Source organism: Phocoena phocoena, chromosome 18, assembly GCF_963924675.1.
Source record: "Phocoena phocoena chromosome 18, mPhoPho1.1, whole genome shotgun sequence".
In the NCBI taxonomy this organism is placed as follows: domain Eukaryota; kingdom Metazoa; phylum Chordata; class Mammalia; order Artiodactyla; family Phocoenidae; genus Phocoena; species Phocoena phocoena.
The window spans coordinates 78,554,162-78,842,519 of record NC_089236.1 but is presented as its reverse complement, the minus strand read 5'-3'; the positions used below and the strand labels follow the sequence as shown (position 1 = coordinate 78,842,519).

At 50.7% G+C, this 288,358-nt stretch overlaps 3 protein-coding genes across 8 annotated transcripts; 1 reads left to right on the top strand and 2 right to left on the bottom strand.

Annotated features, from left to right (window-relative positions):
- Nucleotides 1–134,019: 134,019 nt before the first annotated feature.
- Nucleotides 134,020–148,939, bottom strand: TEX29 (testis expressed 29). Its single transcript, XM_065896306.1, has 5 exons — nt 148,882–148,939; nt 146,454–146,564; nt 135,717–135,786; nt 134,913–135,079; nt 134,020–134,057 (listed from the first exon to the last, which is right to left on the bottom strand). Exons 1-5 carry the CDS (start codon nt 148,937–148,939, stop codon nt 134,020–134,022), a joined length of 444 nt encoding a protein of 147 aa, XP_065752378.1.
- Nucleotides 148,940–156,800: 7,861 nt separating this feature from the next.
- On the bottom strand, nt 156,801–281,041 carry ARHGEF7 (Rho guanine nucleotide exchange factor 7). Of its 6 annotated transcripts, none has more exons than XM_065896110.1 (22): nt 280,877–281,041; nt 253,024–253,110; nt 225,438–225,522; nt 221,967–222,097; nt 216,130–216,331; nt 204,860–204,948; nt 195,152–195,246; nt 194,834–194,929; nt 189,285–189,407; nt 181,533–181,671; nt 180,759–180,818; nt 179,922–180,068; nt 179,088–179,174; nt 176,637–176,715; nt 176,309–176,448; nt 173,650–173,874; nt 171,497–171,590; nt 169,228–169,317; nt 166,167–166,343; nt 158,242–158,341; nt 157,913–157,967; nt 156,801–156,923 (listed from the first exon to the last, which is right to left on the bottom strand). In XM_065896110.1, the coding sequence occupies exons 1-22, from the start codon at nt 281,039–281,041 to the stop codon at nt 156,801–156,803; spliced, it is 2,589 nt and encodes an 862-aa protein (XP_065752182.1). The 6 variants fall into 6 exon arrangements, with proteins under 6 accessions (XP_065752182.1, XP_065752183.1, XP_065752187.1 ...); XM_065896112.1 differs by lacking the exons at nt 156,801–156,923; nt 157,913–157,967; nt 158,242–158,341 and adding exons at nt 227,727–227,759; nt 234,412–234,419; nt 248,171–248,188 and having other exon boundaries at nt 166,129–166,343; nt 253,020–253,110; XM_065896111.1 differs by lacking the exon at nt 166,167–166,343.
- On the top strand, nt 186,223–186,784 carry LOC136137468 (peptidyl-prolyl cis-trans isomerase A-like). The gene is made up of 2 exons (XM_065895876.1): nt 186,223–186,291; nt 186,359–186,784. Exons 1-2 carry the CDS (start codon nt 186,223–186,225, stop codon nt 186,782–186,784), a joined length of 495 nt encoding a protein of 164 aa, XP_065751948.1.
- Nucleotides 281,042–288,358: the final 7,317 nt, after the last annotated feature.

Here is a 288,358-nt window from a genome sequence, read left to right as displayed (position 1 = left end):
AATCAGGGCACAGGCGTCTCCCCAGGGTGATTAGCACAGCACAGCTGGACAGTGCCTGGCCCCAGTGAGCGGTTATCATCGGAAGAGCCTTCCGACTTCCCTTCCCAGAGGATTTAAGCACAGAAATGACACCTCTCGCTGGGAGGTCACAAGAACACGAACGCTCTCTCAGGGATCGCTAACAAATACCTTCAAATGCGTGGAAGCGCACATATTTCTGCGAATCATCCAAGCGTGTCGTCCTTCAAGGTGAAATATTGACCACAGCCTTTCATTGGTCAACATTTAGTTTTCAGGTCAATGCATCTGAGGTGTGTTCTCAGCAGAAGTCAATAATGCCTTTTTCCTCAAGGCCTCGTTCCATTGCTGTGAGAGGTCTGCAACTGCACCCAAGCTGAGCTGACAGAGGAACAGGGCCCCGGATCATCAGCCAGTTCCTACACGACCTGGAATCCTAGCCAGTGTGCCAAGCCACTCGTTAAGATACAGCTTAGGAATCAGAGTGCTGTTCTGAGAAAGGAGATGGGGAACGGGGAGAAGGTGCCCCAGGATGACGGGTGACTGAAGCTTCAGGCAACAGAAAATGTGTTACGTCTGGTGAGAACTAGTGCCGACAAGCCTCGGATTCCACCCATGCATTCCTTCCCGCATCTGTGGCGCTCCTTGAGGCTCCATAATGTGGAGGCACGGAGCCAGGTGCTGGCAGCACAGAAACAAATTCAGAACACGGCCCATGGGGAGGCGCTGGGCTCCAAGGGCTGCAGGCGCAGCGTGAGGAAGGGGTCCTCGGCGGACCAGGCAGAAGGGGGCAGCTCCTGCAGACAGAGGTGGGAGGGGCAGGTGGGTGGATTTCAGGGGACGGCCCTCCAGGCAGAGGAAATGCGATGACTCAGCACTTCGAGAAGGCACCGATTCACTGGGGAACTGTGAGTGATTCGGGGCCCTGGAGCAGAAGGCACATGTCAGAAAGTGTGGGGCGGAGGCCCGAGAGAGGAAGGAATTGGCTCAAAACCATCTCCCTGCAGTGACAAGAAATGTGGACACTGTCTCGTGGAGGATGAAGGGGTCCAATTTTAATCGGGGACCGACGGGACGAGGACTTCACTTTCAAAAGCCCACCCTGAAAGCACAGCAGAGCCTGGACCGGGAAGGGACAAGGCCGCAGACAGGGCGGCCAGTGCGCTGGCCGGAGCAGGAACCCCATCCGGGAAACGCAGAAGGACTGGGGAAGCACAGACACTCAGGGCATTTCCCACACAGAAACAGACTAGCGGGGAAATGTCTCACGGTAGGAACCGGACTAGAAGGAAACACAAAACAACAGCAAACAGTGCTTGGAGTGATTTTCATCTTCCTACGATTTTTCTGTTTTCTAACTGTTCTACAGTAAACCCGTGTTACATTGATAACAAGGAGAAAATAGTACATAAAATAATTTTTTGGATTTTAATACATATGGAGACAGTACAATTGACAAGAGCTGCCAGTGACTTTTTGGTGGGTTAACACAAGGAAGAAAAGGCGTTTAAGATGTCTTCCAGCATTGGCTAGAATAGAAATGCCAGCAGGTGAAACCGGGACGAGACAAAGCAGGGTTTTGCAGTAGAAAGTTATGAATTTGCTTTGAATTGATTTTGGGGTGACAGCAAGTCGTCAACTCAAAATGTCCCACATTAGGTAACAGAAATGTGTCTGTAATTCAAGAGTGAGGTCTGGAATGAAGATTCTATAAAGTACATGCGGTGGAAAGAGAAGTTGGGTTTAATGGAGCTTCTCTAGGGATTTTTGCTTTATTTTTTATTTAATTAATGACTTCATATTTTTTGATAAAAACGGAACGTCACTGTAGACGCACCTGCATACTGTAAGCTGCCTGCCCTCAGCCCCCACGCTCCTTGGCTCCTGCGGTGCGGTCACCTGCGGGGCGGCGTGAGGACGGGAGAGCAGGTGAGCAGGCAGGATGGGGGAAGGGCACACGGGCCACCCACACCCTGGGCTGTGCATTTGTCACCGCAGCCCAGTGAGTCAGAGATGGAAACGTGTCTTCTGTCACACAGCTCGGCTCAGCTAAGCCCTGGTCGCCCTCTAATTAAATCGCTTCCGCCTGCAGCCTGGAAGCGGCCTGGGGAGTACCCGGGAGCCCGTCAGCCCCGAGCCGGCAGGTCTGCAAGGCCTGAGGTCGCAGGTCCCAGCCCACTCGCTGGCCATCCGCCAGGCTTCTCTGAATGCGCCCAACACAGCCCAAGGCGAGGCCGAGGCCGGGCTGAGAAGACCTCCCCACCCATGTGGCCGCAGAAAAATGTGTTTGCGAGTTCCCTCCCTTGGGGAGAGTTCTCTGCCTAGATGAAGGAATCAGAGGCCACGTCGGCTGGGTGTCAGTCACACCGTTTTTCATGAGAACCAAGCCCTCGTTCTACTCACCGTGCTGCTTCTAACGAACATGCAGCACGCGGAGGAAGCCCCTCGGCTGCCCCCGGGGCCTGTGACGCTTTAGGCAAGACGTCAGACTAGCGGGGAGACCATGCGTGCACCCCCAATAAACATGGAGGAAACAAGTGTCTGCATCGGAATCCTGCAAAGCCCTCATATGTAACAGGTCTAGCTGCGAGCGAGGGGGCGCACGGCGCACAGTCTGAAGCAGACACTCCTGAATTTGAACGTGCACACGAAGCTTCTGGGTGTCTTGTGAAAATACAGCTCCTGATGCAGGGGGCCCGGGATGGAGCCTGAGACTCTGCATTTCTAGAAGCCTCCCAGGGATGCTGCCGCTACCCGACAAACGCACACACTCTCCTGGCCCACGTTAACACCCATCCATCCTCCTAGAGCCAGAAGAACTTTCCTAACCCACCCCACACAGGCTGGACAAGTAGCCTACCTCTTTCCTTGGGATCCGGCTTGTGCCTGTGTCAGTGTCGTTCCCACACAGCATCACGATTAGCTATTTATCGGCTCCCACCCCACTCAGCCAAGAGAATCCCGAACATGGGAACCAGGAGCTTTTCATCTAGGAATTACCAGTGACAACACTTGACACCCAGATGTTTAATAAATGTTTCTTGAATGGAGGGATGTAGGGACGGATGCGTGACGGATAGACGGAGGGATGGGTAGAGTGTGTGGGTAGATGGCTGGATGGTGGATGAAGCGTGGAGGGATAGAGTTAAAAGGCTGGTTGAGGCTCCACCACTAACTCTATAATCGCGGGCTAGCCTCTTAATCTTCTCACTTTCCTTCCCCATAAAAGGACGGGACAGGCTGGTCTCTAACGTCTTCTCCAATTTGCGTACTATCACAGTAACGGCTGAGATGTGGTGACAGCATACTTGGTGGCACTCTGCTAAGTGCTTAGGTGGATTATCTCAATTACTCTTTACAAAAATGACCAAGAAAGAGCTGTTACCGGCCCCATTCCACAGTTGAGGAAACAGGTCGAGAAACAGCCAGTGACTCCTTGTGTTCACAGAGTGAGTAACCAGGCTAGGACTCGACCCAGAGGAGTACGCAGCCCACTTAAACAGCAAACACAAGGCCTTGCTCCGGGGCCGTCTCAGTCTCCCCACGGTGCGGTCTGGGCGTGGGCTCAGCTCCCTCTGCTAGCTGCTCACCTCTGCAGAGGGCCAGGCCCCAGGAGAAGGGCAGGGCCAGGCTGGCAGAGCCTCAACCAGCCCCAGGGAAAGGCTGGCGACCACCCCTGCAGAGTAACTCAGCTGTGGGGTCAGACCCAGGGTCTGGGGAAGCAGGTGAGCCACTAGGGGCTCACTGCCGGGAATCGGACAGCCGGGGACACCCCAGCTCTGTCAAACATCAGCTGTGACACAACCTGCCTTCGCCTGTCCCAGCGTTCATGAAACATCACTAGTTAAGTTGCTCGCTTCCTAAGGCTGCTCCAAGATGCCACGTGTAAGGACACTGGCACAAACCGCTGGCTCTCGGCCCCACTGCCAGCGTCTGTGCCGCCTCCGCCTTGACCGTGCTGGGGACGCCCATCAGAGCCACCTGGACGGCTTGGGTCCTGAGGCAGCAGGTCTGGGCTGGGACTAAGAGCCGGCATTTCCAACGAGGGTGCAGGTCTGGTGTGGCCGGCAGAATGGCCCCCAAGACCCCCTGCCCCTGGGGAAGGAACCTGTATAACCTCCCAGGGAGCAGAGGCAGGGTTCACAGATACAAGATTTCCCCCTCTGTGACCAGGTTACCTTATGTCAGGGAAAGGTATTTTGCAGATGAAATCAAGGCCCCTAATCACATGGCTCCGAGCTAATCAAGGAGAAGTTTATCTCAGGCAGTCCTGACCTGATCAGGTGAGCCCCTTAAGGAGCCAGGCCTTGGGTTAGGAGGGGGACTCAGAGCAAGAGGGGTCTCCCCACTGCCCCGCAAGGGCAGACGACCAGCAAGAAAAGGAACCTCAGCCCACAGCCTCCAGGAGCTGAACTCTCCCAACACCCAGAGCAAGTCTGGAGAAGACCCGAGCCCCAGGCGGGACGGCGCTCGACCCACACGGGACGGCGCTCGACCCACGCGGGGATTTCAGCCCGGTGAGAGACCCCCAGCCAAGCAGCGGGTCCAGCTGCCTGGACTCCTGACCCACAGATCCCGGGAGATGATGAATATGCTTGCAGTGCTGTGTCAGTGGTGACCGCAGCATTAGGGGCGATGCGTCTGCGGACCACATGTAGAACCACTACGTTAAACCATGTTCTCAGTGTGGGCTGGACGTCAGACCCACCTGGGGAGCGTCCCCATCTCCTGATGCCCAGGCCTCAGCCCACCTGACTAGCTCTGAACCTCTCGGGTGGCACCCAGGCCCGGTGCCTTAGAAGCCCCCAGGTGGTCCCCAGCTGAGCTGAGACTGGGGAGCCTCTCTCTACAGAACGGGGGCTCCCCAGGTGTGACCAGCCACACCAGCATCGCTCAAGACCCTGTTAGACACGCAAACCTTCCAGATCAGAAACTCTCAGGCGGGCCCAGCAACGTGTGCGTTATCAAGCCCTCAGGTGACCCCACCGCACATGAACATTTGGGGTCAGTGCTCTGCGCCGTGCCCCTCCGAGCTTCCCACTGTGAGTCACCAGGGGTCCCGTACACCCACGGCCTGCTTTCTCAGGGCAGAGGGCCTGATATTCTGCATCTCTGACGGCTCCCACACAGTCCAATGCAGCTGGACCAGTATGAGGCCAAGGCTCTATGCTGGAGTGTCCTCTCTGCTGGGGCAAGAAGCCCTGACGTCCGCCAACTGCCTCATAGCTAACGAGCCCCGACTTTTGCTAGGAACACAGCCAGCCAGTCCTGAATACCAGCCGCCTCCACTCCGTACACCCAGGGAAGCACCTGGTGGTCTTCCTGGCTCCCAGGGTGGGGATGGCTCAGCTGTCACGGAGGCAACAGCAGGGGAGGGCTCCCCGCTTTACAGTGGGAGAGGGAGGGGCCGTCAGAACCAGCCCCGAGACTCCCTCTGAGTCTTGGCAGTTTGTTACTGACACTATCACGAGCCTTTCTCTGAGATGTGTTGGGGTTTAGAGAGACTGAAGCTGGTGAGCCCTGGGCTCCAGGTCTTAGAAGAGAATGCTATCCGGGCTGAGCTGTGTGTCCCCGGGTCAGTACCACCCGGCCGGTGCTCAGGTCCCCACCCCAGAGGTTCCTGAGGACGTGCCGATGGCACAGCAGCCACCACCAGGACAAGCCTCTGAGGTCACACGCCTCCTCCCCTCTGGACAGGTCAGCAGAGGTGGGCAAAGTGGAGGGTATCTTGTCAGTTATCTACTGCAACGTGATAAAACCACGGGACACTTACTAAGACGACAGTAATTTCCTTGCTAATTAACCTGTCATTTGGGCAGCTGGTGGGCGGGGAGGACAGCCCCCTGCTCCGTGTGGCCTTAGCTGGGACGGCCCGACTGCGACTGGATGCTTCACTTCAAAGGTGGATCAACTGCGTGGCCTGCAAGCGGTGATGCGGCAGGCCCGGGGCTCAGCTGGGGCCGTGGGCAGGGACCCCATTTCCCTACATGGCCCCGTCCACACGTGCTTGGGCTTCCAAGAGCGAGCATCCCCAAAGAGCAAGGCAGAAGCGCTTACCACTTCTACGATGTATCCCTGGGAGTCCCGGGCATCGCAGCACCTTCGTCTGCTGGCCGAGGAAGTCACAGGGGTCCACCCAGGGCAAGGGGAGGGGACACAGACCCACCTCTTGCTCGGAGGGTGGCACCCACGAAAGCCAAAACTTAACTTCTTCACCAAGAGGTAAATATCAGACTGGGAACCACGCTCCTTCACCATCCACAGTCATCCTCAGTTTTATGTTCCTCAGTTTTAGATTTTTATTTTTATTTCCAAAACAGGCCCTCTGCTCCAGGCAGGCCCGTTCCCCAACCATGTCCCCTCCCTTCCCCGTCCACCCCACCACCATGCTGTACTGCCCCCTCTTCTTCCCTGGCTGTGTCCCAGCTCGGCCAGCAACCTGCTCCGGCACCTGACCTCCCGCTGCCCCTGCCTGTGGGTGTCGCAAGCCAGCGCTGTCTCAGTCTCTCCTCACCCCCAGCCAGAGCCGATGCTCTGACATTCACCACAGCTTTGCACGTACTGAGGCCAGGCATACAAAAAGCGCTCAATCAGTGCTGAGTGGACATCGTCTGGGTTCTGCCCAGGAAAGCCGTAAAGGAAAGCCCTTAGTTAATGTGGGCGACAGGGAACAAGAATGGGACGGACACCACAGCACTGAAAGAGCAAAGCGGAAATCCGAGCTCGCACGCAGGCCACCTTCCACGGGCTCTTCCCAAACTCACCTGTTTTCACGACCTCCAGGCGGCACCACTGGAAAAACCATATTGTCAAGATTTCAGCCGGAAGCTACGTTATTAGAGAGGCACTTTCCTGTAACGAGGGTATTGATCTTACTAAACTACATCAGAACAGTAGGCCTTTTCTTTTTGTGTATTTTTTAACTGAAGTATAGTTGATTTACAACGTTGTGTTAGTTTCAGATGTACAGCAAAATAATTCGGTTTTATATATATTTTTTTTTTTTAAATATTTTATACATTCTCTTTCAGATTCCTTTCCGTTATAGAATGTAAGATATTGAGTATAGTTCCCTGGGCTATAGAGTAGGTCCTTTTTCATCTATTTTATATATAGTAGTGTGTATACGTTCATCTCAAACTCCCAATCCTTCCCTCCCCACCCCTCCTCCCCCTTGGCAACCACAAGTCTGTTCTCTACGTCTGCGAGTCTGTTTCTGTTTTGTAGATATGTTGATTTGTATCATATTTTAGATTTCACATATAAGTGACATCATATGGTAGTTGTCTTTCTCTGTCTGACTTACTTCACTTGGTATGATCATCTCTAGGTCCGTCCACGTTGCTGCAAATGGCATGATTTCCTTCTTTTTATCGCTGAGTAGTATTCCACTTTATATATGTACCACATCTTCTTTATCCATCCATCTGCCAATGGACATTTAGGTTGCTTCCATGCCTTGGCTGTCGTGAACAGAGCTGCTGTGAACACTGGGGTGCATGTATCTTTTTGAATTAGAGTGTGTGTCTTTTCCCGATATATACCCAGGAGTGGTATTTTCTTTCTTGTTGTTCGCAGAAAAATGTCCGTCCACCAAGGGGATGATGGGTCTACGGAGCCCCCTTTAACCTGATTAACAGTAACATCACCACGTGTGACTGTATTTAAGAATATTTATAATGAAGACAGCTTTCTACTAGGATGTTTCCAACAAACGACTATGAACTCTGAGGGATTACAGTCTTAATTTCCATTTTGCACTCACATTCTTTCCCACCCATGTGAACCACTTTGGAAGAGAGAGAGCGGCAGTGATGTGGCCCAGGATCTTTCATTGGTTTGAAAGTTGAGTATCATATTGTTTGTTGTGAGTTGGGTTTTCACGAGCCACCAGTCTTCGGTGTTGACTGGGAATAGGGTCGCTGGTGCCCACAGCTGGTGAGATTATTCATCTGACAGGGTAAGATGTACGGGACACTCCAGTGAGGATGTGTAGCAAACTGTCCAGCAGTGAAGTTATCCCAAGGATTTAGAGAACAGGGGTGATATTCAGAAAAGGTGAAGAGGTACATCCCCAAGACCTGGCAATCCGTGTAGTTTTATACCCAGCAAAACTCACTTGTACATACAAAGCTACTCACAACAGCACTGCTGATACTGGCAAAAAGTTGGAACTTCGTATATGTCCATCAATTGGCCGATTGAGAAACAAGCTGTGGCCCATTCGTAGGATGGAAAACTAGACCAGTGAAATGAGCAAGCTAAATCTACCTCCCACGATGACCGAGTCTCTAACACACGACGCTGAGCACCACCAGGAAGCACAAAAATACCTGTGCTTCTATTTACATACTGTTTCCTAACTGCACGTCAATACTGCATTTTGGTCTTAAAAATATCCAATTCAGGATAGCAGTTACCTCTGGGGAAGGAGAGCAGAGACTCAGAGGGACCGTCTGTGGTGGTTTACTTGCTATGGTTGGTGAAGGGCACATGGCGTTTGTAGCATAATGTCTTCTTTTTGTATGTCTGCCCAAAATATTTCAACACAAAATGCCAAGTGTCATTTAAAAGAGAGGACCTAATTCTAATCCACATTCCAGAAATTAAAGAGCAATTATTTTCCATGAATCTACCACTTTCTGCTTCACGAACTCACCTCCCCCGACCTAACGTCATTTTGGGAAACCGTCCCCGAAGGTCCAGAGGTTTACCCACAGCCGTGGGTCTGCTGCCATGGCCTGCTCTGAGCGTGTCTGTCTCCTTCACAGAGAGCGTGGTCCCCACAGGAACCGGGTCCCGTGTGCTCCCCACAGCCGAGTGCCACGAGGCTAACTGCCGAGTCGGTGGCGGGTATCCTCAAGCGTTGGGACGAGTGAGTAAACGCTGCCCTTCAGACAGCGAGGCCACACGCTGGTAGCGCAGGACGCTGCAGAGCGGGAGGGCAGCACCGCACCACCTCGGCCTCGCGCCTCGCCCCAGTCAGGCCACTGAACCTGCCCAGCCCCTGGCTTCGCCACCTGCCAAAACCACCGCGAGGACAACTGACAGCAAAGCGTCATCCATCGGCAGCGACACTCGGGCCCAAAACAACGTCATCAAAGCACTGGGCTCCCTGCAAGGCGGACGCTAAGAAATTACCACACTCACCACCACAGCCCCGGCCTGGGTCCCTCCCATTACTTCTTCACCTATAATCATGTGTGTGTACACACAGGCTGCATACTGCACACATACACGCTTGTGTATGCATATGCCCACTTACATGTGTACACACTCGTGCACGTACGTACACTTAAATGTTTGCACACATATTGTGCAGTGCACGTTTACACACACGCATGTACACGTGTGCAGACACATAGTTCCATTCCCCTCTCAAACCAGACCTTTCTCTCAAGAGGTTACTGAGGTATCCTGGACGTAACATGATTAATCTGGTTTGAACGTTGGCTACTTGTTCTCGAGATTACGTCAGACCTTTCACTGAATCCTGTGTGTAGATGAGGCAATGATTTTAGTTGCTCCAGGAACTGTTAGCCAGCAGAGAGCCAGCAAGGAGGCCTGACCTCCAAGGGTCTCACAGCGGCAGAGCACGGGCTGACCCTGGATCTTTCTAATGCCAGGGGACCACCGTGCGGTACTGGGGGCTGCGGCCTCCTTGCTTTCCGCCCAGACATGGCAGTGGTTCTGAGGCTGTGGTGATGGGGGGGACAGGTGGCTTTATTTCTGTCAACCTATTTTCCCAAGTTCCCTTGTCCAGTCTAAAATGAGGCTCCAGGACACCTCATCGAGAACAGAACAGCCCCCTCGTCCAGGCCTCCACGGCGAGAGCCACTGACCAGCAGACCCCGGGGCTGGTCCAGGGCCCACGTGTACCCAGGATGCCCGACATGCATCGAAGTTCAAGCCACAGACACACGGGTTAAGGGACTCCTGGCTCATGAAGCGATTTTGAGTTTTCTATGAGTCATAAGTCAAAGACCGAGGCCAGAGAGAAGCATGGTGCTCAGCCATGCTTGAAAAATCCAAAGAAGGACCCAGAAACAAGCATCCGCTTTTGGTGTCTCCAATTCAGTTTCCACAAACTGGCCAACGCAAAACTCTCTCAAAAAAAAACAAAAGAAAGAAGGAAAGCGTCCCTCACCAGGGCCTTCCCAACCCCAAAACGTGTCAGTGGCTGCCGCTGCTCTCGGATAAAATAAAAATTCTTACCAGGCTCAGGGCCTGTCTGTCCCCCCCACCCCACCCCGCCGCACGCTCCTCCTGTCCTGCTCGACGTCCCACCACCCGGCCTCCCCAGGAGCAGACGCGCCAGTTTCCACGAGGACGGGCCCCCACGTGCAGCCCGCCACCGCCGGGCAGATGGCGCCCCGCCCACTGCTCCCCTGTGCCTGGGGAGCCCCCGAGGGGACCTGAGCACAGCAGGCGGAGGTAGAGACCCCCACCAGCCGCCCTTGACAAGGGGCTGCACAGCCAGCTGGAAGCCGCGGGTGCCCCCGGGCAGCTGAGAGAGAGTCAACGGTCAATTAAGCAGCGCTTGATAAAGTAAATTTAATTACAAGGGCACTTAGGTATTTGGATCACTTGGCACAGCCTTCTAAATTGGATATCGCTTTGGTTATCATTGGAAATTAGAATCAAATGAATAAATATGCTGTTATTTAAAAATTACATTTTTCGAGGAAAAAAACATAAGTGATTGGATTCAGTACGCAAAGCCTTAGGCACCAAACGGTGAGCCCTGTTTTCTCAGTTACCCGTGTCTGAAAACACGAGTGCTGCGGCCTGGGGAGCGTGTACCGGCTGGTTCAGAAACTGCTCGAACTGATCCTACCAGACATTCAAGTGCATACATTTTAGCCCAACCAAGGGGACTTGGAGGAGATTCCTGACCTGTGTTTATCTCCTCCAAAAATTTGTCTCTTCCTTGCTGATTTAATCAGCTCTCACCTACATGTTTAGTAAATATAATACCTGTTGTTTCTGTGCACTCCTCTGGTTCAATAATCCTTAAGTGAATGATTTTACCAGTGATCAGCCTCTAAAAGATAAACAGACTTGCTTTTCTTTCCAATGCCCACGTTACGCTGACTAAAAATGCAGGGAATCAATTCCATTTTAGGGAAGACCATTGAGATACCTCATCTTTTTTTTCTTTCCCCTTTGGCTACTTTTGTTAATTTTTGGCTACGTTTTACACAACAATTAAGAAGCCACTGGGGGACTTCCCTGGTGGCGCAGTGGTTAAGAACCGGCCTGCCAGTGCAGGGGACACCGGTTCGAGCCTTCGTCTGGGAAGATCCCACATGCCACGGAGCAACTAAGCCCGTGCACCACAGCTACTGAGCCTGCGCTCTAGAGCCCGCGAGCCACAACTACTGAGCCCATGAGCCACAACTACTGAAGCCCACGCGCCTAGAGCCCGTGCTCCGCAACAAGAGAAGCCACCGCAATGAGAAGCCCGTGCACTGCAACGAAGTTCAGCCCCCGCTCGCAGCAACTTAGAGAAAGCCTGCGCGCAGCAACGAAGACCCAACGCAACCAAAAAAAAAAAGAAGCCCCTGGGCCACTTTCCATATCCATGGGATCCCTGGCTGGAGAGTGAAGAGGATCTGAGAAATCCAGAATATTCCACATATTAACACAAAACCCCCGCATCGCCTCAAAATGCCTCCCAACCTGGGCCTCTGCAGGGATTGATCTGCCAAAGCTTACTACAGGTCCTCAAAATGTTTGTCTCGCAGTACTCCATCCACTTGACTTGGATTAAAATTTGAATGAATTTTTGTTTAAAAATTATAATTAAATCTTCTTTTGAAGTTAAGCCTGTAGGTTCCTCCCAGCCCTGCTCCGTCCAGGTGAGCGTCTGCTTTTGTTATTTCTCAGCCACCACCCGGAAAGGGATTCTGCTCCAGGGCTCGCCCGCCCCTTCCTCCGAAGCCCCCTCCCAACCCAGCTGACTGGTCCTTCAGAGGCTAAACCTGACTCCCAGCCTCCTGTCCACTTTTGTCAGTTAGAATTTATTTTAAAGATTATATGGTATCAATAATAGATAAAACAGGAACCGCGTCACCCCACTGTCACTTGACACAAGAGCCCTGTCTCCTCGGACACTGGAGCCCTACCCCAACCCCCTACGCCCCGCTGCCAGCGCTGCCATCTCTCAGCCGGGGGGGCCCCCCCGCACAGGGGCTTCAGAGATGGCAGCGGAAAGAATCCGAGAGGGAAGCGACCTCTCCACTCCCCGGAGAATCGGCCACGAGGCCTGGCGGAGGGAGGAGGGAGTTCTCAAAGGAGAGGTTCCAGGAGGCCGCCCAGGCCCAGGGATGGGAGGGGGCGCGGGGGGAGGGGGGAGACCCTGCGGGCCCTGGGCGGGGTGCGGGGCGCGGGATGCAGAAAGGGGACCACACGGGAGGTTTATGGCATGTCTGGCACTTGAAGAAGCTGATAGAACGTAGGAGCCTCGAAGATAAGAAGACGGGGTGGGCGGGACAGTCCCCCGGCGTCGGGAGGTGGTAGCACTCCGGGTGTGGGCGCGAGTGGCCCCACCAGCAGCCGGTGGACAGGGCAGCGGGAGGAGGCCGGGCCCCAGGGCCCAGCATCCGCAGTGATGTGAACGAGGCAGTAGTGGGGAGAGATCAGCCTGGGATAGGACCCTGATCACACGTTTCCTTCAGCCCCAGGACAGCACCGCGTGTGTCCACAGTCGGCCCTTGGCAGCCGAGCGCGACTGGGTCCGGGAGCCCCGCAAATACCAAAATCCGCGGACGCTCTAGGCCCTGGTATAACATGTAGCATTTGCAGAGAACCTAGCACGTCCCACCCCACCCCCAGACGTGAAATCATCTCTGCCTTACTTACAATTCCTAATACAACGCGAGCGCTCCGTAAATAGTTGTAAATACAATGTAAATCCTACAGACACACTTGCCCAGTTGTCACCTGCAAAGCCCATCCCCGGGGAATAAAAGCAGAATCTGGGCAATAAAACAAAGAGTCTAACCTTTCCGTCCTCCTCTGTGTTTAGCGCAGCTCCCCGGCTCACCCCGCGACCTCAGTTCCGGGTGTGGCTCGGCTCCCAGCCAGCGCAGCGCACCGCAACTCAAGATGGCGGCGGCGGGCCGCGTGCAGGGACCTGGGCCCCGCCCCACGCTGGGGCGTGAGCACCGCGCCTGCGCCCACTGCGCCTGCGCCCCCCCACCCCGTCCAGCCCCGCGAGAACCCCGCCCACCGCTGGGGCCGGGCCAGTAAAGCAGCCCCGAGGCGAGCGTTTCAGCGGGGACTGTGTGTTCCAGAGCCTGCTGGCACCTGTCCATTCTCTGAGCACAGAGGGAAGCTTCCCTTTGCTTCTGAACCCAGCCCAGTCTCGTCCCGGGGGCTCCACCGACACCGGCAGCAGGACCCTTGTTGAGGCCCCACTCGAATGGGTCGATAACATGCGTGTGCCAAATTCAGGGTTTGCTTGGGGGAGTTTTCTGGGATTGATTTTTCTAATATTTTCCATCCGCGGTTGGTTGGCTGCAGGTGGAAAGGGCAGCTTCCCAGGGTGCTGAGGACACCCTGGATCCTCCGAAGGCCCCAGCGGGGCTCCCGTGTCCTCCTCACGGGGTCCACAGGTGGGGGCCAGGCATTCTGCGCCGATGGGGTCGTTCTCCTTCGACACCGTGCAGGACCGGCCGAGCAATTGTCCGTTTCATCGTGGGCAAGCGGTGGGGCCGCGGGCTCGGCTGAGTGGAGGTTGCCTTAACGGGGGCATCCCTCGCGGTTCAGGTGGACACGGCCTGTTGGCGGGCCGTCCTGTGCGCTGCAGGGTTTCAGCAGCACCCCAGGCCTCTACCCGCAAAGTGCCGGGAGCACGGTCCAAGTCGTGACAACCGCGACAGCCGTGTCCCGGGGGCAGTGGCCCCAAGCTGAGCGCCACCGAAGGAAGGAGCGCTGCGCGGCCCCTTGGGCTTAAAGCACAGGAACAGAGCCTCCGGACGCTCGCTGCTGCAGGGCTGGTGGGAAAGAGGGCTGGTGCGGCCGATCTTAGGAAGCTGAGCACGCCTCCCATGTGACGCCCGAGAACAAACGCTCACGTCCACCTGCACTCGTGTTCTGAGCAGCTGTACCCGTGAAACCCAAACGCTGGAAACGACCCACATGTCCTTCAGCAGGTGAGTGGACGACCAAACTGCGGTGCATCCACACCAGGGAATAATACTGTCCGTGGTCAGAGAGCCACCCGCCAACGGACAGGACAACTTGGATGAAGCTCAGAGGCTCTGCGCTGTGAGACACAGCCCCAGAGGTTACTGGACGAGCCAATTCATTTTAACTTCTCCAAAAATCACTAACGATGGAAAACAGACCAGCGCTTCCCAGAGTCGGGGGTGATGTGGTAGGGTGACGAGCTGTTTTGGTTTCCCTGGGACTTTCCCCGTTTCAGCGCTGAAAGTCCCACATCCGGGAACACTGGGACACTGGATGCTATCGGTGTGACTGCCGAGGCCATCATGAGGGAGTCTGGAGGAGTGGAATAGTCCTACATCCTGGCTATGCTGGTGGTTATGGGAATCCACACCTGTGTTAAAATTCATAGCACTGTACACCAAAGGGGGGGGGGAACCTAACTTTTTGGCATGATAATTTTTAAAACAAAAGAACACAAAAATGCTCATATAGCATCTCTTCCAGGGGTGGAGTGGGATCTCCATATCTTTTTTTTTTTTTGGCGATATGCGGGCCTCTCACTGTTGTGGCCTCTCCTGTTGCGGAGCCTGTGCTCCGGACACGCAGGCTCAGCGGCCACGGCTCACGGGCCCAGCCGCCCCACGGTATGTGGGATCTTCCTGGACCGGGGCACGAACCCATGTCCCTTGCATTGGCAGGCTGACTCTCAACCACCGCGCCACCAGGGAAGCCCAGGATCTCCATATCTTTGTGGCTTCCCCGGAAGGTGGAAGGAAGAGAAGGAATGAAAGGCTCACTTTGTAAATACCAGCCTGCCTCTATGCCCCCCTGTGCTTCTCGGATGTCACTCAGACCAACTGACTTTACACTTCCGTTATTCACGCCCCAAATTCCCACAGCTTCCCCATGATTTTGCCTCACCCCCAGTCGGAGGCCTGAATCCCTCCACAAATGACACCCATCTGGGTGGGTCCTCAGAGAGATCTCTGGTCTCAATCTCCCTGTGGTGTCTTCCGCTGGAGACCAGGTGCAGGGAGAGGTTACCTGCGCGCTCAGGGTCACGCAGGGATGCTTCGTCTTTCCTCGGCTCCCCCGAGCTGCATACACTTTTTAAAACGTTTTTTAGTGGCTGCAGATGTAGCAGAGGTTACGTGGGCCATGAGGTGAAGGAGGTGGCCTTCGGGCTCCATGTTTAGAAGCCCAGCACCAGAGAGGGTATCAGGGTCTTGTGACTCGTTGGCTGCTGGTTTTGGAGAAGGTGAGGGTTTTCTGACGCTCGACTCCATCCTCTTCCACCCAGAAGTGAGTCTCCGCCAACGTAAAAGTGCAGCCAAGATGCTGTGCCCGGTGGTTGGAGTCAGCAAAGGGAAGTCTGCTCATGAAATCCGGCACCGTGAAGAATCTGAGAGAGTAACCCTGCACGCACTGGCAGCAGGCATTCCCCACGCCCCTCAGAACTGCGCACAGAACCAGGAGTCGGTGTGGAGGGCCGAGTGGGATGGGCTGGAACGGCCAGGATGCAGGGGAAGTGGGGAGAGAGGCCGGGATTCCGGCAGCCAGCAGCTCGGCTCAGCGGGAGCTGCAAGCAGTTCACCGGGCAGCATGAGGGTCTGCTGGCATGAGCCTCTGGATCCCCACCTGCCCTTAATCTGCTAGTGGGGAGCGTGGTTCCCCTCCAGGCAAAGAACTGTCCGAGCATCCGGACCTGAGTTTGCAGGGCTCTCTGGAGGATTTCAATCACCTGCAAGCTCCAGGGGCCCCCTAGCTTCTCCCTGATGTGGACGTGCAGGCCTTTCCCTCTCGGCACCTCGGAGAAGTTGTAAAAGAAGATGGAATTCTCCAGAACAGTTACGAGATCCCTTCTGAGCAGCTGGGCTCAAGTCCACACGAGACAGGTGTTGAAACGCTGCACTTCCCTTACCCTTGCTCCCACCCAAATCTGCCGTGAGCCTTCCAGATCCCACCTCTGCGAAACAAAGGTACCATTTGTCACCTGCAAGCAGGAGGCTGAAAGCAGGAGGAATTGAGAGTCAGAACTCAGACATTCGAGGCTGGTTCAGCCGTGATCTTGGATAAGTCAAAAATGAGAGTAACTACCTTCTAGTTACCACGGAGTTGGCCCAGAAAGCCTTTTATGATGCTTTCAAAAAGCGCGGTCTGAATGGATGAGGAGGAGGAGGGGGGAGGGGGAGGGGAGGGGGAGGGGGAGGAAAGGGAGAGAGAATCTTGTAGCACAAAGGAGACGTGATAGCCCTGAGATCAAATCCTGGCCCCCTGGATAATGTCCCCGAAACGTTCCACAGCCCCCAGGTCTCAGTTTCCCCAGGTTTGAAATGGAAACGTGAGTAGGATGCAGACCACACGAGATGGCACAGAGTGTCCTAACGGTCCACTGCTCCACCCCACCTGAGCGTCTCAGAAGTTTCAATTCCAGGGCAGGGACAGCACCCGAAGGGGCTGTGCTGTAGGCGACGCGTGACCTCAGGGGGCCTGGTGAACCTGTTTACAAACCATCTGTTAAGAAGGCAACAGCCTTCCAAAAGGACCTTTCCAGAGAATCACAACATTCACTCGGTTCGGACAGAGAATCAAGGCCAGGCATCACACCCCAACCAGAGTCTGCGTTTTCTCCCGGACAGAGAGGAGGGACTCGTCCATTTTGTCCTGTGGCTTATATTCTACCCAGTGTCATAACTGGCATTTCTTCTAATAAGGAAAGATCCATCTACCCACAGTTTCAGTTTGGAAATACAAACTATGAGTCAACTGAGAAAAATCACATTTGCAATTTATTCATCGTCCCCAGTCCTTCCTTCCTGCGATTGTTGGGCTGAGCGAAGAGCCACAGCTTCCCTCTCAAGGTGGAAACCTCACAGCACACACACAATGCCACCCATGCAAAGCCACCCAGCTGTAGTTGCTGTGAGAACCGGAACGCTGGCTTTTATGACTTTGGGGCATTTGAATTTCCTACCGTAATGTTGCATTAACGGAAGCGCGTCTTTTTTTTGCATTGAATTTATACCTAATGTGATTCCATTTTGCATTCTTTACATATGCAGATGAGGTAGCTAGAACGTTCCTGATGCAAAAACTGTTTTTGCTAAATCATATCAAAATGTTTCATGGATCACACCAAAAAGTGTTGATATATGGAAATTGCTCTTTTTCAAAAACTGTCTTTAAAATCCAAATGGTATATTTTGAATTTCTTTTCTTTACACCACACCCTCCCCAGTATTTGTGGAGAATTAGAGGAAATAAATATTAATGCCACATTGCCACGGCACAGGAGCAGGGCGACCGGGATAATGCTTATTTGAACTACCGTTGAAACACAAGGAGGGTAGTTCAGGGCTAGGCAGTTACCAAGGCAGATGGAATAGCACAAGTTAACATTTAGAAAGTCAGAAATGTTCCCTTATCTCACTTCTGGGTCAGGGAACGACAGAATTACACGTTTCTCAATTATACAAGAGGCATATTTCCACCAAAACAGGTTTGTGTGACTTGCTCGTCTGTTCTATACAGTTTTAAATGGGACCAAAGCAAAATTGCACCCTGGAGCTCCAAGAACTGCAGCATGTAGCTGCCCTGTGAGGTGAACGGCTACCGCGGCAAGGACCAGAGCTTGGGACAGTGTCCATTTTCACATCAGAGTTTTCCCGAGGCTTTAGGCAGATTGAAAAGCACAACACAATCCGCTGTGTCATGAGAAGGAACTGTTTCAGGTCTCAGGCAAAGAACAATTAAGATGAATGTGAGCACAGTTACAGAGATTCGTGGAATCAGAAGGAGGTCCAGTAGCCAGGTCTTAACACCTCCCTGAAAAGCAAGGTGGAGTGCAGAACAATGCGCTCTAAAAGCCGGCCTTCGCTGCGATTAATTGAGTTGGGTCAAAGAGGGGGCCTGGAAAGCCGAGGGAGGGTGAATAACAAGACGGGGAGAATGTTAAAAACAAGACAGACACACGCGCAAAAGCAAGGGCTCTCTCCAGTTGACGAAATCCTTTCAGATCGGGGCACACATCAGCCTGAGGCTGGTTGTTTTCCCTCTCGAGATGGAGAAAGAGTGTAAATAAAACACATGATGCAAACATGCTGGTTACAGCTATTATCGGTAGCTCTGCGCATTCGGCCACGACGGTGTTAATCGGTCACAAGATGTGGTCAAAAACGTGCCAGATCCTTCCTTTCTAAGGTGAATCTGCACACTTCCTGCCCTGGAATATTCCCGAGGGCTTCTGGCTGGGCACCTTGAGAAAAGCACACGTGTAAGGTGAGCAGAGAGACGTCCGAAGTCTCAACAGCCGTCCTCCGGGTGATTTGCAATTATTTTTTTTTAAGTGGATAATATTAACCAGCCATTGGCTTTCACATACATTCATCAATTCTAACGCAGCCTCGACAGATCAGCCTGTCTTATGATGCCGAGGACTCACCTTACTCCGATGACCACTGCAAATAGGTTTTTCTTTTCTTTGGCTTCCTCGTGGGGGTAGGCAAGGGGCCTGCTGACGAGATCAGACTCGGAAACTATTTAATAATGCTGCCTGAATGCTGTATTTCCCAGTTCAATCATCTTACTCTAATAGAATAACATACCTTGATTTTTCATCAATGTTAAGTGTTTTTTTTAATATATATAATGGTGTTTGGATGACATTTATGTAATAGATTCAAATCGTCCTCTGGATATCTCTGTTATTGATTTGGTTCTCCTCGATGTGACTGAACGTGTTCTGGGTCTGCTCCAGGTTAGCCCGAGGTGGGAAGTTTACACAAAAGCTTGCTCGCTGAATCTATACGTATCTCCCAGGGCGCGAGGGAAAAAACCTAAAGAATACTGGAAACTTTCTTCTGCCTCCAATGTGTATCTGGCAGCCACGACTCTAACATTTATTATTGTCCCCGATTTATTGCTTTTGCTCTTTCATTAATAATTTAATGTTTGGGAAAAAACAAGCTCTTCAAAGCACAAAAAAAATCCATTCAAAGCTAGATAAACTATTTTTTTTCTGCCAGAGTTAAACGTCTTTGTATTTTGAAATGACCGTTCTGTCGTGCAGGCTTAATTAAAGCTACTGGATTTAGAGAAAAGGAAGTTTTGTTGGCGAGCTAACCTCTCTGTGCTCTGTCAATTTGAACAGAGCTGAAAATTACCTCCTAATGGCTGAGAATATGTGTACACAGTATCATATTTTGAACCTAATCGCGCTGTGCTCTCCACAGAAGCAGACGTGTTTATTTATATAGATTTAATCAGCGACAAGGGTCCCTCTCAGTGGAGCTCGAATACGTAGCTCGAAAGCCAAGTGTTATTGAAGCATTTCTAAAGTTACAACTTAGAGCCCAAACCGTACCAGAGCCCTCGGCATTCGGAAATTGCCATTTTGACTTAATTATCAACCCTTTGCTTTTTGAATGAAATTATTCAGGATATTGTGATAAACAGATACAAAACAATTTTTCCCCTGCCAAAGGAAGCTACAGTGACGCAAGTTAGAAACTGTATTCATCACGGTGGAGACCAACAGGGTGTGCTGAGACTCAAGGTGGCCTCGCAGGGAACCGCACACCACCTCACGTGGCTTCTAGACCCATTTTATGGAAAGTATTCACACTGCAAAGGACAGGGCCCCGAGGGAAGCAAGAGGTTCTGAATCTGCACACAAGCTTGGCTGTTCTGGGAGCTCCTGACCTTTCCTGGTCTCCCATCTTCATGCTCCCACCTGGGAAGTGGTCCCCACCCCGTCTGACCCCACCATCTGACTGGCCCTTGATCTACATGCCTCGTTCAAAACTCAGTCCACGGTACTGGTGTTCTCTCGGCAAAATCTACATAATCTGCCGTCAAAGATTGTCAAACAAATGTTTGACTTCGTACACCCCATGATCAGACACCCGAAGGGGCGGAAGGAAGGAAGGAAGGAAAAGATACAGAGCTGGGATGAGAAAGCGCTGAGGAAGGTGAAAGTCAGATATTCTTGTGAGAATGTAGGTGCAAAATGCTGAATATGATCTCCAGGGAATGTCTGATATGAATTATCGTTCCTTTTTTCCACGCCCCTACCCCAGCCCGGACATACAGACACGGGTTCTAACCGCTGATTCAGAGTGTGATGGAGGAGGGAGAAAGTTTGCCTAGTGTTTTGAAAACGTGTGCTTTTTTTTTTTAATTGCAGGATGGGGGTGGGTGGAACCAAATGAGGAAGAAGGGAGCGTGCAGCAGTAACAAATTCCTTTAAAATGACACTCTTTTGTACTGTACTCTTCTCTACTATGTTTTTTTTAACTTCAACTTTTATTCTTAGTAGGAGCACTTATAAACTCCATGATGAATAGGTGAATTTACTATTTCTCCATAAGTCATACCCAATTTTAGCCCACCCGCGTCTTTATGCATTTGACTAACGGGTGATAAAGCACCGACAGCCTTTGCAATTTGCTCGTGTTCCATAGAGTTCACTGTCTCTTACCCTAATAAAACTACTTTAAACGCGAAACAGCAAATGTGTTTTATTGGAACTCAAACTATTTAAAACAAGTTCTCATATTGTTTTTTCAAAACTTACGTAGGAAAAGTTTTTAAATGCATTTTTTTACTTCCAACAACTTAATGTTTAAAATTTTAGTTATGCCATTAGATTCAAAGATCACTTCATTCTCTTAAAGGTAAAGTGCTATTTTGCTTCATTATAATAAACACCAATGTTTTTACAACTGCAACAGTTCCGCACACATTAGCATATTTTGGCTGAGGTATTGTTTTACTCTGACCTGTATAATAAGTGTCACATTAGCAAGACAACAAATCAAACGTTTGTTAATTTCCCTCGCTTTCCCACACAGCTGGTGGTGTTATCGTGTCACCAGATTTTAATTAATATGATAAGTAACACTTGCAAGACAACAGCCGGATTTTTTTCCCCCTCTGTGTATGTGTGAGGGGCTGTAAACCTCCTCTGTGTGTGTGTGTGTGTGTGTGCGCGCACACGTGCGCACGCGCCTGCACACACGTGTGCAGATGGTAGAAAAGGAAACCAAAATATTCGCAAGGGCCTTTGGTAAGAAATTAGTCACTAAAAACATTCACAGCCACAGACAATGCTCTTTCCAATCAAACTTTCATTACACCATTTTCTTTTGCTTTTCCGGATCAAAGATCGCCATGCACCAATGCAGAATAAAAATCATAGAAACAGATAATAAAATGTGCTAATTTTCATACCTGGGGTTGTTGTGTGTTTAAGGTTTTAGCAGTTAAGAGAGATGCAATACTGCTGTCTTCGGAGAGGCTTAATTTTAATCTCTCCAGCCTCCCCGTGAATAGTAGCAAATACATGTGTGACTTATATAGAGACTATTGTGAATGCTCCTTGTGCGAAGCTCTGGTCAGGCTGTTCTTGGGTAAGTCAAAAGTGCCATCTATTGGCAAAAACTGGAAGTGCAACGGAACTCAGAATGGAAAAATCCCTCCACCCCCCAGTTCCAGCCCTGCAGTTTCTGACATTGCTAACAACAGACCCAGAGGTGGATCGGCTTGGCAGGGGAAGAAAAACTACCACACTGAAATACGTAAAGGAAAATGCATTCCTATCCTGTGCACACAGTAAAATATTTTACAAGGCTGGTGCCAAGACTCTATTTAAAGCTGTTTCTATGCATTTTTTAGTAAAAACAAGAGCAGTATCCAGTTCCAAAAAAATGTGTCATGTAAACCGTTACCTAAGAGTGAATGTATTTTACCTTTAAATTTTTAAAACATTATTTAATAATCTTTTAAGTAATAGGAGAAATTACGTCTCGAACAAAATACTAATAGTAGAAATCCTCCAGCTGTTGCTGGAGAAAAAACAACAGGAAGAAAAGAGGTAAAATAAAAATTACAACTCTAATGCTTTCTTTCTTATTTTATTTTTTAAATTTATTTATATATGTTTTTATTTTGGGTTGGGTCCCGGCTGCCACGCGCGGACCTCTCACTGCGGTGGCCTCCCTGGCCGCGGAGCACGGGCTCCAGGCACGCGGGCCCCAGAAGCCATGGCCTGCGGGCTCAGTAGCCGTGGCTCGCGGGCTCCAGAGCGCAGGCGCGGCAGGCGCGGCAGGCGCGGGATCCTCCCGGACCAGGGACCGAAACCGTGTCCCCTGCATTGGCAGGCGGACTTCCAACCACTGCGCCACCAGCGAAGCCCCCAACCCTAATGCTTTCTGATTTTGAATATTGTGAAGAGAAAGGAACCCTCTTTCTCCTGGGGATGGAAAGCAGAAGCCCCTTTTATGGAGCTGAAATTCTTCCAGATCCTTTTATTGTCATTTAACCTCACATTTTTCCTTCTGTTGAAAAATACAAGATTTCCCCCAATGAATCCCAAACTCTAATATTCCACCTACATAAAATTAAGGCCCAGAAGCAGGATGGCAGTCACGTCCCTAAAAGCGGTTTTCTCTGTAAGTAGGACCAAGCACAGAAGCAGTGTTCACACACGTAGGAGGAGGCGTGTTGAGAGGCAAGGCCGACAGATCCAATCACTAGTCGTGCTACAGCGTGGTAGCCTGCCTCCACCGAAACCGCCTGGCCCAGTGGGGTGGCCCAGGAGCAGACCTGACCACCTTCAACCAGCTGTGTAAAAGCAGGCTCAAATTTTAGGTCAACTTGTCATCGCCAGTAATGGTTCTAAAAGTAAACCTGGACACAGGTTTCCAGCTTCCTCTGCAGGTCTGTGCAAGCAGTTATGCCAGTCGATGCACACTAGGGGGTCTGCGGGAAAACCACCAGTGGCCCATCTGTCAGAAATCAGCGCTGGGAGGATACAGCGCTGCTCTCAGTACGGTAGTGAATGCAGCTATATGTGCAGGGACTCCCACGGAACTGGGGGCAGAACCTGCCCGTCGTAGGGAAGCAGAGACCCCAAGCCCGTCTCCCACACATACCCTGCGGGCCGAGGAGCCCTCCTGCCTGGTCCTCTGCCTCACCTGGTGGGCAGGAGTGCCTTCCTGAAAGGTGCGGTGGGCTTCTTCTCTACTTAGGGAAGCCAGGAGAGCTGAAGACAGGTGGGCCCGCTGTGCCAGTCACTGGGCGAGTGTGTTCTGTGCCGCCCAGATGTCTCTGGGGCCAGACGGGGTCTTGAGTGGGCCTTTGGTCCACCGCCAGCTCAGCCAAGGGCGAGCTCTCTCAGCTGCTGACATGAGAGCCCCTAGAACTCCCCAGGGTGCATTTTCCTGCCCTGGCTTACCCTCTGCTACTTTAGCAGAAATAGGACTTGGCTCTTTCCTCCCTTCACTGCCCACCCCAGCTAAGGAAGGTGATTTAGGGGCAGGACAAGCCGGGAGGGCTTGCAAGGGTCCCGGTAGTGTTCATTTACCACACCCCTCAAGGGAAATACTGGCCCAAGATGACTGCCCAGGGAGCTCCCAAAAGAACTGGGGCTGAAGTTCCTTTTGTAAGTAGGAGCCTAGTGCCCAAGGAGCAAGGACCCTGCGTGACAAGTGGCTGTGACTCTCGAAGGAGACAGGAAGTCAGGGTGCCTGCAAGACCTTCTCGGACAACAACCCAGCAGCAAAGGCAGCTGAACTTCAAGGGGAAGCAGCTAAGAGCTTCAGTCAGATTTCCAACTCAAACACCAAGAAGACGCACATTTTATTCTGACCAAATAGGGGCAGGAGAGAGCTGTTTTGGGCAGTGAGCTTAAGAAGAAGTGACAGCGCAGCTGACACAGGCAAAGAGCCTGGACGAGACGGGGAGGAGGGGAAGGACAAGATATGAAGTGGAAGGAGGGAGGGAGGGGGAAGGCGTCCAGTGCATTAAAGCCAGAAATTACCAGGATCTGTTCAAGATAGCAAACGGAGTATAAAATTAAAAGATAAACCTGTTTAGCTTCCAAAAAAGAATTTTACATCTACTCACTCACCATCGACCCCAAAATCTCATACACACACACACACACTGCAGAAAAATACTGGATCCTGGAAAATCAGGACGGTGGTGTTTCACCTGTCCTTGACCGTGAGCCTCAGGGATTACAGATCAGGCTGCTGCTCTGTGCCACTGCCCTGTCCCTGTCCCGGGAAGGTGGCACCAGGAGCTCAGGGCAGGGTGGAGTGGCAGGAACCAACTTTGTCTCCAGGGACACGAGACGGCACATCCATAAAAATATTTTATATTAAACGCAGGACCTCATCAGTTACAAGATACGCCAATATCTTGTGCATTGCTAGGAAGAGAAACGCAGCCTGTTGTCATTACAAGGTGCCACGGATGGTCAGATGCATCTGAGTTTTAAACTGCCAAATGTGAAAAATATCTATTTTAGAATAAATGAAGTACAAGTAAGATGGCATTGCCCCCACCAGAGATGTTATTAAGATTGGAGAGAAATGAAAGAAAAATATAAAGATTTGTGATATCCTCTTGATTCACTTTCTATAGATTTGGAAGGTAATTACGAAAAATAAATTTTAATTTTTAAAAATCTCCCATTCCGTAAAGCAGATTTCAAAGTTCATCCTAAGCTTTGCACTTTTGGTCACATTGGCCCTACAGACAGGCCAGGAGGACAGCGGCACCAGTAGGTCACGGGCTGTTGACACTGGTCCCCCACCTCCACCTGCCCCACCTGCTTCCCATATGGAAGGACAGCAGGGATGAGGGAAGGAAAGACAGATGAGAGCAACAAAGGCCACTCCACAGATGTGACTCTGACACAGTTGTTCAGGGGCCAAGACAACAAGGGAGGGGAGGACGGTGGAAGGAAGCTGGAAGCTTTCCGTGAAACAGCTGGAAATGCACCTGCCCTGCTGGGCATGGGCACGGATGCTGCTTTGGGGAGACGGTCGTCTCCTCTGAAGACAGACTCAGGGCTGAGTTCTATAGCACTCAAGAGGATGCTGCATCAGGAGAGTTAGTAAAACTAACACAGGGAAATTGTGTTCTTGGTTAGGAGTTGGTTTGTTTTTATAAATTTATTTATTTATTTATTTTTGACCGCGTTGGGTCTTCATTGCTACGCACGGGCTTTCTCTAGTTGCAGCGAGCGGGGGCTACTCTTTGTTGCGGTGAGCGGGCTTCTCATTGCGGTGGCTTCTCTTGTTGCAGAGCACGGGCTCTAGGCGCACAGGCTTCAGTAGGTGTGGCACGCAGGCTCAGTAGTTGTGGCCCGCAGGCTCCGTAGTTGTGGCACATGGGCTTAGTTGCTCCGCGGCATGTGGGATCTTCCGGGCCAGGGCTCGAACCCGTGTCCCCTGCCTTGGCAGGCAGATTCTTAACCACTGCGCTGCCAGGGAAGCCCTGTTATCTTGGTTGGTGTTAAATTCCTACAGAATCGTACACGTAACACAGCAACCACCTTGCCGTGAATGGTGCCTGTCATTCGCTAGCTGACCCACTCGGCTGTCGCAAACATCAGAAAGGAGTTGATTTTGATGGTCTGCCATGCAACTGACGGGGACACCAAGCCCAGATGAAGGAAGCGCCGGGCGGGTCGACTCTGTACCTGTGCCAGGCGCCTGCGGCCACTGCAGAGAAAAGAAATGAGGCCGCCTCCCCTTCCACGTGGGACCTTGGGCCTACGGCGTGTTCTTCTAGGCGATGTCGCCGTTCTTATTTTCTGTTGAGACTTATATTTTTCTAAGTCCCCCGATGCCGATCACGCTTTGTCAAATGCCCAGTGAAGTAACAGAGAGAGAGGAAGGAGGACAAGAAAGAAGGAGGCAGAGAGCCGTGTCTCACATTTACCCCCAAACGCCATTCATTCGCAAGTGCGGGGTAATACTCAGCAGACAGCCGCCCCATTTAAACCTCTTCGTTCTCATTAGCAGGCTCGGCATTACTCAGTAACCGGACCATTCAGTTCACCTCAGGGGCACCAGAAAAAAGGACTTTTACTACCTGCATTACGCAACTTGCTTCTGCTAATTTAAGTGATTACGCCGGGACTGGGCACATCATTCATCTCAGTCCTTATGCCTAGTTTATTTCACACAAGTAGGAGGTGTATTATTATCCCGGGGGCCCAGCAAAAGCACGCCTTCCTCAGGGCCGCACTGCCAGGGCTGTCTTCGGGAGAAAGATGGTGGCCCTGCCCGTGAACCCACAGTTACATCAGTCCCAGCTGGGTTCTGACTATGCGCCCACCGCCGAGACCTTGCGTGGACACTGGCGGCTTCATCTGGCTAGCACCCTCTGGAAGTTCCATTTTCTACAGACACGCTCATAAATTTCTGCTCACTTCTGAAAAAATGCCATCAAAGAATACAGAAACATATCTAGGGGTCTGGGTAAAGATGGGTTCTCAAAGCATTTTGCAAGGTCTAAGTGGGTCATGACAGGCCCAAGAAATAAAGTCGCTGCTTACTAGTAGGCTACGGAGGGAGCAACGGCCAGGCGCGCAGCTTCTCAGCTAAATCCCTGGGGAGGATTCTAGGACAATGAGAGCCCGGTAGTCTTTGCTAAACCCATCCTCCGCAGATCTGCTGCAGAGAGGAGGCCAGGAGGGGGAGTTTTCACAGGGTGTGAGGAGCGGGGAGAACATTCCAGTGGGACAACCGAGCCCTCCAACAGGCCTTCAGCGTCAGGCAGGACACAGACACTGAGGATTCCAGATGCTGCCCAGACCCTACCACCGCCCCCGCCCCCTGCCACAACTACCCTCTAAGCGTGGGCACCTTCCCGTGGCCGGGCGCTGGGGAGTGGGTATGGCCGTGGGTGTGAAGAGCGTGGACGGAAGCCCGGACGTGACTGTGGGCAGGTCACGCTCAGTCTCAGTGTTCCCATCTGTAAAATGGGGGCAGCACACAATTTACAGGCTTCTTCTGGGAACTATGTGCAAATGCTAGATAGAATCTCTTTCAAGGTTTCAAAGAAAGCCCGTGAGAACCTGGTGTGCTCGAGCTGCACAGAGGAAAAGAGAATTACATTTAGGGATGTGTTGAGAAAGTCATCATAGAATAATCTCCTCTTCACTCATTTTCAATCATCCATCCACCCATCCGTCCAAACATCCACCCACCCATCCACCCATGTATTCATTTATCCACCCATTCATGCATCCATCCATCCATCTATCCATCCATCCACCCATCCACCACCCATTCATTCATCCATTTACCTACTACCTATTCATCCATTCACGCACCTATCCATCCATCCATCCATCCATCCATTCATCCACCCATCCATCCATCCATCCATTTATCTTTCCATGCATCTATCCTTTCATCCATCCTTCCATCTATCCATTCATCCACCCATCCATCCATCCATCCACCTATTCATCCATCCATCCATCTATCCATCCATCCACCCATCCACCACCCATTCATTCATCCATTTACCTACTATCTATTCATCCATTCACGCACCTATCCATCCATCCATCCATCCATCCATTCATACACCCATCCATCCATCCATCCATCCATTTATCTTTCCATGCATCTATCCTTTCATCCATCCTTCCATCTATCCATTCATCCACCCATCCATCCATCCATCCACCTATTCATCCATCCATCCATCTATCCATCCACCCACCCATCCACCACCCATTCATTCATCCATTTACCTACTACCTATTCATCCATTCACGCACCTATCCATCCATCCATCCATCCATCCATCCTTCCATCCATTCATCCACCCATCCATCCATCCATCCATTTATCTTTCCATCCATCTATCCTTTCATCCATCCTTCCATCTATCCATTCATCCACCCATCCATCCATCCATCCACCTATTCATCCATCCATCCACCTATCCATCCAACAAACATTTAGTGAGCAGCCCCCAATTGCCAGGCCCTGTGCTCAGTACGGGGACGTAAAGCAAAAAAAGTAGGCAGAACCCTTGTCTTCATAGACTTTGCCATCCAGTGGGAGAGCCAGAAAACAACCATATTCACACAGACAAATGCAGAATTACAGCTGTGATGTGTGCTGAAGGGGAGGAGAAGGGCACAGTGAAGGTACAAAGTGATGGTCCAGTCACCCCCAGTCCAAGGAGTCTGAGCCTTCTCAGAGGACGAGGCTGGGGCTGAGACGGGCTAGGAGGATGGAGGTGACTGGGGGAAGGGGTGAGAGGGAGACAGGGCGGGTGAGAAGGGAAAGGAATTTTCCGTGTGCTGCCGTGTCAGTTTCCTGGAGCTAATGGTTTCCTTTTAGGTAGCGATGTTCTACCTCCTTGTACCTTATGTCTGTAAAATGATAGCCACTCACTCATGTGCACATGCTTCCCCAGTTTGATCCCGTAAACATAGACACTGATTCCACCTAATGAACCATCGGAAACCCTTGAGTCACTCAGGGAGAACAGAGGAGACACTCACCCCACAGGGAGATGCCCCCGGTGAGGACGGAGCCCAGACACAGGTAGGGCGCTTGCTACAGACCCTCCTCCGTGCCAGGAGGTTTAACACTAGTTTCAAGTGCGACCGGACATGGAATCGTTCGTACACTCACTTCACGGGTGCGGAGTGAGCCACTGAGCACTTCAGCTAAGAATCCGGCAGCGTGAGTGAGAACACCTAGGCGACAGCGCGGAAGACGTGCTCAGGATCATGGCCGACAGAGCGTGGGCCCCGCACGCAAGGCTGGGCCGTGCAGATCAACCTTCATTCAACTGCCTTTTAACACCTACGACACTGACTCTACCGAATCCCCATTTATGATGTGGTACCTCTCCTAATCCCCCTAATTACTCACGCCTCCAGAGTCAGCTTTGCCCCTCTGTCTCCAAGCCACCAAATGACTCATCTATTCCCGCATCTGGACCGGCTCCCGAGGAGGCTCCTGGCTGTGAGATGCATGTTAAGAAACTCTTTGCCAATTGTTACGGAATTTCCCAAAGAGGCCAGACCAGGCGCACTCACTCACATCGTGTCCGGTCCCCTGGATGCCGCTTCCCGGAAGCTGCCCAGCTGTCAGAGCCCCAGTCGGTGAAATTCAGGAAACTCTCATCAAGTGGATTACACGATCACCTTTAACACCAGTTCTGGGTTTTCAAAACTGAGGCTTCCCGTGAAACCAGGCGATTCCAGAGGGTCTCCTGCAGTGGTGGCGGCCACGCAGTGAGCAAACAGCTGGCGAGACCCCTCCCAGGAAGGAGGGTCCAGGGCGCGGCAGGCCCTACAATGAACACCCCACCTGGGCGCTCCCACCGCCTCCCTCAGCATCCTTCTCTCCTTGAAATGTTACTAAGGGACAGGCCCGACGGATCGTTGCTGAAGGCAGTAATTGGCAAACTATGTAAAATCTTGTAAAAGCAATTCATACTAATAATCTTAAGATGGGATCACAAAAGAATGATTCTACCAGACGTAAATAGTTGCTGAACACGAATTTCATTGAAGTATGTTATTCTATTGTTGTTCCAAAATACATAAATCCATGCATTTCTTCCAAGAAAAGCAGAGAAAAGAGAAAAAACAAACAGAATTGACCTAAGATTAAAAGTTACCCATAAAAGGAACTGCATTATACCTTTTCATATATGCATGAAAAAATTGAGATTTTCTGTAGCAAGGGATACAAAGGCAGAGACTGGGAAATATCCTTCCTTTTACTAATACACATCTGAAAACGGCCATTGGCTGTTTTTATGACTCCGACTGGACAATTAACACCAGAGAATGAACTGTGATTACTGAGACCACTCACACTAATATCCGTCACCTGTGTACACCTCACACTGGTACCCCTCACACTAGTATCCCTCACACTGGTACCCTCACACTGGTACCCTCACACTGGTATCCCTCACACTGGTACCCCTCACACTGGTACCCTCACACTGGTACCCTCACAGTAGTCTCCTAACCTCCATCACACTAGAATTCTTCACAACCTCCCATCCTCCTCCTAGCCACGGAGGGGACAGGAAGCCAAGAGTAGTCAAAAGTACAACTCTCTACGTGAAAACCCTAATTGAGTGGGGCCTTTCAGCCCCCCATTTGAATGCAGCAGGCTGGGAAGCTTTACTGATTACTTCATCGACCCTGTAATGGGGTGCCTTGTTTGCATGGCACTGGGCTAAGGACCCCTTGAGTGGTCATCCTGTGAGACACAGACCAGAGGTGAATGGAAGGCATTTTGTGTTAGCAGTTATCAAGAGACCACGAGGGAGAGATCAATTCAGGCTCAAGAGGAAACGTCAGTGTGGCATCGGGGAGAGGGGAGCCCCAAAGGAGGGGATGGTGTGGAAAAAGCACAGGCTCCTATTACTGAATGCCTTCCCACCTTCAAAAACATAGAATAACACGTCAAAGGAAAAGTAAATGTCCACCTCTTTGCTGCCAACTGAAAAGATGAGGGATGCTTCCTCTTCTGGAAATCATGCTGCATGTTGCGGGGTCTTGGGTTTCTTTACGGGCAGCTGACTCGTTAGAAAGTCTTATTAGAACGTCAGCAACTTAATCGTCTTGAAGGGCTCTAGGCTAGGACAGCCCTTCGGGTAAAATTCTCAGCAAATCCTGTCATAATGGATTTGGGGCTAGGAAGCAGATTGGCATCTTTTTGAACACAAACTTCATGGAGTCTGTCCTTAGAGTCAATACCTAGGTTATCGAGTGAAGCTCTGGCATGTCTTCTAGGGGGTCACCATCTAAAATGTCCTTGCAGAAACCCCAGCACAAGTGGACAGGTATTCAATCATGAAGTTATTTAGTAATGCAGACGTGTATACTCTAGAAAATAGCAATTCTAGAGAAGAGTTCTATCGCCCTAGAGCTCGCTGGGTATCCACACACCTTGCACCCAAAGCACGTGGCGTCCTGAGCACACGAGGTTGGACCGCGGTCCTGGTCCCCCACTAGCTCACGGTCCAGTGGGGGCTGATGCAGACAGGCCTGCTGGTCAGGCTCTCAAACCCTGGGGGCACTGGGCGTTTTGTCCCGAGGAGGCGGGACTCTGAAACGCTCAGAGACCTCAGGGAGTCTGGCAGAAACCGAGCTGGACGGGGTCTGGCACAGCCAGCCTGTCACACCCCTCGTGTGAGCAAGGGAACTGGACAAGGTCGATCTATAAGGGCAGACAGGCCCCTAGAGCCCCTGTGGGCCCCCAGGTCGAGAGAGCCCAGACACGGCTTCCACCCCATAGGCCTAGAGAGCGAGCCTGCATCATATACATCTTCCTCCTTGCTTTTCTAGAACAAAAGGCATGCATGGCCAGACATGAGGGCCCCAGATGGTGGAGGATCACAGCTGAGATCTCCCCCAGAATAGGGTCTCCCCTGGGGCAGGGCTTGAGGTACCCTTGACTGGGTGAAGGATTAACCAAGAGAAGAACTTGGAAATTTCCAGAGTTTTCACCACAACCACAGGCTACGATGTGCTTTTACATGGAATTCTAATGCCTCCTGACTACGCCATAGAACTCTTCTCTTTGAAGGCCTTCCTAGACCCAGGCAGAGGGTTCACAGAAACCCCATGACGTGGTCAGAACGCCGAGTGGCCACTGCCAGGCTCTGACCACAGCTCCTCGTGTGCCGTGACCCCTGCCCAGGATGGGGGGAGGGATGGGGGAGGGATGGGGGAGGGATGGGGGAGGGATGGGGGGGAGGGATGGGGGGAGGGATGGGGGGAGGGCCGGAGAACAGTGACAACTGCAGGGTCTGACACCAAATTTCTCAGATGCCCTCCCAATACAAAATCTTTTCTGGCTGCATCTCCTGATGCTGTACATACCTACTGCCTTTCGTCTGTCTAGCAGAAAGCTACCCAGCTCCTGGATTTTCCTCCCTGCTGAGTTGAACAATGAGGATTTTTTTTCATCATTATTTCAAATGTTTTTCACAAGCTTGATTTAAAAAAGGAAAATTCCCCACCATATTTTCGGTCTGATTATCAGATGATGATGGACAACAGAGAGTCACTCAAGGATACACAAGCTCTTGTGTATAACAGCTCCTCCAATTATCAGACACTACTAAACTACTATTGATCCCAGTCACATTGGGTGATAACAGAGCATTTTCCACTTCTTTAAAGTGCTGTTAGCTAGAGACTCCCATCAATGGAAAAGCAGTAGATGTCCTTTAAACACAGCTCAATACAATAAATAGCACACACTGAAAGTTCAGAGTTCTTTAATCTCAGTGAAACAAATAACTACCCAGCACAGACACACAGACTTGAGAGTCGCTAAATGGTTTATTGCAAAACTGGCTCCCAGGGAGGTCATTTAATATGTCACCTTAGCTACCACCCACAGATGCACTGAAGGAAAAGCAGAGTTCACTCCATTTGCTTTCATTGGTTTAAAAATAGAGGCAGAGAGATGGGGGCGGAAGGTGGGAGGTGGTAACCGAAGTGACGGTTGTTAACCATCAGGGATAGATTTCTCATAACGGTTGGCAATATCCTTCCAGCCTTGGTGCCGCAGATGCTGTTTTGCATGGGATGGCAGGATTTGCAGATGGATGGGGGCCGGGAAGAGTGCTGGTCAAACAAATATCTGTTAGATTGGCTGTGGTCCCCAAAGAAGCTGACCTGCGACTGCTGCTCTCCTGGGTATGTGGTTTGGCTAGTGACAAATAGGTGCATTTGTCCCGATGCATCAAGCTTTTGTTGTGGGTCCAGGGCAAACTTGAGAACATAAAACCAAGAAACTGACGAGTAAGGCAATCAGCGGGAAACCGCAAAACTTATCTCTTTGTACCATCAGTAGTTAGCCAAAGAGCTGACCACTGAGATGAGGGGTCAGGTCAAATGTCCTGAGAAGTCAATGAAGAGTGGTTTCCGTTATTTATTTTGCCATAATTTCTCCCAACGTGAATGGGTTCACATTCTCTTGTTTGAAAATAAAACCTGGAGTTTCTTCAAACAAAGGCATCGCGGTCATCCCAGGGCAAGTTCCCCGCCCGTGGAGCCCCATGCCCTCGGCTCGCCCACCCAGCCGCTGGGCGTCAGGTGATACTTTCAGCGTCTGCAGAAAGGAGCTGTGGTTGTGGGATGAAGCAGCCCAGTGATTCCTCCTGAACGAGGGTGTCATAGATGTTGGGGCCCCGAAGAGAAAAGAGGGATGGATATTGAGGAGGGACGCGGTGAGAGTAGAGGTTAAAATGGATTTAAAGATGAGGCATCACTAAGTTGTCCGCAGCGTCTGATTCTCTCTTTGTTAATCCAGTCAGTGTCAAGCTATCCGTTGGGGTCACAAAGGTTCACACCTAATCCTAGCTTTCAGTGACCTGAGGTTGGGACGTGGGGCTAAACAAGTAAGAAGGGCACAGCAGTGGGCTAGGGCGATGGCAACTCATGGGGCGCACACACTCACCAGGCGGTGCAGGAGCCCCCGTGGATGGAGAAACTTGTGTGCAGCCTTGGAAGGGAGGTGGAGGTCAGGCAGGTGGTGGAGGTCAGGCAGGTGGTGGAGGGAGTTGGCGCCCATGTGGGAAGGCAGCTGAGAAAGCCCGGGAGAGGGGCGTGGGCTTCGAGGACCCACGGGCAGGGACTCAAACAGATACTCAGGGCGGCAGGATCCACGCCGGTCAAAAGTGGAGACAACCCGGTGTCCGCCAACAGACGATGGATAAAAAGCGTGGTGCGTCCATACAGCGGGTATTACAGCGCATGCTACGCCACGGATAAACCCTGAGGACGATATGCTGAGTGAAATAAGCCAGACACAACAGGACAGGGACCATCTGACTCCACTCATACGAGAGACTTGCGTCGTCAGATCCACAGAGACAGAGAGTAGGTGGTGGTCACGGGGCTGGGGGAGGGGCTGGGCGCCGGCGTTTCATGGGGACAGAGCTTCAGTTTGGGAGGACGGAAAGAGTTCTGGCAGTGATGATGGTACAACACTGTGGATGTACTTAATGTCACTGAAATGCATGCTTAGAAATGGCCAAGATGGTAAATTTTACGTTCTGTGTGTTTAACCACAGTTAAAACGAGCCGGCAGCTCCGCATCTGAGGTGGGGACGCCCTGAACTTGAGCAACACAGGCGGGTCCTCAAGGAGGCAGCAGGGGTGAAGGGGGTCGGGGAGGTCCCGACACAACTAGAACACGTGCGCCAAGGGCTTCCCGCGACGGCGGAGGGACAGCCACGCCCCACGTACACAGTCACCAGAGAGGATTCTGTTCAGGTAACAGCTGCACGTGCTCTAAGGGAGGGGCCCGTGGCTCCATGCACCTTAGGGAAGGGACGCTCTGCAGAGCTCCAGCCCACGTCGCAGATAAGCCATGGCCAGCCTGCAGGGCCGCTTCCCAACGCCCTGAAACCGGAGACCACAGAGGCAGGCTTTGCTGTTCGTGTGCGCTCTGTTTTAACTGACATCTGTAATTTTTTTTAATTCAAGTATAGTTAATTCATAATGTGTTAGTTTCAAGTGTACAGCAATGTGATTCAGTTACACACACGTACATACACACTCTTTCAGATTCTTTTGCATTATAGCTTATTACGAGCTATCGAATATAGTTCCCTGTGCTATACAGTAGGTCCTTGTTGGTTATCTATTTTATATAGAGTAGCGTGTATATGTTCATCCCAAGCTCCTAATTTATCCTCCCCACTGCTTTCTCCTTCAGTAACCATAAGATTACTTTCTATGTCTGTGAGTCTATTTCTGTTTGATAAGTTCATTTGTATCATTTTTTAGATTCCACAAATAAGTGATGTTATATGGTATTTGTCTTCCTCTTTCTGGTTTACTTCACTTGCTATGATCATCTCTAGGTCCATCCATGTTGCTGCAAATGGCATTATTTCGTTCTTTTTTATGGCTGAGTAGTATTCCACTGTATATATGTGCCACATCTTCTTTGTCCATTCATCTGTTCGTGGACATTTAGGTTGCTTCCATGTCCTGGCTATTGTAAATAGTGCTGCAGTGAACATTGAGGTGCATGTATCTTTTCAAATTAGAGTTTTTGTCTTTTGGGGATATATGCCCAGGAGTGGGATTGCTGGATCATAGGGCAACTCTATTTTTAGCTTTTAAAGGAACCTCCATACTGTTCTCCATGTGGCTGCTATAATATTTTTAACCCTTTGCATTTGAATGCCTCTAGGCTGGCAATGCTTCTACAGGTAGCCATCGTATTCAAAGACGCCTGCTGGCGTTCATGTAAAGTAAGCGCCCAGGAGAAGCAAGGATCTAGGTGTCTAAATCCTGACAGTCTGTGGGGAAGAAACACACACAGGAAGAAGCTCTGAGTCAAAGATCTGAGTCGTGGGTGGAAGGGCGCGGCCGTCAGGGATGGTGCAGACTCCAATCACCCTTTTCTCAGCAAAAGCAAAGGAGAACCGTGGCCACCTCCCCAGTCACTGCCCTGAGCACAGAGGTGTTCAGATGCATCCCTGTGGAATTGTGAGGTGTGTCATCAAAGACAAAAGAGCCCCTCTGATGACATGTTCCAGATTTGGGGGCCGCTGGGCAGAACAAACTCGGCCTCAGAGAAGAGCATGGTGGACGTGAGGACGTGAGAAAGGTAACAGCGCTGGATTTGGAGTCAGACCACCCTGTATGAAGACCCTCACTTTGCCGTTTAGCATCCATGTGACCTCGGACAAGCTCCGTAACTTCTCCGTGCTTCGACTTCCAAGTCCGACGAATGGGGGTGATGGCAGTGGCTCCCTCATGGTTGTTGGAGAAATAAGTTTGGAACGGAGCCTGGCCCCAGTTGAGTGACACACAGCACAGCCGCTATTAGCATTCGTGGCTCTTTCCATTGTCAGCCTCTCTGGGCCCCAGTTCCTTTAGCTCGGCATCCAGATGGCGTAAGGAGCCTGGAAACTCCTGGCAGGATTCCTGAGCTCTCTTTACCTTCCCCAGGCAGGTCACAAACCTGCCTGTGATCACTTTCAAGTACTGACCTCACTAATAATAAAAGTAATGGCAGCCAACGCAGACCAAGTCCTTATCAGGGTGGCTGGTACCACGAAAAGGTCCATATATTAATATCTCTGTCTGCACACAGCAGCCGTCCCGAGGCTGGAAGCACTCGTAACCACCTTTGAGCTGCGAGGAAATGGGGCCAGAGGGATATTAAGATAGACCCATAATCCCCGGGCCGGTGGGAGGTGAAACCAGGCGTTGGGCAGGTTGGCTGCCTGGGGAGGCCCTTCGCAGTTCAGACATCAGCCCTGAAACAAGGCGTAATTGGCTCGTGGGCAAGTGGGCAGCCTGAGACATGGGCCAGAAAAGAAACCAGAATCCCATCAGTGGACTGAGGAAAGAAACAGGAGCTGGTCCATCAGGGACCATTATTACCCACTAGTCCTGGCTCGAGCTTTCCCTGTATCTTAGTGATGAGAGCAAAGCAGAACTTCACTGTAACCAGAGAGAAAGAAAATCTACAGCGACCACATACTTACCGGTATCAGACTGATAGAGCCGTCATTTTCATAGGTCAAAAGTGGTCAAATATGGCCGGCTGATATCCCCAGCCTAATATCTGTACCTAAGATGTGTTAATAGATTCCTTGTGGTTCATTCTGTCGTTGAAATTTCGTTCTGCCCATCAAGTAGGTTTTTATCCTCTTAAATTCTGACATAAAATAAGCATGTTGAAGCATTTTCATTCCAAATCAAGACAGAGTGAGGGGGCTTCCCTGGTGGCACCGTGGTTAAGAATCTGCCTGCCAGTGCAGGGGACACGGGTTCGAACCCTGGTCCGGGAAGATCCCACACGTCATGGAGCACCTAAGCCCATGCGCCACAGCTACTGAGCCTGCGCTCTAGAGCCCACGAGCCACAACTACTGAGCTCATGAGCCACAACTACTGAGTCCGCGTGCCACAACTGCTAAAGCCTGCGTGCCTAGAGCCTGTGCTCCACAAGAGAAGCCACCACAACGAGAAGCCCGCGCACGACAATGAAGAGTAGCCCCTGCTCGCCGCAACTAGAGAAAGCCTGTGCGCAGCAACGAAGACCCAATGCAACCCCCCCAAAAAAAAAACACCTTAAAAAAGCAAGACAGGATGAGGGGGGTAAGGAAGCCAAACCCGGCCATTTGGGGTCCTACATGATCAGGAAATTAAGTTCTTGGTGCTGGTAAGCCCAAACTGAAGACAATTCCAGAAGGTGAACCCCCAAAATGCAGCACACACTGCACAGGCTCCGATCTCGGAGGAACAATCTCACAGAGGCGTGAAACAGCCTGCTCAACTTTACATGGGTCTCATGGTGCATTTGAGGCTCCCTTGGCAAACCAGGTCTTCAGCAAGTTCGCAGTTCAGGAGTGGACGTGAGAGGCCCTCCAGCCCAGGCATCTCCAGGGACCAAACATCCTCGAAGAAACGTGTGTCCGTCATCGGCCCTACCTGCATGGCATGTGGCATTGAGCATTTTGGTGCAAATACACATACTATTAAACGGCAAATCAATGAATGATGAATATTTTAAAATGTTAACATTTTCTAGAAAACACTATACACCTCCTGCACTTCCCCAAATCTTGAACTCTTGAGGACTGACTGAAGCAAAAATAAAAGAAAGTACATCTTACTCTAAATGAGCTGGGGCAAGTGCGAGTGTGGGCCGAGCGGGTGCAGGAAGAGAAGTCAGTAATGAGGGTAAGAGGAGGAAGCTGAACAATGACTGATTTGCACCTGCGCCGACTCCGCCTAAAATAGGTGTTGTGTTGCTAAGTGGTCCACCCGGAGCAGCCGGGGAAAGAGGCAGGCGGGGAACCACAGTCTGCAAAAGAGACGAGCCGTCTTAGCAAAGGGACATACAGGATACTTGCTAGGGTGGCTGGAAAGGAAATGAGTTGGAAGAACAGAGTTTTCTGGACTGACTCTGATGCCACCATCTCAGAACTGGAAGACAAAGCAGAGGCTCTGACACTAGCTAGCTTCTCAGCAAGGGCTAAGTAGTTTCACCACTCAGGCCTCAGTTTCTTCCCCGACGGAATGAGGTTGGCTCACAGCACATGTAAAATCAGGAAGGCGTTTCCCCAAGTCAGGTCTCTAATACAACAGAACCTCAGTGCCTGTTCACCCCTAAATGACACATTCAGTACCTGGTGATGAAGACGAGTCCTGGCTGTGCCTGCTCTGACTGCAGGGCCGGCCCCTGCCCCCCGGGAGGGGCTGGGGTCCGCGCCTGTGGCCTAGGGAAAGGCAGCAGCATGACAGCTCCCTCCTTCATCCCGACCATAGAAGCCACAGTCCAAGCTTGCTTCTGGGGCTGGAAGGAGAGACCTGGGCAGGCATAACAAAGAAGATGCTCCTACGAGCCCAAACAGAACATCCGAGACACTGGAGTCTGCCTGGCGCCACCTCCAACTTATACAGAAACCGCAGGGGAGATCTCTGAGGTGTTCTTCCCCTGCGACCCGGGCTCTTTCCATCCAAAGGCCACCATGTTGGGTGATGCCCGGCCATCGGGGGCCTTCCTCACACCTCCCAGCTTCCCAACCCACCCACCCTTGAGGGCCCAGCTCAAATCCCACGTCTCCCATCGAGCTTTCTCTGGTCCCCGTCACGGAATGCTAGAATGAGGAGGGACCATTTCACAAATCATACAAGCTGGCAGTGTTTACTGTGTGTGGGATAACTCGTGGAACCATCAGAACCCCTAGGAGATCAGTACTAGTACTGTCCCCGTGTACCAATGAGGAAATAAGGCTCAGGGAGATTAACTAGGTTGACTGAGCTAAGGCCGCACATCCAGGCCATCAAAGAGACAATATTCCAATCCAGAGTTCATTCCTGAATCTACGCTCTTTCCCTGTCACCCACCAGACAAGCTGTGGTTTAGAACCCAGGTCTCCAGACAACACCCCTCCCCGCCCCTCCCTGGCTTCATCCCCCCAGACCAAATGGATGCTTCTCTTTTAAACACCCACCTCCAGGACGGCACAACCACACTGCAGTTCATCTGTGCCGTCAGTGATGTCTATCTTATCGCTTTGCGTTGTTAAACACTTTATGGCTGCCCACTGACTGTGTCGACCTCATCGCCTTATTTTTATTAGAAATCACCTTGAAGGCAAGGAAAGAGAGTCCCTCATAGTTCCACAGTTATAATGACTCTAGTTATAGACCAATATTGAGAACAGAGAGTTTGGCAAAGGGTTCTCACTCCACTTCTGGCTATAAGGGCCAGCCCTGGAGATGTAGCTTGAATGGTGAAATATACAATTAAGAGAGCATTTCAAAGGTTAAGGAGGTTATTCTTTATGGAAGTATTCCAGCCATAAGACAACACTGACAGACTCGGAGCTTCATCATTTTGTAACTCCTAAAGGCCTTGGGAAGAAGGACTGCAACGTCACAAACGTGGGGGCAGCCAGAGGGCACCATCCACTGATGGAAAACTGCACTGCCACCTATGACACGGTCTTACTGAGTCTTCACCCAACTGTTCAAGCTTTCAGGGTTTCTCAGCCTCAGCCCTACTGACATTTTGGGTGGATAATTCTTTGTGGTGGGAGCTGTCCTGTGTATTTTAGGGTGGTGAGCGGCATCCCCAGTCTCTACCCACTAGAAATCAGTAGGATCCCCCTCCAGTGGTGACAACCAAAATGTCTCTAGACATGGCCATATGTCCCTGTGTGGTAGTGACACACCCCACTGAGAACCTTCCCATCCAACCAGCAATTTGGAGGAAATGCAAGGGATAGAAGAACAGGTTAAACCCACCATGGAGGTGCAATCAACCGAATCCAAACTGAAGGAAACTCTGTAGAACAAACAACCCCATTTTCTCAACACGTGAATTGCAAAAGGGAAAAACACGATGATGGAGAAAACATACAGATTAAAAGAGGCTGGATTCCAACCTACAGATCTTATTTGGATTTTGATTCAAACAAAACCTGTCCAAAATGATAGTCGGAGACGATTGGGAATTTGAACACTGGATGTTTGGTGATATTAAGGGAACATTGGTAGCCTTTCAGGTGTGAAAATGTCATTATTATTATATTAAAGTTTGTGCTTATATTTTAGAAATACATACTGAAATGCTTACAAATAAAATAACATCTTGGATTTGTTTAAAAAATATGAGATGGGATAAGTGGGAAGGAATATGGATGAAACAAGATTGGCCACAAATGGTTAATTACAGGAACTGGGTGATACCCAAAACCAGGTTCACTATACTGTCATCTTCTTTTTCATATATTTGAAATTTTCTGTCAGAAACTTTTTTTTTAATTAGGAGGACTTTTAACCATAAAAGTTGCCCTAGAAAATCTGCCCTGAAGGCTGCCACACCTTGGTGCCAGCATCACGTACCTTGCCAAGAGTGGGTGTTGGATGGATGGTCAGGCTTGGTTTTGTGCCTAGGTAATTAAATTTATATGTTACTATCATTCATACTTCAGAGTTTATAAATACCTTATAAAGCACAGTCAATGCCTATTTTAACTGAAAATTTCTTAGAAGAAAATATCCCTTAATGGAGGCTCTCTCTCCCTCACTGCCTGCGGGGACGAGCCCGTCCACCCACCCGAATTCCACGAGCTGCTGTTCCCCGGTGGCACCTACCACACTTACAGGCACGGAACAGGGGGGAGCCGGCCACGTCCAACAACATCTGGGCAAACCCAAGCTTTGAGCAAGGCTCGCAGGCACTCAGATTGCTGCCTTTAGCATCTGTGGATGACCCAGGGATGGGAAGGCTCCAGGCTAGAAGTGTGAGGACGTGATGTGTGCTGGTTGGTCCACTAGCCACCTGTTGATGTCATGCTTCTCTGGGCAAAACAGTCATTCCAGCCCTATCTGACTTTTAAAATGCTATGGCCCTAAGTTGCCTTCACTGATGGCTTATGCAGGTTGGGAATCTGGTCCTGGCTCAGCATCCATCCTACACTACAAGGACATGGGATCGTTTGTCTTTTAGGTGAGGGGCCACTGTCTGGGGCTCCCTTGTATGAGCGAGCTTAGGGAGCCCACTTTCACAGGGGTCTGGAGACCTGAGCTGCTGGAGACAGAGAAGGACCACACAGGAAGCTGCCGCTCAGACTGTTGTCACCAGGGCAGGAAGCCTCTGAGTCTGAGTGCACGTCATCAAGGTGTAACCCCACTAGTCTGCCCACTGGAGATGGCAGATAAAGCAGGAGGAACGGAGTTAGGATTAGAAAACAAGGGTGCAGTGGCTTGGTCCTCGTGAGAATCGGCGCATGCGGCTTCCCCAGCACAGCTCTGGGAAGGGCTGTGAGCTGGTATCAGTGCGTCTTGAAGAGCTTCTGCTCTTAGCACAGCCCTGGGGCAGCCACACCACACACTTAGGTACCACTTCGAGGACGACACCATGAAAGAAATGAAACCCAGCCCCCGATAGCTCAGCTCACCATTCTCCACCAGGACTGGCCATCGATACGGGTTTATGTGCCTTGTACTAATCACCAAAGTCAGATAATACGCAAGGTTAATGGTTGCAGACAGTCTGGGGAAATATCCAAGATCTGATAAGGACATGCCCACATTATTGCAGATTTCTGCGTCTGTGTCAACACCGAGAACAAACGAAGGAGGGAAATCGATGTTTAAGGCAGTTGTAATACATCTCTCTGGGTACCATATAAATTGGCCCTTCATCGGCCCATTCACATCTCGGTTAATAAATAGTTCAGACACGGGCCACCCTGATAGTGAAGGAGGGTGACCATTGTGTGCCCGTCAGCCCCTGGAGATTCATGCTGCTTTAGCACAAGGACCCGGCCGGGGCTTTCCAATTACCTTGCCCGTCTCTCAAAGGAAACAGAAGCAGTGCGCCCTCAGTTCTGATGAGGAGTTTAATATCCATATATATCAAGCCCTCAAAACTGGGAGCTGCGCTGTCCTCTCTGAGCAAAGCACTTTTACTGAACAGTAACTAGACAAAGCCCAGCGTGCGGCTTCTTTGTCCCAGTATCGACCGTTGGGGTGAATGCAGGGCCCTCAAGCAGATTGCGTTTCCTCTGGTGTAGACTTGGCGACACTCGATAACATCCCCAGCAAGCCCTGGAGAACCTTCTGTGGTTTTCAACATTTAATTACTGTGTTAAAGTTCCCCGCCATCCTTGAGACGCTTCCGGTCGACAGTGAGCTGGTTAATTTCGGCATGTTCGCCTTGAGGAAGGCGGGACCAGTTTGCAAATACACCTCTTTTGGTGCAAGACACACGTGCAAAATCATCCCTGAACGACAGATTCGAGTCTTGGCAGTGTGTTTTTCTTCAAATTTAGTATGCCTTTCTGTGTCCCAGTATAATTACTACAATTTACCTTCCCAAACCAGAGCGTGCTGGCAACATCTTTAATTTGTAACTAAACTACTAAATGCAAATGTGGAATTGGCAGCTTGGCCATGGTAGCGTTTGGGGGAATTTATCTCAACCATGACAGTGAGAAAAGCACTCTCCCAGGACCATGAGTTTTGACAGTCCCTCCGACGAATGAAAAATCACCCGGCACAGCTGCCTGGCTGGGGCTCCGGTTTATTCTCGGGGCCTTCTGCTCCAGCACTGAGAGCCATGCTCTTGCAAGCAAGACGAGGGCGGCCGTCTTTCCTGCAGCCCAGAATGACCGCAGCCGTCTGCTGAGGAAGGTACGGTGGAAGGGAGCCATGGCCACTCAGCTCTGTATTTCACACAGCACAGAGACTCTGGAGAAAGGTGTCCTTCCTTTGGAAAGTGGAAAAGGGGCAGAAGAATGAGTCAGACGTCCCAGGACCTGGCTGTCCTGGCAGGGGTGAAGTGACGCACGTGCGGCCCTTGTTCTCACTCTTTCCAGGGCGTTGGCTATGCGCCAGTCACTGTGCAAAGCCCGGGGCTTTGGCTGTCCATCCTTCCCGGCATTGACAGCACCCGGGGAGATGGAGCAGGTAGCATAGCCCGATGTGATCCACATTCCAGCAAATCCGCAAGGGACAGTTAGGAAGACAGAGATTAATACGGCCTGGTGCTGAGGGAAGCAAGAGGACGGTGTAGGGGCTTCTCCAACAAGCCAGAGACGCACTTGAGAAGCAGCCGGCTTCCCCAGACAGAAGGTGAGAGAAAGGCCCAGTGGCCTTGAAGCATTGCCCAGTGGGGCGGGTGGGAGGTCAAATCACAGACCCCGAGGACCACATCTTAACACCACCACAACCGGCTCCGCGGGGGGACCAGCCTCACACTGCAGTCAATGTACTTTAAAAAAAAAGGTTTTCTTTTATATTGGAGTATAATCGATTTGCCACGTTGTGTTAGTTTCTTCTGTACGGCAAAAGGAATCAGTTATACGTATACAGGTATCCACTCTTTTTTAGATTCTATTCCCCTATAGGCCATTACAGAGTACTGAGCAGGGTTCCCTGTGCTGTACAGCAGGCCTTTGCTGGTTATCCATTTTAAATGTAGCAGTGTGTATATGTCAAGATTAGGAGTTTGGGAATCAACGTACTTTTATCTATTAGACTACAAAGAACGTCTTTAAGACGATGTCTTGGCAGAGGTTTCCCAAGTCCCTGTTACATACACCAGCCCCCACCGTCAAGAAATCCAGTGCTTACAGTTTTGCTTTCTCACTGTGCACGTGGAGGAGATGGCAAGCAGATGAGCGGGTACCTGGGAAGCAGGTTTAAGAGGGGAATCCATCTGCCTGCCTAGATATCTTTGAAGCATAAAGAGACCACTTACCCATGTGCCCTCTAGAGAACAAGAGGAAGAAAGGAGATGGTGTTTCCTCCTTTGTTATTGACCTGGGTTCTCTTATTTATATACCACTGTATAGGAATCACCCATTAAACTTCCATTTGGGGATTTGGGGGCACCCCGGTCACACCTGCAAGGAGCGGGCACAGCTGTGATCGCCTCAGGTGCGGTTCGCCGATGACACCACTTGCGAGCTGCATGGCAGCACTTAGCCCAGTCTGCTCCGGATAAAATTTCTCCACCCCCGCCCCCGACCCCCAGACTTTCAAGCTCTCCTCCCCGTAACCCGCGCAATGCCGAGGTCTGGCTTCCACCCCACAGTCACTGCTTCCATTCAATCGTTGCCGCCTCCAGAAAAATGGAAAGTTGAATTTTCCAGTGGAGCCAAAGGGTACTTACAACCTCATGAAGGCGCCACGCTGCCCACAGGAGGTCCTTTGTAGCCAGAAGCACGTCTCCCAGAGCATTTTTTCTGAGATTAATATTAAAAATGGCCACAGTCTCTCCCCGGGGCCCTCCTGAGCCACAGCCTGCACCCCGAGGGAGCGGTATTTCTGGCCACTTGTGGTGCGTTTGCATCAGACCAGTCAGGAAACTAGACCAGTGATTCCAGAAGAGAAGGAACGATCTGGAAGTCTTGTTAAAACACAGAGCCTGAGCCCAGCCCATGCCCTAGTTCCTGATTCAGTAGGTCTGAGCGGGGCTAGAGAATTTGCATTTCTAAGAAGTTCCCATGTGCTGCTGACACTGCTGGCCTGGGGACCCCACTTGGGGACCAGCGCCTTCAAGAAGCCATCTGTGTCTCAGAGTTAGAAAAAAAGGGACAGGCTGGTGAAGGAGCAGAAATCCGTAACACGGGGGTGGCAGCTAAAGAGACGGAGGGGCCGCACCTTCAAACACTTGGAGACCTGCAAGTGGGGAAACAGGATGAAAGCTTTCTGGAGTGTGGCCAAGACCAACAGGTGGGAGCCACGGGAAGATGGGTCCTGCTTCATCTAAGGAGGCATTTACTTAGAGGCTCAGCTGTGGACAGGCACCTGGGTTCTCGGGAGGTAAACACAACCCACTGGAGATGTGCAAAGGTCATTTGCAAACAGGATGAAGAATTTAAGTAAGGGGATGGGAGGGGAAAGGGGAGGTTTGAGCTGGACGTCCTGGAAGATCTTTCCACCCCTGAGAGTCTGTGAGGTTACAGTTCCCACACCGTCTCCTGACATGCTGATTTGTCCATCAGGCTCTTGGCCAGCCTCCGGTAATGGTCAGCTCCTAGCTCACCAGGCTCCGCCCGTCCTTTCACACCCAGGAGCCTGCCTGAAACTAGTCCTACTTTTAAATATTGACATTTGAGTTCTGAAATAATAGGATCGGAAGCATTCATGACCAGCCCCACTTTGGAAAGACACTGCTGGATTTAACTCTAATATGTCTTTAACTTGTGTCGTCCCTAAGGAAGAGAGATTTTTCAGAGTGCTTCAAGCAATAAGAAGCTTTCAAGAAACATACCGGATTTTCATTCTTCAATTCCTTTCAGGTCTAATTTGTGTTAATTCAATTAAGGGCACGCAATTTGGCTGTCACAAAAATTAAATATAAAGAAAAACATATATTAGTGCAAAGTTTGAAGAGTTAGGTGTGTAGAAGCCAAGGAGTTCCCCCAAATTTGTCTTTTTTCCTATAGCAGAAACCCAGAAGGAAGGAAGGAAGAGAGAGGAGGGGGAGAGAGGGAGAGGAAAGAAAGAAAGAAAGAGAGAGAGAGAGAGAGAGAGAGAGAGGGAGAGAGAGAGAGAGAGAAAGGAAGGAAGGAAGGAAGAAAGAAAGGAAGGTAGAGAGAGGGAGAGGAAGGAAAGAAAGAAAGAAAGGAAGGAAGGAAGGAAGGATGGAAGGAAAGGAAAAAAGAAAGAAAAAGGAAGGAAGGAAGCAAGGGAGGAAAGAGAGGAGAAGGAAGGGAGGGAGAAAGGATGTTACACATATGACCTTCTTTTGACTTTATTGCTCTACAAAGGCTCCTTAACCACAAGCATGCTACGAGTGCAAACCAACAGGCCTGCAACGACAGTCCGTGCCCCCAGCCCCTGTCTAACACCTTTAGTTTCTCCTCTCTCCGCATCCTGGGCTCCAGCTGGTACGGCAGCTCCAAGGACAGGACAGCCCTTCTATGAGGGGCCATGCTATGTTCAAAGGCTGGGTCAGTGGGTGCCTGGTTGTGCCATCACTGAACGCATCCCCTGTGGGACCGAAACAAGGACCCCCCGCCCCCAACGCCATCACACTCCCGCTGTCCCGCTCTGGTGTGACACACCTCCGGTAAACGCCAGGGTCACCAGAGCAGGACGGCCCATGGGACAGCTCCTCGAGAGACTGTCTGTGCTGGTAAAACTGCCTTCTGTAAATGCCAGGCACTCCCTGTGTCCCCGTCTGGTGCGGACACCCCTCCAGCCAGGCAGCACGCAGATGCCCGGCACCACGAGAATGCCTGGCACGTGGTAGGGCTCCGTCGTCCTGAACTGCTAAATGTGCTATTCCACTGAATTCCTGCAGGAGTGCCCCGATGGCCATCAGGGGCCCATCTCCCTGACGAGAAGACCAAGTGTCACAGAACTTAGGTGGCGTGTCCAAGGATGTGCCACAAGGAACCAGCAGACACGGTTCCAACATCAGCTCTGGCCCCAGCGCCAGTGTTAAGGGCTGGCTCAGAAACAGAGGCTTCTGAGCAGAGCCGGGCCCTGAGACTCTGTGGATGGAGATGGGCCAGGAGGCAGAGAGGCACCTTCCTCCTGGGGGAGCCAGGCCACGACACTCAGTGCTCCCACGACCCGGGGGCAGAGAGGCACCTTCCGGAAGCTCACGACGCCCACGGTCCACCGTGCTAGGCCACGGGCTTGGCCACCAGAGCGGAGAGCCTCAGCAGATGCCTGAGAGAGGAGGCCCCAGAAGGGCAACGCTCCCAGTGGCCACACAGAAGCAGGCAGACCCGGAAAGCCACTGAAGCAGCTCCCAAAAAAGGCACTGAAGGTTCGGACGGGCTAAGTCAAACCTGAGACAACTGTTTCCTTAATCAAGAAAACCTGGTGGCAGATGAAATAAAATCAGTGGGCAAATCGGCAGCCATGCTCTCTGGTGCTACCAGAACTCTGCTATCCTGTGAGAACCGAGTCACCCTAACACAGAGTGACCTCAGTGGCCTGGCCCAGCCGCCCCAGGGGAGAGTCCAGCGGCGGACGTCCCTCCCCCGCCCTTTCTGCCGCCCGCCTCGCAGCCCCTGGCCGCCCACGTGCCTCTAGTTCTCATGAATCTCCTTCCCCCAAAAAGCTTCCACCTAATGGTGGATCATAAGGTCCTCTCTGGGGGAGTGAATACGTCATCAAGGTCCCAGCTGAGCGCTCACCGATGGCTAAGTCTTCATCTCTGAGCTCGATTCACCTCTCGGCGTCCATCCCTCCTCAGGCCCGGGCTCCTCCCTCAGGGCAGCAGGGCCTCTGAGAGCCACCAAGGCTGATTTAAAACAGGACACTTAAGAATGCGCCTGTCTCTCGGGCAGAGGGTGTAGAAAGAATGAAAATTAAATTCAAAGAGCCGTCTTCCGATGGTAGTGCTTTTACTAATTTCAACACAAAGAAGTCAGGAAGTGCAGAAGTGAGGCGTCTCATCCTCGTTATCTCACCCACATCCCAGGTAGAGCCTATTAAGCCATCCTTTAAAATAGTTTAACTTGTAATAAGAAATACCCTGAGCCATGAGAACGAGCCCGCCTGCTTCACTTCCTAACTCTATCGTTCGCCAAGGCTCCAAGTCACCGCGTGATTATGTATTTCTGTTTAGAGTCTGAAAATAACGCCTTTTGTAAGGATGTCCGTGGGGCTTGGGGAGGAGTTGATATCAAAATGAATACCCAACCTGTTAAAAATGTAAACTCTGAACCCAGATTATTAGGAGATGAGTATTCATTACACAGAAGGAATGAGTGTGGTTCCTTTTGCAGATGATACATTCCTAGAGTTGATTTAAATTACAACGGGATTTACGAAAGGAAGGAAAGTTTAACACAGTCACGTCGCAGGTGAGTATCCCCAAGCACACAGCGGGTTCTCAAAAACATGTCATGAGGTTCGGAAACACTACGATGGGAAAGTGACAGGACGCCGTTGGAGCCACCTCGGCCTGTGGGTCCCTCAGGCCGCCACACACCTGCCGACCAGGAACTCCTGCGCTCTCCGGCCACCCAAGCTGAATCAGGATTCACCGTTGTAACCTCGCAGCAAGCCAAGGTGCTCCAAGCCAAATGTTACAAGAGACACGTAAGATATTAAAGATCTCTGAGAATTTAAATATTTTAAATGTTCTATGGTAACATTTGATTGACCCCCCAAACCATAAAGTGTGCATCGTGAGTGTTCAGAAAGGATGTTACAAGTTTTTAGAAAACAAGCCTAGGTTTGAAATAAACATTATATAGCACTTACATCTCCACACATCTAAACAAAAGCAGACATGAGATAGTTTTGCACGTAAGCATTCAAGTCATGCTGACGTGGGCACAGGAAGGCAAGGTCTGAAGCAGACAGAGACTTCGTTAGGGCCCGAGGCTCTCCTTGGCGTGCGTCAGTTCAGGCTGGCATAGATCAGCTGCCCTGGACGACAGCACGGATCAAATGGAATCCATCGCTCTCCCCACACCACTACCCATTCCAGCCGGTTTCCACGTCTGTGCCTCAAACCCCACCTGACAAGGTTTAAAAGCAACCCGAGAGCATCGCTAGTAACAATCACCTCCGCTGTTTCCAGGTGCAGCCGGGTGTACAGAAGAGCTGGCCTGGATCAACGTGTGACCCTGTGTTCCAGCAGCTGGCTGTCCGTCTACCTGGTATCTCTGGGGCTTGCACTGCCTGTGATGTCCCCAGGGTGTATTTGCTCAGGTGCGAAGGGTGACCGGACCTGTCACACCGGGCCCAGCCAGCCTGGTTCTCTGAGGCTGTGTTTACAGACGCCCATCACCCAGGCCTGCCGGCAGCTCCTGGCTGTGACATGTGGTGGCCCCGTGTGCGAACCCGGCCCCCTGCTCCCAGCATGCAGTTACGCATTCCCTCCTGAGAGCGGCCCCAGGAGCCTTCCCCGCGGTCACCATTCTGCTGGCTTGCCTCTAGCCCACTCTGGTCCCTCACGGGTGACTCCCCCAGAATGATGCTGCGAAAGGTCAGGGCAGGGAGTGCGAGCCAGAGCAAAACACCACTACCGCACCCGCAGGCTGGGAGGAGAGGTGGCCAGGGAAGCGGAGGCAGGACGAAATGTGTCGCCAGCCTGTGCTTCACTTCTGATGTCCAGCGCGCATCCTCTCTGCTCACGTGTTATTATAACGCATTGTTTTGCTCAAACTCTGAAAAAGTGACGGGTCCAAAAAATCCATCATCTCCAAAACTTAAGTAAATCCCTCGTTTGCGAACGGTGCTCCCTTTCGAGTGAGTGAAACCAAGCGTCCCTGTGGGAGCCTCTCCGTTTGGGAGGCCTGCGTGGCGGCAGCTGTGGGCGGCAGGAACGAGAATTAGCCTGTGGAGGCGCTCTGGAGGTTCCTAGGCACCTTCGTGGTGTTGACTCCTCTGCTCGTGTGGCCCTTTGAGGGACGCTGCCCCACCATTTCCCGGACGTTTGCCCTTGCGCTGCTAAGTGCCCTGGCGTCTCCGCCTCAAACCTCAGGGATGGAGGACCAAGCAGGTGGTGTGATGCTCCGCCCACAGCCCCGGAACCTCCCTGCCTCTGTGCAAATAAGGAGGTTGGGCCAGGGGATCTCGTCCCAGCCTTCGCTCCCATCAGCTGCCCTTTCACGGACCTCCTCTCTCCACGCAGCTTCGTCAGGAGCAGTCTCTCCGGACATCGCCGGATTCTCCCTTCAGCTGAATTCAGTGAACTCTTTAATTCGTTAATGTTTTCATTTTAAAGACAGCTCTTCATTCCTAGAAGTTCAGCTTGGGTCCTCTTCACATCTTCCTGTCTTCATGGTGTCTTGCTATTGAGGGAATAAAATTTATATTTTAAGGCAGGACAAGGAAATTCAAGTATAAAGTTCTCTCTCCGTCCGTTTGGGCTTCTTCTCCATTTAGTGTACGGCGTGCATCTTCCTTGAGCGTTAGCCAGAGCTCCTTAAAGCTGGGCGTGCCTGCTCGACCATAAAGATCTGGGTTTTTCCCCTTTCTTCTGACTCTGGCAATGGAACTTCTTAGAAGATTAGCATATTTCCCAGCTTTGTAACGACTCACTGCTCACTTCGTACATGCTCTCCTGGCCTATATATCTTTGGTGAATTTTATGTGGCATGTCAGTGTGTCGTTTTCAAGTCCGATCCTTTGTCTCAAAAATGTATATGACTGTGCCTTTGACTTCTAATAGGCTGGACTCTTCTCAGAGCTTCTGAGAGACTGTCTCCCGGGTTATAATCCTCAGGTTGGCAGAAATAAAATTCTCTTTCTCCTCTAGATTGACTTATTTGTTAACTTTTCATCGACACTATTTCCCTACACTTCACCTCCTTCTTGCTGAGTGTTTTACAGTCTTCTTTATCACGTCTCTCGGTTCTCTTGTGTGAAGCTCCCGTGCCCTGCATTCGCGGTGAGCTGGCCCCTTGCAGGGCTGGTGATTTGGGATTTCAGCACGTCTTCAGCAGGTCTCCATCTATGGAATACCCATGATGCTGAGAAGCTCCAGGTTTGCACCCACAGTGCTCGAAGATGGATGCCACGCTCCCAGGATGACGTTGTCGATTTCTCAACCTAGGGGCGCCCAGGCTATGCTGACCGCGTGGATTAAACCAGCGTGGGAGCAGAAACAGGGCGATGATTCTCTTTTTTTTAATATTTATTTATTTATTTTCTTTTCTCCGGGGGGCTGCTTCAGGTCCCAGCTGTGGCACACGGAATCCTTGTTGAGGCATATGGGATTTATTCGTCATGGCGCGCAGTCTGCTCGGGCTTCTCTCTCGTTGTGGTGTGCGGTTTTCTCTCTCCAGTTGTGGCGCGTAGGCTCCAGGGTGCGTGGGCTCTGTAGTTGTGGCACGTGGGCTCTCTCATTGAGGCACGCGAGCTCAGTAGTTGTGGCGTGCGGGCTTAGTTGCCCCGTGGCATGTGGGATCTTAGTTCCCTGAACAGGGATCAAACCCGTGTCCCCTGCATTGGAAGGTGGATTCTTTACCGCTGGACCACGACGGAAGTCCCAGGGCTACGAGTCTCTTGACGCTCTCTCCACCAACAGTCCAGGGTCCTTCCCGGCTGGTACGGGTGGGGGCATTGTTTCTAGAATACACTTTTACCGGGAATGCAAGTTCTTGGCAAGGATCCTGGCTTCAGGTGTGCAGGAGAAGTAACACCACATTCAACATTGCCGTTTCCTCAGGCCAGTCACCTGTTTAGCTTGGAGGCATTAAAGTGCAGGTCTCTGGGTCACTGGGTCCACGAGACCAGCAACGTCAGCCTCACCGCCTGCCTCCTAGGGCTGCCAATGTGCCACTTATTCACAGATCACTCCGATCTCCAGCTTCTTCTTTGAGTCTGAGCCCTTGGGGATTTCTCTTACTTTCTTTTGGATGTAACTATGCATTTAAAATGTCAGTTATATTTCGTGCACCATTTCTGGGTGTTTTGTAAGAGGATAGTTTTCAGGGCATCTAACCCATTACATGGTCTGATGCAGACGTTCTCAACCATAAGATCCTTTCAGGTTTTCTGGTCTCTGGTTTTCTTTTTAAGAGTTTTACTAAGATACAAGTCACATACTATATAATTCTTCCATTTAAATTGTACAATTCAATAGTTTTTAATGTATTCACATATGTGCACCCCTTAACAGAGTCAATTTTTGAGTATTTTCATCACCATCCACCCCTCCTTGCCAAGCCCAAAGCAATCACTAGTCTATTTTCTGTCTCTCTAGATTACCCCATTCTGGAAATTTCATATAAGTAGAACCACGTACGTGGTCTTTCACGACTGGCTTCTTTCACTTAGAATTTGTTCATGGTCCATCCACATTGTAGAGTGTACCAGGGCTTCATCATGCTTTTTAGTGGCCATGTAATATTCCACTGTAGGGACAGACCACGTTTTTTTATCCATTCAACAGTTGATAGACACTTGGATTGGTCTCACCTTTTGGCGATTATGAATAATGCACATCTTTTTGTGTGGACATATGGTTTCATTTCTATTCGGTGTATAACTAGGAGCAGAATTTCTGGGCCATACGGTAACTCTAGGTTTAATCATGTGAGGAAGTGCTGGACTGTTTGGTTCTGTGTGTTTTTAACCTACTTCCATCTACATCTTATGGAAAACAAAAAACAAAAAACTATACATGGAATTTGCTTGAATTTTTAGAAGACTGGCAAGTCACCATCACCCTGATACTGAAACCAGACAAAGATACTACAAAAAAAGAAAATTACAGACCAATATCACTGATGAATATAGATGCAAAAATCCTCAACAAAATACTAGCGAACAGAATCCAACAACACATTAAAAGGATTGTACACCATGATCAAGTGGGATTTATCCCAGGGATGCAAGGATTCCTCAATATATGCAAATCAATCAATGTGATACACCATAATAACAAATTGAAGGAGAAAAACCATATGATCATCTCAATAGATGCAGAAAAAGCTTTTGACAAAATTCAACACCCATTTATGATAAAAACTCTCCAGAAAGTGCACATAGAGGGACTCTACCTCAACATAATAAAGGCCATATATGACAAACCCACAGCAAACATCATTCTCAATGGTGAAAAACTGAAAGCATTTCCTCTAAGATCAGGAACAAGACAAGGATATCTACTCCCGCCACTATTATTCAATGTAGTTTTGGAAGTCCTAGCCATGACAATCAGAGAAGGAAAAGAAATAAAAGGATCCAAATTGGAAAAGAAGTAAAACTGTCACTGTTTGCAGATGACATGATACTACACGTAGAGAATCCTAAAGATGCCACCAGAAAACTACTAGAGCTAATCAATGAATTTGGTAAAGTTGCAGGATGCAAAATTAATGCACAGAAATCTCTTGCATTCCTATACACTAACAATGAAAGATCAGAAAGAGAAATTAAGGAAACAATTCCATTCACCACTGCAATGAAAAGAATAAAATACCTAGGAATAAACCTATCTAAGGAGGTAAAAGACCTGTACTCAGAAAACTATAAGACACTGATGAAAGAAATTAAAGATGACACAAACAGATGGAGAGATATACCATGTTCTTGGATTGGAAGAATCAATATTGTGAAGATTACAATACTACCCAAAGCAATCTACAGATTCAATGCAATCCCTATCAAATTACCAGTGGCATTTTTTACAGAACTAGAAGAAAAAATCTTAAAATTTGTATGGAGACACGAAAGACCCCGAATAGCCAAAGCAGTCCTGAGGGGAAAAAACGGAGCTGGAGGAATCAGACTCCCTGACCTCAGACTATACTACAAAGCTACAGTAATCAAGACACTATGGTACTGGCACAAAAACAGAAATATAGATCAATGGAACAGGATAGAAAGCTCAGAGATAAACCCACACACCTATGGTCAACTAATCTATGACAAAGGAGGCAAGGATATACAGTGGAGAAAAGACAGTCTCTTCAATAGTGGTGCTGGGACAACTGGACAGCTACCTGTAAAAGAATGAAATTAGAACACTCCCTAACATCATACACAAAAATAAACTCAAAATGGATTAGAGACCTAAATGTAAGACCAGACACCATAAAACTCTTAGAGGAAAACATAGGAAGAACACTCTTTGACATAAGCCACAGCAAGATCTTTTTTGATCCACCTCCTAGAGTAATGGAAATAAAAACAAAAATAAACAAATGGGACCTAGTGAAACTTAAAAGCTTTTGCAAAGCAAGGAAACTACAAACTAGACGAAAAGACAACCCCTCAGAATGGAAGACAATATTTGCAAATGAATCAATGGACAAAGGATTAAACTCCAAAATATATAAACAGCTCACACAACTTGATATTAAAAAAACAAACAACCCCATCCAAAAATGGGCAGAAGACCTAAACAGACATTTCTCCAAAGAAGACATACAGATTGCCAACAAACACATGAAAAGCTGCTCAACATCACTAATTATTAGAGAAATGCAAATCAAAACTACAATGAGGTACCACCTCACACCAGTTAGAATGGGCGTCATCAGAAAATCTACAAAGAACAAATGCTGGAGAGGGTGTGGAGAAAAGGGAGCCCTCTTGCACAGTTGGTGGGAATGTAAATTGATACAGCCACTATGGAGAACAGTATGGAGGTTCCTTAAAAAACTACAAATAGAACTACCATTTGACACAACAATCCCACTACTGGGCATATACCCTGAGAAAACCATAATTCAAAAAGAGTCATGTACAAAATGTTCATTGCAGCTCTATTTACAATAGCCAGGACATGGAAGCAACCTAAGTGTCCATCGACAGATGAATGGATAAAGAAGATGTGGCACATATATACAATGGAATATTACTCAGCCATAAAAAGGAACGAAACTGAGTTATTTGTAGTGAGGTGGATAGACCTAGAGACTGTCATACAGAGTGAAGTTAAGTCAGAGAGAGAAAAACAAATATTGTATATTAACACATATATGTGGAACCTAGAAAAATGGTACAGATGAACTAGTTTGCAGGGCAGAAATAGAGACACAGATGTAGAGAACAAACGTATGGACACCAAGGGGGGAAAGTGGGCGGGTGTGTGTGTGTGATGAATTGGGCGATTGGGATTGACATGTATACACTGATGTGTATAAAATGGATAACTAATAAGAACCTGGTGTATAAAAAAATTAAATAAATTAAATTAAAAAAAGACTGGCAAGTATACCATTATTGAAAACAAAGCATTATGCACATCGGAAAAAGTCTTAAAAGATGGCCTCCAAAAGTGGGTATCATTAGGAGGGATAAATTTTTATTTTTGTGATTTTCCCTATTTAAAATGTGAATTTTCTATAATGAAAATAAATAATATTTGTCATAAAATAAATTAACTAAGAATGGGAGAAACAGTTTTTCGGAAAGTGACAAGGACATGGTTAGGGGGTTTGTTTTTTGACCAGAATCTGAAATAAACCTTTCCCTAAAACACCTGGAATGTTGGCATGGGTAGAGATGGAAGTGCAGCCTGGGCTTGTTAGGAGCCACACATGAGGCTTAGAGAGACAGACACGCCCCTGGGGGGGGGTCACACATGGGTCGTCGTCTCTGTATCAGGAAACAGGAGACGAGAGAACTCTGAAGGCTACTGGTTACCCAGTGCTTTTACGTTTTCAGGGATAAAGAGGTGGCACAGGTGACCAACCGGCACGGCGACAGAGTCTGCTTACCTTCAGTCCAGACGCTGATGGGCGCCCCTTCCCCCTGGGCCGCCTTCGCAGATAGATTTCCACTGCTTGCCGCAGTCCTTTCTCAGGTGTGCGCGGTCAGGGGCCCGGCCCAAGCTAAGATACTTTGACCCTGCAGTTCAGGTGGTCGTCCAGGTCTCTCCTCGGCATCTCAGGGCCCAGACGGCCAGCCAGGGAAGCCCAGGCCCGTGACCTCGTAGTGAGCGCCCCTGTCACCAGAACTGTCACGGGGCCTCCCTGGGCCCCCGGGATCCCATCCTCGCAGCCCTGTGAGCAGCGCCCTCCTTCCTCTGCTCCCCGAAGGTGGCCGCTCCACGTGGAATCCTGGTCTGGGGGCAGGTCTCAAGTAGGACTTGTGCGGTGGCCCCCAAAACCTGCTCAGTGGAGCTGAGGCAGCTTCTCTCCCGTTTCCACCTTCCCCGAGCCTCCCCGCTCAGGACTGCCCGCTTCCTGGTGAGTCTGCGCTGCAGAAATAAACGCACAGGTGCAAGTCCGCAGGTCTCCACTGAACGGATTCACCTGCCCCTGAGATGCAGGGCCCGCAGAGACGCTGGCGAGGGATGCTGAGCGTGGGCTCCCCTCCCTCAGGCCCTCCCTGCCGGACTCTTATCCTCACCACCCTTCTGCTCACGCTTGCCAGGACGCTTGCCTCAAAGCAGACGACGGCAGCATGACTGTCGCCATTTCAGACACAGGGAGGCTGGGTGCATAACTAAGCTGCCCCGGGTGACCGAGTAAACTCTGGCAGCCGGGCTTTGGCCCTGAGTCTGAGCTGCGGCAAAGCCCGTGGGCCTGACCACCACGCCGCCCGCTCCCCTGACCCACACAGCCCCGCCGACCCCTGGCCACTGTGGAGCTTCTAGAGTCAGCGTCAACAACAAAGTATGGATGCATCGCTGCCATACCCATGCTCCCGACGGAGCTGGTGTGTGGAAACGCCTTGAGAGCCGTACAGAGCGGTCCGGAGTCCCTCACAGTTTCTAAAGCAAAGGGAGAACACTGACGCCGAGTGTGGGTCCTTCCGTCTCCTCCTCAGGCACCAATCCTCCCCGACCCCAGTGCCGTCCCCACCCCATGCAGAGCGGTCCTGGCGGGTCCCCGCGTGGTTTCCACCGTCGCATGAACGAGCATCGTGGCCCCGAGGCAGGGCCGCTGTCCCTCACGCTGCAGCCCCGAGCCCGGGGTAAAGGGCCCAGGCTTCCCGAAAGCAAAGGGTCTGGACCCTGGTAGAAGGGCTGTCGCTATACCTCACGGAAGGCTGTGGCTTCCGCACAAGCAGGCCGGCCACCCAAAGCCCCGCAACCCACCAGTCAGGGACGCTTTCGGGACGGCAGGCCCACCCCGGGGCCCGGGGCCGGCTCTGCAGCTCGTGAAAGCAGAACCCCAGCCTTCCCCCGCCTCACTGAGGATCGGCTTCCCCAGGTCCCCGCCGCCTGCTCAGGAATCAACCTGCCCAGCGGCCCGTTTATTTTAGGAGGGATTTTACTGACATCTGGTGGCCATTTAAGAAAATTCACTTTTAGAAAAATCAAGTACAGAGATTTAATCTGCCTGCATTAGGGGTTGCGATTCCAGGTGAAAGGGGAGTAAAGGACAGATGTCGTGTTCTGTGAGCCCTGATGCTCTCGCCCGGACGCTGACTCCCAGTAGCAGCGAGGCCCCGTGTTCCCAAAAGGAGCCATGTCCTCATTCTCCAGGCACTGCGTCCCAGGGTCAAGACAATAAATCAGGAGCCAGGAGCACGGATTTGAGCACACTCCTGACAAAGAAACAATCCAAAAACGGGATTGTTTCCAGGGTTAACAGCAAAAGCCTTTGCAAACCCCACGGCCTGGGCCGGATCCCCAGAGCCGTTTACCTGAGCCCACTGGTCTCTCTCACTCTTCCTCCGGGCAAGAGGGTCTCCCAGCAGCTCTGGGGTGGCTGGAGTCCCACGCAGGTGTCTCCACCACCCACACCATGAAATCACAGGGACAAATGTAGGGGACCCCATAACACAAGTGTGAGCAATGGAACCACATGGCCAGGACACTGGGACACCCCGGGGCAGGTACCAAATCCCATTCTCCCGTTCCACACCAGGGCGATGTGAAAAAGTACTTAGAAGTCACTTGTGTAATTAGAAGTCATTTTCATGGACCAGTTGCTTCTCAATGACTGGCTTTAAAAAGATGACCAGGCCTCGGTACAGGGCGTTGCTCTACACTCACCAATCAGAATCTCCCCTAGTAAATTAAGACGAGTTCTCAGCTGGACAAAAGGATACAAATTTGGATTTTAGTCCAAAGTGAAAGGTTCCCTTTCTAATTGACAAACAGGGCCGTACAAACAGCAGGCAGTAGACACAGCTGCTCACACACATTTGGACACAGACACTCAAAGAAGATGCACCAGATGTTAGCAGTCGTGTTTGGCAGGTGTCACTTTAGGTGATTACTCTCCTCCTTCTACACTCATAGTTTTTCCAGATCATCTGCAGTGATGATACGTCATTTTTATCAGAAGAAAAATAGGAAACAAAGCCTGTGTGGACAACAGGTTTCAACCCCTTCCTGTGTTGCAGGACAGCTCCTGCCGCCACTGGCCCCCTTCCTGCACCAGGGCCCAGTTCTCCCTGCAACAAGCAGAGAGAAATGCATGTCTCATCACGTCCTTCCTGCCTGCATAGAGCGGAGCTCCACCCCGCGAGCTTTCCTTTGCTGCCCAGACGTATAAAATGGCTGAAAGTCCCTGCTCCCAGCCAAGCCCGTCTCCTCGGGGCCCCGGCGTGGACCCCAGCGCGGCCCAGGCAGGCTGCTCTCTCCTGGGTCTGCCTTGCCACAGCACAGTGGCTGCCAGGAGGGCCTCGTGACTCGGTGCCACCAGCCCCGCGACCATCACGGCACCAGAGTGGACACTGAGAAGCGCTTTTCGAGTCAAAACATAAACAACGGACAAACGCAGCAGGAAGCAGGCGCTGGCCGCGATGGGCGTTCGTGTTTTTACGGGGTTCAGGGTCTCCAGGCCCCACGGCCCCTCCGGTAACGGGGCTCCCTCCCCTCCTGCCACTCCCAGCCCTCTCGCCCCTAGGTCCACCCTCACACCCGGCCCCCAGCCGTGGCCCCCACTCTGGGGCTCCCTCCACCCCTGCTGCTTCCACCAGAAGGCCCTGGGCCGCCTTTCAGGAGCTCGCTCTCTGCAGGGAAGCTCCCCGGAAAATACGCCCACGGCCACCGGACGCCCTGGGGGTCCTGCGTCTTAGGTCCACTTGGACCACGTGTGAGTTTAACAGTGGGATCCACACACCTGACTGCCTTGCGAGTGGCCCCTTCCATTTCCGACGGGCAGGTGGGTACCGGGCAGGTGGAAAACCCATTTGCCCAAACTCCTTGCCAAGTGTAGCAGGTGTGACAAATATCACAGCCGCGGCCTCGGAGATGCGTGGAAACATGCTGATGCTAATTTGTCCAAAACTGGAAAGTAACACGTCACACTGGCCGCATTTGCCCCAATAGCAGAAAACTTAATTTTGCCAAAATTAAAGACCACGTGGTCCTTCCCTGACTGCTCACTGGAGCCCACCGCCTTTGCCAGGAGGTCACCTGGTGCCAGGATCTCCAAGGTGTCCTTCCATGGTGTCCAAAGCCAATCCTAGGCTGGCCGGCATCCCTACTGGCCTCTGCCAGGGTAAACGTCACCTCATCAGGCTCCCCAGCCATGGGGCCCCCAGGCTGACGTCTCTCGCCCTTCCCGCCTGCAGTCAGTGGAAGGTTCCCGTGTCCTTCGCAGCCTGGCTTGGAGTCCTTTGGGTCTGCGGCCTGCAAGGCACAGCTCCTGTGGGGCTCCAGGTTCAAGGCCAGATTGGCAGGCTGCCCTGGGCCCTCCCGCAGTCGCCCCTTCTCTGCTAAGCAAGTGGCTGCTCCTCGAGGCTGGCGTCCTCCACCTCCTGCCCTGGACGTCAGCCCAGCCAGCTCTGCAGCCCTGGGACTGCTAGACCCGCCACACCTAAGCTCTCCAAGTCCCTCCCTGGTCTCCACCAGGGCTGGACAGTTATTCCCGAATCCCTGGAGTCCCTGGGGTCACTCCATCCCTGGCTGCTGTGGCCTCTCATCTTTGACAGGATTTGCAGGAAATTCTGCAGAATTTCCCCTAAATCTCTTCTCTCTCAATACTCTGGCTTTTGAAGGTCAATGTCTTAGATAGCAGATTTCGACGCTGCCTCTGCGGTAGACTTTAACGACTACAGCTTAAAATTTGGCCGTGAACAATAACCTTTGTTCTGATCTGATTCACCCAAGATTCAGCTACACAAGAGTGAGAATCACAGGCACCAGGCAGCAGAGTTTAGGAGGGGACTCTACTCCCAGGGTCACACAGGACACTGCGCTTGCAGGACCCCAGGAGTGAGTCTGTGTCCTGGGCACCTGTAGACCCAACCCTACACTGATGGGGTGGGTGCCCCTGGACAACAAGAATGACCAGGAGCGACAGATACGCCAGGGCTGGAGGAATATTCTCCTGCTGCCGAAGTTCGCAGCACAAGGACATCATAAACATATGTAGACAGGGACCTGATCCAGGGATAGATGTACAGACACGTACACAGACCAGGACGCGGGATCTTTATAAAGGTACTGACACATGTACACACGCGTGCACACCTCTCCCATCTGAACGCCCGGGCAGTGTTGGGGTCGGAGGAAAAGGGGGCACTTAACTAGCGCTGTTCACCTGGCGCACACCTGTCTACCTGTCAGCCAGGGCATCCCCTTCCCAACAAGCGGGCACCAAGCTTTCTGGGGCAGAGCTGAGTGTGCGCGCCTCGGGGACTGTGCGGTGGCAATGGCAAGCTTCTGGGCGCCCACCCCCATGGGGCGCCTCGCCTGACCCACAGAAAATGATCAAAGCAACCCATTTCTCAGTTCCCCAGGGATGGTGCATAGCCTCTGCCGGCGAGCTGCATGATTCCCGACTCCCGTAGGTGACTCGGGTGTCAGGACCTAGCTTCTCACAGGTCCCTGATGGGAAGGATTCTGGGCGTTTAGAGCAAGCAGGGGACCCCAGAGCCCCATCCCCACGGAAGCGCCGAAATGGGGCTTTTCACGGGCCCCACAGGTATTAATAGATCTGATTTGTAGATCCAAACCTTTAGTTCTGTGAAATTTAGCGGATTTCCTTTTTTAGCAGCTTCGTTTTTCCATTCAAAACGTGAAAATTACAGGCTTATTTTTCAAATATTTCAGATGACATACTGCAAATCCGTGCACTTTTAAGGCCATTGTACGCGTTATTTCACACGCGGCCTCCAGGCCGAGGGACAGGAAAACGTACGTTAGACTGAGTGAAGTATGTGTGTGTGTGTGTGTGTGTGTGTGTAAAGAGAAAGCATTTTTTTTCACCTAAGAACTGAAATTAAACTTCTCCTAAAATATAAAAAGGGACTTGAAGAGTGAACCTGGTATCACAGCAGGGGTCACCCAGGCGGACTGAAGGGTCTCGGCACACCAACCGCCGGAGCACAGGATTGAGGTCAGTCCACCTGGGTGGACCCGGCCCTGACCTTGGGCACAGTCCTTCCTGTCTCTGAGCCCCCATTTCTGTGACTATAAATCACAGAGGCGAGGATAAAATGACATTAGTCCTCATCCCGCGCTGCTGGCTGTGAGGAAAGCGGATGACAGACGCCCTGTCTTCACGCGGCGAGAGCCTGGAGTAAGTGGTCGCCAGTCCCCCGCGGCCCAGCCCCACTCCGTGTCTTTGCCGCTGGGCAGCTGTCCGGACAGAGACCACAGCCCCAGGCGCCTGGATTTCTCCCCGGCCGAGCTGGCGCCTCGGGCCCACCGCAGCCCCTCTCCCTCCTCCCCGAGGCCTCTGCGACAAGACAACCTGCACCACCTAACAGAGAGGGAAACGGGGTTCAGAGAGGCTCAGTGACCTGCTCAAATGGCAAAACTGGGATGAGAATATGAAGTCGGCTCTGTTCGAGCACACAAGTCCCACCAGCTGTGGGTCAGACATCAGGACAGGCCTGGAAGGAGGCGCCTGGTGTCTGGACCCTTCAAGAACTGAGAGTCTGCCTCTGATGAGCTGTGTGACTCCAGGGAGTGGCTCTGCCTCTCTGAGCTTCTGTTTCCTTATCTATTACGTACCAGCTTTGGACCAGGGGATGCCAGGGACCTTTAGGACCAAAACTCTGGGGTTCTCTCCTAGTCTCCTCCTCTAAAGAAACAGTTAAGCACTCCGTATTTCCTTCAGACAGGAAAGCAGGACCGTCACACCAGCCCGAAGGAGGAGGGATGGTGTCTGAGCACAGGCAATCTGGCTGGCGGGTCCTCGGGGTAGATGAGGTTTTGAACAACACGACGTGAACTGGAAGCACCAGGAGCCCCGATTTGACAAAGCGCCCAACCCCCTGGGGGCACAGCACCTCAGCTGGAGCTTCCACCCGTCCAACCACCAGAAACGTGACAGAGAGGCCCGGGGTCCCAGCGAGGGCGGGGAGGGGGAGAGTTGAGGCGCCCTCCCCAAGACACTCATCCCGAGACACGTGAGCTTCAAGAGCACACAAACGCACTGCTGAATCTCCAGAGAGGGGAGCGTAAAACCTCCCAAACGGAAAATACACATGCACGTGGGACGGTAGGAGGGGCCCAGTGAGCCTGCCGGGAGCAGAGACACACTCCTGGGTGATGGGGGCACTCAGCCCACACGGGGCAGACGCCAGGGCTGTGTCTGATTCCCCTTGATCAGATGAGTCAGTGCATCTGTGGAGCTGAGAACACACCACATGCACAGCAGATAAAGGACCCGGGGCAGCGTAACCGAGGGCAGCTGGCTTCACCTGAAATGGACCCTCCTTACACAAGTCTGCTCAGCAGTGGGACCAGAAAGTGACTCACATGCCAGCAGGTGTGGAGCAGCTGCTCAGAACCAGGGCCACCCAGATGGGGCAGGTCCTGGGCCACGAGCCCACCTGCCGCCTGGCCGGCTCTGGAAGTGGGGTCCCTCTCCCATGGGCGGTGCCAGAGGCTGCTCCTGTGGCCGGGACCGGCCACAGACCAGCCACTTAGCCAAGGACCAGCCGCGGTGGAGAAGAGCCAGAGCCCAGCACCCAAGCTCCCTTCCCACCCTTCCCAGCACGCTCCCCCTTCAGGTCCAGGACGCTGCCCCTGAGCCTTGGCAGAGCCTCTGCCCATGTCCACCACCAGCCACCAACCCCCTCCTCCCAGCCAGTCTCCAGAGGCGTGACTCTATAAAGATAGATGGATACAGATAGAAGATAGGTAGGTGGATGGATAGATGGATAGATGGATACAGGTAGGTAGATAGAGATACATACTTACATACATATGATAGACAGAGAGAGAAATACACAAAGAGAAACGGACAGAGAGAACACACGTGTGGCCAAGGCCACTGTTGAATCCAAGTGAAGGATGTTTAGGTGTTGGTTGCTCATTGCTGAAAATTTTCCAAACAGCCCAGGAGAAAGAAAGCCAAGGGCAGCAGCGCACAGGCGGTCCTGTCCCCCCTGCGACCTCCTCTCAGGCTGGCAGTCGCTGTCCCACCCTCCCCACTGCCGGCTGGGCTCTGTGGGCCTGGAGAAGTGTCCAGGGCCCAGGGGCACGTGCTGCCCACTGCCCACGGACCTCGTGCCGTGACCCACCAGGCTCTCCAGGGGCCCCCTGGAGGTGGACACCTCTGCCTGCGGTTCCCAGAAGCACCACGTACCTTTCTTTCGGTCGCATTTCCCGAAGCCCTGAATCCTCTAATGACGATGTGAACCGTCATCCATCATCAAGGCCCACAGGTGGTGGGCCCCGCACAGCAGACGGGGGGCCCCCTGAGCTCAGCCCTCAGCCCCCTCCCCAGTGTCTGTGGTGTCACCCAGCCTTTCACAGTGACTGGTCATCTTCAAAATCATCCCCGCCCTTATCTGTGGTCAACGGTGTTCGCATGTTCCTTTCTGAAAAAGCAAGGAAACACGCTCTAGACTTCCTGTGTGTCTCAGAAGTGCACATTCTTAACAGGGTGACAATTAATTGTCCCAACTCTTTTCATCGCCCTGTGAGGCAAAGGACGGGAGACGGGGCCGGGCAGGGGCGCAGGAGTCTGAGAACAGAGGCCACGAGGGCCCCTCGCGTCGCACCCGACGCTGCGGGTCTCCCGTCTCGTCGCTAGAGGGCGCGACCCGCACGGATTCCTCAGCGCTGCTGGCCCAGCCCTGGTTTCCAGCAGTTTTCTTAAGAAAAACATACGGAGTGGCTTGGACTACGTCGGGCTGTGGTTGCCGCCGAGGCTGAGGTGCTACAGAGGCAGCCGTGCCGTCTGCCTGACAACAGAAGCTCTGTATTTCGCCCCGTTTTCCAGCACAGTCAGGGAAACCAAGTCTAACGCTGCAGGAGCCTCCCTCCCTCCCTCCCTCCCTCCCAAGTCGCTCTGAGCAGCTCCAGGCAGGAAGACCCTAAGGCTAATTTCACAACAATAGGGGCAGCCCAGGTGCAGGAAACCAGTTTTCACCTGTGATCCAGACCTGCCTTCATAGGTTAGCTCACCACCAGCCAGTAACGTTTCTCCTTTTTCTCTCTCTCTCACAGCATCTCCTTCTTTCTCTCTGAAGCATTCCTGAGTTATTTCACCAAGGAGCAGCGGGAGAAAACAGAGAACATAGGGTGCTTTAATTTTTACTTTTCCCTGTCACTTTTTGCCCACCACTTCTTGTATGAATGTGAGCACCTTTTTTCCCAATAGAATTCGCAAAATTTGAAGATCTTAGTTTCTTGTGCCGTTGTCTGGACGTGACAAGTAAATCTGGATTACAAAGCATGAATGACTTTTACAGCTGGTAATTTTGAATATTCTGTAAATAATATTAACCCTGAAAATACTCCAAGTGTCACCTCTGTTAACATCTACGTGAGTACACCGTTGTCAGGCCTGTCGACTGTATGGGGGTCTTCAGAGGCTGTGGTGGTCATACCTCCTCTTTGCTCCCATCACCCCTTCCCCACTCCACCCTCTCCAGCCAGAATCCTCCTGGGACCCCCTGACTGCCCCCCACCCCGGGCTTTACTTGGGAGGCTAAGAAAGGGGCCGGACAGATCAAGGCCGGTCCCTCCACTTTATCCAGAGACAAAATGCTCCGTCCTGTGTCCAACACCAGCCAACCGTGTGCGCTGACTGGTGCTGGCAGACGTCCTCCGATCCTCTCCCACGAGGGCATCGCTGCCCCCTGCAGACCTCCCCTCCATGCAGCCTCCAGCCACACCCCCGGGGAGAGCTCAGGCCACAGGCCCGCGAGCCAGCAGGACAGGCGAACATCTTGGTTGATCAAGCCTCCTGCTTGCCCCTGGGACCTTCCCAGCTACACGTGCACCCAGGGAGTCAAGGGCAACCCGATGTTGGGGTCGGGGTGGGGGGCAGCTCTGCCAGTGCTGTGTCGACGGCGAATCAGAACCAGGAGAAGGGGTCTAAGGACACCTACTTTCCTGCCCCCCAAACCCTGAGAGTCCGTGATTTCACAGATACTGAAGGTTAAGAATGCTAGGAAGACAGGTACCTGGTTTCCTAAAAGGACTCCAGGTGCCAGATTCAAACACAGGAAGCAGACCATTCTCGGGAGCTGCGGTTCATACACATACCTAGGCCGTGCAATAAACCTCAGTATTCGCGGGGCGTAAATCGGGACTAGACTAGGCGGCATTTAGTAGAATGAAGGCTTGAACCAAAGTGAGACTCCATTTGTGCCCCAATAGTGAAATATTTTAAAGCCTGCTCTTTATTTCAGTTCTATAAAAATATACTTCTAAAAACCATTCGGATGTCCTCGTGAGTGATCCTTTACACATACAGACTGTTTCTGTAGAGGGTTGTCCTTTTACAGGAAACTGTCTTCTGACCTGAGCCTCTCTCAACGAGGTCAACCCCTCACTCGCCCCCGAATCACCAGGGATGCACCAACTGCTGTATCAAGTGTGAAGGTGGGGCGTGGCACAACTGGCTTCCAGGGGAGAACGGCTCCCTCCCGGGAAATCTCCACACCCACCGTACTGCAGGAGCTTCCCCTGCAGACGCTGTGGATTCACACAGGCGGCCTTGCCTGGGTCGTGGTCACCACTGCACAACCTCCCAGCACAAGTCTCACAGACAGGCCCGCGCCCGCTTCTACGTTTTGTGTCCTGTCTCACCCTGTTAAGAGGAAGCTAGATTGTGGCACCGTTTCCTGTGCCTGGGTTTCAAGGACGATCCCTTTCCTCCAGAGGCCCCTGGGCGCGGCCCCCTGGGCAGGCTCTTGGCGCCTCCAGTGTCACCCCTGGAGGGAGGGACTCTGGAAATGATGAAAATGATGAACGTGTCCTTCAGAGGTGACCCGGCCTGGAGATAACAGACAAGGTGACGGTGATGGGAGTGAAAGAGGAGGACGTAAAGAGTGCACACTGCGCGGAGGCCAGTCCAGGGCCGCTGGGAGGGCAGATGAAGAGCAGAGTCTCCACTGACAACAGAGGCAAAGAGGCCAGTCCACGCAGGCGGTCACGGCCGTCATTTTCACGCCTTCTCCAAGCGTCACGAGGACCTTGGGGTGAGTCTCCATAAATACTTCATGGATCAGGATTACCTCCCTGTTGGAGTCCCAGAAACGTAACCACACCTTCAGAAACCTGGGTACATTTCACAAAGACAGGAATTTCAGTGTTTAAGTACCTGTCTATCTGATAACCACGCCTTGCTCCAAATAACGTGAAAGCATTTGAAACTTTTAGTATCAGGCGATCTTCCCAGACCCAAATGTCTTTGTACAACTATGTGCCCCACCATCAGCCACATGGGAGAATCTTCAAGCGGGTGAGGTAGCTAGTTGTACGTAATCTGAATTTTTATGACTGGTGGAGGAGACTGAAAGGGCACTAACATTCCTTGAGCCCACACTCTGTCAGGTGCTGGGCTGGACGCATGAAACACACAGCCTCGCTGAGGTTCTGCCTAAAGGCATTTCTCTACGTATGGTTGAGGGTGTGTTTTTCGGAGAGGACATGTTCGTTTGTATGTTTGTTACTGAAGTCTCACTGACATACAACGAACTGTACATATTTAAAGTGACAACAGGATGAGTTTTCACACGAATACACACCGTGAAGCCATCACTGCCATGAATACAGGGAACGCATCCATCACCCAGGAACTTCCTGATGACCCTTTGTAACCCTTTTCTCCCACCTTCCCCACCCACCCTGGCCCAAGGCAGCCGTGGTTCTACTTTCTGAATCTACATCACTGTAGATTGGCTTACATTTTCCAGAATCTTATCTGAATGAAATCATAAAGGATGTACCGTTCCGTCTGGCCTTTCTCACGCAGCATGACTGTGCGATTCATCCAGATGTTGTATGTGTGAGTCATCCAGATGTTGTATGTATCAGTAGCTTTTCCCTATTCATTGCTGAGTGGAGTTCTGTTGTGTGCATGTGACATGCTGGGCTTAGCCAGTCACCTGCTGAGGGACAGTTGTGTTACTACTCCCACTTTGGGGTTATTACAAATGCTATGAACATTCATGTCCAAGTCTTCGGACATATGATTTTTTATTTGGAGTAAACACCTAGGTGTGCAATGGCTCGACCACATGGTAGGTATGTATTTAACCTTTTGAGAAACTATGGAACAGTTTTCCATCTGCACATCTTTAAGAGTTCTTTTTGTATTCTGGAGACAAGTTTTTTATCAGATATGTGTTTTTTTCCCAAGCTGTGGCTTGACGTTTCATTTCCTGAAAGGTATTTTTTTTTTCATAGTAAAGAGCTTTATTGTGACTGCTCTTGACATTTAAAAAAAAATTTTATTGAAGTATAGTTGATTCACAGTGTTGTGTTAATTTCTTCTATACAGCAAAGTGACTCAGCTATACATTTATATACATATATGTATATATACGTATTCTTTTCCATATTCTTTTCCATTATGGTTTGTCACAGGATATTAATATAGCTCCCTGTGCTATACAGTAGGTCCTTATTGTTTGTCCATCCTATATATAATAGTCTGCATCTGCTAATCCCAAACTTCCATTCCTTCCCTCCCCTCCCCCCGTTCCCCCCCACCCAAAAAGGCATTTTTGAAAAACAGAAATTCTTAATTTTGATGAGGCCAAATTTATCAATTCTTTCCTTTACACTTGTGCTTTTGGTGATGTATCTAAAGCAATCTTTGCCTAATCCAAGATCAAGAAGATTTTATCTTATGTCTTCTTCATGAAGTTTTATAATTTACCATTTTACATTTAGATGTGTATCTATCTATCTATCTATCTATATATATATATATTTTTTTTTTTTTTTTTTTTTTTTTTTGCAGTACGTGGGCCTCTCACTGTTGTGGCCTCTCCCGTTGCGGAGCACAGGCTCCGGACGCGCAGGCTCAGCAGCCATGGCTCACGGGCCCAGCCACTCCGCGGCACATGGGATCTTCCCGGACCGGGGCACGAATCCGTGTCCCCTGCATCGGCAGGCAGACTCTCAACCACTGCACCACCAGGGAAGCCCAGATGTGTATCTATTTTGAGTTCATCTTTGCAATGTGAGGTATGGATTGAGCTCCCTTTTTGCATATGGATATCAAATTTTTCTAGCACCATGTTTTAAAAAGTATCCTTTCTCCACTGAATTGCCTTTGCACCTTTGTCAAAAATCAATTATCAGTGTATGTGTTGGTCTATTTCTGCACTCTCTATTCTGTTCAATGTATTTATCTGTCTACCTGTACACCAAAACCATACTGTTTTGATCACTGTAGCTTTGTAATTAGTCTTGAAATCAAGTAGTGTTAGGCCTCCAACTTTGTTCCTCTTTCTCAGTTTTTTGGTGTCTTCTAGGTCTTTGCACTATGAATGCAGATTCATGGAAATCATCTTGTCAATCACTACCAAAAAAAAAACCCTGCTCAAATTTTGATTGGTATCATACTGAATCTTCAGATCAATTTGGGGAGAACTGACATCTTAGGGACAGTCAATCTTCTGACTCACAAACATGGCATATCTTTCATATTATTTAGGTCTTTTAAAATTTCTCTCATCTATATTTTATAATTTTCAGTTGTCAGATTTAACCCTAAATATTTCATATTATATGATGCTATTGTAAATAGTATTTTTGGTGTCAATTTCTGTGTTACATTCTAGCACATAGCAATTCAATATATTTTTGCATATTGATCTAGTATTCTGCAGACTCGCTAAACTCACTGATTAGTTCTAACAGCTGTTTTTATAGATTCCATTGGAATCTCAGTGAAAGAAGCCAGACTAGAAGGAATCTACACTATACTATTCCATTTATATAAAACCCTAGAAAATATAAACGAATGTACAGCAACAGAGCATTAGTGGGGGTCAGAGGAGTGGGAGAAATGTTACAAAGGGGAAACTTTGGGGGGCCGTGGATACATTAATTCTTTTCATTGTGCTCATGGTTTCCCATTTCTATACATATGTCAAACCTTATCAAAGTATACACTTTATATATGTACAATTTATTATGTATCGATCAAGCCCCAAAAAATTTGTTTAAAAACCAGAGCCGTCCAGACTCCCTTGTCCACTGATGGAGGACCGCCCAGCCCGTGAGTCTGCACCAGTGTTTTCTAAGACCCTTTCTGGCTCTGAGAGCCCACGACATAAGGAGCTCGGAGGAAAAAGAAAACAGGATGGTTTTAAGAGATGTACATCAGAGTCCACAGTCACAGGGCTGATTTCGATAGAAACCCTGTAGCCTCTGCTCACAAAGAACTTCCTCTCACCATTAGCTTTTCCACGACTGCAAATGTGGTTCTTCAGAGGGATGACAGAGTTCCTAGAGAACTCTCCCCACACTGCCCCAAGGAGACTCAGCCAAGGCCAGGTCCGCTGATTCAAGTGACAGCGTGTGCTGTAACTTGCAGTCCTCACTGATGTCCCGCAGGTTCTTACCTCCCAAACCCAGGCCCGTGCCTGGCTCCTGGCAGCTCAAGAAAGATTTGCAGGGTGACTCCCCAGCAGCCCGTGTTGGGGAGGACCATGGCTAGAGAAGAGACACTGCTCCTTCCAGACTGTGCCCTAGAACATTCCCTGGGGAAAATCCAGTCCCACGTCCTTCAAGGTCAGAACCCTACAGTTCCTGGCTACCACATAAGACAGCTGATGTCAGGTACGTATTGACCTTTGGAGAAACTTCTGCACATTCTAAAGGTCAAACAGGGAGTAACAGACTGGGAAGCGGCTCCTGGGCTGTTGAATGCTGAGACATAAAGCATTCTGGAACTGATGCCCAGAGAGAACAAAGCCTGAATGTGTGCTGTTGGTTTTTATGCCAGAAAATACAGGATCCAAGCGGCCTCTGGATCTGTTGCTGGGTGTCTGCTGGCAGAACCTTTGTTGTTTCTGATACAACAATAGGGAGAGTTCTTTCTGTTTGCACACGGGTTAGTTAGTGTCTGGGCTGGAAGCAGAATGCACAAAAGAAGTCCTCTGTCTTTTCGAGACAAATGACTCAGATATTATGGAGACGCAGAGAGAAATTCAATTAGTTCTTCTGGGCCGTGGAGAGCCGTCCCCTCTTTCAGATCCAATCCCCAGATTAACAAAGAAGAAGGTGAGCAGAGCTGACGCACCTGCACTGACACAGATGTCCCGAGGAACCGGCCCACCTCCCACCCAGTCAGGCGGACCCTTCCGGGTGGTCCACACCACAGGCCTGGGCGTCCCACCCACCCTGAATCCCACCCACCCTGAATCCCACTCCCAAATTTATCTGGGGCCTGGCTCCAGAAGAACCGAAAGAATTATAATAAAAATAACAACAGACGATTCTTGGAGCCCTTACTGTCGGGCACTGGACATGGTGTGTGTTGGGGGCAGTTTGTTTGTATTTGTGTGTGTGTGTATGTGTGTTTGTGTGCATGTGTGTTTGTGCATGAAAATTTCTGTGTGTGTATGTGTGTATTTTGTGTATGTGTGTATTTTATGTATGTGTGTACTTTGTGTATGTGTGTATTTGTGTGTATGTGTGTGTTTGTGTGTATGTGTGTCCGTGTGTATATGTGCATCTGTGTTTGTGCGTGTTTGTACATGAAAGTTTCTATGTGTATAGTCTATGTTTGCATGTGTGTGTGAGTTTGCATGGGTAGATGTGTTTGCATGTACGTGTTTATATGTAACTGTGTGCGTGTGTATCTGTGTTTGTGCTTGTTTGTGTATGACAGTTTTTGTGTTTGTGTATTTGTGTGTATGTCTGGGTTTGCACATGTGTTTTGTGTGTGTGTGAAAACGATTGGTCACTTTGGTTAGAGAAACAGCTTCTGAGGAGCGGCGTTTGTTTGCAGGAAGGTCAGGCACTTGCAGGAATAAAGGTGTCTGCGGTGGGGAAGTCCCACCTGGGGTGTGACGAATGGGGGCAGCTCTGGCCTCAGAGGCATCCACCTGGTGGAGGCCGTGGGCTGCCAAGTGCACCTCTGCCTGGTCTCTCTTCTCTCAAAGCGATGTCATCCTCCCAATTCACGTGTGATGTAACAGATACATGTCTACAATACATTGTCCAGGATGATGCAAAGACCCCCTAAGTATCCAGGTTTTACCAGCCCAGGACCCCTCAAAGGTCCCCAGATATTTCTTAGGTTGTCTTAAAAGCCAGATGCCCACACACACCTCAGTCCCAGTCTCTGAGAGGAGCATGTCCTGGGGATCTGTCTGTGACCAAGGTCAGCACCAGTAGAAACCCAGCCTGTCTGCCGCCCTGAGGCACCTCGTCTGCCCTCGAAAGAGTCCCTAAACCCAGATGGCTGGGGACAGAGGGACAGTCTCTCTATGGAGACAGAGGTGATGGAGATGGTGGGGACAGAGAGACGGTTCTCTCGGTCTGGTTCTCTACAGAGCCCTCACTGATGCACTAGTAATCACCTGAGCATTCTGGACCAAGGTGGAGGATGTATTTTGTCTCCCAAGACCCTATTAAACTGAATGCAGAGGAGAAGTATAAATCGACAATAACAATGAGAAAGGAAGCAAAGCCATGAAGCACCGTGAGATTTCAACAAACTTTAGGACCGTGGAAAGTGAGGCAGTCACTCTGCCTAAGAGATCAGCAGAGAAGGTGTGGGCCCAGAGGCGCCAGGCTTGAAGGAGAACGTGGGTGAGACCTGGGGCCAACGTGAGGATGAACGGGAAGCCTGTGAGGGGACTGCCCCCCCCCCTTCCCCAGCTCCACACAGAGCACAAACCACGGCCAGGTGTTTGCCCGCCACACTTCCCTTTAAAGAAAGTAAACGTGAACCATGGAACATTTCCATGTTCTGCCTCTTAGTGGCCCCCCAGCTTAATGATGGTCCCCTCACCAGTAGGTCAAGTCCACCAGTCGGCAAAACCCAACCACTCAGAACTCCCGTGGATGTTTCGCGCTTCCTTCTTAAGTACGCATAGACACCCACAGATCACCAAATATTTGAGGAGATCCAGCCACACAAAAGATAAAGTACTAGACAAAGACAAAGGAAAACAAGATATTAGAGGATACAGATCATTCAGAAAGAAAAAATAGTACTTAAAAGTTTTTCTATTTTCAAAAAGATTCAGTATAAGACTGTGCCCATGGAGGGGGGAGGAGGAGGGAAATGGATGTTATAAGGAAAATACTGAACAGTAGGAAAGAGCCTTTAAAAGTGAAAACAAAAGCAAATTTAAAAGAAAAAATTTAATATAGAAAGTCAAGGAGATAAAATTTTGAAATTCTTCTAGAAAATAGAACAATAGCATATAGAAAAAAGAATTATAACTAGAAAGCTAAAGAAAAAAATGAGGATTAACCCACAGTACACAAATAGATCCAGAAAGGAAGGCTACGGAAAATCGTCCAAGAAATAATAAAAGAAAATATCTCAGGACATTTCAGAAAGAACATTCCCCCACCAAATACCAGCAGAATGAGAGTAAAATGTCAGAATGTCGAAGATAAAGAAAAGATCCTAAAAGCATCCAGGAAAAAAGCACAGATTCCCCACTGTTTCTTTCTGCTTCCCATTATCTTATAATCACCAAATACCAGAAGACAATGGAGCCAAAATTGTCAGCCATGGTATGTTTCCTTCAAACTAGGTTTGTATATCTAGCTAAGCTACAATCAAACAGGAATATACAGGTAAATACAAAGAAACTTTACCTTGGATGTACCCTTTTTTTAAAATGCAAACAAACTGGGAATATATTCCAGGAAAACAAAGGAGTAAACCAAGGTACAAAATCTGGTTATGCTCATTAATTTTTATTTTCCTCCCTCTCCCTCCCAAGAACGTTCTTCCCTTGTTAGACTGTTTGGGTTTTGGTGGGTGGGTGGTATTTGTAAAACCAAATCCAAGGGAGAAACAGAAGGAAAAACGATGTGAAGGTTAGGAATGAAAAAATGAATTTTTAAATAATTTAAATTTCCGTCAGCAGAAGCTGATGGAAAGAGGAAAGCAGATGGGAGAAGAAAGGGGGATTTTTAGGAATTGCTGTTGTCTATACAGCCTCAACACGGTATTTGAGAAGTCTAAGTAGGAATTTCGGTTATTTTCAAATGAATTTTTCATTGGTGGGATGCCTTCCTTGAACCTCAAGTCTTCTATGAGACTGGACCGCTTGGGTCATGTTTTCATTGGGTTATAAATTAACAACAATAATTTCAGTCTCAAACCACAGATCATATAATTAAAGGAAATATGATGTGAAAAGTCAGGGAAGGGGACATATGATACAGGTGAAATCAAGAAGTAACATGTGATTCTTTTAAGCAGAAAAAATGCAGACTTACAGGAGGAGTTTTAGAAAAGCTGAAAGGTAAAAATAATTGCAGGTATATACACGCTGAATAACAGAAGATAAAAATAAAAGGATTTTTAAAGGAATAGTAAAAAAAGAAAGCATTAAAAACTCTTAAAACAAAGGCAGTAGAGAGCTTTTCATCTTGTTCCGTGCTCTGGAATAGCTTATGTAGCATCATCATTGAATGTTTCTTAAAATAGGATATCTTCTCAGCAAAGCTGATGATTGCACCCTTGAAATCCACTCTTCTAACCAATGCCATGATACTCAAAGTTGAAATAACAAGTATCCATGTTAAAAAGAGAACATCGTATTATTATTTTCAGATATTAGGATGATTATAGGCTAAGTAAATTCAAGATGTCAACAACAGCAATTACAACAATAAAACTACCTTAACTAGTAAGGACTTCATAAAATACCCAGACTCAAAACAAACCTGCCCAAACTACGAGCTCTCCTAAGGCCACTCCACCTCCTATTTCTAACTCTTCAGCGTTCTTGTATTCTCTCATTTTACCTCTTTTCAATTCAGTTGCGTGATGTTATGGTCACATCATCATAATAATAACCACCATTCATCAAGTGTGATAAATCATATATACCATGATTGTATATCATATCTATTTATTTATATATGTATATATATATATATATATATATATTTTTTTTTTTTGGCCACGTGGCTTGCAGGATCTTAGTTCCTTGATCAGGGATCAAATCTGTGCCCCCTGCAGTGGAAGCACGGAGTCCTAACCACTGGAATGCCAGGGAAGTCCCACCCAGGTGACTCACATATAATCTTAATAATGTTCCATAAAACGTTATCTTTGGCTTGTGGGTTAGAGTACTGAAGTTTAGCAAAGCTAAATGTTTCACACGAATTTGTATTTATGGAGAATGAAAAGCCTGGATTTTCAGTCCATGTTCCTCTGGATACAAAGTCTATGTGCTTACCACATGTTCCTCTCCCAGGTGTGTTCCTCTCCCAGGTGTGTATACAGGTGAATGTCTGCCTCGGTGGTGAGCTGGGCCTTCAGCGCGGCCTTCTCGGGCTCTTCAGTCATTATTGGCAGAAAGTGTGTTTGTGAGAAGCGGCAAAAGGATGCACCTCTGCGGGAAGGCTAAGTCCTGGGACCTGCCCCTGACCCTGTGAACCTGAGCTCATGGGTCCACCAAGGTCAGGTACGAGCAGGGATGCTATCTCGTCCTCCTGGAATCAGCTTCACCAGCACCTGCTCAACATTCTGAAGAGACTGAAACGCATGCTGCCGCCTCCCTGATCTAATTCAGCGTCTTTCTGACGCTCATCAGCAATATTTACTCAGAACGTTTTTCCAGTCAGTTATTTTTGTCCTCACCCAGCTGACATTCTATTTTTCACTCATTTTATTTAGTGTCTCTCACATTGTATCGTTGTCTCTAGTTGTCATGCCCGTTTTAGCTGGAGACGCTCTACCCTTTGCTCCGTTTAGAAGCTGCTCCCGGCCCATCGTCAGCTGGTTTCGTTTAAGATCGGCATTCACATCGGCCATCGCTACCAGCTATGGGAGTATGGCCTCTGAGTGTCCAGGGCCGAATCCTTCACGGGCACAGGGAGAGGCAAGGCATGCGGCCGAGAGTGGGAGGAGGCCAGGGTCTCCCTTAATGACTCTAACCGGAGGCTGCAGCTCCTCCCTCACCTCGTCCTCTTGTGCCCCTGACGGATGTCCTGAGAAGGACACAGTCACTTCGTGGTCATCCTACCCAGCGGCCATGGCTGGAATCTGGTGAGGAGGAAACGCCAGACAACCCAAACTGAGGGACGTTCTACAAAGTAACCGGCCTGTTCTCTTCAAAAAGATCGAGAAAGACAAAACGTGCGAAGCCCCGTTACAGATCTGCAGAGATGGCCCTGCGTGAGGAAGGAAGTACCTCTACAGAGGAGAAGATTGAGACAGAGGACAGAATGTGACCATGTGCTATTGACAGGCAATGCTGCTGATCAAAGTTAAACGTGTTGATTTTGATGATTACACCGTAACCATGACACGTGTGACCCAGATGCACACAGAGAGGAGAACCCCAATGTGCAGGCGGACAGAGAGACTATCAGCCACACCAGAAGCTGGGCGTGGGCGGGGCAGAGTCTCTCACAGCCTCAGAAGGGACCAACCTGCTGGCGCCTTGATCACGAGCGCGCCGCCTCCTGCACGTGGGATGTAAGTGTTTGGCGTGTGTCTAGCAGCCTGAGCGGGCCGACAGTGATGTGTTAGGGGCCTGGTTTCTGCTCTGAGTGAAATGGCGGGGAGGGCACTGGTGAGCTTCAAGCACAGGAGGGCTGTGATCTGAGTGACTTTTTAAAGGGATCTCTGGCTTTGGTGGAAATCAGAGACTTCAGGAGGAAGAGGCAAAGAAGGGGCCAGCGAGCGAGCAGGCTGGTCACTCAGGAGAGAGAGAATGGGGGCTTCTGGCAGGCGGAGGGTGGGGTCCCAGCAACATGGAATTGTGAGCTCCGAGGGATGAGAGGACAGAGGAACAGCCCCTGGCTCTTCCCCAACCAAAGGTGCCACCCTGGCGGCCTTGCCCTGGGGACCCCGGCTTTGCCTGCAGGGCCACAGGTAAAACAAGCAGGTCATTCAGAAGACTGAACACGTTTATCCGCACTTTCCTCCAGGCGCTCGCGGCCCAGCTGACAAGCCGAGTCAGTAGGAAGGGGGCACAGTCAGGGCTCTCCCTGCGGGAAACAGGGTAGATGTGGGGAGGCAGGTTCTCAGCAGCCCATTCCGCACACAGATCGAGCCGCGCCCCACTTGGAAGCCCCAGAAAGCGCTTGTTCATGAAGGAAGCCGAGCTAAGGCCAAGTCTCTCCAGCGACCTCTTGCTAAACGTCGAAGTCCAGAAACAGGACTGCGTGATCTCTAAGCTCAGGGAAAGAACCAGAGTCCAGCAAAGTGCCTGCCCCCCACCCCCCGGTGGGAAGGAGATCGAATACTGGAAGAAAGGAAAACAGAATTTCCATGTAGAGAGAACACTTTTCTCCAGAACAACTTACCATTGACATGGGGAAGTGTAATTTAGAGAAACGTGAACAAATGGTGAAATTGTTTATGATCGGTGTTAATAGAAGCTGATTGCGCTAACGGCAGAGGGGCCCAGGATCACCCTTAATGCCTCTAATTGTGTTCACGAGGCTGCAGCTCCTTCCGCACAGAGCGGGGTGCTCGCCGGGGGCACAGATCCCATTGGTGGGGCTCCACCCCTAGGACGAGGATGGAGGAGTGATGCGGACGCTGACCGTGACTGTAGCCAGGACTTGGGCCCGGGGTCCGCGGGAGCAAACGGTCAGCCCGGGCAGAACGCGCGACCCTGCTTATGGCCACAGCCCAGAGCCCCACACGTGATGCCGTGGAGCAGGGGTTGTCTAAACAGACCCAGCAGCCCCCCAGCCAGGTGGTGGGCCAGAGGGGCTGGGCCCGCGGCTGAGCTGGGTTTCTCAGTACGTCAACATGGGTGTTCAATGGACTGAAGTTTGCAGCCCCCCCCCGTTACAGGGACTTACACAGGCCCATCTGCATGGATTATGGACACTCTGCCACCCTCACATGCCCACCTTGCCACCCCGCCCCACGGAGCCAGGGCTGCAATTATTACCACCGATAGTCGAGGGACAGGAGCCCCAGCCAGTGTCTCAGGGCTGGTCAGTGCCCGGGCAGGATGCCCGGTGCCTTGTCCGCTAAGTCTCCCACCAGAGAGCAAGTGCTGAGCTCCCGCTCCCGTCTTCTGTCCTGTTGATACAGGGGTTGCCCCACCCTGAATCAGGGGACATGGGGCTCCGTGTGCCCAGAGTGTCCTGTCCCAGAGACACAGTGGTGCAGCTGTGATTATAGGTTTTCCGTCTGCGGGAAACAGGAGGATACAGACTTGGGGACTGGGAGAGGGATGGGGGAGGAAGTGGGGGGAGGAGAGGGGAGGGGAGGGGAGGGGGGAGGGGAGGGGAGGGGAGGGGAGGGGGAGGGGAGGGGGAGGGGAGGGGAGGAAGGAGGGAGGGGGAGGGGGAGGGGAGGAAGGAGGGGAGGGGGAGGGGGAGGGGGGGAGGGGAGGGGAGGGGAGGCGGGTCGAGACGGCCGATAGGATCCAGCTGGAGCACGGCAGCACCTTCTGTTCATGTCCTTGGGATGAACTGGGCTTTGTCTAGACCCCAAATCTCAGAACCTTCCCCTGAAGACATCCAGTGGGCAGTGGGGATAAGGTCTGAAGTTCAGTGAAGAGGTGACTCTATGGCTAAAGATTCCTGGTGAACTTGGGGACAAACTGCAGTGGACAGCTTGGGAATGCAAAGCAAAAAATAGAGAAGGCCAAGGTCGGAACTTAAAAGAGACTGTTTGCCATGAACCAGCCTCAGAGGCCAACAAACCCACCTGCCCTTTGCCTTTGTTCCCCATTAACAATATGGATCCTTACATATGTAATAATATATAAGTGATCTTTTTCCTGATCAAATCCCAGATTTTGAAAAGAATGTTACTGGGAGCAAGGAATATTATCATCTTTAAATGAGAACTTGTAAAATCTGGGATTGCATCAAATAAAAAGTCAGTGGACTGTAATGGTTGTAATCTCCCCTCTCAGATCCCTGGAAAGACAAAACAAAGACTTCCGAGCCAACAGGGAGAGACACACAGTATTAGAAAAGTCACGGCTTGGATCACCAAGAGTCTCCTTGTAGCCATGACCAGTGGCCTCTTTGCAGACCTGACTGGCTCCCAACAGCAGTTGGCACAATCAAAAGTCCTCTGCTCTCTGGGTGCCCCTCCTTCGTCTCTCTGACAAGACCCATCTGTGTCTGCAGGAGTCTCCTCACTAAACTTCTGCCTCCAGCCTGGCAGCTCCGTTCCCCACCTCCCCATCCATCTGTCCATCCAACATCCATCAATCTATCCATCATCCATCCATCCATCATCCATCTATTCATCCATCCATCCACCATCCATCCATCCATCCATCACCCATCCATCCACCATCCATCCATCCTTCCACCATCTACCATCCATCAATCCATCACCCATCCATCCATCATCCATCCATCCATCCACCATCCATTCATCCATTCACTATCCACCCACCATCCATCTATCCACCATCCAGCCACCCACCTATCCCCACCCACCCATCCATCGTACATCTATCCACCTATCCACCTATCTACTTATCCAGCCATCATCCATCATCCGTCCATCCATCCATCTATCATTGATCTATAAATCATTTATTCATCCATCCACCCATTCATCTGTCTGTGGTCATACCATAGTCAATGTGCTCCATCTAAAGAGGGGATGTGTATCTTTTCCTGCAGTGTCTATTCACTGGTCTGAGATGATATACCAACTTCTCAAAGTGACAGACAAGGTCCTTCATGGTGGGTCCTTGTTTGCTGTCCTCCTCTCTTGAAGTCCTTCTTCCTTTGCTCTCCAAGCTCTGCATGAGAAGTTCACCTCATTCCCAAGCAGGTTGGGCTCCAAGTCCCTCACCTCTGAGTGAGTCATGGGCATGACCTGTTCAAAGGTTTTGCCTCATGAGACAGACCTGACCAACCGAGCCCTTTCCAGTCAGCTTGTGGCCTTAGCTGAGTTGTGACTTTCTTCGAAAGGATTTCCAAGACTCTCCACCCACCCTGCAGCTGAGGGCATAATAATAATAACAGTGTCTACCTCAGAGAAGTGTTGTGAGCATTAAATGAGATTACGCAAGTCAAGCGCTCAACACACGGCCTGGCTAAGACTGTCCCAAACCCAGCAGCCATCATAATGGTCCTTTGCGTCCCTCCATGAAAACAGTACCCCCTGGATGAAGCCTTTCCCAACTCCCAAGCTGGGTCTCCAGGGTGTCTGTCCACACCCCTCCCTAGAGCCTATCACACGTTTCATCTGTGTGTCTCCCCTGCCCTCACGGAGCTGAGCCCTTCAGGAACAGGTGCTGGCGCAACCCCCATCTGGGACTCAGGCACCCAGGTAGGTATTCACTGTTGAATGTCCATGGGTGTATTGTTACCAACTTGATGAGGGGGAAACAGGCTTGGAGAAGTTAAGGATTAAGTACAATTCACTCTTCAACCAACTCCAGTGCACAGTGTACTTCCTACGGGCGGTACCACAATCAGAAAGAGTAAAGGGGTATTCCAGGTCCAAAGGATGCATGTGCGAAGTCCAGAACCATGAAAGATGTGGAGCCTGGGGTGACCGGAGCGAGGGCGTGTGGATCATCGGAGCAGAGGGAGGCAGGTCAGGACTAGCTGGGGTTCTGCTTGAAAGGCCAGGACGCTGGGGTCTGGGGTTTACCTTACACACACAGCCAGGGCCAGCACGGAACTTCAGCAGGAACGTGAGGCAGGCGGACAGGAGAGGGGCATTTGCAGAGGAGGTCCTGGGTGAGGAGCCGGGCAGGGCTGATGTCAGGTTGACAGACACACAGAGGCCGTGGGGATGTGCCAGTGAGGACAAAGCTTTGAGCATGCAGGGTTTGTGGTGCCGGGAGACGTCCAAGAGGTGGTGACTAGCAGGTTATCGGACATGGGGTCTGGGCCTCAAGGAAGGTGTGTGGCTTGTACACATCTCGGAAGCCATCAGGGCACAAGGTACCTGGAGAAAGGATGAAAATCCTCCAGGAAGGTGGTGTGGAGCAGGACGAGAAAAGAGACAGGCCCCAAATACCATGAGGGAGGTGGGGCTCATGCAGGGAACATACACAACGCGGCATAAGGGGTTGGTCAATAAATAAGAGAGGGACTTCCCTGGTGGCGCAGTGGTTAAGAATCCGTCTGCCAATGCAGGGGACATGGGTTCAAGTCCTTGTCCAGGAAGATCCCACATGCCACGGAGCAACTAAACCCATGCACCACAACTACTGAGCCCATGAACCACAACTACTGAGCCCGTGTGCCACAACTACTGAAGCCCACGTGCCTAGAGCCCGTGCTCTGCAACAAGAGAAACCACCACAATGAGAAGCCTGCGTACTTCAATGAAGAGTAGCCCCTGCTCGCCGCAACTAGAGAAAGCCCGCGCACAGCAACAAAGACCCAACGCAGCCAAAAATCAATCAATAAATAAAAACAAAGCAAATTTATTCAGCAAAATAAACTTCATAGTAAAACTACCTACAAAAAAAAAATAAAATAAATAAGAGAGAGGGAGGGAGGGAGGGAAGGAGGGAGGGAGGGAGGGAGGGGAACTTTAAGGTCAGATCGAGGATGTCCTTGAACGTTAAACTAAGGAAGCTGGACCACTTTTAATGAACTCCCTAAACCTTATTTATGGAACTCCATACATCTAAGCTCTGTTTGTTCCAGTAACCAACAGTGTGTGGGAGCAAACAAACCCATGCAACCTTCCACAGCGTAGTTTAGGTGTTTAAGTTCAAGTTCGTGGAGCGACAGCACACACACAGTCACAAGGCTGTGTCTCCCCATTAGTTTCTTGATGAGCCTTATGGTGTCACACGGCACCACCCAAAGGTGCACTTGTGGAGAGGAGAGAGGGGACAAAGAAAGGCAGCTCCGGTGCCAGACGCCTTTTTTACATAAAGCCTCATCCAGGGAACACGATGAAGAGAACGCCTGTATGGACTTTTTCTGACAATTCCCGAGCAGAACTCAGCTGAACCACCTGACTCCTGTGTGAAGCTGAGATGTGTGGCATCACCACTGGAAAGGGTCCGGATGAACCGGCTCTGTCCTGGACCTCCTGGGGCTCTGCTTGCACCTGCCCCAAACCACGCCCTCCCACCCCAGAACTGAGGCCGCCCTGCAGGCTGGTCTCCACCACCTCTTTGTTAATGCATTTTACTGCAACGCCCGAATGTCAGGACAATTTACTTCCATTGCTAAGTTCACATCTCTTTTCAAGACTCACTTTAATAATTAATGAGACTGAAAATATGATTTCCATCTCCCCTGAAGATTTCCCTTGGTGTCCAGTCTCACATTCTAACATGACTACAGGAAAAGATTTCCTAAAGTCTCACAAGGACATTTAAGATTCAAGTTGTAGCAAATAGTCTATGAAAAACAAACAAAAGAGTGTGTTCAGACTTAACAGTGGTGGTTCTAAACTATTTAAGTATATAAGAGTGCCTGAGGCATAAAAACAAGTCAATCACCTCCACTGGAGGCGACTTGTATGGGGTCCTCCATAAAGGTAGGAGAATGGATCTTTTCAAGCCTATTGGAAGTGGTTGATTTTCTAGTAACAGCTGTCATTCGGCTGACACTTTCTGCGATCAATCCTGTTACGTGACTTCTTTCAGTCAGGCCAGGGGGTCATAACATTTTCATCCAGCAAAGTTTTGTTGAACCTCTGCTGTGTACCAGGTACTAATCCAGGTGGGACAGATTTAAAGATGATTTAAAGTCAGTCTCTCATGTTGCCAACAGTCTACTTGGGAAGACTTCATGGGAGCAGGTGAGGAAAGTCTGGCGAGATGCATGGCCTAATAGGGGTCAGTACGAAAAAGCAGTCAAATGTTTGGGGGGAAGGCAGGCAGGGGGCGACCCCCACTGCGTCACAGAAAGGAAAAGCTTGGCTTGGCCTGGAAGTGGCCATGCTGGTCAGTAGCTATTCACAGGCAGATGGGGAGAGGTGCCGTGGACAGCACCCTAAGGGGAAGAAGAAGTTAGCAGAAGGGGTATCTTACCCTGGGGAGCCATTGGTGCGGTAAGCAGACAGAGCCTTTGAGTGAAAGAGCTTAGAGGTGGGGTCGGAATGGCCAATGTCAATAAATAATAAATAAATTGGGGAAATAAGAAAGCTCTTCCTTACAGCAGAATGCCTGTGTCTGTCTCTATATAATATGATATTCCATTATATTATATTTTGTTATGTTGTGTTATATCGTATCAATAATATCTAATAATAGATGTAGAAATAATAATAGATGTAGAAGAAATGATGGATAGTTCTTAGAAAAGAACTAACAGATGCTAAAATCAGTGGACAGAGTTGAATGAGGAACAGTGTATGTCCCACAGATTACTAATTAATTAGGATAAAACGTCACTTTCCAGTAGAGACACCATCCTAACCACATGTGGGGTGACAAGGCCGACATGGTCAAGGTCGGAGCCCCCAACATCAGTGCCTCTGATGATACGTCAGGATACAACACTCTTTGGTGACAGCCCCGCCCCAGGTGCAGGGCCTGAATCCAGTCGCGCAGAAGCACCGATCGATTCAAATAACAGCCCATCCTCTCCGAAGACGTCAAGGTCAAGACCGACCAGGAAAGCTGAAGAGCTGTTCCAGACAGAACATTAAAGAGACGTGACAGCTCAGTGTCATTCCTCATCCAGGACCAGACTCTGATGGGAAAAGAACACCCGAAAACCATGCTGTCAAGTCAATTGGTAACAAACGATATTGCCTGAGAATGAGACCAGCGGTTCCAGGACCCTCGCTGCGTGTCCGAATTCCCCCCGAGGGCTTGTTGAAGCTTCCTGCCCCGTCGCCAGGGCTCCTGACTCAGAGGGCTGGGGGCAGAGCTGGGAGTCTGCATTTCTCACAGGGTCCCAGGATCTGCTGCTGGTCCAGGGACCCCACCTGGAGAGCCACCAGATTAATGATATACCAGGGTCACTGTTAAATTTCCCAATTTTGATAATTAAATCTTATGTATGTGAAAGAACGTCATGTTCTTAGTAAATACGCACTATGGTGAAGGGTCTTGACTTAATCTCAACCTAAGTGGTTTGAAAAGTTGTGTGTGTGTGTGTGTGTGTGTGTGTGTGTGTGTGTGTGTGTGTGTGGAGAAAGAGAGACAATGATAAACAATGGAGCAAAAGGTAAATAACTGATGAACCTAGCTAAAGGGTATGTGGAAGTTTATTGGACTACTCTTGCAGCTTTTCTTTAAGATTGAAATTATATCAAAATTAAAATTTGCCAAAAATATTTAAAAATGAAATATAATCCCTTCTGCAGGTCTCACCAGCCGTGAAATCTGATTGCTATCTTTGGCTCCACTAACACAGATTTTAATGCCTGCGAGGGTGGTAGCAGAATTTTTGAGTATCTCACCAATGCAGATAAAGCGCTCTGTGATGAGTGAGAACTTCAGCGAGGCTCTGAACCCCTCACTTTGTAAGCAAAATTGGGTGTGTGTGCACCATTTCCTGGAGAGGGGGTCATTAGCTTTTGAACCACTGGAGAAAAATATATAAGAATTACTGCACTACAGAAAAATACCGTGCAATCTTAGCAAAAATAACCTTTCCTTGTGCTCCTAACTCGATTCAGCAAGACCTGGTTGGAAGGGCAGCTCACGGGGATCACCTTTTCCGGCTGGTGGGAGCCTGGGTCCTGCTGGTTGTTAAATATGTAGAACACCCCCAGGTAGGGCGCCACTGTACACCAAGGAGAAAGCAAAGACTCCCCTTCCATAGGTGAAAATCCAAACAGCTAAGCAAGGTTTCGGTGAATGACGAGTATACGAAACGTAGGGCAAGGACTCGCTGAACCGCGTGGAACTGGGCAGGTCGCAGGGTTTGAGCACGTGACGTAGTTCAAGGTCCTCCCCAGGTGATCCCCGTGGTCCGGGGAAGGAACTGCCATCCACAGCCCTCACTCACGTGTCTTTAGGTGATGCACAGACCAGTCTATTCCACAATCACTTGGGAAAGAGGGAAGTCAGCGCCTAAAAGATTCTGCTGCTCCAATAACCGCTCCTTCCACACGTCCCGCTCGGTATCACAAAGCCTCACAAATCACCCAGCCTGGCTCTAACCATCTGAAGAATCACACACACACGGCTGCTCTCCTGCCAGTACCCGGGGCCGGGCACAGAGGGGGCTCCCAGGGGCTCCGTTTCCCTGACAGCCTGGGGCTGTCAGACGCTTGGAGGGGATGGCTGGGGGCGCAGCTCTCAGTCGGGAGTGATTTCCACTTTACACCCCGCCCCAGATCGTGACGTAACCCCATTAACTACCTACCCTGTTATTTTGCAGGCCATAAAGAAGAGAAATTCTGCTATTTTTATATGAACAAACTACCTGGCCCCCATCCCCTGCAGCGAGGAAAATTCTGCATGTTCTCTCTGCTACAGATAGCAGAGGCACCTGGCGGGCCGAGAAATGATGTTATTAAATGTGGGCACATTTGTAGCAGGAACAGCTGCACGTCAAAATCCGGTATTAATGCTGGATGGAAATTAAAGGTGGTCGGTGAAGTCCACAGCCACAGGCCTGGCCGGGGGATCCATGTAGTTCTCTCTTGGGGTCGTTTACCTTCCCAGGAGAGGCGTGTGGGGCTTCCAGACGTCTTCCCATTGTACTTGGGGACACTTGAGTGCAGTGCCAAGTCCTCCCCGTCATGAGCAGCTCTGCCTTTCGACAATTTAAAGACACCTTTCAAGCGCCAGTTAAGCCCCGTTCATGGTACCCACTGCAGGTTACGTCACCGGTGGGTTTTCTTCCTCACCTACACTTTTCTTCAATTTCTTAGACTGATAAAGAGAAAGTCTGGAGCTAAAAAACCCTTTTCCCCCAAAATGGCTCTTTCCTATCATGGTTGGGGTTACTTTTAGAAGGGTGTGATTTTAGGGCAGGAAAGGGGACCATTGGCTGGGACGCGCCACAGTCCCTCCCATCGGGAAAGCCCGTGGCATCCTGGGACCCGCTGTCACACCTGATTCCAGCACTTGCCAACTTGGGGCCATGGGCAACTTCAGGATCTCCATCTCCCCGTCCACGCGATGCAGGTGACAAAGCCCCGCTTCACCACTTAGTGGTGGGATTAAAGGAGACAGCATTTAGCCAGGGGCACGTTAACCTTTTAACTAGGCAAGACTGACCACGCTCCCCCCATTCTTCCCCGACTGCAGCTGCACCTCTTTCTGCAGTGGAGCAGGTAAATACCCCACAGCGACCCGAGGGCCCGCCACCCCGCAATACGCACCTCTGACAGATTCTCCACTTCCCTTGGTCAGAAACTCTGAAATCTTAACAACCGAGGGATAAAAGGGTCCTTTCTCAAATGCCGTAGCAGCAAGCTGAGGTCGGCAGTTCTGTGGGCGAGGTGGGGAGGGAGAGAAGGGAGCCGCTTGCAGAGCAAGCTCTTCTGGTTCTGGAGGTGCCAGAGAACAGGTCCCCCACCAGGGCCCCGGGGCTGGAGGAAGGGGCCGCAGACAACGCTGTCAGCCCGGCGCTGAGGACACACGGATGCGTCCGGGTCCTCGGGACTCACAGGCAGAGCTGTGGGGAGGTCAGAGGGAAGTGAGGGGAGGAGGGTGCGTGGCCTCCTGGGCTGGCAGGCCCCCTGCTCCCAGCTTGCTCCCAGCCTGTAACCCACTCCTCATACAGCTACACCACCTTGTGAGTCCACGGCATGCACATTGCAGAACTTTGGCCAAGGACCGGACCTACAAATCTGCACTGTCCCGTGTTGCTGCCACTGGCCACACACGGCAAATTCAACCTGAAGTAATTCAAGTTTAACCCTCAGTCCCTCAGTCCCAGTGGCCACGTTTTGAGCACCCACGGCCATGTGTAGCCGTGTCTGCTGTCGTGGGCGGCACATGTAGCGACATCCCCGCCATTACAGAAAGCGCTATGGGAGGCATGGTTGCAGGTCCACAAAATTACACAAAACAGCATGTGGAACGGGGCCCAGCTGGAGCGACTGGGGCGTCACAGGGGAGTAAGGAGGTGTGGCCACCAGAATAAGGGTGGGTTTAGATTCTTCTCTTCCTCCTTCCTCTCCCCCCTCTCTCCCCCATCAGAATGTGAGTAGATCTCATGTGCACGTTTATTTCTGTAGGGTCAGAAAAGTAATGGAATATAAAGGAAACTTTTGAGGGTCGGCCATGGCCACGTGTTTTCACACAGGGATTCTCTTTCTTTGTGGGCATTGTGTTCTGTAACGTTGCCTTGTGGGTTTCCCAAGAGCCTCTGATCACAACATTTTCATCAACAGATCGCTACTTCACCACGTTTTTTGCGTGGTTTTGTTCAAGGACACCGTGATGGTTAATTCTATGTGTTGGCTTGACTGGGCCATGGGTGCCCTGCTATTCGGCTAAATGTTATTCCAGGTGTTTCTGGATGACAGTAGTGTTTGAGTTGGATCAACTATCTACCACTGAACATCAAAAGGCAGCAGGAGTCCACGCGGCTCAAAGGCGCTTCTGCTTCTCAGATCCTCCAAGCAAACCTATGAATTGTGCAGAAAGAAAACCAAATCCATGATACGAAATCAGTCTCCTAGACACAAGGTGCTGAGCTAAGGAAACAGCTCAGGTGTTACCCCCACTCTACCCCACTCTTCCCTTCAAAATCCGGTAATGCTGCTTCTACTCAATCATCCATTCAAGCCCCTACAGTGCACCAGGTACCTGCACCTGGTGATGGGAATCTCACCTGGCTAAGACCCTGTCCCTCCCCTCACCAAGTTTCTGGTCGTGGAGAAATAAGGATACAAAACAGGAAATCACAGGTCCTCGTGGTAAGTCCTACAACAGAGAGGACAGAGGACTTCCAGATTTGGTGACACCAGAACCACCACTGAAGACTTTTCAGTTGCAGAGGCCAGGAGGGGTCTCCTGGAACACAGTCACGCCGTGTGGAGCACAGGTCTGTACATCCCCTTCACGTCCGTCTGCCGTCAGGAGGGACACCCCCGCCCCCACCCCCAAAATGTACCTTGATCCATCCTGTCAGCTGTGGCAAATCGTGGGATGACACGTACGGCCGGCCACATGCCCGGCCTGAAATTTACCAGAAGCAAAAATCTCTTCTGGCTTTAATCATTCATTCATTCATTCTTGCTCCCAAAATGCCCCATTGTATTTGCTCCTCCTCAGGTTTGAGATGGAAAGGGAGAAAAAGAGATCGGCCACACCCTCTGCTCTCTGGGGTCTGGCAACAAGGACATCGTCAGAATGGCTCCTTCCTGGACATCGGCTGAGGGTCTTGGGCCCTGGGGGACCAGTTTCTTCCCGCAGAGGTCGACCACCTCTTGTGCTGGGTCCTGACCTCCTACCTCACCCCTTGAGAGCAGGGTCCCTGGTACATGCTCTTCTGCAGTCCAAACCAAGCTGGCAGTAGAGACGGGCCTCCCAGCAAGGAAGAATCCTGCTACCCAGACCTGCTACCCAGGCTCTGCCACCCCGCCTCACCCACGTGACCACCATCCTCCGGAGGGAAGGGTCCGACCCACTCTGTGTACACTGGCAGGGACAGGAACGTGGCGTGATGGGCAGATCTTCTAAGTGCGGTTGTTGTCTTCTGCTGTTGATCCCTAACGACTCTTTTAACTTCTCTCTGTGTAACCACCTCAAGTCTTCTGATCCCTCAGCCATCCAACCGACTTCTAACAGGAAAAGCCTCCACGGGGAAAGAGCTGGACGCGCAGGCGGAGGAAAGAAGCGCTGGAGGCTTTTTGTGCCTTTTCCCCAACGGATCCTAAACACTCTCATTGGCTCTTTCTTAGGAAAGGGTGGTCATTGGCTTGTCTTCATTGCTATGCCAAGTCTGGAACGTGATTTTTAGTAATGTACTCACTGAACCGAATTGTATTTCTGTCGGAGAAAAGTGGAGATTCTGTGGGATGTTTTACTCACCCTGCTTCCAGGTGGTTCCCTCCATCGCTCAGGAATTTCACGGTCATTCCATCCACGGAAAATCCAGAATTCGCCTCAATGTCTAAAATTGTTCATTCTCCTGCTGACATGGACACGAAGTATACTCTGCGGACTGAAAGGTGTATGAACGCTCCTGAAAACTCTTTTGACTGCATTGGGTCTTTGATAGATAACGTTCTCCTCAAACTTGTGGTCACTCACCCTTAGTACGAAATCACTATTCCTAGACCGAACACCAGGTACAGCACAGCACATTTTTCTCCCTTAGTTCATTTCTTTTTTCTCAGTTTTTATTAATTTCTATTGGAGTCTAGCTGCTTTACAATGTTGTGTTAGTTTCAGGTGCACAGCAAAGTGAGGTAGCTGTACGTATACGTACATCCCCTCTTTTTTGTTTTTCCTTCCCACGTAGGAAGCACTGCATAGAGTTCCCTGTGCTATACAGTAGGTGCTCATTAGTTATCTCTTTTATACATAGTAGTGTATGTATGTCAGTCCCAATCTCTCATCTCTTCTATTTGAAATTGCTAGTCCCATGTGTCCTGAATGTTTACTGTTTTCCTTGGAAAGCAACAAGAAAGAATGCAAACTAGTAAATATTTACCAGGAACCAACTGTGAGGCGGGGGCTGTGTCTGACGCAGGGGCAGGTAGCAACCAATTCCAAGCGCCTGGCGTCCGTCTCAGCGCTCCTCTCTGAGTCTGAAGGACATTTCCCAACATTGACTTCAGCCTGTTCACGGTGGCATGTTAAGAATTCGTTACTAATGGCGACTTCTGATGATTTTCGCCCAACAGAAGGCCATGTTGTAAAGCTGCCTGGCTGTGAAGCCTCCTAGAGACGTGTGATCTGGAGATGGAGGTCCGTGCTGATCCTGTCCTGCTATTCCGTCCTGCAGTGGGGTCACTCTGGGTGAGCTAGTGAGCACCCCGGCCCCAGCTTCTGCGTCTGCACACAAAGGGAATCAAAACCTGCTCCCTGGGGCATTTGTGGAGGCATTCGCTATACCACGAGCCTAGGACAGAGGGGCCGACGGCTCCCTAAGGGCACAGCCGCCCTGGGGTGAGGGGAACCCGCTGAATGCAAGGCTCTCTGGGTCCCCAGGGCCCTGGAGGGTTGGTCTGCCGGCTTGAGACTGGGGCCAAGACAGAGCCAGTGGGAGGGGCTGGACGCGCAGCGAGGCGGTCAAGGTCAAGGCCGGGGAGAGGAGGCCGCCCGTTGGCCGGCACAGCCTGGGAGGGGGCCACGGCAGAGGGGCCGGGGGTTCCTGCCCCTCACCTGGATGCCCAGGTGTTTGCACTGTGCGTGTGAAGCCCTCACCGCTCACCCTTCGGCGCAGCGTCCACAGCCCGAAGGCCCGTGGTGGCCTCGTCAGTCCGCTGTCCGGGGCCTCCTGCCTCCTCTGTGCAGGGGCCGCATGCGGAGGGCAGGGAGGGGCCCGAGGAAGGGGGTCACTCCGGATCCGCGGAGCAGGTGTCATAACCAGGAAACCCACCTACGCGGCTTGCCGGGCTCTCGGCCCCGCCGGCCAGAGTCTTAAAAGTTTACAGAGAAGCCTTAGCAGGGTTCAGGCATGTACACCATCCAGGGGGTCTCAGGCATACCTTGCTCTCTCGAGGCCGCATCGTTGGAACAGTTCCCACTGCGGGAACACTGGGCAGAGCCTACATGCCAAGGCCGGGGAGGGGGTGACGGGCCTCTGATTGCCCACGTCCAGGAGGGTCATCCGGTGGTCACGCCCTCTCAATGACCTCCTCCAACAGTCAGTAGCAACATCCTTTAGCTTTTGCATCCATTCACTGTGACCTCAATTTCCCCCGATGCAAAAGCAGCTCTTTTTGCAAAGATACGAGGTACTCATGCAAACATGCAGCTGAGGAGTGAGATGTCGGTGGCAGGGTTGCATCAAAGGAGTGAAGCTCTAAGTGTGGATTTCAGTCCTCAGCCGAAGGGGAGAGGGATGTTTTCCTTCTGGCTATGGTTAGGAGGGCTTCTCCTTTCTATAAAGCTGGCCGCACGGGTCCACATTCTCTGACTCAGGACGGGTCAGGGACAGTCAGCAGGCACAGGACGGGTCTTCCAGATCCAGATAGAATATCTGCTTATTCACAGTCTGATTAGTTTGGGGTTTTTCTCATTTTTCTCATATGAAAGCAAAGAGATTTCAGGTCAAAAAAAAAAAGACTAGAAGAATCACACCAGAGATTAAGATCAGCTGCCTTTGGGTGATTTTTATTATTTTTCGAGTATTTTTAAATTTGCATTAATGAGCTTACGTTACCTTTATAAAGAAAAATAGACTTGTGAAATTTAATGATTACAGGGTAGATTTTATATGGCAACAAAAAGTTTTAATGGCAATTTCAAAGCATGTAGAAACCGTAAGGTAACATCTGACTTAAAAAACAAAAAAGACAATGAAACTGCTGATTTGATTTTTGTCCCTCAGGTTCCACTGTACGCTGTTCTCTTGTGCCATGCTGCTAATTCTATTTGAGGGGATTTGTCCATATAAACAAATACCCTAAGAGGCAGAGGTAAACCAATTAATTATGTATTTGAGGAGGCTTGACAGGAACTTTTCAGGATGACATCAGCTCCAGGTGACGGGCTATCTCTACATTCGGTCTGGGATAGAACCGCCAAGTTGCAGGGTGGGGCTGGGTTTCCAGAACCTTCCCAGTGCCGCCCCTCCGCCCATGCATCCTCCATTCTCTCCCCACGGCCCCTCTAGTGCCCTGGGGTGCAGAGAGAAAATGCTGGCCTGACAATTTCTCTGCTGCCAGGTTGACTTCAGACAGTTAGGAGAGCCCTAAATCTATACTTTTTGGATTTCCTTTATTTCACCTTTTTTAAACTATTTCTTTTGAAGACGTTTTTTTAATGAGCCCCTTGCTGGGTGCTCTCAGCCTGGCCCTCCCTCTGCACCGCCCCCCCCCCCTTCACTCCGTCTGGGCCTCGGAAACTGTCACCTATAAACTCCATCACCTGGTTCTTTTGCTCCTGGTTGCTTCTTGCCAATGGGAGACATTTGTAGAAAATTGAGTATTCCAGAAAAGAGAGTGTCTGGGGTGTTTATTTACGAAAACAGGTGGCAGCTCAGTGGGGGCTGCGTTCCTCCCCCTGAATCCACAGTGCCTGGTGCTTCTTCCAGGGCAGAGGCTTTGGGTGGCCACAGCCCTGGGCAGGAGGGCTGCCCCATCACTCCTGGCCCCTCAGCCCCGCCTACTTCTTTATAGAGTATTCGCCGGAAACTCCTCACTTGCCCTTTTTGAATCTGCCATGAATTTCGTGCCAGGACGCCACCAGCGAACGTACACAATGTGTTAGACCAGCAACACCTGCACTGCTTATGAGAACAAACACCCATGTATCAGGAGAGCACCAAATCCTTTTCCATAAGGCATCTATATGCTCTAGATCATCAACTTCTCCATCAGGGTGAACGTAAGCGCCCCCCCCCACCCCGAGGGTTTCTCTCCTATCCAGGTGACCTTGAGAGTCTCGTAAGTGTGTGAAGGTAAGAAAGTACATTAAGGCCCCCATGGACCACCTGGCAGGCAGGGAGGTGATGGATGGAGTAGGAGACCGGGCCTCCACCCCCTCCAGGCGACCTTCCCGACACCGAGAAGTCGAATGCCACCCCCTCAGTGAGGACACCCCCTGTAGTCCGGCCAGCATCCCAGGCCACAGAGTCTTGACCCAAATTAAAAAGGCGGCGCCACCCTCTTTTCTCAGGTACCGCGCACAGAGCACCCGTTTCTCATTTTCCGGGAAAACCATTTTTTGGCGCATCCTCGGTAACAGAACCCGGCTCATAGGAGGGAAGGAAGCAGGCTCTCTGACGATGCCAGGGCAGGAAGAGCAGAAACCAGACAAGCTTGGTCTGCATTTCTGGAGGGAGATGAAGAGCACGCACGTCCCGAGAGCCCCGCTTAGCACCCGGGTGAGTACAGCCAGAAGCCACGGAGAGCACAGCGTCCTAAAGGAAGCGAGGGGGACGTGAGAGGCTGCCCTGAGGTCTGGCCTGGGGCGTCAGTGTGTCTGGAAGCAAGTTAGGACACGAGGCATTTTACAAAAGTAACGGGAAAGATGACAGTTCTGAGAGAACGTTTGGTTTGGATTTAATACTAGAGCCTGAGTAGAGCTGACCTCCTTCCAAGGGAAGGGCGAAAGATTTCAAGTCAATTATCTTCTTTCTGTAAAGACTGTGTGTGCCCAGAATATAAGACAAAATGTTTTGTCCCTTTCAAAACAGGGCAATTTGTGTCTTTCTGAACATCCAGTGTTCTGGTGGTGATTACAGGGCTTATTGCTTCAAGATGCTGTGTGTTCCATGTCTCAGTTTTAAAAATTTGACCAACATAAATCTAAACATTGACGTTGTGGTTCCTCTTTACTTGAGCATCTCAGGGAAAAAGATTCTGGGAGACAGATTTTCATCAATAATCTACCCAGATATCCTTTCCGTCTCAGAAATTCGGCAAATCCTCAGATAATTCATTAATTATTGAAGAGTCAATCGGATTGATTACCATAGCTCACCAAATCTAAGCTGTTACAATACAGACACCTTGATTTCACAGATACTAAAATGTAAGAAAGTTCATGCTAGAATCTGAGACACGGCAGGGACTTCCCTGGTGGTCCGGTGGTTAAGACTCTGTGCTTCCAATGTAGGGGGCACGGGTTCAATCCCCAGTCGGGGAAGTAAGATCCCTCACGCCCTGCGACATAGCCAAAAAAACTCTCAGACACAGCAATAACAGCTACCATGGACCGAGAGCCGTTCCCCTGCTCAGCGAACTCCCAGCACTTCATATGCGTTGATATTAGCTCATTTCCTCCTCAGCATGGCCCTAGGGGATCAATCTCATTATCTAACTGTCCCAGTTTCATGGACAGGGAGAGCCAGCCTCTGGGAGGCGAGGGTGGCCGATGCAGGCTGTATCCAGGCAGGTGGCCCCTGGGTCTCGCCACTGTCGCCTTGCATCCAACTGAAGGTACGTCCACCCTCTAAGGGCGAGTTGGGCCTAAACTGTTTCAGTTAAGGTTCAACAAAGTCCAGTTGTTGGCTAACGTGAACAAATCCCATTGTAAAGACAAACAGCTCTTGACGAGGGCAGGACTTGCCAAGAGTCGAGTAAATACATCCTGAAGCTGCCCAATAGAGATGCAGCCCACGGGGCCCATACTCTGACCCATTTTCTGAGAACTGCACAACTGGGGGGCCACTGAGTCCCCTGTCCTTGGACCAGGGCTGGGAGGCGCCTGCCTGAGCCCTACCCCTCCCAGGCTCCTACTTGAGCCGCGCCCCCCAGTCATCCCCACCCCAGTGGCCAGTGGCCAGCGGACAGGCTCACCCGGATTGGACCCACGTTCCACGCCAGGGTGCCAGGACCTCAGCACCCCGGTGTGGACGGACGCAAGCCCCCTTCCTGGGCCTGCGCAGGCTGTCTCCCTGAGGCAGGAGTGGGGCGCTTGGCGCTCTGGAGCCAGTTTACCTTAACCTACCAGGGTCCTGAGCCGAGGCCCCGGAGGTGCGAATTCTACACGCACGCCAGGCCCACAGGTTACCAGGAAGGCATTTTGTCAAGGAGGGGCAGGACCCACATTCGGTAGGTCGCTTTGTAACTGAAATACCCAGACATGCGGTCCATGGGCCTCCCTTTGTACTCTCGCCCTGGGCTCCACAAATATTAGGGATGGGAGCCCAGCTCTACATGCTTTGGGGCTTGGCTGTTTGCTTGCTGCGTGTGTGTTCCTTGAAAACAAGAATGTAAGGATTTAAATGACCCCGGGAACAAATAACTCCTTTATTTTCAGCTGAAGGACGGAAGACCCAGCGAAGCAGCCAGTGTCAGGAATGGAAAAGACGGGTGGATTCAAATAAGCACCAAATCCAAGAGAAGGAGAAAGCAGACGTGTATATGCAGCGGTGATAATAATCCACTTTTAAAGAACGAACATGACCTGGGGTCACTCACCGCTGCACAGCGATGTGGCCGCGGCCACTGTCAGACCTCACTCAGTTCATCGTTTTCCTTTTAAAGTTATGTTTTCAAAATCTTTGCTTCAAACCCAAGAATAAAAGCAAAAATGTTTTCTAGCAGAACTCAACTATAAGTAAAACCAATTGGATAGATGATTCATGTTATAAAACATACCTTTACTGTACACTTTCTTTAAAATGAAAGATACCTGCACTATAAAGTAATACTGAGAAAAGAATGAAAACAAACTCTAATAATAATTTCAACCATTGTCTCCAGAAATAAGCGCACTCGTGAGTTCTCAGGCATCAATCCCAAAGGACATCCAAACCACGATGCAGGAAATAAATGCTCTCCACGTTGGAAATACACACTGGATATTTCCAGAAGCATAAGGCTCCCGCTGACTAAATGCTTTCTCCTAGGGCTGGGAGTTTGGATGTAAGAATTATATCCTAAAACGTTATTTTAACTTTGCAAAAAGAAGAGAAATGATATTTTGAGAATGTATCCAATACTTTCCAAAGAATGCTAGAGACATTTTTTTCACTTTCAAGATAAAATATCCCAGATACCTGACAGATGGCCTTCTGAATAGTATACACTAAGGAAAAACTAAAACTGGGGTAAAACATATAATTGCATATTTTCAGGTTTGCCTTTCAGTAATGTGAGAATTTTCAGAAATAGCTGGAAGAAGATTCGGCCATTAGGTTTATGAAATGTGTGCTTGGGATGAGAGCACAGGTTAAGTAGGATCTGAAAACCCTACGTGTCTGCAGTGGACAAGTGACAGCCATCTGCAAACAAGCTTTTAATTTTCAATATAGCACAAGACAAAAGGGAATCTCCTAAGTCGGGATAGCGCCGTACCACGTGGGTGAACTTTGGAGAGGTGATTTGCATAGAGCAGTAGAAAAGCATTTAACCCAAGGCCCCAAAGTTCCAAAGAGAGGAAGGTCAACTGGCACAGATTAAAACAGAAAAAAAAAAAAAAAAATGAGATGCAGCTCTTGACAATTATCTGCGTAATGTCCTTTGAAATGGTGACATTGGCTGTTAGCGCTAAAAAAACCTGCCTTTTTTTTACCAAACTTTTATATGTCATCTTTTTCTAATGATCAAAAGCCATTAGGTTTAATCTATATCCTGATTCCCTAGAAAATAAAAAACGTACTTTCAAACATCCCTATTACATACTTAATACATCCTTCCTTGCCTTGTGGAAAACCTAGACCGGCCAAGGTAACCACACTTGACAGTCCAGGATTAAAAGACTGAAATGATGTTAATGGGCGGAGAGTCCTGCAAAAACAAGTAACAAAGAGCCTTTGGACTCCATCGACATCTGCCTTAGAGTAAATCCAGGTTACTTTCTCCCTAACTTACAGGGTGGGTTCGCCTGCGTGAGGCCACACGCATGGCTGAGACGGGTCCCAGCGGAACACGCCGACGCTCTTCTGCGCGGACATTCACCCTCTCTCTTTATCCCTCCCTCCTCCACCTCTCGAGTCAGCTTGCAGTGTCATCAAAAGTCATCGGAGGAAACTAAGCCAGTCACCTTCACACCCGTCAGAAAGCGCACGCTCGACCGGACCGTGCGGTCTTGCACCCCAGGATCCAGGTCACCCGCCCAGAGGGACGCGGGTTCTCCCAAGGTGAGCTGCTACCTGTGTTCCAGGTGAGCTTGCCATGGGGGCGGGGTCAGCCTCCCTGTCTCCATGGAAACCAAGGAAGCAACAACCGCCCACACTGGTCAGGCGGCCTCAGCGGGACGGGGCCTCGAGGCTGCGGTGGACCCTCAGTCCTGGTGGCTCTCCAGGCTGGAGACCAAAGGCTCGGTGTCGCCACACGAGGCAGGATAAAGGCGCTGTGGCCGCGATGCGGGAGCCGGGGCTGTTCCCAGGGAGGAGCGGGCGGCTTTAGAGCCGGGACCGACCAGCTGCTGGAAGCTTTGTGCAGACAGGTTTGGGGCCTGAGCTGAGAGAGCTTTGGAAGATCCTCCTGGCCCGAGTGTCCGCCCGCCGGCCCCCACCGCCGCGTCTCCCAGCTGCTCACTTCCCGTCATTCCCTCACCCCCGGTCCACCATGGAGACCTGATTCAGAAAGAAAAGAGGGATGCTCAGCCCTGGGGTGTGAGGCTGCCACAGGGCTGCGGGCGTACGCGGGGGAGAGTCTGTCCTTGTCACCAGCCCGAGGCAGAGCCAGAGCCCAGAGCGAGGTCGGGAGGGTGGGTGCAGGGCAGCCGGAGTGGCCTGACCTCGGTGACCTCGCTGACCCCGGTGACCCCTACCGCTGGTGGAGGGAGGGCGCCTTCACATCACTGTGTCTTAGAGACTCCACAGACCACACCTCGCATTCACCCTCCTGCAGCACCCGTGCTGCGGCTGCCGTCTGAAGGCCCACTCAGCCGAATGTCCACCAGGCTCCTAAACGCCCACCTGGTGCCCTGGGCTTGGGGAGGGGCTGTGCGGTGACAGCGGTGACAGCGGTGCCTGGGGAAATCACCTGTAACCGTCTCTGCCGTGACAGCATCCCCAGAGGAAACACACCAGGCCTCCCAAGCAGGGGACAAGATGTATCACTTGCTTTTCTCTCTTTTAAGTAACTGAAGAGAAACCAGGCTCAAAACCAGAGCCCACGTGCCTGCCGGCTGGCAGCTCACCACCCACGGAAACCCCTCACTTCTCCCCAGTCTTTACCACGCACATCTCAGGTGGAGAGAACAAAGCCACAGCACGTTAAAACAGCAATTATAGAGAAGAACTTTTCATCAAAGCCACCAAATAGTTAAAATGCAGGAAATTATAATTTTCAGGTTGAAAATTTGCTATGATACGTGATCAGCGGTTTCCATCGTGAATAAAATCTCTTTTTCATCATTTCTTCCACAGTGAAAATGCTCCATGAACTTTTCTTTACCAGTTCCCTTACATGAAGTTGAAAGGTAATTCTTTGACAATTAGCCATCTTTTCTTTTGCATCAATTTAACTTTAGCATAAGAATAAAGCCCCACGCGATGCAGCTCTGTCAGTGGGAGAAAGTAAGAAGGAACTTGTCAGGTTTTTTCTGACAAAGTATGTAATGAAAGCCAAAAGAATCCTGCCTTTTCTCCCCCCAAATGAATGTGAAAGAGAGTTTAAAAATCAGAATTTATTCAGGTGCTCACGATACTGAAAAGCACAGAACACTAACTGCCGCAGAGTGAAATACATACAATTAGAATCCTCATTTTGAAAGACTTCAAAGAAAGTAATATTCGTTACAGCTGAAAACACATAGAGGTATGTTCAGTAAGGCATCAAAACACGCCCTCCTGTAAACTAATTGGATAATGACATATATTATCCCAACTGTCAGTTTCCACTGTGCCTTTAAAAGTTCCTTTTGTTAAGCACGCAGATTCATCATTAAAACACCAAAACAACACAGAAATACCTGTTAGCCAGCTCTGAACCTAGCACACACCCCTGCCTTATCTCAGTGCAAATAAACACTCTAGGCTTCTCTCCTTTTCTCTTTTCTGTTCGTTTCCGTGGGGTAAGCTCACTGATTATTGATTCAGCTTCCCTGAAGCTCAAAGTTTGGTAGTTTAAAATTACACACCATGGTCTTCATCTCAATTTCTCCCTTCTTCAGTTCTGAACCAAGGATGGAGTTTGCAGAGCCCTCAGGCTAAGCCAGAAAACACTCATTATTTCGTAGGATTCTCACAAAAACGGTAACCCAGAGTAAAACTGCCGCTGTCCGCCAAACAATCAAAACCCAGCGAGAATGACATTATCCTGACCAGGGCAGATGCTGCCCACGCCACCCTATACATTTCTCAGCACTCAGAAGGGTTTTCCTTTCTCTCCCCTTCTTTATTTCTTTCTTTCCCCTTCTTTCTTTCTTTTTCTTTCTTTCTCTTTTCTCTTTCTTTCTCTTTTTTCTTTCTTTCTTTCTTTCCCTTCTTTCTTTTTCTTTCTCTTTCCCTTTCTTTCTTTCTTTTTCTTCTTTCTTTCCCTTCTTTTTCTTTCTCTTTCCCCTTCTTTCTTTCTTTCTTTTCCTTCTTTCTTTCCTTCTTTCTTTCTCTCTCTCTCTCTCTCTCTCTCCCCCCACCCTCTCTCTCCCTCCCTCCCTTCCTTCCTTCCTTTCTTTTTCTCTGTTTGTCCTTTGAACTATATTCAGAGCCAAGAAATTGGACCATAAAAAGCAACCAGAAATGATTCTCCAGAGCACAGCCAGGGCATCCTATCAGAATGTCAGTGTTCACGCTTGGTTACTCTTACAGTCACTGGGAGACGGTAACAGAAAATGACCTCCAGGGAACATCCCTTCACCTGACTGGCCCCGGCCCCGGCCCCTAGGTCTGGGTCCAGGAGCACCATGGCTATTTTCAGAAGCATAGCAAACACTTAAAGGTGGGGCTGGCACACATTTCTGCAATCCCCAGATCATAACTTTTCACCAACTTGAGAGAGAGGACAAAAGTCTCCGTTGCCCAGGTAGCAACAGTCGTAATGAATCGTAGGTGGCAATCCAGCCCCACCTGAGTCCCACGGCAGGTCATTCCTGCCCAGGAGAAAGCATCCTGCTGCCTCCTGGTCACACAGCGATCTCGAGGATCCCGAGCGCGACCCCAGCGGCCAGCACACACGCCCCCGGGGCTCCCACGAAAGGATCCCGGGCAGAGCTGCCGTGGCCCAACCTGTGATCGGGGGGCAGTCACTGCAGTACAGACGACCAGACCCTCCCCCCGCACCCCAACACAGCAGCAGAGGCATGGCCGGCTGTGCTCCCACACGTCCCCCTCCCCATGCCGCCCAAGGACACCCCCTCCGGCAGGGGGGCCCCGCAGCATACCTCCTGCGCCGGCGTCCAGCTGCCTGTCTGGGCCGGGGCTCTGGGACTCCCTGGTCCTCGTGGCACTGAGAGGTTGCTCCGGAGCATCCCAGCGTCCTGGGGCAGCAGGCGGGGTCTCGGCAGCCGCGGAGGCCGAGGCAGTGACGAGCACAGCTGGAGACCGTCCACAATGAGTCAAATGTTGTACGGCAGCAACAAATCAACCGGGAAAAGCAACACACAAATCAAGCAAAGTGCCGCTTCTGGAGGACGCTGAAAGCTGAAGCCCGAGTGCTACATTTCCTCCTCAAGACCGTTCCAGCCAGCTCCTTCTGCTGTCTTTACTGTACCATAATGCACTAGGTCTGGCTTTTACCCTATTGAAAGAACATGAATATATTATTATCCACACAAAAGAGCGGGTTATTGTTTATGAATTACCAGCCTTCCCAGCAACAAAGGCTATTTTCATAAGAAAACTCAATTTCATTTTAGCTCCAATTTGATTACCAGCTGAAGAAAAGAAGCTCTGCTCCTAACCCTCAAAGGATTTTTATTCATACCATTGAATGGGCTTTATTGCTTCCTTTTCAAAACTGGCGCAGAAAGCTTTTAGAGTAAAACATTGACAAAAAATTATTGCGCTGCTGTTTTGTACAATAACAGAGCTGAAGAGGGCAATGATTTCTCAGCCACCCTTCACTGTACTTCAGAACAGCAAAGGCTGGAATTAATGACAGACCAGAGAGAGAGGAGAGCGAACGTCTCACAATGCACGTCAAATCTAAATGATCACCATACACTGAAAAGCCCCCAAAAAAAGCCCACAGCTGATTGATTCACGGCTTTCACAAGAAAGACAGGCTTGAAGAGATTATTGTACCACAATTTACTCGGAATTATCATAAAAACGAACGTAGAGCCTGAATGTCACCCCGGCACACTCCAAAGACACACACCCAGGGACTAGGTTCACGCAGGCATTGTCGTCCTGTGGGCAGGAGCTGAGGGCATTTGGGGCGTCTGTGAAGGGGCTTCATGTGCTCTTAGCATGTAGAGCCATGACTTGGGCTCCGTGGGGGGAATGTTCACCCCCCACCAGAACATTTGTTCATCTTCACAGTTTAAAGTGGGAAAAGTCCACAGCTGCAAACAATGGCCCACTGCCCCAGAGGCTGGATGCCTGCTTCCCACCTGGATTGTCTGTCCTGGGGTCTCCCTGGAGGGTGCCTGTAGGGAGGCCCTCTGTGTGTCAGCTTGTTGGTTTCCATTCCCCAGGGAAGCGTGAAGTTTGCAAGGCCTCAGCTGCTCACAAGAATATGGTTTGGAGGTAAATGTTTAAATGACACAGGTTGTTGCTACAATGTCTCCCTCCAGACTCACAGCACTCCTCTTTTCATTAAAATTTGAGCAATAATGGCTAAACTGGCGGGATTGCCAAAGAAACCTGCACTTGACATTATGCAAATAGAGTCTACAGTGTAATAACCTGGCCCTGCTCACGTGGACACCGCCAGGGGATCGGGCCAACCAAAACTGAAAAGATGCACTTAAAAATCTACTTACTAGCCAGCGGACCAATCCCTGCACTTGCTTGTCTACACGGCACCATCCGGTTTTACAGGTGAAGGATGTGTCATGTTCAATGTTTTACCAGAAAACAACATTGACATTTAAAAACAAACTAACCAGCAAAAGTAAGACGACCCTAGTTGGCCACTACATTTTCCAAAGACTGTTGAATTTGAACACGAAATACAGGTGTTTTCTCTCTTCTCGAGTCAGGCATCTATCTGAGCCTCACTGTTCCCTAGGAAGGAGGGCTTCCAGTTGTAATAAGTCATTTCCCAAGACTTCCCCTGTTGTCACTATGTGTGACCGCTGACACCATACATTGGTGATGTCAAAGCTAATAATTAAAAAGCCGAGCTCCCGCCAAGCACTCGTGTGCTTACAGGTATCTAAGCGTTCAGCATTGGCTTGACAACAAAAATCCAAATAACTAATGCTAGCTTCACCTTCCCTCGGGTTTCTTGGCGTCAGGGACCTAAGGTCAAATATTCACAGTAATTTTGTCCTTTAAACTCACTGCGAGCCCTGAATTAGCAAATACCGACCTCGGCTCCCGTGGACACACGGGGAGGTTCCCGCGAGCCTCTGGTCACAACATGCTCACCGACCAATCAACACATGAACTTGTTTCATGTATGTTTCTGTTTAAAGACACCTTACTTAATATTTATCATGGATTCATTAACATGGAACCCACAGCCAGCAGCCCACTTACTTGGGCCCGAAAGGGGCTCATCTGATCCACGTAATTTCTCCGTACGTCACAGCCTTCCTGGACTTAGGAGAAGTAGACAGCACTTCAGCACCACGCTTTGGGGCCTTGATAACAGCAAAACCACCCCCAAATCACAAAAATTTGAAAAATGTGGCTCTAAGACTGTGAAAATGTTTATTGGGAGAAAACTAGAACAAGAAATGGTTACCGTCTCATCTGGCCTGAGCTGGGGACCTGCATGTTGGCTGATACATATTTTGTGCTACACTGTACACGCCCATCCATGAGTGACATTGCAAGCTCCGCGAATATGGATCTGGGGTTACAAATAGACTTGAGCAAGTAGGCAAATTTGCAGATATAGAATCATGAAAGAGAATCAACTCCATTCTTTTTTTGACGTAAGGCCGTTTGCATTTGTGTCCAGAAAGCTATGGACTGAACTTGTCCCCACAAAATGCAAGTGTTGAAGCCCTAACCCCCGATGTGACCATATTTGGAGACGGGACCTTTAGGAGCTAGTTCAGGTTAAATGAGGTCAGAGGGGTGGAGCCCTGATCTGATAGGATTGGTGGCCTTATAAGAAGAGGAAGAGAGCTCTTTCTCTCCTTCTCCACATGAACGAACTGAGGAAAGGCCATGTGAGGACACAGCGAGAGGGTGGCCACCTGCAAGCCAGGGAGAGAGGCCTTGGGAGAAACCAGCCCCACTGACACCTTGGTCTCAGATCTCCAGCCTCCGGAACTGGGAGAAATAAATGCCTGTGTTTAAGCCACCTGGGCTGTGGTGTTTGGGTGGCCTGAGCAGACTAACACACAGTGAAAAGTGGAGCAGAGATGTGGCACTTCATCAACCGGTAACCACTAGTGAGCACCTACTGTATATCAACTCCAGTCCGCAGTGAGGACAGGAGATAGCGGGGGTTCAGAGAGACCCTGAGGGAGGAGGCCCTCGGTGGGGTGGGGGTGGGGTGGGGTGAGTAGCACCCAGGTCAGGGGACAGGCCTGGGAGCACTGGGGCCAGCCCATGGGGCCTGGGTGCCCACCCCACAGGGGGGCAATTTTTCGAAATGTGGCCTTGGACCCCTGACATCACATCACCATCCATTGTCAGGAGAGGAAGTTTGGGGTCCACCTGGTTGTAGGGCACTGGGAATCGCTTTCCTGACTCACCAGCCCAGGTGACCCCTCAACCTCATTAAGTTAGAAAAACATTGCTATCAGTCGAGCAGATTAGAGAAGGATAGACGGAAACCGCCACGCAGAGCAGATCAATGCAGGGTCTTGGAAAGAGGCTCCCGCAGCTGCAGCCCCTCTCGTCCGGATGGCGACCTGGGCCCAGCGCGTCTGCAGACCCTCGACCAGGCAGCCAAGCGTGGCTCGGAAACCTGCCCTCGGGTGTGCTTGCCTAGGCTTAACTAAGGAACATTTCCTGACTTCGAGGGGCAAAGGAATGCATAGAATGGGCAGGAAATAGCCTCCCTCATCAATGATGTCAACCTCAAACATGGGGGGTGGGGGGGGTGGGGGGGGCGGACATTGAAAATGAAAGGAAGCTTTTCCCCGTGTTGTTGTCGTGTCCAGAAAGCCAAGAAAGTTCTGGCTCTAGTGTCAGGCAGACCTGCCGCTTGCTTGTGGGTCAATTTCTCAGCCTCTCCGTTAAACTCTGAGCTCCTCAAGGACCAGGAGGTCCCCTCGTTTGTCCTGGGTTCACGGAGCCGGCACATAATCGGTGCTCGATAAAGCATTAGGATGAAACGCCTTAAACATTACAGGATGGAATCCAAGGCCTTCATTGTACATCCGCCAAGGTCAAGCACTAAGAATTAATGTAAGTGGAGAGGGTGACTGTGAAGTCCAATGTTACGAGCTAGTTTACCGAAAAGAGAGGGATCTTTAAAATTGTGAGGCCCCACTTACATTTTCAAACAATTTAGAACATCTTTCAGCTGTGCCGAGTCGGTCTCCTGCCCCGCCACTCATCATCCGGACACACGTGAATCCCACTCACCTGAAAACTTTCACCTGACCGCTAGGATCCAGACACAAAGAAACCGAAGCCCTGCCCAGTAAGAAATCACCTCCCCTGTACACAGGCCTGCGACCATCTGAAATCAATAACCATGTAATCTGGGCTCCAGAAAGTCTCACCAGATCTCCAAGGGTCCAGGATGTCCCGTGATACTTTGTCCTTACGTTTCATCCCTTCAAGCAAAGTCAAGTCCCCTGAGAAGCAAAACCCTGGAACAGATTCTAAATCAGGAGGCTGCGGAAATGCAGAACAATGCTATCTAAGCGGTAAAAGTATCCCTGAGCCCAGCCCTGAGTGGCCCCATTAATCCTCGCCAAGCAGTGACAGGCGTTCATGCCATTATTGGAACATGACAACAAATCTCACTGTTTCCCCCAAGGCTCCAAGTACCTTGGGAAGATATTTCCCCAAGTCTGATGGTGTCAGAGGAGACGTTTAGTCACTAGACATTTAAGAAGCAGAGGACACTGCCTTTTAACTTGATAGCCATCCACTGCTCAAGAGGAAAATCGAAAAACCACACTAAGTTGAAAATCACTTTCCATTTCTTTTCATTGTCCAGCGTTTATCTTACCCCACTTGATGTTTCAAAATTATGATCCAGACACTTGAAGTCTGTGATTTGATGGAGTACTTACCCCGCCCCACTCTCCTATTTTTTTCCCTCCTCCAATTAACAAAAAATAGAGACTCTGGCCTCATGTAGCTGGCTCACAAGTTCTTACAATAAATGCACATCTGAAAATTAGACTCCAGATGGGTATGAGCCATTTTAGCCTCTATTTCCATATATAAAGCAGGAAGAAAATGAGCCAGACTCAACCCAGAGGACAAATTACCTCATTGAGGAAATTTCAAGTTAAAATCCTCCTGGATTTTGACAAGACTCTTTTGCACTTGCTCCAGTGATGGGCATTATGGTCTCCAAGGCTTCTCAGGTGGTGCCTGGGAACAGGCATGGCCATCTGATAAGTTCAAAGGCCAGCTGTACCCCGAGGGGAGGCCCCCACCCCCAAATGTGCACTGGATCTGTCCTCTTCCGACCCTCCCCCAGAAGGTGCACCCAAACGACCTGGAGAACGGACACTGGGGTCTCAGGAAGGAAGTGGGTGCCGACGACAAGCCACTCACCCTCGCAGCCTTCCTCTCTGAGGGGAAGCCCAGCTCGGTCTGCAGTGGGTTCGGAGACAATTATCCCTCTAAGATGAAGAACACATGTGACTTCAGGCAAGCGAAACATGGTGTCAACCAGCCACAGAGCAGTCGTTTACCCAGGATGGTCTACGGCAATTCTCTAAGAGCAGCTGCGTGTCCTGTAATTCAATCCACATCACGCAGGCACGATTGATTGAACTCGCTCACCTGTCCCTCTCCCCGGGAGTTCAAAGGGATGGGGCTGAGAGTCCTAAAGCGGCTCATCCTGGGGTGGGTTCCTAGGGGGTGGGGGGCATCTCATTAGCATAAACTCAGGCACGGCCAAGAGCTTCCTTACGAGTAGCAAGACGCTCAGGAAACTCCCAGGGTTTGAGGAGCTCTGTGACGGGAATGGGGGTGGGGACACTCACGTTTTCTGACACCACCCCTCGCGGAGCGTCCCAGCCCTGTGCTCGGGATGGCTCCAGGCAGAGGGCAGGTCTGTGGTCCTCCCTGTGCTCAAGAAGCCCGGACTAAGCTCGGGGTTTCTGTTCCACGAGGTTGAAGGTGTGACGAGCAGAAGTGAGTTGGTGTAGTAGCCACTCTGCCTTGGGGGTTCCTTCTCACTGTCCTCTCCTGGGTGGTGGGTCCGTCCCCTCAGCACCTGCAGACCCAGCGTGGCTGGCCCGGGCCAAGCCACCCTGTCCCCGCAAGGGCGTGGGGACGATGCCTGGCCTCTGGGTGGGTGGCGACATGAAATCCAGAACCCCCTCCCAATGCAGATCTCAGCTGACGTGTCTTCCTGTTGGGCACTCTTGTCACGTACTGGTCAGAAAGGAGTGGAGCTGAACAGGCCTCGGGATGGCTGGACCTGAGGCCAGGACCACAGACCAGTGACCCTCAGCAGCGCTACAGGGTGAGTCCTGCCATGCGTTAGTCAAGGGCCCTCAGAACCAATAGGATGTATTTATGAAGAGGGTTGTTAAGAGCCATTAGCTCACATGATTATGGAGGCTGAGAGGTCCCACCGTCCGCTGGTCCCACCATCTCCAAGGTCTTCGTGTTAGACCCGGGAGAGCCCTCGGCACGGCCCCCAGTCTGGGTTGAAGGCCCGAGGAACAGGTGCTGAGGGAGGGGAAGAGCCCAGCAGCTGCGTGGGGGAGGGAAGCCCACCCACCCCTCCTTCGCTCTGTCAGACCGGCTACGGCTGCAGGGCTACCCACAGGGGAGAGTGACCCTTGACTCAGATGCCAGCCCCATCTGGAGACGCCACAGAAACACCAGAGCATCGTCCGACCTGCGATCTGGACTCTGGTGCCAGGACCCCTGCCCACGCTGTGTTACACCTGCTCCATGGATCCCGACTCCCCACCCTCACGCAGCTCCAGGTCATGGGTGCGGGTCTGGGGCACAGGGCGAGCTGTGCCCCTGAGAAGCTGCTCAGACTCCGGGTAGACACCCCCTGCCCTGGGCGTCGGCTCTGTTCCCAGCCCACGGCACCTGCGGCCGGACTCCAAGAGGGGGCTGTGCACCCTGCCCTCGGGGGCCCCCGCTGCCCTCGTGTTTGCTGGGACTCCAGGTTCTGAGGCTTCCTGCAGCCGTGCTCGGGCCAAGGGCCAAGGGAGGCCCCTGCTGGGGTGGACAGGCTGAGGGAACAGCCAGCCACACCGGGAGGAAAGGGCAGCTTTTCAAGAGGGAGGCGGGAGGCCGTGCTGGCTGAGAGGCAGGGGGACGGGAGGGGGCCAGCTGCAGTCAGGTCAAGCCGTCAGACTTGACGCCCACAGGCTCCAGGGAACCGTGGGAGGGGTCAGTGTCTGTGACTGCGGCATCTGGCTTGGCGTCAAGGGTCACCTGCTTCAACTGTGTGGACAGGCCCCGGGCAGGCCGGCGGGGTTCCCCCGGGGCAGGGTGGGTGGGAGCGGCAGCCGTGGCAGACAGAAGCCGCCTTGAGTCTGGCCCTGCAGCCTCAGCGCGCCCACAGGCCAGGCACCCTCAACAGGGGAATGGTCTGTCATGTCCCCTCCTGGCTCATCCCGTGTCCCTGCCCCGGGGATGGAGCCCCGGCACGTCAGTCAACACATATTTTTCTCACCCATTTCACCCAGAGCAAACTGAGCGCAGACTCCATCCCCCTTGAGCCTCCCACGTGGGAGAAGCAGGGTGTGGACCACATTATCATTGGGGCTTCACCTTCCTCCAGAAATGCACCTCATCGTGGACATAGCTGGTCCTGCAGGCCACATGTGGTTCAGACTCTCCTTATATCTGAATATACGTCCAATTTGAAAATGATCAGCTGGTACATCAAGACCAGCTATAGACATTTTCTTTTCCCAAGAAAAAAAGAAAAGGAAAAAGTCTGGATAAGATAGTAAACCCAGGGAAACAGGAGAAAATGATTTGGAAAGAAGAGGCAAAGAGAAATACAGGTCCGATACAAAGAAACACTGGCGTCAGACGGGACATCCCGCAAATGCATGAGAGGCGACGGACCAGAGGAGGTGGGGGAGGTCGTGGGGAAAGGAGGACGCAGCGCTCCTAAATGAAAACATCTTTTCTCCTGCGGAAATCAAAATATTACCCCCAAACCCAAGATGACCCTGGTAAGCCACGCTTACAGTAAGCAAAGCAGGGGTCGACGATTAGCTGGTGTGGAAGCATCTGGAATGAGGGGTGAATGCAGCTTCATGTACACGTTCACATACACACACCCTCACACACACTAACAAGGCTTAGAGAGTGCCAGACTTGCTCCTGTGTATCCAATTCAGAGCAAAGGAAATAAGTATTGCTGAAGGCTGTTAGATGTGGGGGGTGACGCCGTTAGGGAGCGTGAAACGCAGAGCACAAGCCTCTTCACAACGTGGAGAGAGAGAAGCTGTCAGAGGGAGGAACGTTCCAGAGAAAAGAAGAAGAAAAAGGCAAAGCAAAGAATGGCTCGGAGAGGCTGTGGACGTGAGTGCCTGCAGCAGGTGTGCGTGTGGAAGGTCCTCGAGAAACACAGGGAGAGCGGGCTCCACGAAGGCCTCAGGGCAGCGCTGGGAGGATGGGGCAGAGCCCGGCTGCACGGTGGCTCCAAGATCATCTGGGCACAACGGGTGCCGTGGTGCCAGGAACCCAGTGAACGCTGAGTGAGGGACCGTGGAGGGATTTAGACAAATTCCACCTGCTGGTTCACGGCCAGATGAGTCAGCCGACTCGCCTCATCGCCTGTCCATCAACTGAGGCTCAAGGTCAGGCTGCCCTCTGTCCTCTGGGAGCCCAGCACCCGGCCCGCGAGGCACAGAACCAGCGCCCCCTTTCACAGGCGAGGAACCGCGGCCTCAAAGCACAACCCAACAGCGGGATTCCAAGTCAGATCTCCAGACTCCTGTCAACACACGAGACGCCTCAGAGAAGCCCGCCCTGCACCTGCCTCTGGCCCCGCCAGCGCGAGAGGCTTCCTCTAGAGCTGGGTCGCCGTGTTCTTTGTCTCCCATGTGGGTCACTTTAGGGAACGTGGGCGGGAGGGATGCCGGCCTAGGCTCGGGAGCCCCCAGGCCAGAGATGGGGGCCGGCCCAGCAGGACCCTGCCAGCCGCCGTGCAGACAGCAGCCCGCCCAGTACTCACTAGTGACAATCAAAACACTCATTAACCGTACGGCAGGCAGGGTGCCGGCCAATCACACAGGGGAGACATTGTACAAAGACAAGGGCCTGCGCGCCCTGAGCCCCTCTCCCGGTGGCTCCGGGGGGGCCCAGGGCCTGGCGGCAGAGGAGTGGGACTCAGGAGGCTGAGGGAGGGAGAGTCTATCACCAACCACTGCAGGAGCCTTTCCGTGTTCTGACCGCTGGCACGGCTGTACCTGGGTCATCACACTGCAGTAACACAGCAGGCAACATGTAACAACGTGTTTTTGATGCAAAACAAGCCACTCACACTTGGCGGCTTGCACAACAGCTGCTGGTTTAGATTTGGGCTCTGGGAACCGGGGCTCTGAGCGAGGCTCGGCTGGGGCACGTCTGGTCTCTGCGGACAGTGGTCACCAGCTGGCGCTCCTTCTGCTGGTGTGGCTGGGTCCCTACTGCCAGCCTCCAGCAGGGAGCCTGGGTGTGTTCACGGGGCAGCAGCAGCGCCGGGAGGGGCAGGAAGACACAAGACCGCCTGAGGACTGGGGCGAGGACAGTCTTACTCCGTGTGCTGCCCACAGCACACCAGTGTCAGCCCAGGTGCCGGGGTAGAGAGCCAGCCCGGCCATGGCGGGAGGAGAGGCATGTTGCCGTCTGCCACAAGGCGCTGCGGACCAGTGATACCCCCAAGCCTCCAGACTCAGAGGCCAGGGAGAGGTGGGGACAGGCCGGATGTGGAGAGCTGTTGGGTTTTCAATTCAAAGCATCGGAGGGAGTGGAGAAGAGCCGGCTCTCCTGGATATGTTTGCCTGCAGATCAGGAATAAAAGCTTTGGCCAGTGGAGTCCGTTTTCATTTTGTATATTTAAGTTATTTTTTCTTTTACTTATTTAGGAAATCAACCGAGTCTGGGAGTGATTTTCTTCTGTGTTTTCAAACAAGGCTTTAAAAGGTTGTGCCCTGGGTCTGCGTTTTCTGGCAAAACCCCCGCATACAGCTGTGCAGACAATTGAGGGGGGATGTATTTATATTTAATGCCGTCACACTTGCTGGTGATCTGGGTGAGGCTTTTTAAAATAGAAGAAAGGACTGGGTGTACAAAAGACCAGAAAGGACACCCATAGCAAAGGCTAAGAGACACAAAGGATGCTGGGGATTCGCACTTTATTCTGCAAACGCTCAAGCCCTTTATGACCAAAGGAAGGGATCGTTTGCTCTCTGTTCATCCTAATGGAACCAGAAACCCTCGACAGTGGGCAAAGCTCCATTTTCTCTAAATGAAACAAAATTCTTCTATCGATTTGTTTTGCATTTAATCTGAATGAATCAGATCTTTAAAAAGAACATTTTAGTGTGATGAGAGACTGACCGTTTTATGTAGGAAAAAAGTTGAGGGCAGTTGGGACCCTGCTGGCATGCCAGGGATGCGGGGTTTTATTAGTGTTTTAATGACCCCAATTAAAGAGCACGTCTCCTCCAGATTGAAGAGCAGAACGCCAAAACCCAGAGACGCCCCCGAAGTCCCAGAAAGTGCGCAGGTGTGGGTGTTTCCGACCACTGCTGCTCTGCCACGTTCCCAGACCTGGATCCCCACCAGCACCAAGAATACCATGGCAGGACACTTAAGCAGAACGTCCCCTAGCAACATTTGTTTTCCTTTCCGGTTTTGTTCCATGAGGCATTACCCTACAATTCTCTCTGGGCTGCTCTGGGTCAGCTCCCAGCTCTGCCCAGAGACAGAAGCTCCGCACTCAGGGAGCTGCCCCACCTGCACCTCCCGCAGCTCAGCCCCCTGAGCCTCGCTTCCCACCCCCCACCCCCCGGGAGGGGCCACCCAGACCAGGGCCCAGCAGAGCTGAGTTACTGCGTGATCTAGCTCCACCCGCGACAAGCTGCAGGATTTGGTTTAGAAGAAGTCATTTCACACCTCTCAGCCCATGTCTCTTGATAGGCGAGAGAACCGTCTCTGTCCCGTTGCTCTGGGACTTTCTTCCCCAGGGATGCCAGCACCTATCCTGACCACCTCCTCTGATATTATTAGTCGCAGGGAAACACGTCTCTCAAAGGGTTTGTCTTAGACCCCAGAAGTGAAAGCATCTGTGGGCGGGGTCGTATTCAGTAGTCTCTTCCATCCTGGCTAGACAAACTGAGGCTCAGAGAGGCGACAGGGCTTAGTAAAATGGTCCACGTCCTCAGACGAGAGCTCAGAAGAGTCTGGCCAGTGGTTGTTACTCTGCACCAGGCCCCTCCCGGTCTGCCTGGGGGAGGCGCCTCAGGGGCCTTGGTCTGATGTTTCTAATCTCCTGGTGGGTGGGGGGGTCACCCACATAAAGAGCGGAGCATCTGTGGGCTCGAAGAGGACCCTGGATGCTGAATCAGGAGAGATGGAGGTTGCAGGGAGATAACGGGGTGGAGGGGCAGGGGACTGAAGCTCATATAGTTTGGGGAACCCTTTGCTAAAAAAGAATCCAGAATTGCAAACACAGAGCCAGGCAGAAGCCTTGGAGGGGAAGCTTTCTGCGTCAGTAGTTCTGTGGTAAGTCCACCTCTGCGAACAACTGGAGAGAGAGAACTGGACAAGGAGGCACACCTGTCATCTGAGTATAGAGTCGTCACCTTGAGATACATGTCCCTGAGGCCTGGAAGGGATGGGGAAGGTGGCCTGACAGGGTAGTCTCCTGCAGAGTGGAGGCCTGAGAGTCCACACCTGGACCACCCCGGGCCTGTGTCTGAGCCCAGACAGAAGGTGCACACAGTCCAGCGTGGTCCACCATGAGGACACATCCACCCATCCTGGCTGCTTCCTCAGCAGCCGGGTCTCAGCCCGCTCGGGGCCGCCCTCCCCCCCAGACCAGAGTCACAAAGATGCCCAACCACAGACCTACCCCTGCATCCAACCCAGAGCAAAGCGCTTCCTTAAACCCTCCCCAAATCACCTAACCTGGGCCTTCTGATGAGTCCCTCTAACTGCTCTCCCTGGGACGCCCGGCAGGTATGCTCCAGCTCAGGTGTGTCCTGGGGTCTTTGCCGAAGGTGCTGACAACCCACGACCACAATTGCCAAGGCCAGGAGGGCTGCCTTGCCCCTTCCAACTATGCCTGATGTGCACGCGAGCCTTACCCCCCCTTCAGTGTGAACAGAAAGGAGGAGAGGATGGAGGGAGGGAAGACGGGACAGTGTTTCCTGGAGGCTGGGAGAGGCGAGGCGTTGCATCACCCCACCCGCCCTGTCCAGGACCAGCCCCGCCGGAGGAGACCCCAGGGTGTGCCTCTCCCTCTCCCCACCTGACCTTCCACCTCAGGCTTGGCACCTTAAGGCTCAACCTCCTTCCTTACCCATAGCACAGCCCCGGAAGGGCTCCTGATCTCAGGGCTAGACTCCCAGGCTAGCCCTGCAGCCCCCTGACCACCCACATTCTCCTTCGGGCGACAGACTGCCTGGCCCCGGCCCTCTCTGCCCAGCCTCTCTGGGTGAGGGTCCTCTCGGACCCTCTGCTTGGTTTCTCAAGCACACCTTTCCCACTAGACACTGTGTCCACTTTCCTCAGCTGCCCGACGCTCGGATGGGCCACAGCATCCAGACCCCTGGCTGGGGTTGGAGCCTGGACCTCCGCTTGCCCGGGGAGGGAATTAAGAGCGACGGGCACAGGCGGAGGTGCGTTTCCAACAGGTACAGTTCGGAAGTCTCACCGCAGAGTGGTTCGGGGCGGGTCTTAGAGGCCGTTGGGACCTGAGTCCTGAACTTTGTGACTGTGGGGAAGTGTCTTGGCCTCTCTGTTCCTTATGTTCTGGCTGGAAAGTGGGGAGATTGCTGTGCCTTAGCTCAAAGGCTTGTGGTTGGGATTAAATGACGTCATAAGGGGGACCGGGGCCTTCCCCGGAGGTCCAGTGGTTGAGACTCCGCGCTCCCAGTGCAGGGCACCTGGGTTCAATCCCTGGTCGGGGAGCGGGATACCGCATGCGGCAGCTAAAGACCTGGCGCAGCCAAATAAATAAATAAATGAATAAAAGGGGGACGGAAGCCCGCGAACACGCCGGTGGTTGATGCGCGCCCGGAGGGCTTGTCGCGAGCCACTGCACTCCCCGGGCAGCTCCCCGACTGCACTGCTTCTGCAGTGACCGGCCCTCTGTCGTGGCTCTCGTCTCCCCCCTGTCTCCTCCAGGACCTCCCTGTTGCCTTCTGTAGGACGCACGCCACCCCATCCCGTGCCTGCTGCACCCCAGGGATGGTTGCTGACAGACTCTGTCCCCCCAGGTTCTCGACGCCCGTTGTCCATTTAGACTCTGCCTAAATGGACAGAGACGGAATGCGTCCTCACTTGTTTATGTCCCAAATTTTCCGTCTGTGAGAGAGACATCATTCCTGCCAAATACCTGTCCTCCCAGAGATGGAACCAGAATGAAACACGTCTGCACAGCAGCTCGACGTTTGGGGGAAGAAAAAGAGCCACAGAAGCAGAAGGTATGGACTTCATGTGCGACGGGCTTGGGCTTTATGTTTGTAGTGGAAGCAATGAGGACCCATCTCTGCACCACGTCTCGTCCCCCTGGGAGCGCCCTGGCTCGGTTCGAGCCTCTCTCCTCCTGAACCCCCCGTGATTCAGGCTGGGCCAGGCCCCCCGCCCCGCCAGCTGCTCTCGTGGGTCTCAGATGAGCCGAGAAGGTGTCTGAAAGCACACGTGGCCACACCTCGAGACCTGACATCTCAGCATCTCACGCAGCCTGGGCTCCACCCGCACGCTCTGAGTTCTAGAACCACCTTCTTTTCTGCTACGAATTCAGAGCTAAGTGCATTGCAGCTCCTACTCGCACGTGCAAGGGGTAGGAGACTTTGGGACGAGGAACCTTGGCTCCCTAGAGAAGGAAAAGTGTGCCAGGCCAGATCCCACAGTCCTGGGTTACATTCTCCACAGTCTAACATTGACTCGCCTGTCTGTCACCTGAGCGTCCTGAGGTCGATGAGGCACCACTCAGAAACCACGCGTCCTTTTTAACGGTTGACCAAACTGACTCACCGTGGCCCTGACCGCCCCTGCGAAGCTCTCACGCATCCATCCCGCCTCTCGCTTCCACCGTAATCTAACCAGAAGAAACAGCGCCCCAAAGCCTCTATTTTCCAAGGACACATTTTTGTTACTTGGAGGAGAGCAGTCAACACAGCAGCACCCGCTTCTGCTGGGGAAGCTTCCCCTGTTCTCCCTGGGCTTGGTGGGCGCCGGGGGCCCCGAGCAAACGACTACTGCCGGGCCGAGGAGTTACCCCAAGACCTGCAAAGGCCGACCCGCTGCTCTCCCGAGGGTGCCCGGCTGCACGCACGTCCGTGTCTGAGGGGGAGCTTCGTGGCTGGCGATGACTCTAGGAATCACTCTGAAAGCAGATGGAGCCAGAGGCCTGCCCGCCGCTCACATCTGGACTGGAGGTGCAGCAGCCAGTGTCGTCCGCAGACGCTCCACTGGGACCCGGCACGGAACCGAGTGCCCGCCGGTGACCACAAACGGCAGCCACGGGACTGAGCCCAGGAGAGACCTTAAGTAAATGAGATGATGACGAACAAAGAGGGAGAAAGGAGAGGGGCCATCGAGCGCATGAGCGCCAGGCGTGGGGAGCGGCACGGCCCATACAGAAGGCGCTTCCTTCCAGATCCTGAGCGGGACTGCGCGGGGCTTTGAGCAGGTCCCGGCCCTCGAGGTAGCACAGACCGAGCAGCTCTGGCGGAGGGTCCCGGCCCGGCCGCCGAGCTTTTGTGCTGGCTTCCCAGGGTCCTGTCACCTCATTATTGACGCCTCTTATCTAGAAAAGCATGTGCTGGTGATGGTGGGAGATGACTCTGTTAATGGGTTAAGAATGGAGAGCAAATGTTGTTCTGACCCCTAAAAGTCAATAGCAGCGACAGCGATATTAACTAACGTAATCCGTGGTGTATTAAGAGCAGCCAGTTTTCTCTCCGCCGCAAGCCCTGGGTTTCACGTGCCCTTCCGCAAACCCAGACTCCAGCCTGCTGGGAGGGGCTGGGATGGGAAGGAGAACCGGGCACAGTCCCCGGTCCCCACCAGCCTGCAGACTCGACGTCGGCCATCCGTGTCCCCAGCGCTGCTTTCCGGCGAGACGCCGCCCCGGGACATGAGCGGGAAGGCGGGCGAGAGCAGGTGGGCGCCCAGACCTCGAGTCTTTCGTCGCTGGGTTCCCAGGGGCAGAGCTTATGAACCACACAGTCTGCCTACCACGGGGCCTCAGAACCTCCATTTCCACTGTAGCTGCATTCTCGGGGGAAAAATGAGTGTATATTAAAAGTGTGCAAGGGGCTTCCCTGGTGGCACAGTGGTTAAAAATCCACCTGCCGATGCAGGGGACACGGGCTCGAGCCCTGGTCTGGGAAGATCCCACGTGCTGAAGAGCAACTAAGCCAGTGCGCCACAACTACTGATCCCATGAGCCACAACTACTGAAGCCCGCGTGCCTAGAGCCCGTGCTCCGCAACAAGAGAAGCCACCACAACGAGAAGCCCGCGCACCGCAACAAAGAGTAGCTCCCACTCACCACAACTAGAGAAAGCCCGTGCACAGCAACGAAGACTCAACGCAGCCAATAATGATAATAATAATAATTTTAAAAGTGTGCAAAATGCTTTGCACACATTTGTAAGACAGGGCTGGCTTCTAAGCTCAGCCAATGACCACCTGTTTTCTCGCCAACGCGGATGGCTGGCAGGACAAGTGGGATGCAGACCATACCTGGCTTTCAGCTCCGTGTGTTGTCAGAGGTCTGGCACCCACTGAAGGCCATTTCAGCTCACACCACAATCATTAAGACCCCAAAGATGTCCCTGCAGTAGGAACTACTGATGTAGCCCAAGCCTGCACTGACAATGTGAGGACACAGACCCCGGAAATGAGTGACTTGTCCTCAGAGGCAGCGCTGAGGTCTGCCCACCCTCCAAGTCCTCTGTGGGGTCGTCTCCAGTGACACACTGGAGAGAGGGGGAGACCCCTGATGGCCAAAGGGAAAAGGTCCATCACTCAAGTGTATCACTGTCGAACGAGGTCCTGGAAACACAGCGCCAAGTGGATTTCACACAGTAGATCTGGGACTCAAGATTTTAAATATATATATTATGTTGTATTATTTCTCACTGCAAAATAAAACGCCTTCATTGCAAAAACAATTAGAAAATGCAAATACACAGAAAAGAAAAATCACACAGAGATAAGCATTGGTAGAATTTTGATGTATTTTCTTTCAATCTTTTTCTACGTATATGTGTGTATATATATCAGTTATATATATATAACTGTAAACACACACACACACATTCTATTGATTTTTTTCTCCAGCAAACTACAGAAAATTAGTCCCTGACTGATACATGTATTTATACACATTTTTAATAAAAATCAACTCATCTTCATAGTGACGGACACCTTGGGATCTTCCCGGACTGGGGCACGAACCCACGTCCCCTGCATCGGCAGGTGGACTCTCAACCACTGCACCACCAGGGAAGCCCGGACACCTTGTTTTATTCCCCTGAGAGCAGGGCAGATAGATTTGTTCATCATGAAAGGTTCTCCCTGTCGTGCTCATTTCCAGTAGCTGCATAGAATTCTACGGCTATGCCAGTGATTCAACCAAGGATTTGCTGATTTTCCAGCTGAATCTGCTTTCCTACTCTTCCCCAATGTTTCTTACACAACCCGTTCCAACGGTGGCCCAGTGAGAACCAGCCCTTCCAAAGCCCCATCTCCTGCTGCTGAGGCCCTTGGATGCCGGGCTCCCCTGCCCTCCGCCGGCCTCGGGTGCAGGGTGGGGAGGGCTCTGCGGAGCACAGGCCCTTCCGTGGGGACCCAAGCTCCCTTCATGGAGCCGCTGGAGGCGGCTCCCAGGTAAGGGGGTCGCACCCGACCACAGTCTACACCTGGTGCCCCTCACTGATAATGTCATTAGCAAGAGAGTCATACACTGCACGCACAGCGTTTCAACCATTTATCACAATGTTGATCTTTCTTTTAAATATAAATCAGGCAATCATTTATGTCTTTTATGTTCTTTGTATTTATTCAGGAATATTTAACTGCAGACAAAAGGTGACTTATTCATTATTCATCCTGAACAAGGCAAGTATAGCAATTTGAAAGGCTGACATTTGAGCTTTTTGCCAACACTAGCAAAATTATATCCTTCCCATTGTAAATCAATGAAGCAGAATCGTCGTGCACAAAGGAGTTAAATTGCCTTGTCACTTTAATAAGGCCACCTTATGTACAGCCTTCCACCAGTGCCATTGTGCAGAGAAATGGCGGTCCTCGTCCCCAGGCGCCTCAGATCTCAGCTGGCTTTCCAATTACAGGGGCATCCTGCAGGTCCTTCTCTTTCCTGGGAGACAGTGTCAGAATGTCACGGGCACAACTTGCTATCAGTGACGTGCACACTTCTGAGCAAATTAGCATCCAAGCTACAGCCTTGCTTTGGGGATTCTGTGAACTTATCCGGTCCTCCTGTACTTGGACTCCACTCTCATTCTGCCTTCCGCTCCTTGCACACCCCCACACACTTACTCACACACTCACACATACTCCCCAACACACTCATACACACACTCTCACACACACACACTCTCACAACTCACCCTCTCACACACACTCACACGCTTACACACTCACACACACTCATGCCTCGAGAAATAATTCTACCAACTCATTTTTGTTTTCATTGAGAAAGGTCCAAATTTTCCGGGTAGGAAGCATTTTTGTAACAACAAACGACAACCTTTCAAATTTAAACATCTTTGCAGACATGTCGAGAAAGAAAAAGGTAGGGCTGTTGAGGCCAAAATGCTAAATAACAGCTTGACCGCGGCACAGAAGGAAGCTTCCAGTTGAACTCAGCAGCTAGAACATCCTTTATCTCTGCTCCCTTGACACTAAATTCACCCCGACAGAACGGAAAAGGTGCTCCCCAAACGGAACGGAAAAGGCACTGCTGGCAGATTCAAGGTATCACTGAGTTTGGGGAAGATGGAAAGCAGATACACAATGGCACCTGACGGAGAAAAATAATGATGAAAACTAAGTGCCTTCGGGGTGGAAGAGGCAACAAGCAGCCACAGAAATCTATCACATTTAGCCACAAGTAAGAGTTTAGTAATAGAATACAAACATAAATCTCCATTAGGAATGCCCAAAAGCTGGGACACAGAATCAAAATACCAGAAAGCCTTTCTCTTGAAGAGAACAACAAAAGGGCTTCCCTGGTGGCGCAGTGGTTAAGAATCCGCCTGTCAGTGCAGGGGACATAGGTTCGAGCCCCGCTCCGGGAAGATCCCATGTGCCACGAAGCAACTAAGCCCGTGAGCCACAACTACTGAGCCTGCGCTCTAGAGCCCGCAAGTCACAACTATTTAGCCCGCATGCCACAATTACTGAAGCCCACGTACCTGGAGGCTGTGCTCTACAAGAGAAGCCACTGCAATGAGAAGCCTGTGCACCGCAATGAAGAGTAGCCCCTGCTCGCTGCAACTCAAGAGAGCCCACACACAGCAACAAAGACCTAACACAGCCCAAAATAAGTAAATTGAATAATTAATTATTAATTATTTAAAAAGAATTGATTCACACTGAGTTAATTGTACACTTCCAAAGGATGATTTGTACGATGTGTTAGATACGGCTCAATAAAGCTGTTTTTAAAAAAAAACAAAAAAAGCTCTATAATAAACAGCAATTGACTGAAAAGTACAAATAAAAGTTGTAGAATTACTAAAAGTTAGTGGTGATAAAAATGCTGCATATCAGGATTTATGGGATACGATTAAAACAGTGATCAGGGAAAGCTCTGTAACTTTAAAAAATTATAGCAATAGATGGGACTTCCCTGGTGGTCTAGCGGTAAAGAATCTGCCTTCCAATGCGGGGGATGCAGGTTCAATCCCTGGCTGGGGAACTAAGATCCCACATGCCTCGGGGCAACTAAGCCCATGCACCACAACTACAGAGTTTGTGTGCCACAACTAGAGCTGACACGCTGCAACTCCTGGATCCACGCGTTCTGGAGCCCACACACCACAGCTAGAGAGAAGCCCACACACCACAGCTAGAGAGAAGCCCACATTCAGCAACGAAGACCCGACACAGCCAATGAAATAAAATAAAATAAAATATTTTTAAAAATCACTGTGTTCGGGCTTCCCTGGTGGCGCAGTGGTTGAGAGTCCGCCTGCCGATGCAGGGGACGCGGGTTCGTGCCCCGGTCCCGGAGGACCCCACATGCCGCGGAGCGGCTGGGCCCGTGAGCCATGGCCGCTGAGCCTGCGCGTCCGGAGCCTGTGCTCCGCAACGGGAGAGGCCACAGCAGTGAGAGGCCCGCGTACCGCAAAAAAAAAAAAAAAAAAACTCACTGTGTTCAAAACAGAACTTCTGAAACTCCTCACACTATCAAACAACAAAACAAAGCTACTTTGGTTGATGACAACTCCATTTAAAAATATATTATACCAATAGAATAAAAGGATAAAAATAAAGGAAATAAGTTCCCAACTGAAAACCTGGAAAAATAGCTATAAAATAAACCAAGAGAAAAACAGAAGGAAAAAACAATAAAGCTAAAAGCAAATGTGACAGAATAGAAACTAAATTAGTATTTACTTCATATTTACTTAATAATATTGACCATAACTATTAATAGAGTATAATAGGATATTAAACAGAACTATTAAATAAATCAAAATCCATTTCTGTTAGAAGAAATGAACAGACACCTCTATAATTTGCCTAATCAAGAAAATAAAGAAAACAAAAGAAATACGGGAGAAGTAACAATGAAAAAGATGAACATAAAACACTCATAAGAACTGTTTTGTACAACTCCATGCAAATTCATTAAAAAATATAGATGAAACAAATAATATCTTAGGAAAACACAATTTGCTAAAATTGACTCAAATAAAGATAGAAAGTTTAAACAGATCTATTTCCACAGACAAAATACAGAAAGTTATCAAAGAACTGTTTCATTAAAAAAGAAAACCAAGATGGTTTCATAGGGAATCTATTATGCAAATACAAGGTAATCTCAACATTAGTTAAATTGTTCTAGAATATAAAAAGCTGGAAATTTTCAAATTCTTTCTTGAAGCAGCTATAATATTGAGAGAAACCAATAAAGACAGCACCAAAAGGAAAGCCAGAGAGCCATATTTTTATAAATATCAATACAAAAAATCCTTAAAAAAAATTAGCACATAAACTCCAAAAACACATTGAAAAAATAGTACCTCATGTCCAAGTAGAACTTATTAGGAACATAAGGCTGGATCAATATTAGAAAATCCATTAATATTGTTTGCCACATTAATAATACTGTAAGGAAAAAATGATATGATTTTCTCCAAAATACTCAAAAAGGCTTCAACAATAATTTCAATAAGAATTCATGGATATTTCTCTAAATACATATACATATTTACACACATATATGGCGCTATCTACATTTGTATCTACACACACACATATTCATGTATATACATACACACACACATATTCATGTATATACATACACACACACATATTCATGTATATACATACACACACACATATTCATGTATATACATACACAGATGTAAAAGCAGCCTTTAGGTCATTATCTTTCTTAGCAGGAAAACAATAGAGGTATTTCCCACTAAGGTCAGAAACAAGGCAAGAATTCCCACTATCTGCACTACGTTTAACGCTGTAGTGAAAATATAATGAATACAATTGGATAAGGAAAAGCCATCACAGTGTTAAAAAGTTGTAAAGAAATAAAACTTTATGTGCACATGATGTAATAATATACTTGGAAAACCAAAGAGACTCAATAATGAAAATAACAAAAACAATAAAAGAATTTTAAATAATAGAAGAATGTAAAATGAATCTACAAAAATCAATAGCACGTGTGTGTGGGTGTGTAATGGAAGAGAAAGTCACCATTACCAAAGCAACAAAGAGGATAAAGTGCCTAGCTTAGGAATTAGCTTATCAAGAAATATGCAAAATCTGTATGAAAATAATTTCAAACCACTCAAGGAAGAACAGAAAAATGACTTGAACAAATGCAGAAACATCCTTTTTTCTTGGACAGGATAGCTCAACATTATAAAAACATCGATCCTCCTAGAGTACTAGACAAATTTTAAAAGATTGAAGTAAAACTCCCAGTAAGTTTTTAGTCCGGACTTACACAAGTTGATTCTAAAGTTTAAATGAAAAATTAAGCCTTCAACGTAATTATTATTGCATATTATTCCAATGCAATAATAGCTAGGAAAATTCTAAAAGCAGAGCAGTGAGGGAGGATTAATCCTACCAGATATTAAAACATACTAAAAAGTCTCAATAATTAAACTGTGATCTTGGCAAATGAATAGACTGACCAATGGAACAGTAAGTCTAGGCAGAGACCCAAGAGTATATGGGAATATAGTAAAGCGTAAGGGTGACAGCTCAACTCACGGGGAGTAGATAGACTCTGTGATAATAAAGGATGTTGTTAAACCATGGTTTAAAACTATGGTCCCTGACCCCCATGTCCTCAGCCTGCCTTTTGTCTGTGGAAAAACTTTAGCCAAAGAATAAATTTAATCAGAGAAGTGAGAAAATGCAGAAACAAAGGAAAACAGTCCAACGAGACTAAATCGTGCTAGTTTAGTCATTAAGCAAAGTCAAGGACTTTTAGCTCCTCCTCAAGGGCTATAGGGAATATTCTGAGCCATAACTCTTGAGCTGTTTTATAGGTACTGAAACCCCACCAGGTGGGGGAAGTTAACCACATGATAACCAGACTGTAGCCATGACATAAGTTGCCACAATTCCGAGAACTGGCCTCAAAGAAATGGACACATGCTGACTATGTTTCCATTCAGTTCCACAGCCAGCAGTTCCAGGGAGCTTCTGGCTATGGAATTGAAGACTAACTGCACTTAAAACCATCAGGATGACGCTGGTCACACCACCGATGACTCATTTCAAGATGGCGGTCAGAGCTGACTGTGCCGTCTGTGCATGGAGCCCCCTGCCTCAGCCTATAAAAGCTCTTGCCCCCTGATGGGGGTGGGGAGGGGAGTGGGGAGTCGACCCTTGGATAGGAGTCCGCCCTATCTCCCCGGCTGCTGGCTTCCGAAATAAAGCAAACTCTCCTTTCCACCAAGCTGGCCTCTTTACTGGCTTCTGGGCTGCGGGTAGCTGGACCCCACTTTTGGCAACATTGCGATCATTGGATGGCCGTTTAAAAAAGGCAGAAATGGGTCTATACTTCACACCATATACCAGAATAAAGACCAAATGGATCAGTGATCGAAATGGGAAAACTTCTAGAAGAAAATATGGGTAAATTGTTTTATAATCTGTATATGAAAGGGGTGAAGAAAACTATTAAAACTGTGACATAATTTATATGCAGTAGAAGAAACAGTTGATTAATTTGACTATGAAAACTCTTTTAAACTTTTGGAAAGCACCATAAAGTCGAATAACAAGAGACAAACTGGCCAAAAGTCTGCAACAGTCTCGCAGGTTAATCTCCTTTATACATAGCATCTCAAAAACAGAGGAAAAGAAAGCATGAAAATCCAGTGGAAAACGGACAAAAGCATGAACAGTTCACAGAGAACAATAAACAAAAGTCCCTTAATGTATGAAAAGATGCCCAACTTCGCTTATAAACACAGATTAAAACTACAGTGAGGACATCTCACTTCTCATGCTGGCGAAACTCAGTAGCCTGACCACACACGCTGTTTGGCAAGACTGTGGGAGAAGCAGGCATGGTGTACGTTGCTGTTAGAAATGCCAAATGGTACCCACCTATGGAGGGGAATTTGGCAATACCTGAGAAAAAAGTGCATTTACCCTTTGATCCAAAAATCCCACTTGTAGGAACTAGCCCTGAAAAATACATCTTCACAATGACATGCCCAAGATTATTCATTGTGATGTTATTTGTAATTGCAGTATATAACTACCCAAGTGTCCATCCACAGACAACTAGTTATATAAACCATAGGACAGCCAGATAATGTACTATGCAGTTATAAATAGGAAAATATTATAAACTAATATAGAGTGATTTCCAGAATATAGTTTAAGTTAAAAGAGCAAAATGCAAAAGAGTATATACAGTGTACTACCTTTTGTGTACATACAAAAGAAGGTTAAATAAGAAATATATATGTACTATATATATATATATGCACCCACATATGTAGACACACACATACATAACACATATAGACAGAGGATAAACAAGAAACTAATAAAAATTATTACCCAAGGGGCTGGTGAATAGGAAATAAACAAAAGGGATGTAGATGGGAATAAGAATTCTCTGACTATACTTTTTTCATATAGTTTTGTTGTTGAAGCGTGTAAAAGTTTAGCATACTTCTTAAAAAGTCAAATATGATGATAAACCTCATACCCTAAAGTTGGTAACTCACAGAAACAAAGGAACGTAACGTCATATCAGATTGATAACACAGCCTCACAGCAAGGAGAAGTAACACAAACAAAGTTTTAACCCAGTTCTCTGATTATTCACACTTCGTGAGATCTAGTCTGACAACAACAATTATTGCAAGGAAATCTTGAATTTTTCTTCACAAGTTCGTTTTTGGCAGTGGCGTTGCTGTAGTGATTCTGGGTGTAGCATAGGGCAGAGAAGTGGGGTATATTAACCTTTAGGAAACCCAGAGTCTTACCATAAGAGAAGGGAAATACAAACATGGGACAAGGTACAACCCTGTGGGATTGGACTTGAACTGGAGCATTTGTGTGAATATATAACTTCTAGCCCTGTCCACTCGAAGGACCAGAAGCAATGACACCCCAGGAGCAATTAGCACTCCTACCACCAGGTCTTTGTTTATAAACTCCACTCCCCACGAAGAGTAACCAAGACTCCTTAGAAAACTAGCTCATCCCAGGTCTCAGGCAGAGAAAGTACAGTAAGCGTGGACCACTTTTCATGTCAGAAGGCAGAGAACCACTTAACGACAAATGGGGCGTATCGAAAAGTACAAGAACCTGATGGAAGAGGCTTCTACTGGCCAGACTTGGAACGATCTGACCATGAAAAAGAATAATAATGGCAATAGATTATAATACATTGAATTAAAAAGAATAATTGAGTCCATAGTGAATTACTTTTTAAAAAAAGACTAGAGAGGTAAAGTTATTCTTTGCAAAAGAAAGTCAGTTAATAAGTGTGGGAGCTACGATAGCATTAGAATATCTGCAACCATAGTTGATAGCAATAAAAATCGTCATGTGAACATTTTGGGGGGTGCAGGATACTCACGTGGCTTCCATTTATCATCCCACAGATTTCTTACCAGTCTCAAAAAGGGTCACACTACTTACACTGGAGATATCTGTCAGTCAGTCATCTCAACCAAATGATTAAATCCAACCAATTGCTGTATCCTCCCAATGCGATCATCCACACGGATCACCCATGTGGCCGTCTGGCCAAAATGTTTGACCTGAATTGAATCCCGAGGAAACAGGCACCCAATCCACGCCGTGGACACCACACAAGACAACTCGCCCCGACCCCGTGGTGTAAGCGTCATGAGGGGAGGGACAAGGCAGTGGTGTTGCTCTAGGTTAAAGGAAATTAGAGAGAAGTTACAACAACCGTAATGTGTGACCCTTGATTGTTCCTAGATTGAAAAATATGTAAAAGACATTTGGGCAAATTGGAATACAGAGTGTCTCTGATTTGCTGGGGATGAGACAGCACTGTCAAGTCGGGGTACCCTCGTTCCTGGAAAGTAAGTGCTGAAGCACCTCCAGGTGAGTCAAGAAGTATGTGTGTGTGTGTGTGTGTGTGTGTGTGTGTGTGTGTGTGTGTGTGACAGAGACAGAGACAGAGCATGCACGTGAATGTGGCCATCAGCGGTGCAGACGGGAAGCTGGAAGTAGGGGAAACGTGGGAGTGGAGGATGTGAGAGAATAAGCCTTGACTTTCCATGACGGTAAGTCAGTGAACAGGAGGCAAAACTGATACACCAACAACACCGGAGCCAAGACGGCAGGGTCAAAGCCCATCCCTGCCTCTTCCTCGCTGTGTGTCTGGGCCAACTACTTAACCTCTCTGTGTCTGTTTTCTCATGGGCCTACGGATAGTACCTGCCTCATTGGGTTGTTGAGAAAATCAGGAGTTAAAACCTGGAAAGCCTGGTACAAAGAGCGCCTGGTACAAAGTATCAAATAGCGCTGGTGAAACAGCTACTTAAGCAGGAGATTGTTTAGAAATATGCAGGAAATTCCCAAAGTCACCACTGAAACGAGTAGCAGTGGCCACCTCTGGGGAGAGGATCTGGGGGTGGGAAGGAAGCTGATTTAGTTACAAACTGCGTAGGACTATGTGCCTGCTAAACTCTGCTCCTGAAGGAATCTGATGGAGGGTCATTTTTAAGAAGGAAGCAGCACAGGAGTCAAGGTGCAACTTCTAACACCGTCTGGATAGGAACCAGCTCTGAGACGAACACACCTCTGTGCTTCCTTTTCTTCCTGGAAAATGAAAAGGTAGACCTGAGCAACCAGAATACAGCTCAAATGGTTCTTATTCTGAAATAAGTAAACCTACAGCCAATGAGCTGTTATAGAAAAGTCTTGAGGGCAAATGGAAAACCACAGCAAAACGTTCTACTGCCTGACCCGCCACGGGCTCTATCGCGACACCCAGAGTTAGCTAGTCTGCCCACCCTCATCCATCGGCACAGCCTGTGGGACGCGGGTCTCTGGGGCCACTCTGCCCCCAGGATCATCTTTCCCGGTGGCTCCAGCCACCCTCCAGTTCCAACGGGAGCAGGGTGTCTCTCTCAATCTCAACCCACACCCGGAACTGGGAAACAGCCAGGTGTCATCCTCAAGAGCTAATAAGGCTCACACAGCAACCACAGACCCAAGTAAACATAGTTTCTCAAAGTTACAAACACACACACACGTCTGTCGTAGCACTGGAACTCTTTCTGCTCTCGAGATTTCGTCTTGTTTTGAGAGTTTCCTGAAATTGCATGACTGAAAACACACGCACGGGGGAAGGTATTCTACGCACTGCTCACACTGGTAGTCCTAGTCAGAGCATGTTAATACCAAATGACCTTTTCCTGAAGGGTATTTGAAGGAGACAAAGCAAGTTTCCGGAATATGGTTACCACGGTGACTGGCCCTTTAAAAGGCTGGGGGAGAAATGATGCACGTCCATAAACAGCAACTACAGCGACATTTGGGGATTAGTTCGAAGCGGAAGAGACAAGCGGGTTTTTAAGAGGCTGCGCACGTGGGGCCCCGGTAATGGGCACCGGCCTCTGCTCAGGAGGGAAGGAGGAGCTGCCAGGAACAAAGGTGGTCCACGTGGAGGGGCCAGTGAAGCAGCTTCCTCCTGAGAGGCGAGGGAAGCCCCCCTGCTCCCCTCACGGCCAAGTGTGACTGTAGACGTGACCTCGAATTTAGGAGTAAAGGGGAACCGCTAAAGGAACCAGGGCTCCTGGGAGACGGCCGCTCCCGGCGCTGGACCCGGAATACTGTGTTGCGTCAGGAAGCAGGAAGGTTCTCATGGAACAACAGTGACGTGCCGAAGAGATGCAGAGCCGGCTCACAGGGGCTCCTTCTGGCTGAACTAGAGAGAATTTACACATCAAAATAAGTAATGGTAGTAACAGATTATAGTCCTTTAAACCATTGGACCATGAGTCCACGCGGTTATGAACGAATGAGTCAATGAATATGTAAGCGGGAAGTTTAATGAGGACGCACACAATTTCGAAGTGCGTGTACACAAGATACTAGCTAAGATGGGGAGAAGAGAAACATAAAACGGATACACCTGGGAGATGTCAACTTCATCGCGTGATTAACGATGACGGACGCCCGCAATGAGGCTACTTAAAGGTGACTCCTGAGGGGTGCAGTGATGAGACCCAGGCCTCCTCCATGTGTCTGGTCACGAGGAAACATCACACAAGCCCAAAGGAAGTCACACTCGGTAACTGGGCTGTAATCGTCCAGATCGTCCAGGGAAGCCTGAGGAGTGTTCCGGACCGAAGTCTACAGGGGCCTGACAGCGAAGGGTAAGACGTGCCGACCCAGGTCCTACCCGTCTCTGTCCATCTGCGCCCTGCTGTCCGGGACTCGGGCGGGCAGCGCCTGCGATGCTGTTAAATGGACATTTTGCCTCAGTCGGGCTGGTGTGGACACGGGGGCCTGCGTTTCTAACGAGCTCCCAGGCGGTGCTGGCACCGCTGGTACCCAGGGTCCTAGACGGTAAGTTCACAGCGGCCCCGCTCTGCCCAGGCCTCCTCCACCACCGCCTGGCCTGCGGTTGCTGCCACGGACGTCGGGGCACGACGCGACACAACGTGTTATCTGACGACCCTGAGGCCAGAAGTCCAGCACGAGGCTCCCCGGGCCCAAGCGAAGGTGCCACAGGGCTGCCCCTCCCAGAGCCTCCGGGGAGAAGCCATGCTCGCCTTCGTCCAGCTCCCAGGAGCACCGCACTCCCCGGCTCTCGTCCCCTCCACCTTCACAGCGGGCCTCTCGCTGTGCTGGGATTGCCCTCTGACCCCCCCGGAGAGGCCACCCTTCTCAGGACCCACGTGGTTAGTGGGGGCCACCTGGACGATCAGGGCCGTCCCCCCACCTCAAGGCCCCTGGCCGTCAGCCCATCTGTGAAGTAGGTCCCAGAGTCACAGGATCCAGGCTTCGGGTGTGGATGTCTGTGGGGCGTCTTCCTGCCTCTTTCCCATCCTGTCTCCCGGCCGAGGAGGGTGCTTCCTGCACAGGATTTTAGCAGTTTCACCACCACCCCCGTGTCCCCCAGGCCAGCTCTGCCCCACGCCTGCATCCCTGGGCAAGCTCTGTTTCACTCCATCTCACCCAGAACCTGGCACATGCAGACGCTTCATAGAAACCGGTTCCTTCATTCGTCTGAAAGGACTGATTACGTGCTGCTCTCAGACAGGATGAAACGCTCTGCCCTCGGCGGCCGGGTCGGACAGTAGGCTCCCCCCACCCGCCCAGCATCTCCTCTGCCTCGCCCACTGCCCCCAGTGATGCCACGAATGTCCGGACGAGGGGCCCATGCTGAGCCCGAGCCTCGGCCACCTGCTCTGTTCCCTCTCCATGTCCAGTTGTGCCCGTGACGTGAAAAGATGACGCCTCGCCCCTGTCCCCAGCCATATGCTCCGGGAAGCAGAGGCCCCCGCGTGGAAGGAGGACAAAGCCTTCACTCGCGGCAGAGAGACCTGACCTTTGTCCTAAGCCCTCCACTTAATTCCTAAAGCCACTCTACGAAGGCAAGAGATGGGGATTCATTTTTTAAATCCATGTGCTTGCAACCTAGAAACAAGCAAAAGAAAAGCCAGCCTGGAATCATCGTGGGAGGGCAGGGAGAGTTTCGAGCCAGAGCAAAAGCCCTGACTTTATTTCTCTTCTTCGTGGAGAATCAGTAACAGCCTCCGTGTGGATCGGACTCAGAAAGCGCCGTGTGCCGGCGGGTGGCTTAGAGACACCCATGTGCCCACAGAGAATGGGGAGAAGGCTGACGGCATCGGGCGCGTGTGCACACGCTGGATCCAAATTAGGACTTTATCAGCAAGTTCGGTATCTAAAAATAAACCAGCTTTTCTCTGCTTCATCAAAAGATCAGATTATAGTGTACACCGCCTTACTTTCGGAATAAATGTTTTTATTCTTAGACAAGCAAGGACAATGAAAAGCATTGCATAATCTGTCAGGCCAACTGTGAAAGGGAATCGTTTCCTTGCAGTGAGGGCTCTCGGGTTCCCCTGTTGCAGAGGGAAGCGGACTTCAGCGGTCGAGAACCAAACAACTCCAGAAAGATTCAGGACACAAACAGAGAGTGTTTACTGCCCGGGTTTCAGACGGGATGCTCTCGGTGGGACGGCAGTTTTCCTTCAAGCACAGAACGTCCCAGGCACCCCAAGATCAGAGCTTCGGTCTCCCCACCTCTGCCCGACCCTGGCGAAGACGCCTCATTCTGTGCGTTTGCAAAGCAGGCCTGGCCCCTCACAGCAGGGCAAGGGTTCTCCTGTCCCCAGTGAGCAACAGAGCAGATCTTTACAGCAGCATGTAAGTCTAGCTCCCACCCCGGCCAGCGGGGGGCCAGCAGGAAAAGCTCTTCAGTGAGGAAGGGGTACAAGAGTATGTACCCCAGCAGCCTGAGGGACCAGCTCTCGCCCCCGATGCCAGCCCCGAGTCAGGGTCCCCAGACCGCCCGCCCACACTTCAGGCCAGCTGGCTGCCAATGTGGGGCTCTTCGAGACCACCCTCATGTTCTGTAATTTGTGAGAACAACTCACAGAACTCAGGGAAGCGCTGTGCTTATGATTACAGCTTCGTGATCACAAAAGGATGCAAACCAGAGCCAGCCAAAAGAAGAGCTACGCAGGGCGAGGTGGGAGGCCCCCACAGGTGACGCTGCCGTGTGCTCGGGAAGCATCACCTCCCGCTACGTCGATGTGGGTCACCCCCGGGGACGCTTGGCCCAGCCTCAATGTCCGGAGTGTTTTCTGCAGCTTCATTTATACAGATATGATTGATCATCGCCCGGATCTCCAGACCTCTTCCCTCCCAGAGGTCGGGCTGGCATCCCGGGGTCGGTCTCTCTGGTGCGGCCAGCTCCCACCCTAAGCCACTGTGTCAGCGTAAACCAGTGGGCTCCCCACCCTGAGTCACACAGACACGCCTACCACTTGGGAAGCTCTGTGGGTTTCAAGGTTACCTCCCAGGCACCAGATCTCTCTTCAGGCTGAAGCCAACTTCTTTATTGCCCAGGGGTGTACTGGTAAGCGTTCTCCAGAGAAACAGAATCAACAGGAGACTGACTGATTGATTCTAAGGAGCTGGCTTGTGCAGTGATGGAGGCTGACAAGTCCTCTCCATATCAGAAACCTCTTCTCCACTGAGCTCGTTCTGACCGCCACGTTGCTTTGCAGTAATTCTTTCCAGCTTGTGTTACTTGTGGTATTGCCATGCAGTTCTGAGTTTTATAAGCCCAGCAATGCAAGCCGGTCTTGACTCCTCCCAGCTTCCCGCGGTTCACGCTTGGAGAGCGTATGAAATCCCCAGAGGCGCCTGTGAGAGCTCACTCCAGGCTCTAGAACCAAATGGACCTTGTTTCCATTTCCCACATCAGAGAAAGACCGGCGGGCTAAGCTGTCACGGGCTAAGCTGTCGTCTCCCGAGGACTCGGCCTCCTCAACAGGACGCTGCACTCTTGGTGGAACTGATGCCTCTGTCGGCTTGGCGTGTGCTCCACGCAAAGAGATCTTGGAAATAAAACACCGCAGTGTTTCCAGCTTTGAGAGGAATCGCTGTGGCTCCTGATCGTAGAGGACACCCGAGGTGACCAGCGAGGCTGATGCCAACGTGAGTGCCCCAGAGCCCCGTGCGAGCCTGGGGACCCACGAGGTTGGCATCACAGCCACATCGATGTCAATGAAACACCCAGCCAACTTCCCTCTTCCGTTCTAAAGATTTGCGAAACTGCAGTCTCACTCCCCAAACGACCAGAAACTCTGTCACGCGTGGAATTTCTTCCTGGTAGAAACTCTGCAGTCTCACTCCCCAAACGACCAGAAACTCTGTCACGCGTGGAATTTCTTCCTGGTAGCCTCCTCCAATCAGCAGATGCCACCTAAGCCTGATCAAGTTCCAACCATTCGTACCTCGGGGGAAGTACCTCCACTCTCCCACATGTTCTTGGACGGTAAGTCTCTACCCCTCTGCTTCTCCAGTCACCCACCAGGAAGGTTGCATGTTTCCTTGTGAATTATTCCTTTATTATTATACTGCATACTTTTCCATACTGCAAGTTTCTATACCAAGGTGTGTCCACCCTCATCACATGTCACTGCAAAGTCTCTTGCCTCCGTAGTTTCCTCCTATACAATGCATTTCACAGACTACTTTTTTGCAGAAGCAAATGTTTTGGACATCTCCTTGCAGATCTTAGTTTGCAAAGTTGATGCTTTATTAGTAAAATATCTAAAGCAATTTCTTCACAAAGGATTTACCAAAAAAGTTGATTTATTCTGAATTATTTGGGAATGATTTTGGAAATTGGGAAATATAGACCATCTGAGTTGAGGTTAGTGTAAACGTAACCCTAGATGTATTGAAGAAGGCAAGTCCGTAGATGAACTTCACTGCTATCAACTCACAGCTCACAGCCCAAGAAAGACACAGCGACATTCAAGGCACCAGGCTGAGTTTGATATTTTATTCAGAAATCGAGTAAAAGCAGAATTAAGGTAAGGACACAGATATACCTTGTTACAGAAGCGATACTAGAAGGAAATAAAGACAATTTGGGGAAAAATCATATGCAAGATTTTTCTCTCCTCGAGAGCAAATATAAAGTCTGGTTTAATGAGCTTGTGGAAGAGAAAGGGCCACAGGACATGAGAATTTCTACACAGGAGGTCTCCCGTCCCTGAAAGAAGAGCCCTTAAAAATTTTATCTTTTTATTGGCCTCATCACTATGAAAAGATAGTTCAAATATAATGGGTACAATAATCACAAATGTGGAAAGCCTTCTTTTTCTTTTTTGCAAAACTGGATCATACTGAAAAGAAAAGATGCAGGATAATTAAGGAAACGAACTATGGAAGGGAGCTTGGTGTTTGTTAAAGGCTGAATTGTTGAATAAGAACCATAAAGAACAGTGGGGGTAGGGTGAAAATGAGAACGCGGCTCCAGGGAACACCAAAGCTGGGATGCCGTCACGTGTCTGTGACAGGGTGGAATTACCGCGCGGGCTGGGCTTTATCAGTGTTTAAATGCTCCTCTGACCCGAGCCTCTGATGGCACAGGAATTAGAACTTCCCTGTTGCTCTGAACCGAACGCCGTGCCCGTGTCTGCAATCTCTGCAGGCCGCGTTTGGGCTGATGGACTTTTTAGAGGCTGGTAGCCGTCTCATCGGCCTTTATTTTCTTAATGTCAGAAAGACTTCATTTTACATTTTTTAGCTCTTTAGTTTGAAATCACCATAGTTCACAGGAAGTTTCAAAAGCATCCCAGAGAGGTTGTGTGTACCCTTCAGTCAGAATCTCCCCATGGTTCCGTCAGCACAGAACCAAAACCAGGAACGTGACACTGCAACAGTGTGTGTGTGTGTTTGTGTGTCTAAGCCATGTTGACGCATATACACTCACGTGACCACCACTGAAACCAAGACGCAGACCTCTGGGCACCACAAAGACCCCTTCATGCTGCCCTTTAACGTGTACACCCCCCCACCTTCAGCACCACCAAGAACCTTCCTCACCATGGCGACCACTAGCTTCTCCCCGTCATACAAGTCTGGCATTTCTAGAATGTCGTCATCCGGATGGAATCACACGGTTTGTGACCTTTTGAGATGGGTTTCTTACTCGACATAACGCCTTTGAGATCCGTCCAAATTATTTTTCCTTTTATTCCCTGGTATGAATAGACCACAGTTTAGCCGTTCACTTGCTGGAGGACTGTTTCTAATCTGGGGCTATTACACATGAAGTCTCCATGAACATCATTACAGGTTTTTGTAGAAATGTTTTCATTTCTCGGCCATAAATGCCCAGGAGCACATTTGCTAGTTGCATATGGCAAATATATGTTTACATTTTTAAGAAACTGGCAAGCTATTTTGCAGGTGTCTGTACCAGTTTGAGTGAAGGGTGGAAACCTTCCTTCCCCTCTGTCACTTTACCCTCACCCACTTGTAATATAGAGCTCTTAGATACTTCCTCCACATGCACTGAAAACCACATTACAAGGGTGTTACAGTTTTTACTTCAAACATTAATTTAGAAAACCCGAGGAGAAGGAAAAGCTAACAAATTCTTAAAATAATTATTCTTTTTTAAAAAATTTTTATTGGGGTATAGTTGATTTACGATGCTGTGTTAGTTTCTGCTGTACAGCAAAGTGAATCACTTATACATATTTCCACTCTTTTTTAGATTCTTTTCCCATACAGGCCATTACAGAGTATGGAGTCGCATTCCCTGGGCTCTACAGTAGGTCCTTCTTACTTATCTATTTTCTGTATGGTAGTATGTATATGTCAGTCCCAATCTCCCAGTTTATCCTTCCCCACTCCTTACCTCCTGGTACCAATAAGATTGTTTTCTGCATTTTGCAAATAGGCTCTAACAGTATACAAATAGGATAATAGGTTATGACCGAACGGGATTCACCCCAGGAACAAAAGTTTGGGTTAACATTTGAAAATCAGTGTAATTCACCCTATTAGCAAACTAAAAAAGAAAAACCATATGGTGATCTCGGTTGACCCTTAGACATCAGTTTAAGTCATTCCTGGTTTTCTGGACTATTTTCTAGCTTCTCTGAATCTCAAAATTCCTAGGCTAGTGTACACCAACAAAGCAGGCACTGGTTTATAAATGAGTCGCAGCATCCATCACAAAGGAAGGCAGATTATGCTTCCACCACAAGGTGAGAGGCACTCAGATCTCCCCCAGCTCCCACCTCTGCTCCGAGCCCAGAGCGGTTCTGGGGGGCGGTGGGCAGTGTCCCTCGCAGCCCCACGGACCTCCCCACGGACCCCCAGGCCCAAGACCGGCAGCAGCCGGACCGGCAGGGCTGAAACTCCGAACTTCCTAGGAGGAGCCATCGCCCCGTCCTCCTGAGGCTCCCCTACCCAGCAATCCCTCCGTAATCTGGAAAATAAGGGGCTGACGGGGCCTGGGATCTTGTCTGGGGCCACGTCACATGCCACCCAGGTGGTTAAATGTTGTCAGTGTCACCTGGCCACGAGGGGGTCACGGGGCTGCAGCTGCTGCTCAGGGGCCCACGGGAGCCGCCAGGGGAGGTCAGCCCGCACATCCTGCCGCGGCCGGGCTCACCTGAGGGCCGCAAACGGACTGCCTCGCTAGCCCTGGGAGCTCAGGACCATCCCGCCGGGCCCACCCTCTTCCTGGCTCCACACCAGGGCACCGCCATGCCTTCACACCCCGTCCCACCACCCTCAGCAGACCCTGCACCCAAACTCTTGAGGGTGGCTCAGTGGGGAAGCCCTGAGCTCGGAAAATGGGGAAGCCCTTCCCTACACCCAGACCTACCAGGTCAGAGGGGCTTCAGCAGCCAGGTGGTCAGGGACCTGGCCCCTCCTCCCGGCACATAGCTGAGCTGGGGCAGCTTTAGGGAGGGGCAGCAACAACGAGGGGAGTACCACCTGCAGCTTGGTGCACAGAGGCCACGGAGTCGCCTAGGGGGCCTGGGGCCTGGGGAGCACAGGCCCAACCTATCCTGGAGGAAGAGATGCCCAGAGGCCGTTTCTACGTCCCTTGGAAACACACACTCCAGTTCCCATTAAAGGCAGAAGCTCTGCAGTAGGTGCCCCGCACCGAACCTCGGGGCTTAAGTGCTGCTTCTGGGGCATCTAATCCGCCTCATCTCTGCAAGCGGTGGTCCAGCCCAGGCCAGTTAGGGACCAGACTCCCTCTGGACATCACGAATCTATAGACAGAGCTCGCCCCCATTCACTGGCCAAGGACTTGGGCATCTTCCCCTTTATTCGGAGATAGCCCAAGAAGTGCACAGGTACCCAGGTCATACAAACACACTTCTAGCATCTCAGGACTCGGGGATGACAAACCACGGCCGGCGGGGACGTCCACCCTGTTACCTGTTGTCATAAAAACGATTTTATCGGAACCCGCCACATCCACCCAGGCATTTCCGTCATCTGGGGCCGCCTGGATGCTGTGCCAGCAGAGTTGAAGAGGTGTCGGGACGCAGGGCCCACAGAGCCTAAAATAGCTGCTATCTGGTCCTTTATGACCGGTGTGCCGACACCTGACCCAGACCAACCCGAGGGTGACAACCAAGGTCAGCAGGACGCTTGTGAGGCGGAAGGGGCAGTAAGACCCTGACCCACCACCATTCACATCCACATGCGCTAGAATTTACCAGCTAGAAAATAAACAAGGGCTTCTAGGGGCTTTTTTTGTGCTGATTTCTTATCCAAATAATCCCTTTGTGCAGCTCTGGAGAATGCAAGTTTCCAACATAAAAGCAGGGATTCTCCAAGACCACGGGGTCCCCCTGGGCTGGCATCACCCACACTGAGCATGTGTCAGTCACGCTGAACCCACGTGCGTCCTGTCACGGGAGGGGGACCCTGGGGAGGGTCGTGCTGTTCCTGATGGACAAGGCCTGCCCTCCCTGTGGGTCTGAGTGACAACCTGCCCTGTGAACCTGTAGCCTGTGCCCTGCAAAGGGGGCCTCGGTGCTGAGTCAGCGCTGCGAGCTGCCGGTCCCGGGGTCAGTACCAAGCCGAGTGTCAGAAATGAAAGCTCCCGGGTCATGGTCTCAGCTCCGACGGCTTCCTCCCTCTGAAGGGAAAACTCTGGCCTTGGGTACACGACACGGAACGCGAAGCTTTCAAGATACTTTATTTTTTCTCATCGGGTGGCCATTGCATAACATATTTCAACAGCCGTTCCCCCGACGCCCCATTTCTTTCAGAGATTCCCTCCCATCTTCACTTGGTCCCCAGCACATACCTCAGTCCTCAGTTTCTTCGTCTTCCGGTATGGCCAGTGCTGCGGGATTAAAAACGAAACAAAAAGAAGCGGCCTTTGAATGGAATACTCGGCCACCCCAAGGGAATTTCTTCAAGGCCTGTGAACACAGCTACACGGCACACACTTGGCCATGATTCACTCCAAAGCAAGTTTGGTGGCGGGGCGTCTCTGCTGCCTTGAGTCTCTCCACTCACTCCCGGGGGAGGAACATCTGCACCTCTCCCCGCAGGGAGCACCCTGAGAAGGTGCGCGCAGGGCCTGCATGTCCGCCAGGGCCACGTCCAGGTCCCTGAAGACGTCTGGGCAGGCCGCTCACTGCTCCAGGAAAGCCACGCCTTGTGACCCGTGATACCAAGCGCCCTAGACGGAATTCCCGCACAAACATGGCCCGGGACAGAGCCGATCACTGAGGACAGTCTTCCCTAACCTGCCAGGGGCTCCGGCCAAAGGAGCCTAAGAGGGTGAGTGACCAGACAAGCAACTGGGCTTCCTGGAAACCAGAGCAGCGGGGGGGACACTTCACAGCTGCAGGCGCCGCAGAAGGAGGAGACGCTCTCACGCCGCCAGCCAGCACCTGGGCTGCAGCTCAGCCAGCAGTCCCGCTGCCCACACCCCGGCAGGATGTGTCTGAGGGGACACGGAGGGCAGGAGAGGGAAGGCGATGTTTCCAGGAGGGAATGGCCTTGTGGAGACGGGAAGCCTGTGCTGAAGACAGAATCCGCCTTGCAAACCCGCCCCTCCCAGCTGGAGAAGACAGACTTTTGTCCGAACTAAACAACAAGTATAACCCGCAGAAGGGCTGACATGGCTGCCGAGCGTCTTCACCAGAGAAGACCACAGAGGAAGTAAAGCTGGTCATTCCCGCCGCCTTACCGCCCTCCCTACCGCTCTCCGCGCTCTTGTGCGACGGCTCTGTGCTCGGGGCCTTCGACCCCGCCGGCCGCTCGCCCGAGGGCACCACTTCCACTTGAGCGCTGGACTTGGAGGACAAAGGTACCTCTGTAGGGACTTCCTTTTCTCTCCTACTCTCTTGGACAACTCTGATGGGAAGAGAGTTTTTATCACAATCAGAGAAATTAAGGGTGGAGAACGCTATGGGCCGCCCAGCCCTCGGCCAGGACGTGCCCCTAAAAACATAGGTTCATGATCATGAACGTGTACTTGCCAAGAAAAATGCTTTGTCTCAATAGTCCTCATTTTTGATTCTTACACGTGCTCTGAACAGACTCGGCACGTGGCACCCAGGCTTCCAAGGACAGAACGGGGAGCATCCCATGCAGGTCACAGCCAGGCCAGTCCATCAAGACGCCACCCGGCACCACTCGGAGGACGAAAGCAGTTTCCCTCCTTGTTGGACATAGTGACTCAACTAATCTCAGTGGCTTTTGTTCATGTCACAGGTGCCAGGGCCCCGCACGAAGGCTGAATTCCAGGCCTGCCCGCGGACCACAGGTGACAGCCAGGGCCTGGTGAGGTGAGTCCGCACCTGGAGATGTCAGGTGTCCTTCGATGCCACTGGCATCGCTATCAAGACATAGGCTGGTCCCCCCGCAGGCTCGCGTCCACAGAGGGCCCTCCTCGTGCCCCATGGCAAGGCTGGGGAGCCGCCTGCCCACACCATCCTGTTCGTCTCCCTCTCGGGTCTGCAGGTGAGGTTCAGAGAACGAAAGCACTGACCTGTAAATAATGGTGACGATGAAGTCCCCGGCAACGATCACGATCAAGGCGGAAAACACTTGCACATAAGCTGGAAAACAGTTTCAGTTCATCATTTGGACCCAGGTCCGTCACCAAAGGGAGGCTCCCTGGAGTTGGCCACGCCCTCCACCTGCCCCTGAGGCCCAGCTCCACCCTGAGCACCTGCCTCTCCACCTTCTCCCCCTGGAAACACGTCCAGGATCCAAGCCACTCTTAGAGGGAAGAAGGCTCCACCTGCAGGCCCTCAGGGCGGCCCGTGGCTCCCAGAGGACCCCTGAGGACAGCTGTGGGGAGAGGCTCCCTCGTCTGTCTGTCCTCCAGAAAGAACAGCACCCGGCCTCCTTGCCTCCTGTGACCGGGGCCCGCACCCTGCCCCCGGCTTCCTGGAAATGGTCCCTCAATACTCAGGTCAATTGTCCCAAAACATTAGGAGATGTTTTTGGGTGACCAATCCCACAGGTCCGATTTCAAACTTCATGGGCTGAGCTCTCCTTTATTAACGAGGGATGTGCACTGCCCCAAATTGCTCACGTCTTCTCGAAGCCCACCCCCGACAGAAGAACCTGAGCCTTTCAAGGTGCCCCAGGGGCAACCGCTACCCTGGCGCTTCCCTGTGCACGAGCATCCTCCGGTGTGAATCCCTGGCCCCTCTGCACGCCGGGGAAGGAGGGGGAAGGCGGAGCTGGGCGAGCCCCGCAAGCCTTCTCCAGGGCTGCTCCAGCGCAGGGGCCTCGCGGCGCCCAGGCTCACAGGCGGGCCCGGAGACCAGCTTCCCACGAGGACTGACGCGGGGCCCCCACCGGCGGGCCCGGCGCTCGGGCGACTGAAGCGCGGCATCCGCAGGCCCGGCGGCTCTGCGTGAGCGCTGCTCCGCTCGGTAACCGGACGCCCTTCCGCCCTGGGTCTATCCTGCACGCTGTCTTCACCTGGCTCACGTCAGGCCTTGAAAGCGGGAACGCGAGCACGCCGGCCAGTACGGCGCCGGGAGCGGCTCGCGCGCGGTGGCACTTGCCGGGCCACCGGCACTGCTGGCCTCTCTCCCACCGCCCTTCCGCCCCTTCAGGGGAAGGGGACTGGCTGGCTTGCAAACGCCGACCTCGAGTGACGTGATCTGCTTCAATTCCCTTACTTCTTCCCACTCAGCCGTTTCACCTTAACCAGTAATAACATTATCAGACGTTGTCCCCGCTTGGGCGGTGCTTTCCTGGGGCTGTGATGACGGAGGGGAGCCACCACTGGGCAGCTCGAAACCACAGAGACGTATCGGCCCACAGCCTGGAGGCCAGGTGCCCAAGGCCAAGGTGATGGCAGAGCCGTGCTCCCGCTGAAGGTTCTGGGGGGTGGAGGTGGGGATCCTTCCTGCTTCTTCCAGCTCCTGTGGCTCCCGGCAACCCCAGGCACATGGGCGCATCACCCCACCTCTGGCTCCGCCATCACACGGCCGCCGTCCCTGTGTGTCTGCCTTCACAGAACATTGTCCCCGAGGCTGTGTCTCCCGAGTCTGTGTCTCCTCTGATTAAGACACCAGTCATGTTGGAACAAGGGCCCACCTCCTCCAGGATGACCCCATCTTAACTCATCACATCCAAACAAGGTCACACAACAGGTACTGGAGGCTAAGGCTTCGGCATCTCTCCTCGGGGGACACACCCCAAACTAGAACAGAAGGCAAGCGAGTTGTAGAGAAAGCTGCCTCCCAGGATGCGAGGATGACTCCGGTGGGACCCGCACTGGCTAATCTGCAGGGGCTCTGGCAGTCGTGCGGGGCACGGGGGTCCTGGATGTGGGGCTGAGGTCAGAAAACTGAAAGGGGTTGAAGCCAAATAGCTCAGCGATGGGAACGCAGGTGCTCGGTTTCCTGGAGCTGCCGGAACTCAGCGAGCAGAGGCTAGTATACAGCAGGCGCTCACGCTCGGGAGTTCACAGGGAGGGGGCGGGGCTGGTGCTGGATACAGTCTGCCTCCCCTCGACGGTGACCGGATTAGGAAACTTCCTGTTGGAGGATCCTTGCAATCGGTTGGCTTCTTTCTTTCCACAATGCCTTTCCCGTGGAAGTGCGTGCGCCTAGGCTCACCCCCGAATCCCCAGGGCCTCGAGACGCCTCCAGCGATTCTCACCTCCTGGAATTTACACCGTGGTATAGACGCTTCTGCGGTGTATGGGGCTGACCTCTGAACCCCCAAGGCGAGGTCAGAGCCACCGTGGCTCCTACCCTGCTCTTTCGCCGCTCGCTGGCTCCGGGGAAGACCGTCTCACGTATAAGGACGTGCAGGCAGACTTGTGACAAGGTGAGGCCCACGGGGCAGACGGTGCAGCCCCAGGCCGGCCTCGGACGACGGGCGCAGCCTCCTGGAATCTTGACTACAATTCCCATGAGTCACCGGAGCCCAAACCACCCAGCTAAGCCCCTAAGTTGTTGCTTGAGGCCACTGAGTTTTGGGTCATCTGTCACACGGCGATAGACAACTAACATAGGGGGTCCTAGGCCTTGACACAAAGAACGCTTTAAACGATGTCGAATGAATGGAATTGAAACGAAGTGTGAATTAGGAGCTTTTAAGGGACAGGAAGGCAACCCACGAGTTCTTGGATTCCAAGGAGTGTATGTTCCTTAGCGTGGTTTTGTGTCCCGGTTCATGAAATTCAGAATCTGTATGTAAGTGAATCCCTGTTAGTGAAACACACACATTTAGTCAATGATTTAGTTTTCTACCGTCGGCATGTCTTCTACATCTTTCCATGCGCGAGTACTTTTTGTTCTTGAGGTCAAGCCCCTGAAGGCAGAGACTGAACCTCAATGATTCTCTCTGCACGGTCTCTGGCCAGCTCGCTATTCGTCACAAGCAATATGTGTGATTTATCATAAAACACAGACTATGACTGATCACTCAGAAACAACAGCAACTGAAGGAATATCTTGGCAAGTCCTCCCCCAAATACAGTTAAACGAAAGTTTTGAAATCGTCTCAGCAAGTCCCATGAAGAAACTGAAGTCAAACACTTAGAAGAAGTGACAGGTTAAATACTGTACCCTACAATCAAGACTGAGGAATGAAAGCGAGTCATCCTCTTTGAATCCCCAATTCTTTCTCAAAGATCTAATGCTAATTCCCCAAGTTCATGTTCCTAATAATACAGGTTATCCCACAACACAATGTGCACTTCAAAGCAGCCAACGTAAGAAGTTGGTGAAAAGTTTTCATAACGTGGAATTACGTGTACAAGGAACTCATAATACCCTGTCACCGAATACTACAACTTACACGGTACAAAGGTTCGCTCGCCGTCTTGAATGAGAAGGATATCAAAGAAATGAAAAGTAATTTGAGGGCACAGTGGGGACCCAAATGCAGGGCTCACTGCCCAGACTCTCCCCACAGATGGCCCCACCTCTTGAGCTCGAAAGAAGTCTGAAGAAATAGCCTAGCTCACACAACTCATTTATTATAATTGGAAGAGTGGAAAAAGGATTAATACTCGCCTCCATGCAAAAATGACACACCCACTTGCAGAACAATGAGCCCTCTGCAAGGACAAAAATTCGTCAGTTCGTGTTCTTTTCTGGGTTCCTTAAGGACACTAATAATTAAGGTGCTATAAAGAATAAGGTTCATTTTTCAAATAAGTGACAGGCATGAGGTGATGGCTCTAATTTAAATGATGTCTGAAATACTAACAGTTACAAAATGGCCAACTCCCACAATAAAACTCTGATGAGAAGGTGCTCAGGGGATGGAACAGATGAAAAATAAAGAAAAAGCAGCAGCAGCAGCTTGGATTTCTGTTCCTTTGCTGGCTGCTTTCTTCCCTAAATGATCCATTTCACTGCCTTATGCTGTTAGGGCTCCATTTCACTAGGATGTGAGTAAATTGGGATAATTAATGGCCAAAGACTATGCCCTGTCCTGTAACTTGACCTGGGAATTGAATGCCTTTTGCCTCTTTATATGTAGAAGATTGAAGGAACAAACTCACATACCCTTTGGATGTTAAAGTTTCCTGCTTTTAGGAGCCCCACGTGGTAAACGCCTCAGAAAAACTAAGTTGCATACGTGCCTAGGACACCACCAGAGTCCTCTAAGAAGCAAAACTCCGTGATGCAAATGAAGTGAGCCAGATTGTAATCATCGGCTGCTCTCCAAATAGTGATATGTGTGTGTGTCCAACTGCTAAAACCACAAAGCAACAAAAGGATGACAAGTGCAAAAAGCAGCAAATGATGGCCAAACCACCACCCAGTGCCATGAAGTCAGCTTCAGGAGTGCCTGTCACATCCCCCAGTGAACAAGCAGCTGGGATGCAGCAATGTGATGGGTCATTCAACAGTGTAAGAGCTGAGACTCATCCAGCTCTCTCAAGTAAGATGCCATGGGTTTTACAATGAGACAGATGGAGGAGAATGAACTCCTTTAAAAAAAAAAAAAAGCACTATGTCTTGTGGTACCTCTCTCACTACCCCATTGTGTACAGCTGGACAAGAGGTTCATTAAAGCCCAAAATTAACGTTCAGGGTGACATCAGAAAAAATGGCAGAGCAGGAGCCCCTGCCCCCAAATACCCTCCTTCAGAAAAGCAATGAGAACAAGGGTCAAAATTGAGGTAATAAACTTTTTCAAAACTTTGGAAACTAACCACAATCTTGCAGCAGTCTCTTTATTCAAGATGAACAGGTGAATCTCAGTAACAACAGTGATATTTGGACATTTTAACATGCCTGCTCCCACCTCTCCTGCCCTCTCTCCAGTTCCATGATAGTCATGAAAACCTACAGCCCACAGTCCTGGTGACAACCAGCAGCTCTGTACCACCGGAGGGTAAGGAACAGGACTGAAGCTCCTTCCAAGTCCCATTCCCAGAAAATGGTCACACTTCGTTCCATCTGGCGCTTCACTGGAAGACCCCACTCGCAAGGTTGTCTTTATGTGACTGGACTTGGAGCTCATGTAGTGGGAACAGCCTTTCCCTCAGCCATTTGCTGGAAATAATCGGAGGCAGTTGTGGAGAATCACAATGGCTGAGGTGGTTGAGAGCAGTCGGGGGCAAACAACAGGCTGACCAAAAAGCTGAGAGGGAAAACCTGGGGGATGATCTGTCTACAGGGAGGTTTGGAAAGCTGTGACATAGCCCTTGGAACCCAGAAGGCAGTGGGCACGTCCAGGGCTGTGCACATACCTAGGAGAGACCTGAGAAGGCTCCGAGCTTGCACTGCTGGCTGACCTTGAGGTTCTGTGCAAGCAGAAAGTGAAGGTTAAGGTAGAGTTGGGAACTATCTGGCTGCGTGTAGGAGGTGGGTCCCAACACACACACAGGGCCCTCAGCAGAGACTGAGAGATCATTGTTTCCAGGTGTCCAGAGAGATTTCTGTCCAGCCATTAGTCTGACTGCTAGGCTGACCAAGCAGAGTCTTCAATGAGCACACACCACGAAGAATACAGACGTTACAGAATTCATCCAGAAAAGTCACGAAACAATGACAATAGCAACAGCAAGAGATCTGGGGAGGCAGGAGGACCTGATTTTCAGAGTTGCCACATTATATTATTTAAAATGTCTACTGTCAACAAAAAATACAAGACATGCAAAGAAATAAGAAAATATGGCCATGTACATGAAAAAAGGCCATTAATAGAAATGGTCCCCCAGGAAGCCCAGATGTTAGACTTACTAGGCAAAGACTTTATTTTAAATATGTTCAAAGAACTAAAGGAAGCCATGTCTAAAGAACTGGAGTATGAGAATGATATCTCACCACATGGAGGATATCAACAAAAAGATAGAAATTATTTAATTTTAAAAAAAGAACCAAATAGAAATTCTGAAGTTGAAAGTATAATAATGGAAATGAAAACCTCACCAGAGGACCTCAGTGGTAGATTTGAGTAGGCAAAGGAAAGAATCAGTAAACCTGAAGATAAGTCCATTGAGATTAGCCAGTCTGAGTAACAGAAAGAAAATCGAATTAAGACAAATTAATAGAACCTCAGAGATCTGTAGGACACCATGGAGTGTATCGAATATGTAGGATGGGAGTCCCAGAGGGAGAGGAGAGGGCAGAAAGAATATTTGAAGAAATGGCAAAAGCTTCCTAAATTTGATAAACATTAATCTACATTGCCAAGCAGCCCCTGAACTCTGAGTAGGATAAAATCAAAGAGATCCACGCCTAGACACACGATAAACTGTCAAAAGAGAATCCTGAAAGCAGCATAAGGGACAGGACATGCTGTGTATAAAGAAGCCTTAAGATAATCAGCAGATTTCTCACCAGAAACCATGGAGGGCAGAGGCAATGGGATGAAACACTCAAAGTGCTGACAGACTGTCAACTCAGAATTTTATAAACTTATCCTTCAAAAATGAAGGAGAAATTAAGATATTCCCAGATAAACAAAAACTGAGACCTGCCTTACAAGAAATACTAAAGGGAGTCCTTCAGGATGAAAGAAAAGGATACTAGATAGTAACTCAAATCTACATAAGTAATAAAGACCACTCCTGAGCGGGGGTGGTGGTGGTGGTGGTGGTGGGATGGATTGGGAGATTGGGATTGACATATATACACTAATATGTATAAAATAGAAAACTAGGGGCTTCCCTGGTGGCACAGTGGTTGAGAGTCCGCCTGCCGATGCAGGGGACGTGGGTTCGTGCCCCGGTCCGGGAGGATCCCACACGCCGCGGGGCGGCTGGGCCCGTGGGCCATGGCCGCTGAGCCTGCGCGTCCGGAGCCTGTGCTCTGCAACGGGAGAGGCCACAACAATGAGAGGCCCGCGTACCGCCAGAAAAAAATAAATAAATAAAGATAACTAATAAGAACCTGCTGTATAAAAAATAAAATAAAATAAAATTCAAAAAAAATACCTCTTTTGCATCTCCCCTCCCCTACTTTATATTGATGTCACAAATTATATCTTTATATAAATCGTATCCATTAACATAGTTTTATAGTTATTTTTATGCTTTTGTCTTTTAAATTCTATACAGAATTAAAAATGCTTTTCATAACACCAAAAAAAAAAAAAAAAAAGCAGACCACACCTGAGGTGCTCATAGATGCAAAGAATTTGATAAAATCCAACATTTTTTTATGATAAAAATACTCAAAAAACTAGGAAGACAAGGGAACTTCCTTGACCTGATAAATGATACCTAAGAAAACCCAAGCTACCATGGTACTTAATGGTGAAACACTGAAAGCTTCCCCCAAATATCAGAATGAAGACAAGGATGTCCAGTATCACTGCCTCTATTCACCACTGTACTGAAGTCCTAGCAGGAAAATGAAATAAAACCATCTAGATTGGAAAGGGAGAAGCAGAACTATCGCTATGTGCAGATGATATGATCTGATATGTAGAAAATTCTAAGAAATAAACTAAAAAATGACAAGAATTCATAAACAAGTTCAAGAAGGTTGCAGGGTACAAGGTCACCATAAAAATTTTATGTTATTTCTATACACTAGCAACCTTTCAATCCTCCTGCATATATACCTAGGATTCTATATACAATCTGAAAATAAAATTGAAAAGACAATTCAATTTACAATAACATTAGAATAAAATAAGTAGGAATAACTTTAATAAAAGAAAAACAGATTAGCATACTGAAAACTACAATATATGATTGAAAGAAATTTAAAACAACGTAAAGTGGAAAACATCCACTATTCAGAAGACAAGAAAACTTAATATTACTAAAATAGCAGTACCCCTTTACCCCTTCCCCCAAATTATCTACAGATTGAACACAATCCCTATCAAAATGCCAGATGGCTTTTTGCAGAAATTGACAAGGGATCCTAGAATTCATATGGAAATTCAAAGGACCCATAATAACTTAAACAATCTTGAAAATGAACAACAAAATTGGAGGACTCATATTTCAATACTTATTACAAGGCTACAGTGATCAAAGCCTTGCGGTGCTGATTAAAGATAGACACATAGATCAATGGGATGGAATTGAGAGTCTGGAAATAAACCCTCACACTTAGGAGCAATTGATTTCAACAAGGCTGTGGAGACAATTCAGTGGAGCACTCTTATCAACAAATGGTTCTGGGAAAACTGGACATCTGCACGCAGAAGGATGAAGTTGTACCCCTGCTTCACACCGCGTACAAAAATGAACACAAAGTGGATCAAAGACGGAAATGTAGAAGATAAAACTACACAACCCTTAGAAGATATCCTAAATGCAAATCTTTGTGACCTTGAATTAGACAATGGTCTCCTAGATAAAACCCCCCAAAGCACAAGCAACCAAAGAACAAACAGATAAACTGGACATCATCAAAACTGAAAGTTTCTGTGCTTCAGAGGACGCTATCAAGAAAGTGAAGAGACAGTCAACGGATTTGGGAGAATGCATTTGAAATCATATATCTGAAAAGGGTCTACGAGAATATATGAATAGCCCTTACAACTCCACGATAAAAAGATAATTAACCCAGTTAAAAACTGAGCAAAGGATTTTAATAGACTTTTCTCCAGAGAAGATACACAAACAGTCGATAAGCACAGGAAGATAAGCTCGTCGTTACTCATTAGGGAAATACAGATCAAAATGACAATGAAATATAACTTCACACCCATTACAATGGGTATAATCAAAACGACGGATGAAAAGCGTTGGTGAGAATATGGAGAAACTGGAACCCTCATTTGCTGCTGGTTTAGACTGTAAAATGGTGCAGCCACTTGGAAACTAGTTTGACACTTCCTCAAAATTTTAAGATAGAGTTAATATATGGTCCAGGATTGGGAACATGTTCGTGCAAACTCTGTGTGCGCATTTGTCCATAGCAGTAGCTTCACTCATAATAGCTAAAAAGTGGAAACAACCCAAATGCCCATCAACAGACAAATGATAAACAAAACGTGGTCCATCCAGGCAATGGAATATTATTCAGCCATGAAAAGGAATGAAGTACTGACACATGGTACATCATAGATGAACCTTGAAAACATTACGTAAGTGAAAGAAGCCAGACACAAAAGGCCACCCCATATGGTATGACTCCATTTATATGAAAATGTCCAGAACGGTAGATCCAGAGACACAGATCGGTGGTTACCAGGGACGGGAGGGGGAGGGGAACAGGGTGACGGTTTAATGGGTGCGGGTTTCTCTCGGGGATAATGAAAATGTTCTGGAATTTCCAGTGTATAACTTTGTGAATATACTAAAAGTCACTGAATCATACTCTTCAAAAGGGTGAATTTTACGGCATGAGAATTCCATCTCAGTAAAAATAACAACCAAAGGAGGTAACTTCCAATTGCTTCTATCTTCAGGTACAGGGGAAGGGGTGTGGGATCCTAGGGGTGCTGGGGTCCCTGGAGGTGGCAGGTGGGATGAGTAAGGAGATCTGGTCCCAAGTCTTCTAACTCAAGATCTGAAGGAGAAACCGTCACCAGAAAATCCTCCCAGCTGTGAGCAGTGTTCGTTGTGGCCTCTTATCGGCCTCGTTTTGAGCTAAACTGCCTCTGCTTCGGCCCTACACACCACATCTTCACATAAAGGAAGACGACGCTCTCCCTTTGGCTGAACCCAGATCTTGCCGATGCTTTAGCTTCTTGCTTTGCTCAGAATATCACTTCTTGAAGGAGCTGGCGGAAGGTTTTGAGTCTGTGGGATGGGGCTGCCCCGAGGGTCATGTTTCCGACTTCCCGTGTCCAGGAAGGAGAAGGCAGGCCTTGGGGGTGGGCAGCTGAGCCCAGCTGGGACCACAGAGGAGAAACAAGGGAAGAAGAAATCCCGGGAAGTCATAGGACACGGCTGCGCCCTTGACCCCCGGGGGTTGAGGGTGGAGGAGGGTACAGGACACATTTCCCAGAGCATCGGAGCTGAGGGCCCACGGCCAGCTTTCTGTATCTGGGGACACGTTCCTCCTCCCTGGTGAGGTCCCCTGCAGGCTGTCCCGTTCCAGGGACGTGTTTACCCCTTCCCCAAAGTCCTAGAGCCCTCACCCCCGTTTCTAAAAGGGACGCATACAGGGCAAGGACAAGCATCACCGTCAGGTAGAATTTGAGTGTCTGGAAATACTAACTTGGACAATTCCAGAGGCAGAAGTGTGGGGAAGTATCCAGAAAAAGCATCGTTAGGTCATCCCTTCTGGGCCAGGAGACCCAGCTCACCCCCTCCCGCTGCACTCTGAGTGTCAGGTGCCTCCCTTGTTGTCTGACTGCGGGGGTCCGGCCTCCCCCCCAGCTCAGGCCCCCTCCCCATCCCAGGCCCCCCTACTAGTTCCACCTCCCCAGGCGCATCCTGGGCTTCAGGGACCGGCCGCAGAGCTCAGTGTCAGGTCTAAGTTTCATCCTGACCCCAGTCGGAGGTCTGTCCTGGGTCCTCAGGGCTCCAGCTCCCGCCTGGGTCAGGCCTGCCCTCGCGCACAGCCGCGGGGGTCCCGCCCCGAGCCATCTGCTTTTGCAGAGCCGCCTCCTCCAACGCAGGCTTCTACACCCCCTCGCCCCCCGCCCCCCCCCCCCCAGAATGGAGGGATCTCAAATAAGCCTCTTCAACAGCACCCGGGAGTGGACTCTCTCCGGTGGCGGAAGTCCCAGGCCCAGGCCCTCAGAGCCGTCTCTCCTGCAGCTGCACCGAGCGGGGCGATGTGACCAGGGAACAACGAAAGAGGCCCGAACAGCAACGGAGACCCGTTCCTGGTGCGCGTGGCTTTGTCCGCCGGGGCGGGCCTGGCCGGGTACTTACTGGGAACCGCCTTCTCATAGCAGACGCCTTTATAAAAGCAGCACCCGAGTTCCTTGCACCGATCTCTGGTGACGCTGTAGTCACATATGTCGTACAGAGGGATGTCGCACACTGCAAAGCAGACACACACGGACGTTACCCTGATACACAGCGCCCTCTGACTCGAAGGAGCACGGGGCAGGGACGGGAGCTCGCGGGTTTGCGTGGTGGGTTTGTTACGGTTCTCATTAATGCGTCACACGCATCTCACTTCGAAACTCAGATCTGGAATGAATTCGATTTCTGAACACGACAATGTCAAGTTGATGACACACACAGAATAATGCGGGGTCCCCCAGGGATTAAGGAGATAACGCGTCCCGGCGAGCCGGGCTCAGCGCTCCACAAAGCAATTGGGAAACACAGACCTCATACAATGGGTGTCCGGGAGTTCCGGCAGTAACATGTTCTTAATCCACATTTAAGCGCAGACTGAGTTAAAATGACCAACGTGAGGATTATTTCAGAATTTAAAAGTCGAAACGAAAGGACAGAAAGGTTAGTGCCAGGAAGCCACGTGCCTTGCAGCGGAGGGCGAAGGACCGCAGGGTCTCAGCTCTGAGCAGGTGCCCATCAGCAGTAAACACGGTCTCCCGGGGTGGGGCGTGGAGCAGGGCCCGCCCTTTCCTGAGTCTCCAGGGAACGCCGTCTTCCTTGGGTTGGCGGGGGGAGTTTGGTCTCTCAGACTAGGGGATTCCAGGGAAACCCACCGCCCTCCATACCCTTTCCTCCGTGGCCCAGGACACCCCGACTCCAGGTGTGCCCCACCCCATGTCCTTGGCCTCCCCGTCGTGGGGCCTGTGCTGCAGGGGGAAGGCTGGACAGAGTCGGGGACTCCCTGCAGCCGGAGCCTGGGAGCCGGAGCGGGCCCGCTGACCCCGGGCGGGCGGGGTTGTGCTGGCTCCCGGGCCATGGTCACCGTGGTCGCCGAGGTCTCGGGCGAGGGCTCGGTCCCTGAAGACTTTGAGGGGACGTGAGCTGTGCTGGGTTTTGCTTCAAGTGTGTCAGGGCTGCAAGGAGCCCCCCTCGGGGATTTCTCCAAGTTCTGTCTCCTTTGGTCGTTTCAGCAGCCCCTCTGCAGAGACCCTCCTCACACCTGCCCGTGTTAGAGGTGAGGGAGTGAAGGTCAAGCCAGCGTGGGGAGGAACGGCTTGACCCGGGGACCTGCCCGTGCGGCCTGTGCTCTCGGCTGTTGATCTACCATGCCCTTCTGTCCGCTCTGCCTGTCGGTCTAAAGCCAACGTTGATTCCCTCACAGAGGGGCCATGAAAATTGAAATCGTTTCTGCGAAAGCACCCTACAAACTGTAAAGCACCACACAGACCATTTGGGTTATTTCTGCAGAGTGGCTCATAAGGAAAAGGGGGGCTCGAGAAGCAGCACAGTAGCCGACCGCGGGGCACCCCACACCCATTATACCCTCGTTGGAGTCCCCTTGGGTTCCCAAATCCACAGCGCTTCCCAGACCCGAGCTTCCAGATGCAAGGGACCCCCGGCGCCCGGACGGCCCCTCAGAGCCCCTGCATGGCCTGGCCCGGCTGCGACGGCCCCGTGGGTCCCCGCCCCACCTCCTTCCCCTGGTTTGGCTTCTGCAGTTCAGGAGGCCTGGACCCTTGTGCCCAGACAATAGACACGTGGGTTTGGAACTGAGCTCAGCACATGACGCGGGTCTCAGATGTGAGAGGGCCACGTGTCCCGCGTGGCTGCATCAGGGCTCCCCAGACAGACCAGGGCGTAGAGTCAGGGCACCGGAGGGTGTCAGGGTGCCCGTGTCCCCGGGAGAGAGCCTCCCACTGGGGAAAATTCCCTCGGGACATCGCTGGGAAACCACGCGTGCTTTTACGCATTTTTCTTTACGTCAGGTGTCCACGGAGCGTTTCTTCCGTGAAGCGAGTGCCTGGGGAGGCTCCCTGGGCCACGTCTGCGCGGTGGCGCCCACTCCCAGCTGGGCCCTCCTTCCTGGGAACCTCTGTGTGACCCCATCTCGGCCCCATGACCACGCTGCCCTCTCCAGGGAGCGGCTCCACCCTGCTGCCCTCCGCCTGGCCTGGTGTCCGAGGCCCCCGATCCCTGGGTCACTCGGGGGCGCGGCCCTCCGACGGGTCCCTGGACGGGTGACTTGTCGGAGAGAGAGGGCAGCAGTGGGGCAGTGTGGGTGCGAAGCTGTGGGACTGCCAGGAAGAACTGGACCCGCAGACGATCCCTCAAGGGCTGCAAGGCCCCGCCCCGTCCCCTCCACACAGATGTTCCCACGGGGACGCACACAGCCCTCCTCCCCACCACCCCCCCGCTCCGGGCTGGCCCTCCCCGCTTCCCGCCGCCCCTGCGCCGGGCTGCGTGGCTCAGAAACCACAGCCTCCCCGGAGCCCCGCGCGGCCCAGCCTGTTACCTGCAAATGTCTTCGGGAGGTGCGAGGGGGACTTCTTGAATTCTGGAGCGTCTCTCATCGCAGCAGCTGAAGGACAGCCAGGGGGTCAAGGGAACCTGGGGGAGAGAGCAGGTCAGCACAGGGGACCTGGAGGCCGGGCCTGGGGCAGTTTGTGCCAGGAAGGGAGGAGGCCCGGCGGGCACGTCCCCGGCTGAGCTCCAGCCACACAGCTCACGGTCACGCTCCACGTGGACAGCAGCTCTCGGATCAAACAAGAGACTGGCTGCCGCCTCCCTCCCACTGCTCCTGGCCAGCGGAAGGCCCACCCCGCCGGCTGTGATGTCACACAGGCCCCGCCGCATCACACAGAAGGCCCGGACAGGGGTGGAGGCCTGCGGCCTCCAGACCCCGCGCCCCAGCCCCTTTCCTTAGCGACGCCCACCCCATCGGCCGGCCAGGCTCGTCCTCAGAACCGGGTCCAGCGAGGCTGAAGCAGCAGTAAGTGCCCAGGCCCTGGGGTGAGGCAGGCCTGCCTGGTGAATCTGAGAACCGGAAGGACCCGGCGTGGCTCGAGGGAAGGCAGGCAGAGGAGAGACGACGGAGGCCAAAGCACGGGCACGTGTGTGGGTGGCGTGGGGGGCTTTGGCCTTAACGCCGAGGGAAGTCGGGCGTTAGGACAGGATTCTGTGCAGAGGGAAGGTGAATTATATCTTAACAGCATCACCCTGGCTGTGCTGAAACAGGTGAGAAGCAGGCACGAGTAAGCTTGGGGATACGCGATAAGGTAGGAGAAAATTAAAGCGGGGACTGGGGTCGGGGCCGGTCGAGTGCCTTCCGTTCGAGTGCTTTCCATGTGTCCTTTTAATTAGAGTCAGTGACTGGTAGCCCGACTGGACGTGGTGAGAGGGGAGACCAGGCTGGACAGGTGGACACTGGGCTCCGAGTGGACAGGCCGGCGGATGCGGCGTCTGGGCGGGGCTGAGGTCCCGGCGGGGCTGCAGCGCAGCCACCCGCAGCCTGAGGGCACGGGGCGGGCGGGCAGCGGTAGGGAGATGTAGCGGTGCCCCAGGAGAGGATGAAAACGCGGGGAGGGGGCGGGACGGGGGCAGAGAGGGGAGGGGAGGAGACTGAACTGCTCAGGCCCAGCGGGTGATGGTGACGAGAGGAGGAGAGAGCAAGGGGGGACGCCGAGGGCGGACCGGAGGCTCTCGGGGGAGCCAGAGCCCATGTGTGCGTGACCCGGGGAGCAGGTGGCCGAGGACTGGAGGGTCAAGGTCACTCGAGGTCATGGCCGGATGGGACGAGGAGCAGGGAGAACCAGGGAGGGGAGGGCAAGCCACGTGGGAGGGCGACGGGTCAGAGCCTGCGGGGTGGAGCCGCGGGAGTGACCCGACCCCGGTGCATGGCGCAGAGCACGCTGGGCGCCCCTCCCCCGCGCGTGCCAGATGCAGCGGCTTTGGCTCCTCCCCGTGACCACGTGAGCAAGCCTCCCAAGGCCTCGGGTTCCTCTTCTGAAACCAAGGTGATGATACACACGCACAGGCACGTGCCTGTCGCGTGGCTGATGCCCGGTAAACGGCGCCCACGTCCGGAGACCTGGAAGGTCAGGGTGGGCGTCCAGTAGCTCCCGAGGCTGCGCTGCCACCCGCTGCGCACAACTCACCCGTCTGGAGCGTGCGCTGCAGTGGCGCTCGGCGCCCACGGTCTGCATTTCCCGGCACGGCGCCCTCGCAGCCTGGGCAAAGCCCCCGTGCCGTACGCAGGAGCCCCGCTCCCCACCGCTCCCGGTGACCACTAGCCCGCCCCGAGGCCGGGGACTCGTGCCTCTGGACGCGTCCCGTCAGTGTAGTCACACGATGCGTGGGCTCTGGGTCTGGCTTCGCCCGCTTGACGTGTTCAAGATACACCCGCGTGCCAGTGCGTGCCAGAGCCCCGCTCCTTCCACGGCTGAAGGAAGCCCACCACGTGGACAGACGTCTCGCTGATCCGCTTCTCTGGTGATGGACATCTGGGCTGTTCCGCGTTTGGGCTGTTAAGTGGAATGCTGCTGTGGACCTTCACGTAGTTTTGTGTGCACGTGTGTTTCCACCTCCCTTGGACACACTCCTGGGAGTGGCCTGGCTGGGTCAGGTGGAGACTCAAGGCTGACCTTCTAAGGAATGGCCAGACTGTCTTCAGAGCTGCCGCCCCAGGTCGCCGTCCCCACCAGGAGTGTAGGTAGCCGGGTCCCCTCCTGCAGACTTCAGACTTCAAACCACTTTGGAGAGGGTTCAAGTGCGTTTATCAACGAGCTTCCGGGAAGCGGTGGAGACGGTCACGTGTGGCCATGTGAAGGCTGGGTCAGCACAGGAGGCTGAGAAAGCCCAGGGTTGGGGAGTGTGGGGTCACGTCGGGACCCCTGGGGCGGGGCCAGATGGGATCTGAGGTTTCAAAGGATTGACTCAGGTGGAGACAAGGGAGCCAAGGGAGCAGCGTGGGGACTGCCCTGGGGCTCTGGAGGTCACAGCGGTGCTGGTAGGACCCAAAGAAGAGAAAGGAACCCACTGCCCGGGGACCCCAGGACGACGCGCTACTTCCGCCACCGGGCGGCTATAACCCGAGAGCCAAGCATGCTGTACGCGGAGACCCTGGGGGCATCTCGGGGTGGTGGCCGGTGCCTGGGCTGCCCGTGACCTGCTGTCCACTTCCCTGACCGGCCAGGCCTGCGGAGGATGGAGGCTTCGCGGGCCACAGCGGGAGCTCCAGTGTGACCTGGGCTAAGGTCTCCCTTTATCAGCCGAGCCTTGTTCCCCTGTGATATAGTTGTAGCTAAAAAGCAAGACACTTGTTGTCCTGGACCGAGTCGTGTTCCCCTGGGAACGGTGGGAGCTGCCCTGGCTTTTCTAGAACAGGAGAAGCTCTGCCGGGACCCACGGCAGCCTCTGGGGACCCTGCGCGACTCCCCTCCCTGGTTAACGTCAGGGTGGGATTTAGCTGAGGACCTGCAGCCACACTCAGGCCAGCTTCTGGGAGGGCAGGTACCCCACCCAGGCTGGAGGCGGGGACCGGCCAGCGCCCGTGACGGGCTGAGTCGTGCCCCCACGAGATGCGTTCAAGTCCTGACCCGAGTACCTGTGAACGTGACGCTGTTTGAAGCTGGGTCTTTGTGGATGTCACTGGGCTAAGATGAGGTCATTGCCATGGCCCTAAGCCAAAATGACTGGTGTCCCACCAAGGAGAGAAAACAGACACACGGGGAGAAGGGCGCCGAGAAGACACGGCCACGTGCCAACAGAGGCAGAGCCGGGCGCCTCTGGGACGGGCGCCGGACGGGCGCCACGGGGGCTGGAAGGGGCCTCCCCCAGTGCCTCCAGAGGGACCCGGGCCCCCCGATAGGCAGGCTCCAGACTTTGGGCCTCAGGACCGTGAGAGAATCAGCCTCTGCTGTCAGGACCCACCCAGTTCACGGTACCTGTCACAGCAGCCTTGGGAAAGCAGCACCTGTGCCATCAATTTTGCTGGGACACTAACCAGAGAAGGAAGCCTCCAGACCCTAACGCACACCTAACGTGGCTCTTAGGGGACAAAACAAACCCAAGGGCACCGGCTTAAAGGTGGGTGGGCCTGGGTCGGGCACTGCGGGCCACGCCGCCCAGGGCTGGAGCCCCAGGTCCCCACCACGTGCTCGGCCCTCACGGCCAGGACAGAATCTGACCGGATTCCTCAGCGCTCACTCCTGCAGGGGTGCCGTGTGCAGGGCCGGCGCCACTTCACGCCTCCTTCCAGTTAAGCGCCAACCACTTCTGTTTACGGGTAAAATCGAGTTCGTTAAATACCGCGCGTAAGGGAGAAATTAAAACGGCGCAACTTCAGCCCCCGCGGAGCCCAGGTGATCAGCCTCCAGCCATGTGTTAGGAAAAGGCAGCCTCGCGTGACCTGCACGCAAGGAGACCTTCAAAGAGCAGCACTGCCCCCATCCCGTCCTGTGGGGCAGTTTTCAGACTGTCCAGCGCCTCCCCCTCCCTCTGGTGGATTTCCAGAAAACAATGGAAACTCCTGGCACCTTCCAACCCAGAAATGAGAGAGGACCAGGCTACAGTGAAGTAACGTGCAGCCCCTTCACAGGAAGCACTCGGCAAACTGCTGGCGTGTGACCCGCGGAGCGGCGGGTGGTGGCCACACACCTGAATCTCGGAGAGTAATGGTCACCTGTTACTTCTACACAGACTTCAATTTTCCGCAATAAAGTCACGCCTCGCGAGCAGCAGCGGCCAGGCGAAGGGTCTCGTCCGGGACCGGGGGGCCAGGGGGCCGGGGGGCTGGCGGGCTGGCGCGGCTCCTCCCGGGATGGAAGGCCAGCGGCCCGCGTGCCCGCTGCCCTGCCCCCCGTCCTCCCCCAGCCAGCGCGGTGGCTCCCTGGGCCCCGGGGAGCAGGGCGGGGGGCAGTCCCATCCACCGCGCCCCGGGAACCTCTGCTGGAGAGGAACCTTGCGGGGTGGGGACGGCAGACTGCGGGCTGGGTTCACTTGCTTTCTAACTACTGCCAGATAAAGGAGAAATTCGGTGACGGATAGACTGGCCAAAACGAGCATCACGGGGGCGGGTGGGGGAGCCGCCACCGGCTCCCCCACCCCACCGGTTGGCGAGTTCATTGTGGAGCCCGTGGCGTCGATGTGAACATGTCAGGACATTTCAGGCCGCATTTAAACCTCCCTCCCTCCCCTTCCTGAGGAACTGGAACCGTAAAGCTGGGAAGGACATCACGTCTAACACTCCCCCTAGGAACTTGGCCAGTTCTATGGAAACGTTAGAACTCAGAAGAGGTTTCTAGGCCCCCGTCACAGGGCTGCGGGCCCTCAGGGGGAGGCGCCAGCTCGCAGCTGCAGGGACCTGCGGTCTGCCCTCGCCACCCTGCAGGCCAGCTGTCTGGAGGGCCGGGGCCTGACCAGAGGACCCTGCACACACAGGAACAGACAGACAGACTGGGTTGTCTGCCAAGACACACGTCCACCGCTCGTCTCCCTGAGATCCGACCGAAACGTGACAAACCCTGGCTCCCGAGTTACCGGAACGTTCCCTTAAGCCATGGTGACTGGCTTAAGCCACGTGCCACCAGCTCCGTGCTCAGGTCGAGGGTGGAAGCGCTGGGGAAGGAGGCGCGCCGGGAACCCTCTGCCCCGCCTCGCCCGCCTGGCTTCTCCCCTGAACACAGGTTTCTGGCCTCCTTAAACCGGGTGGCGTGTGGGAGAAGGGCAAGGCTGCATCACAGAGGCCACTTAGTTTGCCACGCGACACTCCTAGAAGGACCCACAGAACCCAGAGAGCGGTGCTCAGCCATCGAGCCCCTCGCTCGGCTTACCGGGAGCTGCCGGGACAGGAGCTGTCAATCCACGGACGGCAGGCGAAGTGGAAGCCACACCTGGCAGCCTTTCCTTCCACTTCCTGCCCCCAAACTTTGTTTTCTATTTTTATTTATCTTGCAGTGTTCCCAAACCCTAGATTTTAAAGGCAAATGTGGTATTTTCCAGTGTCAAAAATTCAAACCAGAATTTTAAGATATAAAAAAAAAAATCAAAAGAAAGTGTAAAGGTAACACACACACGAAAAAAACACATCACAGATAAAGTGACATGTCTGTAACATAAGAAAAATAGTTTAATAATGACAACAATGTAGCATGAGTAGTTGAGGCCAGGACACCGCCTGTGGCATTTCGTGAAGTGTCCCCACAGCTGTGAACGGGGACTCCGCGTGTCCGAGCAATGAGGGCGGGGCGTGGGGGGGGGCATCGGGAGTCCACAGCGGAGGCGCACGCGGGCCGCAGCGTCCCACCGCAGAGCGCGTCCCAAGGTCGCGCACGCCTCCAAGCGCTTCCCGTCCCAGGCGAGGCAATGGCTTCGTCTCCTCATCCACAAAAGGTGGGAGCAGAGGTGACTCCGGCAGGCAGGTGGCCCCTTCCTGACGTCCCCATCCACCCCCCCCAGCCCCTCAGAAGGTCACACGGAGAAACGGGTGCAGTCCATTTACGACAGGACAGGTTTTTAGAAAGAGCTGCTCAGACGCATCCTCTCTGCTCCCTCAAAAGCTTAGTCAAACCTTGGATCTACGGGAAGAAAAGGTAATGCATTACACAAGCATGTCAACGGTCACCCCTTCAGGAGAAGCGGTGCTAAAATCAATAGGTAAGGCAGGTTCTGCAAGAGCCCCGTCCCAGGATGCTGGCGGCAACACTGCCGTCACAAAGTGCTGGAGAGATCAGGTGATGAATGGTTCCTGAGTTAGAATTTGCTCGAGACAGCAAACTTCAGTACACTCGAACTGGACTGCTTCCCACTGCAATGTCTTACGCATCATCGAAAGATACTACTGTAAAAACAGGGCTTACCAAAACACCCTAGAGACAATCTTTCCTGGCCCTAGCACTAATGAACACAGTGCTAAGTACAGGAAGTTGGCAGTTCTCGTAACAAGGTCGAGTGTGGGCAGTTCGACGTCGGGCCCCAGGCACACCCGCTGAGCAGGTAACGGCCGAGCCGGGGAGCCTGAGAGTAAGGCCGTGGGCCGAGGACCATGGGGGCCACGAAGACCGAGCCGCCCAGCTCGGGGACATCGGACGGTCCGATGCAGTGAAAGGGCACAGCTCACAGAGTCACGTCTGGTGCCATGTGGGCATTTCTGAGATGTCTCCGACGCAAGGTGCTGGGATTCTGGTTTTTAAAGACACGACACTTGTTCTCTGTGGTAAAAGATTATCTCACTTTAAAAACGGCCTCTTCCTAAGAGCAGGGGGCAGAGCACAGGAATCAGCTGGACCCGAGGCCGGGGCTATGGAGAGGACAGGCTTCCTCCTCTGTGTCCCCTGCTGTCTGGACACCGGGGTGGAGGTGGGACGGGGGAGGGGCACGTTTCAGCTCCCACCCCTTAGGGGAATCTCAGGTGTATATTGCTTCATCCTTGCTGAAACAGTGGAAACACTGCCTTTCCAGCGAGCACAGAAGGCCTGCCTGCTGCACCCAACGGGAGAGCAGGTCTCGGGGTTAGACCGGCCTCACACAAACCCCACCCGCAGGACAGCTCACCCTCGCGGGCTGCGGCGACGTGTAATAAATAACACACTTTATTTACAGGCTCTAGTGAGCTTGCTCTCTCAGGGGGAGGACAAAACAGGGCACCTGGCCAAGTTATTAGACCAGCCTACACGTCAGTCCCCCCCAGCGGGCTGGATACCCTCCGACGCTCAGGTGTCCACAAGAAGCGGACGCGTGCACACCTGTCGCTGGACACAGTGGCAGCAGACGCGATTCCTCGGGTCCGGGGCTGAGGCCCAGACCCCCGAGTTCAGCCAGAGTGCCGCACGCCAGTGACTGTGATACTGCTTTACCAGGAGGCTCTCCAGCGGGATGAAGGTGTCTCTGCAGGTACGAACAAGGTGAGTTGTTTAGGCAGACTGCAGTGGGAGGCGTTTTCGGAGCACTGCGGTGGCGGAGGACAGAGCAGGCATCTCCCAGAAACACCTGTGCGCTCTCCAGACTCTGCTTTCCACGAGTGCGTGAGCACGCGGCCCAGGGCACGGGACCAGAGAGGTTGGTGGAGGGAGACAGCAGCACAGGCGTCAGCCCCGACACAGCAACCACGGATACGCATTCAAAATGGAGCATTTACAGGCAACGTGTATGTAACATTTATATATATTCGGTCAAAGCCTGGAAGACCAGACGCAGCCACTGCACCGACTGCAGAACGAGGTACTGAGATGTTGAGAGGAAGGCAGTGCAGTCCGGCCTCGGCGCCGCACCTCACGCTGGTTCTTCAGGAACGCCACGGCCGTGATCAGCTGCAGCTCTTCTACGCACAGGAGGCAAGAGGACGCCCGTGCAGCCCTGCTCTATGGTCCTGAGAGTCACTCGGGTGTGGTCACGGGGCTCCAGCTTGGTCTCGTAACCGGTCTTCGAGAACGTTCCTTAGAGGTTGGTCTCGTCCCAAGCGGGGTCGTTCATGTTCTTTAGAACCTTCCTCACCAGCTTTTCCAGGTCTTTGCGGGCTCTCTGCTCCTCCTCCAGAGACTTCTTCATCTTCTTGTTATCCTGTAAGTGAAGCAGACCAGCGGGTATTAACCGCCTTCAGTGCTGAAGCGGACCCCCTCCCCCAGGAGACTTGGGGCCTCACTGGAAGAAATCCTGGGCTGGGACCGCCCTGCGCGAAATCCTGGACCAGGACCCCCCAGTGTCTGATGGACGCAGAGCTGCTGCTGGGCACCAAGACAAATCACAGACGGAGCAGGCCTAGGGCCCCCACTTGTAACTGTGAACAAGAGAATAAGTGAACGGCTGAAAATAACAGAAGGCACACCTCGCGTCCCTCCTACTTCCTTCCACGTCTGCGATGACCCGTCTACAGAGTTCTATAAGAAGGGGGGCAACAGAGACTGAGTGAGTTAGGACCCGTCACCCCCCGCACACACAGACGTATGCCGCTGCTGAGAACGAGGAAGCCCTCGAACGGGGACGAGAAAGTACGCGGACGGCCAAGGGCAGCTCTGAGCACATGGCTGGCGCGCCCGCCCTCTGCCCAGCCCAGGCCACGCCGTCCTCAGGCTTCTCCTCGGCCTCCCCTCCTCGGACACCAAAGCCACTGATACAAACAAGTAACGCACAAACACGCAAAGTACGCTTGGCTGGTTAGCCAAGTTTAACTGACTTTTTCATGTGGCTTCTCAAGAACAAGGACCATGTGTTTGTTGCACCAGAAAGCGGAAGAGAACGGTCACAGTGGGGACCTATCAAACTGTTTAACTGGATGGAATTTTAGATCTCTTGCCTGATTATTCCAGCAGAACCTGGGATGGCTTATGATGTCAAAAACAGTGCAGTGAAAAGAAAGCCACTTTGAAGATTCACTTCCTGGACTATCACATTTACAGAAGACCAGCTGTCGTCCTGCTTCTGAAATCTGAATACTGAGAGTCAGGCTCTCTTTTCCGCATTACTGCGCTTATGGACAGCTGGATTCACTTCTAACGCCGTGTTTCCCTCTCTTCCCCCGTTAAAAGGATTAATGACGGACGACGACCCACCTGTCGTAACTCCTGGACTTCATCCTTTAGTGCATACACAGTGTCGACGAGACTCCTAGGCAGAAGAGAAGGCGCCCTGAACAAGGACCGGGTCAGAGGGGACGCCCGGAGCCTCCCCGGACGCACATGCTGCCCACCTGCCCTGCACGCCCAGGCCCTAGGTCCGGGGAGGCCCACTTCTGCGCACAGGGGCGCTGACCCCAGCCAGAAAGTCCCCAGCCAGTGCCCTGCACACCCCGGCCCTCCTGGAACCATCCTGAAGCCGGTGCCACCCCTCCCCCGACAACCCCCTTCCCCCGCCCGCTTTAAAGCACTGGAATACAGCTTACTTTTCTTCTATCACTGTCTGACCGTTACTTTTAGTTTCTTCAACTATAATTTTCTCTTCTTCCGGAAGCAAAACTTGTGGCGCAGATTCTTTGCGTGAACCTATCATCATTTAAAACAAAACAAAACACCCTCAGGTAAATACCATGGCAGAACTAAAAGGAGAACTTGACTATACAACACTACTTAATTATTAATATTAAATTCCAGGTGTTAATTCCAGTATGTTAAAAAAATATATTTTCTAGGTAAAACAGGGAAGGGCAACTTTTGAAAACTCCCTCTACCTCTGTGTACTGAACCCAGCCTTCTTCATGCCTAAAGCATGACAGAGGAAAGGAAACATTAGCTTTCTTTGCCATTTATTAAGCTTCAGTTTCTTCATCTGGACCATGGATCTTTTAAACCCTGAAACCTTCAACAGAAGGTTCTGACCATCTTGCCCGGGATATTTTGGAGGAAATATTCGAACTTTTTAGGGATATTCGTATCAACCAAATTTTGTGCCATTTTATTCCAGGGATTTTACAAAGACCCATCGGATCATGCAGTAGACATATACCAACTGTTTATCAAGTCAATGAACTGGCCCTTATGACACGTAACTCCCCAGCAACGGCTAACAATGTTACAGCACATGGTTAAGAAAAGTGCATTTTATTACTTGGTTCTCTTACGAAAACTTTATTTACATTCCCTGGCATATAAACGTTTTTCCAAAAGGAAGGAAGTAAACTGTTTACAATATCAGAGGAATGTTTACGTCATTTAACCAAGATCCAGCACAAAAGCTTACCCAGGACAGTGGCCTGATAAACATTTACTGCAAAGTAAGTACTTCAGAAATTAACTGGGAAACCCAAACGTTATAAAAGGTGAAAAACGAGAATCCCATCTTATTTAAGGGTGCAAGGAAGAAAATAAACGTTTTAAAAGGTTATACTATACAGCACTAACATATATCACCTATATTTTTGTAAAATTACATCAGATGCACATTCGAGGAAGGACAGGACCCACCACAGACCCACTGCGACTGGTGTTGTGATAAACGCAGCTTTCCCTCCATTAAAATACGCGTGGCGTCGGATATAGGCTCATTCATCACGGAGATGGCGGTCCGGCTTGCTTGACCTTGTTTTTCCTGCTTTACCCTTACTCTGCCCTCCCAAGGGTCTGTCACATTGTAAGACGGCACTTGTGCATCCTCACGTCGTGGGGACACTGCGCGTAACACACGTTTTCAGGACAGGACTTAATGGTTTCACCAGCGTTTTACTCCAAGCTTACACTGAACAGAACAGGGCTGGTGGTTACTGTCAAAGCCTGATGACAAGAGACTCATTCGATGCTCCTGACGTCCAGAGAGCACGTCCGTCACCCCCAGGGCAGCTCATGACATGGAGAGGAGGACCGCCGTCTACCGGCCCCGGGAGCCTTCCCACATGCCCCCTGCGTCTGCAGGGCCCGGCTCCACCCCCGCCCCACAGGCTGCGAAGGCTGCTTGGACGCCGACCTCCTCCTCCTTCGCTGTCTCAGGCAGAGGAAACTTCAGCTCTGGGTGGGCAAGGACGATTCCGCGTTACACAGTACGAACTTCTAGACAGATAAATAGGAACCTCACACCAGTAAAGGAAGGGCTGTATGCGTCCTGAGCAGAACTTCCATATTATAATCACAGGCAGCCCTTAGAACTCTGTCACAAGCCGTAACGAGCTGGCGTATCGGAGCATATCTGTACTGAAGTTTGTCGATTACTATTTCAAAGACGACCCTCCGCTAGTGCCTTCGTGTTCACACCGAGGTGCGGGCCCCCAGTAGCTGCAGCTCTGGCTGTCGGGGGAAGGGTGGTGCCCAGCTCACACCCCACCCAGCACAGTGACCTGCGCGGCCAGGGGGTGACTTCTCAGACAGAAGGCGACATGGGCCCACAAAGGGACACACCATGAAAGGCTTCGTCACGCTGACAGCCGTGGGCTGCTCCGGGGCCTCCGTGCGGGGCTGCGGGCACGGCGTCTCCCAGGCCTTTCTCAGTAAACGGGAAGTGCTCCTGGGACGTCTGGGCCGTGTGGGAACGTGCTGCTTGAGAAGGAAACGCGCACGTGAAACACACGACGGAGGAAAAGCACAGGGACGCTGCCAGGTGACGAATTCTGAAGGTCGAGAAATTCCTGCGCTTCCGACACAAACGCAAATGCTACCCGTGTTTTTATCAGGAAAAGTGAACTCGGGTTATTTTCCTTAAAAACAGACAAGGATTCCTAAAGATTCAGAGGTGTGTACCACACGGACGGACAGTGAAGGGGCCCACTTAGTTTTCCCTGTAAAGAGAAGCAGGCAGGTGACATCAGACCACTTAGCGCCTGAGGGTTCCCGCTGTTACCTGCTTTGCGCCCAGACGTTGCTGTGTTACCGCCAGATCAAGAGCTACCCATGGTGTATCTGTCACGTTCGGTTTCTAATACAACATTTCTTCACGTGAACTAGCTAAGGAGACAACAGGCTGGAAATGTTTTCTTACGTAACAGTGCTTTAGGGAAGACTAAGTTCCATGTCTTTCAATTACTTCTGCATCTTCTAGCTTCCTAGGCAACCTATTTACATTACGTGTTTGCAGCAGTAAATTCTTCAAATAACACATAAAATAGAATCACGAGGGACGTCCGCCCTGTGAAGCGCGGGTCGGAGCACAGCGGGCTGTCGTGCAGGGCCCGGGGCTGCAGGGACTCACTCTCACGGGTCCGTGGGTCTCGATACACTCGGGCCTGTCACCGATCCGCGGAGCCTCGATTCCACCACCCGTAAGAGAGAACAACAAAACCACCACCTCTGCAGAGCTGTTCTGGGGATTAATTTAAAAGCTGCATCTTATAGATATGTTTTACCAGATGAGTTTGTACATATAAAAGCCTTACACTCCACTATGCGATGTGACTGAATCAGGGGAACTTATTAAACGTGTGGGAACTGGTTCAAGAACTGCCCAAGCAAGACAGACGTTGTTCTTATTTTTGCCAATACACTTAAAGCACACAAGGAGGCGACAAATGTAAGTATGAGAACGTTACGTTATAGACAGGATGTACTAACTGCTGGGTTCCTGAAACGTGCCACGGTGAAAAATGTCATTTATGGATTTGATGGTGAGCCAGGAGGCTTGTAAAGGAAGATTATTTATCAGCCTGAATAGAAATCCATGGGCCTCCTAGTTTCAACATAACGTATTTTTGTAAAACAACTGAAAAAAATGGATAGTCTTTCAGTAAAACAACAAAGGAATATTCTCCAGCCAGGGTTATAAATAAGTTGACTATTTCTCTAAGAACAAAGTTCTAGAGAGTAGATAGATTTAACAAGCTCTCTCAAAGATCATTTTAGTATTTTTAAAGGTACCACAGCACCTTTTCTCTGAATTGGTTAGGTTGGAAAAACCATTTAAGAGCAGAACTACCAGAGACTGCTCTCTCACTTTACTTAAAATCCTCTAAAAGGGGCCGAGACACAGATGAAGTGTGTTCACGGATGTTCCAACACACTCAAGATCTGTGTTTCGCAAACTCTGTACTAAACACAAAGTTTTGTGCTTCCAAGAGATAACTGGGATTCTGCAACACGTAACTGGGAAATTCTGAATGCTGTAGCCACCTCCTGGAGATTCACAGTGCACACTTGGCGTACTGAAGGTTTTCAGGAAAAATACCCATTTAACTTGAATTCAGCATTTCCTAAGCTTGTCTGAGTGCTGAACTTCCCCCCCCCCCATCATCAATGTTAACATTTTGCAGTTTTCTGGCTAACAGTTTGAGGAGTGCTGGACTGGCCTATAATCCCGCCTGTGTCTATGGACACACACACACACACACACACACACACACACACACACACACGAGTGCTGGGTGGCTCTGCTGTTGTTCAGGATGGGGATGAATACAATGAAATAATAATCATTAGCGCCAACCCAGCTGCCAGCGCCCGCTGACAGGGATGCCGCAGTTCTGCACTGCCACCAGAAGGGGCCGCTCTGTGCCCTCAGCTGGAGACGGAGCAGGTGCTGGGGGCCAGGAACTCACTCAGATGTGTGATCCAGAAGCTGCAGACACGGTCAGAACCCTGTCCTCTAAAACAATCACAGGTCGCCAGAGAACTGTGGACCTTTCGCTGAGAAACACAGATGCATGCAGCACTCCCACCTCCTGGACAGAGGACCTGCCCAGACAGCAAGGGCCTCAACCCAAGGTGCCATTGTGGTGGTCAGCCTGCCACCCGGTGCCTCACCAGATGGCCCGCGGCTCTCACACCCAGGGCGCGTGCGGTGCGTCTGCCCTGCGAGGGGGCTGGCCTGCACTGAGAGCCTAAAGACAGGGTAGGTTTGTCAGGAGAGAACATCTGCTTATCTAGCCAGCGGTCCAGCACATTTGTAGCAAAATTCACATGACTTCTTAAATTCGTAATCTTTCTAAAATCTGCATCTAATTATACTCAACAGAAACTGAAGTAACTTTCAGAATGAAACAAAATGTTACATTTAAAAAAAAGTCTACTGAGTAAAATCTCTCCGAAAGGCCACTTTGTTATTTATGGCTATGATAAGCTTCTAATTCATTTTTCTTAAAAAACAAAAACACGAGGACCCTCTTTAGAGAGGGATGTGCGTTTGTTTATCGTTTGCACCTTGTCCTGGCCCCATACCTGCCACAGGTACTTGTTTTCCTTTCATTCTGCTTTTCCTAGTCAGCTGGACATGCACTTTACCAAACAAAAATTAAAAACTGATCTCAGTCTCGGTAAGAAACATTCAAGTCGGGGCTTTTTTCCGTTTATGCACACGTCCCCACCCCCATCAAAAAAGAGAGAACTCTTCTTTCTGAAAACAAACATCCCAGTGATTGAAAACTTGTTTTAAAAAAAATTCGAGGGGAACAGATGAAATAAAAATATACAAAGAGTCACCTTGCATCGTCCAGAACACACTTAACCTGAGAAAGTGCAAGCTTTGCTATCAAGGCAGATAAAAGGTGTTCTACTGCCCGGCCTCCCTGTGGAAGAGGTTACATTCAAACAGCAAGCGTCAAGCTGCAAACTCTGCTACGCCCTCCGCCCCACATAACAAATATTAAAGGCCACAGGCTAGCAAATGCAAAATTTATTTCAACTGTACATAACAGATGTCTTTTTTTATATATATATAAAACAAACACTTCATTGCCATATGCAACCACAAACAATATGCATACTGTACAGTACAATGCAACATTCAGGTATACATCCCACTGAGTCTCAAACGGCAGTCACCCAATGAAAGTGGCTTTCCCGTTCACAAATAAAAAGCACAATATATAGATTTTTTTCAAGGTCTTATACCACTATATACAAATCACTGTGTTTTCGCAATTTTATGCAAAACACATAATTAATATAGCTTATATACTTGTGGCAAGTGTCAATTCAATGGGAACACCGTTTAGGCCATTTGCAAAAGCGCCTGGTAATGGCTTACACCTACCTTCTAGTTCAGATTCTTCACCCTTTCGTTATAATACTAACTGTACACATAGATATTACAGAATTGCATAAATGTAAGGTACTATTTCAGCATGACTAAAGTTCCACAGAAGTAGAAACACTGGCCTTGGGATGCCACATCACTTACTGCCACATGAGAACTGTTTTCAAGCCAGTGGCACTAATACTTCCAACCAGGTCACAAGAGCTAATGGTGCCAGACATCAGAACAAATCCAAACAAACAAATAGCCAGGTGGTTATTCTGCAGTGATCTTAGCATCAACAAAAAAATCATCGTCAAAATGGCTTTAACCGGCACAAAAAGGAATGATGAGAAAATGTCAAAACTTTGGTGTACAGAATATCAACGAAAATGTCTCATCAGGACAACCCAAATGACACTTGGTGTTAAAGAGAAACCCAAGTGCAGCAGCTGTGGTGCACACAGCACATGACACGACAACCCAAACTCACTAAGGCATGGTCGAGGCGTGTAAGCCAACACACGTTATCACAGTCTCCAAGCAAACAAAAGACCCTCTACTGTGAGTATCAGAAAAGCTGCAATGTATTACTTGATGTGATATAAAGTAAAACAAAACGCTTCTAAATTCATTGCATGATATTAAGTATGTGAACCTTGGAGTTATCCTATTTCTCCCACAATCCCATTTGCTATTTGGCTGAACGTATATAAGCCCGTCTCTACCACGGGTGAATACTGGGCTCCGACGAATATTAAAAGATTGCTCCGCAACTTTCTTATTCATACTAATTGATACAAAAATTTGAAACCTCCAGATGGCATAAGTAGTTCAGTAGCCACCTGGGAACAACAGACAGACGTTTGGGTTTCCTGGTTTTCCTAACCACCTCCCTGCACGCAGTTCTGAGGGTGCCGGCTCCCTAAACAATGGGGGGGGGCCTCCTGCCGGGAAGGATGGAGGGCACCTTGGGCTGTGAGCAGTGGGACCAGCCCCCCGACACAGGGCGGAGCACAGCAGAGCCACTCTGTGCAGACAAGGTCAGAACACCGAACACATGGTTTTGGCGGGGGAGGTGTGGCGGGAGCAGAGGGTCCCGGCCACCCTGAAGGGAGGAGAAGATGTTCCTCCCACTTATTACGGCATCTCGTTTTCTGAAGCTGGTTTCAAGGAGTCCCTAACACACCACCTCTGGTCCCACCTGAACACCCAGCCAGGCGTGTGCGGGAGGGACCCCGCTCTCCTCTCCAGTGTGGACCGGGTGTGGACTGAGTGCTGCCACCGAATGCAACAGGGCGCATTCAGTTCTTTCTGAAGCAGAAATCGGTCTGAGGGAGGGCAGTGAGGTCTCCTTACAACGAAGCCCAGGGAAGCGGGGGGGTCCCTCCAGATCTGAGACGTCCTTGCAAGTGAGTTATGTGGCAACTCAGCAGGTTTTCGGGCGACTCATAACCCCGTTACGATCAAGAGTGAGGGTGACGTTCCACCGGGGGCCATCAGGGGAGTCTCACGGCAGCTCTTGCTGAAAAGAAGCCATGCGCCCGTCGTGGGCCGTGAGCTCGGACGTGGATGCCGGGAGCACCGCCTGCTTGGGTCGGCACACCTACCGGCCGGACACAGCTTGACCCACGCGCTAGGGGGCTGGGCTTTAACCCTTCGCTGCAGCGGCACAGGCTTGCCACGTGCCTCTCAAGAGAAACTCCTCCAACTAAGGGAAGTCTGGCGTGGCGGCGCGTAGGGCCCGGCCCGCGGAGAAGCGGGGCCGTGGAGCCGGCCGCCTGTGGCGTGCGGACTCGCCACTAGTGCTCCCGCCCGGCCGGACCCCCACGCGCCGCCACGCCGACAGAGGCTCCTCGCGGCGCCCAGGGCCCTGGGGCAGCCCGGCACTCGGCCGTCTGATCTGGACTCGGCGCCCTCGGGGCACGGGTCGTCTTCTTATCTCTCCACAGCTACTGGGTCGCCGCGTCCAGTACACACACAAAATTACATCCCTGTACGGAAGGCCAGGGTCTCCTCCGTGTCGCTGGCACTTAGATCACAAACCTGTGTGGTTTCAGTATAAAATACAAAAGCGTTCGTACGGCTGTATCTAAAAAGAAATGAGACAGTTGCTACACTGAGAATAAAAAACCAAACCATCCGGAGACGTAAAGCCACCACTGCCCGCTGAGAAAGGACCCTCGGGTGCAGGCTGTGTGGGCACCGTCTCCTTCAACAGTCAGTAACTTGAGTGGATGCTCCGAATGGCAATTAAGCCGCCACAAAGTACAATGGGAAATATCAGAAACGCTCTCGAAAGTTGTTAAAATATCACATAAAAGAGACAAGAAACAGCAAGAAAACATCTAAGAAAAGCAGGCTGCGGTACAACAAGCATTGTTAAGATAAGCTCAGAAGTGCATTAGTTCTGGTGAGAGATATATGAGCAACAGCTCTTACGAGATGTAGAACCCATCCTGTAACTATGGGCTGTCCATATACTGTCATAGTCAGAGTCTTCCGAGAGGTCTGAAGGCTCCAAACGAGAAAGGCTGCTGCGACGACCCAGGGAGTCTAGACTTGACTGGTCGTCATCAGCCAAGACGTGATTATGCATCAGGTCAGTGCCTTGCCATGCTAAGACGGGGCGGGGTGGGAGTGGGACGACAGGGGGGTGGGGGGACAGGCAGAGGTGGGTGAGCGGGAGGACGGCAGGAAGAGCCACAACCGAAAACATGGAAACAAAAGCAAAAGGTGATGGGAAGAGAAGGGAAAGAGAAAATACTGTTAAAAAACGGCAACAACGTTCATTTCTCCTTATTTATGGCTGGGTTTCATTTACGAACTTATTAATTAGCACAACCCTTAGACTAAAACTAGACCAACTATTATTTAAACAAACATAGGTCACAAGTCTGTTTCCAAACTGTTCCTTTTTAAAGCTACTGCTATTAAGCCCTCACTTACGAAATCTTTTACAAATTAAGCCCATGTTCACAAGCAAATTCTAAAGACATCTGACACGTAACCAATTCTGCTACACATTCGATTAACAAACAGTCTCACTTGGGACACTTGTGAAAGGGACCGTTCATGTGTTTAATGCGGATCTACTGAATGCAGAATACTTTCCAAGGATTTCTGGTGGACTTCTTCAGCTGTCTCTTCGCCAGACTTGAAATCACCAGAAGCCATCTTAGCAATGGGGGTCGAAACTTACCTTGTCACATTGTAGTGACTGAGAAAACTTCAGGCGGAGACCAGGGTTACACAGGCCCCTTCCCCCTCGCTCCCCTTTCCCGCCACCCCAGGGCGCTCACCCCCACTCAGCCAGGGGAATGGACATGGCGGGGAGACACGTCTGCTCAAACGCCATCAACCCGGACGCAGACCCTCCCGCTGCCATGAAGGGAGACGTGAACAGGGAATGCCCCTGTGTCAAAAGCAGGACGGCAGAAGGAAGTGGGCACCAAATGGGAGAAGAGGAGTGAGCCCATGAGTGGCTGGTGATGTGAGCAGTGATGCTGGCCAGGCGGCCGCGAGTGGGACGCGCAGGCTGGAACGGGCCCGCGGAGGGGCCGGAGGACACACACGCTTGATGGGAACCAGGGATGGCTCAGCACAGCAGCCACGGGCTCCGTCCTGTTCCTGCTCTGGGCAAAGTTAAACCCATTCCCAAACCAAAACAAGAGCGAGCAGTGGGCTCGGCTTGTTTTCTTCGACTACATCCCTATGGTCCTTGGGGAGGAAATCAATACTAAAGGTGTCTGGATGGTGAAGGCTTCTTGGCATCCAAACATATACTGAACAGAACTGAGCTTTAGGTGAGATAATATCGTCCCAACTGTTCTTACTATGCATTTAATATGGACAGAGCTGCTCTGGGGTCAGATGCACCTGACCCCATCTCTAGATTCTTAGGTACACTACCTGTCCAACATAAAGGACCCATTTCCCCATCCTACCTGTTCCTGAGAACGTTCAGTTTAAGGTCATCTATGACTGTAAGACCTCTGAGGTCCCAGAGTGGTTAGCCCATAATATCAGTGAAAAACAAAAAACACTGTATTGTCCAGTGCTTTTCTTGCATAGAAGTGGAAACACATAACACAGGCAACGCGATGAGACCTGCACACACCAGGGCCACAGGAGAGCAGGGCCCCGTCTCCTGGATGAGGCAACGCAGCTCACACAAAAGCTCACACAAAACTCACATCACCAGGTCGGTTCACCTGAGATGGCCCGGTTAAAATTTTATTTCAAATAGTTGAAGTGGAGATGAATAATTTTTTAAAAATCTCAAATTCAAAACCCAAAGAACAATGGCCACATATAGCCTATTACCTAAAAATACAATCTCTTAACAACTATAGGAAACTGTAATATCGTAAATGACAAATTACTGCTCCGTCACCTGCAGGCCCTTCCATTCCTCTCCTGCTCTGCTGACTAGTCACTACAAACAGGCGTCTTCACCAGACGGAGGACGGACCGAAAGTCCTAACATCACAGGTGGGACACGTCAACTACTAGCCATGAAGAAGTTTCTAGATCATCTGCAGATTCAGCCGGGGTGAAGCCCGCTGGCCCTGTCCTCATACCTGTAGTCAGCTTTAACGGAAGCTCAAGCGCTTGTCTGTCCACCTTTTCTTTTTCTCCCCATCACTGGTTTACACCAGACGTGACACTGAGTTGAACCACCACATTGCAGGTGGTGCCAATGAAGTGAGTTGAGCAATTTGCCAAAAGTCAAGGTGGAAAGGAAACCCAAAACACAAACTCTAACAGAAACCAGTTTTCATGCCAGAAGTAATATATGTCATCCAGTTTGAAAGAAAGGGAGGGAGGGGAAGGGAAGCTCAGCCCCTTTTCTCCTGGACAAACCACATCCTGACTACATCTGCTGCAACCACCCTGCACTCCACTCTCAAATGCTGGGGAAGTTTCAAAAAAAACAGAGTCCGTCTTTTTAGTGTTCACACAACAGATTAAGATTTTTTTCACATCAGACATTATGCGTAAGATGCAGGTAAACTCAGTGGTACTGAAATCTACCCGATATCACTGGTGTGTCTACTTCAAAAAATTTTTAAGTGCAATCATTTTTTAAAAGTTGGGGAGGGCTAAAGGAACTCTTACTCTAGGCTTGTATTTTTGACAACTCTAAGGAGCAGCCCCCCCCCCCCCCACCAAACTCCAGTACCACACCCGTAGTGTAAACAGCTTAAACAACTGAGCTGAGCGAGTCCCCGCTGTCTTCCAACCTGAGGGAGCTTGATAAACTCTGGCAGTGCCCTACACTTGCAGGTTTCCCAGCAGAACCTTCTCTAGAAACCAGTTGTTTTACTGACAGCTCAGATCCCTTCCCTTGACTGAGGGACGCTAGGCCGGGCCCCGGAAGCGCCCTCACCGGGGACCACGCCCACGAGCCTGCCCAGGGCCCACAGCTGTGTCCTTCAGGTCGTGATTCTAAAAAGCAAAACAAACCCCCAGAGTCCCAGCGGGTTCCCACGACACTTACTTGAGTTGAGCGTCTGCCGCGTCTTGGCGCTGGTGCAGTAAGCCTCGATGACCTTCAGAATCTGGGCATCCTCCTCCAGCGCGGCCGTGCCTGCAAGGGACACGCAACCCATCACAACCCAGAAATGACACGTGCAGTTAACCGGACAAACACAAATCATCAGCTCAACCAACGACGGTGACAACTAACAATCCCTCCTTTTGTTTTCTCGCCAGATAAATGTTCTCTGATATTCACAAGACAGTCATATTCAGAAGGATTTTTATTTTTTTACCTGCAACATATCTGGCAAAGGGCTAATATCCTAAATATACATACAAGTTGTCTTACTAACCCATAAGAAAGATAGTATCCCCCATCCTGAAAATGAGAAAAGGCAAGAAATAGGAACAAACAATTCACAAGAGAACAGTCAGAAAGAAGAAAATGTTCCTTCTCACCAAGAAAAGAAGTGAAAATTAAAACTACATATCATGTTTTCACATGTCCGCCTGACAAAAATCAGAATGCCCGAGAATTCTCAGTGTGGACGCGGATATCAGAAAGGGCAAGTTCCCTCCATCCTCATCTGGGAGGGGGGAGTGAAGACAGGTATGAGCCCCCGGCAAGGCCATTTGACCCTACTTACCAAAGGCTTTAAAGTGAGCATCTCCTCCGATCCACAAGTTCCTACTAGAGAGTTAATCTAGGACACTCCAGAGCTCTCCCGTAAACTGGGCTCCAGACCCGGCTTCCTGTGCACGCGAGAGGCCACGTGCACGGAGCGCGCAGCCCGCAGAGCAAGGCCCTAGAGGTCCTGGTACCGGGCGCAGACCCTCACACCCAGCATAGTTCATACCATCCTGTGGCTCAACTCTGCCTTCTGCTTTATTAGACTGTTCTGCATCTTCTAAGATATGACTTAGAATATATTTTAAAAGGCTCAACTACTCTAACAAAAAAATGTGGGAAGAATGGAAGACTAAACTATTTATAAGCTGTATCAAAAAGCCTGCACGCCATCGTACGATACAGACACACACGAGGCGGGCCGCACGCTCGCTGCTAAGAGTCAGCGTCAGCACAGAGAGCTGAGGGGCGGCTGAAAAGCCGACTTCAATTCCGCTAACTGGGACCGGCCGTTACCGGGTTTCCGCAAGAACAACGTTTAACTAGTCTCGCTCCAGGACACGCTGGGAGGTAACGTCCACAGGCTGGGCAGGCCGCTCCCCTCTGCCAACAGGAGGGCAGCCGCACGAGTGACGCTGCCTGTCCCGCTGATGCAGGCAGACCGCCATCTTCAGACATGGGTCAGCACGCTCACAGCACGCAAAGCGCAGCGCCCACGCACAGAAGGCGCCTGGCAAGCGCTGGGGGTGAAGGCCCACCAGGCTGGCTCAGAGCTGCACATGCGGAGCTGGTGTCCACCCCCGGCCGGACCCTCTGCACAGGTGGACCCTCCACACGGGGGTGCTCGGCCTCCCCCGCTCCATAAGGTGTCCCGCAGGTGCGCTCAATATCTGAGGAAGTGACCAAGTAACCGCAGGACAGCAGGACGAGCGGGGCTGTGGCAGGGGACGTCAGGTGGCCCGGCCGGAGGGAGCTCACCCGGGAGCAGCCTCCGGGCCATCCCTGCGCCCACTTCCCCAGGGCCACCATGACCCTTGCCAAGGACGGCGGGGGGGGGGGGGGGGGGTCCCGCTTGCAGCCACTGCACCAAGCCGCCTCCTCCTCGGGGTGACGCTGGCTACTCGGCTCCAGTCTAAAAGCCTTCTTCTGGAAATGAATCCCCAAAGGCTCCCAAATGGGTGTGGGCAAAAGGAGCAAAGGTCCGGAAAGTCACAGAGCCCCGTGGCAGTTCTCAGGGCCGGGGGAGCTGCAAAGGCGGCCCGCAGAGCCCCTCCCGCCTGCCGCGCCGGGTCGCTCTTGCCACGCAACCACGCGGGAGGCCGAGGACCTGGAGGCGCCGTCCACGCTGCCCACGGCATCTCCAGAGTCCTCACAGAGCACGGGGGCCCTCCGAGCACAGGGTCGGTCCCACGGCGGAGACCCGCAGCCGCCGCCCAAGCCAGGGTGACCCCGGGTCGAGGGGCCCCGCAAAGAGGTCCACCCAGGGAAGGCCCACCCAGGGGAGGCCGGGCGGGTCCCTCGGACCCGCACCTCCCCCGCTCCAGCTACGTCCTTTAGAGGGGACCCTCAGCTGGGCCCTGGCTCCCGCGTGCGGCCCTGGAAAGCCCGGCGCCTTCCCGCCCGCGCACCGAGAGCCCCGCGTCCTCGCAGGTGTACTCACTTTTCCTCAGCGCAAACTCCTCGTCCGAAGGCTTCCGCTCAGGCTTGCGCTTGGGGAGCAGCTTTTTCATGGTCTTGGGACTCTTGCTGAGATCCTGGGGAAGCAAAGGGGGACAGGCTGACAGACCCCAAAGGTAGGAACGTGCGCGGGTCCGCGAGGAGGGCCGCTGCGGAGGTGTGAAGCAGCAAACACGCCGGCACCGCGGGGGCGCCTGCTCCCCTCGAGCTCTGACCGCGCGCGGACTCTGATAAGAACCCTCGTGTCACCTGCATCCGGGGTCACCGGGAAGACAGCCACGCCTGGCTTGGAAAGGCCAGCTGGCCGAGGCCTGCGCAGGGAGCTGCGCGCTGCTAACTCTGGGGCAGGCCCCCCCCGCTGCAGCCAACCAGCCAGAGAGGGGCAACTAAGGCCGCCATTAAAAGAAAGGCAAGTAAACACAACTCCTTCAGGAAAGCGTCTGAAGCCTCAAGGGAGAAGAAAAGGGTCTAAGAGCAGCCCACGGGCTCGAGGGCAGAGGCGTGCAGAAGACAGAGCCCCGCTCGCATTCCCACCGCCCAGAGCTACGTTCACCGCCTCAGGGTCTACCCCTCCCCCGCAACACAGCGCCTGAAACCCCCCCCCCCCCCCCCCCCCCCCCCCGCGAAGGGGAAGGTGGAAGACAGAGCAGGCCCAAGCCCAACGCGGTGGGCAAGGTTTTGACTGTCAAGCGTATACTGAATTTTCATGTCAGGAAAGGCTAACTTCTGCATCATTTAAATTATATAAACCACTGGTGAACCTTACGATGAGAATCCAAGACTCGGAACATGACTCGTGCTATGGGATGGATCAGACTGAAAAGCAGAGAGAACAGAGCCTGAGTTTTTAAGGTGTCTCTTCAAAATCTTCCCCGTGAAAACGAAAATTTTAAAGCTCCTGAAAGTGCAGCAGTAATCAGTCCCTAAAGAGGTGAAGCCAGCACGTGTCCTGTGGCTTCCCAGAGCCCTGGGCAACGGAGGTGAAGCCAGGCACAGCGCCCACTCGGCAGTGCTCTGTTCGGCCTCTCGTCTGTGACCACTTTCCACCAGGCGGTCTGCATGCTCAGCACACCGGACATGCTCACGGCCACACCCCTCCACGCCTTCCTCTCCCTCCTCCGCCCCACTCTCCCTCCCCAGCAATGAGATCACCAGGGCTTGCCCACACGCCTGCAACACAGACATCAGCACTCTTCCAGGAGCTGCCAGGGCGAGGAACGCTCCGACCTGGGCACAGGGACACCCGCAAGGTACACGTCACAAAAACCAAAATTCATTAACAGAAACATAAAGGATTAACTATAACTTACGTTGTACTCTTCTATAGATCTTAAAACACCCAGGGCTGCCAGCGAGCACGGAGCGGGTGTCTGCTCCAGGGCCTCTGCAAATGCAGCCTCGTGGACGCGCAAAGGCTCACACCAGGCTCACAGCCAGGCCACGCCCGCCACACTCACAGCCACGCCTATGGTAACCAAACTCCACTCACACTCATTTCACACCATCACCAGCTTCCTCAAGGGCAGATACTCCTGGACCCTACTTCTCGAGTCCCCTGCCTTTCTCATCAGGGCAGGGAGGGAACAGCAGACACGTGCAAACACTGTCCGAGTGGAGGAGAGCGGGTGCGCTGTGACCACGCCACGAGGAGCGCTGCCCTCCCCCACCCCTTCCCCGTAAACGTTCCCTCCGCCTTACACAGGTGACCAGACGCAGGGTTCCCGGGCAAGAGCTCAAGCCTGACAAGGGTCACACGGTGTGGCGGAGTGGCACGCCCACAGTGAGCTGAGACCCATCACAACCAAGTTCAAAGTTCTTTCAGCGAGAGGCCGGGAGGCCCACGCGAAGCCTCCCAGCTCCGTGGCCTCTGGGCAAAGGGAACGGAGGTCAGGTGGGCACAGAAACAGCTCCTCCGTGACGGGCACAGAGAGGGCCCCGCCATGAGGGTCTCCCCAGGGCCCCCGGGACCACAGGAAGGAGTGACAAGAGAACAAAGGCAGACCCTTCACAGTTCTGAAGAGGCCGATCTGCTTTATGTCACAGACACAAACACGGGATGGCTCACGTTTCTGAACTCCCTGGACTGAAGCAGGGAACGGCCGAAGTAACACGCCCAGCCGTCAAGTCGGGGCTCACCTCCTTGTAGCAGAGAGCAGCTGAGGGCCGGAGAGGGGGTGCAGGTCGCAGGCAGCTCAGGCTCCAGGGCTTGGGGGTTTTCGGAGGCTCCAGGGGCCCCCAGTTGATGGTGGTGTGTGGAGTGCCGTGGTGCGAGGGGTGAGGCAGCGTGTGGTAGGCGGGCGTCAGTGGCACGGGCTTGCTGTCCGCATGCTTGCTGGACGGGGTGACCGAGTGGGAGGGGAGCTGCGCGGGGCACAGGGCGGGAGAGAGCAGAGACACCGTTCAGTGTCAGGGGAGCCCTGAGCAAACACACCCGGCCCGCCAAGATGCCCCCGCTGGGGCAGCCCCAGCCTGTGGGCAGTGCTCTGGACTCTCCAGGTGCTCAGTCTCTGGGCCACTTGGGTTGAGCGGGGAGCCGCCGTCCTGCGTGCTGCTCCAGGCCGCAGCTGAGCTGGGGTCAGGAAGCAGCGGGGCGCTGGGGGTCCAGACCCGGAAATTCCACCCACCACCTTTAACTGCCATGGACTCACGTTTGCAAAAAGGTATTTCATTTAGTACAGATACCAGAACTGTATGACAGAACGGGCATTCCCTGCACTGAGAATGTGATTATGGCGAGGGTAATGATTACCTCCCCAGCTGTATTACTCACTGCCTGGTGATTCAAGGGTGGCCAAAACTAGGGCCTGATCCCTGTTTTTGTTTAAAAAAAAAAAAAAAAGCTCCTGGGACACAGTCAAGCCTATTCCTGTCAGTGGCTGCTTTTGTATTACAAAAACAAACTATAATTTTGACAGAGACCATATTGCCTAAAAACCTCCAATATTTACTGCCTGTCTCTTATTAGAAAAATTTTGCCAATCCCTGGGATGAAACATTTTCTCAGAAAAATCAGCTTTAATCAAAACAAAGTTATATAAATCTAATTTCTCAGAAGGACCTTATTAATGGGGTTTATATTCCTAGAAAACCCAAAAGTATTCCATCCCACTGACAACTAAGTAAGAAAATGTTAAATAAAATAAATAACATTCAAAATTAGCTAAAGAACTCAAATTAGCCGAAAACAATACAGTACGCTTAACGGGAGAAGGAGCTGAGTGGTTCTGTGAGCTGGAAACCTGAGTGAGGTCATCATTCGGAAGAACTGAACAATACCTGAAAAACAGGCTTAAAGGGAAGCCCAGGCTCCAGCTGAGGCTGGTGTCCAAGGACAGAAGCAGAGGACTCTCTGCAGTGACCACACACCTGTCCTGGGTGTGTGTGTGTGTTGTAACGTGTTAATACAACCACTACAAAATAATTTTTTCAAACTAAATAATTCACAAAAGGAGAAAATTGCGCAAAACATCCCTTCTAGCAATGTCACGGTAAGTAACATTTGGTTTTATTTCTCCTTGCTTATAAGAGTCAAGAGAGGTAGCTTTATGCTAAAGTTAGAGTATTATTCAAGCTGGACACAGCAATCACAGGGAGAACACAGACACCCCCAGAGAGAACCTCCGTAAGAAGAGCACACACAACACTTGACAACCCTGCGTGTGGGGCACAGCGCCCTCCAGACAGCGGGGCTGTAACTCCCTTGCCACTATGTGACAAGAAGAGGAACGAGAGCGGCCAGCGTCCCGATACACAGCACAGTATTACTTGATGTGACGTTATAAAGGTTAGTTTCAGGCTGTTACAGACAATCTGAGCGAGAAGGCACTTCCCTTTTCCTTATAAACACACACGTGGACGCACATATGTCCTCGGGATAAATTTAGTCCCGTGAAAGCTAAGCATCTCTCATATTTTTTAAAAGTGTGGAAAAGTTATAAATGGTGGAGCCACTCAAAAGGAAACATCAGCTGAAGCAAATGAGCAGTTTTAGCCCCCAAACTGTTGAGAAATGGCCTAAGACACTGCACCTGTGCCCAGCACGCTGCGCCATGGCCACTGTCCCTGAGCCAGAACTTTTCAACCCCAAGGATGGCGACCACAGGGGGTAGAAAACTCCCAGTAAAGATCGTCACAGGCTGGCAAGGATGGCAAGAAGAACCCACCAGCCAGAAATGCCGTGAGACCCTAGTCATTTGTAGGAAGGTTCTTGCCTGGTTCTTCATATTATCTGGTAAAGATGATGAATGATCCGATGATTCAATACCAGCATCTTCAATGCCAGTAAAGAGAAGTTTCAAACACTGACACTTTGGTGCTGATGTATCTTGAAATGTTTAAGTATCTAAAAACTTAAAGAGCTATTGAGCTTTTCTAAAAGTAGAAGATACAGATTTCTTACAATCAAAACAATGAGTCAAAAATGACATGTCAATGCCTTCAACACGAATCTGGTCCTTTTTGTCATCGTAAGTATTCACTGTTTGTTTTTTTTGATGGAACATAATAAATACAATTAAAATGCTCAGAAAAGCCCTCTATGGACCAGTGGCTCTCAGGCTTTTGGAACCCTCTGTGTGTGTGTGTGTGTGTGTGTGTGCGTGCGCGCATGTGCGCGCGCGCGCGTAGCGATTCACCATCCACTGGCAATGAGCAAGTGCTTGCAGAGAAACACAACGCACATGTGCTTTCCTGACCCAGAGGCTGACTGTGCCTTAAAGCACTTGATCACTTGCTGGCAACCGAACCCAAGGCTGACCCCGGAGTCTGGAGGCGGGAGAGGGACGGGGGCCCTTACGGTGTGAGACGGCACAGAGTGAGGCTTAATGGTGGGGTTTCCCGCAGACGTGACCTTCGTCTGCTTCTGCAGATGGTCCACCCACTCGTGCAGGTCCTGCTGGTTGCTGCAGGACACTAAGATCCGCTCAATCATGCTCCCTGGAAGAGAGAAACACAGCTGAAACGGGGAGCAGGCGGAACACACACACACGCACACGCGCACACCCGAGGAGGGCCAACAGCGCTGCCGTGTCAGCCCCCTGGAAGGGTCGGCAAGGGCCTGCACACAGAGGGCCAACTGCCTGGTCACCCGGACAGAGGGCATCCACAGAGTCTGTGCCTATCACCTGATATTTCAAATGCATTTCTATGATTTTCACTGTCCTCAAGCTTTGTGATTGTCATTCCTGTCGTTGGTAGCTTTCCCTAAAAAAGACCCCCCCCCAAAAAAAAACAATTAGTGCTTTTCTAGTAAAGAAGATACCATTAATAAAGTAAATATTAAATGATTTTAGAAATGGCAGAGGAACTGTCTCTGTAAAGCAAAAATGCTCTTTTGTTTGTACCGAATGCATGTACAATACGAACCTCTATCTCAAACAAGAAATCGTAACACTAGAATCAAGAACTGAGCCAGCAGAAAGGTACAGGGCAGCAAACCAGAAAAAAAAAAATTTCATCTGATGGGTTACTCTAAACATCAACAGCAGGACACAAAAACATTACACATCATGATAAAAAAACTAGAGTCTACAGTGGCTATTTTAAATGATGTTCTTTATGCAAAGGAAGCACAGATTTGCCTTAAAGAAATGCAGAGGAAGTTCCACGTCTGAAAGCAAAGTAAGGAGGAAACTGGAGCAAGAGGAACTGTACGGTAGCTGTGCGTGGTCGTCACCAGACAGGAAGTCGAGAGCTGTGCTGAGCGCTGCACGAAATGCAGAAAAGAGCAGCCAGCCCATCCGCTCTGACAACAGAGGGCCTGGGGAGGGGAGCGGGAACGTCCACGGAGAGGGGCCGGAAATGGGCCGGAAGGGACCAGCACAAATAACAGACACACCACGGAACGCGGTGGCCAAGCAAGTCCTCAGGGAAAGTTTCTCCCTGAGGACTGGGGCCAAGCCGCCCCCAAGAAGCAGGACTCTCGGTGGGGTGGCGGTGGGAGTCCTGCCCTGCAGGGGGCGCCGGCAATGCCACGGCCCACAGGGCTCCTGACGTCTACGGGGCGGGGGCCAGGGGTGACGCCGAGCATCCCACAGGGCACGAGGCGGTCTCCCCACCCCTCCCCTCCCGAGACAGGTATCATCCAGGCCACGGGCCACCGGGGCTCAGCAGGCGGGACAGGGTAGCACCGGCGCAGCCGTGGTTAGATGCAGACACTGCAGACGCCCTTCCAAGAGTCCTAAGGCACAGGGGTGACCAACAGCTCCGAGAACGCTCCAGGAAACAGAGCTGCAGGGCTGCATTCAGCGCGGCGGCAACCCCGGCGGACAGGACGTGCTCACTGTTGCTGGATGTAGCGCTTTTTAACATCCCTCAGAGCCAGAAATGAATACTGACAGTACATGGACCGTGGGTCACAGCACTTGGAGAGAAAGCCCCCAGGAACCCGTGCACAGGGCGGGAGAACAGTGCTCTGCTGGTGGCATGTCAATGCCAACATCCTAGGGGCCTAAGCCCGTCCCAGACGGCAACCTCAGCTCCTGCAGGTCAAAGCAGGGCCCCGACTCAGCCTCCTGGGTGTACAGCACGAAGCTGGAGAGCACTGATGGAAAAGGACCAAGGCCACTTAAAGCGGGAGCCGCCAGTTTGGGGGAACCTGAGCAGGTGCTCCCTCAGCCAGACATCAGTCAGCGGCAGGCTTACAGATTAAGAGGTATTATTTTGCTAGGCTTGCCCGTGTACAGCTGCTTCCTCAATTTTAAAGTGCTCCTTGTGGAGTGTGCGATGACACTCCCCTTTGGGTGGCAAAGCTTTCTGTGCAGGTACAAACAAGCCACGGACACTCTGGACTCAGGACCCACCAGAGCTCTGGTGGGGGACAAAACAAACAATGTGCTACGTATGCAGAAACGCAGCTCAGAGAAAACAAAGGACGACTTCTGTTGAAACAGCATCTGATGACTAGCCAGGCCTTGAAAAATTGATGGGAAAGGCAGGAGCTTCTGTAACTACACAGAGAGAAGGCAGTAAACCTTGCTAGAAGCTCCTACTAGACAGACAGAAAAAGCATAAAGCACTTAATATCACATTTGAAATTAGCGCACAAAAAAGCAAACATTTCCCCTTGCAACTGTTCTTCTTAAATCAGCTCTCATGTTCTCTCAAAGAAAAACAGAAAAACGATCAACAACAGAAAGGCTAAACGATCGTCCACTACCACGTACACCACCCGACATGTGCCCAAGACCCACCTCGGCCGCGGGTCCCCCTCCAGCTAGCCTGCTGCTGCGCCCACCATGTACCAGCCACCAGGAAAGAAGCGGCACACGACTGACTTGGTGGCGACAGGCTGGCACCGCACCTCGGCAGTCTGTGTCCTGGGGGGCAGCTCCACAAATTTTAGCCTCCTCCTCTTTTTGCTTTGGATTAACACAAGTATCCTAATTTGCACAGTCACATCGAAATGCACAGACAGGACTTGTGTGTACGTATCTGAATGTAACACTATACATACAACACCGCACGCAGCCCACAAACAGATGCATGCAGTATTGAACACAAAACTCCAAACAAGCCTGGAAATGATTCTCAGATCCACAATAAACAATTGAATACAAATTTAAAATGTGTTTTACCTGGTATATAAAACCACTCATCCTAGGACTGGCAGACAACATTAGCAAAATATTTGGGAAGAGCAGAAGGTATCGTTCATTCTTTTCCTAATGTAAAAGAGCAAATTCAAATAATTGTTTTAAAAACACATATTTTACAGTTGTGAGAATATTTATAGTAGGCCTTAGGAAATATTATATCATACTTCCTGTTTAGATATTTCTCTCTACCAAATTTCATGAGCTAAATTAAATGGAAACAAAATTATGATAAATTCTTAGACTCACAAGTAGCTCACGTTAACATCTGTTTATAAAATGTGATTAAGGAGTTTAGCTCTGCCATTAACTCTTAATTAGTAAAATCTTCTTTCTGTGGTTGAGAGAAAATGGAGGAAAAGAACCTGTAAGCTTTTAGGGGCAGTGGGTGACCAGGTGGGCCCTTCAGGCTGAAGGAGGGTGGGATAAAATGCGGAGATGGATTCAGTCCACTGGTAGACCCTGGCACTAACCTAAAACCCAACACGTCAACTCAATGTTTCCACCCGCCCCATAAACTCTACCCAATCTACATGAAAGACCTAAAAGCAGTGTTTATGTATTAAAACTCATTTGCTTCAGTAGGTAAGAAAAGCCCCACAGAGACCACAGCGAAGGACAAACATTCCCAAGAAACTAAAAGGAGACACAGAAAGAGAAACGCAGGCAGCACTTCCACGCGCCGCCATCGACACACCGCTCACGGAAGTGAAGGAATGCTGGGAAACCGTGTCCCAGGCAGGCGCCTCCCAAACCGGCCACGTGCAGGGGCCCTAGGAAAGCCGTGCTGGGAATGGCGCTCGCGCACTGCGGTACCTCGCTCCCAGCGCACTGAATCAGGACCTGGGACATGTAAATGACGTTGCCCAGGGTCTTAATGTCATCCCCCTCCCAGCTCCGGATGGCTTCCGTCAGGATCTGCAGCTCCAGCTCCTTCCTTTTCCGTACTTCCTGACACTGCACCTGAGAAGCACAGAACACCGTTAGAAGAAACGGGCCTCCTGGACCTTAGGTTCTGGCCATACTGCTTTGTATCTTACTTCTTAAGACAGATCGCCTGGTGAACAATGTGCTTACTTCACAAGTATGGAATCAAGTCAAGAGAGACAAAACACGCAACAGCTCTAGAACGAGAAACACTTTTAGAAAAATATAGCCATTCCTGCCACTTTTAGAAGACAAAACGTGGACTGGGCAAGAAAAATCGTTTCTGCTTTTACTAGTGAATGCAACAGAGAAGACTGAGAAGAGGGGAAGAAAGAGTAAGTTCCACTTGTGCTGTAAATAAGACACGTATTCCAGAAACTCAAGTCAGTAAGACAGCATGACAACAGACAAAAAAAACCAACAGCATTCCATTTCACACTCAGTCACTAAAGACACTGTGGGATGCGGTTAAGAACGTGTTCTGAATCACTGTAGTAGCTCTAGCATTATGTGGTGCCTTTTTAAAATTTAAACAATTATCATTTCATTTTCCTGGTGTCCACAGTCCAGTAAAGCCTGAGAGTTTACCAGCCATGGCGTAACTAGTATATTTTCATTTCATCAGAGTAAATCCAAATTATACTTCACAAGTAATTTTCTGCATTCGTGTGCCATAATAATGTCTGACGGGGAAAAAAAAACAACGTGATATGCTTAATCACTTACTGAAAGGTTTTTGAAGGCAGTCATGGATTTCTGAATGTCTTGTCTATCTGGATGATAATCCTTTGAATAAAAGAAGCACACGATTAGCTTTCATAAGGAAAAGTTTTTCTCAGAAAGGCACTCTGTAGACTGGTGCGGGCCTTCCCTAGACTTTCCGACCTGGAACCTGTCCTATTCTTCGCAGCATTAAAGCGCCGTTTCTTAGTCGAGGGGATCGTGGAGCAGAGTGATCTGGGCTCTGCCCTGGGGAGGGAGGCCGGCACACGGCCATGCCCAGCCCTTACGGGCCTCTGCTGCTCTAGCACCAGAGGACAGAGGGGAACAGCTGTGAAGCAGACTGGATGGTCTGCCCTTTGGGAAATGGTTCCCTACGGCCGAACCAAGCCAGTAACCTGAACCCAAATTTCTCCCGGGCCCACAGCCTGCTATCTGAACACAGAATAAATAGGTGTCATTAGCTGATTCTTTCGCTCTTATTACTCTATGACTTATGTACTTCACAACACTGTAAGGACGCGTTCCTGATACGACACCTCAACGCTGTGAGCGTTTTCTAGCGACGGGAAAATCCCCCGTCAGCAGCAGTGGGTGGAGAGGAACTGAAGGAGCAGACGCTCTTCTACAGCTGAGATAAGGGAAAGCAAGTTCACCTTTAACAACGTCATTCTGAAAACCCCGAGTTACAGGCCGCTGGTTAAACCCCCTCTGCAGGCTCTGGCCCGGGGAGCCCTCTCCCGGGCGTGGCTGGCTGGCAGGCGGGGCAGGCATACGTACCTCCATGTGTCTCTCCAGCTCCTTGAGCAGTGCAGGGTACTTGTCCAGGCGCATGAATGGCTTGCTGAGGCCGGTGGTCAGCACGAGAATGCCTGGGCTGCTGGCGCCCTTCATCTCCATGAACTCGCCCAGCTCTTCACTGACCGCGCGCAGCCACGCGGGGAGAGGAGAAGAGGCCACCGTTAGAGCTCAGAAGGGCCGCGCCCCTGCCCCAGTCCCACCAGGACTACGAAGTACCACGCGGTGTCCCTGACGGTTCAGAGGCTACCGCTGTCACAGCCCAACACGTGCTGGTTATCTCCAAACACCAGAGGGGAGATCCCCACACAGCTCACGTTCTCGCCCTCAGTCTGAGCAAAACCACGTGTGCATAACACAGAGCACCTGTGCTTTCCCAGCCACCACCACCCCCCCCCCCCGCCCCATCACGAAAGGCCACCTCAGCGAGGCACTTTCCTGTTCAAGACTGTGAATGTGCGTGGCCTTCTGAGCGCAAGAACAGGGCCCCGTTACCTGGAACCTCAAGACAGTAAAACGTGTCAGGAGACGCGTCCCAACTACCACCAACTGAATCACGGCGCTGACCCTCCAGGTGCTTTAGTCCCCGAAGGCGGCTGCACTACGCAGCACGGTAAAGTAACTCACACGTCCTCGGGCTTTAAACTTTCAAAAGCATTTTTGCATCATCATTTCATTTAACCCTCCCAGTGTGTGTGAAGAAAGTTTTCCGCATCTGTAGGTGACGACACCTAGCATACGCTCAGAAGCTAACTCAGCTCTAAAAGCACGTCTTCAATACCGTACTCCTCCTCTGTCACCCTCACCCTCACCACCTTCCACCTAACGCTCCGGTGGCAACGCCCTCCTGAGCTGCCCCACATCGTGCCCTGTGCTGCCCTGGGGGCTCCAGTTCAGGAAGACCCCAGGAAGGTCCGGGGCACAGCTGTGGGTCAAGCTCTGTCACCCACACGTTTGTGGCTCACGTCTGTGACTGAAACTCTGTGCTTCTGTCTCTGCACTGAGGGACAGATGACGTTTATAAAGGGTCCACGGGAGGAAGCCAGTCTGTGCCCCTCACTGCTGCCGAGACGTGTCCCTCCAGACACCGGGGGACGGAGGACACTTGGAATGCAGGCTGTGAGAAGAGGCGGCACCCACCCACTGGGAGGGCAGGACAACCTCGGGGTCCTGAAGAATCACCGAGCCCATCCCCCCCGGGTGCCGGTCAGCCGAACCCGCCTCACGCCTCACCTCCACCCCCAGCTGTACGTGGCCGCCTGCCCAAGCTTCCTAGGACCAGCAGCCCCACTGATGGCTCCTGGTGAAAAACGGGAGGTATTCAGGCTAAACCGTCTGAAACTGCTAGTTCAAAAGCGGTGAATACGAGAGTCTCCTACGGTACAACCTAGAGTGACTTTCTGTGGGACGTGTGACAGCAGAGCTGGTGCTGGCACTGCCCACCTCTTACTCTCAACCCTGCACATCGATTCTGCTGACATATCCAAAGGGGAAAGTACCTGACCCGACTAAACCAGCTCAGAAACAAAAGCTTCCAAGTGTCAGGCTGCAAACAAATCCATCAACCCCTGGGAAATCAGCCTTATGTCTCTCAAGCAGTAAGACCTCTCTCGGAGACAGCTCCTGTCTGCGCTGGGGCTCGCGACAACGTGGGTGGCCTGAGCCGGAGCGCGTCCTGGCTGCGTACGAAGAATGACAGCATAGTTAACAGCACCTGCCATCTACCTACCTACCTACCTATACATAGTTTTCTTCAAAAATCAACCTTTTAAATAAATATACATACACATTTAGGAGCTATGATCAAAATCAAAGCAAATTATAAAACGGGAAAATGTTCACAAAGTCCTCGTTATAACAACTCGGCATATACAAGACACATTTTTCCCACTTCCATCAGAAGGAAGCTTCCTGACGACTTCCTTCCTGCGAGACAGCCGGCCACGGTGGTGTAATTTAAAATATGTAGCACAGACGCAGCCTAACTACTTCTAGGGCTCTATGTGCACACGCGCTTTCACAGGCGACACGACCCAACGCCTCTGTGCACAGAACCCTGTGCTTTCGAAGAACGGCTTTCCCGGAAAACCACAGGGCTGGGCTTCCGAAGCCAGGCGGGCGATGCTCCGGGACCCTGCTGTGGGGCAGCCTGGCGCTGGCACTGCTGTGCACGGTTCCACGCTCTGCCCTCACCCTGCCTTCCCCTCCTTGTAGGGCTGGCTCTTCCAAGCCCGACCCTCAGGGCTGCCGCCTGGCCCACCTCCCCAAGCTCGGGCAGAGGAGACGCACAGGCAGGAGCGCACATCAGGGAGAGGGACAGAGCAGGGGCAACGGCACCGGACACGCACCGTGCATCCTGCCCGCCCACGCCACCCCGGGCCTGAGACAGGGGTCCTCGTGCACGTCTGCAGACGGGAGCCACTGCCAACAGCGGCCGAGCCCAGGTGGGGCCCCCTACCCACACGCGGCCGCTCCACGTCTTGTGCCCACCACGCCCGCCCTAGCCCTCAAACATTTTCACTCGGAAACGTTTGCCTCTTCAGATCAGCCCACCCATCCCTAACATGTGAGCAGAGAGAAATGATGGCTTTATGGAGGAGAAATTTATACTTTACCAGCATTTCTCTGAACGTTGAACAAATGATCAAGCACAGTCCCATAAAAATGAAGCTTAATGATATTAACAGTACATTTCGACTCCTTTAAATATAATCCAGTTGGGGCCTTTTCTACCACAAGAAAAATCGTCAAAAAGTCTCTTCAGGCCATTTTTGATATTTCAGTATTATACGTGCAATTTCATAACCATAGTTATGGCAGACAATAATGAATAGAACTAAGCAAATTATCCTCATCACCCACTCACCCATCCCCCAAAATTCCCTACAACTAAAAATTTATGTGAAATTTTTGCAAAAGCAAAAGTAACTTCTTTTAACATTCACGTGACAGTCTTTCGATGCCAGACACGTGCACAGTTAAGAAAGGAAACAGAACTTTTTATAAATCTTTATAGATCACTGAAATAGGTTTTTTTTTTTTTAGTTTTAAAAACAAATTTAGTACTACAATAAAACAAGACAAAACGGCTGGTTACAGCTTTTCTGAAAAAACAAAGGCTCTTTCAGCTTAATTTCTACTGAGGCCGGCGATCCTTACACAGCGTACCGCCTCCGTATTTACTGAAATGACACCATGGGCCGCAAGACGGCAACCAGGGGAACACACAGAGAGCCATCAAGTAGCCCAGCAAAAAGCCACAGTTAAAGTGCTGGAAAAAACGAAACCCGTAATTCACTCAAAACAGGCAGCCATGAGCCTATGAGGCTACTATCATATGATAATGCAAAAGGTACACGTCAGTTATAATTCAACAGAACTGGTGCTTCTTTTTTTTGCCATCCAAGGGCAGCTGAACTTTTTTTTTTTAAACATCTTTATTGGAGTGTAATTGCTTTACAATGGTGTGCGAGTTTCTGCTGTGTAACAAAGTGAATCAGCTATACGTATACATATATCCCCATATCCCCTCCCTCTTGAGCCTCCCTCCCATCCTCCCTACCCCACCCCTCTAGGTGGTCACAAAGCACCGAGCTGATCTCCCTGTGCTATGCAGCTGCTTCCCACTGGCTATCTATTTTACGTTCGGTAGTGTATATATGTCCATGCCACTCTCTCACTTCATCCCAGCCTCCCCTTCACCCCGTGTCCCCCAGTCCATTCTCAACGTCTGCGTCTTTATTCTTCCCCTGCCAGCTAGGTTCATCGGTACCACTTTTTCAGATTCCATATATATGTATTAGCATAAGGTATTTTTCTCTTTCTGACTTACTTCACTCTGTGTGACAGACTCTAGGTCCATCCACCTCACTACGAATAACTCAATTTCATTCCTTTTTATGGCTGAGTAATATTCCATTGTACATATGTGCCACATCTTCTTTATCCATTCTTCTGTCGATGGGCATTTAGGTTGCTTCCATGACATGGCTATTGTAAACAGTGCTGCAGTGAACATTGTGGTACATGACCCTTTTCAATTATGGTTTTCTCAGGGTATATGCCCAGTAATGGGATTGCTGGGTTGTATGGTAGTCCTATTTTTAGTTTTTTAAGGAACCTCCATACTGTTCTCCATAGTGGCTGTACTAATTCACATTCCCACCAACAGTGCAAGAGGGCTCCCTTTTCTCCACACCCTCTCCAGCATTGGTTGTTTGTAGATTTTCTGGTGAGGACCATTCTACCTGGTGTGAGGTGGTACCTCACTGCAGTTTTGAGTTGCATTTCTCTAATACTTAGGGATGCTGAGCAGCTTCTCATGTGCCTCTTGGCCATCTGTATGTCCTCTTTGGAGAAATGTCTATTTAGGTCTTCTGCCCATTTTTCAATTGGATTGTTTGTTTTTTTGATACTGAGCTCCATGAGCTGTTTGTGTATTTTGGAGATTAATCTTTTGTCCGTTGTTTCATTTGCAAATATTTCCTCCCATCCTGAGGGTTGTCTTTTCATCTTGTTTATGGTTTCCTTTGCTGTGCAAAAGCTTTTAAGTTTCATTAGGTCCCATTTGTTTATTTTTGTTTTTATTTCCGTTACCCCAGGAGGTGGGTCAAAAAGGATCTTGCTGGCTTTGCAGACGCCGCCACCCCAGAACCTCCCACGCTGCCCAACCATGGTCAACCCAACCGTGTTCTTTGACATCGCCGTCAACGGCGAGCCCTTGGACCGCGTCTCCTTCGAGGTAAGGGACCTGGAAACCAAGAAGTGACTGCTCATCCAATCCATAAAGCTATGTTAACAGATTGGAGCTGTTTGCAGACAAAGCTCCAAAGACAGCAGAAAACTTTCATGCTCTGAGCACTGGGGAGAAAGGCTTTGGTTATAAAGGTTCCTGCTTTCACAGAATAATTCTGGGATTTATGTGCCAGGGTGGTGACTTCACATGCCATAATGGCACTGGTGGCAATTCCATCTACGGGGAGAAATTTGATGACGAGAATTTTCTCCTGAAGCATACGGGTCCTGGCATCTTGTCCATGGCAAATGCTGGCCCCAACACAAATGGTTCCCAGTTTTTCATCTGCACTGCCAAGACTGAGTGGTTGGATGGCAAGCATGTGGTCTCTGGCAAGGTGAAAGAGGGCACGAATACTGTGGAAGCCATGGAGCGCCTGGGGTCCAGGAATGGCAAGACCAGCAAGAAGATCACCACTGCTGACTGTGGACAAATCTAACAATAAGTTTGACTTGTGTTTTATCTTAAAAAAAAAAAAAAAGGATCTTGCTGTGATTTATGTCACAGAGTAGAACTGATGGTTCTGTATATACGTTTTCAAGATTCATACTCAGAATTCAAACTAACACAATGTAAGGATCATAAGACTGTAAGTAAGACTTTAAAACTGCAAAACACTACGTTTAAATCAATGCTGAAAAAGTATATTGACATATATACACTAACATGTATAAAATAGATAACTAATAAGAACCTGCTGTATAAAAAAATAAATTAAATTAAATTTAAAAAGAAAAAAGTATATTCAGGCAAAAAAACAGATTTATATACCCCTAAATGTGGCGGCTTTTAAGACTACAACAAACGTAGGGAAGCGGGAAAGAGGCCACAAGCTAGGGTCCCAGAATGGAAAGTGAAGGCCAACAGAGGCCCCCCGCCCCCCGCAAACCTCCTCTCAATCCCCCAACTTACGCTTCAGGAGCAGGGTCTGGCCTGCGGGCGGAGCGGGCGCTCTCGCTGCCCCGGGACCTCAGGAGGGCACACAGGCAGCGCATCCTGCGGCCTCCACGCTCTCCTGCCGTCTCCGGGCTCACAGGCCCAGAGCCTGACCTCATTCCACCCGCCTCCCGCTCCGGGACTCGCCACGTGGAGGAGGGCAGAGGTCCGCACTCAGAACCGCATCTGTATTCTCTCCCTGCTATTCTGGGGAAAAGTTCCACTGAGGTTTCAGCTACGACACAAGCAGTCATTAAAGTAATAGCACAGAAGAGAGGGAAACAGCACACGCTTGCGAGCATTCCCCTCGAACGTCTAAACATTTTAGGAAACTTTTAGGAAACAGTCTCAACTGCTTTAAATGTCACCTTCGGCACGGAGCCTCACGTCCACCCTCTTTTCATACTTTCAACCCACCCCTAGGGGATCAACCCCTGACCAAAAAGGGGGAAGGAGAGAGCAAAATTAAAAAGGTGTGCAATTTTACCCTAACATTCTATTTGCTGTTTATCTCCCCCATGGCTGCGTCAGCAATTCCTGAGGAATTGTCAGAGACACAAATGTAATCTCTGCATTTCACCGGTGTGGAAATTCCATTTAGCTTGTCATTCCCAGGAGTAGGTGCCGGAGCACGGAACTGCATCCATGCGTCACGGTTTAACTAGGAAGGTACATGCTAACACTGCCCACACTCCCAGAAGCGTGAGGAAGAAGACGACCCGACGGGTTTTTCATTTCTGTGGTCGCCGCGTACCCTAATCTCTCTTCTTTCCATCACCGTGTCAAAGACTGCTTGCTTCGCCACAGGACTGGAAATGCTTTACTACAAATGGAGGTTCAGTATTTACGCACACGGAGAAGCAGTGAACACCCAGAGTCCAGATAAGATAGTAAAGCAATTCGCATTATTGAGCCTTCACCGTGCTCACTCAGTCCTGACAGTTTACATGTTCTGCTTCACGCCTACAGTAGCCTATGGCCAGCGCTCTCAGAGAAGAGGGGTGACCTCCTGAGACCCATCTGCTTCAGAGAGGCAGTGAGGGCTCACACCAGGTCTGACGGAGCCAGAGGCCCTGCCACCAGGCCCACACAAGCCAGGCGCACTCACAGAGATGCTACACTGTAACCTCAGCTCAATCTCAGCAGTGCCTGCTTCCCAGCACAGTTTCTAAGCTTTAAACCGAAATACTTACGAGTTCGCTGAGGTTAAATATTTAAACCACAAGCACAGTGGCGTTTACCCTGATGCGACTAACACAACTTCTTCATTTACGGGTTAAACAATGATTGAGCCGCTACTTATGGCTGAACTGCCGTTTTCAGAAGAAACCGTAAATATTTTCTAGAACACTTATTAATGCAAACGCGTGCCCTTCTGGGGGCAGAAACAGCCTCATCACCCACTCCGTCTGCAGGCCGAGCCCGTGGTCCTCGCCGCCGCCCAGGGTGCCCAGCCCTCCTCCAGGACACAGGTACGGCCTTGTCTTACCAAACAAGCTGGAAATCAATCTGTCCATTGTTTCACTTGTTTCACCGCTGCTTCGGGGTGAAAAGCTAAAGCTAACGGTCTCCAACTTCATGTTTTCCTAAGAAATCCAGGCCTCACTGTAAATGCACATTTAGTCCTACAGCAAGTGTACTTCTGTCTCACGTGGTCTGGTGTCTACGCGCTGAGAAACGCGATTCCAGCAGCCCGGACTCAGCCTGCAGCCACATTCCAGAACACTCACCAGCTCCTTCAACCCACTGTCCAAAGGGTACGAGCTGAAGGGGAGACTTCAAAACACATCCTTTTCTATTATAAAAGCACTAAGCAGGATTTCAAAGACTTCCAACCAGTACTTCTCAGGCACTAATTCCGAGGGTAATTAAAATGATCATCTTTGAATAAACGCGTGAATGTTCACACTGCATTGCACGTAATATCTGACAGAAACAAGCTGCTCCAGGGGGGACCCCATGACGCCACTCCCCGCTCGGGGAGGCAAGTCCCAGAGACGCACCTGTGCTCCGTGAGGACGCTCACTGCAGACGGGTGGTTGGCACAATACGCGAGGTACAAGGTCTTCATCTGCGGCATAAGGTTTAAAAAGCAGCCTCCGACTCTCTGCTGAGCTTCTGGCATCCTGGAGAGGAGAGGCACAAGGGAACCATCCTGAGTGCCACAGACAGTAGTGGACGTGGGCACCATGCGGGAGGAGGGCCTGTGCACCACCCCACAGAAACGGCACACACGAGTCCCAGACTGTATGTGCTCCGAACACGAGCCAGCGGGGGGAGAGACCTGCCTCGGAAGCCGCTCTGCCATAAAGCAGCCAACCAAGCCCGTCCTTTTCTCCAGTGTCCAGATGCCAGGACCTGTGCACAAGTCCAGGATTCCTTGAGCAGTGAGGAAAATAATGTCATGAAGCCTTAAATTGTGTGTAAAATAAGGAGAAATATAACATGTGGTTACTTGGTCAGTAAGGTTTTCTACTGAAGGAGCATCAAGACAGGCAGATGAGAAAACACAACAGCCCTCTTTCCCTTTGGGCAAAGGCTGGAGAGAATCAGTGGTAGGCAGGGAGACAACGAAACCTACAGGCCATCATCGCCATCATCATCATCACCATCACTGACGTGGGTAAAAGACTCATCCAGAGCAGGAAAGGCACCTTAATCCTGGGGGAGGACGGGCCAGCTGTCAACAGCATTTCCCTAACGCAGCGCCTAACTCTGACCGGGCCTGTGCTGCTTCTTGCGAGTTTCACTGCTCAGTTCACTGATTCAGATCTGAGGCCACAGTAAGCTAGCACCCGCACTTCTAGCAGACTCTTCTCCAGTGTGAGCTTAGCCCTAAGTGGGTTTTCAATAGCCTCCAGGGATTAGTCCCAGTTCCGTGTATCTGCAGGAGAAACAGTCACTGACTCAACAAATTAACTTCAACCATTCATTCAGGCACTGCGAACAGATTAAAAACAGAAAGAAATGATCTCTACCTAAAAAGCGACTGCAGTCTTTTAGGGGAATACAAAACAAGTTCAAAAATGAACTGACTATAAGACAGAGATGGTGTCTCAATTTTCTGAGACGCAAATTGCAGCAGCGCTCAGGGGAGGACAGCACACACCTCCAGGAGAGGGAAAGAGACTGGCGTCCTCTCCAAGTCACCAAGGACCAGGCATCACACACAGCCAAGAACGCCTTCCTCGAAGACACACTGAGACTACCCGCTTGCTACCAGGGTGCAGGCACCTAAGACACATCTATTGAGACTACGACACACCGACAACGGAGCAGGTGATGGTCACGCTCAGACACAGTGAAACAGGAGGAGGCTGGCTTCTACCACAAGAAATCCAGCAGGGAACCCCGACTGCCCAGCTGAGGGGACTGAAAGCAACGGCAATGACGGGACGTCAGAGATTGGCCAACAAAAACAGAACACTGCCGGAGACAGGGCACAGGAAGATGAGAGATGCGCTATCTACATGATGGAGCTCCTGCAACGGCAAACACCCTGCTCGGTGCTGGGCTACGCGCTGTCAGGACATCACTGCCCACCTGGCCCAACACCACAGCCCCGATGCACTCAAAGGAGAATGTAGTTAAAAATCTAGGTCTAGGGACTTTCATTTCTTACATGTCCATGGATTATATACGGACAATGACTTCACTATACAAGGTTTTCTTTCTCTTTTCTTTCTTTCCTTCCTTCCTTTTTCTTTCTTTCTTTTGACCTGTTGAGCCTTGGTCCTAGAGTTTTATGACCTCTCTTGGACCAGTTCTGCAGGAATTCACTACACTTGCCCCCCATCAGTTTATAAAGCCCTCATAATCCATCAACTCGCCGGAAGGCACCAGCAGACAGAGCTCAGAAAGGTTACATGGGCGGTCCTAACACGGAGCCCAGGTCTTGTGCCAACACGCCTCACACGTAACACCGCCTAGAGCACTGAAATAACGGGGCATGCAAAACTCACAAAGACCATCAACATGGAATATGACTTAAGAACTGAAACAGAGGATCTTCATTGTGCTTCTCTCTTGTTGTTCTAGAGATGGTTTTTAGAGCATGACAACGTGTAGGCAGGGCCCCCAGTGGCTGTGGAGGCCACAGGGCTGCTTGTCAGCCACATCTACCTGCAGCCTCCCGGTGGCTCAACGCCCAGCTCTGACAATGGGTACGGGGTCAGCAGTGGTCTGATAAGTATGGTTTTACCACTGACCTGATGACAGGTGGTTTTACCAATCAGTGGTCTGATAAGGGGGGGTGTTATCAACCGAGGATCTGATAACAGGTGAGGCGTTATCAATGGTCTGATAATAAGAGGCGCGTGACACAAACAGTCCAGCCAATAGTCTCTGTAGCAAGAGGGGATAGACAAGGGCCTTTCTCCTTCCCTAAAGTAAAAAGGAATGAATCCCAGGAAAAATCTGAGAAATCAGAACTGCTACACCATTTCCCCCCCCAGAGCACATTTATTCCTGCCAGTAACGCCAGCTGGACAGACAGAGGGTTCACAGTCCGGTAACCACCGATTTCCAAGGGGACACGAAGGTCAGCACGACGGCACGGCTGCGCGCCAGGTGAGCCTCAGCACGCAGTTCACAGACAGCATCGAGAGAGGTGTCTACACGAGTGGCCACAAGCGCCCACTCATAGGAGCCTCAGGGGCCGCCGGCAGCCCCTGGCAAGTCCTCTCCTGAACCCCAAACCCTAAATGTGGACGACCCTCCTAAGGGTGCCAGAGCCCCGGGAAGGGGCAGCATCTGAGGCTCTGGCGGGAGGAGTCCCTTCCCACCAGCAAGCAGCTCTCTCAGGCTCCCCGCCCCAGGCCATCTGCCCGAGACCCGGCACACGCCACTGGTCTGCCTCACTTTCTGAATTCCCTAGACTCTTAAGGTTCTAGTGCTGGACATGTGCTTTGAAATCACGTTTCTATGGAAGCTTGCAGTCTCAACAAGTAAGGAAATTATGGCAAGAGCTACTCAGGGGCCTCCCAGGTGACAGCGTGGCTGGCCAGGGGCAGAAGGTCAGTTTCCGATGCTGAGTCCACCGTGGAGACTCCGCCACTGAGGTCAGAGGTGATTCCCACGATCGGAATCACCTGGGTCGGTGCGCCATCAACCCCAAATCACCTCCAAATAGGCTCAAGTCCTATGCTCTGCTCTTTAATAAGGATGCGGCCCAGGCAAAACCAGATGTGTGCTCTGCATCTAAGCCAGTCTATTCTACAAAGTTGAATATTATCTCTGGATCACCCATGCTTGCTATTATTTGGATGGTTCAAAAAAACAACTTTCAAACAAAATGAACTACATCCTCGTGTTCAAATTTGTATTTTGATAATAATCTAAAACAAATACTATTTTACTGTGAAAATGTTACAGTAATGGTCCGTTATAAAAATGAATTTATTTATATCTTAAGATACGCTTTATAATTAACTTTGAACAAAATCAATACACAATGTGTATTTAACCAACAGCAATTACACGAAATGCTTATTTATTAAGTATTTTCTTCTACAAGCTGAAGCCCTACAATATAAGAGAACTGACGGGAACTCAGTCTACAATACACTAAAAAGGAATCTGCAAGTAAACAAAGCGCAAACGTGCATGTGAAGAAACGCGGGGAGAGGGCAGGCTGGGACTGGGACTGACTGTGTCCACTGGGCTGAAGGAACCAGGAGGAAGTGGATCCAAACGGAGGGGACAGCAGGCAGGGCCGGGTGGGGGTCACCTCTCTCCACCCCTGCTCCCCCTCCGAGGGTGGCGGGCAGTGACAGAGGCGGGCACAAGGCGGGGAAGGAGCGGGAGGGACGGGCGGGAGCCCCTCGGGGAGGGACCCTGTCAGACTGCCACCACGTGGGAGCTCATCGCCTAACTTAGCTCTCCCCCCACGAGGCGGCCTATACAAGCACCTCGAAGGCCAGTCTGTAAAACGCAGCTGTGAAGCAACACGTGAGTAACTGGGCGCCACCCGAAGCTCCTGAGCAGAGCTCTGACCAGAGGCTGGTGGAGAAATGGACACGCAGGGGCCACCTGGAGGTCGAGGCCTGGTCAGGAGTCCGTGCAGGACACAGGGAGGACGAGGCCGGCCTGAGCCAGGGCAGTGTCAGCACAAGGGCAGGGCAGATGCTACCACAAGAAAGAGAACTCCTTTCAGGCCAGAAGAACGCCTGGAAAGAGAATACCAGCTACAAGAGCTCTGGGCATGGGGTGACCCGTGAGGGAGGGGGAACAGGAGAACTAACAAATGCATGAACGAACGAATGAATGAGCACACAAGTAAGTGATGAGACAGGCTGGACCACCCCCTGACAAGGGCGGCTGGCACAAGCTGCAGGGACCTCGGGGAACACACTCGATCCTAGAAAACCCAACCGTGGAGACATTCCGTCTAAAGTAACTTTTACAAAAGAGAAGTCAATTTTACTAACAGGAAGGGTTTCTAACTACTCTTTGGAAATCATCCTACAAGGTGCCTGAGGGTGGGGTGGCCCAGCCCTGCCCTGAGGCTCCCCTCCTGCCTCAGAGCTTCAGCCACAGCCCACTCCCCCCTCGGGTATCTCCCCCTCTAGAACCCTAATCCCACATTTGGGCTTGGCTCCCATTCCTGGCACAGAGCTCCTAAAACCCGTCATTTCCTGAGTGACAGGAGCATCTTCTGTTACCCATACCGCGCCCCTTTAACCACACCGGGGCTTGGGCTGATCCCCCAGAAGGCTTCAGGATGGGGGGGGCCCTGCTGGGGGGACCCACCATGTGATTGGAGGGTGGGGACTTCAGCCCACCCCAGACCTCCACGGAGGGGAGAGGGGCCTGAGACTGGGAGGATCGCCAGCCGCCAGCGATGTATTTAATCAGTCTCGGCTCTGCAACAAGACTGCCGTAAAACCCCCAAACGCCGGGGCCCCGGGGCTTCTGGGCTGCTGGAAACATGAAGGCGCTGGGAGGGTGGTCCCCAGGGAGGGCATGGGAGCAACGTGGCCGCCCACACAGTGGCACGTAAGGCACGAAGCCATGCGCACCCCAGGCCCTGCTACACACCGTGCTCTCTCCCTCTTCAGGGTTCTTCAGCCCTGCTTCCCCGACCCCCACTGGCCCCAAGCCAAAGAATCACCACTCAGGGGAAGCCTTTCTTCTTTTTCTGAATAGTCAGTAGATCCCTCCTATGAAAATAGTCTAAAACACAGCTTTTACTATAAAAGTTGGTATACCCCAAGGATTCAAAATAACCTAGTTTCCAGAGACTTCCCAGGCGCAGTCAGTGGTTAAGACTTTGCCTTCCAACGCAGGGGGTGAAGGTTCAATCCCTGGTCAGGGAGCTAAGATCCCACATGCCTCGCGGCCAAAAAAAAAAAAAAAACCAAAACATAAAACAGAAGCAATATTGTAACAAATTCAATCAAGACATTAAAAATGGTCCACATCAAAAAAATGAATAAATAAAATAACCTAGTTTCCACCTTTAGAAATGTGAATTCTAAAATTATGCTAAACCTGATCCTTTAAATACCATTTATATCAATCTGAATTTTGCAATTTTTAGCATCTTACTTACTTGGTACATTCTTCTAAAGACTGTACAAGCATTTGCTGGAAAGAACATATTTCTTCTAGATTTCCCATTAAATATGAAGTGTTTGCTGAACTTAACCTAGAGCCGAGAAAACAACAGGAGAAATAAGTGAGCAGTTTTACTTACATTCCTCTCCTCTCCCAGCCCAGCACCCTATTAAAAGTCTAATAAACAAATTGCTCATGTCTATAGGAAACTGCTGCTAATTCTGTTCCAGTAGCTCAGCCTCTATTCTCTGAAAATACGAAGGAACAGCCAAGGTGACGACTCTTTCACACTTGGCACAATTATCTAACTTACTTCTCAGTGGTCTGCAGTGGCCGCAGATAGGTTGAAAGCACAGTCTGAAGTTCTTTAGAATATTCATTTTCTGTTTCCAAAATATTCTGTAGCACCTACAACAAATGATGAATAAATATTATTTGACATTAAGATGTATAAGCATTGGCAAGTTCATCACCATTGTTCAATTCACATTGTTGCTTCTATGTAATACTAATCTGTTTAATATCATCAGTCACTCCCTGTGATTAACGACTAAATCCGTGTACCGAACTGTTACCAAGGCCACACAACTGACTTCATCTCACCGCCAAGCACACCTGACACAGGTATACCTAGAATGAGGCCAGAATGAATTCAGCATCAGATAAGTAATGCCGAGTCCGTTTAGAAAAAAAGAAGGATCCACTGATACTCGCAACAGCGTGGATGACTCTCTACAACACTGTGTTGTGCAAAAGAAGCCATTCACGACAAGGACATTCCGCACAGTCCATCTACAGCAAGTCCAAGAACAGGCAAAACTAACCTACGATGGCAGAAATCAAAAGGCGGGGGTGGGAGGAGGTGACAAAGGGGAAAGGGGCATGAGATAAATTTCTGGAGTAATGGACAAGTTCTACATCATGGTTTGGGTAGCTGTGACACAGATACATATACCTATCAAAGCTCACTGACCTGTATTCTTAAAATCTATGCATTTTGACATATGGAAAGTCTATCAACTAAAAAAAACATGAAGTTTACCCTTTAGACGGCGTCTAGTAAATCTCAGTCCATTTCTGGGAACCTCAGACCTTCATTAGAGAAGATGATCAACTCAGATCATCCTATAAACATTAAAAATTAAAGGTCTACCAGTGTAAAGCAACCTTTATATAGCCACTATTGTATTTAAAGATAGGAGGATAATTATAAATCAACCTTAACATAAAATGTTTCCTGATACCCTATAGCAAATATAGCCAAAATCAGTTAACAACTCTTAAAAACATAAACACAAGTACAAAACAGCCGAACTAAAACGCGTGCCCCTTTCCATCAGCAATCGCCGAGAGCAAATCTCCTCCCTGGACAGGGCGGGACGGCTCTGGGTCTGCAGGTGGAGGCTGATGGAGCCCAGGTGCAAAGGTGGCCTTCTACTAACTCCCGATGCACGCTACACTCTGGGCACGGAGCAAGGTGCCCTACCCATAGTATCTCCGATCCTCGCAAAAACCTTCCTTTTACAGAGGAAAAGAGTAAAAGCAGAGAGAGGTTAAGTAACTTATCCAGAGCCAGAATGTGAGCCTTCAGCTGACCCTGCACTGCCCCACGCTGCCTTCTCCAGCCACAGGCTAAGGGCTCCAGTGGAAGCAAGTAAGATCCCTTCCTCAGCTATGGTTTCCATCCCGCTCTGTTAGAGAGCCAGCATCTTCTTCAGTCAGAAAATCATACTATGTGTATTTTCTGAGGATCTACTGCATGCGCTAAAATGTGCTGTCCGTCTTCCAAAACTGACACATCATCCTAAATTAATCCTGCCAAAGAAATTATACAGAATAACGGTATCAAACACGCTCGGTTTTCTCCCACGATTTCTGATAATCAAAATGCATGTCTAAACGTTTAAGAAAAAAGTAATCATTAAGCTAGACTTAGATTTCAACACTAATACAAGCAACACGGATTATTATTCTGCTCACTGCTGTTTCCTGCATTCTCGAGGAGAGTACAGTCATTCATGAGTAAATGCAACCCTGATTAGATAACTCACATACTACACTATGTAAGATGAAGAGGATCAGGCTCTTTCACTGACTCTCAGCTCTGGTTTCGCCCCTGAATGGACCTATTCACAGACGCCTGGTGGAGCAGGCGGAGGGGGAGGGGTTTCTCCAGGAGACCCTCCCTTTGCGGGGAAATGTGGGTGCTGATCTTACAGTTACAACGCCTCCCCTCAAAGAAATACTCAGTGGACCCAAGGGTCAAAAGACTGGAGAACAGAGAGAACAGTGTGGCCCTGCCACTGCATCCCCACAGCATACACTTTAATCCACATCGTATCCTGCAAAATGACATGAAGCAAACAAGCCAAGCGTCATGAGTCCCTGAGCTAAAACAAATGAAAGTTAAATCTGTCACAGGTGTGCAAGACAAAAAGCCCTTTCTTGATGTGAAAATGAACACTAAACTATGATTTCATGTCTCAGTTACAACTGTTAGGAACTGTTAGCAGCACTGCTTAGGACATGCTTGGAAACCTCTACACCTGTTTTCTAAAACAGAAAACAGCTCCTGTGCGAGGGAAGAGGAAAATCCCTGCGTGGCAACATCAGGCGCACGGGCACGAGGAGAAGAAGAAAACGGCATTTCTTCCATCGCAGCATGAAGCAGAGCAAGCAGATACAAAAGCTTCCCAGAGAATGTACCAGAAGCAATGCCAAAGAAAAGACTGCAGCTATTATGACAGTTAAGTTGGTAAATTTCAACTACTAGTTGTAAACATGATCTTCAAATAAGTGCTCAAGTCAAGCTCTATAGTAATCCCACCCAAACCATCCAAGTTACACTTAGCTTTTCACAAACACACGACCAAGACTTGCTAAGTGAGTCATGCTGGCGCCGACCATCCACGCTGCCAGGAGGCCACATGTCCCTCCCCGAGGTCGGTGGCATGTCTGTGTGCTCCAGCCATCACCTGTCTCCCCTTTCTTGACTTCTGCACACTCTGGCTGCTGCAGGACCCCATGAGACCTCACAGCCCGGCTGCCACAGCTCCATCACACAAAGGCTGGTCCAGAGAACGCGACCAGCTTTCACAGGAAGAGCAGCCTTTACTCGGCACCGTGAGGAACAGCCGGGCTCAGCCCAGCCGACACAAGCTCTCCCCGAGGCGGGAGGCGTGGAGAGCCCAGTCGGGTCAAACAATGGTGCCACACAGGAGGACGACATTGGGCAAGCCACACAGACAATCCCTGAACTGTCAGCCGTTACAGCAAAGCAAAACAAAGGACCAACTCATTACCCTGCAGACCACAGAAACTCACATCATTATTGCCGGCGAAGGGGCGTAGAGCAGCGCTCATTTTACAAATGAGTCACAACTTCCACTGCAAATTTTGGTAGCTGCCATATGTTCTATTTTATGTGTCACTGATAGTCCTTTAAAAATAAATAACTGATTTACGTGTAAGAGAAATAAACAGTAACATTAAGTCATCTGACCCAGAAACAATAAAAGATTATCATCGCAAACTAAAACCCAATTTCAAAACCATGAGCCTGGTTCAGAAACACAGTAGGAAACACTCAAGAGTGGCACAGCTATTCTTACCCCTCTCCCACCCACCGAACTAGCCCCATGAACCACAAGGAAGAATAACCATCGCACGTTTCCTTTCAGCCTGGTCTATTTAAACTGTATTTTAGGGGTTAAAGTTTCAAAAAGTAAGAGAGGACTTGAGCGGCTCACAGCTCCCCGCCCCGAGGGAAAGCAGAGGAAGGAAGGCCAGGCAGGGCAGGAAGCTGTGCTGCAGGCCTGCCCGCCCGCAGAGCCAGAGGCATGAGGACAGGGCTGCAGCCCACTCCCCACCCCCACTGGCAGCCACTGATGTACCGCAGCGTGCTGATTTCTGCGTGCTCTTAGCACTTCACGACATTAACTCGCAGAAAGAGTCTGGGGGGCGGGGCACGCAAAATGTCTATGTTACTGTACCTTTCAGAAGGAGTTATGTTACTTCAGTATTTCTAAACTTGGGAAGTCATGAGGTCTTGGGATGTGTTTCTTCCGAATGCTGAAGTTTTACTACGCAAGAGCTCCAGCAGAAGCTGCAGGGCCGCTCTGGTCTGTGCCGGCCAGGGGCTGCCCTGGGAGCCAGCAGACCCGGGCGTGAGTCCCAGCTCTGCCATGTCTTCACCAAAGGGCTCTTACTGGTCTGTGACAGATACTCAGAGTCCACTCCCTGACTTCAGGTAGGAGGCAGCTTACAAACCTCCTCGGACTCTGCCTTCCAGCCCAAACCCGCGAAAGTCCTACTTGGAGCTCCGTCACGTGACTCCATTCTTCAGGACGTGACTAGTTCACAAGACGGCCTTTCCCACGACTGAACAGCTCAACTCTTCCTTCATTCACAGGCCAAGCCTCAGCTGCTACTCTACCCAGCTCCTGCTACCAGCGGGAGATCTCCATCTATATAAAACAAGGAAATTACATAAAAACAGTGGGAGCAGAATTTGTCACAGACACCAGCAGGCCCCTCGCCGTCGGTATGAATGTGGGTGGGATACAGGAGAGGAGGGCGCAGCTCCTCAGAGAGCGCAGGGAGCTGAGCTGCCCTGTCCCGGGTGAGAGCCATAACGGGCCTGAGCTTCTGTACAGGTCCCGGGCGGAGACACCAGACGTCAGGACTGAGAAGCAGTCTTGGCTAAGGTGGGCGAGGTAAAGGGACCATAAAGGATAAAAGAAGCCGAAGCAGTGCTTGAGGTCAGTGTGGCTCTAGGCCAACCTCCAGCCACCAAGCAGAGGCTCCAGGCAACTCCAGGAGCCAAGGGGACGGACGGGCACAGATTCGCTCTGGAGCACCGGAAAGGTCCGTGGAGGTTTCCTACAGCATTTTATGCAAGATGCACGTCTATTCTGAACATTTATTAAAACCACTGATTGCTACCTATTATATTTGCAATCTTTCAAAGACAAAGCTACCTTGCCTTTTCATTGTACTCCGGGGAGTAGAAGCAAACAATGCCTCATTTGCTGTCCATAGATAAGGAGTACTGATGTAACCCTGGAAAATAAAGCCACAGTGCATCACAGGACACGGAAGGCCATAAGGACCCATATCTTCCCAGATGGACATATTTAAGAAACCTCGTTCTCTACTGGTGACATCCCCTAAAAGGGGTGTCAAAAGACCATTCACTCCTTCTGGGGGTGGCATCTAGCTTCTAGAAGAGAAGGACTTTCTCTGATCTCCACCAGGAAAGGCGTCTGCTACCAGGCCGTAGACGCAGTCAACTCCTTTCATTGTCAAACCCATCAAGCTCGGGCAGGTGACAAACATGTTCCCTTTCACTGTATGATCCTGTCGCCCTTGACTCCAGCCCTCCCAGGTAATTAATCCTCAAATGGGATGCTTGTTGGCAAACGGGCCTAATGTCCCCAGTGCTTCTAAACACTCTTCCTAATAACCATGAAAACCTCTTAAGGGCCAACACTTCACCAGGCACCTTTAGGCCCACTGCTAATCCTCGCAACAACACAACAAGGCCAAGGCCAGCATTTGCAACGTCCTTTTGCAAACACATGACTGTGCGAGCAGCTGGGGGCTTCTGCCAGGCCAGCCCCCCAAGAGGACGCCCAAACACTACACACAAAGCCGGAGCACCCCTCCCCCCAGAACCTAAAGAAGGGCTCTCCGGACCATTCACTGACCTAAGCCTGAAGACAGACTGACCTCAAACACCTTCACATTAGAAAACAAAGTTAACAGTGCTGGCTGGCTTTGTCACAAAAACGAATCAACTCTTTACTTACAGCAAAGCTACGGGTTTTTTCTTCCATCATGACTCTCCGTGTCTGAGGCCCGGACTCCCCCACCTGAGGTCTCTAACGCCCTGCTGAGATTTCCAGCACAGTCTGGGCTCTGGTGCCAAAGTAACCCTCCAAACATCTCTATTACTTGCATTATCAAGTAATGAGATTCTGCCACACTGTCTGGCACACTTCCTTCTACTTGCAGGGACAACATTTTTACATAATTACATCACATTATCTATGTAATTTTATGTTCTGCTTACTGCACCTAAAATGAATATTTGACATTTTTTAAAGCTTCATGTGCATTTTTAAGAATTATAAATGGATGTACTGCTGGCGTCTTAACCATTCTTGTACTGCTACATATTTAGGTTGCTTGCAACTTATTGTTGTAACAAAGCATCCTATGAAAACACCCTTGAACAAGCATCTCTGAATACCTTTCAGGTAACTTTTCTGGGGTGGATTTCAAGAAGTAGAATTACCACATTAAAGGGCTTGAGTGTTTATAGAATTCCATGAACAGCTGCCACATTACTTTGGAGAAACAGTTCCTGGTTCTGCACGTGAGGAATGTGGAAGTCGTCACTCCACCCTAACAACAAGTAAGAAGCTCAACAGACTGAAAACCGACAACTCTTCTCGAGTCCATAAGGGGAGGGGACACAAGGCTACTGCCCCCAAGATGTCGCACTGCCTGGAGCAGAGATGCTGGGGTGGGAAGACCTGGGCTGTAGTTGATGACGTGCTAGAGGCTCAGTGCAGACCAGCCTGAGCTATAAACCCTGGGGGGACACAGTCACGGGGGACCCGTACCCCCAGTACCAGGAAATTTACCTCTAGGAGCTCAACCAGGTACCCAAAGTAAGTATCAGAGAAAAGTCGACAATCTGGATGATTCCAACTACAAGGCAATAAGAAGATTAGTGATTGCCAGGGGTAGGGGTTAGGGTGGGGAGGAAAGAAGCCGCAAAGCACAGAGGATTTTTAGGGCAGTGACATACTTGACACTGTAATGATGAAAACACGCGTGTACAGAGTGAACGTTAAAGTAAACTGGGGAGTCTGGATGAGTGTGTGTGTCAGTGCAGGTCCATCCTCGGTGAACAATGTCCCATCTGGTGAGTGATGCTGGTAATGAGGCAGGCTGTGTGTGTGTGTGTGTGTGGGGGGGGGGGGGGGGGCGGGGTGGGAGGAAGAGGGTACGCGGGTAGTCTAGCTCTCTCTCAAGTCTACCGTCAATTTAAAACTGCCCTAAAATAATAAAAGTCCTATTCAACAAAGTGTCCAAAGAACTAAAGAAAACTATGCTTAAAGAATGTTTTAAAGTATAAGAACAACGACTCAAACACAGTCTGTACTGAACTATAAAAATAATCAAATGGAAGTTACGAATTGAATGGTAGGCACTCAAGATCAGATTTGAGCTAGCAAAAGCAATAATTAGCAAACACAAAAAACTCCCTGGAACGGAAGGGAAGAATGAAGAAAAATGGACAGCACCTCAGAGACCTGCAGAAGGCCAGCATGTCTGCCAACACGTGCAGGGGGCGGGGGGCCTGGTCCCGGAAGGGGAGGAGAGAGAGGTGACGAACGGCCATAAGTCACTAGGAGCCACTTCCTGCTCCCCAGTCTTGGCCATCACATGACGGCGGAACTTGCTCACGGCCTCGTGACCGCCACGTGCTTGTGCCTCCACCTAGAATGCTCTCCTGTGCTCCCCACTGACCCCAAGTGGAGATCTAAATCTTTCACAGATCATCAGCCCACAGTGGTCTCACCTCCTAGAAAGCGTTCTTATCTCTCAGTGGGGTTAAAGATATCTGTACTTCTGCAGTTTTCTGTGAAAACAAAACTACACAAGGAAGTGCGAAAAGTTTAACACATTATCTATTCTATTTGTTCTGCGTGTCATCCTGTGCCCCACATTTTACTTTTCTGTATAATTTATAAATATGGAATTCAGGAAAGCTGAAACTGACTCCTGGCTTCGTCACTAACCAGTTCTGTTCACTGCAAAGTGAGAGTGCTATATGCCGAAAGATGGTTCCCGCGAGCTCTATACGTCGATGTCCGTCACGACCGCAATTTTAACATGCGCTGTTCATTCATAGAGCTTTAGGTAAACAACCGTTTGGATGTGATTCTGAAGCCAAGGCGTTTCCCCATCATCCAGAATGAAAGAGTTGGCTGACTCCAAGACAACAGCACATGTGACACAAAGGCTCTTCTCCCTGTGTAAGCGCAGTTAAAGAAGGAAATCTAAAGCAGCACTGGTTACGTTTCAGTCCAGAGAGGACCGCACGACACACAGTGCCGAAGAAAACAACCCACCAGGGTTTCTAGAAAAGCACGGCTACCTACTTTTACAAAACACCCAATGGAAGCAGGGTCCCCGGAGACCAGCGCAGTGCTGCTGGCACCAGTTCACACAGCACCGACTGCTTTCCTCTGATACAATTATCTGGACAGGCACCAGTGCAAGAGGAGGCTCTCCCTCTGTGGCACATCACTGTGGATGAGGAGTGCGCTGCTCGCTGCAGCCCCCCCCCCGGAAAAGAAAGCAACGCCTCACCTGAGAATGTGCACGAAGAAAAGGCAGCTCCGTAAGTTGAAAGTTTTCCCCTAACAAACCCTGAAGCGGCACAGGACCCCACACATAACACATTCCACGCACTGAAGAGCACACATGTGGGCAGAGCCACGTCCCAGGAACAAACCCCGAAGAGACAAAGATTCGAATGAGGAGGGTTTGGAGAGCAGAGCTCGGCCAGGAAAGGCAGGCGCCCTGAGCCCGCGGGACACAGGTGTGCTCTGCCAGCGGGGGTCGGAGTCCAGATGAGGCCAGTGAAGAGCGCTAACGAGAACGGGGACAGACCAGCGAGACGGTGGAGAGATTCAAGGGAAGGAGGTGACCAACACGAGGAGAGGGGAGGCTGCGGGCCACCAGGGGTGCGCTCAGCGGCCTGGCGCACGGAGACCGGGCAGCAGAAGAGGTACAGAAGTGAAGTCCTGCAAAGAGGAGGCCACGGATCGGGGGCAGGTGTTGAGAGGAAACACCGACAGGGAGGGGTTCCTGCCGTTCTCTTCACCGCTGCGTAAGCAACACCTTTAGCAGGGCCTGGCAGAGCGAGCCCCTGACAAATCCTTAAGAAATGAACGAGGGTCCCCAAGGCCAACTTGCGCTGCAAGATTTGGGGGCAAGTGCATAGGAGAGAGCTGAGCGCGCAGCCCCAGGCCACTGGTTCAGGTCTGCGCGACTCTGCACCATCTCTTCATAAAAGCACCGGAGACGGAACGCTCGTGATGAAAGGGCTGCTGCCAGGAAACACTCAGCAGCCGCTACTTTACTTCAGATCCTCAAAGGCCTCGTGGCTCAGATTTACATCTCCAATCAAGAAAATAAAGAAGACTGGCAGTGGGGAAAGAAATAACTAAGTAAGTGCACACTTCCCACAGAATTCAAAACATCGCTGTGTTTAGAAAGTTCACCTTGCTGGCTTATCACACCAGGTAGATATACACCGGCAATGTAAAATTTACCCAAATCTAGACTATCATTTCCCATTTCCAGCGGATGGAACCGTTCAGGAAAAAGGGGGTTTGGATTAGATATTAGATTTAATGCCACAGGTACTTTTTAAGCTCACAAACTGCTCAAGTTTCAAAATGCAGCAAATTTTAGGATTCTGGAACCCTTGTCTTCACTAGGTACAATGTCTAGACACTCTCCTCTAATTTCATGCTATTTGATATATATACACATATCAATCCCTGAAAAGACTACGTTAACATACAAAATGAACTAGAAACTGTACTGATCTGGAAAACGGACCGTCTACTCCCAATATGAGTATAATGGCCTCTGACGCACATAAAACCTGTAAATCACATTATGCACCTTTTAGAATCCCAGTGTTGAAGAGCTGTAACCGCATGGGGAAATAATCACAACGCCCAGCTATGCAATAAGAACAGGGTACTACTCCACACATTCATACAAAACTACAAGAGTATTACAGAAATACGTAGAGGTCAGGAGGAAACAGAGCAGAATAGTAACGGTGGTTGTATCTGTGTGGCGGATGATACGTGATTTTTATATCCTTCCTCCCTCTCTAGGCAGTTTACCTACATTCTACACTGCTCAGTTTTAGAGACATTCAAAAAAACAAGTTATTCTTCAAAACTGTTTTGCGATTACTCACCACGTTGTAATAGCTTTTGTTAATGGCAGTTGTATCAAATCCTTTGGGAGGGCTCTTCAAGGCTCCAGATTTGGGTGACACGGGCTTTTCTGAAATAAAGACGTAGGGCAGGTTTACGGCTCCACCCTAGAGAGGACCACGCGCGGCAGCCCCGCACGACCCCAGCTTCTGGGCCCAAATGAGCCCCCGGTCCAACGGGCGGCGGGACAGAAGCCCGTGCAGCCAGCAGGCCCCCAGCCCCATCTCCACCACACGGTCGGCTCCCTGAGCTCAGAGGCCTCCACAGCCGTGCCTCCAGCCCAGGCTGAAAATCTGACAGATTATGCACCACTGCTGTCAACAAACAACAAAGAACTAATCTATACGCTACACATGCAGCTCAGGCGTGCAGTACGGGTGAATTATTAGGCCCAGAGCATCAGAGACAACGTTGGCAGACACGTAACAATATTAAGACATCAAGACCCACAGGCTGGACTGTATTTGGAGGGATCCAGGTCACTCAGGATGCAGAAGTCCCTCTAAACAAGGGCAACAGACAAAGAAGGAAAGCCACCCCACACAGGGCAACAAGAAAGAACCTCACTGCCTTAGGAGCCTCCACACCAGGGACGACAAGGAAAGCGGTCACGGTTACTGCAAGGATTCAAGTACTGAACATTACATGGCTTTCATCCAATTCAAGAGAGATTTATTCAGAATAGGTACTGAAGAAGCGCTTGCCAACTGATTCCTTGGCACTCGTGTGTGTGTGTGTGTGTGTGTGTGTGTGTGTGTCTGTCACTGAGGTTCCGTGGGGAGGGTGTGTCTGTCACTGAGGTTCTATGGGGTGTGTGTCTGTCACTGAGGTTCCGTGGGGTGCGTCTATCACTGGTTCTCCAAGGCTACATCAGAGTGGGGCTGGTGGGGAGGAAAGGAGAAACTGTGATGAGCACTGCCTGGGGGCCTCTTCCTCCCTTGCCCCTCTGCAGGGTCCTGCTGTACACATGGCTGCCGGGGCCCCTCCGGCGTGGTAGGTAAAAGGATGCCGAGCACACCTGTCCAGAATCTCTCCCTTTAGGCAGCATTTCCCTCCCACCCCAAACACTCCTGAGCTCCGGGTCCCTAATTCCAACTGCTCAATATCTCCATTATCTTCTCAGCAACAGAAACCCCAAAAATGCCCAAAGCAAAACGTACTGTCTCTATCTGTGGGTCCCCCTCCTCCTATGGAGCTGTTTACCTAAATCTTCTTTCAATGCCTCATTGTAAGGGCTTTCCAAACAGCTGAAAATAACGAACAAAACAGAAGATGTTATTCCTAGTCGAAAGAATTCTCTCTGCCCATGGGATGGAAGCAGAACTCCACAGAAAATAAACTACTTCTAAACCATGAGAAATACAAGGAGGAAAACCAATCTAGTCTAGCTAATACACTTTGCTTCCCGATCTTGTAACTGCAGCTAAGCATTTAACTGTGCAAGAAAAACTACGACGTTTCCATCCGAAGAAAACAATGCCTTTTCATCTTTAAAATCTGCAACTTGGGGGAAGCATATGCAACGACAGTAAAGGGAGGTGGCTGAAGCCTAAATTACCGCCCCGGGGATCATAAACAGCATGTGGAGGAAGACACACAGCAACACGGGCGCAAGCAAGGTTAATTCATGAGAATGACTTGAATCTGCTTTAGATTTTGTAAAAGCAAATAACTTGCCAACTGCCTCATTTTACTTAAACTTAAGACATACCTCACAACATCACGGTTAATAAAATTCAGTCGATTTACTACGAGAACTACAAGGAAGAAGCTTTTTCAAAAGCAAGCTCCAATCAACTAATATTCTATAAAAATAAGGGACAGGCAGAAGAGACCCAGACAAATCAAGGTTTAAGTCCAAAGAGGTTGTCTTTTCTCCCTCAGAAAAAGGAAGCATACAATGTGCTGGTCGCTAAACGGAAACTTCTGGGCTGGGAGGCATCACGAACACACGCCCGAAGCCTTGGGTCCAGACGCTCAACGAGCTGTCACACGAAGGAGCCGCCAGCACGCCCTCTGCAGAAGGTGCGACTGCCGCCGTGCCACCTGCGGGAGACCCGGGAGGGCAGCGCTGGCTAGCGCTCCAGGCCCAGGCTCCAGGGACAGTCGTCCGTGGTGGCGGGGCGAGGAGAAGCGCAGGACCCCTGCGAGACTCGGGTGGCCTCTAGCGCCTCCACCAGAGAAAACTTTGAAGTGTCAGTGCAACATAACAGAGGCCAGGTCATGGGCACGCATAACAGAGGAAAATGCACAGGAAACATTTTAGAAAATACTCAGCCTTCCCCGTACCCTAAGAAAAACAAGACATTGTTCTGGCCCATCCAATGGCTAAGATAGATTCCACTCGCTGGGACGAGGTGGGGGAGCCAGGAAGACAGCACAGCGCCACCTTCCAGGGCCGACGGACGCAACGCGTGCCCCCCTTTCTCGCAATAAATGTTCAAAAACGCCGATAACAACAGAAGCTAAACACAGATGTGCTAAACGAAGAGGGGGATGGGGACCACCCCCACCAGGTGCCCAAAGTAAAGGAGGCCGCAAAGCACAGGCAGTGGTGGGAGCTGCCCTGGGGCCGGGCTGCAACCAGTGCTGTTACAGGACTGCCCCGTCCCACCGGGTGGAGCTCTGGTGACCCGCACAGCTAATGAAAGAAAGCCTAGAGACTTCTGTCCGCCGGCCAGAGAAGCAACTAGGAAGTGTGCTGGCCACTCAGGGATGGGGGACACAGCCTGTGAGAAACCAAACCAAGGCTGACCCTGCCAAGCATGCAGTCCAAGGCCACACCATCTCCTGCAGGACCACCAGGATTTGCCAAGGGCAAGAAAGCTCTCGGGGCCCGGAGGAAGCCAATGTCAGCTGTCTCTGTAGGTACTTCTGCAACCCACGGTACAGAGGTACCCACTGAACAACCATCCATCAAAGAGCAGTCCATAAAATAAAGCACAAGCTCATGAAGAATGAACCACCAAGAGAGTGTAAACAGAAAACATACGAGGGAACCGGTCCCCGAGATGTAGAAATTAACAGGATAATCTAGGAGGCGGTACAGCAAATGTGCTTAAAATGCCTGGAAAGAAATTAGGACCATAATGAATTAAAAAGGCATCATGAAAATGAAGAGCATCCGGAAAAGAATGTAACAACTTCTAGAAATGAATACGATGGTCACTAAAACGAAAATCTTGGTGGACAGGTAAACAGGGCAGTGAGGAGGGAACAGGGGAGGGAAAGATCTGAGGAATGGACTCCAAGTGAGTGTGGTCCAGTGAAGCAAAGAAACGAAAGCATGAAAAGCGGGTTAAAAGCCACGGAGGGTAAAATCTAACCGGATGTTCAGGAGACAACAAAGCAAACGAGCAGGCAGCGTTACTTTCCAGAAACAGCAAGTTCTCGCGTCCTGGGCTAGGGCAGCACGGCAGCCCTACACAGTCACCCCTCCACCCCCGGGGGGCGGCCCTGCCGCTGGCGATGCTCCCAGAGGCAAAGGCAGTCACACCCCGGCCACCTCAGGGCCCAGCTATCGTGGGCTTTTCCTCCGCCTCTTTCTGGAAGGGTAAGGGCTCCCTCTCGTCATCCCTCATTTCCCTCTGCCTCTCCTGTCCGAAGGTTTCACAGCCCTGCTTTCTGCGCTGGTGGCGGCCCTCCCGCCAGGCTGTGTGCACTGACCCCTCGGAGCCCACGGGCGACGCTCAGCCCTGAGGACAACTCCAACTCTGGCTCCCGCTTCTGAGTCCCCGCTGTTTGTCACCCGGCCTGGAAACCATTCCCCCATCCCCGGTCAGGCTCCCCAGGGGTTAGGCCCCACGGTCGCTGGTTTCCGTGCTGCCAGTTTCGTCAACCCTGTGCTCCTTCCTATTGGCTTTCAACTGCTGAGCGTCCTCCTGGTTCATTTAGCGACAACCTGTCCCTGTGGACTCTCCTGAACCTCGGTCTGAGCCTCTGTTACAGAGATCTCCAAGTGTGCACAGGAGTGGGGAGAACCCCACACACGTGTGCCCCTGCTGAGCCTGCACCCCGGCTGCTCTCATACCCTCTTTCCTCATGGAAGCCTCACAGCAAAGCCCACCAATACTTCCGTGTCCACCCTACTCAGAGGGATCTCCTCTTTAATTAAAATCCCAACATCAGGCACTTATCACACCTGACAAATTCCTAATAATTCCTTAATATTATCTGATGCAAGTCCACATTCAAATTTCCCGGTCGGTTACAACATGACTTTTGTAGTTGGCTTATCTGAATTAGGAACTAAATAAGATCTACACCATGCATGGGGGCTGCTCTGCCCTAAGCCTTCTTTATCCTCTCAAAGCCCCTCCTCTCTTTAGTTAACGCCAGCAGGGAGCACAGGGCACCGCCCCCTTCCCCATCACCCATGCTGCCCAATTTTCTATTCAGGGGACCTCAGGTAGGCTTCCCGATTTATGGGTAGACATTCTGTTGTTTTTTCACTGTTGTTCCCCCAGTTCCCACAACAGTGGCCACTCAAGTAAATATTTGTTGAATGGACGTTGGCTGTGATTTTAGAACTGAGTGCAATCGTTAACAACCTTGGAGTGTGAAAAACAGAATGCAAAGGGGGAAAAGGTCAAGGGTAAGTCCTCGTGTTACAAAGAGGGGCATCAAGAGATGACTGTCAATGCCCGTGGACATGAAATAAAGGATACTGGTTAGCATTCCTGCTAAAGGGAACCAACAGGAGAGAGGGCAAGGGAGGACAAGTCAGAGAGAAAGTCTGCAGGACACCAATCAGGCAGAGAAGTCCCACCACACACAGGAAGGGGCTGCGCGGAGAAGGCAGCTCATGGCGGGGGCCGGGGTCTCCCAGGGGCGAGGGCCGGGGGGGGGAGGGGGGAGCAAGCGACCTCTGCTCGTCACCCCATCGGCTTTTCTGTCCCACATGCTCTGTTTTCACATGCCTGGATTACTTTTAACGTAATATTTCACAAATAAAACTTTTTTAAAAAAGAGCATCTCTATTACTGAAGACTATGGACCCTGACCCCAAACTGCTACAGGATAGTTGACCCATGGGCGTGTCCTTGAACCAGGGGGTGTTAATCACGGTCACGCTCACAGAACACGCCCTACAGTGCCCAGTAACATCGGTGTTCGTGTGAGCGTGCGTTTACTATGTTACTCTAGAGGGACACTCACTTCCACATTCCAGAACAAATTACCAACCCCCTAACCGCAGGCCGCTCTGTACATATGTGAGGTTCCCCACACGCCCCAGAGGTGCCAGGCTTACATTTTATACTCTCCCCACCCAAAACATGTGCATCAGGAAGAGAGAGCATGGAGAGGCACAGCCCCATCCCGGGTGCCTTCAGAAACAGAGCACCACGTGCACCCATGCGCAGCGGGTGCATGCACACGCACACGCCCAACCCATCCCGTGCCAAAGAAGGGGGGAGGGCAGAGGCTTTTCCCTGCCACACTAATGAAACAAGGTTCTGTGTCACCCTGTCCCTCTCCCTGCACAGGTTACATTTCTATCAAACGCTGCTCTTTCACAGCCAAAATCCAGCTTGCATTTCACGTCACTTTAGTATGCCAAAAGTAAACAGAAAATACTGGAAAATGAGAAACTTAGGAAGTGGCAGTGTGAATGCTCATTAAACATCACACTGCAAGTGAGAGGAGCAAGTGAGAGTCATTTAAGTTCCCACATCACTGCCAAGCACGGCTCATGACTCAGCACCCCGAGCTCACCCGATCCTAAAGGAACATTTCCAAGAAGTGCCTTCACTGTCCACTGATGAGAAGTGGGAGAAAGTAAACTCAGCGCATCAGAAATAACCACTTAAAAGAAACCTGGTGCACGAGGTGCACACGTGAACCGGGACTCGCGAGCATCCCGAGCCCACGGGTGCCCCCAGCAGCAGCCCGGCCACGGCAGTGCTCACGTTCTAACCCACGGGAGACCCGGCGCGTCCGCGTTCCCTGACGGAGGGCAGCAGCAGCGCCGCTCACTACAGAGCCGGCCTCCTGGCTGCTTCCCTTCCATCTCTCTCGAATTTAAGAAACTATCGCACGTGCGTGTAAAATACACATCTACATCTGTGTGAATAAAATGAGTTTCACGTATTCAGGAAGAACACCCAGTGCGTTTGCAGCAAAATGTGAAATATCCTCAGGCAGACTCTTGGAAGAGATCTGTCTTCAAGGAGGGAGTATTTCAAACAAGAAACCACACACAGATCCAAGACACAAACACGCGGGGTGAAGCCTGACCAGAGCACTGCCACCTCCGGCCACAAGGGGGCAGGCGGCCGCGGCCGCGCACACGCCCCGCCCGAGAAGCCGGACAGAAGCTGGACACTAGAGAACTCACCCGCAGACATGCAGCCCAGGGGACATCACGGAGAAGGAACCTCAGCTCTGTTTATTCGGTAAAAACATTAGTAAATCAAATCAAAATTTAACGCCGAAGAGAAACTCACTGTTTAAAGGAAGTCGCTGTTTGTCTTTGGTAAGGAAATGACCCTGACATGACGGCCAGTTAGAGAAGTCTGTATGTTGCGACCTGGCACATTTTCTTTACAGAAAATTAAGCATTAATGACACTGTGAATTACAACACTTATGCTAAACTTGCTCTTTCAAAAAGGAAACCTATTCCAAAATCAAAAAGCCACATTAATTACTAAAAAAAAACGCAATACAGAAATGTTACTGTGATCCTAGAGTTTCACTCTCAACTGTTACAGAGTGATACGGTAAAAACATGGTTTCACGTCTTTCCTTCTCAAATGCCCACGTTTAAAATCAGACAGGGACAGCTTTCCTTAGAATATACTGGAGTAACCTGAGGACACCCGGGATAGAAACTTACCAAAAGAGGTTAGTCCTTTGGTTCAACAGTCAAATAAAGAATACTCAGCATGACAGATCACCAATTTAAGCAAATATGTTATTCCCTATATTTTAAAAAACAGACAGGAAAAAAAGGAAAGTTTTCAAAGTTACTTGGGTCTCAGTTTGGTATGAAAACTAGGGATTCCATGTGACCCCTGCAAACAGCCCTTGGACAACAATGCAGTTACGCACATACAATGAAAAGGGGTCTCTCCCTCTCTCTCTCTCTCTCTCTCTCTCTCTCTCTCACACACACACACACACACACACAGAAACACAGGATTAAGACACAGAAAGAGGAATTTTAGGCGGAACAAAGTGATGCAGTCACTCCTGATGCAGGTAAACACTCATAAACATGCAATGGCTGCTTCTCCTTAGAGCCACATCTGCCCCCCTCGCCACCCCTGGCTCTCAGCCCCAAAATCCCCCTCCAAAAGTGGGGCTGAGAGCAGAACACTCATGCCAGGCTGCTAGATGCTCAGAGGCCAACAGCTGTGAACAACCCGCCACCACAAATGACACTGACCACACTCACACATCCACCTGAAAACAACAGACGGCACTGACCATACTCTCATCCACCTGAAAACAACCCTCTGGGACTATCTTTTCAGTGTAATTTTCAAAGGTTAACTTTGGAGAAATACCTGAAAAGGAAAAATTCATTTGCACTCTTACTATGGTGACTCAAAATCAGACCAGAATTCCCATTTAAATGAGCTGCGTACAGCGAAATTCAAGAGGCACAGGTTCAACAGACGCCTGCGCAATCAGCACGTTCCACTCGTTATGGCTTTGCCACCACCAGCCCCGTGACCCCTGAGGACGTGCCCATCACCAGCTCCGTGACCCCCTGAGGACGTGCCCACCACCAGCTCCGTGACCCCCTGAGGACGTGCCCACCACCAGCTCCGTGACCCCCTGAGGACGTGCCCACCACCAGCTCCGTGACCCCTGAGGACGTGCCCATCACCAGCTCCGTGACCCCTGAGGACGTGCCCATCACCAGCTCCGTGACCCCTGAGGACGTGCCCACCACCAGCTCCGTGACCCCCTATGGACGTGCCCACCACCAGCTCCGTGACCCCCTGAGGACGTGTGTACCCTATGCCCTGAATATCCCAACAGTACTTATCCTCTGGAGTTGTGGTGAGGACTGAAGTCACAGATGAAAAGCACTTTCTACAGGAACCAGAACATCAAAACTTGGCTATTATTGCTAACTGTGTTATTATGATCATGAAAATATACTGCTTTTATTATCAACAATAGAACGGTATCAACTATAGAAAAGGAGCAACAATGAGATACCACTTTACACCCGTTAGGATGGCCATTATCAAAAAAACAAAACAAAACAGAAAACAACAAGTGTCAGCAAAGATGTGGAGAAACAGGAACCCCTGTGCATTGCTGATGGGAATGTGAAATGGTGTAGCTGCTGTGGAAGCAGCACAGCAGTTCCTCAAAAACTGAACATAGTCACTGCTGTATGAGCCAGCAATTCCACTCCTAGGAATATACCCAGGAGAACTGAAAGGACTCAGGACAGACATCTGTACAGCCATGTTCACGGCAACATTATTCACAAGAGCCAAAAGCTAGAAACAATCCCAAAGTCTAGGAACAGAAGAATGGATAAACAAAATTCGGGTGTGAAGTAAAAACACGTACACACGTGTACTGGTCTCTGCCCCCGGTTCCTGGCACGAGCCTCCTGAAGCCCTCGGACCGTCCTGGCGAGGCCGCTGGGAGCATCTTCTGTTCTAACACTAGGTCTCCGACCCTGTTCCTGACACACAGTCCCTAAACCCCCTGGAGTTTCCTGGGTGACAGGGGCGTCCTTTGTTCTCATGAGGCGACTCCAGGGGGGCTTCTGGATGGCTCCTGGTCACCACAACGACCAAGCCGTGATTGGAAGCTCGGAGCTTCCAGCCCCGCCCCATTCTTGGGAAGGAAAGAGGGCTGGAGACTGAGTTAACCATCACTCATGCCTCTGTGATGAAACCTCCGTAAAATCCCAACCGCGTGGGGTTCAGAGAGCTTCCAGGTCGGGGAACACACCTACGTGCCAGGAAGGTGGCACCCCAACTCCAAGGGGACAGAATCTCCCGCGCCTGGGACCCTTCTGGGCCTCGCCCCCTGTGCCTCTTCATCCGGCTGTTCATCTGTGTCCTCTCCTCCGGGATAAACCAGGAAACCTGAGGAGCGCTCCCCCCGAGTTCTGTGAGCCCTTCCAGCAAATTCTCAAACTCTAGGAGAGGGTCACAGGAACCCCAATTTACAGCCAGTTGGTCAGAAGCCCAGGTGGCAACCTGGGGCTGGTGGCATATGAAGTGGGGTCAGTCTTGTGGGCCTGAGCCGTCAACCTCTGTGACACTGACCCCAGGCAGAGGCTATCAGAACCGAACTGAACTGCAGGACACCCAGCTGGTGTGATCCAGTGGCGTGATGTGTGGAAAGCCCACACACTGGTGTAAGAAGTGCTCCAAGTGTGGCGGCAGTGTGAGAACAGAGGAGAAACACAGAGGTGTGAGGCTTTATCAGCCGCATAACCATACAAGGGCGTATTATTCAGCCTTAAAAAGGAGTGGAATTCTGACACACACACTACAACACGGGTGAACCCAGAAGACATGCTGAGTGAAATAAGCCTGTCACAAAAGGACAAATCATGTATGATTCCCCTAACATGAGGCTCTTAGGAGTCAAACGTCAGTCGAGACAAAGTCGCATGGGGACTGCCAGGGGCTCAGGGGAGACAGGAATTGTTTAATGGGTTGAGAATTTGGGAAGATGAGAAAGTTCTGAGACGGACGGCGGGATGGCTGCACGGCAACGTGAGCGTACTTAGTGCCACTACACTGTACACGTCAACATTTTTTTAAAGCGGTTAAAAGGGTCAATTTTACATTATGGTAAATTTTACTACAATCTAAAAAAGACAGAAGAAGCACGTGTTATTCCCCCCCCAAAATCCAACACCGGAAACCTTTACCAATCAGGGCTGCAGGCTGCCTTATTAAAATACTTACGGTTTGGTGTCACTGCTAGGAAAATGCTCGTTTTATCAAAACTGTCACGTTCACTTTTAGACAGCTCTTCTTCTTGCTACCTCAAAAAGCCAAAGAGCAGCAATTGGCGCTCCCCGGGCTCCTGCTCTGTGCCACCAGGCCCGCAGCACAGGCGCACCAACGCGCACGAGGGAGCCCCGCTGACCCCACGAGGGAGCGCCGTCCCCGCACGCTAACCTGAAACGCCCGCGGGCCCCGGGGCTCCTCCCCGTGCGGAGCCGCTCCCATCACACTCCTTCCACGCGGCCCTACCCGCACCGCGGACCACCACCACTCTCCCCAGGCAGAAGCAGAACACCGCAGCACACGGCAAGGCCTTTCCAGACGACGGACGACATGCAAGTCAAGTCACAGCAGACTCGGCCTGCAAATCCTTCCCCACCTCTGCATCTCCGGCCACCCACTCTTCCCTTTAAGACGCTGGTTCTGAAATCTCACTCATCAGAGCGCCTACACCCCAGCTCCATATGAATACAAACATATACACATACACAGATGAACCCATGAAGGCAAGGACTACATGACTGCACTGATAAAACCAGCAGTCTCTATCGATAAATTAACGCTGCTTCAGGGAACGAGGGACTACTGGGCAGACGTGCTCGGGAGGCCTGCCATTCCCCCCCGTGACGCCACGCAGGACAGCACCACGCACACACGCGCAGAGGCCGTGCGCCAGAACTTCCACATCCATACCGGAGTGACACAAATCACAGATCCCGGGCCGCAGAGGGAACCTGCGATTCCACGACGCGAATCTAAGCAGAAATGAAAACAGTGCCGGTACCACTCACTATTCCCTCGCAAAACAAGATAAGCATCTGAGTGCTTTTTTAAATTCAGGAATGTTAAGCCATTGCAGAAGCCTGAGGAAAGCGATGCATTTAAAATGCTCTTATTAGCACAAAGAAAAGGACAGAAATCACTTAACTGTACATGACGGGCAAAAGCACCCACAGCAAGAAACCCACCACACCAAGAAGCCACCACAGCCTGCGGGACAGAGCCAGCTCTCAGTCCTGACAGCAGCCCTACAAAGGGCGATAAAGTTTACCTTATGTAGAAGCGTAACCACAAAACCAAACCCCAACAGATTGGAGCTGTTTCTCCTTACAAAGGGAAAATAACAGAGTAAGCCTCTATTTTAAAGTGCTGATGTCGCAACGGAATGAAGAGCTAGCCTGTGACCGTGCAGCCCTTTCCCCAGCGCGGGGGCAAACACCACTCCCCCTCGCAGAAAGGACACGGGAGACCGGCCCCGCCCAGGACAGGGGGCACGTGCCCTGCCTCCCGCTCCCCCCGCCGGCCACTCACCGCTGGGCTTGATCTCGCGCACGTAGTTGCTGGGGAACCAGCCGGTCCTGCCGCTGTGCGTGCCCTCCCACCAGCCCCCTTCCTCCACCCGCGTGACGTGGATGACGTCGCCTTTCGCAAAGGACAGCTCGTCTTCATTCGTCTGCTGGAAGTTAAACTTGGCTCTTACGACCAGCTGATTGTTGCTATTATCCGTCATGTCCTGAAAAGGGGAGAAGGGAGGAGACGTCATGAAGGACACACATTCTACACTGTGATGACACGAACAGATTTCGCTCGGACAGACACGGCGTAACCACCCCGTTCATGTGGCAGAGGGGCGCTGGACACACCAAAGTCCCCACGGCCCTGTCCACTGCCCCAGGTCCAGTCCCGGAGGAAACCCTCAATGGCTGCAAAGGTCTTATTCCTGCCAGCGTGGTGCCTGCATGAACAGAGACATGCTTTCACATACATTTACACGCTACACACTTCTCTACAGATTGCAACAAGTTAATGCACTGTGAGCATTTCCCCAGCAGCCCTTAACTACTTCAGTCTTAACTGCTTAATGTTACGCTGTACGGCAGTGCCATCAGTCACTTAACCGAGTCTCCACTACTAGACCTGAGACCATGCCTAGTTGCTTTCTGCTGCAAAACAAGGCTGCACCAGAACTGCCTGCACACGTCTTTGCACACGCCTGCAAACGAGCCGATACGTTAAATTCAGGTCAGAGAACACGGATGACACATTTTAAATCTTAACACCCACTGCTAAGTTGCCCTCCAAAAAGGTCCCAGACATTCCCGCCAGCAGCGTCTAAGACGTCTGACTGCTGCAAACACTCACCAACGCTGGATACTGCCAAACCGACAGGAAGAAAGTGTACCTCATTTTAACTTGCATCTTTCTCAGAGATTAAGCCTAACTGCAGATCTCTGAAAAGTGGGCAGAGGAAGGCAGACTGGCTAGAATGTCTGTCTCCATCTATCCCAGACCGGGTGCTGGAGAGGCTTGCAACCTGAAACTGCCAACGGAAGTCGACAAACAAAAATCCCCAAGCAGAGTCTGCTCTCCTGGCCAAAGGGGCGGGAAAGGGACAGCACATGGGCCACTCAGCCAGCAGGCGGGTGTCCAAGGGGACCAGGCAGGACGTCCCGTGGCCCACCAAGCCCAAGGGCTCCTCCAGCACCAGTGACATCAGCCAAGATGAGGCTGGGAGTCCAGCGTCCAGTCCCCCCAAGTGGCAGCAGGCAGCCCCATGTGTCCACACAGGTGTCCCCTGCCCTCCACCCAGCCTCGTGGGGGGAGCCAGGCCCAGCGTCTCCCCGACCCCCCTCCAGCAGCACTGTCAGGGGTCCAAGAGAAACCCCAGTGACACCAGGTCGATGAGTCTGACCCGACACCACTGCAAGGAAACCAAGCTGTCCCCAGAACCACGGTCTACCACCCTCAGCCAGGACCGCCACACAAAACCCCATCAGCCAGGGCTGCAGCCGAAGACACAAGATCTCAGCAGGATCCAGCATCTTCCAACACACTCTCCAAAGTGTCTAGGATAGAACTGAAGACACCCCTTATTCCAAGAACAAGGAAAATCGGAGCCTGACTGAGAAAAGGCATGGATCCCAACACTAAGATGAAGCTCTCTCAAAACAGACAAAACAGAAAATCCCAGAAATGAAACAGAACTTACAAAATCTACTCAAACTGACAGTGAAAAAAAATTAAGAGAGCCCCAGGGACTTGGGGGAAATGACAAAGATCTGAGATTGGAACCATCGAAGTCTTGGAGGAGAAAGGACAGAGTTGAAAAGAAGTCTAAGAAATACGGCTAAAAATGTCCCAAATGTGACAAAAGACACAAACACACAGGGTCAAGAAGCTGAGTGAACCCCACACAGGACACACCTAAAGAAATCTGGACCAAGTCACACTGTAACTGAACTGCAGAAAACTAAAGACAAAAAAACGTTCGTCTCAGGATAAAAAAGACGTCTGCGGATACGGAAGACCTGAACAACTTTGCCTCCCCTGCAGCCTTGCTCGAGAAGTTAGTATAAGACGCGCTCCTCCAAAACGGGATTAACCACAAAAACAATGAAGACACGGAAACACGTGGAGGAAGTCGACTCGGGTCAAAGGAGTCTGCAGGTGATGAGGGAAGCACAGAGGCGGCAGCTGGCACATCCTGGCTGCAGCCAAGAGACGCTCCGGCAGCCAGAAGACTTCACCAGCGTCCCCCAGGAAGAGGAAACTGAAAAACCCTAGCACGTCTGAATGCGCAAAGACGAGATTCTCTCAAGAAAGGCCAAAGACCAGACTATAACCTGCACAAGGTGCACAGAAAACTAAAGAGGCAACAGAAGGTCATCGGGAAAGCACAGTCCCAGCACACGGCGGCCCCACCCACTGTGAGTCTGGGTCACGATGATGTTGCACTAACACCCACCCAACGAGGCCACTACAGGACTCAGCCACGGGGAAGGGAGGCCCAGAAGCACCCGTGAAGCTAAGGCCCAGGGGAAGTGGAAGAGCCCTGATGCCCCCTGCCACTGTGGGACGTCCACAGGGGCAACACTGTGTTATTTAAAAAGAAAAACCAAACCAACCTTTATATAAGGCATTTTATTTAGAGAGACACAGAGAAAGCATGGGAAGCGGTTGTGTCTCTACTGATTGTTTCCTAATAGCAAGTCTGGGAGAGTTACCTGAGTCTTTAAACTAGGTTCATGTATCACTAAACAAGATGAAAAAGATAAAGCACAAACACAGTGCTCAGACAGAACGTTGAGAAGAGGGGCTGATAGAATGCCTAAAATAGTTCATGTGTGTTTATCTATTTATGTGTTTATACGTTAACTGCTATAAATCGTGTTTACTTAATAATTCAAATTAATACATTCAATATCTAACGAATTAAACATTTAATGCATACTTCACATTTAATACTTAGAATATTCGATAAAGCAATCTCTCATCCACATTTGGCAGGAAGCCTCTGGCTGACCACTGTCCCCTCAAACGCGGGGTGGCAGGGGCACCTGAGCGGTGAGGGCCAGACAGGGCTCACGTCACAGCCGGGACACAGCACACGCTGTCCTCGCTCTGGTCAGAGAAACACGACCCGCTCATACACTGTGTCAGGTTCTCTCTCTCTGCAGACCACTGTCATCACTCGTCAGCCGTCTACTCTGATCTCCATGACATTCTCCTTTTGGTGACTTCCCCTGGCTTTGCAGAGCCGATTCGGGTGACAAATTCCAATAACGAACATGACACGTAACAAACACAGGCGCAGAGGAGGCCCCTAAGGAGGTGAAACTGCCCTGGGAGCCCTGCTGCCGGCCTGTCTGTCCCCGCTACTGCTGGGCGCACGCCGGGCGGCATCCAAGCGGCACGCGGGGCTCTCGTCAGGATGCTGCCGAGGCGGTGACCTACACTCTCCCTACAGTTGCAGGCCAGGCAAACACCAGGGACGCCTTCCCCACCTCAGAAAGGGACACTCCACTAAGCACAGGACAGGGTGACGTCTGCACAGGGCCAGGCGGCCAGGCTGGACCCCTTCATTCTGACGCCACAGGTTCCCAGCCGTGGAGCACGGCCCACACTCAAGGATGGGCTCTAGGAGCGCTGTGAGCGGGCACGAGCCCAGGCGGGGTGAGGACCACGCACCAGGCAGACAGCCCAGCCCTCCGCATGGGGGGCTACCGCCACCGCTGCTGCTGCCCCGGGAGGCTGGAAAGGGCGTATTCAGTCACTAGCTTACCGCTTCAGCTCTTTTCCTCCCCTTTTCTAAAAGCTCCCCTGAAACAAGGGGTGCAGAAATCGTTATTCCCTTTTTTTTTTATAATAAATTTATTTATTTTATTCTTGGCTGCTCTGGGTCTTCTTTGCTGTGCGCGGGCTTTCTCTAGTTGCAGCGAGCGGGGGCTGCTCTTCGTTGTGGTGCGTGGGCTTCTCACTGCGGTGGCTTCTCTTGTTGAGGAGCACGGGCTCTAGGCGCACGGGCTTCAGTACTTGTGGCACGTGGGCTCAGTACTTGTGGCTCGCGGGCTCTAGAGCGCAGGCTCAGTAGTTGTGGCACACGGACTCAGTCGCTCCACGGCACGTGGGATCCTCCTGGACCAGGGCTCGAACCCGTGTCCCCTGCAGTGGCAGGCGGATTCCTAACTACTGTGCCGCCAGGGAAGTCCGAAATCGTTATTCTTACCTAGCAGGTCAAGAGGAGTCTCACCGCGTTCGCCTCGTGAGCGGCTCACCAGGTCCACGGCACAGGCAAGGTGGCTGGGGCTTTTTAGTTCTGATGTAACTTGAACTTTCTCTTGCTAATGAAACACCAATGCTATACTTACCGTGATGTCAGCAACATTCATCACAACAGAACATTTAACTTTATCTTACTAAAATTATTCCTTTGCAATCCAGTCCTCATTTACTCAAAAACAAAACAAACAAAAAAACCGACAACTGCCACAAGCGAATGGGTCCGACAGCAAAGGTTTCTTTATCCAAAGCTTGATTTTTCTTGCATTTTCCTTGCATATTTCATAAAGCTAACTGAAACTATTTTTCAAGTGGTCTGGGCATCTTCCCTTGCCTTGGACCACAGAGCTTGCAATGGGACCCTCTAAGTCCGTCCAGCCTCACGGGGTGGCCGTGAGGGTCACACGAGTCAGTCCAGGTGAGAAACCGAACCAGCCAGAGCTGGCACAGAGAAAAAAACACTCAGGTGTGTTGTGTTGTTCACAAGGCCTGAAACAGGGCAATGGGACTTCTCAGAGAGGAAGAACAGTCACAGACACACAGCATGGAGAGTTAGTTCGAGTTCAAAAACACATAAAAATTATATCCCTTCTACAGCTCTCCATTTTTACCGCTGCTTCGTGACCAAACTCAAATTAACTTCTCTCTACAACACACAGCTCCAACGAGGTCAACTTCCGTTTCCGAGGATCACACCAGCTTACTGGGCAATACTCCCTTGTGGTAAAGTAGAGAGCAGTGGTCTCTGAAGACTCCAGGGGGGTCGGTTCTCTTCAGACTCACAGGACGAGCTCACTGATTCTCTAACACACAATAATTTACTGAAGTGTCGCATGAAGCGAAGTCACAGCACCGGCTGATCGAGCTGAGGACCAGGCCACCATCCGGTCCAGAGCGGGCTCGGCTGTCCGGCAGGCGGACACGCGCCCCGGCTGGCGGATGGGGCGGCCCCTCCCCACGGGCTCCGCTCGGCCCTGTACTTCACCTTCCCAGGTCCTCACTTCCAAGCCTGTGCTCGCAGCCTGTCTGCTGACGATTTACAAATGGGTTTTCCTCACTTTCCAGGAGGACTGTTCATCTCAGGTGGCTTCCCCACCTCACCAGCACCGCTATAAGGGAGCCCCTCCTTCACAAGCTGCATCCTGACTCAGTAGGGTGCTGTCACGCTTTCATAAAGAGAAAAAAAAACCTCTAGGTTCTTCGGCTTCCAGCCATTTCTTCATCATCTAAGTACTAGGTATGGATTTCTTATTCCCAAACTTCCATACCTTTGTGCAGAGTAGGTAAGAAAATATGATGCAAGTGACCAGGAAAACATTTTAAAGGTCACATCCCTCCAGATAAACAGGTCTATATCTTAAAATAGAGCGCCCCAAATACACAGATTTCTTAGAAGCCGTCATGAAGCACGACACGCGGATAATCTGGTGATGGGCAAACGTCAGACCCGAGAATAGGAGCAATGGCAGCAAAGGCAAACCACCCTCTGGCTGAGCAACTCCCCGGAGGCCCGTGTGTCCTTCCAGACACGCTGCACACGCCCGGCTCCCCAACACACTCCCATTCTCAGGGACCAATCTCACACTTACCAAACTCCGATACTGGCCCTGGAACAATTTTGAAGTCCGACCGTGCGAAGGCTGGGGTCCCAGGGAGTCAAAAGACTTGATCCGGTGAGAGGAGGGCCGGGCACACACGGAGTCACTTCCTAGGCCGATGTCTGCAAGGTCGTCACAGGGGAGAGAGCGAGCTGAGTCCCCTGACACTGCGCCCACACCCCGCACCGGGCTCCGAGGGTCAGGGGGCCACCCGCGCAGGAGACCAGGAGCAGAGTCCCCGCCACGGGACCGAACGACAGCACGCGCCCCAGGCACCTTCCCGGGAATTAACTGGACATAACTATTTAGCAGTCCTTCTCTAGCTAAGTTCCGAGTTTACAACGTGTTTCGTAACTGTTTTCAGTACTTTCCCCTCACCTGGAAACAAGAAGCCTCTCACACTCGACTCCTGAGCAGACCAGACTCCCCCCGCATCCCCACCGCACGCCCACTCCTCCAGGATCACTCTTCGCACAGTGGGCGAGCCGCAAGCGTGGTCGTGCCAGAGACGGGAAAGACTCTCTTACTTGAAACAAACAGAACCCCCAGGCGCTTTCCGTCCAGAAAGGCCCTTCTGAGGGTGATGCCCTCGGCATGACGGCAGGCACACTTCACTCACCTCACAAGGCTGTGAAAGGACGAGAGACCACGCAGCACTAAAGGCTCAGATCTCTCTCTGGAGTCACTGCAAGACCACACACCCCACTCAGGCCACCAACACGTAAACGTCAGCAGCCCACTTCGCAGAAGCAATGTGATTTTTTAAAAATGAGGCCACGAGAGAGTTTTCTAGGGAAATCACTGTTTTGACATACACGCGCCTAGCAATTTCCTAAAGCTATGTGGGGGGCCTTCCATAAAAATGTCCTGAAACTGGGGGTCTCCAGGTCCTCCTTCTCTGGCGGATCCCTTTGGATTGGCTTACACAGCGTCTTATGACATTCTGAATTAGGTACCAACAACTGGAAGTCTGGGGACTCCCCAGGGAAACCGGCGTTCCCAGCTGTTCTTGAAGCACCGGGGCTCTGGCGCCTCTGGCTCTGCGCTCCCTGACTGACCCAGAGCTGAGCAGGGCCCACGCGGGCAGAGCAACCGCTGCCCTCTGCCCCCCTCGCTCCTGCATGCTGCCTGCTGGGCTCCACGGACCTGGCGTCCGGGACCCCTGCCCTAAAACCACCTTGACGTCTCAGTGTGGAAGCCCCTCCAATTCTCAGGCCCTGCTCAGCGCTGGCAGTAAGGGCCAGTGATTGCTCCCGCCGTGTGGCAGAGGCCTGGCAACTGCGAGCACAAACAGCGCCCAGAGGACAGGCGTGAAGAAGCTGCCCCAGTGGCCGCCTGCCGTACCCAGGGAGTGTTTAGGATCCCTTCCTTCCCCACCTCCAATCTCTCCTCTGTCCAAGTAAAAGGCAAGTATTCCTCCACAAGCCTGGAGAACACGAAGGGTCTCCCTGAAGTGCCGGAAGCAGAGGAAAGACGGTGACGGGCTTCCCCAACAACGACCCTGGAGTCAGCAGGTGCACCTGTCTTACACTTGCGTCAGCCCCTACAGCCGACGGCTGACAAGGCACCGTCACCTCCTTCACGCTGACTTCAGAAACACAAATGAAGAGCAGCAGCGAACAAATACAGAAGCAGAAAGTTCTCTTCTGAGAAGGCTCAGTCCTCTTGTCGAAAAGCTGAAGAGAGAAGTACCAGGCTTATTCCAGAACTTCCAAACAGGTCTTCGGAAAGAACAGCGCTACATGCTCTGCGTCCAGGGTATATCCAATGATGTCAAGAACACACAAGAAACACTTCTGCATCAGATGGGGGTGGGAACGATGGTAACACATGCCCGGAAGATACAGCTCCCGGCCTGTGTCCATGCTTTCCATGGCCTGCGGGGCTCCGCCTCGATCACCGAGGGTCTCGCGGCCCGGTGGACGGAGCAAAGCCGCCCTCGTCGCTCCCCCTCTCCTCCCGACCCACCCGAACTTACACAGCCAGGGCGAGAACAAACCTGCCGTCTCCCACCCGCGGCCTCACACGTGGGGACCGTGTCTACCAAAGCCGCTCTCGCCCCAGCTGCCAGAGAGCGAGCCCAGCGGAGGGCAGTGAGTGTCAAACTGCGGCCCAGACGCCGGCAAAGTGCTGCGGGCGGGCCGGGGCCGGGGCCGGGGCCGGGGAGGCGCCCGCGCTGCACTGCCGCCTGCACGCGCTCCTCCCCTGCGAAGCCCACTCATCGACTGCCAACGCTTCGACCGTGGCAGGCCGACTCCTTTATCATCTGCCTGCTCACGTTAGGTCTACCGCTTCTCCACGGAGGGATCGAAGAGGCAGCACAAGCTTGACAGAACGCCACAAGCCTCCCGTCTGGAGGGTGCGACGGCTGCATGTCCTTATGTCCGCCTTGATGCCCCCCACTTCTCCGCCCCCTCTCACCCTCCTCCTGGACTTGGGCCCTCACGCTTTCCTACACTCGCTCACCTGGGTCCTAATGTAGCGTGTCCTCAGGTGCTGTCACCTCAACAGCCCAAGACATTCTCAACTTCAAGCCCAAAGTCAAGCTATGAAAAGGGAAGCCCTGCCCGGGACGGCGGGCAGCACGGGCTGCTCTGGGCGCACGTCCGCAAGCGCGGACAGCGGGGCAGCGCCCAGACAGCCCTTCCAGCAGACGAGTGGCGTGAGGGGCCCCGGAAGCGGTTCCTGCAGCCCCGAGCGTTCCAACCCCATCCCGTCCCCACACAGTGAGGAAGGGTAGGGGCGAAATGAGAGGAGACCCTGACAAGAGAAACTTACTTTTTCTGATCAAGAGAGACAGTATCAAGGGCTAACTGCCCCTCCCAGGGATCTGAAACTACAGTCCATAAAGGTAAGTAGAAAACAAACATGACTTTAAAACAAAAGAGCCTCTAAGCCCTTCTGGTGCCTCAGGCAGCCTCCAGGCCCGAGCTAGCCCCACAGGAGGACATACAGACCCCGCTGTCCTCTCCGCGGTCGGTGAGCCCACCTCTCCCTAGAGGTGCAACTGGGGCTCGAACCCGCAGCCCACAGAGCCCAGGTGCCCTCGTCACCCTCAGGAAACCTGGCCCAGGTAGGTGTTTACTGTAGAGACCAGCTCACTGGCTGCACCTCAAAAACAGGCACTAGATCTGCTCACTAGATCTGAGCTTTAATCAGCATGAACTTAATAAAACTCCAGAGCAAGGTGCTTCAAGCTCCAGGACAGCCCATGAGTTGCCCCTGTGAACAAGGCACTCCCCCTCTGCTGTACTTTTCTCTCTGCTCACAGGAAGGAAAGCACTGATATCTACCAGGACCTAAAGAGGAAGACTCTGCTCGCAGCAAAGGTGACAACCAAAATTTTAATGCAATCCTTTTTCAAATTCAATAATGTTCACTCTGCCTCACTAACACAAAAGCAACAAGGTTTTTGCCCCTTTTTCTTCCCCTCCCCTCAAGTTCAGTAAAAAAGAGACTTACCTGCTGTTACTTTATTTAGAGTCACTAAGGAGCTGAGGACCTTGTTGAAATTCTGCCCCTGATACAAATCGTTTGCATCAAATGTCTGAAAGGGAAAAGTGAACAAGCAGAATTAGCAGAGTCCAGTGTCGGGCAGTTCTGCGCAGTAAGAGGAAGACAGTAGGCGAGACCCCAGGAGGCGGCACACCTGGGAGCTCGGCTTCCGGTCGGAGCAGGAGGCCAGGCCAGATTCCCTTACTGGGGCCGCTCTGGGCCCCGAGACCAGCTTCCTAACCACCACGTCCCCACCCTGCCGCACCCTCCTTCATAACCTGGGGCACTGCTGGCACTCTGTGAAGGCTCCTCTCCTTAGACTGCGGCTGAGGCCTCAGGGCAGGCCTACTACAGACTTCCTCTCCTGGCCACAGCCGATGCCAAAACCAACAGCAGCAGAAGGGAAACGCCGACATCAGAGAGGATACGAGAGGGAAGGAAGGGAAGGCAGGAGAGGCCGATTCCAGAAGAGGGGGAGCGGGGACGCCGCCACCCTCGGGGCAGAGCACGAGGCCAGACCAGGACCGTCTAGTCTGCATCGCTGCAATCTCGGCCGCCTAGAGAGCGGGGATGCGCCCAAGCTAGTCCCCTCCCCGCCCACCCTGCAACACCCAGGAGCTGAAAGATGCTGCATCTCAGGCTGCCTAGACACAGCACGGCGGATCCACGAGGTGTGCGCGAACACACGCGCTAAAATAAACACGCCTCATCCCCAAACGCTGTCTGAAGACCACATACACCTTCTGATCACTGAATAACTCCTTCCCTCCCCCAAATTTAACAGTCACGTCATCCACAGCTCTGTACCAGAGAAATTATGCACAACACTCTCTGAGATGCAGTTAACAGAAAGGTGTGTTTAGATGCCCGAACCAAAACTGTTAACGTCCTTCAAAGGCTCTCTCGCTGGGGCAAGAATGAGCTCGGTGACCAGTCATCCCAGGAGTGACTTCCTCTGCAGGCCGCCTGTCACCCCTCCCCCGACTCGGCGGCTCCTCTATCTCACAGCCTGCCAGGAGCCCTGGCTTCCCCCCCTTCCTGCTTCTCCCTCCCCCTGCACAGCTAACTCTCACTCATCCGGCTCCCGCCAGCCTCACCCCGCCACTAGGCTCAGCAGGGCCCAGCCAGGCTCCCGGCACACTCATCGCCACAACCTTACGGTCTATGTGTGCGCGCTGCCCTAGACCGTGAAATCTACACAAGCAGACCTCACAACACCCAACATCCAGAAAATGGCCAGCCCACGGTAAAAACGCTAATGTTTGCTGAATGGGTAACAAGGCACCAACCCACCCCGTGGCACTGAATGCCACCGTGGGACAGACACATAGAGAGCAGCTGAGAAGAGCCATTCCAAATCTAAATAACCACTGCTATCTTCCACAAAAGTCTTCAGTCTTAATTTCTGAGATGAGTAAAAATCATCATGAGGTCTGTTTATTTAAACATGAACAAGAGAGAGACAAAACCAGAAGCTGAAAAACCACCTCCAGGAAGGAGGCCATCAAATCCAAGTCAAGAGAGGAGCTGCAGACACACAGCTGGGAAGGGAGCCGTAAACACAGACACCCAAAGCCCTCTGTGAATGTCACTGACGCATTTCTCATCTGATGGAGCAAAAAATAAAACAATTCGTGATGCCAGATCCTGCCTGTAAAAAGGAGTATCCGCTTAGAACGGTCTTTAGAATCACCTAATAGTACAGACTTTAACTCATTTGTTCTGGTATCTATTATTTAAAAAGAAATTTCCAAGTCAGATGAGAGCATGATCTAGGCTGATATATCCAGCTACATTTTGTAATGGGCTGGTTGCATTTTTTATCCAAAGTATGACCCTCAACAGGCCTCAGCTTCCTTCTGCGCAGGACATAAAAGTGCCTTCTCTCATAAAAGGTGGGAGCAGGTGATCTCCGCTCTCAAGTTCTAATTCTAGAGCTTGGAAAATTCAAATCGTGGTATTCTGCAAAAAAAGAAATATACATAAAAACATCCACTAACCTTCATCGTGGTGAGGCAGAGAGTCACAAAACCCAGAAAAACAGGATGTTGAAAACCGAAATTTCCTGTTATTCCAGAACTATATATCTTTCTTACTTGGATACCAGGAAGCGTCTGGTTGGCTGAAACCGCCCACCAATGGGCTCCAAAGTGACATCAGAACTTAAGTGAATTCACACACACACCACATTTCTTAACAGGAAGCTACACAATGAGAGGAGACAAACGCTTGCCACCGAGAGGGGAAAAAATGCACATTCTGAGTCAATAAAATGTTTTGACTAAGGTGCTTCTCTAGAGAAAGAAAACTGACTACTTCCTGAAACAGAAATCTATTCAACAAAAAGCAAAAACAGAAAAATCTTAGGCTACAGAGAAAGTCTGTACTGTGGGAATAGAGGAAGGTCTCATTAACAGGGCACACAGTGACCCCGGGGCGCTCATGCTTAGGAGATAAGCCTGCCCCTCCCGTGGACCTGCCATGCGGGCTGAGGGCACACACGCCCACCACCCTCCACGCCCCTCAGGTCCACGCTCCCACGCCTTTCCTCAGGGGGTTCTCAGGAGGGGCCACACGTTAGGATCTCCCAGGACCTTAGAAAACCAAGACACTCAAGCCACATCCCAGACTAATTATCAACAAATTAGAATCTCCAAGAAAGGGACCCCGAATCAGAATGTTAACACTCGTCAGGTGATTACATGCAGCCAATGTGAGAAACACCTCCCTGGAGAGAGGGAAGGTGTCGGGAACCCTCTCCCCAGGCAGGCTCACCCCGTCGCACCCATGACCATCCCTTATAAGCACAGAGAAGAGGGAACACATACCCCAAAGATCTTGGAATCTACCCAACTGGGAACGTGTATTTCCAAAAACTCACCCTCACTTTTATATTTAAGTGAATTAAAGGTACAGTAGACTAATCCAATATTCTCAAACTTAGCCTACCAGTTTTCTACCAAAGAAACTCATAATATTAAATGTATTAGTTATAGTTCATTTCTAATATCTTACTTTCAAAAGAAACAATACTACGTAATGAAATACAACAATTACCAAACCATGTGGAAACCAGGCTAGAAGGGACCCAGAGTATTTAAAGTGGGACATAAAAATACTTTCTGAGAAGTGTCTGTCACCACCCACAAAGGGGAGCGAGGTTGGGACGAGCTGGGAAGGAGGTGGACAGTCCTTCCGAGCTTGAAGGCTGCCCCCCCGTGGTTACGGCCCTACTCCGTGTACTGAAGCCCTCTGGGCCTCGGCTTCGCATCCTTGAGACGGAACAAGGAACAGACAAAGGCCTGAGGATGAGGACGCCAATGGTGGGAGGCAGCACCGTGCCAATGACCCCCAAGTTCAAAAATGAGTGAAATTACAGATACTCAATCTTGTACACCAAACCTCAAGGTCTCCTGAAAAAACTGACCCATTGATAACTACGTTCAACCAAGGAAAAGTCTCTTTTTCTATAATACAAACAACTACAAAACAAAACCAAGAAACCTTCCTCAAGGTGCGGTGCTCAGGAACGGAGAAGAACACCCGAGAGCCTGTGCAGAGAACAGACCACACGGCTCTGCACGGCGGCAGGCACTGCCCTCCGCGGGCCCCCAGCAGCGCCCCAGCTCGCGCTTGGGCGGGTGGCCACGTCACTCGCCGCCACGCCGAGGCTCCCCGCAGAGCTCTGTGCACACCAGAGGCGGCAGCAGCTCCACCACCGGCATGGCTCCGCGTCTGTCCAGCAGAGGTCCAGGTCCTCAGAGCACCCAACGCTCTGACCACTGACCCTCAGAAAACACTGTCAGTGCCACACCACCAAAAGGGCCGAGCCTGAACGTCAAGCACCTGGCCCAAACTCAACCTCCCAGCCTTCACTTTTGCTAGCCCTCTGAATTATCCTATTTTGACATATTCCTTATTTCTACTTAATATCGCATTTCCAGATGTTCAGGTTTAGTTCCAGAGCTCACACCTGACATAAGGAGTTCTCATCGGCACCTAAGGGAGATGAGGCTGCACATATGTCGACCGTCACCAGCACCAACCTGGCAGGGCGCGGCCATCAGGGTGACCCACATGCATGGGCTGGAGCTCTCAAACGTGCAAAACTCTAGCCAGAAAGGGGATGACTGTGCTTTGGCAGAAAGAGCCGCCGTGGTTTTCAGGGAAGCATCACCGATAATGATGCTGTAAAATAAAGAAGTTTCCAAGGCACAAGGTAAGAACCGAGGCTGATCGATCCAGGAAGCTCACGTCCATCACACTATTTTCCAACTTCCTTTTTTATTCTTTTAAAATTTATTTATCTATCTGTGGCTGCACTGGGTCTTCGTTACTGCATGCGGGCTTTCTCTAGCTGTGGTGAGCAGGGGCTACTGTTTGTTGCGGTACACAGGCTTCTCATTGCGGTGGCTTCTCTTGTTGCAGAGCACGGGCTCTAGGCGCACAGGCTTCAGTAGGTGTGGCACGCAGGCTCAGCAGCTGTGGCTTGCGGGCTCTAGAGCGCAGGCTCAGTAGTTGTGGCACACGGGCTTAGTCGCTCCGTGGCATGTGGGATCTTCCTGGGCCAGGGTTCGAACCCGTGTCCCCTGCGTTGGCAGGCGGATTCTTAACCACTGTGACACCAGGGAAGTCCACCAACTTCCTCTGTCTAACTCCAGGTCACCCCTAAAGAGGGGTGTGCGTCCCCACCCACTGCCACGCCTTCCCATGGGTTCCGGCCAATGAGCTGTGAGCACACGTACCCGCTCTGAGCAGGACAATGCGTGCCAGGCCCCAAGCGAAGCTTTAGGAGCCTTCAGGCATTTCAGCCAGCCTCCCCGGTCTTTTCCTTTAAGTGAGCATGGCAAGGCCCACACTGGAGCTGCCCCACCAGCCTGGACCCGAGAATAAAGAGGACACTCGGAGCAGAGCAACCCCGTCTCTGCAGCCAACAAGACGGGCAGGATACAACTTCAGTGTTGTCAGCCGCGGAGACGAGGGGGCTGCTGGCTAACACAGCACCACCTGGCAAGAGCTGGCGATACAGCCACATCCCACATTCTCCCTAACTGAACTGGCTCTTGAAGGGGAGAGTCCATCTCCAAACAACAAGCAGGAACAAAACGGTATTAAAGTGAAGCAGTCAGCTCATGTAAAGTTGGACCATTTTAACACTAAATGGTACAAGTTAAAACCTCTCAGGCTGAGTCACAGAATGCCCCGTTATTCGAAATAAGACTGCTCCCCAAAAAGTACCTATCACTCCATAGCAAACAAAGTTCTTCCCTCCCTCCCAAATTCTAAAGACGGTCATCACGTAACTGCTAAAGGCTGCTGCTTCACAGAAATCTCCAAGAAAAGACACAAATGCCTCCGTACTCGCCCTGAAAGAGCTCATTCTCGCTCAGAAGACTCCTCTCCCCTCCCCGTTTATCAGCAACCTTGAGCAGGTGCCGTGAGAGCCAGGAAGGGAGGCGGGCTCAGGAGATGGAGGGAGACCAGAGCACAGCGCCACCTGTAACCTCCAGGTCATCCCGTCCATATAGCAAGTCACCCTAAAACTCAGAGGCCTAAACACAGGTGGTCTGGGTGTCAGAGGAGCCCAGAGCCACCTGGCGGGGACGTGGCTCAGTCTCCCACGGGGAGGCCCCAGGTGTCCACGGCCAGCCTGACAGCTCCCGGGGCTGAGGCTCTGGAACGACAGCTCACCGCACGGCTGTGTCCTCTCGGCACGGACAAGGCCCCAGAGCCAGTGATGGGCAGCGACAGCAGGAGAGGGAAGGAAGCCCCGGGGCCTGCATCGCAGGAATGGCGTGGCCAGCGCTCCAGACTGCTCCACTCGGAGGTAGGGGCCACGCCCCACCTTCAGGAGGGAGGGGTGGCCCTGCTGGGAAACCAGCCGCCTGCCCACCCCTACGGGAGTCCTGCTTCCTGCGCCACACTCTTCTCCCCAAATCCAGCTGCCACCCCTTCTAACTGGGCCCATCAGATGTCACAGCCACTCGGCAGAGCGCTGGCATTCCTGACAAAGAAGTGGGGCAGACCCCCGCCCCGGCAGGGTAACGGGAGGATGACGAACACTTCCGTCTGAAAGGGTGCCCTAACCCCAGCATCAGTTAGCTGCTTCACCTTGGAGTCCAAATGCACAGGTGGCACTGGAAATCAGCACTACCTTCCACACAATAAAGCAGAAAAGCCAACTTCACTTCACAAAATAGTGTGTTACACTCCACGTAACAAAGATCTTGTTAGTCAGGGACCTTCCTGTAAGCAAGTGAAACGCAGCTCCAACTGGCTTCAACAAAAGAAGAAATCACTGGTTCTCGTAACTAACAAGTCAAGAACGGCAAGGACCACAAGCACTGAAGTCGGTCCGCCTCCTGACTCGGCTTGCCTCTGCGTGGGCTGCAGCTTCAGGAACGTCCTGGCTCATGAGGTAACACGACTGCCAGCAGCTCCAGGCCACAGCCAACCAGTCCACCACCTCCACCGCACCTGGCTGGCCCTGCCTGAGTCACAGCCACACGGCCAGAGGCAGAGCGGCAAGGCGAGCTGCGCAAGGCCCAGGCGATCACGGGCAGCAGCTTCCTGGCGACCTGCACACGTGTGCGACTTGGGGCAGGCAGGTAAGGGGCAGCCCTGTGCAGCACCGGCACGCACCAACGGATCCAGTAAAGCACGACACAGCAGGAATGAGCTGTTACCACCACCGCCCCAGAGTCTCATCAGCAATCACAGCGACCTGGCCTTCACGGAACCCAGACATCACGACCACGGCGGACTCTGACGCAGCCGGCCACACCGATACAAACGCAGAAGCAGGTGACTCACCCCTTGACGATGTCACCACCAGCCGATGACACCCCTGGGTGTACCCAAGGAGAACATACCAGGCAATGTGGAGAAGTCTTCCTCCCCCCACCCCAGTACTAATGGAGAGACCCCTCACCAACGCAAGGCAGGCCAACCAAGCACTTTCTCAGCTCATGCAGCCTTAATATTCCAAATGCAAGCAGCCAGGTCAGCTCCTCAGAAGAGTTCATGAGGAAGCTATTTCTGACACAAGAAATTGTTACTTTGGGCACAGTTCTGGAGTGTGGTTCTCGAAGTTTAAAAATATAATCTTGTCCTATCACATTGTCAGATGGAATCTGTGATTTTAGAACAAGATGAGTAAAGACGAATCTTAAGTAAGTTGTGCTATTTAAGTTTAATGCAAATGGTCCACATTGTTGGGGATAGACATGTGGAAAACAGGGATCCAGCAGGGAATTCTCGCCTCCTTGGCTTCTGTAGATTTTGTACTTAATTCCACCTACTCCTACGCCCTAGGGATAAAATTAAAGTTTGATGACGGATTCTATCAATACACAGCACTTTCACCCAATGTGCCCCCCACTTCTTTTAGTTTAAAATGACAATTAAATCATATCCAATTTTGTGGATTCCACTGTATCAATGCCAAAACACTAGGACAGGGACCACTTATACAAGAAAAGAGATACCAAATATTTTAGGTAGTTTCCAGGAAGGGCTGGGGCCGAAGGGGGAACCAAGTCCTGAGAAGCGAGGCAAGATGACTGATGCAATGAAAGGGCTGCTACGTCTCTGTCCACCGTAAAGGAGCAATCATCCCAGACAGACATCACCAGGTGAGGAAGAAGAGGATGAAGCATCCACTGGAGCATCCCCTGGGTGCTATGCTGCAGATTTCATGTCAATCTTATTTTCTAAAGGGGAAAAAATGAGGCTCCAAAACACGGTATGACAGGTTCCACAGGAGAGCAAAGAACTGAACCTGATCAGTCACTGCTGCTCCCCCTGCCACACACATGGGTCAGTGGGGCAGCACCCATGGGCCCACGGGTCCCAGAGCCAGCTGGCACAAGCGCAGCACCCGTTCAGCCCACCGTGGGCTCCTAGTCTGACTCCTAGGGACAGTGAAGCAAGCCTGCAGAGGACAGCCACACGGTCGCCAGACAGAGAGGGTCTGGGCAGGTCACAACAACTACTTAGGCTGACAATTAGTTTAGGTGCTAACATAGAGAGCCAAAAGGGCAATGAGTACCTTGCATTAACTTTAATACTCAAAACAAGTAGTTATAAAACCCAAACTTTGAGAAACATTTCAAGACAGTAAACCGCACACATACATAACCTTCCATCCCTCCCAAGGTTCCACTGAAATAACAGGAAAGGCAGGCTTTAAAAAAAAATAGTAATAAACGGGACTTCTCTGGTGGCCCAGTGGTTAAGAATCTGCATTCCAATGCCAGGGACATGGGTTCAATCCCTGGTCGGGGAGCTAAGATCCCACGTGCCATGGGGCCTAAGCCCGCGAGCCACAACTACTGAGCCCACGCATTCTGGAGCCCGCGAGCCACAACTGGAGAGAAGCCCGCATGCTGCAATGAAGATCCTGAGTGCCACAACTAAGACCCGATGCAACCAAATAAATAAATAAATAAAAAGAAAAAAATTTTTAATATATCTAGTATATAACCAAACATACTTTATTTTTAAAAAAAAAAAAAGTATCTGGGTGAGTGGAAAGTGAGTGTGTTAAGGAGTGTGGTCTGACGTAGTATGAATGCCCAACAGCACTTGAGGTTGGAGGGCAGGAACTTAACGTGAGACGAGTTGGCATGATTAAGTATTAAAAAAAAAAAACCAGTAATAAAGACTCCACTGCAGTGCTAAAGGGGGTAGCGGAGAGGCCATGAGCAGTCGCAGTGAGGCTTAGGGAATCCTCGAGGACAGGAAATAGACGGGCTCTGCGTGATCAAGCAGCGCTCTAAACAGCACCTGTGAGGAGCCTGGGGGAACAGTGCGGACGGCGGGAAAACAGCACCCAGTAAACCGCAGCACAGCAGCCCCTTCCTCTAGGAGAGGCCGAGCTTCCAGACCCCACCGAGGAGAGCCCACCGCCTGCACTGGCTTCCCAACGTCAGCGACAAACTTGAGGTGCTGCTAGACCCACGTAACAGGCACTGATAGGAGGAAACAAAAATGAAATACCCTAGGAGCTCTAACCGCAATAAAGCCTGAACTGTCCCAGAGCTGGAGGGGGGCAAGGAAATGGGATGCAGGGACAGTCCACCCCTCCACCCTGCTCATGGGCATCACCCACAGTTCCCCTGCCTGCTCCCAGCCACGCCCCTACGGTGAAGGCATCCCACCGCCTACGTGGCTTTACACTCCCATCAGCTACTGGGCCCGTATTCACAAAGAGGAAGCGGAACCAGGGCCACGTTTGACAGAATAGCGAAGAGGAGGACAGGTGAGTTCCGGCTCCGAACAAGGTGCGGCAGACACGCTCTCCTATCCCTCCGCCTCAGTGCAGCAAGAAGCCCTGGGCGTCCACGTAAAACACACGCAAGACAAGACAGTGCTGGACACGACAGGCCAACTGCCCACGGGCTTCAAGACCTGAGAAACAACATGGCAGTGGGTTCTCTGGATCTTCTTTTTGCTCCCCCAGACTGGGTGCTGGAGAAGCCTGCAACCCAGACACACCAGAGGGTGCAGACTAACAAAGTGCCGGGAGACGCCTGCCCTCTCCGGCCAGAGCACCAGGACAGGAGCAGCCCGGCAGACAGAAGCTTGTAGACAGTAACCAACCCCCCACCAAGGCCCGCAGGAAACACGGCCCACCCTACCAAGGCCTTAACGAAGTGCCCTCCCTCGGCCCTGCCTACAGGGGCCCGCAGAGTCACGCTGAGTTCCTCAGCTTTCACACAGGAGCAAAGTCTAAGACGACAGATCAAGAGATACAGGCTCTGGCTCATTATTTATAAAGGTAGCTACTGAAAAATTAAGAATCACCGAACAGTGCAGTTAGTAAAATGTGGGACACAGAGGGATTGTGAGGACTCAGGGCACGGGTGCCAAGTCCTGTCCTTTCATGCGGATCTAAAGGAAGCCAGGGCAGGACAGACAGGAGGAGCCGGCTTACAAGAGGATTTCACGGGTAAAAACGAAAGGGCTTTGAAAGAATGAGCTATTACGGTGAGAAAATGAGAAAGTACAAGTACGTCACAAACTATTCAACGCTACGCAAGTTTAACTTTCACCCCACACACGAGACGTTCAAAGGAAGCCTGAGTGACCAGAAAAGTCAGAGTCGTAGTTGGTGCTTGACACGAGACTTCAGGGTAGACGCGAGGTCAAAACATCCAGATGGAGGTGTTCAGACCATTTCATACAGAAATAAAGCCAAGAAAAATTCAGCTGTGACCAAACATTTTCATTCAGACCGTCTTTGTTTTTTTCTGAAAATTAGGCGCCAGTACTTCTACCTAAATGCAGTAAAATGCTACATCTCTCTCTGCCTTTCTCTATTTAACTTCCTGTTTCCAGTACGTGTACATCGTGCACTGATTTCAAAATAAGTACTGTTTACTAAAGCTTGCCAGCACAAACACAATGCTAATATGAGGACAACGTGGCCACCGGCACGCTGTCTCCCCAGAATTCTTCGCCGCTCACTGGTCTTAATTCCACCTTGTAGGGCTATATTTGAGTCCTCAGTGCTGGGCCCAATTTCTCTTAATAAAAAGTTTTCTCAAACTTTTGGGCACTTGTCTATCTAGTCTGAGCACTCCCTTCCAAGCCTATTATGATCTCCAAGAGAACGCTAAAATTTTCCCATCGAAGTTCAAGGTTATCACATACCCCCAAGCAGTTAGGACCCGGAACGCCACAATTCCCCTTTAATTTCTCTTTAGGACAGTTCGTCAATTTCAGGACGTTTTGTTGGTTCAACTCCACAAATCAACTTGAGAAGCCTGGAGGAAGCAGGAAGCAGCGGCAGGCCCCACCCACCCAGGGGTACCCAACCTGGCCAACTGGAGGGTCTCCTTCTCTCTCTAAATCCCAACCCCGTGTCACCGTCCCTCCTGCAGGACTTACAGTCACTGCCCTGTATCCCAGTTACATATATCCATTTCATGAGCCATACAACGCTCCACGATGCTTCTGGCAGACACACGTTGTGCCTCTGTGTCCCCTCAGAACAAGGCTCAGGGAATGTCCTCATAAATCCCGTGCAGACTAACAGCACCTGGAAAAACACGTCCCTGTTCTACACTCACAATGAAATGGAAACTTACTCTTCAGTCTCCTATAACACGTTCTACCCAATAAATGCTCTGGTTGAAGGATCCACCACCTCATCCTATCTGAGCTGTGTACCAGTCATCCTAGGAACGCTCCAGTCACATGAGAATTCAAACTCTCCTCTCCCAGGGCCGGTTCTAAAGTAAGATTCCAACAAGATGCTGGAAAACGAGAAGGGAAGTTTCCAGGTCTTCTCTTGGCAAAGAGGTGTCAAATCTGAAGCCGGAACAACGTGAGACTCTCCCTATACATACATCCCATCCCCTGAGCTGCCTTGTCCTTCCTGGTCCTCCAAACATCGCCATTTGACTGATGTGCTTCAAATTCCTGACCGTGATCCTCAATAGAGAATGCATTTTACATCACAACCAGTACACACACACAAAATCCAGACAGTTGTTGTGCAATCTGAATTTTTAATAAATTCACCACTAAGTAAGAGATAAGTGGTTAACAAATGCAACAAGGAGAGAATTTATTCAGGCTTTAAATAAAGTTGCTAGTGAGCCATGGGTTCTAATTTCTTTATTCTCCAGTTATAAATCTTTCACTACACTGAATGGCTTTAACTGAGTTACGTATTACACCCAAAACGATGGAGGGATATGTAGAAAATTAACATTCTGCAACTAAACCCCCTAAATCTTAAGTAAATTCCCTCTTCAGTTGCATGGTGCAGATTATTTATAACTACATTAACACATTTATTACAAATTCAAATTGCATGGATTATAGACACTACATTCAATGGTTCCCTAGAGAAGATCAAATGCCCAGGTGCCCACCGTCTTCCCTCTTAACAGAGCTTCCACCAACTGGAGGGCCGCCGTCCCCTTCTTCCAGCTGACCTTTAGTTCTAAATGTATAAGTTCTGGAATCTCTGTAAACCTGGATTCAAGTACCAACTCTGCCCCTTAGTGACCATTAGAGATCGGGCATATTCCCTCACCTCCCCATGTCTCATTTCTCCTCTGTGTACCGGGGCTCACTGCATCTACCTGGCAACACTGCCTTGTGGCTGCTTCGGTACTTAGGAGGCAGTCAGCAAGCTGCCACGCGGCTTTAAAGGCCTTGACAGGCACACCTTGGAGATATTGCAGGCTCGGTTCCAGACCACCGCGATAGAGCGAATATCACAATAGAGTGAATATCACAATAGAGTCCCATGAACTTTCTGGTTTCCCAGAGAATAAGTTATGTTTACTCTGCAGTCTGTTGAGGGTGCAACAGCATTATGTCTAAGAAAAAAAGGTGCAGGTCTCAATTTTAAAAGACTTTATAGCTAAAAAATGCCAACCATCATCGGAGCCTTCAGCTAGCCATAATCTTTTGCTGGTGGAGGGTCTGGCCTCGACATTGATGGTGCTGACTTTTCAGGGTGGTTCGTGGTTGCTGAAGGCTGGGGCGGCCGCTGCAATTTCTTAAAGTAAGACAACAATGAAGTCTGCCACGTCGACTGACTCTTCCTTTCACGATTTCTCTGCAGGACGCGGTGCTGTCTGATACCATTTCACTCACAGTGGAACGTGTTTCAAAATCGGAGTCAGGCCTCACACACCCTGCCGCTGCTGTATCAACTAAGTTTACGTCATATTCTAAATCCTTTGGTGTCATTTCAACCACCTTCACAGCCTCTTCGCCAGGAGCAGATTCCATCTCAGGAAACCACTTCCTCTGCTCATCCAGAAGCAGCGGCTCCTCATCCGTTAACGTTTTATTGCAAGATGGCAGCAATTCAGTCCCACCTTCAGGCTCCACTTCTAGTTCGAGTTCTCTTGCCGTCTCCACCACATCTGCAGTTCCTTCCTCTACTGAGGTCTTGAACCCCTTGAAGCCATCCATGAGGGTTGGAATCAACTTCTTCCAAACTCTGTTAATGTTGGTATTTTGACCATTTCCTATGAATCACAAGTGTTCTTAATGGCATCCGGAACGGTAAATCCTTTCCAGAAGGTTTTCAACTGACTCTGCCCTGATCCACCAGAGGAATCACCATCCGTGGCAGCTGTAGCCTTACAAAATGCACTCTTTAAATAATAAGACTTACAAGTTGGAATTCCTCCTTGATCCATGGGCTGCAGAAAGGATATAGTGTTAGCAACATGGAAACAACATTAATCTCATTGTATATCTCCTTCAGAGCTCTTGGGTGACCAGGTACATTGTCAATGAGCAGTAACATTTTGAAAGGAATCTTTCTGAGCGGTAGGTCTCAAGAGTAGGCTTAAAATATTCAGTAAACCATGTTATACACAAACGTACTGTCATTCAGGCTTTGTCGTCCCATTTACAGAGCGCAGGCAGAGTACTTTAGCATAATTCTTAAGGGCCCTAGGATTTTCAGAATGGGAAATGAGCACTGGCTTCAACTTAATGTCACCTGCTGCGTTAGCCCCTAATGAAAGAGGCAGTCTGACCTTTGAAGCCAGGTACTGACTTCTCCTCTCTAGCTATGAGAGTCCTAGATAGCATCTTGTTCCAATAGAAGGCTGTTTCATCTACATTAAAAATCTGTTGTGTAGTGTAGCCGCCTTCACTGATTATCTTAGCTAGATCTTCTGGATAACTTGCTGCAGCTTCCATATCAGCACTTGCTGCTTGACCTTGTACTTTTATGTTAGGGTGATGGCTTCTCTCCTTCAACCTCATGAAGCAACAACCTTCTGCCAGCTTCAAACTTTTCTTCCGTAGCTTCACCTCTCTCAGCCTTCATAGAATTAAAGAGAGGGAGTTGCTCTAGATTAGGCTTTGGCATAAGGGAACGTTGTGGCTGGTTTCATCCTCTATCCGGCTCACTAAAATTTTCTCCATATTACCAATAAGGCTGTTTTGCTTTCTTCTTTGTGTGTTCACTGGAGTAGCACTTTTAATTTCCCTCGAGAACTTTTCCTTTGCATTTACAACTTGGCTAACTGTTTGGTGCAAGAGGCCTAGCTTTTAGCCTATCTCAGCTTTTGACACAGCTTCCTCACTAAGCTTGATCATGTCTGGCTTTTGAATTAAAGTGAGAGACGTGCAACTCTTCCTTTCACTTGAACACTCAAGAGGCCACTGTAGGGTTATTAACTGGCCTAGTTTCAATATTGCTGTGCCTCAGGGGACAGGGAGGCTGGAGGAGAGGGAGAGATGGGGGAACGGCTGGTTGGTGGAGTGATGAGAACACACACAACATTTATTAAGTTCTGCCGTCTTATATGGGTGTGGTTTGTGACAACCCAAAACAATTACAATAGTAACAAAGATCACTAATCACAGATCACCATAACAAATATAATAATGGAAAAGTATGAAACACGTTGAGAACTACCCAAATGCGACACAGATATGAAGTGAGCGTGAAGTGAGCAAATGCTGTCGGAAAAACAGCACCAACAGACTTGCTCCATGAATGGTTGCCACAAACCTTCCATTTGTAAAAAGTACAGTATCTACAAAAGTATGGGAAGTTTGTACACAGGTATGCAGAGCTCAGAAGTGAATGGCTAAGTTCACAAACAGTACCGGTCTTCAGATTCTGGAAAGCAGAGGTAACATTTTCTCCTCTCCCACATGCCAAAATATACACAACTTTCTAGCTCAGATCCCAACACCGCCCTCAAATGTCCCTTCCTGACCAGAGCTTGAGGTCCCAGAGGCAGCCTTGTGCCGCAAGTCCCCATAGGGCAACCTGAGAGGAAGGAGCCCCGGGCAAAGGGCTCTGGGGCCCCGCCCCACAGACTCCACGGCGAATACAAAGGGAAAGGGCACCAAGAGACCTGGTGGACGTCACCTCAGCCAAGTGATGGAACTCAGCGCCGGCAGCACACAGCACGTCAGCATCGTAGGTCTGATACGACCCACGGGAACACAGAACAGCACCTGTGCAGAATTCCTGCCTAAAACACTTGACCTGAACTGATTCAGTCCTGTCCAGACTGTGGGGCACTCTACATGATAACAACCCCAGATTCTTCAAAAACGTGCAAGTCATCAAGGATAATGGTGGAGGAGCCGTTCTGGAAACTACAGAGACCAACGAGACATGACAAACTGAATGCAACACAAGACCTCTGTTTGGTGCCTGTGTTTAAAGAAAAGCCACAAAGGTCACCTGGAGACCACTGGGACCGCGTCTGAGACGGCATCCCTAGCACAGTGTACAGTGTCTGGGCTGTGCCAGCAGGACATGGTTGAACAGGAGGAGGTCCCCGTTGTATAAATGCACGTACTGAGAGCATGAAGAGGCCAGTGGCACGACGCGTGCACACGGTTAAATGGTTAGTGCAGCAATGTCTGCACAACGATGGAGTGAAGGCACAGGGCACTTACACTAGTCTTCCTGCCTTTCTGCTAGTTTTAAACCTCTCAAAATAAAGAAAAGGGGGGCAGGGCTTCCCTGGTGGCGCAGTGGCTGAGAGTCCGCCTGCCGGTGCAGGGGACGCGGGTTCGTGCCCCGGTCCGGGAGGATGCCACATGCCGCAGAGCGGCTGGGCCCGTGAGCCATGGCCGCTGAGCCTGCGCGTCTGGAGCCTGTGCTCCGCAACGGGAGAGGCCACAGCAGTGAGAGGCCCGCGTACCGCAAAAAAAAAAAAAAAAAAAGGGGTCGGGGGACAGATTATGAGGCTCTCTCTCGCATCCCCTCGTCACTCTGGCTTCACTTTTAAGTAGACAGCGAAGACTCCACTCACCATCCACAGTTTTCCTGTAAAGGTCTCATGGAACAAGGACTCAAACCAGCGATCCTGACAGGCCCCCGTCACTTCAATCGTGGCCACACCAACTTCCCTCAAATGCCCGGCACAGCCAGGCTGGCCTGATTCTGCCACAAGAAGTCGGGAGGAAAGCAGACTTCCCTCTCTGTCTCCTCAGCTGGCCAGGCCCCTTGGCCCTTCGGCAAGCCTGGGGAAAACACACGGCTCCCTCTGCCGGCCAGACCGCTCCTGATGTCACCAAACCGTCATTTAAAGGGCCTGCCAGGTCAGCTTTAAACACGAACTAATTAAATCAGATACTCTCCAAGGGGATGCTGGAATCACTACCTTAAAAGCTCCACAGTCTACAGCCCAAGCGGGCACCACGATCTACCTATTAGTCTTCCTGAAGGGCACGTGCACGCACGTCATTAACTCCAGAGCACGGTGGAAGATACTAATCGTCGGAGGGAGTGAGGCCCTTCCCTTCTCAGCTCAAGGACCAGGCACTTTCTCTAAACTACCAGGGAAAATACCCAATACACACTAAATAAATTGGGTCCAAAATTTGGGACAAATTAGGTCAGAAATGCATATTCTGGCTAGGAAGTTCATTTTTTAAAACATACAAAATGCAGATCTTCACATCTAAACACGGTCTGAAAGGCCTCAAGATTTGTTTTGCTCTGTAATTATTCACTGGGAATCTCTCCGCTCGCTGGTTCCCAGGACTTAAGGGAACTCCTCAGGGACACAAACTGCTTTAGGGCAACGGGGGGAAGGGGCTGCGCCTTCCTGCGAGACCAACGGGGAAATGCCTGTCAGGAAAAGGGGTTCCCTTCCTGAGAGACCAATGGGGATTTTCTTGATTTGTTTTAAAATGAAAATATCAATAGAAAAGTGACAGCTAAAAGATATTCAAAGAAGTTTGTTTTACTAGACTTAAAAAAGGTGGGAAATAGGAAGTAAAAGAGGGGAATGAGGTCAAAAGGCAGGACCCCAAGTGACTAGAATTTCCTACGGCCAGAGAAACAGGCGGTCGCACCAGCTCAGGACCCTCCCCATGCGCAGGCAGAACGCAGCGTCCAATAGCAGCTGCTCTACCTGAGTCGCTTCCCAAAGGCCACTGGGCCGTGACCAGTTTGCAACAGGAGAAAGAGCGTGTAGAGGGACGAGGGCACACGGCAGAGCGGCACGTGGGCTTCTCCAACACACAGCTGCCCGCGCTGCTCCAGGCCCTCCCACGGCCTTCCACGGTGCAGCCAGAGGACACGGTGGGGACCAAGAACGCAGCCCTGTGCGCCACCTCGGCACGTGGAAACAAATGGTCCCCCCGAGGCTCCCGCCAAGAGCCCACCCAGCTGACACCCCGTCCAGGGCCTGTGAGACCCCGAGCACAGAGCACAGCCGAGCTCACCGGACCGCCAGCCTCACTGCAGAGCTGAGAGGCAGGAAATGGCTGTGTTTCTGCCACTACATTTGGGGTCATTTGTTAGGCAGCTACAGAAAACCAGCACACGACACCAGCTGTCTCACAAATAAAATGCAAGGACTGAGATCAATTTTACCGCAGAGTAGCTATAAACCCACTGAAACCAAAACTTCTGCAAGAGATCTAGACTCTCAACTCAGTTCTCCCTTTGGCAGAAGCGGAGGCACCTTTCTCATTCCAGTTGATAGGAGAATTAGTGCAACAATGGAAACAATAGTGAATGGAATGCAAGTACTTTTATCGATCTTAGAAAAATGTAAGTGTTTTTGTTTTTGTTTTTAAACAAGTCAGGAGATGTTTTTGCTACCCTGCAGTACTAAAGAAAGCACTTCCGGGATCAATTCTCCCCTCTCGGCTTAGTGAAGTGGGCAGTGGGTTCCTAGCCTCGGAACCGCACTGGCAGCCGGATATCACTCCCTGGGATACACAAGAGCTGTTCCAGATACTCTTCCAAATGACTCAGAGTAACCGACACATGACTCCACAGGATCAGAAGCTGCCTTCAGGCTCAACTCAGGTCACAAGGTGAAACTAACAGACCCGCTGGCATGCCTCTAAGACCGGCTCCTCTAAGTAGCTGCAGCCACCGCTCAGCTAAGCACATCCTCATTTTAAAGCGCCACCTTTGGCACAGGCTGGGCATTAGCCAGGTAGCCTCCTTCTTAAATGAGCACCTGGCATGAAGGAGCTCCGAGAGGGAGCTCTGACAAACCGAGCAGCTGTGGAAAGAGGAAACAACTAGAATTTTACTAATAAATGCCCCTCGAAAGCGACAAGCTAACCATTATCAACACAATAAACTGAAGTAAAGATGTCGCGGTGTCTCATCTTCTACCTCTCAGATGATCACACAGACCGATTCCAAGGTCTACAGATTATCCTTTGCAAAGTCGCATTTTACAGAAGAAGAAACTGAGTCCCAAAGGGGCTACGGGTCCTTATCTGCCCCGAACGTTTCCAGACATCTTCTGGGGATCTGCCCTCATACAAACCCAATTCATGGACATCCAAATTGAGGTCTGACCCAAGAGTGGAGACCAGCAGGGTGTCTACCTTCAAAGCCCTACAGAGCGTCCTGAATGCACCTGTCCTATATGCTGGCACCTCCTCAGCAGCTGGCCACGGCTGAGACCATCCTTCCTGCAAAAGGACAGTCCATTCCCATGAAGCACGTCTGAACGACACATCAGAACCCTGCAACATGAGCTAAAAAGATGGAGGCACAATCGTTCACATGGATAAAGTGAACATTAACGGATTAAACCTTACTGCTGTCCCGTCCATCTTGTTCATCCTTGGTCTCACGCATTCAACACAGATCTGACCTGAGTACCTATGCATGCCAGCACTGGGACCCACGTGTATTCACAGGGCCCTCGAGGTTCCCAGGCCAGTGCGCTGGATGAGGAGGGAGAAGCTTCACTGAAGACTGCAACCCTAGCTTTGCAGGATGCGGACACGTGCCCAGCCCAACACCCAGCCTCTAGCCGAGCCCCTTCCTGGAGGCTCCGAAGAGTCAGACACAAAGTGAAGAGACATGATTCCAATTCCTCCAAGAGAGCCGTCCTCCCCTTTCACCCCACAGTTCTCCTGCCTCCCACCCTCCACCACCCAACAGTGGTCAACAGTCCTCAAAAGGACCCTTTGGAAAAGCAGCCCCAGGTCCGTATGTTGCTTCCTGTCATTACTACCGACAGGCGGGAGGAATGACAGCTGCCTTGGAAGCTGCACTGAACCTCAGTGCACGAGAGACGAGGAGGTGCCCTCGCGGCGGGGACGGACGCGGGCCGAGCTGCCGCGTCCCATCTCAGCCTCATTCCTCCGTCTCCTCCAGGCCGGGTCAGGGACACAGCTCACTGGGCTTACCCAGCCTGCCTGGGACCAGCCTGGGGCTTTAGCCTCATCAATACGACAAGTGACAGGAGCTTAAAATATCCGAGCCACCTCCACTTTTCCCATTTCACCCTTAATTCCACCTTGCTCTGTTCCTGAACCTCTTCGGGAAGCTTCTTAAGGGGTGTCACTGTTCAGGAGGCCTCTGATGAGCGGGACGGCGGGCTGCTCCACCTTCACGAGCTGTGGACGTAGGCAGGCACCCTACACGCCAGCGCCTTGGTTTCCTAGGCACAGCGTGGGCAGAACGATCCAACCTGAGAGAGCTGCTTGAAGACTGAGCGAGCTGACCCGCGTCTACGGGGCAGGGCCCAGGATGCAGTGGGCACTCAGGGGCCGCCACTCATTCTCGCCACCTCTCGGGCTCCTCTAAGAGCACCGCCACCAGGGGAGGCCCAGCGCAAACTGAAACCGCAGAGCTCGTCAGAGGGGGGACAGCAGAGCATTAAACCCAGCACGGGGCTCCGTGTGACGACTCGGTGGCATGCCCACAAGGCCAGCCCTGCCACCAACCAAGCTCCCCTGAGAACCCCCACTAGGAGTCAGGCTAAGAGGACTGCCCTGCGATCCTCAGTTCACCTAGTCCAGCCCGGGCACAGCGTGCCCAGCAGAACGCAAACGCTGGTTCACACCCGCTGGGCTGTGACCCGAGACCTCCTCACCACCTCAAGTCTCCATCTCCTCGGCTGCAAAATGGGGAAAGCACCACCTCCTCCGCAGGACATCTGGGAGGATTAGACGATACGGCACATATGAAACGCCTAGGCACCTACTCTGTACCTGACAAATGCTAACCCCATTTAATTCCAAGCTGACTGCCCACCCCCAGCCTCTCCAGTGACCTAGACTCGCGCGGTCCGACACGGGGCCCCCAGCCTCTCCAGTGACCTAGACTCGCGCGGTCCGACACGGGGCCCCCAGCCTCTCCAGTGACCTAGACTCGCGCGGTCCAACACGGGGCCCCCAGCCTCTCCAGTGACCTAGACTCGCGCGGTCCGACACGGGGCCGCCTGCCTCTCCAGTGACCTAGACTCGCGCGGTCCAACACGGGGCCCCCAGCCTCTCCAGTGACCTAGACTCGCGCGGTCCGACACGGGGCCGCCTGCCTCTCCAGTGACCTAGACTCGCGCGGTCCGACACGGGGCCGCCTGCCTCTCCAGTGACCTAGACTCGCGCGGTCCAACACGGGGCCCCCAGCCTCTCCAGTGACCTAGACTCGCGCGGTCCGACACGGGGCCGCCTGCCTCTCCAGTGACCTAGACTCGCGCGGTCCAACACGGGGCCCCCAGCCTCTCCAGTGACCTAGACTCGCGCGGTCCAACACGGGGCCGCCTGCCTCTCCAGTGACCTAGACTCGCGCGGTCCGACACGGGGCCGCCTGCCTCTCCAGTGACCTAGACTCGCGCGGTCCGACACGGGGCCGCCTGCCTCTCCAGTGACCTAGACTCGCGCGGTCCGACACGGGGCCCCCAGCCTCTCCAGTGACCTAGACTCGCGCGGTCCGACACGGGGCCGCCTGCCTCTCCAGTGACCTAGACTCGCGCGGTCCAACACGGGGCCCCCAGCCTCTCCAGTGACCTAGACTCGCGCGGTCCGACACGGGGCCGCCTGCCTTGTGAGCTGCTGAGTGCTTCCAGTGTAGCTGATTCAGAGTGAGAGGTGCTGCGAGTGTGAGAAACACACACCAGAGTTTAAAGACTTAATGTGAAAAGACAAAGTAACGTCAATAATATTTTAATGTTAACTACACGTTGAAATAAGAACATTAGCGGTACACTGGGTTAAAGACAATGTATTATTAAAAATAACTTCATGTTTCTTTTCACTGTTTTTTTAATGTAGTTTCCAGGAAGTTTTAAAAAAACAAACGTGGCTCACATTATATTTCTATTGGATGGTGCTGATCTAGACAATGAGACACCCAAAGACCTGAAGGGAAGTCTAGTTCTCCACAGTGGAAAGCAGCCTGGATGCAGAAGGGACTAACCACTCGCCCACAGGACAGCTGGCCAGGCTCTACAATGGAACACAGAGGGTGAACGCAGACACTGTCTGCCAGGAAAAATTAAACAGAATCATAATATCAGAGCAGAATTTGACATTCTCCGCTTTAAGTACCTACAAGATATTCAGAGAATAGTTATTCATCCCCTAAATGACTTCTTAATTACTTACTGTCTCTCAACTTCTTTAAACGGCAAGTTCTGGCAAAAACATGAATAAACTGACTTCAAGAATTGAGTCGGTCAATAAATACTACATCATTACCTACCACTTCCAGCTCACCATGGAGTCAGGAGCACAGGTGACCAGCTAAGATGACAGACTGCTGTGTGACCTCAAACACACCTTCAGTACGAAGTTGTAGCAAACAACTTTACCTGAATCTAGGTCGAAGGTAACACCTGGGTGGGGCATCTCATTCCCAGGGAAAGGACTATATACTTTTGTCTTTGTTTCAATTAATCCTGAAGCCTACATCAACAAGTTTCAAGTTTTCACATGAGCATGCCTTAGTTATTCCAATCGTATTTTTAAATATTCTTTTGGAGAAAATCTCAATCATAACCTTGTTAAAAATCTAGAAGAGAACTGAGCACGAGGACAAAGAAGTTTAACAAAAGAATCTGTCCGTCAGAAATACACAAAGAAGATGAACGTTTTAGAAAGATGCGTTCTTTCCCTAACTCATCAGCCCATCAGCCTAGCTGATTACAACACTGGAGAGGCCGCCTGATACCTTTCCCTTCTCTCTCGACTTTAAAGACAGAAAATGAAAACTTCATCACTCACACAGAGGGAAATCGGCACCTCTGCACACAGTCTCAAGCCGTGCTTCCAGCCAGAGTTCCCCCTTTATAGAGCGACCCCAGAACAGCCAGAGGTTACTTGTCAGAAAGCTGGAAGGAGCTCTGCCAACGTCTACAGTTTTCAACTTTGATTTCCTAGTCTAGCAGCTTTCCTTTCACATCCTCCTTTGTGAGTCCAATGGAGGAAACCTTGAGTGCGTCTTATCTGCTTTTGTTTACCATTTACACAGAAATGCGGGCACTGCAGACGATACAAGAAAGAAAAGCCAAAATGTTTACCCCAAGGGGCTTCCATTTTCCCGAGGGCAAGAGAAGCAACTGATACAGGCACTCACAGGACTGACTGCAAAGGCGTGCTCTCACACACTGCTACGGGCAAGGCAGAAGGATAAAAATGTCTCTGGAGACAATTTGGCAATAGTGCTTTAAATGTTTAAAAGCCCTACCTTTGACCTATGCACTGCCCTATCAAGGAATTTCTCCTTCAGAGATAATCAAAGATGCAGGATTCTGTACAGAAATGGCCATCACACAGATCACTGTCTACCACAATGAAAGCTTAGAAACAACCTCTACATCCAAAAGTGGGGATTAGCACCACAAACTACAGAGAAGCCATTAAAGATAACCAGACAGATATTGAACACAAGAAAACAGCCACTACGTTAAGTTAAAGCACATTATAAAACATTTATACTATGATGTCATGGATATTTTAAAAGCATATTTACGTACGTGCAAAGGGGGGGAAGACTGAAAAATATACACTAATTTTCATATTGGTTATCTCTAGATGGCATAATTATATAATTATTTTCTTCTTACATTTCTCCATTTCCTGAAGTCTGTATAACTGAATATGGATTATGGGGTAAAGTTTTTCAAAAATACATACCAACATCGTTCAAACTACAAAAAAACGGTAACAGTAACAGCCACTGTCTATTTAGCACCGAAAACACGTGAGGCAATGTTAAGTGCTATATGCTAATTCATTTAATCCTACAACAAATACGAAGGGCCTGCGTCGTGGTGATGCCCCTTATCCAGATGGTAGAGCTGGCAAGAGGCAGAGTGGGACAGAAACCCAGCGGGCTTCAGGCCAATGTGCTTACCGGCCCTGCAAAGCAGAAAGCTGATATTCATGGGCAACCACCAGGAGGTGAGCAAGGCCCTGCAAGTACACAGGACGCTTTTATTGAAGGCCCAAATCGCAGTGGGAGAGCACGCCCAGCTGACTGTTCAGAGCCCGCCCCAGCACGGCTCGCGGCTGCGCAGCACCACGTACACAATTCCCAGGAAGTGAGACAAACTGGGTTTTCGGTGCAAAATTACTCTGAGAAGTGGCCAACTGCCACTGATGGTGATACAGGTGGAGAGGCCTAAGAAAGTAATGACTCAGCGAACAGATATAACGTTGTTAAAAACAGGTAAAAAATAAGACGGCGTCCAAGTCAGCAAAGACTCACATCTGTGATGTGAACAAGTCCACCATTCACCCTGCAAAACAAACACCGAAGAGCCACCAAAACAGTCTCATAGAGCGAAAGTCAGAACGTTTCCTCCTCGACAGTCTCACGGTCAAGGGAACAGTTTTCTTTCACAGTTCTAAGCACTAATGAACGACTACGGCATTATTTCCCTTACACAGATCTGCCTGTTCCGGCTTACCTGTGGTCATTACAGACATACATTAGTTTGCAACTGCTGACGATCTACCTAATCACACAGATTAGTATAAAGTGAGTAATGCTGCATCCCAAACCGGACACCACCTGCTTCTCCAGGAAGGGTCCAAGAAGCAGGGCTGCCTGCAGCAGTGGAAAAGCCCCTCACTCAGAGCCAAACACCAGCTCCGTGCCCCAGCTCTGTGCCCCAGCTCCGCACCCCCAGTCCCCTCAGCGGGTTGCACAGCCCCAGCTGGCCTTTCTGCTTACTTCCAGCATGGAGACTCTCACATCCACCCCCACTCCCCAGGACCTGCTGAGCGCACAACCTCTGGAGATGGGTCCACACATCAGTATTCCTTAAAGAGCCCAACAGCAGCCCTGTGGCTAACGTTCACGCAGTTAATAGTGAGAACTGATGAGTCAGGCTGCGTCTCCTTCCTGTAAAACAAGGACTGTAATAACTCAAAAGACGAAGGAGCAAACTAAGACAACACGTGGAAGTCCTTTAGAAAGTGTTACGAATAACCAAGAACGGCATGCTATTGAGAACTGAAATCAGGGGTCAGATGGAAACTCTGGAAAACTATACAAAGACAGGACTTGGTCTGCATGAGCAACCTTCTCTCTCACACACAACGTTGCCTGCACGTCCAGGACAAGTTCTGTCCTTGCTACACGTGCTAGGCAAACGAGGATTTCCAAACACAATATTCCCAAGCGGGAGAGAATCACGGTGCCTGGCTCCTTGTATCAGTAAACTTAACTTTCTAGAAAAGTTCCAACTTTATTTATCAAGACATAATAGTTCTAAACAGGGTCATCTTACATCCTTATTACACCATTAGGAACATGAGAAAAAACCTAAATTCTTATCAAATTCCATACTATTTAAGGAAACAAAAAAGTCAAACAAGATGCTTGCTAGGAAGCAAACATTATACGAAAGCTGAAAAGATCATCCAAGATATATGTGCTGTTTTCCTAAACACAGTTTTCCAATTTTTAAGTTTTTTTATTTTTCCAAATTTAAAAATGTTTTCCAACTTAAAACTTAAATTGCTTCTCAAAGTTTAACAATAAATGCAAATCGTACAATACTCCTTTAAAATTAAAACTCCTTTCATAATCAGAACTCATTAGGGGAATAATACTTGATTTTCCACAGCGAGTTAAGGTGTGTATGTGTTAAAATAACTGATAAAGTAATTATGACGTTCAGTTCCTCTCTTCCTTTAAGAAATCTTAAGACAGTTTTTTTTTTAAATAAATTTATTTATTTATTTTCCGCTGCATTGGGTCTTTGTTGCTGTGCGCGGGCTTTCTCTAGTTGCGGCAAGTGGGGGCTCCTCTTCCAGTGCATGGGTTTCTCATTGCCGTGGTTTCTCTTGTTGCGGAGCACAGACTCTAGAGCACAGGCTCAGTAGTTGTGGCGCACAGGCTTAGCTGCTCCGTGGCACGTGGGGTCTTCCCGGCCCAGGGCTTGAACCTGTGTCTCCTACACTGGCAGGCAGATTCTTAACCAGTGCGCCACCAGGGAAGTCCCCTTAAGACAGTTTATAATGGTGGTAGACAAGAAAATACATATACCAAAGACAGGCAGTCTGTTACAAACACAATGCAGTCTAAACTAACCCCTGGAAAAACCTACCTTGACACTTATATAGAACAAAAGCTAATTAGAATTCAAGCTATCAATCTTGAGTTTCATGTTTGTAATTTCAAAAGCTTTCCTGTCAGTCTCTTGTCTTCCAGCATTTTGTGAAAATGAAGTGTGTAGAGCTACAAAGTGTTTCAAAAGAGCAAAGTCCTTCCCTCCTCACTCCCTTTCCATGTATTTTTCTTTAAAAACACTGGGAAACCGCCCGCCACACTGTGTTCCATGTGTGAGGCTGTCTTTCAGTGAACAAGCCTGTCCCTTCACATCACAGATTACAACAAGTCTGGAAGCCCAAGTTGAGTCCATACCATATAGAGCTCCTTTTTCAGAGTGACTAAAAAATGTATGAGCTTTCTGATGTGCTTTTTTAAATTATTACCTCTTCTTTAATTGAAAGTTTTAAAGTTTAACTTATAACTGAGCTTGAAAGAATGTTAACTAAACTTGCCTCTATTGTAAATTTACTGGAAGAGATATTTAAATACCACAAAATAAGTCATACTTGACTTCTTTATATAAAAGGAAACCTTTCCTACCAACTACAATGGCCAGGTCATCAGGCAATCACAAGTATTAACTGAAGGCCTACTATACGCCAAGCACTGCTCTAGATACTTAGGATGTGTTAGTGAACAAAGTCTCTTCTAGAACATCTTTAAATAAACTCAATTTAACAAAAATAGTAGCTATATACAATTTCAACAGCAACCTTTGGAAAACTAAGGATGAGGTGTTTTGGTTTTCTTTACGTTCAACATTCTTTAAAACAATACCTTCTTGCAAAGTGAGTTTCAAATTTAGTCTAATGAGAAACTAAACTCAATAGTTTGAAGGGGATAATAAAATTCCTCAACAAAGGTCAAAAAAAGCAAAAACTGCTACAAGCATTTATTATCACAGCCTAACGGGGAAACTCAATGATAAAACGACAAAGCCCACCCAGCAGAGGAAAAGACCCTTCTGAAACAATGTCTCTCCCACGCCTAAACAGCCACCATCTCCACTTTGGACTCTCCTCTGAGCATTTTCACTTATCTGTACATGATTTCCTCACAGACATCAAATGCTACCAACTTGGTGTTGCCAATCATATTCATAAAGACAGTAATTTACTCTTATCAAACTTCAACCAAGAGATAAGCGTTCCATATAGCCTTCCTCACAGATTTGATGACCTCTACATTTATTTCCCAAGAAACCTAAGAGATGGTTCTTTTAGGATGCAACGGTTCTGTTGCAGATGCTTTCATATACTGTTACCTAGAAGCCTGGTATAATTCATCTCAGTACTCAGATAAGGAAACAAAGGCAGAGAGTGGTAAAGCCGCAGGTACAAAAGGCAAGATTTAAACCCCCAACTGACTATAACCACATTAGTCTGTAATTTCCAAATAAAAAAGCAGCTACATTTCTGATCTAAAGCCCTTTCCCAGGATTAAGAAAAACCACACGTGGTAACATAAGATGAAAAAGAAATTTCCAGGGCTTCCCTGGTGGCGCAGTGGTTGAGAGTCCGCCTGCTGATGCAGGGGACACGGGTTCGTGCCCCGGTCCGGGAAGATCCCACATGCCGCGGAGCGGTTGGGCCCGTGAGCCACGGCCGCTGAGCCAGCGCGTCCGGAGCCTGTGCTCCGCAACGGGAGAGGCCACGACAGTGAGAGGCCCGCGCGTATCGCAAAAAAAAAAAAGAAAAGAAAAGAAAAGAAAAGAAAAGAAAAGAAAAGAAAAGAAAAGAAAAGAAATTTCCAGAGAGCTGCTACTGAAAGACTGTATTTAGCACAGTGACAAAATTCTAAGCACCATGGAAATGACACCCACGCCCCAAGACATAGATTAACATGTCCCTAACCAATTGTCAGAGTAAGAATCACCTAAAGGGAGTGATACTTGGAGGACTGGGGGCCCATTTTATTTCTCCTGGCTCCGCCTGATCACCTGCTTAGGGTTCTGACGGCTGACCCAGACCTGGATGCGCGTCCCCCGAGAATCCCTAGGGCAGAGTTAAAGCTAAGGCAAGTACCAAGGAGTCAGAAAGCGCCCCTGCCCAACAAACGGCTGTCGAAAACGTGTTGTCACCTGCACCACGAGCTACTGTAACCACCTGTCCCCATCGCAGCGGGCAAAATGTGGGGCTCCTCCCTGCCCTGAGCCCGCAGTCGCCCCTGGGGAACCCGCGAGCCGAGCCCCGGGCGCCGCCGCTACGGGCCGTTACCACGCCCGCCCGCCTCGCGCCCCAGCGCCCCGCCGGCCCCGCCACTCACCTCCAGGCGCAGGGACGCCCCGCAGCCTCGCAGGAACTCGCGGATGTTGCTCAGGCACTCGCCCTCGCTCCGGGGCTCCGGGTAGACCTGCAACACAGAGAACAGGCGCTGAGCGCCGCGGGCAGGCCGCGAATGCGCCCCGAGGGGAACGCGACGCGGCCCCGGCGGGCGTGCCGGCCGCGCGAGCGACCAGGGCGGGCTGCCCCGGCGGCCCGGAGCTAGCCCGGCCGCCCCCGGCGCCCGCCCGCTCGGCCGCCGCCTCTCCTCACCCTTTTTCCTTCCTCCGGGATGCACCAATCTCAGCCCCTTCCCTCACCAGGAAGTGGAGCGGCGCCGGAAGTGACGTCTTCAGACCGCGCCCCGGCAGGCCCCGCCCACAACCTCTTCCGGTCCCCGGCCGTGAGGGCGCGGCCTCTTCTCTCGGCAGCTGGCGCTGGTCTTCCGACGCGGCCTCCCTGGCCCGGCCCACGCGCGGACTTCTCCCCGCACTTGGAGCTCGCCCTCGGACGCGGCCCACCTGGCCCGGCTCACGCGCGGATTCCCCATCCCCGCACCCGGCGCTCGCCCTCCGACGCGGCCTAGCGGGCGCAGCCCGCCCCTCCCAGAGGGACCCGGGAAAGCTTGGCTTCCTCCGCTTGAAGCAACCACGAAGGGACTGTTGAGAACCTGTTGTTTTCTCAGTTCTTCCCTGCCCCCGGCTCGGGGAGAGTGGAGCTGGAATTCTCATACGATGACTTAAAACAATTAGCGACGTAAATTATGCCGGCTGGGATTAGAGTGCATTGTTTTCTTTTACTACATATAGGCCGTGTGCTTCATCAATGATTAGCCAAAACAGCTGGTCACTCGTCAGCGAAAAGTCAGCTGGGGAGAGATTGTGGCAAATGCAGCCTCCATCACAGGTGAAGAGCAGCGAGGGCTCCTGCAGACTGTCTGGTGCTTGGTCCGAGGCAGAGCTGTAAAGGCCACGGCCACACGTGTAAGCAGTCACTGACAGCTTCCCAGGGCAAGAAACAAAGGAAACCAGGAACGGCACCGGTTACACAGAACCATCAGGGGAGAAGCCTGAGATCTCAGAAGAGCTTTTTGTTGTTCTGAACAGCATGTGAAGACTTTTTACACTAAAGTATCGTACAGAATTCTAGCATTTGGGGACGTTCAAGACATTTTGTCCTTCTGTCCTCTAGGGGGAAATAACGACATTCATTTAGGCCTCCCTCAGGAATACTGCAGTTTCATTTCAAAGTGGTCAGGTCTTCTAAAACTACAAAAGAAAACCAGGGTGTTGAGCAGTGCCAAGAGGGAGGAAATGACACTTTTTTTTCTCTACAGTTTAAAAATTCTTAGAAGTGCCAGCATACTTCCCTCCAAATACTGAACAGATTTGTTTGTTTTGGTGGAACTTGAGAGAGAGTGGAACAGCAAAGCCAAAGCTGCCTTCTAGTCCATTTTACTCCTCCCTCACACTGTTTTTGCATACAAATACAATCAGTCCTCATTCATGGATTCTATATTTGCAAATTTGCCTACTCGGTAATATTTATGTGTAACCCCAAAATCTGTATTTGCGGCACTTTCTCATTTATAGACGTGTGCAAAGCAGCGAAATATTTGAATTGCCTCATGCACACGTTCCCGGCTGAATTTGAACAAGGCCATGCTCTGCCATCTTCTTGTAGCTTATAATGTAAGCAAATGTCCTTTTCACTCCACTGGTGCCACATTTTTCACTTTTTTTTTTTTTTGCTTTTTCTTGGTGATTTCACTGTTTTAAATGGCCCCCAAACGTAGTGCTAAAGCACTGTCTGGCATTCCTAAGCGCAAGAAGGTTGTAATGTGCCTTACAGAGAAAATACGTGTGTTAGATAAGCTTCACTCAGGCCTGAGTTACAGTGCTGTTGGCCGAGAATTCAATGTTAATGAGTCAACAATACGGTACATCCAGAAAAAGGAAGAGGATATTCGCAGATCTGTACGTGAAGCAGCTCCGGAAAGTGCTAAAGTGACTTCTGTAGTGCGTGATGGAGCTATGGAAAAGATGGAAAAGCAACTAAATTTGTGGATTCATGAGATGACGAGCAATAAAAAGAGGGTAGTGGACAGCGTTGTTGTGAGGCTGAAAGCCAAAGAAATTTACGGTCATGTTACCCAGGGTCAAGAAAACGTTAAACCCTTCTCAGCTAGTGCAGGCTGGCTTGCACGATTCAAAAGGCGATACCACATGAAAAATGTTAAACTTGCAGGCAAGGTAGGTTCTACAGATCAGGAGGCTGCAGAAGAATTTAAAAAATACCTGCTAAGCATTATACATGAAAAGGGTTATATGGAAGAGCAGGTTTTCAACGCTGATGAAACTGGCTTACTTTACAAGAATGTTGGCAAACGAACCTATGTAATGCAAATGGCCTCCAAAACTCCTGGCTTTAAATCATTCAAAGACTGTGCAACCTTGCTATTATGTGCAAACGCCAAGGGTGACTTTAAGTGCAAACCCCTCATGGTACACAGAGCACAAAACCCACAATCACTTAGAGGGAAAAACTTGAACCGTATGCCAGTCCACTGGAGATGGAACAAAAAAGCATGGATGGCGTCCAAAATATTCTGGGATTGGTTCCACAACTGCTTCATCCCAGAAGCTGAACGTTATCTCCATGGCAAAAACCTTGCCTTCAGGGTTTTATTAATTTTGGATAATGCCCCAGTTCATTGCCGTGAAGAACTTGAAAATGCCCACCCCAACATAGAAGTTCTCTTCATGCCCCCAAACACAGCATCTCTTATCCAACCCCTCAATCAGGGTGTGATAAAAGCTTTCAAGGCACACTACACCAGGGAGCTTTTTAGCAAGGCTTTTGAGGCTCTCAACGCCAATGAGGAGACCACCATGATGGACTACTGGAAGTCAGTCACCATACGCAATGTTATTGATTATATCAGCACAGCCTGGGACAGCATCAAGCAGGCTACTATCAACAATTGTTGGGGAAATGTTTGGCCAGACTGTGTGAAAAATTTTGAAGGTTTTGAAGGTGTTACAGAAAATATAACGAGCAGTGTCAAAAGCATAATGCATATTGCACAACAGATAAGTGGAGACGGTTTCAGTGACATGAAGGAAGGCGATGTGGAGGAAATTTTGGCAGAAGTGGCAGTAGAACCCACCAACAAAGACCTGGACGAGATGGCAAAACAAGGCAATGGAGTTAGTGATGATGAGGATGGTGAAAGTCAGCCTGAGACTCCAAGAATCATCCCTCTCACAGCAGCCAAAATAGCAGAATGGAATTCTGCCTTGGAAAAAATTTTCAATGACATGGAAAAGTGTGACCCTGTGCCCGAACGCAGCCTCACGTTTAAGCGCCTCACCTCCACCGCGTTCATCCCTTATGCCGAAACACTTAAAGATTTGAGGCAAAAAGCCAAGCGGGTGAGGCTGAAGCAGTTTTTCAAGCCAGATTGGGAGGGCAAGTTGCCGACACCGTCACCAAACTGGGAAAGCCAGACTCCTGAGGCAGAGCTGCCAGATCTCACAGGCCACCCTCCCTGACATCTTCCTTCCTGACTCTCCCTCCATTCCCGTACAGCAAGCCGAGGTCACCAGGTTTAACCCCACCATGCACTGCCCCATCACGTGTCCCATGGCTCCATCAACAGTAAGGTGGTTTCCAGAAATTTTAAATGTTTAATCTTCGGTTAATGCTTTTTTTTGGAGGGGGGCTTGCTTTCTTGCATTATGCTGTAGTATCCAATATACAGTGTGCATTTGTGTGTGTATGTGAGCGGTGAACATGTGTACTGTGTATGTGACTGAATGGAAGAGCTGAATTAGAACAGTCACACTATGGTAGACTGCATTACATAATGCTGTAATTGAGATGGTGTTTTATTATAAAGATATACTGCATGTAATTATTTGTAAATATATATATGTGTGTGTTAAATAAGCTATCTTTAAACAGAACTACACCTAAAAACAAGATTAGGTATTGATTGGTTGACCAGATGTTGTGACCAGAGGTTCAAAGGAAACTAACCCTGTATTTCTCCATGAACAATGGTTCAGTAGTCGCTAATTCAGTGGTCATGGTGCCCTTGTAGAATGTAACTACCACAAATAATGAAATCAACTCTACGTTTAAAATGATTGATCCATAAGGATCTAATTGTTATGATTTCTCTTCTGAATTGAGTCAACACAGCTATTGTGAGTTCACAAATGATGGAAACATATGTTACAGTTCTTGATAAAAATTATTAAATATAAAATGCAAATTTTATTTGGAAATATATATCTTCATGAGATGTATAGGGTTTTTTTTTTAATTAGTTCATTAACCCATGGATAATCATCACTTACTGCTGGAAAGAGATACGGACCAGCGCCAATTCTATTCCTATCTTGGGGTTTTTTTAATGCAAAAACTGAGAAACCTTGCTCATAAAAATAAGCACATGGAAATGGAAAGGAGTTTTGTTAGGATGCCTCTTTGAAGCCTTCTGAGTTACATAGCCAAAGTCCAGATATAATCTGTCATAAATAAAAACTTAAAATCATCAGCCAACAGCTTGATTGGGGTCTCCTTCAATTTCCGTGAAAGCTAAGAAGTACAACCCTGAGCTGCAACACGCAGTCATCAGAGTCACTCCCCTCCCAGCACCGGCACCCTTTGTGACAGCTGGGAGGCCTTCCACCTGGCAGCGTGCCCCTTGGGAAGACAGCAAAGGGTGAAGTGGGAGAAGGCCATTGTGAAAGGGGAGGTGGGACGGTCGGACCAGTGTGACGCTCTCCTTGCTCAGAGACAGCTGCTCTGGCTCCTTGGTTTTAGTTGAGCATGGATGCAAGCTGAGGACCTAGAAATGGAAATGGATTCCCTTAAAACTATCCTGAACTTTACCTAAAGCAACGTACCTGTTTGGAGAACTGTAATGTAAAAGAGTCAAAACTTTATAGTCAGTAGTTCCTAACTGGAACGCACATACTGACCGCAGACAAGCCACTTGACCCTCTACGTCCACACCTCTATCTCCAGTTTAAGGCTGACGCGTTCAGTGTTTGTCAACAGGGCTGTTGGGAGGATCAGATGCATAATAAGTTAGTCCGACAATATTGGACCTAGACTCCTGCCAGGTCACGTGATGAGCACTGTGACTGCAAAGAAGAGGGGGGCACAGCCCCTGCCCTCGGTGAGGAAGAACTGCTCACAGTGTGGCAAGTGCAGCCACACAGGTGTATGCTCAGGACCCTGGAGGCACAGACAGGGCAGGCCAGAGGCTTAGCCACCTCAAACGGTGACAGCCGAGTCACCGTTTCACCGAAAGGGTGAAGAGGCAGATGGGACTGTATTATCAAGGGTGTGACACTTGAAAAGTCCATCATGTTTTCAAGGGTGGTGAATAATCAGGGCAACTGAGATCATGGGTGAAGCTGCAATGGAAGAAAATGCATTGGAGCGACGATGATACAAAAGGAGATATTTAAAAGCTCCCCCCCCCGCCATATTTTGCTGAAGAAGCTGTATGAATGGTAAGTGAGCACATGAAAAAGTGTTGAGCATCATTAGTCATCAGGGAAATGCAAATTAAAAGCACAGATAACACTACCCACCCACCAGAGCAGTGAGATGGAAAAGGCTGACAGTATCGAGCGTTGGCAAGGATGGGAAGCAACTGGAGCTCCCACGCGTGACCGGTGGGAGTGTCAGGTGGTGCGCTTGGGAAACCGGCAGTTCCTTGCAAAGTTAAACATACCTAAGCCCCAGCAATTCCTCCCCTAGGTGTTTACCCAAGAGGGATGAAAACATATGGCCACAAAAAGCCGTGTTCAAGAATGTTTACAGCAGCTTTATTTACAGTCACCAGAGCTTCAGAACCTGAAGGCGAGCTCCGCTCAGTGCATCTCCAGATGTGTTCAGAGAGGAGCTCTGGCCTCAGATGACCAACAGCTGCCCCATGTGCTTTCCAGAAATCCTCTCCCAAACTTGCCACGATAATAAACTCCAGGCTTTCCCGCCAAAAACTCTAATCGGGCAGAGGCATAGACAGCCCCCAAACCATTGTGATTTTCCTTTGAAATATGGCTTTTGTACTCAATGTTTGGCAAGGGGTGTGTCTGGCACTCTGAGAATTTGCTACAAACTAAATCACAAGGCAATGTTAAGGCCAGACTTCAGAGACCTCCGCAGCTGCCCAGCTCCCACCTTCTCAACTCCTTTCTACCACCCACTCCATGCCGGGGACAGCCAGCTCTACCCTCAGTCCAAATAAAGTGCCAACTAGAGGAGCTGCCTTCTCCCCAAGTCTGAAGGAGTTTAGAGTTTTAGTTCCCAAAACTGCTTGAGGAAGAAGAATAGGCAGTTCTAGCAAGCAAAGAATTAACATAGGTTCAGTGTTACTGCAACACTTAAGATGGAGAGTACAGAAAACCGCTGCAGCTTGTAACAGCTGGGAAACACTCAGCTGCTCAGGAGCCTAGTTCCCAGAAGCGGTGGCCTGAACTGGTGACTTCCCAGGGTGCCTCCATGTCCTTATCCCTGCCCTCATTTTGTAAATAGTCTCTTTGTTAAACTCTCTTCAACCATTTCTGTTTAGCATGCCGTCTGTCTCCTGCTGGGACCCTAACCCAGTGAGCTTCCTGGTGGTACGGTTAAAAATAGAAAACAGTGTCACAGCAAAAGATGAGAAACAATTTAGGGAAAGGATTAGGTCAATTACAGTCCTGCCACAGAACAGACCACCAGCCTACCACACAGCATTTAAAAAGAGTCAGCTTTATATACTGATAATGTCACAACCTCCTGGTCACAGTAGGTGTGGGACAAGGAACATGGGGAACAGTATGCAGGACATGCTGCCTTAGTGTTTAAAGAAAAAAGCAAGAAGAAGATGTGCCTGGGTGTTCAGAAATGCATGGCCTGGGACTTCCCTGGTGGCGCAGTGCTTAAGAATCCGCCTGCCAATGCAGGGGACACGGGTACGATTCCTGGTCCGGGAATATCCCACATGCCGCGGAGCAACTAAGCGCGTGCGCCACAACTACTGAAGCCCGCGTGCCTAGAGCCCATGCTCTGTAACAGGAGAAGCCACCACAATGAGAAGCCCGCGCACCACAACGAAGAGTAGCCCCCGCTCGCCGCAACTAGAGAAAGCCCGCGTGCAGCAACAAAGACCCAACGCACCCAAAAATAAAATATAATAAATCTTAAAAATAATAAAAGAAATGCATGCCCTGTCTCTGGAAGCACATGCCGGATAACAGGGGCTGCCTCCAGGGAGAGGACCCGGGGCTTGGAGGACAGAGGGGGAGAAGGGAAACTTGCTTTGCACTCTGTACTTTTTGGTACCCTTTGAATTTTGTACCACATGAAAGTATTATTAAATAAATACATTTTTTAAAAGAACACTCCATTCTAATGTTCTCACAGGTCAAGGTGCCTCCCCATTAGAAAACAGTCCTCTCTGGAGAGCCCAGCTGTCAGTGTGTCAGGGCCCTCGTGAGGCAGGTCTCCACCACGCCATGCCAATATGCAACACTATGCTTAAAATCCTAAATTCACCACCTAATAATTAGCACTGAATGTAATGACCTGGTAGCCATGGCTTTATTCTAACTAGAGTGCAGCTGTCTCCTGATCAGGGACCACACTTGTCCATAGCTCTCCGCTCACTCTGCAGCCAGAGAGTTTCAGGGGAGTAAAGGCAGAGGTCTGCAGAGCTCACTTGGAGGCTACGGGGCTCCTCCTCCAAATCCATGGAAAACAGTGAAGCATCCAGCAGAGAGCTCAAGGACTTGGCAGCTAAATACCAGATAGTAAATTAGCTCCCAAAGTGTGTGGCCTGGGTTACAAGTAGTTTACTGGAAGACACTTAAGCTTTTAATAAAGTACATTTTTCTTTGGCTTCCCTTCTTCATTATTTCCCAAAGCCCAGCTCCTGTATGGATGCTATGGTCATCTGGGGAAAAATAAAGATGTCATCCATTAGTGTGGAGCTAGGCAAGCCATAAAGGGTGATCAGAAATATGAATGCACTAAGTTCAGCCATCCCAGACATGGGGGATGTCAGGGGCAGGCGGACCAGCAAGACTGCGTGGCTTAAATTAGCTCGGGTGTCCCCCGAGGCTCAGTTCCCACAAGCTCCAAAAGCACATTTTAAGTCCTTCAGAGATGGTGGCAACAGTCCCAAATTGATACCAATGCCAAAAATGGATTTTTTAAAATGTGGGTGTGAGCTTTCACCAGACTACCTAGGTTAAATTTCTCCACTGCATTTGTGTTTTGCTCTCCCAGTAATGTTAGATCAAAACAGGTAGGTGTGTAGTAATCGTCAAATGAGAGCAGTCTTGAAAACAGCACATGCCCTGTGGTGGCTGTGATCCAGACACCTGGGACGCAGAGGTGCACGGGCCAGGCCGTCATTAATGTCTTGTGCCTTCCTTAAGCAGACGCCATTTCTTACACCTCGGAAGGATCCTGATACAGGGAAACAGGAGTACGAATTCCTAAGACAACTCAGATTGGGCCTTGTAATCAGAGATTTTTCTTAACTGAAGTTTCACCTATTCATATGAAATAATCATCCCTTTTTTCCTCTCATTCTCATGCTTTCAACCCAACGGAAACATGTATTTTGTAAATCTGAGCCACTGCTTACTTTCTTCTTAAGCTCAATTTCTGCAGTGTTTCCGGTCCTTTGACATCCATCTCCTCTCCTACTGAGCACATTTCAGAAAGGCTACCGATGTCTCTGCCTGTGTCCATTGGTGGAAAAGCCTGTAGAGAGGCTCGTGGTCTCCGATGGGAGGGTGCCATGCACCTCTGCAGTGTCAGTGCAGCAGGTAGGGGCGAGAACACCCCCAGGAGAGGAGCCCTGCCCCCCAGGAGCATGGGGCACTGGTGGCCGCAGGTCTCACGGGTCTCCTCTTTGCCTCACGGACAACCCAACCCCCTACCTTTGACCGAGACATCTCAAGGGAGAATGTCAAGTCCTGTCCCCGCAGCCACTGCTGGGATTGCACCGATGAAACCTGTGTCCTCAGATGTCTGCGCGGGGCCTGTGTGGCCTGCCACCCCATTGGTTTACCTCGCTGTGCACGCTCCGCCCTTTCCCACGCAGTGAAGCCAGGGGCAGCAGTGGGAACTTCGGAGAAGCGCCCTGCCTCGTGCCCGACCAGCCCTCCCGGTGAAAGAACCCGTCTTTCATTTCTAAACAGCCCAAGAAGCTTCATTTAAGGCAAGTTAAAGCCTCTGGGCCAGAAGACGGGACACTGACCACCTTGGAGAAAGTTCTGTTTTCACCCACACGTTAGCATGTGGGAGGCTTGAAGGCGCGCAGAGAGGGCTGGCTGACTTTGGAGGGTGGCTGGGAAGAGAAAGGGAGCCTTCACCAGAGGAAGGAACGTGAATAAGGGGAGAGGAAAAAGCTGGGGACGCTCAGTGGCAAGCGTGCCTCTCTATAACTAGCAGCGAAGACCCTCCCCAGAGGGAACGGCAGGGGAAGCAGGCGACCACAGCTTGGAGCACTCGTGCTGTAAAAGCCTCTTGCGTGAAAGAAGCCAGTCGAGACTTCATATTAAGTGTGAGTAATAAAAAGGTGATAAGAAGCTCATTATCTCCCGAGCTCTTAAGTACCAGCAGAGTACCCGCTGAAATAGGGCCGTAGCTGTAAGATGTGGAGCAGTATGTAGTTCAAAACTACGTTTTCAAACGATCACTTACAAAAACTGAGCTTCATTAGTTAAAGAAAAGGCGGCCAATGCATACTCAGGAATTCTATTTCTTCCATATTACTATAGCTGGAACATCTCCCTGCACATTTATAATTTGCCTGTCACATCACTCCTCTGCTCAAAACCCTCAAAAGCCCCCCATTTCACTCAGAGTAAAAGCCAAAATCCTTTAAGAGAATAAAAGGTAAGACACAGACTGGACGAAAGTACTGCATTTGCAAAACACACAGCCAATCACGGACTTTTATCTAAAACATACAAAGAACTACTAAAACCCAACAATAAGAAAACAGACAGCCCATTGGAAAAATGGGCAAAAGACCTGAACAGTCTCCTTACCAAAGAAGATACACAGATGGCAAGGCCACTAAACATATGAAAAGATGCTCCACATCATATGTCATCAGGGAAATGCAAATTAAAAGAACAGTGAGACACTGCTGCACACCCATTAGGATGACACAAATCTGGACTTCCCTGGCGGTCCAGCAGTTAACCCTTCACCTTCCAGTGCAAGGGGTGTGGGTTTAATCCCTGGTTGGGGAGCTAAGAGCCCACATGCCCCGCGGCCAAAAAACCAAAACATAAAACAGAAGCAATATCGTAACAAATTCAATAAAGACTTTAAAAATGGTCCGCATCAAAAAAAAGAATGACACAAATCCAACACTGACAGCACCCAATGCTGGCAAGGACGTGGAGCAACAGGAAATCTCGTCTGCTGCTGATGGGAATACACACTGGTCCACACCGTGGTAGAGACTGACTTGTAAAAAAACTAAACATCCTCTTATCATAAGGTCCAAAGATCTTGCTTCTTGGGTAAATTCGCTTTCCCCAAATGAGTTGAAAACGTGTCCACGCAAAAACCTGAATACAAATGTTTATAGCAGCTTTATTCATAATTGCCCAAAGCTGGAAGTAATCAAGGTGCCCTTCAGTAGGCGAATGAACAAATAGACTGTGGTCGGTTCAGAAGATGGAAGATCATTCAGCAATAAAAGAAGATGAGCCACGAAAAGGCATGGAGGAGACTTCATGTTACTAAGTGAAAGAAGCCAATCTGAAAAGGCTACGCACCGTATGATTCCAACAATGTGACATCCCGGAAAAAGTAAAACTATGGCAACAGTAAAAAGATCAATGGTTGCCAGGGACTAGGGGAGAGGGCGGGATGAACAGGCAGAGCACAGAGAATTTTTAGGGCAGTGAAACCATCCTGTGTGACACTGTGATGATGGATACGTGTCATGTCCAAACCCACGGACTGCACAGCACAGGGTGAACCCTAATGTACATTATGGACTTTACTTAGTAATGTATCGGTACTGCTTCATCAACTGTAACAGGTTTCCCACACTAGCACAAGACGTTAACAATAGGGGCAAGTGGAGAGGGGTGGATGGAAATTCTGTGTACTTTCTGCTAAATTTTCTGGAAACCTAAAACTGCAAATAAAGTCTACTCATTTATTTTTAAAGTCAAAGTCCTTATGATGGCTGAGCAGGCCCTGCACGGTCTGTTCCCTCGTTCCCTCCTTGACCTCATCATCAGCCAGCTGCTACTCTCCCCCAACTCACGGTGGCCTCTGCTGTTCCCAGAATTTGCCAGGCAGGCTCCTACCTCAGGACCTTTGCACAGCCTAGTCTCTCCACCTGAAATTCCCTTCTCCCCAATATTCACGTCACGCCTTGCTCATATACATCAGGTCTTTGTTCAAATGTCACTTCTCTGTAACGCCTACCCTACCTACCAGAAGTAAAACTGCAATGTCACCCTAATTGCTGGCATCCCCCCGTTTTTCTCCATAGCCCTATCACTGTCTAACATGCTGTGCAATCTACTTGTGTACTATGTACGCGTCCAGAACACCTCCCTGTGCCGTGACATATATGCCCCACAGGCAGTCTGTTTGATGAGTGTTACATCTCAACACCTGGCACATACAAGCACTTAGTATATTATTGGTTCAGTGAATTAATGGTTTAATTAAGGACCTTTGCCTATGACACGAATTCGGTACCAGAATCACTTGGTTATAGCCACCTGAAGTGAAGGTGCGATGCTGACAGCACCTAGAACCAAAAAGTAATATAATCGGTCTCATATGAGAATTGAATATTTGAGACAGGAACTGTGCTGAAAAACACTTGGAAATATAATCACCGTAGACAAAACATTACAGAGACATAAAAGACGCTCTTGGGTTTTACCATAAACCCTAAGCCCTGTCTGTCACGGCTGACGGATGCATCCTGTTACCACAGGCTCCGTCTGAGGCCGGCCGCCCGGCTGCTGCCCAGCCCTCCCAGGACCGCCAGCTCGGCGTCCAGGGCTCCGTTTTCGCTCTGTGGGTATCAGGCGTCGGTCAGCCGGGCGCCGCTGAGAGCCAGCACTCTGGTTTCAGCAACGTCTCCTGTCACTAAGGAAGATCGCTGCCTCGAAGCGGGGCTCCCGGAACCAGCTGGCCGGCTCCCCCAGGCCTCGGCTCCTGTCGGCGGCTGGCATGGTGTACAGCCGCCCACGAGACCTGCGTGGGGACAGGCTTGCCTTATGCCCGGGTCCCAAGTTTCACAAAGGGGCCGGAACAAGCTGATGAGGCCCTCTCGTGATTCTGACATTTCAGAGCTGAGAGACCCACGGGGAGAGCGGGACAGGGAAAGCAGTGAGGAAGGGCGCCGCCAGAGCTGCAGCTTGTCTCCCCGCGGCCTCGGGAGGCAGGCGCTGCCCTCACCGCATCCCCCTCCTTCAGCCTGCTTCCTCTCCGTCCCCGGGTTCTGTCCTCTCCACTCGACTTCTGAGCCCAGCCGCTGAGCTTTACTTCGGTTATTCTGTGTCTCAGCTCCGTAATTTCCGTATGTTTCTTTTTCATAAGCCCTCTTTCTTTGCTGCGATCTCCTATTCTTCCACTTGTCTCAAGAGAATCTGTAATTGTTTCTGAAGCCTTTTTATGAGGGCGGCTTGAAAACCCTTGTGAGGTGGTTCCAGGCTCATTCACTGCAAGGAGACGGTCGCTGAAGCTCGTCTCCGCCACGACACCTAGAAAAGCAGGTCCTGTGACCAGACGTGGGTAGGGGCCTGGGAGGTTGCCAGAAACCATCTCTGTTTTCTCCGTCTTCAGTGACAAAGTGAATTCTTAGTTGGCTACTGAATTGAAAAGCATAGACTGGAATGAACTCAAGACGCACGTCCTCGGTGGCGGTGGAAGGCCAGCATGTGCCACAGACCCTGCAGACCTGCAGAGAAGCAGGGCCCCAGTTTAAGGACCCTAGGCCCACGGCCCCTGCGAGCAGCAAGGGACAGAGGCACAGCTCAGCAGACCGACTCGCTGGACCCAGATGCCCCCCACCCACAGCTCAGCAGTGCGGGTGATTTACCCCCCGCCCCGAAAGCTGTAGTTTCCAAGAGAACCCTTACCCACAGGTGTCTCCATATCTTTTGATAGCTTTTAGTGACTCATCATCTTATCTAGCTATAGTTCCTCCCAACCCTAATATGAATATTTCAAGGATTCCTCCTTAAGTGCCTCAACTTAAATAATACATTCATCAAATCTCATACAAGCCTCCTGAGCTTGGCCTCAATACAGATGGTGTTTCTCTTCTGTGTATTTTTTAAAAAATATTTGGCTGCGCCGGGTCTTAGTGGCAGCACGTGGGATCTTTAGTTGCAGCGTGTGGGATCTCTTGAGTTGCAGCTGTGGGATCTAGATCCCTGACCAGGGATCGAACCCCGGGCCCCCTGCATTGGGAGTGTGGAGTCTTAGCCACTGGACCACCAGGGAAGTCCCTCGCTTCTGTTTTATGCAACAATTTTCTAGATGTAAAGAAGCATGAGGAATCCCATTTTGGATTGTGCCCCTTCCAATCCAAGGCAGGATTCATTCCAGGCTCTCTACCTCCATGTTTCAATGCCCCAAAAGCCCACAGAGAAGCAGCATGGGGTCTGCTCTGTCCTGAACTAAAAGGCACTAGGTTAGGAAATTTCCCAAGCATGGGGGTGGGGGCCACATCCAGGTAGGCGAGCAGCCTGTGCTCACCTGTGGAAAAGCTCCCAGGTGACCACATCTCGGTCTCCCATCTTCTTAAAGCGCCGTGCATGCAGTCTGGCTGGTCCCAGGTTACGGTACTCCTGGGCTGAGGAGCTCAGTGGGCCGTCAGAGGTGCTGAAATGTGTCCCCTGGACCAGCTGCATCAGCATGGCCTGCACACCTGTGAGAAACGCTGATCCTTCCTGCACACCTGTGAGAAACGCTGATCCTACCTGCACAGCTGTGAGAAACGCTGATCCTACATGCACACCTGTGAGAAACGCTGATCCTACCTGCACAGCTGTGAGAAACGCTGATCCTTCCTGCACAGCTGTGAGAAACGCTGATCCTTCCTGCACAGCTGTGAGAAACGCTGATCCTTCCTGCACAGCTGTGAGAAACGCTGATCCTTCCTGCACACCTGTGAGAAACGCTGATCCTACATGCACACCTGTGAGAAACGCTGATCCTACCTGCACAGCTGTGAGAAACGCTGATCCTACCTGCACAGCTGTGAGAAACGCTGATCCTACCTGCACACCTGTGAGAAATGCTGATCCTCAGCCCCAGCCAGACCTACAGAATCAGAGGCTCTGGGCTGGAGTCCGGCAGTCAATTTTCACAAGCCATCCAGGTGCATTTGGGCACACTCAAGTGTAAGAACCACATAACCACCTAAGCCAAAGGTACAAAGCGATGAAAAGCCCATCATTACTTGAAAACAACTTGAAATGCAGGTACTGCTAACTCTGATATCAGTAATTTCACTAACATTTTTACATAAAATTGTAAAAATTTTTATACAAAAAATTAATTGTTGGGCAGCTATGCCACTTCCAGCTGTAAGAAAAAGAAAACCATCCCAACCCAGAAATTTTCAAGCCATAAGCTCCTCAATGAGAGAGAGAGAGAGAGAGAGAGACTTCTTCCTTCCCTACCCCCACCCCCAATAATACTCTCCCCACCATCCTCTCAAAGAAGAAGGATTAAGGAGAAAAAATAACTGGTGAGCTTCCATTCCCCATACGTGGAGACAGGCTGAATAGTGCGGGTTTTATTGCTTTGACTGGGAAAAATAATACCCGAAAGCTAAACACTGCTTACGTTTACTGTGGTTATTTAGGGACGATACTCCCGATAAACACTACTTGATTTACCTTTATCTCCCTTCTTTTATTATGATATGTAACTAATTGTGAGCATTTTCTAAATGAGAAAGAGAAAGCAAATCCCAGGAGAGATGTGTGTATACTCATAGAATGATAAAACAAATAGGCCTCAACTTGAACCTGAACTTTCTAAAAATTATACGTTGACATCCCTAAAAGGCCTTACCTCCATCAGATCTGGGCTTTCAAATGTCAGCGGCAAAACACAGAGACAGCCTAGAGCAGTAAGTTCTCAGCCACGTCCCCATCTTTACCTTTAAAGCCATTCATGAATGTAAAATGAATCAAAGGGGGAAGTAAAGTGAATCAAAGGGGAAAGATTAAACACCTGACGTTAATTCATTTAAGACAAGACGGAAACCTCAGATGGCTCAGAGTCACCACTGTGTAGTCTCAACACACTCTGGACTTGAACACATGTTAAAACAGGTAGGAAATGAGGGGGGAAACACCATAGATATACTTCCCTGAAGCCACTGAAAGAAATAAGAGTTTTCTAGAGGCTCCTTTATCAAGAAAAAAACAGCTGAAGGTCAACATCCTCTTAACAAAATTTCCGAGTTCCCGAGCGTCATGGTGTGAAAACTCGCTGTAAATTCATACATCCCTGCGTCCAGCGGGCCCTCTGTGGGTGCCCAGCTGCCCCCCGCTCTCTCACGCTCCACACTCTCCTCCAACATTCTCTGCTCCCCACCTCCGTGTCCGCAGCTGCCTCCGTTCCAACACCCCCTCCCCAGCTCCTCTGTCTGTCCTGAGCTCACACTCCCCCCCTTTTCCTGAGCACAGGCGCCCTTGCTAAGATCACAAATGACTGGGTTGAGTGCTCAGCCAGGCCTGTCCAGCACAGTCCAGGCGTGCCCGCTGTCCCAGGATGATCAGTGACAGAGCCCTCTTCCCTTCAAGCACACTGCCAACGCTTTTTGGGTGTGGGGTTTTGAAGCCCACTCCCTTGACCTCTTGCAGTCTACTGGACATCCTCCTCCACTGACTTCAGGTCACCACACTCCCCCCCGGACTTAACCACCACCTTCCTTAGCCCCTCAGACTCATCCGCATTGCCTGGCCAGCCAGGTCTGAGTCCCCAAGGCCTTCTGGAGTTCTCACCTATAATTTCCCCTTGGGAAACATCACCACCCCACACTTGCATTCACATCTCTATGGTGTCACTCCCAAATTTATACCCAGCCCAAATGTCCTCTCTGAGCTCCAGTCCAGCACCCTCAGCACTGAATCCATTCATGACCTTCTTGTTCCAAGCCTAGGCCCCAGGCCAGGCTCCCACTCACACAGGTGACTCTGCCAGCCATCCCCGTGCGCAGCCAGAATCCCAGGAGTTACCGTGGACCCACCATGGAGCCCCACTGACTGCCTTCCCTCACACTCTCCCCCGCCATCTTCGTGGTTTTTGCAGCACGGTGTCCATCCCAATCCCAGCTCCCGCTGGCTCTCAACGGACCACACTAAGAACTTAATAACGCTCTTCTCCGCATCTGTTCTGGGCCCCATCTAATCCATTTCCCACACTGGGAAGTTTGGAGTATTGTTTTCAAAATCTGCAACTGATCACATCATCCTTCCCTTTAAAACTCTGAAAAAATCTTTAAAACCCAAAGTCACTCAACGTCCTGTGGGGCCTGGCGCGTGGCTCTCTCTCCAGGAGCACTTGAGCTCTCCCTCGGTCTCAGCACTGTGGCTACCCAGAAGTCCCCCACTGCTCCTCTAATTACACACCCCCTCTACTCACGCCAGAGCCCACTCATGTACTGCTTCTGGAGGAGACCTTCCCTAAGACACCACCTGTCCCATCTGCCAGATGTAAATCAGCTTCCTCTGCTACACACTTTGAGAAATCTGTTCCTTGCCTCCAGAGCACGTATCTCAACTTGTAAAGCAAATTCAAACAGTATCTTTAACGTGCTTCTCCTTCACTAGATGGTATGCGAGTCTATTTTTGTTAATCATTAAGTGTCCCAGCACAATCCTTGAACCACAGTAGACACCTGATACACATTTGATGAGAAGATAGACAGATAAATAAGTGAGCTCTTAGGCAAGGAGGCTAAGTATACTTGCACTTTAAAATTCCGTACACGTTTTCTGAACAATCAGGTTCAGAAGTAGAGGGCTGGCAGTAAAATGAATTAAAGCTCCACTCCCTGCAACGTGCAGGGTGAAACTGTCATGTAACACACACTGAGATGTGATCCACATACCGTAAACTGCTCATACTTAAAGTGTACAGTTGGAGGAGTTGCAACACATGTGCACTTGTGAAACCATCACCAGAATCAAGGTAATGAACACCCCTACCCTCCAAAGGACTCCTTGTGCCCTCAGAGTGTCTCTGTGCAAGCACTGGTCTACTTTCTGTCACTACAGATTATGATGGCTTTTTGGTAGAATTTTACATAAGGGGAATCATACAGTATGAACTTTTTTTCTAGCTCCTTTACTCAGCATAATTTTTACCCACACTAGAGCATATTCCCTTTCATTGCTGAGTGGTATTCTATGGAAATACAACACTTCGTTTATCCATATACCAGTTGAAAATCTCTGGGTTGTGTCTAGTTTGTGGCTATTTAAAAATAAAGTCCCATTTTCTTGGGTAAACACCTAGAAATGGAATTGCTAAATCATTTGGCTGATGTGTATTTAATATCTCAAGAAACACCGTTTTCTAAAGTGCCTGTACAATTTTCATTCACACCAGCAGTGGCTGAGAGATCCAGCCCATCCACATCCTTGCCGACACGTGGTAGGATCAGTCTTTTCAGTTTTAGCTGTTCCAATAGGTGTGTGTAGTGGTATCTCACTGTGGTTTTAATTTACATTTCCCTAGTGACTCATAATGTCGAGCACCTTTTCATGTGCCTGTCATCTGTATATCTGCTTTGGTGAAGTATCTGCTCAAAACGTTTGCCCATTTTTTAAATTGACTGTTTCCTTATTATTGAGTCTTGAGAGTTCCTTATACATTCTGGATATAAGTCTTACTCGGTAGAATTCACCAGTTAGGCCATCTGGCCTGGAATTTTCTTTATGAGAAGCTTTTAAACTACAAGTTTAAATTTTGTAATAGATACAGGGCTACTGAAGTTATCCGTTTCTTCTTGAACGAGCTTTGGTAGTCTGTGTCTTCCATGGAAATTGTACTTTTCATCTAAGATATAGAATGTATCGGCATAAAAATGTTCATAATATCCCGTTATTACCCTTTAAATAACTGTAGAATCTATAGTGATTCTCCACATTGGTCATTTGTGTCTTCTCTCTATTTTTCCTGACCAGTTTAAGAGGCCCATCAACTTTATTGATTTTTCTCAGAGAACCAAGCTCTTGGTTCTGTTGGTTTTCTCTAGTAATTTTCTGTTTTCCACGTCACCCATTCCCATTCTGTCCTTTATTGTTCTCTTTTGTCTATTAGTTGCTGTGGGTTTAATTTTGCCCATATTTTTCTATCTTCCTAAGGTAGAAGCTCTATTACAGCCAACAAAAGACTTAAATCATATGCAGGGTGAGTTCTCTCTCACTCCCAGAATATCGTTTTAACTAACAATTTATAAGCAGGGTGCTTAAGACTCACACCCGGGTTTCCCTGGTGGTGCAGTGGTTGACAGTCCGCCTGCCGATGCAGGGGACACGGGTTCGTGCCCCGGCCCGGGAAGATCCCACATGCCACGGAGCGGCTGGGCCTGTGAGCCATGGCCACTGAGGCTGAGCGTCCAGAGCCTGTGCTCTGCGTCCGGAGCCTGTGCTCCGCAAGGGGAGAGGCCACAGCGGTTAGAGGCCCGCATACCGCAAAAAAAAAAAAAAAAAAAAAAAGACTGACACCCAACAAAATATAGTTACTGTTAGTTATTTGAAGAACCAGCCTTGGCTCACTGACATGGCAGTTACTTGAATTCAATCTAAGTAAATGTGCTTGGTCAGAGGTCAGAGGAAGGAGAAACAAACTCTTCTTCTCCATTTCTCATCCACTGATTAAGTCTGGGAGACACTCAGTTCCAGTCTCTCATCACTTAAAAGCAAGGCTTAAAAGTGTGGTACTTTCTGGAAGCTTAACCTTTGACACAAGGCTGTCGAGAATTTAACCCCATTCTATTTATGGAGCTTGTTTTCAAAAGAAACAAAAATGCCTTAACAAATAAGAGAACTGAGACCAGAAAATTTCATGTTTCCGTGAGAAGAAATCTGTTACCAGCACCAATGTCACATGAGCACCGTTGAACAAGGCAATTTCTCCAGCACCACAGAAAGATCGCCTGAAGAAGATTCCATGTGTTCCCACGCCTCTTACACCTCCTGAGAGCAAGCAACAGAGGCTACGGGCCAGGATGATCTCTCTGAAACTCCTAATTTTCTGTCAAAACCCCTCTAGCTTTCTTTCCTAAAGTGAACGACAGTCATAACCTTTTGGCATGCGTTCAGAAAGTAACAGGCTTTTTCAGATAATCTGTATTCCTGACAAAAGGCTTCTGAACAAATTTGCTAACTTCAGATGGAACTTAAAAGTCTCTTATGAACTTAAACTGTCTCAAGCACAGGAAATCGGTGGGAAAGTGTCTTCCTGGCAGAAGCATAGCACTGAGACACTCAGAACTGAGGGAGAAAGGCCACCGCAGGCCAGGGTGTTTACAAATAACCCAAACCAGACTGTTCTAAGGATTTTTGTTAGACTGCTAAAAAATCATGCTGCCAGGGCTTCCCTGGTGGCACAGTGGTTGAGAGTCCGCCTGCTGATGCAGGGGACGCGGGTTCGTGCCCTCGTCTGGGAAGATCCCACAAGCCGCGGTAAGGCTGGGCCCGTGAGCCATGGCCGCTGAGCCTGCACATCCGGAGCCTGTGCTCCACAACGGGAGAGGCCACAACAGTGAGAGGCCCGCGTACTGCAAAAAAAAAAAAAAAAAAAAAAAAATCATGCTGCCAGAGCATGACTTCACTGCCAGAAACTGCGACTTCAAAGCAAACTTGGAAATGAGGATTCCCATTTTAAACTAAAACTAGATATAAACTGGAAGAGGTTTCAAGTGCTACACTTTTTCTGGCGCTGAATTACATTCACCTTCTTTAGAGAAAAGATAGGAACTTGATCGGTCCCTTTAAAAAAAGCTGCTCTAAGTGTAATAATAATTAAAGTTACACACAAAACAGCACTTCCGTTCTCCAGACTTGTACCGTGTCTACTGCCACGGTGAGGCTGCAGGACAGGCAGCCACGAAACCTCAGTGGCAGCTGAGGTGAGCTTGCGTTTTGTCCGTGGGGCTGCAGGTCCACCGGGCAGTGCTGGGCTCGCCTGAGCTCGCTCACGCAGCAGTGAACTCTGATCCGGGTAGCAGCTCTGCCGACCTTGGCTAGCCTCTCTCACAACTGGGGTTGGTGGGCTGCAGGTGGGCCCAGGAGGCCTCGGCACGGACAGTTGAGCTCTCTGCCCTGTGGTCTTGCATCCCTCAGCATCCGAGGCCCGGGCTGGTCCTCAGGGTGGAAGCAGGGTCTGAGAGAGCATGGAAACACACAAGGTCTCTTCAGGCCTGCGCTAGCAAGTAGCACTTGTCACTTCTTTTTTGTTTTTAATTAATTTTTTTTTGGTTGTGCCGGGTCTTAGTTGTGGTAGGCGGGCTCCTTAGTTGTGGCTCCAGGGCTCCTTAGTTGCAGCATGCATGTGGGATCTAGCTCCCTGACCAGGGATCGAATCTGGGCCCCCTGCATTGGGAGCACGGAGTCTTATCCACCGTGCCACCAGGGAAGTCCCACACCTGTCATTTCTGCCACGTCCCATTGGCCAGAACAAGTCAAGGTCAGCTCAGATGCAAGGAGTGAGGAAACAGGCTTCACCTCTCAACGGGAAGAGCTGCAGTGTCACGCTACAAGGGCATGGCTACAGGGAGGACGGAGAATTGGGGCCACCTCCATAAACTACCACAACCTTCCTCTAATCTGCTGTGTACCTAGGAGGCTCACCTCCATAGAGGCTCACCTTCATGCACCACTGCCCCAGAGCCTTCCCCCAGCACTGTCCTGGAGACACCGTGCACTTAGACTACAGTGTGAATGACTCTCCCTAGACTGTGCAGTGCTTACACAGCCATATGGTGCTGCCCTCAGTGAACCCAATGATGAGTTTGGGCTGCGTGACGTCTTGAGTATTCCTTCCACTGAGAATTCACAAACGCTTTACGCTTCAGACCCGACGGCTTCTCTTATGACTCGACTGCAAAGTCAGTACAGAACACGTGTGTGTGTGCATGTGTTTCCGAGTACGTGATGCGCACACTAGGTTGCACACAGTAGGTGATAAATCCGTCACTTAGATTTAACTATTTTGAGAAACTGTGTTGGAAATGTGTAAACGTCCCCACCCGATCTCCCTGCCTTTAGACTACAGCAGACACAGCGTACTATCCCACAGAAGCAAGGCTGAGGACTACCAGACCGGTTCATAAAACTTGAAGACTTCAGAGCTAACATTAGAAATATAAAAACACCGGGAGACAAATTCTCCTAACCTAAGTTGGTAGAATTGAAGAAGGAGGGGAAAAGTCAGAAGTCGAACCCAGGATACACAGGGCCCGGGGTGGCCCCAACGCCCTCCCTCTGCAGACACGGGGCGGGCTGGTGGGCCCTCACTGCCCATCTGTGACTCCCGGCCCTTCCCATGTGTGAAACCCTATCTACACGAAACCTGAGCCCGCAGCTTGGCCCTCCGGCCCCGCGCGCCAGCAGCTGCATGCACTCAGCGGAGGGCTCAGGAAGCCACATTCCGTGTTCCCTCCACCCCAGACGATGGTAGTCTGGGAGGGTGGGAAGGGAGGGGCCCGCTAAGGTTGCAAGAATCTGCCCAGTTGTGAGAATAAGGACATATTCCGGGATTCGAGTAGCCTTCTGCTTCAGATCCCGGCTTAGCGTTTTCCTGGACATAGCAGGAGAAGTTTTCCGTGTTGATCCATAAAATAATAATAACTTCCATCTACGAGGACCTGTTCTGTGCCCAGCACTGCACAAAACCCCTCACATCTACTTGTTTACCCTCATAATGACCCTACTGCCCCAATAGGCCATTCCCTCCAGACAGGAATCGTTCATCTTATTTTTAGGAGGAGGCAACTGAGAGAAGTTAGGCAGGTTGCCCAAGGTCACACAGCAACTGGATGACTCTGGAGCACATACTGGGACCACCCCATTTTACAGTGGCCTCGGGGGCCGGCCAGTGGGTCTTAGGGACCCGTTAAACCTCCCAGGCCCCCCGTGCTGCCCGTGGTGGAGGTGAGTGCCCAGAGGGAGGGTGTGCCTTTTGCCACCTTCTACCAACAGTGACAGACTCATGGGCGACTCCGGCTCCCACGTGATTCCAGTCCAAAAGTCTAGAGACAGCCCTACCAAAAAAGTTTATTATATACACACACACACACAGAGTATTGTTTCAGATCTTGGTTTAGATAGATTCCCAGTAAAGGCAGAGTAATCCCTGAAGCAGGAACCAGCCCTGACTTAGCGCAGGTGGGTGCCCAGCAGATGCTCACTAAGGCAGCCCGAAGGGTCCCCAGCCAGGGCAGCAGGCACACCCGGGGCGGAGCCTTCCACCCTGAGCCAGCTGGGGGCCCGGGCTCGGCACACTGCTGGTTTCAGTGTCTTCACCTGTGACACGGGGAGACTCGGGAGGACAGCGGGACAGCAGTTTAGCACGGTGCCTGCAGCTCAGGGCACCCACAGTTGTTTCTTTAAAAGAGAAGTAACTAAAGGCGGGCAGTGCTCAAAGAAATGAGGGAAGAAGGCCATGACGGGTGTCACTTCTATTAATAGAATGCGGTCCTGGGAGAGCACAGACGCTGAGTCCTCCCACCGGAGAGCTCCCAGAGGCAGCTGCCCCTGATGAAAGGCCATCCTGCAGCCCTTCCCCCAGCGCCCTGCAAGCCCAAGTCACCCTGCGCGCGCGCGTGTGTGTGTGCGTGCGCGTGCGTGCGGGGGTTGTGTGTGTGTGCGTGCGTGCGGGGGGGGGGGGGTGCGTGCGTGCCAGCGTCCACACCATAGCACTTCCAGCGTGGCTCTCGGGAGATCTCTGGAGGTAGTCCCGATTTAAATTGATTTTAGGTGGGGTTATTCTGAATGAGCCCGCAAATGCAGTTACATGGGGCCTAAAACCCAAACAAGAATCACCCTGGTGCAGGGTCAAGATGGTACTTGAAAGTCACATGCTTCAAAGGCGGCTGTTCATCATGACAAAACGAGCCATTCTGAAACCTTAAGTCGTTTCATTAGAAGCACCTTAATACAGCCAATAATGCAGTTTGCAAACTTTAAAGGAGCCTCCTTAAAAAACACAGGAGGTCACGTGTTCTATAACTTTTCCCCCTGCGGGCTTCACCCGCGCTGCCGGGCAGGTATTTACAGCAGCCACAGGGCAGGGCGCCGGCTTCCAAACCGGCTGGTCCTGAGTGAGGCCTCACACACCACACCGCCAATGCTGACCACGTCCTTCTCAGGGCCGAAGGACCTAGAAAAGGCAAACTGCTCTCAGCGGACACTCAGAACTGCTGTCCGACGGCCACTGGGACTTCTCTTCCACCCCACCCCGCCCAGCCCCAGAATCCTAGGACAGAGCAGAAAGCAAGTCAGGAATCAATTAGGAAAAAGCAGTTTCTCCTTCCCGTGCTGCATCAGAATTCACTGATTTTCTGCAAGTCTGCGGAAGATCAGCGAGGACTGCCAGATCACAGTTTGGGGAAACACAAACCATATTCTAATCCACGTGTCAGAAAAATCAGCGGAGGCTGGGCAGCCCAGACGCAGGTCCCTCCAAGGCCTTCGTTCCTCAGCGCCCGTTCCCTCTGCCTGACATCCTGACATCCTGACTTTTGAGTTCCTTCTGCCCCACGCTGCTCGGGTTTTTTGGGGGTTTTTTTTTTGAAATTTTGAATTTTATTTATTTTTTATACAGCAGGTTCTTCTTAGTTATCTATTTACACATCGATACATGTCGATCCCAATCTCCCAATTCATCCACCACCACCCCCCCGACCACTTTCCCCACTTGGTGTCCATACGTTTGTCCTCTACATCTGTGTCTCTAATTCTACTGCTCTTGTTTTTATAGTTACGTTTTCTCCTGGACTAAAATGCTTAAGAACTTGTCATTCAATCTTTTTATCTCCAACAGCGCTTTGCACCCTGCAGACAGGTAAACACTTAATAAGTTGGTTTGGTTCCAACGTATCATCCGACCTGTTATGGGTTGGATTGTGACCCCTGAAATTCATATGTTCAAGCCCTAGGCCCCAGGGCTGCTGAACGTGATCTTATTTGGAAACAAGGTCATTGCCGATGTAATCAGTTGAGGTCATACTGGGGGAGGGAGGCCCTAATCCAATGACTGGTGTCCTTATAAAACGGAAGTTTGGACACAGAAGAGACCCCAGGAGATGCCATGGGAAGACTGGACTTGAGCTGCCCCAAGCCAGGAACCTCGAGAGGCCTCGGGGAGGCCGGGACAGAGCCTCCCCACCCCTGCCGAGGGGCAGCCCTGCCCACACCGCCATCCGGGACTTGTGTCCCCAGGGTGTGAGAGAATGAAGTTCTGTGTTTAAGTGCCTGGTCTGTGGTCCTTTGTTACAGCAACCCTAGGAAGCTAATACGCAGCCAACAGCTTAAACCAGTCTGAACACACACGCACACCCAGGGCATCTAGCAGGGCCAGAGGGCAGCACCTGATTTGTGCATTACACAAACACTGACAGATGGAGCGTCTCCTGGGCAGCATTTTACGGGTTACGGTGTGCTCTGTTATCCTGGGCAGAGAGAGAGAGAGAACCAGTTTCCTTGAGTGTTTCGTGGTGAACCAAGAAAGTTCATCTGCTGCAGTTACACGTAAAATTAAAGCAGCCTTGGGAATCCCCTGGCCGTCCAGGGGCTAGGACTCGGCTCTTTCACTGCCATGGGCCTGGGCTCGGTCCCTGGTCGGGGCACCAAGATCCCGCAAGCCACGTGGTGTGGCCGATAACTGACTGACTGACTAAATAAATCAAGCAGCCTTTCATGACTTCCATGATCTGAATGTGTCTTCCTAGTCGTACGGAAGTTGCAGAGGATGGAACATGACTGCCCCTCAAGTTCACCCCCTGTGACTAAGTAGCCCAGGGATGTTTAAAGTGTTAACTCACGAGCTCAGGGCTCACAAGCCTCCCCGGGGTCTCCAGCCTTCGTGTGTTTCTCATCACAGGAGGAATGACGGAAGCAAACAGTGTGGGCAGGTCAGCAAAACATCCTGGCCATTACTAGACAAAATCAAAGCAGCGGAGCCTCATACACGAGGATTCAGGAGACCCTGTAACACCCATTTTTCTCTCCCCTACAGCAGAGAACGTATCAGAACACAGCGTTGGCGATAACTAAACGTGTCTCTTTTCACAAGCCCCTCTCGTCCCTGGCTGACCTTCCACCTAAAGAAAAGCAGCCTGCACGAGGGGAACCTCAACAGAGCGCTTTTTAAAATGAGCAGAACAATCTGGACTGACACGAACCTGCCCTTCGTTCTTCACCCTCCTCGCTGGCCCTAAAGCAGAACAAACCAACAGAATGCATGAAACACACTACGACATGTTTTCTTAACAAGAGGCACACGGGAAACCCAAGCCACCTCAACACTTTTCTCCATTCTGCCCTATGCTATCCGCAGCCGAATGGGTCGTGTTACATTTTGTGAATTTGCAAGTTAAGCTGCAGGCTGCTTACATCTCGTTAATCAGTCTTCTGTGTGTTCACGTAGCAAACTGAGGTCAAGTTAAGAGCCTTTCGATTCCACGTGAATACTCGGTGAAGTTTCCAAATGTTCCTTTTTAAGGAAAAACGTCCTCAGACTAACATTCCCACATTCGGTGAAGGCTGTTCAGCGTGTGTGCTCTCTGGCAGACGTCATTCGGTGTGCAAGCAGACATCAGAAAGTTCAACTAAATAACTCTTCTTGGGAAATGGAAAATGCTCGTGACATTTCTAAAACCCAGGCTTTCTAGAGGTGGAGAATGGCTAACAGTTTACTGCCCAAACCTACCTTCATACCACAGAGAATCGGTAGCTCTGTCTCTAATTTGCTACTTTGACGTTGAACTTTCACTGTGACTGTGTCCCTCTAAACAAACCAGTTGGGGCTCAGGGGGAATAAAAGGGTAGCTACGCTATAAGAAGTTTCAAATGACCACAGTTTTAGAACATGTTGGGTTGTTTCAGTTTGGCTTCTGCAAATTAAACATGTTAATCATTCCTCTCTTTGTTGTTTCCGAGATGAAAGGAATGCTACAGTTTTCTAAGAAAATCTTTCCACATTTAAAAGAAAGTGATTATTGAAGTCTGCCAGTCAGTATGAATGCAGTTAATATGCCAAGTAACATATGCATTGATAATGACATGTTTTTATCAAACAGCCTCTGAAGTTTCTTAAAGCTTCACTTTTAGAAATGGAAGTCTTTCACATAAGCCTATTTTGGTGAACTTAGCATGCATTTTCAATGCCTTTCAACATCTGTCTTTTATTACCAGAGGTCCTGATATCCAGATGACAGTGGAGTATTCTGAGTGCCTGGAAATATAGAGCCTGCTCCTTATTCTTGTCTTAAATCATAATTTTATTGTGACATCAGGTTCATTTAGAAGCAACATTTTTATCTCCTGGACAGACAGGCAGCTATTCACTCTAAAATGCAGGTTCTGTTTTCATAAACATGTTCCTAAAACTAGTGGGCGTACACAATTCATATTAAATAAAATCTTTTCTGACCTTTTAAATGTAGTGCCAGAACATGGGCAACTTAGAAGTTTAAACAGTTTACTTTTTAAAGTCACCTAATTAACATTTTATTATTAGCAAATTGATACTGTGTGTTTCGGGCCAATACACCCCATTTAAAAAATTAAATAGTTTTTCCTAATTATGGTGCACTTTAATTTCTACATTTAACACCATTTAAGTAATTGTTGATCCTAAGATTATGTACTGGCAAAAAAAACTGGGATAAGACTGTAGTGTCTTTGAGATACAGGGATCCACCGTTTTAAAAAGCGCTCTCTCCGCTCGCCCCTGCTTTGTCAGCTGAGCCAGAGGAAAGCAAACTTGAATCACTCAAGAGTTGCAGCCAAGGTTCACCCTCCAGCCCCGAGGAAACCACAAGTCACAAAGAGGAGAAGCAGGGTCTGTAGGACTAGGGATTCTGTTCAAAATCAGGTACGAACCTGAAACTGAAATCTAGGACTTTAAGCCAGGCTTGAAGTATGCCAGGGTTTTCCAACCCTTGTGTCTGCCATCCTTTGGGCTTGGAGACATGAGCATTCTTTCATGGGGAGGGCAGTAAATCATTTCACAACCCAGCCCTCAGCTACTGATACATGCATCCTTTAAAAATGCATAGCAATTGGTCAATTAAACAGAGGGCGAAACTCTCGTACGATACCACCAACAAAAGCTGTTCAAACAAAGCCTGGGAGGACGCTTTGCACGGCGGTTTTCTGCTCAGGTCACAGAGAGGGGCGACTCCTCCTTCGGGCGGGGCAGAGCGGAGCTCCCCGTCCCTCCCGGCCTCCCCGGGGCCGTTCCCCTTGAACACGGCTCGGACCCCTCCCCAGCCGGCCCCGCACACAATGGCGCCCCGAGCGGGATCCCGCCACCGGGTCCTCGCGCCAACAGCGCGCCCCCCGCGCGGGCCGCGTTCCCGGGTCCGCGCACAAAGGAGGCGCGTGGGCTCCTCCGCGCCCCGCGCTCTCCCGGCCCGCGCGGCCACCAGGTGCCGGCGCTAGCGACCCCGCGCCCGAGCGCCTCCGCGCATCCCGGGCCGCGGCGGGGGCAAGGTGGGGCGCGGGGCCTCCAGCCGCCCGCGGCGCCCGCCGCCAGGCCTCCCAACGCCCCGGGCCTGGCCGCCGCGGGGGCACGGGCCGGGGGGCACTCACTTTCTCGATGGTCCCGGGCAGCAGGCGCTCCAGCAGCCTGCAGAGGACCACCCCATCCTTCAGAGACGCCTGCAGGAAGCCCTCCGGGTCCGAGATGGTTTTCTTGGGCGACTCCAGCACCCCCAAGGTAATGAGCCACGTAACGGTCTGCTCGGCGGAATTCATAGCGGCGGCGCGCCCGGCCTCCCCGCGCCGCGAGCCCGTCTCGGCGCCGTTCACCTCGGAGCGGCCGCGGCCCGGCCGGCTGCGCCCACCGCCCCCTCCTCCTGCTCGCCCATGGAGAGGCCGGCGACGGCGATTGGCTCGGGCGGCGCCGCGGTCCGGCCGGCTCGCGCTCCCTCGCGTGCGTCCTGGCCGACTGTCAAGTGCCTTTTCATTAGATGCACATGAACCTGCGGCGGCCGCCCGGCGCCGCCCCCGCCGCCGCCTCCCGGCTCCCAGCCGCTGCCGCCGATGACATCACCGAGAGGAGAAGAAAGACGCCGCGCTGGAGCGGCCCCGGGCCTCCCGGACCCCGACCCCCTGCCGCCCCGGCACCCGGCGGCCGCACACGCGCCCCCGCGCTCGGGCCCGCCGCCGTGCGCCCTCCGCGCCCCGGCCGGCTGCGCGCGCGCGTCCCCACCTGCGCCGCCGGGTGCCGGGCCTCCGCCCCAAGGGCCCGATGACCTCCAACAGGCGACAGCCCGCCGGCCGGGAGGGCTCTACGGGCCTCCCAACCCGCGGGCCGCGCGCGCCCTTAACGGATGGCGCCTGGCTGGGCCCAAGCGCAGCCCCCTGGGACGCGAGTGCCCGGCCAGGCTCGTCTCGTTGTCCTGTCCCTTCTGCTTCCTTCTTCCCTCCTTGGAAGACTTGGAATCCTTTCCTTGTATTCTTAATTCATGAGTGTTTAAATTATTAAGTGCTTCCCAGAATGCTCTTTTTATTTTTGCCGGTTTTATTTCAAGAGGTAGGGGGTGAGGGGAGCTGCAAACGAGACGCTTGCTTCTCTCCGCTACCTTGCAAGCCAATAATTACAGAACACGGTGATAATTAAGTCTGTAACCAGATGGGTCTAATTCGGGGAGGAATTGATTTTCCTGATACTGCTGCGATCCGTGGGGACGTGGACGCCCCGGAGCGCGGCGTGGCCAGTGTCACGTGTGCCCCCTGCCGGGAGGCCGGTCCACAGCGCGTGTGACCTCCCCGGCCGGGAGGGGGCCGCGGGCCCACTCTCCAGGACCAGAAACCTTAGAGCGGCTCCACTTTAAATTGAAGCTGATGTTTCAGACGCTGTCAGAGGAAGGTCAGGAAAACAGCAGCGCCTGAACTGGGTGATGATGGGGAAGGAAGGACTGTGAGAACAGCCCAGTCCTAACAGGCCGCTTGGCCAGATCGCACGGTGGGCAAGAGATGCGCAGTTGGAGACCCGGCTGCGAACCCACGCGAGGGCCAGACATAAAGCGCTCAGACATCCCACCGCCAGGCAAAGAAGAAGCTCCTTCGAACCAGGAATGACCCTGACACATGTACATGCTAAGGAAGGGAGAGAGAGTCTCCTGAAAGGAGGACCGCGAAGGTGTGCACGTGTGTCCGTTTGCTCTGCCCCGTACCCGAGTGCCTTTCCTGTTTGCTTGGCTGTGACTCTGCCCTGGCAACTTACAACAGCATTTGCAGTCACCCACAGAGAGCTTACTGTGTGCCGGGTGCATATATTAATCTCATTAGTGACAAAAGCTAGAAAACGTGAAGGTTTCAAAAAACAGAAGCTTAACTCTCCCCTTCCTCTGCTTGCTTTTGCAATCGTGAATTGCATTTATTTCCAGCTTCGAGTTAAGGTCCAGTTTCCTTTCCACGTGAGAACACAAAGTGATTTGAAGAGCAGTACGAACTCTGGATTATAAGGGCCACGTGTTCGGTGGCCACAGCTCCCGCTTCCTGAGCTCCCAGTGTCTCCCAGCGCTTGCTCCCTGCTTCGTGTGGCATAATCACGACGACAGCCTTAGGGAGTCTCTCTCATCGTCCCCATTTTACTGGTTGCACATCCCACAAGTGGTGAAGATGGACTCAAGCCTGGGCTCTGCAACTCCAGGACCAAACCGCCTCGCCCATTGTCCAGACCGCTTCCCTCTACACTTTCTGGGAAACAGGACGATTCACAGCTCCATCAAGTTTTGTGCCCAAGGACACTTTATCAGCAGAAGGGTATTAACCCAAGAGTAGCTGTTCACTGAGATTCCTGTTTACTCTCATTCCTGCTGAATTGGACACGTGATTTAGAATACAGTCATTACAATTCCAGATTCCATTAAATTAGGTCTGGCGCTTATCATCTGGTAAACAAGAGTAAGATTCAACTTGACTCAAGGAAATGGTCCTGCAGAAAGGCAGCTCTAGGGAGTGGCCTTAGGTGGCCAGTGAACCTGGGAGCCAGTCATTGTCAGAAGGGTGACCCAGAGGCCACCTGCTATAACTGGTCTTGGAAGTCCCTGAACGTTTTAATGCTTTATAGCGACTAGTGGCATTCTTTTACCTTGGATGTACATTTATTTCAAAAGAGCTTATTTGGAAGGTATTCTAGAAAGTAACATTGTTCAAAGCTAGGCGTTTTGGGGACTTCTCTGGTGGTCCAGTGGTTAAGACTTCACCTTCCAGTGAAGGGGGTGCGGGTTCGATCCCTGTTCGGGGAGCTAAGATCCCGCGTGTTCCGTGGCCAAAAGACCAAAACACAAAACAGAAGCCATATTGTAACAAATTCAAAGAAAGACTTTAAGAATGGTCCACATCAAAAAAAAAATCTTAAAAATAGCTAGATGTTTTTAAGGGTTTAATTGAGCTGAGTATCCAAGGTGAGCATTTGGTTAAACTTAACATTTTTCCAAGCTTCTATTACAGAGGACACGTGCTGTGGACGAGAACTCATTGTTCTGGTGGGCTGGCACCAGCTAAGGTTGTTGTCGGTGGAGGATTCTGGCCTTGCCTCTGGAGGCCCTTTGGCGCACCTAAGGATCATGGAAGGGCTCTCATGTCAGGCGTGTGTCCTTCGGTTCCCTCATTTCTCACGAGGGAACGTCAGCCTCATGTCCAGCCTGGCCGGCTGTTAATGCCTGATGGCCACGCACAGGCCATTGTTAGGGGTTCACCCACACATAGCCCCAAACCAGGAGCTACCCAAAGCTCAGCTGAACTGTGCTAACTCAGTTGGAGGACGGTGTTACAAAGATGTTAAAATCTACCCCAGCCTGAAGCCAGACGGACAGATGGCTGTTTACCTGGCCATCACACCCTGTAGAGTCGCTTTTGTTGAATTGGACCATCACCTAGATCGAAAAATGCAGCGAGAAGCAGTTCTATGAAGCTCGCTGTATCTAATGTAAGTATTACCAAAGGCGCTCAGTTCATCAGTCAGTGTACTATTTGTTTGGCACGTGTATGGTCAGATGCTAAAAGTTAAAGATGCAAGGCAGGAAAAAACATTTTCTGAACACACCTATGTATGAGCTGAGAAGTTACTCAGGACAGGAAGACATTTACAGATATAGTAATCATGACACGTAATGTCAACAAGACGCGTATCCTGGTCTGGGTCCTGGAGCAGATCCCGCGCCACCTTGGGTGAACATAGTTCCCTTGGGGAGTGATCCCAGGGAGGACAAGTGAAGAAAAGGAGAAAGTGACCCAAAGGTGTGCAGTGAGCAGCAGGGCTCAGCTCCCCCGGGAGCCTTGAGAAGCAAAGTGGATGCTGTATCAGTCAGGGTTCTCCAGAGAAACAGAACCAGTAGGATATGTATAAAGACATTTATTACAAGGAATCGGCTCACGTGATTACAGAAGCTGGCAAGTCGAATCTGCAGGTGGACCTGCAGGCTGGAGACGTGCAGGAAGCTGACGTTCCAGCTTGAAGACATCTGTTGGAGAGTCTTCCCTTACCTGGAGGAGGACTGGTGTTTTTCTTCTATTCAGGCCTTCAACTGATTGGGTGAGGCCCACCCTTATTGGGGATGGCAATCTGCTTTACTCAGTCTACCAATTCAAATGTTAATCCCACCCAGCTGTGGTGCCAGGGGTGTGTTAACAAGCTGGCTACCACTGGCGGCATGTGGGTTCCTCTGGGGCCCTGTATTAGATTCCTGCCGTGACCATAACAAAGCACCACAAACCTGGGGGCTCAAAACAACAGAAATGGATTCTCTCACAGTCTGGAGGCTGGAAGTCTGAGATCAAGGTGTGGGCAGGATGGATTCCTTCTGAGGCCGTGAGGGAGGACCTGCTCCAGGCCTCTCCCAGCTCCTGGTGGTGGCGGGCCATCCCTGACCTTCCTTCTTGGCTTGTAGATGCGTCCCTCCAATCTCTGCCTCTGTCTTCACATGGCATTCTCTCTTTTTCTGTGTCAGTGTCCAAATTTCCCTCATTTTATAAGGATACCAGTCACCAGATTAGGGCCCATTCTCATCTTAACTTGATTACATCTGCAAAGATCCTACTTCCCAATAAGATCACATCCAGAGGTACTGGGAGTTAGGACTTGATCATATCTTTTGGGAGAGAAAATTCAACCCACAATAGTACCCTTTGAGAAACCAGGACCACGCCTGCCCCAGACATATCCCACCAGAGGAAGGGGAGGCCAGGCTTCCTATCACGTGACATCAAAACAAGTACGAATTCTCAGAATCTCTCTTTACATGATGCTCGGATCCATGGGAGATTCTGGTGGTGTCATCCCGATCCGTCCATGATGAATCTCCCCGTCACTGTCATTCGTTTCAGTAGCTGTCAATAATTCCCTCCCAGATTCCATATTTCACTTGGAATTGCCATAGCTTGACATCCCTCCGATACTTAATCAGCTGGAATTCTGTAAAGAGGCCCTGTTACTATACAGATAGTTCCTACAGGACAGAGAAGATAAACGCTTATTTTCTGCGTTTACCAGTTTTCAGTGTCGTGGGTTGGTGCTGTAGCATCCTGCCAAGGAGACCGATGATTTTTGTAAGTTTCATTATGAATTATGGATCTTGAAAAACATACTTGATGCATTTCAGCTTATTTCCCTCTTCCTAGTTTCTCTTTTTTGTACTTTTGGGAGGTGCTTCTCCGGGAGTCTCTCACATTTCCGAATATCTGAGCAGAAGTAGTTATAGCTTTTGTTCTATCTTTTCAAGAGTGTTTTAGACCAAGCACCAAGCCCTTTGAAGATAGAGATATGGTCCCCTCCTGGGCAGAGGACAAATCTGCTTGCTGACCAGTAGATTAAAAGTAAGGTCTCCTCTGGGACGAAGTTCAGGCAGGTTCACTTGCAGTCCCTATAAGATCGGGGTTTGCTAAGCTGGGGTTCCTCAGCTGTGACACAAGCCCACCGTGTGTGTGGCGCCCACCTGAGCCCAGCCTGCATTGCCTTGGACTTGGGAGCAGGAGGCCCTGGTGAGAACCTGAGGCCTCTGCTGTCTGCCCTGCCAAGTCACGTATCCTTTGTCTCTGACCCGGGAGTCTTGTGTCTTCTGCCAGCGCCACGAAACTCTGGCTGAACTGTGTTAGCTTTTGAGTAGGTTAAAAATCCCAGATCCGTTATAGTTCTTTATGGTGCTTTTACTCATTTCCCAAGATTAGTTATCAATTACCCTTTTTTTTTTTTTTTTCTGAATATGGCTTTCACCGTGTCCCATGAGTTTTATTAGAAAGTACTTTCTTTTTCATTGCTCCCAAGAGGATTTGCAATTTCCCTTTTGAGTTCCTCTTTGAGCAAATCTTTCCTAGGAATATGGTTCTTAATTACCAAGAAACTGAGAGTTTGTTGGCCATTGACTGTGATTAGTCAGCTGAGCCTATGAATCTCTGCTTTTCAAAATTTGCCGAGATTTTAAACGTCCCATGAACTTAAAAGGATGCATATGCTCTGTTCAAGACATTATATACTTATATGTATTATGTAAGGTTTTTGTGCTTTTTTAAAAAGAACTTTTTATTCCAAAATAATTTTAGACCCACAATAGGTTGCAAAAATAGTACAGAAGGCTCCCAGGTAGCTTCACCCAGCTTCCTTCAAAGATAACATCTCACACAACCAGAGAACAGTTCAAAGCAAGGGAGTTGACATTGGTATAAGACTATCAGCTAACCTACAGACATTATTGGATTTCACCAGGTTTTATATGTATTTTTTGTATGTACTTCTGTCAACTCCACCGCGTGTGTAGGTGGTGTCATCACCACCACAATCGGGCTGCGGAACTGATCCGTTGCCACAGCAAAAGTCCCTGCCGCTGTCCCTTTGGAGTCACGCACTCCCCCGCTGACCTTTTGAGTCTTGTCCCCCGTTTCCTATGAGATACATCTAATTGGCAAAGACATAAATGTTAAGATCAAGTTTTCCCTAAATCTCAAATCACGCATTTGAGATGTTCAAAGCACAGGTTAATTGAAAAGTTTTATCTTTTTTTGACAAATTATGCCTTAAATCAATTCATAATGTTCATCTTTCTCTTGATTATTTCTTTTATCCTTATTTTCCCTGGATCTGATAAGATTTTTCCATTCCTGTTTTCTTGTACTTACCTGATGACTCTTTACCTATATCCTCATTTTCAACCTTTCTTTATCACTTTAGATTGTGTAAAGAGCATAAATGGGTTTATTTTTTGTGCCTCATTGACAGTGTCTGGTTTTTTTAAATAAGAAAATAAGTCCATTCATGTTTAGTGTACTGACTGATAGACTTAATTTTGTCCCTGTTATTTTAAATAAATTATTTTTCACTTTACTTTACTTTACTTTTCCTCTTCTATGTGTTTACCAGTGTGTTCAAATGGCTCTTCATTCCATTTTCTGTCCATTGTTTTCAAATTCAAAATTGCATCATAGATTTCCATTTAACAAATGGTTATCTTTCCTATCTTGGCTTGTAGTCAGGCTCGTATACCCTTACTTTTGTTTTTTTTTTTTTTTTTTTTTTTTTGTGGTACGCGGGCCTCTCACTGTTGTGGCCTCTCCCGTTGCGGAGCACAGGCTCCGGGCGCGCAGGCTCAGCGGCCATGGCTCACGGGCCCAGCCGCTCCGCGGCATGTGGGATCTTCCCGGACTGGGGCACGAACCTGCGTCCCCTGCGTGGGCAGGCGGACTCTCAACCACTGCGCCACCAGGGAAGCCCTACCCTTACTTTTTACGGTGAGATACCATGACACACTATTTCCCCACCAACACGCTCTGTTTTTTACCTGCTCACCACCCGCCCCATGAGATGAGACTTGGGGGACTTCCCTCGTGGTCCAGCAGTTAAGACTCTGTGCTCCCAGTGCAGGGGGCCCGGTTCGATCCCTGGTTGGGGAGCTAGATCCCGAATGCCACAACTAAGGATCCTGCATACTGCAATGAAGATTCCGTGTGCCACAACTAAGACCTAGCGCAGCCAGATAAATAAATTTTTTTTTTTAAAAGATGAGACTCGGAGAATGCTTGTGCCACCTCCTCTTCATCTGCCTCAACCCCGCGCTTTCACAGAGACCACTG

Excerpts from the sequence above, each read along its gene's own strand:
- TEX29 (XM_065896306.1), bottom strand. The coding sequence starts at position 148,939 with ATGAGAGACGCTCCAGAATTCAAGAAGTCCCCCTCGCACCTCCCGAAG. Across the intron at positions 146,565-148,881 it reads CCTCCCGAAGACATTTGCAG|TGTGCGACATCCCTCTGTAC; the intron begins GTAACAGGCTGG and ends TCTGCTTTGCAG. Across the intron at positions 135,080-135,716 it reads ATCGTCACCATTATTTACAG|AGTTGTCCAAGAGAGTAGGA; the intron begins GTCAGTGCTTTC and ends TCTTCCCATCAG.
- LOC136137468 (XM_065895876.1), top strand. The coding sequence starts at position 186,223 with ATGGTCAACCCAACCGTGTTCTTTGACATCGCCGTCAACGGCGAGCCC. Across the intron at positions 186,292-186,358 it reads TGGACCGCGTCTCCTTCGAG|CTGTTTGCAGACAAAGCTCC; the intron begins GTAAGGGACCTG and ends AACAGATTGGAG.
- ARHGEF7 (XM_065896110.1), bottom strand. The coding sequence starts at position 281,041 with ATGAATTCCGCCGAGCAGACCGTTACGTGGCTCATTACCTTGGGGGTG. Across the intron at positions 222,098-225,437 it reads TCTAAATAAAGTAACAGCAG|ACATCGGCCTAGGAAGTGAC; the intron begins GTAAGTCTCTTT and ends ACGACCTTGCAG. Across the intron at positions 204,949-216,129 it reads GCGCGAGATCAAGCCCAGCG|AAAAGCCCGTGTCACCCAAA; the intron begins GTGAGTGGCCGG and ends TCTTTATTTCAG.